Source organism: Pseudorca crassidens, chromosome 17 (assembly GCF_039906515.1).
Source record: "Pseudorca crassidens isolate mPseCra1 chromosome 17, mPseCra1.hap1, whole genome shotgun sequence".
In the NCBI taxonomy this organism is placed as follows: domain Eukaryota; kingdom Metazoa; phylum Chordata; class Mammalia; order Artiodactyla; family Delphinidae; genus Pseudorca; species Pseudorca crassidens.
The window spans coordinates 47,753,098-48,015,054 of NC_090312.1; the positions used below are offsets into that span (position 1 = coordinate 47,753,098).

Sequence of the window (261,957 nt, forward strand, 5' to 3'; positions counted from 1 at the left end):
AATAAGCAAATATAAAATCGTAAGTATAGAACTTCCCTGGTGGTGCAGTGGTTGAAAGTGCCCCTGCCAATGCAGGGGACACGGGTTCGTGCCCCAGTCCGGGAAGATGCCACATGCCGCAGAGCGGCTGGGCCCGTGAGCCATGGCCGCTGAGCCTGCGCGTCCGGAGCCTGTGCTCCGCATTGGGAGGGGCCACAACAGTGAGAGGCCCGCGTACCGCCAAAACAAAAAATGCTATGAAAACAAAACCTATGGATGGAGACCTCCATGAAAGATGGAAGAGTATAATAATGGCCAGAGTACATTACTGTGGCAGAAGCAGCAGCCCTTAAGGAGGACAACTTTATAAATTACAAATTGGATTTAAATAGACAGGGAATTGAAAGTGGAGACATTATTTTCTGCAGAAGATGATGGACAGGGGAGAATAAAGAAAATAATACTGAGATTGTTAGCAAAATACAATGCTAAGCATGTAAGTTAGGACTGAGTCCTTAACTTTCATTTTTATTAATGAGTGGGTGAGTATAGATTACTGACTACACAGAACCAAGCCTGGAAACACATTTTATATTTATGATCTTTGTGCCTAAAACTAGATTCTCCTGCAATTTAATATGACACTAGGACAATGACTGGCCAAGTTTTAGATTAATCACTCTTACACAAAGATTTTTCGTTCATATAATCTCAAACAAATACTGCGTCACCAATTAAGTTCCAGATCCTATGCACTCTGGCTGAAGATATAAATATCTTGCAAGCCCAGCGTCACTTTCCTCTTTCTCTGGTAACAAATCACACTTTCTATTATGACAATGGCCCCAGTTATCGGCCCAGGAATAAACACTTGACTCAGGAAGAGCCAATTAAAGCCCTCCTTTAGAGTTGATCGAGAGCTTTAAGGTTAGAGTATTTCAATCTTACGAAATTTTTGTAAAACAAAATTATTTCAAAATCGACTAATTATTCTTTAAGTTCTAGAAACTGCATTCTGCAACTAAGAGGACAATTTATTTGCCGTCATTTCTGCTCTGCCCACTTTATGTTTCTGTTATTGTGAGATAAAGGCAGTGGGGAATGGCAAACCAATTCTGATTCATTCAACACATGAGTGCTTCTTAGGTACAAAACACCATTCTGAACATTGTGCGAGGTAAAAAGATAAATAATACCTAGCCCCTTATAATACCTAGCCCCTTACCCTCAAGGATCTTCCAGCTTAGCAAGGGAAATAAAACATGCACACAGATTACTGCAACAAAAAGAAGATAATGATTGCTGCCAGATGTTTGGGGAGAATGAGTAGAGCAAAGAGAGAACACAGAATAAGGCAACATTCAACAGTCAGCCAAGAACTATTTGTTGAGCAATTGCAAGCTGCGACCTGGAAATGGAAGAGGAGAACATAGATCTTCACATGGGCAGGTGAAAAATCAAGTGTTATTACTTATAACACAGCTCTTCAAATATATTTTTTGGCACCAAGTGCCTACTAAATAGCCTTAAATTAAAAACTAAATAAGGATACAGTCTCTATCAAATATAGCCTCAGGTACTGATGCCTAAATACTAGGATCACAGTATTTGTGTTCCCAAGGATGCCTTTCTATTGCTTTGCTTCTTTCCCCCTTTCCAAATTAGCTAATGCTGCCTTAACAGGATATCTATTTCACTTGTTCCAGCCTTTTTGATCCAATGTATTGAATAGCAGAATAGGTAAGTTACAAGAGGATATTTTGACTTCAAACAACAGAAATAAAATACTATATAATTGAAAAAAAAGAGGCAATCTTTCAGGCACATGTGGATCCAGGAGTTCACATGTTCTAACCAGGCCCCTTTCTCTCTTCCCCACCCCTTCTTCTCTCTGCCTTTTCTCCTCTCTGGTATTTCTCATTATGGGATTCAAATATTTCCCTGTTTATGTGGGAGCTTCTGGCACAGCTGCGGGCTTATACGCTCGCAGCTCCAGGGCTGGCTGGAAGGGGCGGGCGCATCAGAGCATAAGGTTGCACAAGGTGTGCACTTATATAGCAGGGCATCACATTTATGAGTGATGGATGATCACATTGTATACAGGGGTAGCTTCGCATAGTTTTTACATCACTTTTCTTGAAGATGGCAGTAAAATGGTATGTTTTTACAAAATCAAATAGTGTAACATTGTCCAAAAGATATACATAAAGCATTTAGAGGAAGGAGGCTCCTTTTTCTTTTAACTCCGGCACGGATTGTCTATTGGACAGTGGTAACCCTATGTCATCAACCTCGTTACTCCAGCAGAAGTCCAGGGATTAGCCCTGCATAACTCTTGTTAGCCTCTATTCCCTTCCTTGAACACTGTAGCCAGAAGGTTTTTTTCCTCCTCAAACCTTAAGTATTGAAACCTGGAGGAGGGGCATGTCTGAAAAGAAAGTGATGGACTGGACTCTCCCTAGAAGGAAGATAAATGGGTGGTCAACAAGAAAAAAAAAATCCTCTGTACCAGGAAATGTTTGAAGTGTTGTTTGGGTATCAAAAAACGGGTGCCCTACACATAAAGCAACAAAGGATATTGGTCTAAAAAGAACACCATGGCCAAAGGTGCATGACCTATTTCAACAGAGGATTTGAAAGCTAAAAGTTAACGTGTAAAACATTCAATTCAGTTTCATCATTTTACAGATGGGCAAAGTAAAACTCAGGCACAGGAACAGAAGTGCCAAGGTCAGACAGGTGGTTGGTGGAAGAGACAACCAACTTCCCAACTTCTGACTTTTTAGGTGTGTGTGTGTGTGCTGTTTTTTTTATGTGCAAGGACATTTTTCTTTAGTACACTAACATTACAACAGAAAGTATAGTCTTGTTTTGGTTTTCTCTGCGCCCTCAATTCTGTATAAGACAGTTTCGCTGCACTCCAACAGAAAGGCTCAGCAAGAGTAGAGACCACCATAAGCAGTACACGTGGGCACCAAGGGCAGATACATTGCCCTTCCTTGTGTAGGAACTAGGGCCACTTGTTGCTTTAATGGGCCAAGTTTGGGCTGGACCTGCAGGAGGGGACACCTTTGAAAAACAGTTTCCTAACTGCACTACAACCTGCTCTGGCATCCTGATTCCACTCCCCAAACCCCCCAAATCTTCAGCCAGAAAAAAAAAAAGAATGGATCACTGGATCACTGGATCGATGGGGAGATTTCTGTCTGCTCCTCCTACTGCCACCTCTTTCTTGCTATTTCCTGCCCGAGGAAACCTGACATCAGCCCAAAAGCATCTCTGGAAATGGGTAGGAGGGAGCCTTACACCTGTCAGCGCCAGAGAAGAAAGTGCGCTCTGCAGAGTTCTCAGTTGTTCCATCTCTTGCGATGAAAGGAAGAAAAGGAGCGAATCCGCCACAGATTTACTGGAGACCAGGGTTACTTCATCCGGCTCCGGCCACAGTAACCCCTGAAGACCAAAGATGCATTTCCATTCCCAGCATTTCTTGTTGGCGTCTTTCCCTACAGGCTAGCCCAGTGCCTGGCCCCGGAGAAGTCTCTGCCTAAAGGTTCTTTAGGTCATCAATCAGCCTCCTGTGTGTATGTGTGTTTTTCTTAGGAAAAACTGGCACAGACGAATTAGCAGTACAGACTGGGGTCTCCCTACTACCCTTCATGCTTGGCGGCATCACCTTCGACTACCTCGCATTCTCCCGGCGCTGACAGTCCCGGCTCCGGACCTCAGGGTTGGAAGCAGTCAGCCCCAGCTAGAACCGCCCTGTCCGGGGCTGATGCCACCCTGTGCCTAGAATGTGCGTGTGGGTGCAGGTGGGCGAGCGAGCGGCTTCTACAGTGAGACCGAAGCAGGAGCTCAGCCTTCGCCTGCGACCTGCAATCCCCAGATTCCCTGGGGACCTCGAAACTCCGAATCGGAGGTACTCCCCCCCCACAGCCGCCCACCCATTCCCTCCCCCATTACCTCAGCACGCAGCCCCTCCCTGCGTGATGATGCAAAACCGTGGGGAGGGTGGGCGCTGGGAAGGGTGGGGAGAGCCTGAGAGCGAGCGAGGGTGGGAGGGAGTGGGCGGAGGAGGAGAGGGAGCCGAACGCGCATTTAAAGCGATAGCCATCCTCGCTCTCTCCCCAGTGCTGGGCTGTTGGAGAGCTCGAGCTGCAAGCCACCGAGCGCGAGCTCGAGCGCGGCGCGCTGGCCGGGGAACCCAAGAGCGCACGGCGCCCCAAGCTGGCAGGCGCCGCGGGACCCCCCACCCTCGCCGGCTGCCCTTCCCCGGGCGCCCCTACCCTCCTCGCCCGCAGGAGACCCTGGGCTTCCCCGGAGGAGCTCACACCAAGGGGCCAGGACTCCGGCGAGCCCGCCACCGTCCCCTCGAGTGCCGCCGCCACCACCGCAGCCGCGGGAGCAGTATGGTCCAGTTGGGGAAGCTGCTCCGCGCCCTGACTTTGATGAAGTTTCCCTGCTGCGTGCTGGAGGTGCTTCTGTGCGCGCTGGCGGCGGCGGCGCGCGGCCAGGAGATGTACGCCTCGCACTCCATTCGGATCGAGGGGGACGTCACCCTCGGGGGGCTGTTCCCGGTGCACGCGAAGGGTCCCAGCGGAGTGCCCTGCGGCGACATCAAGAGGGAGAACGGGATCCACAGGCTGGAAGCGATGCTCTACGCCCTGGACCAGATCAACAGCGATCCCAACCTGCTGCCCAAAGTAACGCTGGGAGCGCGGACCCTGGACACTTGTTCCAGGGACACTTAGGCGCTCGAACAGTCGCTCACTTTCGTCCAGGCGCTCATCCAGAAGGACACCTCCGAAGTGCGCTGCACCAACGGCGAGCCTCCGGTTTTCGTCAAGCCCGAGAAAGTAGTTGGAGTGATTGGGGCTTCGGGGAGTTCGGTCTCCATCATGGTAGCCAACATCCTGAGGCTTTTCCAGGTAGGGGGGCGCTCCCTCCGGGGCAGAGCGCGCCGTAGCTCCCCGCGCTCTTTATCCTGAAGGCTGGCTTGGACTCCAGGGGTGCGGGGTCTGGTCAGCCTTCGCTCATTTCCACCCTGGAGATCCTGCCGAATCCCTCCCACCTCACCCGAGGAGGTACTTGCCCTGCTTGATTCCTTTCCCTTCCATCTCTCCCCTGTCCGCGCTCCACTCCATCCGGCTTGACATTCTGGATTTATGGCCCCATTGACAAGAAACAGTCTCCGAAAAACAAGGCGATGATTTAAATGGGTTTGCATTCGAGTGAAATATGGTTCCAAACCAGGCTTGTAAAAGTGCCGGGCTCCTGTGAGAGCCACTTAGGCGCAAGGAATATGAAAGATGAGAAGACGCCTAGAAACTAGGCATTTCTCAACTCCCCAGCTTCCCTGCCCCAAGCCGCCCGACAAGCTGCAGCTGCCTTGGAAAATTTCGAGAAGAGCTTAGGGAGGCAGTTCTTAAACCGAAGGCTAGGTCTTCACCTACATTTGGACGTGAATTGCCCATTTCGCTCGGGTTGGATTTCCCGACCTGTCACCTATCTCTGCGAGGGCATGGGGCGGAAGGCGTGGGGACTGTCCTCAAGCGGGGAGAAGCCACCCACAGACGTGCCCCCAGGTGATTTGCTCTGGGCAGTTGTTTGCACCGTCTAAACTGCCTTTGCGATCCGGCCACTGGCAGGAGCCGGGCGATCAGCTTTCTACTCCTGCCAGCTCAGAGCCCGGAGGTGAGCTCATGCTAACTGCGAGACACAGTCGCTTTTTCTGCACCCACCCTGTGCCCATCCTTTCCCACGACCTCCCTAACGCAGCCCCCAACCCCAGTCCTGGGTTTTGAGGACGATTCTCAGAGCCAGACAAGAAGGCACCTGGAGGGAGGCAGTAGGGTGCGCTGCGCAAGGCCGGGCGGTCCTCTAGCTCCGGGTGCAGGCGGGCAACGGCGGAAGATGCGAGGACGGCGGATCGGGCCCGCTGAACGGTGGGCGGTGCTGCAGTGCTCTCTCACCGCCTGCTCCCGCAGGCTCGGCCCCACGGCTCCTGTGCCGCCCTGGGTATAGATGGATGGCTTCTGGATGAAGAAATTGAGTTTCAGGGTCTGCGTGACTATGGGTTCTCTTGTTTCGCTGTCTTTCTTCCTGTGTGTCTCTCTCCTTGTGTCTCTTTCTCCCTGCTTTTTTTTTTTTTTGTCTCTCTGTTTTTATGTTCTCCCTTTCAATTTCTGCCTCTCTTTTCCTTCTCTACCCCTATCTCCAGGTTTTTTGTTCATCTCTGTCTTGAAGTGATCCTTTCCTAATGCACAGCTCTCTCCCTGCCTGGTAGGACCCAAGCTCAGTTAGTCCCTTCTCCAGATGTTCTGGCTGACCCTTATGCTCCCCGTAGCTAAAAAGTCGGCTCCCTCTCAAGTGCCTTTCCTGAAGCATGTTGGGTTTCTGGAGGGGACTCCTTGTGAGATTCAAGCTGTCACTACATCAGCACCCAGGGGTATGAAGTTTGTGTTTGTGCTAGAAGGAGGGGTGCCTGTCTAAAGCTGCAGCCTGGTATGGCCCCTCTGAGCCTCTGAGCGTCCCTAGCACCTGTTGAGTATGCCACCTCTAGATGTTTGCAAGGCCAAAAGTGCTTCTGGGCAGCCTTCACTTTGAGGTAATGCTTTCAGGAAGAGCCTGGGTTGTCGGAAGCAAAACCCAGAAGCACTTCCTTTACCTCTGAGCTTAAACTAGAGAACCTGAGGAGGCAGCGCTGCAGGGAGGATGAGGCCAGAGGTCACCTGAGAACCACAGGGGCAACTCACAGTATTTTTACTGGAGCTCTGGGGGTTGAAGGCACATTTGCTGTTTGACATTTTAAAACTTATTTTGGCGCCTTCACTTGGAGCTTGGGAGCTTGCAGATGGGCCTGCCTGTCGAAAAAAGAGTGAAATCTTAAAGTCAAGAGAGAGCTTGCAGACTAGGTGAAGGATTGTGTTTGCTGAAAAAGATTCCAGGGGGAGCTGATTCCTTCTCCGGTGTGTGGATCTGAGGCACTTGCAAGAAAAGAGAACGCTTGCCTTATGCTTAGTTCCCCCGTTCCCTGGGCTGGGAAGGAAAGGAACTGAATGCCAGCATTAGCAGTGTGCGTTGGGACCAAAACCATTCAGAGAAAACACCGTCATTTTCCTCTAATTTGCAAATTGCAGCTATTCATGTTGGATTGAACAGCTGAGGGAAAAGAGCCCCCAGTTTTCACCTGCATTTATTGAGAAGAGGCTGGTAGTAGGAGGGATGCACCAACTTGTAGCTTGTGCTGCAAGCTGGATATAAGCTTGGTGTGAGCATCCTGGTTAACCACTGCCCATGTTCAAATATACAGAGATAGATTCCAACAATCTCTTCCAGTAGCCTTATTTTTGCGTGTGATCTTAGAAGCTCCTGGCATGTAAGTCCAGCCCCCAGTTTCCAAGCCTCTGTAAACCTGCAAAATGAATAGAGAGAATAGTGGAACACAGACCCCTTGTTCAAAGACACAGTCACTTTAGGGAAAGAGGAAAAGAACGGGTAGGTGAATCTTCTCTGGGATTGCAGGGTTCAGCTCAATGAAGACTGTCCTGTATAAAAGAAACTCCTCTAAATGGTTGAATTCTTAGCTCTCCAGAGATCTGAGTTTTCTTTTCCCCAGTCCCTGTGGGTTGCTGTGGGGAATGTGCCAAACCTATCATTTGAGATAAAAATTTATGGTGAGGTAAGCTTCTAGGCTGGGGGAAGGAAGACTTAGTGACTGAAATGGGGGATGCTAAGCACTGGGGGGCAGGAAGGAACAAGGAGCTAGTAATGGATGTAACAAATGCTGCAGCTGCCAGCAAAGCCTGGATTGAAGTTCCTTCCTGAAAATGAGGACCCGGGCAAGAATGACCACTCAGATGTAAACAGTGTCTCTGACTGGGAATTCTCATCTGCCTGCCGGTGGGCCAGAGCTGAGCAAGTCCTTTCTCTCCTCTGTATGCACACTGAATTGGTTAGTAAGTGACATGTCAGAGGACAGGAATCATATTCAGTGGATCTTTCAAATCCAGGAGTTTGAGGCTAACGAAATTAGTGTGTGGCCAGGGCTCTGCCAACTAGAATTAAGTCACTGCAGCCACCCTGCAATGCATTTTCAGCCTGAAGGGAGCATCAGGGAGGAATTTCGGGAGATTTGTTTCTGAGCCTGTACAAAATAATACTCTCCTAATGCTAAGAAAGATTAAATGTAAATTAATATTGACTACGAGTAACATATTTAAAAAATAATCGCCGAGTGGGGGATGGCTTAAAGTGGAGAGATTATATAATATGGTGTCCAAAGAATAAATCTCCCCTGACCACTGTTTCATGGGCTATAAGTAAGATCTATTACAATGGAAAGTAATGGGAACGTTTTTATTCAAGGCTTCTCTGCTATTGACTTGAGAGCAAACACTCTGAGAGTATAAATTACTCTTGCTATGTGCTGAGTCTGAATGAACAATATTTCATGTGCAGTGACATGGTCTAAGCTATAGACTTGGAATTGAATGGCATCTGTTTCAAGAGCAACTAGATAGAAAAAAGTGGTCAATTTGACCCTTATGGGAGCGTGTTGCAAATCTAAACCTGTGTCCCTCATACCATAAATGAAATACATTTGTAATTTTGTAAGTGTTTTCCTTCTGTTCATTGATGCTTGAGTATAATCTCAAACTTTGGCAGCAACATTTTATACATAAGTACTTGGTTTTCTTCCTTTCTTCTTTCTCTTTCTCCTCTCTCTCTCTCTCTCTCTGTTTCTCTCTCTCTCTCTTTCTCCATCTTATGTAATTGGATAGAACTGGGCACCTAGGATGATGTGGTGTTACTATAGTGGGATTTAAAAAAAAAAACAACTCTAAGTTACCCTTTTAAAAATTTCATAAATACAGGTGTCAGTGCCATTTGGAATAGTCTCTATAACAATTTCTGTCTCCACATTTACTGTGTTTCAGCAAATTTACCTAACAGATGGTGAGTGGGCAATTTTTAAAGGGGCATTTTTTAAAAGAGCGGAGAGGGAAGGAATAGAGACAGGCACATACTATATTTGAAGTTACCTCCACGTGTATTTTATGTATGTATACCCATACAATTAAGAAGTCTTTGGATGTTTTATCTTCAAGAATAATTCAGATAATGGATTACTTGAATATCATAAACATTTAGGGTTTAACAGATTTGTTACATATAGACGTTGTAGCATGGATTTAAAAGACCATAGCCAGCGGGCAGCGGAGGGCGGAGCGACCGAGGGGCGGTGCGGGCTGGGCGGCGGGTGCGGGGGTCCGTGCTTCCTCGCGCTAGAGGGCTGGGGTTCGCCGGGGACGCCGGGTTCCTCCGCGTTGCCAGGTTACCGAGCGCGTGCCCTGCGCCCGCTCTTCCGCCCGGGCCGCCCTCGGCGCCGCCTGAGCCGCGGTGCGGGCTGCGCGGGGCGCCGGGTCCGCGGAAGCCTGGGTCGGGCGCTGCGTGCGGGACTCTCGTCGCTCGTGGACGGGGCGCGAGCACGCGGGGGACGTAGGGCGCCGACCTGGGCCTCCCCGGCGCTCCGGCTCCGCTCAGGGCGCCCGCTCAGGGGCCTCCGGCGCGAGGCCCCCTTCGTGGTCAAGATGGCGGCGCCCAGGCGGGCCGCGCCGAGGTGAGCTGGAGCCGGGCCCGGAGAGGGGTCAGTCAGCCACGCCCAGGACTTGGACCCCGGGCTCGTCTCCCGTCTCCCGGGGAGCGGCGGGTGAGTGGGTGCGGCCGCGCGTAGGTTCCTCTCGTGGGGTGGTCAGCTCTCCGTGCGTCCGCAGACTTCTGTCGTCTGATAGTCAGATCTGGGGTGGCCCAGGTTGGAGGCGAGGGTGCTTGATTGGGGAAACCTGAGGGGTTTAAGGACTCTGTTGGGATCGTTTCAGACCCCAGCAAGAAGCTGAGCAAGTTTTCTCCTCTCTTTCCGGCTAAGTTTTCTCCCTTCTCTGAAGACGCCAGCTTTTCTGAATCACCTTGTTCCCCGGGGGGATACAGTTGGTGGTTCTGACCGTGGAACGTAGGACCCGGCGCGGGGAAGCCTGAGCTGGTTCTAGTTACTTTGTTTGCAAAGCACTTGTCTTGTCTTTGGAATCTTTGTGTATGTAACCAACGTTGGGAAGAGCCAGCGTTTTCTCCTCCAAAACACTGCGAGGGGTAACTTTATACGTAAGAAACAAGTGGGCGTTCACATCCATCTCTTTTCCAGCCACTGAGTTTTGGTTGTGTTTCCTTTCTTTAAGTTTGTCTCGTTGTGAAGTGATAACAAAAGCAAAACAAAACAAAAAAAAGACCATAGCCAATTACACAAAGTATACTCTAGTCTCAGTCCTGCCATTAATTAGCTTAAGTCATTTAATTTTTCTAGGCCTCATTTTTCTCATGTGATGTTTTTTCTTTGAAAAAGTATAGTTTCTAGAAGTCTCTAATCTCTGTGTCATAGTTCAGCTTGGAGAAAACCTGTTCTTATCCAAACTCCATGACATTGTATTTCCAGCTCCAACTTTGGACTTTGAGTGAGTTGGGGGCAACTTTTTAAGGATATTTTCACACAGCTTTTTTAGTTAATATCAGTCTAGCTGACTTGTCATACTCAGACTTTCTCCCATATTCTTTTTACCAGTGTGTTCCTTAGTCATATATGTAAAGACTGTTGTGGGAAAAATGACCTCCTGGGTCAGCTTACTGCCTGGTCATCGACACAGGACAGGGAGTATGATTCTGTGGATTTTACAGAAGCAGATACAGGTTTCATTAACCATGTCCTCTCCCCTTTCATCTTACAAAAACAGCAGGCTTTTCTTGGAGAACTGCCAGATAATGCCATCCTGCCTCCTCATGAGCCCCGGGGATGAGTCGCCCAGGGACTGAACTCCAGTAAAGCAGGTGATTGGCTCATGGGTAGGCATCTGACCTCGGCTAAGTCTATCAGACTGCTCCCCAGGACTTTTGTCTCAGAGCAAAATGGAAGAATTGTCTTTTCTCTCTGGAATTTCTAAGCTGGGGAGATATGACTCTGGGACTCCCAGTGACCATCCAGCACAAGGAGAGACTTTCTGTAAAATAAAGTCTTGCAGAGGTAAGCAGGGCTGAGCGATGGAGAGAGAGCTGGAACCCTGCTGATACTCTGGAACGTCCAGATCCAACTGTATCTGAATATGGCTGCATCCCTGAATTTCTAGTACTTGTTTGTTGAGGTTGTTGTTGTTGTTTGGTTTTTGTTTTTAAATTTCCGTTGACTATTTTGAATTTGTTTTCAGCCATGTGCATTTGAAAGCATCATAGCTAAAAGAGCTAATTTCCTACATTAATATCAGGTTTGCTGACTGGCATTCCTTAAGTGAAAAATAATATCCGCTATTTTCTTTAAATAAAATCCTTCTAGCTCAGGTTTGAGATATTCAAAACTCTGCCTCCTACCCCCCTCTTTTCCAACATTTACTATATCACCTTGAAGAACTTGTGACCACATCTTTCCCATCTAGATGCAGTTGAGAGAGAGAGCAAAGACTTCTGATATAAACTGCAACCTATACGCCTCCTACCTGGAAGCTTTAGAACATACTTGATTCTTGTCATTAAAGCAAATCTTTTGTTGTTGTCTCCAGGGCACAGAAGCATTTTCATGGCAAATGGAGTACAAAGTACATTAAGCCTAACTCTACTTCTCATCCTCTTTTACTTTGAATAGGCAGAAAAGAACAAACTCAAACACATTTTCCCAACAAATAAAATACATATACGATTATGTTTAGAAGACGTTTATGCAACATATAGTTAGACTGATGAATTAATGGACCTTTCGCCAGTTGGCACAGTAAATATATATGTTCAATGTGCTCAATTAAAAAGAAGACAATAACATATTTTTACAGGTTAATTATCTGAGAAGAGTATTGTGCCAGCACACTTGATACTACAGTATTTCATGTTTGACAGGTAATCTTCTTTCAATTATATTTACTGCTAAATGTTTCTTGGATCAAGCTATTAAATTATAAGGTCAAAAGTCAAATGATATGAAATTACAATGATAAAGGGACACATATCCCACTTTATGAGAATAGAAGTTCTAATTTCTTTTCAGTACTACTAGTAGTGACCACAGTACTAATTTGAGCCCTTACTATGAGCCACTGTGCCCATATACATTTAGTTCTTACAGTAGTTCTGCAAAGGGCATATAATAATCCACAGTGTAAAGCTGAAGAAAGTGATTCTCATAGCTGAAAGTCACATAGCTGGTGAGTGGCAAAGTCTAGATTCAAACTTAGAGTCGTCTGACAATGCCCAGGTTGTTGACCACTATGTACACTGCTCAATTGTTGCACCAATAAAGAAGTGCTTGAAATAATTATAGATTTGCCTACCCCGAAACTGCAGTGATTTAAAGACATCAAAGTTGCCAGTTGCTTAACCACATCTACTTACAGTAAGAAATTACATTTTATTTCATTTCTAAAACAAGATTAATTCTGCAGGCCCATCGAAACTTGAGCACACAAATCCTACCTCCAAATGAAAGATGCTTGTTTTCCATTATTCAACACATGGCCCTGTACAGAGGCAATAAATATATAGTAGAATTTTCATTCAAATAAATGAGAAGAGAGGTTTCTTCTTGTCCTGATTCAGTGCCCATCATTATGGATTATGATGGCTCTTCCCAAACTTTACTTCATTCACTCCACTCTTTCTACAAAACTCCAGTAATGGAATCCATCATTCAGATATATGTGCAAAGCGAAAGGACTGTATTAATACAGTTGCTGAAAGTCAAGTTGATAGAGCACAGGAAATACATCCTAATAAATGCAACATTAATGTTTGTGTGGGCCTTGGAGTGAGGGGTAGAAGAATTTTCAGTTTAATGGAATATTTTGCCTCTTGCTATGAAAGTGTGGCTTAATAGTCTTGTAATTGGTCATTTACAGAATCCTCCATCTCTGGGTTTCATGCTTTCTTTACTCTGCAGCTGTTGATTCCTTCTCTTGTTCTGGATGGCAGATAGCAACGAAGCCACTTCAAAGGGCTCAGCCTGCCTTTCTGTGTTATTGTTTAGATGAAGATATTTCCATTTATTAAAGCACACTATTTAAACATTTTTATCATGTTTCAAACTTGACTGTGTCCTGAAGGTATGAGCACAGGCAGACATAATGGGGGATGTTTTCCAGGAGAGAACATACCCTTATCAAAGGAATTATCAGAGTTTTCATGTATGGATTGAGAATCAAATTCTGGAGTTAGACCTGAATTTAAATTCATACTCACAACTTATTACCAGTCTCATCTTGATCAAACGGTTACCACACTTCTCACCAATTTCCTTATCTTTGAAAGCGGAATAAGAGAAGTATGCCTGGTGGAGTTACACATAAAGCTCATCTGATAGAATATTCATAAGGATTTTGCACAAAATATACATGGAAATATTTTAGCACCGAGTTTAGCATGCGATTCGTCTTCAATACATTTAAGAGCTATTATTTTATTATTATTATGCTATCATTAAATATCACTATTACTTAAATGTCATTATTGCTAACATTGCTGTAAAACTACCGCAATAACCCATGATGAATTCCCCTCTTCTGTTTCCTTTGTTTAAATGGAAAATATATATATAAATCTAGACAGAGAACACTTTAGTGATCCTATTCAGTGGAGTGAGAATTTCCATGGCACTGATTAAAACAAATCCTGAATTGCATGGACTTAAGATAGCAGAGAGGGGCTTCCCTGGTGGCGCAGTGGTTGAGAGTTCGTGACCCGATCCGGGAAGATCCCACATGCTGCGGAGCGGCTGGGCCTGTGAGCCATGGCCGCTGAGCCTGTGTGTCTGGAGCCTGTGCTCCGCAACGGGAGAGGCTGCAACAGTGAGAAGCCCGCATACCGCAAAGAAGGAGGAAAAAAAAAAAAAAGATAGCAGAGAGGCTAAGAGATTTGAAGTTAGACATCCCCAAGTGTGAATTCTACTGTGACTCTCTTCTAGCTCTAGAACCTTGAGGAAGTTACTTAAACTTTCTGAGCTTTACTACTAGTTTCCTCATCTGTATCTTTTTCAGGACTATTTATCAAGCATCTTCCTGTTCTCTATGCTTGGACGTATCAATGAATAAATTAGACAAGAGCCTTTGCCTGCGTGCTCCTTCTTGCATGCTTTCTCCCTCCTTACACTCTCGTGTGGAAACGGATGTTCTAAATAAATTCTATGCTTTGTCACAGGTTGATGGGCGCTACGGGATAAGGAAAAGGATGTGAAGCTCACTGAAGAGGCTTGGGTTGGGAGTGCTGGAGGAGTGTACAGGTAGGTTCTGATTTTAAATAGGGTAGTCAGGGTGGATTTTATAAGTTGACATTTGAGCAAAGACTTGAAGTGAGGGAGTTGTCAGAATGTATGATGGGGAGACCACTCCCTGGGAGCAAGAATAACCAGTCCCAAAACTCTAAGGCAGAAATATGCCGGGCAGCTTGGAGGAATATCAAGGAGGCCACCCTGGCTGACTTAGTCAGTGGGGAGGAAGAGACAGCAGGAGGGCTGGAGGTCGGATATGTGATGGGATGGATTGGGTAAGTCCTGGGAGGCCATCACATGCATTGTGTCTTTTACTCTAAATGTAGGCAGCCAGGGGCACGATTTTAGCCAAGGTGTGGCATGAACTGTCTCTTGTTTGAAAAGCATAACTCTATCTGTGGTCTTGAGAATGTGGGGAGAGAGTGGAGTCAGGGAGAATCTCGGGAGGCGACTACAGGATCCTCGAGGTCTATGTTGGTGGCCTGCACCAGGCTGCTAGCGGCTGGTAATTCTCAGAAGTGGCACATTGGGAAGGTTGTGACAGCATTTCGTGGTAGATTGAATGCAAGAATGGAAAGGAAGAGGGGGTCAAGGGTGAATTTGAGATGTAGGGCCTGGGGAACTGGAAAGGTGTGGTTACTGTCACCTAAGATGGAAAAAGTTTGGGGTAGAGCATGTTTGGGGGATTAAAGACCAGTTTTGGAGGTATAAGATTTGAGATGTTTTCGTGACGTCCAAGTAGAGATGCTGAGTACACAGTTGGATACACAAGTCTGCAGTTCTGAAGAAAGGTCTAAACTAGAGATACACTGTAATACAATGGAGATATTAAGAATAATTACATGGAAGCGCTATTTTAAAGATAAAATGAAGTAATGCAATTAGCACTGTGTCTTCTCAAAACATTTAATAACTGTTAGCTAAAATAATTACCTGAAATGAAAAAATACCTATAGTTTGTTTTGTTGTTTGCAGTAAAAGTGAATAAAATGTCACAATTATTTTAATAGTATTTGTGACACAGTAGTTTTAGTTAAGACACCATGACTACAAACATTTACACTAAACCTTTCAGTCTCCTGCTTTTCACTCTGATAGGGTACTTGGAACCATATTTTGTAAGGTTTAAGTTAGTTGTCATAGGGTACCTCTTTAATTAGAAGTAATTCTGAACTGCCTAGTTCCATGCAGTTTTATATACATATATGTATAATTATTATTTTATGATTTATCAAACTCAGTTGAAAATTTGCATCACTGATATACATTAGAATTTAAGCATTTACCCAGGTACTCAAGGAAAAAAATGTACTTGTCTTGTAATTTCCATAGGGGTACTTGCTTTCACATCTTCCCTTCACTTTGCAATTGCAAACATGGCAGGGGAAATATTATCTTACTGGTCTTTGAGTTCCCCTTAGCTATCTGCAAGTCCTTAAACAGCCTTTGGGGCTTAACCAAAATTCTCTTCCACCTTCATTCCGCTAACAGATACTGGTCTAAGCATGTACTTATACTAAAAAATGCATGACCACGTTGTCTCTACACATCTATAATTTTATGTTAACACTATCATTATGTAAGCTGTACTTGAATTGTAATTATAACAGATTTTATGTCAACACACATCCATTTCTAGTGTTCATCTGGTGTTCAAGGGGAGAGCAGCATGTCGTAAATTTTATCAAAATATAACATCTGAAGAATAGAACAGAGGGTAATTGTGTAATTCTGTATTCACTCTAATTAAGTTCAGTGGAGTTGGCATAATAGAATTAAGATGAAAAAAAAAAAGACATCGAGGTACCATGGCTCCCTCTCCTAACACACCCTTTTCGTATCCGAGAGCAGAGACTCAGCACCTTTCTGTACAGAAATGGAGACAGGAAGAGGCCAGAGGATGAATGACAGGCACGAATGAGGTGGAACTTTGAAGAGCAACATGGAAATGAAATACTTCTTTTGTATTTGGTAGGTGGGGAAAATGTACCAGCGTGTATGCCTACTGGGACCACGTTTTCCAGAACAGTTAAGCCCAGTGTCAACTGTGCTGTCCCACCTTCCTCGTAAGTGGGAACATACTGTTACTTGAATCTTTGCTTCCTGTTTCTTGATAGCTGGTTGAGAAGATTATCACAGGAACTGCATCTTGTTAGCAAATACACTGTTTTGAAATGATTGACACTCACCGAAGAGTGGCAACTCCAAGCTTGCTCTCTCTTGATCTTGGACTATTTAAGTCTGGAGTGCAGGAGTGGGTTACGGGGAAAGACCATTGGAATTCTTATGTCTTCAGCATAATGGTTATAGCATAATGGTTAGGAGTGTAGGTGCTGGTTCAAATCTCTGCTTTCCACTTGCTAACCATATGAGCTTGGGCAATTTACCTGATTACCTGAACCTCAATACTCCTGCCTATAAAATGATGTTAATAATATTTCATCCCCATAGACTTGTTTTCAATATTAAAATGAAGTCACTTACACCAAGCACTTAATACAATGCCTAGAGCATAGTAAAGTCTATTATTATTACTATTACTACTACTACTACTATTATTATTATTACTGTCACGATGCCAGGTGCTATTTTTCCTATGCCTTATTCCATTATCTTCTGCCCTGTCCCCCCATTTCTGTCTTGTTTCTGTACAAGGGTAGGTTTGTCACAGAGCATTTTCTTTCCCTAGTGTCTGACTCTTAGTCATCAAGGTGACTGGTCCACGACCCGGCATTCATTGCTGCTCGTTGAAGCAACGCATTTTGAGAAGGGGAGTTGGGTATTGATGCCAAGTTGGGTCAAGGAGAGAGAATTTTCTCTCTTCTGCACTCAGAGAGCTAAGTGAAATATTCAGGCCTCAGAAGGAGAATCAGGCAAAGGGCAACATGCTTAATTTCATACCTTAGTGATTAAGAACAAGGCAGACAGGCTGGATTTGAACTCATTTCCGTCATGTACTGACAACGGGATCTTAGGTGCTTTTGTAACCCATCTGAGGCTCAGTCAACATCTGAAAGAGACGAATAACATTATCAGGACCTAGCGTATAGCCTCGTTGTAATAAGTGAGTAAATCCTTTTAAAATGTTCAGCACGTTTTTTGGCATATAAACACGTAATAAAATTTAGCTTCTTTGACTACTCCCGCTGCTAATATTATTAAGTAGCTGAGCAGATCCGAGGCCCATTTTTTTCTTAGATTGCACATAATCATTTGGACAACCAGCTCACATTGATCAACCGTTGCTTATATATAAACCCCCATGAACCCAAAGGTGCTTTAACTCTCTCCCAGTCAGAGCCTGTTCTGGGGGCAGAAGCAACACCGGCACTACCCCCGTCATCTTTGCCTTTATTGTCACTACACTCGCCTGCTGTACTGAGCACTTTCTGTTTGCCAGGCACCAAATTTAGCCCTGCGTATGCACTGTATCATATAGTTCTCACACTCAGGTGGGAGACATTATCATCGTCCCCAATTTTCAGATAAAGATGCCGAGGTGTTGGAAAGGTAAGAAACTTGACCCACAGCAAGAGATGGAGCCGGAGTATTCAAACCCTTCTCTCTGACCTCAAGAACCCTTAAATATTAGCATACTACTACATCCTGGTAAGAAAATCTGCTTCCAGCCACTCTGGTGAGAGTAGAAATGATTCTCAGTCTCCACATTCCTCTATTGCCCATGCCACCCTAGCCTCAGGACTAGGGGGGAAAGGAAGTGATCTCTTCAAAGAGCAGCCAAAGGGAACCTACTCCCTTCTGCCTTTTCGTAATCAACTAACCAATATTTTATTTCCTTCTTAAGAGTCCCCACGTGTTCCTTTTGGTACTTAGCTTGGCCTTTTAGAATTCTGACATTCTGTACATGACTCATCCACTGTATTTCATGTTAATTTATTGAGGTCAAGTATAGGGTCTTACTCATCCTGAAGTCCAGTTATCCCCTGTCACATCTAACTGTTCTTTTCTTCTTGTAGGACATCTGCAGATATTTATTTGACTTTTGTTGAATTGTTCTCATCAATAGTACATTAAAAGTTATACAGAAAGTGCTTTCTTATAAGGAAAACCATCTAAATAGATTTCTAGCTCTTTACTTTTTATAGCACTATTGTAGAGATTATAGATCTCCAGGTAATATTTTTTAGATTGAGTTCTTCATATCATCTTATTTTTACATATAATGATAAATCTGAATTTTCTCTATCAAAGCTCTGAGACTTCACTGGCTTGTAACTTAGCTTGTTGATTAGGTGTTGTTGACTTTTCCATTTACAATGATATTTGATCCTGATAAGGATGGGGCTGGGTGGGAAGGTACATCTTAGGGCCATAAATTGGTTTTGTAGAGAACTAACATAAAGATCTAAAGTCTCATCATATTTCTGCAGAACTCATGAATCATTTTATTATAATTCCATTCATCCAGGGAGTATAAAACCATTTTCAAATTGTTATTCCTAATTTGTTCATCTTCTCTTCCTTAGTCTTAGTGAGAAGAGAGCAGGCTGAATGGAAGAAAGTCATTATGACCACTGGGGCCACTAGGGTAGGCATCAGTCCCAGAGTTTTGTTTTCATCTCTCCGCTATGAATATTGGCTAATGTCTTGAGTGCTTACTTGGTGCAAATTACTTAGCCGACCATGGCAAATGGATTGTGTCATTTCATCCCCTGATAGTCATACAATTAATGTATGTATTATTATGATATCCCATAATGCATACATGGAACAGAGCCTCAGAAGTAGTTATTTGCTCACCAAAATATGGTAGATGTGGAATTTGGACTCAGGTCTGATAGACTCGTAAATCACTCCTAGTGATTTTTACCACGAAATTAAAGTTGTATACCTCTGGAGAGTAGATAGTTTCTAAAATTTCCTCAGCTCTAACGTTTTATAATTAAATTTTTGTCTGATGGCAAGCTTAACAGTTAAGATGGGTAGGAAGGAATGCCAGCCTGTTGAATGGAATTTCCCTGAAATGAGCCAGTTCACTCATTCATTCACTCAGCATGTATTGAATGTTTGCTCTGTGCAAAGGCATTTTAGGCATCACAGTGGAGTGAGCGCCCCTTCCATAGACTCTCCTGCAGCACTCAGAGAAGTCTTGGACTGGTTTGCCTGTTATGGAATGGGGCTTGGTGATAGAAGCCTGGTTTGTCCTCCACTGATAAAACTAAGACATACTCATATGAGTTTAGAGGCATCTTGAAGCCGTGGGATAGTAACACACATGAATCTTACCATTTTTGCCTGGGATTAATGATATAAAGGCTTTGGATTTGGGTATGGAAAATGGGTGCAATTATGGGTGTGTTGGTTCTACATATATACGGACATCACGTGTCATCAGCCTGCAGCTACCTGCCATTCCTCACTACTCCTTCTTTTCACAAACCAAACAAGTACCTTCTTATCTCTCCTGTGGATAAGCTCTTGACAGTGGCACTAGGGCCTCCCTCAATAAGTACATCATTGGCTAAACCAGTGGTTTCTCAGATATGCTCATTGAACAACCCTTAAGGTGGATTGACATTCCACTGCCTAGAATAGAATATGGTGTTCTTTAGAAATCGGGGGGAAAAAATAGGCCACCAGATGTACTTTCTTTAATTTAAATTGTTTATATATATGAACAATTGTTATATATGTGTATGTATACTTGTTCATATATATGAATGATTTAAAATTGAAGAGATAGATATATACACACACATATATATATATGTATATTTAAATTTTGGCTTCTGTTAGCAAGTAGTAAATTAAATTATTAGCAGATCCATACTGCAGGGAAATAACCAATCAGATTTCATTCAATAGCTTGCTTTTTTGTAGATTTATGGTTGTGATTTTATATCTGCAGGTATGTTTGCTGAAGAAAATATTTCTGCCACTTTACACAAAATTAAATTCATTTAATACCAATGCAGCATGTCTCAAATGTCTTAATACAGTTTTAATCTTGAATCGCATCAGAAGTATGAAATTAGAAACATACCCCAAAATCATTTGAAGATATAATTACTTTCATTTCCCTTATACTTTTGAGACTTTTGAAAAACAAGTATTTAGTTGTACTTATCTGTTTTTGTCTCTCTAAGGATAGCAAACACTGAAACACAATTCTTTTTAAAAGTCAGTATTAAAAATATATTGTCCAAGATGATCAAAACTAAGGAAGTGGCAAAGAAATTCAAAAATTTAAACTTTCAAAGGGTGCTTTTTTTGTGAATGTGTAGTACTTGTTCTTCTGAAGGAATTAATCTTTTTAAAAATTTAATTAACTTATTTTTTATTGAAGTATACTTGGTTTACAGCGTTGTTTTAATTACTGCTGTACAGCAAAGTGACTCTGTTATACATATGTATATACATTCTTTTTCATATTCTTTTCCATTATGGTTTATCACAGGATATTGAATATAGTTCCCTGTGCTATATAGTAGGACCTTGTTGTTTAGCCAATCTATATATACCAGTTTGCATCTGCTAATCCCAAACTCCCAGTTCATCCCTCTCCCACCTGCTTCCCCCTTGGCAGCCATCAGTCTATTCTCTATGTCTCTGAGTCTGTTTCTGTTTCATAGATAGGTTCATTTGTGTCATATTTTAGATTCCACATATAAGTGGTATCATGGTATTTGTCTTTCTCTTTCTGACATACTTTGCTTAGTATGATAATCTCTAGTTGCATCCATGTTGCTGATGCAAATGGCATTATTTCATTCTTTTTTTTATGGCTGAGTAGTATTTCATTGTATATATGTACCACATCGTCTTTATCCATTCATCTGTTGATGGACATTTAGGTTGTTTCCATGTCTTGGCTATTGTGAATATTGCTGCTGTGAAGATCAGGGTGAATGTGTCTTTTTGAATTATAGTTTGGTCTGGATATACACCCAGGAGTGGGATTGCTGGATCATATGGTAGGTCTATTTTTAGTTTTCTGAGGAACCTCCATACTGTTTTCCACAGTGGCTGCACCAACTTACATTCCCACCAACAGTGTTGTAGGAGGGTTCCCTTTTCTCCACACCCTCTCCAGCATATGTTATTTGTAGACTTTTTAATGATGGCCATTCTGACTGGTGTGAGGTGGCACCTCATGGTAGTTTTGATTTGCATTTCTTTAATAATTGGCAGTGTTGAGCATCTTTTCATGTGCCTATTGGCCATCTGTATTTCTTCTTTGGAGAAATGTCTCTTTAAGTCTTCTGCCTATGTTTTTGATTGGGTTGTTTGCTTTTATTGTCATCAAGTTGTATGAGCTGTTTGTATATTTTGGAAATTAAGCCCTTGCTGGTCGCATCATTTGCAAATATTTTCTCCCATTCTGTAGGTTGTCTTTTCATTTTGTTTATGGTTTCCTTTGCTGTGCAAAAGCTTGTAAGTTTGATTCGGTCCCCTTTGTTTATTTTCGTTTTTATTTCTATTGTCTTGGGAGACTGACCTAAGAAAACATTGGTATGATTTATGTCAGAGAATATTTTGCCTGTGTTCTCTTCTAGAAGTTTTATGGTGTCATGTCTTATGTTTAAGTCTTTAAGACATTTTGAGTTTATTTTCGTGTATGGTGAAAGGATGTGTTCTAACTTCACTGGTTTATATAAGGCTGTCCAACTTTACCAACACCACTTGCGGAAGAGACTGTCTCTTTCCCATTATATATTCTTGCCTCCTTTGTCAAAGATTAATTGTCAAAGATTAACTGAGGTGTGTGGGTTTATTTCTGGGCTCTGTATTCTGTTCCATTGATCCATATGTCTGTTTTTGTGCCAATACCACACTGTTTTGATTACTGTGACTTTGGAGTACTGTCTGAGTCTGGGGTGGCTATGCCTCCAACGTTGTTCTTTTTCTTCAGGATTGCTTTGGCGATTCTGGGTCTTTTATGGTTCTGTATGAATTTTAGGATTATTTGTTCTAATTGCGTGAAAAATGTCATGGGTAATTTGATAGGGATCGCATTAAATCTGTAGATTGCTTTGGGTAGTATGAGCATTTTAACAATATTAATTACTCCAACCAAGAACATGAGATGTCTTTCCATTTCTTTGAATCATCTTCACTTTCCTTTATTAATGTCTTACAGTTCTCAGCATATAAGTCTTTTGCCTTATTGGTGAGGTTTATTCCTAAGTATTTTATTTTTGGGGTTGTGATTTTAAAAGGCATTGTTTTTTTACATTCCCTTTCCGATATTTCATTGTTGGTATAAAGAAATGCAACTAATTTCTGTATGTTTATCTTGTATTCTGCTACCTTGCTGAATTCGTTTATCAGTGGTAGTAGTTTTCACGTAGAGTCTTTAGGGTTTTCTCTATATAGTATCATATCATCTGCATCTAATGACAATTTTACCTCTTCCTGAAGGAATTAATCTTGAAGTTCTACTAAGACTTTTGGGATACCTGTTTTAATGAGCCACTACTTCCTGCCTGAGATTGCACTATGCACCAGAGATTCTAGAATTAGCATAATAAAACTAATAATGCAAACAACAGCAACAAATCTTCACAAACCTTCCTTGCAAGGAAGTAAAGTCCACTGGAAAAAACAGACAAGTGAAACACACATTCAAAATGGCAGTGATTCTCAAACATTTATGTGCTGAAAAATCATGACAAGCATGATACCCAGGGCAATTACTAGACCCCTTCTCCAGCTGGTCAGGTGTAAGGTCCTGTAACTCTATTTTTGGTGAATGCCTTCAGGAGAGTGTGAGACAGATGTTCTCAGTTGTCGTCAACCTTTAGTGTGCATCAGATTTGCCTGAGAATATTGTTAAAACACAGATTGCTGGGCTCCAGTGCCAGAGTTCTAACCAGTTCCCAGGTGTGGCTGATATTGCTGGCCCAGGGACCACATTTTGAGAACCACCTTTCAAAACTCTGCAGTATGCGACTGTGTGTGTTGTGAATGAGACGGGCCTAGAGAACCAAAGGAGGGCAAAGGGACTCTGCCCTAAATTAGCCAAAGGTAACAATAGCAGCTACAATTGATTGACCCAAGAAAAAATTATAAGAACTTTACCTGCATTTGCTCATTTAATCCTTTCAGTAAGGTACATAGGTGCTACTTAGTGTTCCTCTTTTACAGGGGTGTCCAGAGAAGGTAACTACTTTGCCCACGTCCTAAACTGGTAAGTAACAGATTAAGAATTCAAGTCTAGGAAGTCTGATTGCAGAGCCCACACCTCTACCCCTTCTGCATGTAGAGAGGAGTAAAGGGTTGTCAGTGAAGCCTTCCTGGGGGCCCTGGCCTCTGAGTGTAGATAGAAGGATGAGTGGACATAAAGATCATTATTTGTGTGTGGTGGGGGTAGGGGAGGAAGTATGAGGGCTTCCAGAAGAGCCCGCCCTCCCCATACATCTGCTATAAGCAAGTCTGATGATCAGGAGTCCGGAACGTGAGTATGACTATGGGATACTGAGAAGGGTTCTAGAAGCCTGAGGTTAGAGTTCTGGATCAGTTAGTAGGTAACAGAAAGTGAATGAGTGATTTACCTTATTTTCCACGGGTAGCAGGAAGTTTGGAGATAGTCCCTCTAGCGTTAGTCCAGCTGCTGAAGGGCATCACCAGGGGACTGGGTTGCTTCGCTCTTCCAGCTTCCACATCTCTAGCACGTCCACATAGCTTCAAAGTGACCCCAGAATCTCCAATACTGTTCCAACAATTTGGGCAGGAAGAAAGAAAAGGAAAAAAAAAAAAGAAATTAAGTAAGAAAAAAAAGGCAGTGTCTAACTCAGAGAGCAAATTTTTTACCACAGATGGTCAGCAGACTTGCACTTAGATCTCATCAGCTCGGATTTTAAACTGGCCACCTTAGCCTTAAGGATAATGGGGTCTCCTAAACCAGGGCTCTGATAGTAAGGAATAAGGAGAGAGTGGTACTGATTAGCAGTGCCTGCTGTCCCAAACAAATATTATCCCCAAACTATTTTTTTTATCCTATATTTTACTTTAAAGAATGGAGGGGAAACATTATGTATCTGTAAATAGCCTTTTAGAAAGGGTACAATTATATAGTTATACAACCCCCTGGAGGGCTCCTTTCTTCTAAAATCTCTTTAAAAACTGTTCAAGGTTAAGGACATTTTTAACTTAATTTAGTAACTTGCGGTCGATTATCTTGGAATGACATCCTCTCTCTGCAGATGTTCTGTCAGGCTTTAGAAAATTCTAGAAGTGGACAGAGAAGTGTTACGGTACATGTATTTGCAATATGCACGTCTTTGAAATGAAATCCATTTAGGGACCAAAAGGCATTTCATGTCTTTGCTATACATTTTCACATATTTGCCTTTCCAGAATTCCTTTGAGCAAATCTGTTAGATGTAACCCATCCGTTTCTCCCATCTGAATTCTTTATTACTAAACATTCTTCAGTATGCTCTCACTCCCCTCTGTCAAATGCGTTTCTCTGGGTCCTCACCCTTCTCATCTCATATGTGAATGCGTATCTTAAACTGCAGCAACAGTCTGCTATGACTTCTCTATAACTTGAAGAACCCGTCTTTGTGGGAAGAAAAGTAGACTTACTAACTTAAAAGGTAAAATGCGCGCAATGTTTCTGAGAATTAAAAACTAAGATAAAAACATAAGCAAGGGAAAAAACTTACAGTGGATCCTTTTCAAAGACTTTATTTTACAGAGAAGGCAACTGAGGTTTAAAGAAAAAATGCGTTAGTTAAACACTAAATAATATACCTTAAACCTCAGTGGAGCAACACATGGACAGTTCATTTCTCACTCACTCAGGAGTGTAGTATGGACTTTGGTGGTCTGAGGGTCAGTGTTCTGCTCAGTTATTCAGGGACCCACCACCTTCATCAAGTGGCTCTACGTTTGTCCTAAAAAGGAAAGGAGAGAGGAAGCTGCAAGCTACAATTATCAACTCGTTATCCTTCAGACATAAACTGTTCAGGTCACCTCTGGTCACATTCTTTGGGATAGAACCATACCCAGATGCAAGCGGAGATGGAGAATGTTGTTCCTATCTTGGTCCTAGTGATGCCTCTACAGGCTGGAGGAGCTAATTAAAGTGTAGTCAACAGCTCGTTGTTTCTGCCACAATGAGTGATTAGCCTAAGGCTGTGGATTAATTATGTGTGTGTCACATATACATATAATACACACCAACATATATATGTGTGTGTGTGTATATACATTTTTTAGCATGAGTTGACACATGGGGCTTCTGCCGTATCAAAAGAGTACAAACTGCCTCTTGTTGCTTTTTCTTAATTGAAGTTGACTACTACTATCTATTTCCCTTCATTTTGCTACCTCCCCCCCGCCTTTCAGTATTATATGAAAATTCTGAAAGAAATAATTTCAAAGTTTCCAGTGCTTTTAAAGGTAATAGAATACTCAGACCTTAACAATTTTCCCGTGTGAACCTTTTGCCAGACTAAAATAGTTAACTTATGAAAAGTAAATTTAGATTGATACAAAAGAGAAAATAAGCTGATTTTTTTTCTTTTTTACACAAATACCCTGAGCCAGGGTGGAAAATAAATGGAAAACTGGAGGAATTTAGATCCTTTTGTTGTAAATTTAAATATTTTTAATTGTAAAAATAATACAGGCTCATTGCACAAACTCCAAAATTGAAAGGATTTAAAGAAAAAAGGAAAAATAACTCAAAATCCCATTTCTGATACATCATCTCTGTAACATTTTTGAGGGTATCTTTTGAAACTTTTTTGTGACGGGGTGCATATAAATACAATGCAAGTATAAAATACCTTTAATTATTATATCAAACTACAAAACAGTTCTATAACATTTTTATATAGTAATATAAGTATGATTACTCATCACCTAATAAAAATCTGCAGCATCATTTTTAATGGTTGAACAGCATTCTATTATTTATTTAACCAGTCCCTACTGTTCAACATTTAGATTATTCCTGTCTTGCTTTGCTAAACAATGAGACAAGCATCCTTGTTCATATGTCTTTGAGCATTTGTTTATTTCCTTAGAATGGACTTCTAGAACTTGAATGGCTGGTTGTCAGTTCTGGTACATACTGACATATTGTCTTCCAGAAAGGTTACCGTGCTTTTTATTTCTATCAAGAATTTAACATCCAGTGTGGTTTCTTACACACACTCATCAGTACCAGTATTATCAATATCAATACCAGTATTATCAAGTTTTTTAAAACTTTGTCATTCTAGTCAGTAAAATATGACACCTGAATTATTTTATTTGTATTTCTTTGATTAATAATAGCAAGGTTGAACATATTTTCATATCTTTATTGGCTGTTAATACTTTTTAGTTTGTGACTTTATGGCATCCATTTTTTATCGATGTATAACAACCTTTTATATATCAGTGTGTTTATTTTGTTGTTTGTTGTAAATGCAATTTTTTTCTCTTCATTTATTAATTTTTATTTTGTGTGTGTTGAACTTCTTTAATACTGTCAAGTCTATTCAAAAACCCTTTAATGAACACAACAAATGTGGAAAATCAGTCATTCTCCTGCATTTTGTAATCAATGTATTTCCTTTTGGGCAGTATGGAAATGTAGGTTCTTATTTCATCTTATGGTTGGAAAGAATCTATTCCCTCGGAAAGGGATTATAGTCTCCATGATGCAGTAATGGGAGATTTTATAGGGTAGGCAGGGTCTACAGAAGAAAAAACCCTAAATCACACTCCATTGGTGGTTGCCTTATTTATAAAAATGGCATTTGAGGTTGTGTGACTGCCATCAGGTAAGCAAAATTAATTTTTAGCATGAAGTACTCCTATCAGCAAGAACAGCCTAGGATAGGCTAGCAGTAAGAAGTGAGGGGTTAGAAGTAAGAAGTGAGGGGTTATGGGATTGGGGCATAGCCTCTGTTTCCTCCAATGCAGCTGGAAATTTAAACTCTGGGGCTCCTGCTTGATCCAATCAGCCCAGCTAGTATGTGTTGCCAGGTAGGGCGAACAGACTCAGAAGTACAAGAGCTCATCCTTGGTCCCCTCTGGAAATGAGCAGAGAATACTGTGTCAAGCAGAGGTGATCAGTCCATGGTCTGGAGACTTGGATCTCCTCACATAGTCCTTAAAGTCAGGGTGAGACAAAATGCCAATACAAATTATATTGATGACAGTATCAATGAGGTGACATTGAGTCCTTTGACCCAACGTGTGTCTGCAGTGTGCCATCCATTAGTAAATGGGCAAAGCCATTTGACAGATCTATGTGATACAATGAATGAATCTGACACTCATAGTTTGAAAAACTGAAACTGTATCCATTTGTCAAGAACAGTGGCTACTTGTTCTGCTTTATTCCCCCTGGTAGAACTAGGTAACATTGCAGGCAGGCAGTAAGACGTTCCGGCATTTCACCCTGGAGTAGCCCCAAAACTGAAGAAGCTGTCTTATCAGTAGTTAGCTCCTTGTCACCAAGAATATTAAAGTAGATTTGTATGATTAGCAAATTAAAGAGACTGTAGTGCCTACCACTACTGTATTCACTAAGGCACCCAAGTTATTCTAAAGAAATCCTAATAATACATTAGGACCGTTTTGAATATTTTTATTTGATTAGCCATATCTTCTAGTTATACCATCCATCACCATTTTGACCACTGAAACTTGGCCTTCTTTTCTTACAGCCTAGCCCTGTGGTCTTGGGCTAATCACTAACCTGCTTAGATACAATTTTCTTCTCTATGAAATAGAAACAATATTATATGCTTTGAAGGACTGCAGGAAGATGAGCTGTAATGTTTATCAAGTGCCTAGTAAGTAGCCTGGCCCATAATAAATACTTGGCTAATTGTAGATGTTAGTTTCATTTTTAGTTTTATTTCCAAACATTGCTCTTTACTTTTGGAACTCTAAAATTTGTTTTGAGAGTGGAGGACTTGTTGTTTGGATTCCTCCAACACTCTCTGTATATTCTGTACTTCTATCCCTACATCATTTATATTAATGGAATAAATGATCTTTGGTGTGGTGATTCCAAGGTGACGAGGAGCTAAGTGGAGGTTCCGTATACACCTGGAAGTATGGATTTTCATGCCCAGTGCAAATGTGGGAAAGGCATTATTCCCACATTATAAATGGGGTAAAGACCTCCAACTTGAGGAGACTCTGGGTTGAGAGACGAGAGATCCTACAGGGTACCACAGGGGCTTTTATGTTCTGTAGCAAGACTTTGCACCTTATACCCTTGTAGTTAGAAGTAAAGCATACCACATAACTAATATCTAGTAAGCATTAGAGTTAGAATAGCTACCATTTAGTTAACGTTTCCTTTGTGTTAAGCATTTTACAGTTACAACATATGGATGGATACTATATTGTAATGGTTAAGAGTGTAGTTTTTTGAGCTAGATAATCCTGGATTGGAATCTCATCTTTATTACCTCTTTTTTTCCTGTTTTATTGAGGTATAATTGACAAAATTGTGAGATAGTCAAAGAGTATATTATGATGATTTGATATACATATGCATTGCAAAAGGATCCTTCCCATCACGTTAATTAATACATCTAACAGCTCATGACACCTTTTTCCTTTTTTTCTTTTTTTGGTGAGAACACTTAAGTTCTATTCTCTCAGAAAATGTTAGTTATACAATACAGTATTATTGACTGTAGTAACTGTGTTATACAGTAGATCCTCAGACCTTATTCATCCTGCAGCTGAAAGTTTGTACCCTTTTACCAATCTTCCCCTCTTTTCCCCACTCACACCCCAGCCCCTGGCAACCAGTTTTCTACTCTGTTTCTATGAGTGTGGCTTTTTTTCTTTTTAGATTCCATATATAAATGATATCATTCGTATTTATCCTGTCTGGCTTATTTCATCAGCATAATGCACTCCTGTTTCATCTATATTGTCACAAATGAAAGGATCTCCTTCATTTTTTTAAGGCTGAATAATATTGCATTACCTCTTAAATGAGTGACTTTTGGTACATTGTTTACACTTTCTAAGCCTCAGGGTTTCTTCTGTAAAAAATATATATATATATATACTAACAGGTTATTTTCTGATATGTGGAATGTTTGTTGAATCAACAAATATTTAGCTGAGATCATAAATGTGACACTTAGCACTATATTAACATTTATTAATACTCTCCCTGTTAATTTCTACAGTAAATTGTATAATAAGTAACAATAATAATAGTACTACTAGTAGTTTTAGAAAATGCATAGGATGTGCCAGGCATCATATACTGTACTACCCTCCTTCATGTGTACCACAAGTTACATGTGGATATCATCTTCCACGTTGTTTCCTTTAGAGAAAATTGAAGCTCAGCAAGATTGAGTAGCTTGCTCCAGATGTGAACTCAGGTCTGAATCACTCCACATAGAGGTTCTTAATGACTCCATGTCTTTAATTCCACATCTGCATTTGTTTTTTGTTGTTGTTGTTTTCAACTTTTCAAGCATCTGATCTGAAATTCCTTTCTCTTTGGGGAATTTTCCACTTTGTGGGTCTTGGTGAGAAACAGAGCCTTCCTCTCGTTATACAAGCTGAACATGTCAGGTACACTGTTTACTCACATGCTCAGTCTCCCTTACAGATGGAAAACAGTCGGGCGACCTCGGGTTGGCCAACTGCACCCCTCTCTTGGATTTTGAATGACAAATAAATGATGTAAAGAAGCAAGGCCAGCAGTGCTGGGTCAACCTCCTGTTTCCTGTTGCTGCTTGGTAGCAAGGCCAGCTAGGACTTATAACATCACTTTGGCCTGATCCTATAATTGCAATAGCATAGCCTTGGCTTTCGGTTGTTTCGTCTGCTTCTAGTTACTGAGGCCTAACCATAAACTTCCAAAAGTTTCCTTTTCTGCTCAAATTAGCCGTATCTGGTTCCTGATGATTACAAATAAGACCTTTCCTGATATACAATGGTGACCTACTTATCCAGGCAGACGTAACATCGTCCTGGCAGGGACAGAGGGCAGGCAAGTTCCTTGAACAGCTGAACAAGAAGAAAAAGACCTAAGAAGGAAGAATTGAAGCCAGTTCTGCTTGTGCTATAATTCTACCCGCAGCTGCCTCTGTTTCACAGACCACATGCTGAGGACCATGTCCCTTCCCCTGTAACAGAGGAGCAAAGTAGACCCAGGCCTTCCAACCCAGAGACCAGCTGAGCTGTACCGTGGGCAATCTAGGATGTGAAAGACTTCACTCAATGTCTTTGTCACTTGACACATTGCTCCTCTCTTTGAGAAGTAGCTTCTTTGTGTGACAAGAATGTGCTAAACCAACAGTTAAGTGGACAGAGGTGAAAGATGCCAAAATTAGCTACAGAAAAAAAGGCGTAAAGACTTGTATTTTCTGTTATTTGAAGGTGTTAAGACCCCACATAGAATATGAGTCCTTTAAAGGAGAGTTGTGAATGGCCCAGGGAATGTTGAATTTCCATGTGGCAATATGTTCGTGATCAGTCATGATGATGATGATGGTAGCATCAGTAGCATTTATCAGTGTTTCCTGGGTGAGAGGCACTTTATCCTAATGACCTTTTATCCCCATGACGACCCTGTGATGTAGGAAATACTGTTTCAGCATCTTCAGGGTTTTTTTTTTTTTTTTTTTTTATAATCAGGAATTTACCCTAGATCACAGTTGGGTGGTAGAACGACCAGAACTGGACACTAGCCTTTCCTGAATTCCCAGAGTGTGATCTTAGCAGTTGTATTGCCTGATGCAGAGCCATGTAAATGTTGCCAAAGCAATGAAACGTGTACCTATTTCTAAGAGATTCTAACTCAGAAGCTCTGGGGTTAAGTGCAGAGCAGTTGAGTGTGATTGTCTTTACAGACAGTAGATAACTTAAGAGAAGTTGTTTAAAAGTATATTTGCATATTGCACTACACTGTCATATCTGTGATTGGTTAGCTATTGAGTAGCTAACACAAATCCCAATCCCATCTCTAATCTCATTCATCTCTTGTATGATATTTGACCTAATTGAGGCAGATTTTTTTTTGTTCTTCCCCACAAACACACATCGAACATCCAAAACATGCTTACCATTTGTGAGCATATTCTCTTAGTTATTTAGGAGTTGAGTAAGAGTGAGAGAGAAGGGCTTCCCTGGTGGCGCAGTGGTTGAGTGTTCTGCCTGCCGATGCAGGGGACGCGGGTTCGTGCCCCGGTCCGGGAAGATCCCACATGCCGCGGAGCGGCAGGGCCCGTGAGCCATGGCCGCTGTGCCTGCGCGTCCGGAGCCTGTGCTCCGCAACGGAAGAGGCCACAACAGTGAGAGGCCCGCGTACCAAAAAAAAAGAGTGAGAGAGAAAAAGACACAAAAATATGAAATACGGTCATCATGTTTTTAATAACCTTTACGTTGTTAATCCCTCTTAGCATTTACTGCCATTCACTCATTTGTATTATTTGGGGTATAGCAGTTTATTCACACAGCATTTTTACATATGGCTTATCATTTGTATTCTATTTTAATAACACTAATAATTATAGACTATTGACAAACTCATCAGACCCTACATATTCATTTCAAAATCATGAAAATAAGGTGGAAAATGAGGTGTAAAGTGGAAAATCTATGTGTACGTTTTCATTGGTGGAATGAGGAGCTACCTGAATATATCACTCCTTTAGCTTTTCCTTCAAATGGTGCACTTTTTCCTCCATGCATAGGAGTCCCTTCCATTAGGTAAACAGTAGTCTTGAGGGCAAACCTCAGAAGTAGAAACGGGAGAACTTTTCAGTTATGGTAAAATCAAACATATTTTTCTTCAGTAGTAAAAAAAAAAATTCTTCATGAGAAGTTCAACCACCGTGAGTTCCATGGTGAAAAACTTTCCACTTATAGATGCAACTTCCCCCAGAATTCTGAGAAATGTCGGTAGTGGAGAGGGGTGTTGCGTACACCTGTTTCATTTCCCTCTGACTTTTCCTTCTCCTTTCTCTATTGACGTTAAAATCTATAGTGGAAGCACATAGTAAGCAGTCTAGGACAATTGATATGACATTTGATCTAAATCTCCAAAGTCTATTTTAGATGGGGATGCTATGAGAGTCACAGGAGGGGAAAAAATCTAGAATTATTCTTATGTGATCAAATGTACTAAAATAACAAAAGCAAATCTTATTTCTAGCTAATAACATAGCATTCCTTATGTGATGTCATATTATGGCAGAAAAGAAATATATGCGTCTATTTTCTTCTATATTAAAACTGCTAAGGAGTGGGGACCAATGAACTAAATCAATTGTTTTGGGTTCAAGTTGTAGCTTTTAGTAGCCATCCTTCTTAGCAAGTTTTCAGAAGCAAATGTAGTTCGTTTACTATCACCACTAAATGTGCAGTTGTGTAGATTTGTGGAAAAAAGTATTATCAAATATATATACTTTAAAATGATTTGTGTAAATTTATCTATTCATATTATTATTCTCCCCAAGTAAATCAAAATATACTATATACTATGTTTTTCTTCTATAGCTTAAAAGGGAAATGTATGTTGAAACTTATTCAAATATTTATTAGGTGTCTACTAAGTGCCAGGCACTCTACTAGGCAGTAGAGATGTTGTATTAGAGGTGGAAAATGTCCTTGACCTCCAGAACTGATACGCTTGTAAGAGAAATACTGGGTCAAACTAAGTCAAGTTTCTTTGCTACAGAGCTTTTTACGAGTCTTGAGAATTATGAGTCTCTGATAAGGAGATGTAGTGGACAACAGATCCCAAATTTATTTGAAATCTTTTCCTTCATGGACTGTCTCACAGGATTTATGATCCACTGAACACACCTTGAGAGACACTAGTATTCTGCAGTGGTTAGTTAATTGTTTTCTATTAAACAACTATATACTGAATCCATGATATTATTATCTGGATTTTTTGGAGGATACAATGATGTACATGGCCACTGTGATGATAAGGGGGTCCAGTTTAGTTAAGAAGAGAAACCACAGGAGCTGTAACTTAATGTAACAAAGAAATACACACACATATACATATATTTATATGTAAATTACTATTTATATAGTATACAATGTCTTCTGAAGAAGATAGAGTTGTTTGTAACTTGGGATCTCACAGGAGGTTTCACAGAGAAGGTAGACCCTGAGCTGGGCAGAATTTCAGTAAGTTAATTTGGTTCTGACCGTACGATAAAATCAGGTATTTGCACTGGTCAATCTGACCTTGATGGAACAGCATTCCATTTGCAGGGAATGGTGTGATCAAACATGCAGTGGTGGAGATTGCCAGCTTGTAATATTCCAGTACCTGGAAAGTGTTGGAACACGTGCTTTCTCCACGGTCTAGAAAAGTGAATCTCAAGTGAAATGCAAGTATAATGGAGGCCAGTGCTCTTTGCTTTGTACACTGCTTTGATTCTACAACATGCAACAATGTAGTGATCTGTTTCAGATTGTCATTATTCGAGAGGGTTCTTAGTAACAGGAGTGGAAAAGGAAGACCTCTCTTCCTGTGTTTCTGCCCTATGCTCTTAAGCCAGAAAAGGTACCAACATCACTGACCTGAGCTTGTCTCAGGTATCTATCAGGGTCTACTAGAATCATTCTAGTGAAAGGTAACTAGACGTCCAAAGGACTTAAAAGATACACTATAACTTTTGTATACTTAATATACCTGGTGAAACAAAAATGTCACCTGAGTGGTCCCCTTCCCTAGAAATACCAGTATGTTTTTCCAGTGCATGGCAGAACTTTGCAGGTAAAACTGGGATAAAGGTGAAGAACAGTCTTAAAATTCTAGTCCTTGAACAGCACCTAACACACAACAGGTTTTCAATAATCTTAGCAACAGTATTCACAAATAATGACCATTAGCGTAACTGCTCTTTTGTGCCAAAATACATTACCATATTACTTTTTTTCCTTCAGCTTTACAACTTGGGTTCTATTATTGTTTCCATTTTACAGATTAGGAAAGTGAGGCTCAGAGATGCTAAGTCACTTGGGCAAGGTCACAGAACTTGTAGGAGATAAACCTGCAGCCTTACTGTTGGATCCTACAAAGCAGACCATAATTTAAGTCCTTCAAAATATACCTCAGAACATTTGAGTAAATTAATGAATAAATCCTCCTAGTCAGACTGACCAGATCATTATATTAGGTTCAGCTGTAAGTGGAGGAAAGTCATAATCATAGTTGGACAGTTAATACAGTAATTTACTTGCTTTGAATTTTCTAAATGATGTTTAGCTGGTAGTTTCATGATGATAACCATCGAATAAAAACAGGCATATTTTGGTGTTTGGAATAAGATCTCATATTGAGTAAAATACATATTGATTCCTAGACCTATATGATGTGAGTAACAGATGACATTGAGATGCCATCTAGAAGTACTCTTGTGCAGTTCATCATGTCAACCCAGCTAATAATTTTAGAATGTTCAGAGTGAATAATATATGCAGCCATAAAGCATATTTATAATCAATGCAAATAATATTTTTCCTATGCTAAACCCAGAGTTAAGTTATAACACGCATCTAAGATTAATGGGCCATTTTTTCTTCATCACTTTGCTAAATTATTTCGTCTGGAAACCATTCAGAAGGTTGCGAATTGGAGCTGAGCAGTAGTAGTGAGACTGTGCCTCTGATGATGAAACTATTTCCACCCCGACCCCTACTGCTCCCTTCTTGGGAAAGAAGGCAACATTTCTCCTAGAAAAAGTCACAGGTTTATAAGCTACGTTTGGAGGAATATTGTGTCTTTTAAGCAGAGCCTATCTCAGCATATAAAATAATTTTTACCTACCATTTAATGAAATTAACACTCACTTTGAGGCTAGGTCTTTTGCCATTTGACTCCTGGATCACGTCTATGGATACATTTTTTTCTTGAGACGAAGTGTGAACCCAATATGGTATCCATCATTCAGTCTATCTAAGCTGATGTACATCATCTGAAGCACAAGCTCCGTGAGGCCAGGCACTTTATCTGCTCTATCAGTGTAGCCCTGATGCCTAGTGTCTAGCTTTTGGAGATTCTTAATAAACATTTGTACTGAATAAGGTATGTATATGGTGAGCAAAAGTTGGCTTCCCATTTTACAGTCAAGAGTATCCCACTCATGTTCTGTGAACACTGGATAGCAGAATCTTACTATGTTATTTTTCTGTTCCCTTTGCAAGTTTCCTGAAAGGGCATTCCTGTCCTTAGAATGTCCATCTCCTCCCATCTTCCTGGAGAATAACTCTTCTTTCTTAAATACTTAGTCCCATTACTGACTCTTTAAGATTGAATTTATTACCTCCTTACAAACAGAAAAATGCAGTGCTGTTTTTTTTTTTTTTTGGACATTTATCACCAGAAAATTATTCTAACACCTGAAATTCTGGACCTAAAATGCCTGGACTAGTGGTTCTCAAAGTCTGGTATCCAGACCAGCACATCAGCTGCACGTAGGAATTTTTAGAAATGAAAGTCTTGGGCCCTGCTCCAGACCTACAGACTCAGACAGTCTGGGGGTGGGGCCCACTACCTGTTTCAGCAAGCTCTCTTGGTGATGCTGATGCATACTCAAGTTTGAGAGCCACTGCTTAGACCTAGAACTTAAGGTTTAGGCTTTGGACAGATCTGAGTCCTAAACACTACTGAGACACTGGAGTGACCATGAGCAAGTTACTTCTGGGAACCTCTTAGCATCTGTGTGCCTTGCTTAGCTAATAGTGATTTTAATTACTTAGAATAATGCACACGGTGTACTCAAGAGAGTAACCAAAGCATGCTTTATGTTCCATAAATTCTAGCTGTTTACGATTATTATCAATCAGAGCTTACTGACACATCCTGAAGACGTTCTTCTAATAAGTGTAATAATATGGTTTGTAAAATTAACAGCTTAGAAGAGCATATTACAAAGTTCATCAGACAGGGTCTCAGCAGGAAATCAGGGGTACATCAATAAGGATAAATTGGGCCCAATGTAGAGAATCAAGAGATAGTGTAGTGCCCTGGGTTCAGTAAAAGTGTGGCTACTTTATAGGAGATGAAAGAGAAAGGAAGCCTTGCTGGAGAGAGAGTCCTCCCCAAAGATGCTGTGATGCCCCACAGAGAAGCACTATATGTTAGTTGGGGGAATGCAGCCAACTCCCAGCAATTTGGCAAGAATCAATACCCTAACTTCACTCCCCTCCTTCGTTCTCTACAATCTTCTATTGGTACTCTTCATTGGTGAGCCAAACGGAAGCCAGAGCAAGGACACTTACTAAGATAGGCCATGCAAGCCATCCATATAGAGTTGGGTGGAGAAAGGATGTGGAAGGGCAAATAGGACATATTTCCCACAGGTGGTGAGCGAGCTGTAAAATCACTCACCCTTCTAACATCATTGTCATTGCAGGAGCACGGAGGAGCAAGTGGTTAGTTCTGACTTGGCAGATCCAGGAGACTGCAGGACAGAACTGGTATATGAGTTGGGCTTTAAAGGTAGATTTGAATTTTAATGGAGAGTATGGAGAAAGAAATGGTGAAGAACCAAGGGAAAGGGAGATTCATTGCAAATGGAGAAAAGAAAAGTGGCATAAAGACAAGAAAAGTCAAGACTTATGGACGAGATAGCAAATACTCTGCGTGTGACTGGAGCAGAGAATGGGTAGACGAAGGCTGGAAGTTAAGATGAAGTCATCCTTGAATAACATTAAAGTTTCCTCCTTTAACCTCAATTTCCACCTTCTACTCCCCTCACTAACATTGGAAAATTAAAAGTGAATTTGACTGGGTTGGTGACAATGGCAGTATGAAGCAAAGAGAGGAGAATAAGAGTAAAAAAATTAGTAGTACCTTGGTGAAGCTGGGTAAATGATGGGTGGTGGTGTCACGTCAAAGCATGGGCAAGTGATTGTGACAAATACAGGCTTATTTCTTGACTATATGACTTCAGTTAAGGTACTTAAGCCCTCTAGGCTGCAGTCTCCCAACCTGTAAAATGGGGATAAAACCTCGCTTCCTCCAAGGTTTCTGTGAGGATCTAATGAGAAATGGAAGTAAGAGTTGAGTCCAGTAATCAGTTTTTAATACATATAAACTAATGTGAGGATAAGGGTAAGAATACTTGCTATCATTTATTGAATATTTATGTGTCCAATATTGTGCTAGCCTATTTACATATCTTTTCTCACTTAGCTTTCTTTTCTCTTATCTGCCTTTCTATAGGCAAGAGATAACTGATGGCTCAGTTATGAGGAAACGCAGTTGTGAGGAAAATGTACCAGAAAGTTAATTCCTAATGGATCTGTCAGCCTTAAACAGAGCATGTCTGTGCTAAAATGTGTAAAATATCTGTGCTAAAACTACTCAATTGGACAAGTTTTGATAAAGTATTAACTTAATGAATAGGCATAAACAGCTTGGAGCTTTTTGGAGGGTATGTGGTAATATTAGTATTGGTGTGATGACTTTTGAAAGTTCTATGGCGTATAGAAGTCAAAAAGAAGACCCGGAAAGGGGGAAAGCTCTCTCTGAAAGTTATTGGGGAAGTCTGGCTAGTAAGACTCCAAAAGGGAGAATCAGTAAGAGGCCAGGTTATTCATAGGCCTTCTAAGAATGTGTCCATGAGAAATATTTACAATGATTGGATGCCGGAATAAAGGAGAACACTGGCTCCACAAATGGTAACTTATTTTACACAAAACAGGCTAATGATAAAAATAATGAAAATCTGATGGATTTTTGAGAGTTTCATTGACCAAACTGAGACAAAAGTGCATAACAGCTAGATGCTCATAGTTTTAATCAGTTCCCTTTGGAGTCAAGCAAAGATAGCACCTGAAATGGTAAGGGACGTTTATGCAAGGTCACAAAGATTTTTGGTGGTGCATTTGGGATATAAACCCATTTCCGTAAGAATTCTTTCAGAAGTCAAATGTTTGCTTGTCAAAAATAGCATGAACTTACTTCCAGGAAAAGTTCCTAAGAAAAAATAATTTGAGTAATGAAGAACACTGATGTAAGAGTTAATTTAAGAACCCAGAAATAGAGGTAAAGAGTAAAGCAATTATGGGTTAAGAGTCTGCATAGGCAGAAGGAGCGGAGCGGCTGCTGCTCAATGGCGGAAAAGCCGCCGGTGTTCTGACCAATTCGTCCCCCTAGCAGTTGCGGGGGAGTTTCCTGCCGGCGCGGCTGGAGTCTCTGTTTCTCAGGGTTCGGTGGCTGGAAGGTGCTCCAGAGAGACGAGGCTGCGGCGGAGGAGGTGGCGGCGGCCGAATCGGCAACGGCGCTAGGGTGGAGAGAAGGCGGCGGCGGCGTGCGGGGCCCAACGGTGTGAACAGCCCCGGAGGCGGCGGAGGCGGTGGCCAAGACCCCGAGGGGGAAGCGGCGGCTGAGCCAGGGTCGCGCCTCCGTTGGAAGCCTGGGCTGAGTGCAGCAGAGGGGTTCTGCGGCGGGCGCGAGTGGACGCCCTAGACCTCGCCTCCCTCCCTCTTCCCAGGCAAGGCCGCTGGGCGCCCCGCCGCAGGGGGAACGGCTCGCGAAGCCCCGTACCGTTTTCGGGGTGCCACCGAGCTGCGGCCGGAACCTCTCCCCGCTTAATCCTCGCCTCTTTCCCTCGGCCGCGGAGCCCAGAGGAGCGGGACGCCGGGCCTGGCTCCTGGCTAGGCCCCTTCCCCAGCCGCCGCCTCCGCGCTCGGCCGAGGCTGGGAGAGGCTCGGGGCAGGAAATTTTAGTTTGCTCCAAAGCCTGGAAGTAAACTGCTTGTCCCTGTTCTCTGCGAGCATCTCTTTCACCTGAAAGCACTGGGGCTACTCCAGGCCGTAACTCGTCCCTTCCTGGTGCATGCCTGTTTGAAAACACTACCTTTCCCATTTGTTTCCTCATTAGCTTCTGCCTTCCTCTGCGCTCCATTTCACTTCCTCGTTAAATCTTCTTTCTCGCTCTTCTGTCTACGCCTCTCACCACCTCCTTCCTCCTTAGCGACTTTATTTAAATCGTTTCTCTTTTTCTTCTCAGGAGACTCCGGTCTTCTCTTCCCTGTCTTCCCCAGCAGTCCTTTTCGGATGTCATTCTTTTTACTAGTGAAGTTCTTAAATGAAACTGCTACCGTCAGTATCCCAAATCTACCAGAGGCCCATTAAGAATAGACTCACCAGCTTTAAGTGGCAGATCAGTTTCTGATTTCACCGAGCCTAGCATCCTTTTTAAAAAATTGTATTATTAAATGTAGAGTGTGGAAATAGCCCTGAAGTTATTTTTAAAATGAAGGGCTCAATGAGTGTTGGAAATAGTTATTTCATTTTTCAAGTTGCATGATCTCTAATGTCAGATTGAGCAGATCTAGAACATTTTTGCCCATCCTGTTTGGCAGAATGCTTCTTAAGCGTTTTGATAGCGGCTCACATTCATCACTATTCAAGTTGGCCTAAAAACAGTTTGAAAACTTTAGAAAAAAGACATTATGAGAACAACTAGGAAGCTGTTTTGATGAAGTCACTGTTAAATACCTTTTAAAATAGGCTCCACATGTTTAATGTATCAAAATAAAGTTGGCGGGAGTCTTGTAAAAAGGATTATTTAGGAATTTGAGTAGTCTTAAGAGTTATGTAGCTATTTTGGGAAAAACATTCTTTTTCTGTTAACAAACGTTTACAACTCCTGTGATGTGAGAATTACCGAGGTTTACTGTGGGATTAACACAGGAACTCATTTTATTTGAGCTACTACATGGATGTAGAAGTGGTAAATTGTTCAGGTTAGCATAAATCAGTATGTAGAAGGAAAAAAAAAAAAGTCTGCATAAATTCCCCTGGAAGGGGGATATGGTCAGAGATGGCAATTTGAAAACAGTGAGTCACCAAAAGTAAAAGTAAATTACAAGCTGTTTTGGGGGTCTTCAAGAGAGATTTTATAGATTGAACAACAACAGCAGCAAGCATAAAATACAACGCTGTCATGTAGACTGCAGCCTGAAAAGAAAGCATTGCAGAAAAGCCACATCATCCTGAATTTGTATTTCCGTGCATTTGAACAGATTGGAGAGCAGTAAAGTTGTTTTAAGAGCGAGTGATTTAAGTCAGCCAGCTTGTGAATAATACGAGATATTTTTGCATTTACATTAACTTATGTCCATAAATAACGAACTTGAACAATGAACAAAATCCATAATCCTGATAATGCTAAGAAAACTGGAAAGATACCTTTACCTTGAAAAGACAGGATAAAGAAGACAGCATAGAAATTTAGGGAGATTGCAGTTTTGGAAAAATCATATTAACATTTATTAGCTGCTACAGCTTTGAAATGTGATGATTTAAAGAAAGAAGTAGACTGTTGATTTCTAAAAGGTAATGTGTTGGCTGAAAGAGAAGAGAATCTTGTTGAGACCTAAAGTGTTCTTTTAAGGATATATTTCAATGTCATTTCAAAAAATAAACGCATTTCCCATAACAAAACAGTGAGGTTAATGGAATAATGCAGGTGAAAGCTTTTTGGCCCAAAGGAGTTCCATCCTTTGGAACAAAGTTTTATTGTTGAACACACCATGACCCAGGCCTGTGAGTGCCAGCACAGTGGCTGTTTTTACAAGATCTGGTACAATATTCACAGTAGTTCTGGCCTTAGCACTAGGCAAGGATCATTCTTTTTGTATCTTCCTGATTGCTTCCTCTACAGAAATGGGATAATCCCTCCTCTTCTAAACTGGAAAGTAGTTTCTTCCCTCAATAAAACTAGTTTCTTCTCCAGGTTGAGCTTTTCCAACTCTTAGAGGTCTAAAATGAAGGATATGAAACATACTATATTTGCATCTATTTTTATTTAAGAGTTATCTAAGGAGATTTATCTAATTAAATAGGAATTTCCTAACAGATGCCAAAATAATCAACAAGTTTTCTTTAGAGATCATATATATTATATAACAAGATCCACCTAAGAGTTAAAATATAAGTAGGTATACAATTTAACTATCTGAAGATAATTTTTCTTCTTACCACTGAAGCAATAGGCAGGTAGTAGTACAATTTGGGGAAAACAATATTTCTGGCTTTTGTTTGTTTTATTTTAATTTGTGATATTCATGAGATCTTTTGTGAAGCCTTTGGGTATATAGTAAAATTGATGGGTTTTTAACTTTGTATTGACTCGTATTTTTGTAGGTTTAAAATTTTTCTTCTGGCTTTAATTTATACTATCTCCTTTTACTTTTTCATTTAGAAATAATGTATTTTTCTCAGGATTGCAATCTCAGTGCAGTCCTCTACTTTTCTATTTGTTGGACGTTCTCTTAGACGTCTACATTTTTGTCTAGTTAGTACATTTCTAGTTTTTTATACAATTGATAAGAACTCTTTAATCTTATGAATTCTTTATATTTACTCTTTGGAGACAAGACTTATAGGGATTTCCTTGGGCTTAAACTAGAAAGAAAAACGAATTTGCATATGAAATGTTGAAGGCTTTGTTACAAAGTGGGTTAACATTATATGTATGTTTGAAATAAACTACTTCAACCAGAGCACCTAGCTGTTAACCTCCAGATTAATATCTATCATAAAATATGTGCATGCTTCCAACACATGGCATTGCCTCCTATTACTGCATGTCCAGGAGAAATGGTTTTTTGTCTTGTAGCAAAAGGCATTAGCTCTTTGCACATTTTTTTTTTTTTTTTAATGACAGCTATCCAAAAATCAAGCTGAACCCTTGTATATGAGGACAGAAAAGGACAATTTTTAGACAGGTCTAATATCCAGTTGTACCTTTCAGTCACTTAGAGAGAAGGCTTAGACCCCTGAAGCCCAAAGTCACAGGTTTTTTAGGATTATGGTGGTATATACCTCCAGTTTATAGAAAAAAAGTGCGTTGTAGAAAATCCAAGTTAAATTAGGACTAAAATCCAAGTTAAATCTAGAACTAAAGTTTTACTGCCCCCAATACTTGTAAACTCTAGGTTACTGCTCTGTTGTCCATTTCATCAGTTGCAGAATATTCAAGTTAGTCTTTCAATGCTAACAAGAACATAAAAATGCATTATGTCTAAAAGCAGAACATGATTGCCAAGCCAGATCTGCGCATTACCTGAGAGTTTGGGGGGCCACCCAAGCGGCATCTACTTGTTTGCTACTGACCTTCATTTAGACTTGCTCAAGAATTGTTACAATGTAATAACATACACCCTTATGTACTCTTGAGTTTATTGAAAACACACAGCAAATGTGCACACACACACACATACACACCAGCACACCAGCACGCACCTACTCTAGAGCCTAGAATTTTAAGAGTCAGAACTGTTTATTTGCTTCTGGATTAAGATGGACCCTGTATTTCCTCAGCATGCTAATTAGAAACTCTATAAACAATTCAAAACCAGCTTCTTAAAATTCTGTTTTACAAAAATTGATGTTAAATATTATCCTCAGAGAGTTCTACTCTGACTTTTCAAATTGTTTTTTTCTCCCTTCATGGGATAAACAGTTAGAGTTTCTTTTTGTTTGTTTTTTTATCTCTCATGTAAAAAATTCTATTTATTATTTCTTCCTTAGCATGGATGACATGGGAACAAATTTCATCAGTCTTGTTTTTATTTAAGTTGAAAGGTTATATATTTCTACTATCTACTGCAATAATGCTAAATATTTTTATAGTGCTTGTAATTCTTATGACATTATTTTTTTAGTTTGTATTTAAGGCATTTACTCAAAAGGGACCATATGCCTCAGTTCATGTCTCTCTATCATCAGTGTGTACGGTCACTCTATTTTCTAATACTTTTAAGATTGGTTTTGGCCCCGACGTTCCTCTGCCAGATTTATTTCCTTTATTTTCCCCTATATAGCACCATTTGGGCCATTTAATATGTAATCTCCCAACTCACCTTTCATAGTTATTTTAAACATGTGTATCTATTTGAAATACCGAATTGTTTTGTATTTTCTAATTTTTGCAAAAGTAGTATCGACTAAAAATCACATCCTATTCTTTTATTTTTCTACACAAAATTATTGTTTTAAAATTTGTCTGTGTTGCTCCGTAGAAATTATTGCTTCTGGCGACTGTCTAATATTCCACCATATGTTAATACCATATTTTGCTTATCCGTTACCCTGGTGATACATACTTACGCTATTTTCAACACTTTATGTCCACCATAGGCATTAATACACTCTTTCCACATGTCCCCTTGAGTAACAGTGCAGAGTAACAGTGCAGCTGTGGAATGGCTGAGGTAGAAGTCATATATATGCCTTATTTCACAGATTCCTCCCCAGAATAGCTGTACCATTTTCCCCTCACCAGCAATACTTGGAATTTCTCTCTTGCCATATCCTTTGTCACCACACGCTGTTAATCTGCATTTTTAAAAATTAATTTATTTTTGGCTGCATTGGGTCTTCGTTGCTACCCTCAGGCTCTCTCTAGTTGCAGCGAGCGGGGTCTACTCTTCGTTGCGGTGCGCAGGCTTCTCATTGCAGTGGCTTCTCTTGTTGCGGAGCACAGGCTCTAGGCGCGCGGGCTCAGTAGCTGTGGCTCCCAGGCTCTAGAGCGCAGGCTCAGTAGTTGTGGTGCGCAGGCGTAGTTGCTCCACAGCATAATTTGCATTTTAACTTCTGGAAATTTGGCATGTGTGGATTCATATGAAGTAAGGTGTTTTAATTCTGCATTGCTCTGATTCTAGAAAAGTTAGGTCTTCATATACTTTCTTGCTATTCATGTTTTCCATTCTATGAATTGCCTATCATGACCTTCGCTCATTTTTCTATTGAGTATTGTGTGTCTTTAGAGATGTAGAAGTTTTTGTATTCAGATGTTGAGTCCTTTGTTGGGTTTTAGATAATGTATATGTCTTCTACCCATCAACTGCTTTTCAGTCTGACTTTGGTATCCTTTATTGTACATAAAATTCTAATTTTTTATTAAAGTATAATTGATTTACAATATTATGTTAATTTCAGGTGTACAACATGGTGATTCAATATTTTTATAGATTATGCTCCATTGAAAGTTATTATAAAATATTGGCTATATTCCCCATGCCCTACAATATATCCTTGTATCTCATTTATTTTATACATAGTTGTCTGCACTTCCTAATTCCCAATCTGTATCTTGCCCCTCTCGCTTCCCTCTCCCCACTGGTAACCACTAAATTGTTTTCTATATCTGTGAATCTCTTTCTGTTTTGTTGTATTCATTCGTCTTATTTTTTAGATTCTACTTATAAGTGATATCATTACAGTATTTGTCTTTGTCTGACTTATTTCACTAAGCATAATACCCTCCAGGTCCATCTATGTTGTTGTAAATGGCACAATTTAATCATTTTTTATGGCTGAGCAGTGTTCCATTGTGTACATATGGCACGTATTCTTTGTTCATTCATCTGTTGATGGACACTTACGTTGCTTCCATATCTTGGCTATTGTAAACAATGCTGTTATAAACACTGGATGTGGGTGCATGCATCTTTTCAAATCAGTGTTTCTGTTTTCTTCAGATATATACCCAGGAGTGGAATTACTGGATTATATGGTAGTTCTGTTTTGTTTTTGTTTTTATTAACATCTTTATTGGAGTATAGTTGCTTTACAATGGTGTGTTAGTTTCTGCTTTATAACAAAGTGAGTCAGCTATACATAAACATATGTCCCCATATCTTCTTCCTCGTGTGTCTCCCTTGCACCCTCCCTATCCCACCCCTCTAGTGGCTACATCAGTTAACATTCCCACCAACAGTGTACCAGGGTTCCCTTTTCTCCACATCCTCACCAAGGCTTGTTAGTTTTGTTCTTTTTTATGATAGCCATTCTGACATGTGTGAGGTGATCTCTCATTTTTGTTTTGATTTGCATTTCCCTGATGGCTAGTGATGTTGAGCACCTTTTCATGTGCCTGTTGGCCATCTGTATGTTTTCTTTGGAAAAATGTCTATTCAGCTCTTCTGCCTATTTTTTTAAATCAGATTTTTTATATTAATTTATAATTTTAATATAGTTAAATTCATCACTTTTGCTTCATACAATGTATGCTTCTTTATTTTTCAAAGATCTATTTCATCTCTTACCCTGAAATCACAAATATATTACCTTGCAATTTCTTTTATTCTCTCTAGATTTTATTTTTCACATTTAAATATTAAAACTATTGTATTTTAGTTTTGTACATTAGGTGGAATTATATAACATAATGGTTAATAGAATGATTTCTGTGGGGTTTAAGTTCCAGCTCCACCATGTACTTCTTAGGCTAGTCATTTTATCTCTCATACTTCAGTTTTTCCATCTGTAAAATGAGGATAATAGTTTATGCCTTGTGGATTTTTTTGTGAAGATTAGGTGAGCTATATAGGACTGGGTACAACATAAGTGATATCACTAGGTTAAGATCCAGTCTCATCTCTCTTTTTAAAATGAGACTGTTTCCCCAAAAGCTGTAATTCAGCTTCCTCCATTGGACTATGATTCCATCTCTTTCATGTGCCAACTTTCTATCTGTATATAGCTCTATTTCTAGGCCACCTGTTTGATTTGTTTTCTTATTTGCTGTTTCTTCCAAGGGCATCACACAGTTCTTATCTATCATGACTTCCCAATATATCTTAATGTGTAGGGCACATTCTCCATTTTGAGCTTATTTTTCAAAACTACCTTAGCTGTATGGAGAACTTTATTCTTCCAGATACATTTTATTTTACTTTATTTTATTTTAATTTTTTTATAGGAGATAGAGCAATCTGCTCTTTTTTTTTTCTTTCTTTTTTTTTTTGGCTGCATTGGGTCTTCATTGCTGCGTGTGAGCTTTGTCTAGTTGCAGCGAGCGGCGCGGCAGGAGGCTACTCTTTGTTGTGCTGCACAGGCTTCTCATTGCAGTGGCTTCCCTTGTTGCAGAGCACAGGCTCCAGGCTCGTGGGCTTCAGCAGTTGTGGCTCGTGGGCTCTAGAGTGCAGGCTCAGCAGTTGTGGTGCACCAGCTTAGTTGCTCCGTGGCATGTGGGATCTTCCTGGACCAGGGATTGAACCCGTGTTCCCTCCATTGGCAGGCGAATTCTCAACCACTGCGCCACCAGGGAAGTCCCCCCGATACATTTTAGAATCACTTTTTTATGCTGTCCCTCAAAAAAAAAAAAAAAGAGCTTGGCCTTTTATTACAGTTGCATTTAATTTTATATATTAATATAAGGACATTTATATTATTATAGTAAGTCATCTCATCCATAGCTGTGATATATATTCCTATTACTCATGTGTCCTCTAATAAAGTTTTCATTATGAAGATTTTCTGCATAATTTATTAGGTGAAACCCCATACGCTCTATAGGTTTTGTTACTATGGTAAATTCATCTTGTATTGTATCTAGATATTGATGCTATGGAGGAACACAATTGATTTTGGTGTATTAATTTTTTTCCAGCCCCTATGTTGAGCTCTTTTCTTAGATTTAATAGCTTATTGATTTTCCTGTGTTTCCAATTAAATACATAATCAAAACAATCTCTAAATATGACATTTTTATCTATATTCTTCTAAACCTTCTCTCTTTCTATTTCTCTCAATACACAGCTCCAAAAAGGTCGGTTCCAATAGACCAGTAATGTTAGAAATCTTCATCTCAATTCTCTCCTTAAAGGAAATGCTAATTTTTTAAAAAAATTAGTAGTATAATAATTTTTGTTAGTGTATACATGTGCCATGTATTTTTGGTATATAGCCTTTATCAAGGAAAGATAGTTATTATTTGGATCTAGTTTTATAAAATTTACCCTACCCAATAGATTTTGAACCTCATGGGATGCTTTTTATCTCTTCTATCTAAAAAGAATGATGATATGATTTTCTCCTTTTATTTAACTATACAGTGAATCACATGAATTGATTGGCTGATACTGAACCAACCTTGCATTCTCAAGGATAAACCCACTTGACCAAATCGTATTATAGTATAGATTAGCTTTTGCTGTATTACAAACCACCTCAAAACTGAGTGGCTTAGGGAGATCAGCTTGGTGCTTTGTGACCACCTAGAGGGGTGGGATAGGGAGGGTGGGAGGGAGGGAGACACAAGAGGGAAGAGATGTGGGAACATATGTATATGTATAACTGATTCACTTTGTTATAAAGCAGAAACTAACAAACCATTGTAAAGAAATTATACTCCAATAAAGATATAAAAAACAAAAAAACAACAAAAAACTTAGTGGCTTAAAATAGCAATCACTTGGCCATTTGGGACTGGATTCATCTGGGTAGTGTTTTACTTTTGGTTTTATCTGGGCTCCTTCATGCAGTTTTAGTCAACTGATGGATCAGCTGAGTGAGAGCTGGTCTGAGACAGCCTCACTCACAGGTTCGGTGTTGGCTTGGACAGTGGGAGCACCTGGTCCACTTGTCTTCAGAACCTAGTGGGCTAGTCCTCGGCAACTGAGCCATCAAGCTCTTTTGCTATTGTCTCATCATGTGGGTTGAGTATGCCAAAGCCCAGTCCTGCTGAAGTGGTGACTCAGGAATGAGGGTGTCAGAAGGGGATTGTACCATAATTTTTGAAACATCCTATCACAATGTTTTTAATATACCTTAAAACTCTGTGGAATAATATTGTATTTAGGTTTTTGACTTATATTTTTAATAAGAAAAATTTGATTGTAATGTTTTTTTATATTGCCCCTGTTTGGTATAATATTCTTCTTGCACCTCTAGCCCCATTATTCTAGCTTGGGGTACTTAAAATGTATTGAAGGGGATAGAAATGAGTATTGCATCTTAAATAAAAGTCTTGGACAAGTGGTTCCCACTTATCACTGAGGTTGTTCAAAAGGCTGCACTCTCACGGTGGACTATTGAACCCTTATGTACACCAAGCATTACATCTCACTTATACAATATTTATATCACAGCGCCTATGTATAGCACAATACCCATTGCTAATTCAGATTGTGTTTTAAGATATGAGACAAAATGTAAGACTTTTATTATAGTCATAAACATCTAGCAAACCAACCAGAAAATAAATGCTAATTTTCAGTTGGTTGGCCGAGAACAAAAAAGCGAAGAATACCTAGTGCAAAACCATATCTCTGCTAACTACTGTTGGATTTAGAGCACACACATGCTAAAAAATATCTTCTTATCAAAGATTTGAGGTTGGACCTGAAAAAATTATATCAGAAGTGAAAATAATCATGTGGTCTGACCAGCGTGGATCACACAAAGTAAGTGTATACTATATATAAAGTAGATAGACTACGAGGTCCTACTGTATAGCACAGGCAACTATATTCAATACCTTGTAATAACCTATAATGGAAAAGGATCTGAAGAAGAAATACATATATCGGAATCACTTGGCTGTACACCTGAAACACAACATTGTCAATCAACTATACTTCAAGTAAAACAAAACAAAACAAAAAACTAAGTGTAAAGGGAAGTATACTTTTATAAATTCGCCTCTGATATCCAATGGACCAACTGAAAGACAACAGAAACTACAACTATCTAGGAGACAGGACATGGCCGGCAAACCAGGCCATTACCCTCGGTAACGGTCATACCTGCCAAAAAATATACAGACTAGCCTGCATTCATGAATACATAGGAATTCTTCATTTATCTGGCATTGTTAGGCAATGAGGTATTGTATGTTAGGAGAAGCTTTTTTAAAATGACAAATTGAAGAGGAGTTATTTTAACCTTCACTCGGTAATTTTTTTCTAAAATAAGAAATGTATCTACTGGTGTATCTAATGTTTCCTTGATAACTCGGGGTCATCAGTTCAATCAACATTTACATGAATAATGCAAATGGAAACAAGACAGGCATGCTTACTGAAACTGAAAATGACATAGCAATGGCTGGAATAACTGATGAGAGAGCAAGAAAAAAGCAAAACTGAAAACAAACCGTGATCAGGAAACAATCAGTCAAGTTCTGACTTTCTGTACTTAGTTTCAAAAAGAGATACCACAAATCCCAGCGAGAGACTCCAGCATCATTAGCTGTCTTTCTCCTTTGTTTCCACCTTCCTTTCCTTTTCCTTCTACCCTAGATTGTTCCAGGAAGTGTTTATAGCTCCTTGCAAGACAAATTCTAATACTTGCTTTCTCTCACACAAACTTCACAATATGTCCATGTGATAAATGGTGTGGAGGTAAAAGAGAATTCATCACAGGGACAGCTCCTGCGAAAATAAAATTAGAAACTAGCTTCTAAAAATGCAGAGAGAAGGGCGTGGTGTCAGGCACTAATGTCCTTGCGAATTCCTCTCCATTTCTAATAGACGTTTTTCTTTACCAAGATCCCTTTTTATTTGTGTCCCATTCCAGACTGCTCCACTCCGCCCATCATCATCTGGTAAAATACATTCACACTCTTTTGTGACCCTACTTATTTGCCCATTAAATAATCAATCATAGAACTGTCAGAATTAAATATAAAGTGAAATTAAAATACTGGAGTCACTTGGAGGGTTTAGCAGCTCCACCAGAAAATACTGGGCATGGATTTAAAAGAGGCTGCATGGGACTTGCTCTTGTCCAACTTCTTTCTCAAGAAGTATCTGAAATAAGCCTAAATTCAGAGTTAATCAGACTGGCCTGCTTTCTCAGGTGGACTGGAATTCATTGCTCTTTCCCCTCAACTCCGATGTCAGTGGCACTTTCCGGAGATGAGGTGGACTTCTCTGCCTACTGCAGAAGCTCAGTTCCCCCCAGGTCCACTCCCTGTCTGAATCCCACACTTGAGGCCAGATGCCAGCCTTCCCAGAACATTCGTGGCCTCCTTTCAGTTTTTGACCTGCTCAGATTGAGTCCCTCTAGACTCTTTCTGGAAACCTGATCTTCAACCCCTTTCCCTGACCTCGATGGTTACCTGCCTACTTTAGGCCTCAGGTGCTTTAGCTATAAAATGATATAGTTGCCCTTAATTCTAAACTCTTCTTTCTAAAGCGCTACAATGTGGTGGCTCCTTGAAAATGTTTCTCTTTGCTGGTTTTAATTTTGTAGAGAATTAAAACCCCAGCCACTCTAAAAGACAGTAAGTTACATTGGATAAGGAAAGTGTGCTTTTGTAGTTAGATTAACAGGGATGGAAGACGACTTAGTATGTTTTAAGATACTCATGATCCGTTCTCGTGAGAGTCGGGGAAGAAGGGGAAGAGAGTTAATAAAATACCAAACAATTGTGACAAATTAAGTTCACCAAGAGGTAGGTGATTAGTTACTACTTGAAAAAGCCACACAAATCCAATCCAAGTTTTCCTTTAGTTTTCTAAGAAGGATCCCAGTGAACTGAGTCCCATGTTCAGTAACTCCACGTTCAATGGCTTAGTCTTTAAAAACTGTTATGTTGCTGGAAGAATATTGCCCATCAGTCCTAATTGATGTTTAGCTATCACGCACATTTGAAATAAATTTATTACTTTGCCTGATCTCAGTGTAATACATTCCAAAGGGGCAAAGAGCACACGAAAAGTTATGGAGTCTCCATCTTCTACACTAAAGTGTGCAATAAATTACATATTATTTGGCCATGAAATTCACAAGCCATAGAAACCACGCCATTAGCAATGTATACAGTGGTAAACAGCAGGTAATGAGAATGATATAAAACCAAACAGACTGTGTAGGTGGCACTGCTGCCAATAAAGCAATTATTAAATGCATTCATATGCATCTACGCTAGGTAAGCTCTTTAGGGCAATTGCTATGAGTTCTACATACCTGTCAGGATATTATATATAGCCCAGTTTCTATGCCCTTTATTCAAAGATGCTGAGAAAGGGTTACTCTGGGTAAATTCAGACCTTTCCTCAATATAGAATTTGGTCAACATGCATTCTGAACAGCAAAATTTCACAGTATTTTCCTACACTAATTGCCACCTCAGCAAATGCAGGATTAAGTATAATGGATTATAAGGAGTTAGAAAGGAAAGATGGAAGAAAAGAAGGAAGGTAGAAAAAAGGTGGATATGGAGTACTTCAACATTTATGTAGAGTGGACCTAAAACTAACCTGAGGTTTCCCTGAATTATTAGCATATGCTATAGAAACTTAAATGAAAAAATTAAAAAACCCAGCAAGGGAAACTCAAAGATTCTTTGCTTTTTCACTTTACTGCATATACACGTCCATCTTAAACAATCTATATGCTTATATCCAACACGAGAGCATTGTTTTGCAAGGCTATTTGGGTTCTATCAGCATGTAAAGGTCGGACAACTCAACTTTAGCAGAGTCAGCTTTCAGGTGAATAATTGTTTCTTTCAGGTTGCGAGCATTTGAATTCTCCAGAAATGTTTCCCAAAACATGAAAATTAAAAGAGTCCTAGGACAGCGTCCTTTAGAAGTTTTATAGTATCAAGGTTTTTGGAGGAGGAGTATCCTTGTCCATTATCAACACAATGATTCCAAGCAGATCAATTTATGCTGAGAATTATTATATAACAGAACCCACTTCACATCCATTATACTGACAATGATCTTCCTTACTTCAACCTTGTGCTTCTTATAAAGTTGAAAATACTGAGCCAAGAACAGACAGTGACAATGCCAGAGACTCAGATGTACCTATAGGTGCCTTCAGACAACATCAGCCACCCAGGCTAAAGTCCTGGTTTAAAACATCCCAACATGAATGAATCTCAAAAACCATATGCTGAGCAAGTGAAGCCAGATCAAAAGGGCACCCACTGTATTATTCAACTTACATGAAATTGTAAACTGGGCAAAAGTCATCTCTAAAGATCAAAAACAGATCCGTGGTTGCCTTGGGGTGGGAGATGGGGATACTTTTGCAAAAGCCTGGGAGGAAACTTTCTAGGGTTTTAGAATTGTTATCTATCTTTATGGGGGTGGTAGTTATACAAATGTATACGTTAATTAAAAGTCACTGAGCCGTTGACTAAAAATGTCTGCATTTTATTGTATGTAAATGATACCTTAATAAGGTTGATTACAAAATGAACCAACACCAAAACAAAGCAGAAGAAAAACCTCTCAAGACCTCAAAGGAAATACACTGTTTTCTTCCAGGGTACCAGATTGGAAATGAGGCATTGGTCTGTTCTACCCTCAGATTATCCCTAGGATTATCTAGTCTATTTTAAAGCACTAGAGTCCCCTATCAGGAAAACTCACCCCATGTTTAATTACTTTGATTTCTTCTGTGCCTCTTCTCCCAACACAGTGAAGCCATTCACGGAAGAAAAACCAGCTTTTTCCAACTTTGCATCACCATATATTCTTTGCAAAGCTATTATTTATAGAATAAAATTTGGCTACACTTTGTAAAAATTTAGCTTCTTGAGCCTTACAAATCTTAACAGTTAACCTATTGCCTCCACTGGAATTTGGAAAAAAAATTATTTTGAAAATGAATAGCTGAGAATTGACATTTTTGCTTTTTGTGATTTTCTCTTCCCCTAAGAGAGAAGTGAGTAGGAATGAGAAACACATACATAAAGAAAAAAAATTATCTTGTTGCCTTTGCATGGTTATAATTTATAGGAGGCCCTTTTCAACAATAATCTATTATCAGAATCAATAAAATACAATCTCCATGAAGGCCAGGCCAGGATATTTGTCTCTTTTTCAGCAGATTGCAATACAAAACACATTCATGGATATGCTTCTTGATGATCTTTGTAATACTGTAACAGTTGACCATTTCCTCATGCCTCTTCACCTTAACTTAAACCTGGTTTTTCACTGATGACCTCACAGTTCCTTCTCTATCACTTGGTTGTGGGCCTCTTTTCCAACTCCAACTCCAACTCGCATTTCACTCTGGAACCAAAGGAAGACTCACACCTTCCTGCTTTTTAGTGATACCTCAAGGTCATTTCCATATTGTGATCACCCTGAAGAATAGCCAGACAATTGTTATTTCAGAGCCATCTGACAGTTTGTAGCTCTAAAAATTAACTAAGGACCAAATTTGTCAAAAATATCCTAGTTTAAGATTTTGGTAATACAGCAACAGTAATCCCGAAGTCACTTATGACAATCAGTGTGGGAAGCACCCTCCTTCAGGAAGATCCTTTGCCATACAATACTCTTTCCCTGCCAGGTAATAAGGAAGCACGGCTGAGGAAAGTAACCTTTTGTGAAAAGAAATACTTGGCTTTGAGAAGGCTTGCAGTTCATATCTTTTTCTTGAATTAGATTCCCCATTAATTACTTTATCCACAAAGAGGTAATTATCAGAGTTATGTAAGCAATTAAGGAGATGCTACTCCACATTCTTTCAGCTTGTTGACCTTTCTCACTTTATTTCATGTGGCCATCTGAAACATCAGTGATTTACATGCCTTTCTTTTTTTTTAAACAGATTTCTGTGTGTGTGTGTCCCCATGATGAAAACATCATTAAAGTAAAATATCATGAATAGACTCTTAAGAAGCAGAGTCTACTGAAAGTCCTGGAAAATATGAAAGCACTAATATTCATGGACAGCTCTACACTCTGAAAGTTACTCCAAATGTTGTTGATCTCTCTTTTGTCTAGGAGTTTTTCAAATTTTCTACCATGATCATTTGTTAGTTTTATAATTACATAATAAAGGCATTACATCATACAATCTTTTGTTATCCATTGCAGTTTTAAAACTATTCCTTTCCTTGTCCTCAGCAGATATGTCATAGATTATTAGTACACAAGCAAAGACTTTCAACGTAACAGTACTTTATAGTGAGAAGAACTATACTGAGCTATCTCTATCCTAAGACAATGCACTAGGAAAGCACTAGGAATTCTTAAGCACTAGGAATACCGAGACGATCAAGGGGCAAGTTCCTTGCCTTCGAATATACATGATCATTATAGCAAATGCTTAAATAGCACTTAGTATGTAACTCACCACAGCAGTCTTATTATCCTTCTTTTTAATAGGTGAGCAGAGGAAGCCACAGGGAAGTCATAGGGTAAAGCCAGAATTTGAACCTAGGTAGACTAGTACACTCTCCACGGCTTTAACTACTACATTAAAAAATATATATATATATATATATATATGTTACATATATATATATATATTTTAAAAAAAAACCTCCAAGTATTGCAAAGTTAAAAACACTTATCTACCAAAACTCAAAAAGCAGCACACAAACTTGCATAGAAAATAAACATGTAAAAGTTCATAAATAAACCACAATATAACCTGCTCCACATAATATACTGACTGCAGTGTCCTGGGCCTCTCCCATCCTTAGGTAGCTGGAAATTACAACAAAATAATACTTTTCACCTTTGGAAGCCACACCATCTCTCATACCAACCAACCAATTACTTCCTTAGAGAGAATAGGAAATTAACCTGAATATCATAAAAAAATATATATATATAGCATTACTGATGTAGAATCTTTGTTTAAAGACAATAATTTCAATAGCAGAGGGAACGTTACCATTGCAGGCTTCAGATAACCTCTATATTTCTCAGATTTCATGCTAAATCATAAAATGCCATATTGTGTCTGAAGCTATTTTTTCAATAGTCCATTTTCTTAAATGGACTAGCAATGCCGTAAATACTGAGGAACATTTTGGCTCCCAAATCCTAAAGCCATTCTGATTATGCCTGGGTGATCATGGGGACGTCATCGGAACTACCAGAGGACTGGCTGAAATACCAGTGTTCTGGCCAGCTTACAAATCAGAAATTATACAGAATCCAATTTTATTTTTTTGTTAAGTAATTCCTATGAGGCTTTTGGGATGTCAATGTAAAGTCCTTTCATGTGTAATCTTTATCCATTAGATAGGGAACAATGCCAATCCCCGTCGTAAATACTTTCACAACCTGACACTGAAAATCCACTGTAGGGCATAGGACCTGCAAATAGGATATGAATCACACACATGCACTCATTCAGACAATCCACTAATATTCATTTTTAAGTCTACTATATGCCAATAATGTACCGGCCTCTCAGATGCCAAACCATGCTAAATGCTGAAACAGACATACTCAGTTCGGGCCCTCCTGGAACTTACTACCTACAGAACTGCCTTCATTGTAAATGGTCAGGTCTCAGCCAATGCTATTATCATCAGCAGGTGACCAAAGGATAGAGCTTGCTTTCTAAACAAGCTCCACACTCTTTGCTTTCAACATTTTTGTTTTCCTTCAAGGCACATAATCCAGTGGTCAGTTTCTCCCAGTTAGTGAGGTTTGGGGAAAAGGTACCCAGTGAACAATTCCTTGTGGCCTCACTCTTTCCTCACACTCTCCTCTGTGCTTTTGAGCTAAAGAGACCTGGATTAAAGTCACTTGCTCTAACGTTATTATTTTAAAATACGGCTGCTCCTGCTTTGAGGATTTCCACTGGACCAACACAGCAGCAAAGCAGCACTGAATCAGAAGCAGGTAAATTTCAAAATGACAGCTCTAAACATATCCACTCTCCTTTTGTTCTCCTCCTATCCCTTTGCTCTGAACACCTCTGCCCTGAGGCTTTGCCTTTACCCTTCTCTGATTACTGCTCCAAAAGGGTTTCCAAGAGCGGGGAGTATTTTATGGTTTCATTTGCTCCCAAGTCCTTGGTGGAAAAGGATGCTTGCTTCCTGATTCTTACTAATTCCACACTCACATCATCAACACAAAAACCATCATAAAAAAAAATTTCCTCAGCTTCATATTTCTTCTGGGCCAACACTGAAAGAATATTTTCAAAGAAACACTATCCTCTCTCCTTTGCTCTTCTGAGTTTCACGTTCTTACCTCCAGTCTCATTTTCAACCCTTATTACGGGATGCATCACAAAAACAGAAGAAAGTTCTTTGTGCTTTCCTGTACCAGCTAATTATTCTAATTTGTTTTGTCTCTACCGAACAGAATGCGAAATCAACACAAAGGCTGATTATGCGACCTCTTCCAAGGGAATGGTCTGAGAGTTGTCTATTTACTAATGAAGCTCAGTGTGTATTAAGGTTTGACTGAAGCAATCATCAGGAATTTTCATCCCTTAAATTAGTCTTTTCTACCAGATGCACATCTTTCATTTCGGATAATATAACTTTTAAGTTCAGGATACAACTGGACAAAAGAAAAAAAGGTAACCAACACAACATTTGCAGTAATAACACAGTAAGAGCTCTCATCCTTCCCTGAGGAATTCAGCCTACTTTATGGACACAATTTAGTACAAACTCATAAGAAAGCTAACAAAGCCCCAAACCACTTCACAAGAGCGTAGAGAGGTAAAGGTCAGAAATTATTACTGCCAGACCCAGCAGACAATGACACCTACCGGAAAGAGCACAGGACAGGAAAACCTGGAAGCCTGTGTTCCAGTTTCGGTTATTCCTGTAAGCACTAGTACGATCTGAGTGAACTCAGCCTGCCTTGCTTTTTCCGTTTATAAAAACCTACATCATCCTCTCAGTAGAATGAAATGCCACATCTGAAAAGTTGCAGATCTCTTTAGGAAAGAAAAAAGCTCATGCTTTCCAACCAAAATGGAATAATTCAGTCAATGGAGACTTAATAAAAATCTGCCATAAAGCAATTGTTTACTTGAAATCTATCTTTTGTGGTATATTTATTGGGGTAAGGAGTGTAAGCAAATCATAATTAGAGTTACCGATTATTCCAGAAATCAAGGTCATTGAGTTCAGATTCCAACTTTGACCCTGACCCAGGCTTACAGAGATGTAAGATGTCCCAATACCTCATATCCACCATACATGGGAGAAACAAGGTATGCAGACAGATCCTCTTATAAATATCCCATATGTAGTGGTTTTAATACAGGGTCTCAGATTCATTGCCATTCTTCGCATCCAGATGTGGGCATTTTCCTTTGAATTTAGGCAGGCTTTCCATGGCTTCAAACAATAGAGCAGGGGTCAGTAAACTATGGCTGGTGGGCCAAGTCTAGGCCTCTACCAGCTTTTATAAATGAAGCTTTATTGGAACACAGCCATGTTCCTTAGTATATGTATTGTTTGTGTCTGTTTTCACATCACAGCAGCAGAGCTAAGTAGTTGCAAAAGAGACTGTATGGCTTGTAAAGCCTAAAATATTGACTGTCTGACACTTTATGGAAAAAGGTCTCCAACGCCTGCAATAGTATATAATGAAAGTGATGCTATGTAACATCTAAGACTAGGTCATAAAAGGTCATGCAGCTTTTGCATGATTCTCGTGGAATGCTTCAACCCTGGACACTCATTCTCTTGGAATACTCTATCTTGAATCCTAACTACCACGTTATGAGAAGTCCAAGCCACCTGGGCAGCCATCTATAGGCACTCCAGTCAACAGTCCTTGTTGGGCCCAGTCTTCAAGGGCCAGACATGTGAATTAAAATTATCTAGATGATTCCAGCCCCAGCCATCTGAATCCTCATGAGCTGAGGTTCCAGACATCAGTCATGGAGTAGAGACAAGCCATCTCCTCTGTGTACTGTTTGAATTGCTGACCCACAGAATCTGGGCACATATTAAAATTTTTGTTTATTTCACCACTAAGTTTGGACTTCTATATTATGTAGCAATAGATAACTATAGCACTGTGTCTGTACACAGGATATCTACATTTCACAGAGCGCAGATTTTTAGATGTGAATGTTGACTGCTCAATTTCTAAGAAGAACGTATACACACACATAGGTACAAAATGTTTATGTATATGTAAATATTAGACCTATATAATAAACTAATCTATATTATCCATAAAATGAGGGGGCCTTGATAATGGCTAACATTATTTTTCGGTATTTATTGTGTTCCAAGAACTGATAAATTCTTGCATTGTATGAATTTTCTCTTTCACCCTCATAGCAACTCCCTGAGAGAAGTAATGGTATCTCTATTTTATAGATGAGAAAACTGAGGCAAAAACAGATAACATGCTCAAGAGTACTCAACAAGTAAATTTTAGAGTCAAGATTTGAACCCAGGTTCTCAAGTTTTAGATCCCTTACTCATACTCACCAAGCTATATACTGAGGAAGGGGATGAAAGCGGACGCCATTACCTCATGCTCAAGAAGTTAGACAGAAACTTAGCAGGTATGGTTGAAAGAAGACAGGACTTGGGGTCGTAAGTCCAGAGCCTGAGTTATGAGATGAATTCTCCTTTCATCTAGATATAGGTTTGTTTTTAGAAAATGAAGAAGATCACTGCATATTTTGATTGTTAATTTCTGTACTTAATGATTACCAAAAAATGGAACTTTACCAGGGAGCTATTTTGCAATGACATAAATTATTGATTCAAACTCAAACCTTTATTATAAATTATTGATTCAAAATCAAATCTTTATTAAGTCTCCCTTGCATCAGAAGTTTTTCCCACTCTTCATTTCTTTGAAACCCTTTCCTGTCTACTCTTGGCCAAAGCTTGAAGCCTAATTTAACACTTGGAAATAAAATAATGAAATAGTCATAACACAGCAATTCCAATGCCTACTGAAATGGAAGCTCTAAATAATTTTTCAGATAATTTAGGAAATTAAAAATATTTACATCATAGATGCAAAGACAGAAGTTACTTGTGTAATAAATGGTGAGACAAAAAGTTTCTGGTCAAGTAGATTTGTTTATATATGATCACTAATCTGAGTTCTACCCCTGTGCTAAAACCCAGTGACAGGTTGCATACAGCTTCTAAAGGGATAGTTCAGTGCATTGGGTAAAATTCATGCCATAAAATGTGGTATTAGTAGTAGTACTAGAAGACAGAGTGACTGTCTTCTTTGGGACATAGATGAAGACCCCAAGATAGACAATATCAAGGACAAATTATGTAGAATAAGATATTATCTCAGTCCTTGGAACATGTCATCCAGAATAGAACAAGAAGTAGATTTATTATCAAGTACATGAAGCCAGAGACAGTAAGCAATGAGTGGTAGTTGGTTAAAATAGACAGGTTTTAGAAGCAGAGGCATGGATGTAGAAAACAAACTTAGGGTTACCAGGGGATTGTGGCAGGGAGGCTAAATTGGGAGATTGGGACTGAAATATACACACTACTATACATGAAATAGATAACTAGTAAGAACCTGCTCTTCTTATTAGGCCAGGGAACTCCATTCAGTACTCTGTAATGGGCTATTTGGAAAAGACTCCAAAAAAAAAAAATAAAAGTGCGGCTTCCCTGGTGGCACAGTGGTTGAGAGGCTGCCTGCTGATGCAGGGGACACGGGTTCGTGCCCCGGTCCGCGAAGATCCCACATGCCGCGGAGCGGCTGGGCCCGTGAGCCATGGCCGCTGAGCCTGCGCGTCTGGAGCCTGTGCTCCACAACGGGAAAGGCCACAACAGTGAGAGGCCCGCATACTGAAAAAAGAAAAAAAAAAAGTGGATATATGTACATGTATAACTGATTCACTTTGCTGTACACCTGAAACTAACACAACACTGTACATCAACTATACTCCAATAAAAATTGTTTAAAAAAAACAGGTTTTAAGAACCATAGTCAGGGAGCAGTGTGGATTGGAAAGACCTGGCAAGAAATATTTCTGCATCCTCAGACGGTGCTCCCCAAGCTGGCTATTGCAAGGGTGAGCATTTAAGAGATCTTTGACCTAAGGAGGACGTGAGATTAACAATCTATCCCAATGTGCATGAATTATTCTCCTCAGTGCTATCAGAAATCAGATGGCATCCTAGAGCAGGGGTCAGCAGATCTTTTTTGTAAAGGGTCAGATAGTAAATATTTTGGATTTTCTGTACCATACGTCTCCATTGCAACTGCCCATCTGCTGCTGTAGCACAGAAACAGCCATGCACAATACGTTAATGAATGAGTGCGGCTGGGTTCAAGCAAAACGTTATGTACAAAACCAGGAGTCAAGCGAGATCTGATCAGTGGGCCAGAGTGTGCGGACGCCAGTTCTGGGTCAGTGTTCACGGCTGAATGAGTCATGAGGCCTTAAGTTCCAGTTCTCATTGTACTACTTTCTACCTGGGTGAACTTGGGTTCGTCCTTTTATTTATATGGGCCACTGTATTAGTCAAGGTTCTCCAGAAAAACAGAACCAACAGCATGTGTATACAATGTGCCCATATATACTGACAGATATAGATCTAGATATCGATATTGATACCTAGATCTATATCCATATCTATATAAAGACAGAGAAAGAGAGAGAGATTTTAAACAACTGGTTCACACAATAATAGAGGCTTGGTAAATTCAAAATCTGCAGGTTAGGCTGTCTAGAGACTCTCGGAAGAGTTGCAGTTCAATTTCTGTAAGTCTTCTGGCAGAATTCCTTTTTGCGACAGGGAGGTCAGTCTTTATTAAGAGCTTCACCTGATTGGATGAGGCCCATGCATATTATGGAGGATAACCTGCTTTACTCAAAGTCCACCACAAATTTAATTATGAATTTCATCCAAAAACACCATCACAGGGACTACCCTGGTGGCACAGTGGTTAAGAATCCGCCTGCCAATGCAGGGGACACGGGTTTGAGCCCTGGTCTGGGAAGATCTCACATGCCGTGGAGCAACTAAGCCCATGCACCACAGCTACTGAGCCCGTGCACCTAGCGCCCATGCTCTGCAACAAGAGAAGCCACTGCAATGAGAAGCCCGCACACCCCAACAAAGAGTAGCCCTCGCTTGCTGCAAATAGAGAGAGCCCACGTGCAGCAACGAAGACCCAATGCAGCCAAAAATATAAATAAATAAAACATAAAAATTTAAAAAAACACAAAAACACCATCACAGAAATATCCAGAATATTTGACCAAATAACTGGGCATGGTGGCCCAGACAAATTGACATGGAAAATTCACCACCTAAGCCATAGTTTTGTCACCTGTTACTGAGAAATATGACTTATCTGAACTATTTTGATACCTAGAAGATACCTTCTAGAGGTAACACCCTCAGTATTTTACATGGTAGGCAATAGAGAGAATGAGCCCATTTGCCCAGTCATATGACACCTAAAGGATAAAATTCTGTCTTCTCTCTCCAACCCACAAGGATGAATGCCAAAAATACATCACTTATATCTGCTTTAGCTAACATAGGATAGGTCTGGAACAGACCTATGCTCCCAGTAAGTCTCATGAAATGCTGTTTCATTAAGGAGAGACTTTACTTGCTAAGATTAGAAGCAAAAGAGGGTGGTGGATGAAAAACTGCCCAAGGATATAAGCTCATGCAAGGAAGCAGGAGAGAGAATGGGTATCCGAAGATGTGCGCTCTGAGCCAACACTAATTCCACAGCATCAGGTTATAATTCAGGGAGCCCAACCGCTGGGTTTTTTTTCCCCTTCTTTTCCCCCAAAGAGGGACAAGCATACTGACAAAGGAAGAGCATCAGTCACCACAGATAAATTGCTTTTTAGAGGTGATCTCGCAAATGATTTGGCTCAGTGTAGACTATGATTTGGCCCCCAAACCATAAGCTAGAGCATTTCATTCCAGGTCCCTCCTCAAATATCCATGAAAGGTAAAACTTTGGCATCAAGTAGGTCTTGAAATCTCCCCAGGTGATTATAATATGCAACCAGGGCTGAGAATCTGGAGATGTAGAGCAAATTTAAATTGAACTTTAGTTAAACAGTAAAACAAGCTCTGACTCTACTGGCTGGAGCTAGACAAGGGATATGGATTTAGTGGGATGAGAAGATAAAGGACACCAGGGAGTAAATCAAATGCTTTACACCTGTGCTTAGCTAATTGCTACTCAGATAATTCAGACACTCTTACAGCACCTGAACCCTGAAATGCCTTAGTTCTGTTTAAAAAAAAGTAACTCTTCAAGTAACTGAACTCTGAGAATCATGCCAATCATAAAGAAAAAGAAGAAATCTTATTTTTTGAATTAGTTGATTTCATATATACTGTTTCACTTTCATGATATTAACTAGTTATCTTTCTTTCCATTTTATGTTTGAGGAAAGTAAGGCTTTAAAGTCTCAGTAATTTTCTCAAGGTCACTTGTTAAGGGTGTGGTAGGCAGCATAATGGCTCCTAAAAATGCCCTCACCCTAATCCCTAGAACCCAATAATATGTTACCTTACATGGTAAAGAGGACTTTGCAGATATGACTGAAGTTATAGGCCTTGAGATAGAAAGATTATCCTGGATTACCTCATGGAACAAATCTAATTGCATGAGTCCTTCAAAGCAGAAAATCATTCCCAACTGTAGAAAGAGAAAGAGAGAGATGTCCTAATAGAAGCAGAATCAGAGAGATGCAACATTTTGGGTTTTGTAGGTGGAGAAAGGGGACTCTGAGTCAAGGACTACAAGTGACCGCTGGAAGCGGATAAAGTCCAGGGAAGAGAAACACCCCTAAGAGCCTCCAGAAAAGAATGTACCTCTGCCAACACTTTTTTTTCTTTTTTAACCATCTTTATTGGAGTATAATTGCTTTACAATGGCGTGTTCGTTTCTGCTTCATAACAAAGTGAATCAGCTATACATATACATATATCCCCATATCTCCTCCCTCTTGCATCTCCCTCCCACCCTCCCTTCCCTATCCCACACATCTAGGTGGACACAAAGCATAGAGCTGATCTCCCTGTGCTTTGTGGCTGCTTCCCACTAGCTAGCTCTTTTACATTTGGTAGTGTATATATGTCCATGCCACTCTCTCACTTCATCCCAGATTACCCTTCCCCGTCCCTGTGTCCTCAAGTCCACTCTCTATGGCTGTGTCTTTATTCCTGCCCTGCCCCTAAGTTCTTCATGACCATTTTTTCTTGTTTTTTAGATTCCATATATATGTGTTAGCATATGGTATTTGTTTTTCTCTTTCTGACTTACTTCACTCTGTATGACAGTCTCTAGGTCGATCCACCTCACTACAAATAACTCAATTTCATTTCTTTTTATGGCTGAGTAATATTCCATTGTATATATGTGCCACATCTTTATCCATTCATCTGTCGATCCTGCCAACACTTTTACTTTACTCAATTGAGACCAATGTCAGACTTGTAAGGTAATAAATTTACGTTGCTTTGAGTCACTAAATTTGGGATAATTTAAATAAAAGCAATAAAAAAAATACAGAGGTCCTACAAGAGCCAGGCTATGTATTTATACTTAAGTATTTCTGAAATGAATTTAACCTTGTGATTGACAGCAGCAGCAGCAGCAGCTTCCAAGGGATCCCACCACACACCTGAGGCAAAAGGAGCCTAATACAAAGCAGTGACAGCAGCAGGTCACTGCCCCACACTTGGGGTAGAGGGGGACTTGATCTACTGTAGCAGCAGCATAGCCTGAATGGGAACCCATCCTCCTGTGGCACTAGTCCCATCAACATTAGTCTAATCTGCTAGCATCTGCTGTGCCAACAGGCCCAACATATACAAACCCTCCAACTCAGTAGCATTAAGTGAGCCAGGCTCAGTGTTTCCTGAAACTCATATCCAGTTGCACTGGAAATCCAAGATATCACCTACTGTTATGAAAACATAAACAATAACAGAAGACTGGGAACTTCAGAAAGAAAAGGGGAACAATGGAATGGGTGAAAACAAATGGGGTAAATATAAGAGACTATCATTAGCCTCATGAGTTTCTTAAATTCTATATGATGGTCAAAGCAAAAATGATGACAACCATCTGATGGGGCTCTCAATGTAGAGAAAGGAAATACTACAGAAAATCATACTTTAAAACTGGGGAATATTAAGAGACCTAAATGGAAGTAAAATTTTGAAACTTCACTTGAAGTAAAGAAACACTGATTCCAGTAGGCTATGGTAAGTTACACATGTATACTGTAATGCCAAAAGCAACCACTAAGAAAACTATACAAACAGTATACACAAATGATTATAAATGAATTAAATTAAAATGGACTTATTAAAAAATGTTTAAGTAACCCACAGGAGGAAAAATAAGGGAAACACAGGATTGAGAAACTAAGGTAAAAGACAAAACAAAAAATAACATGGTAGACCAAATCTTTGACATGGCAATAATTACATTACCGGAAAATGATCTAAATAACCAAGTCAAAGACAGAGATTGGAAGAGTAGATTAAAAAATCACAAGCATGATCCAACTATATACTGTCTATAAGAAGCTTACTTTCAACATCATGATATAGGTAGTTCAAAGTAAAAGGATGAAAATGATATATCATGTGAACATTAATCAGAAAAAGCAGGAATGGCTATATTAATATCAGATAAAGTAGACGTCAGAGCAAAGGAAATTATTAGGGGCAAAGAGGGTCATTACATAAAGATAACAGGAATAATCCACCTAGATGACCTAGTGATACTAAATGTGTGTGCACCAAACAACAGAACTTCAAAATGCATGAAGCAAACACTGAAAAAGGTAAAAGGAGAAAGTTTTAAATCCACAATTATTATTTGAGACTTCAACACAGCAATTTATACAACTACCAGAGAGAAAAATCAGCAAGGATATGGAAGAACTGAAAACATCATCAATCAACAGGATATAACTGACATTTAAAGAACACACTCAGTAAGAGCAGAATACATATTGAAGTGTCCATGGAACATTCACTCATATACCATATACTGGGCGATAAAAAAACATTAGCAGATTTAAAAGAATTAAAATCACAGAGAGTATGTTCTCTAGCCATAATGGAATCAGACTAGAAATCAATAAGAGAAAGACAACAGGAAAATCTTCAATCACATGAAAACTAAACATCACACTTCCAAATAACTCATGGGTAAAAAAGACAGCATCAAGGAAAAAATTTTTAAATGCATAGAATAAAAGAAAATGGAGATATAACAGATCAAAGTTTGCGGAATGAAGTGAAAGCAATGCTGAAAGGGAAGTTTATAGCACTAAATTGGGAAAGAAAATATTTCAAAGCAATAATCTAATTTTCTATATTAAAATAGTAAAAAAGGAAGAGGAAAAAACACTAAACAAGCAGAAAGAAGGAAATAATAAAGATGAAACAGAAATCCATGGAACTGAAAACAGGAAAATAGGGGGGAAAATCAATGAAACAAAAGGCTGGTTCTTTGAAATAAACAATCTAACCAATAAAGATCTAGAAAGACTGATAAAGATAAACAGAGAGATGGCACAAATCACAGATATCAGAAATGCAACCAGGGATACCATGACATACCCTGCAGGTTAATGAGGGACAAGTTACTATGAACAAATCTACACTATAAATTAAAAAATGTAGATGAAATGGGCCAATGTTTCTACACCCAAAACTACCAAAACTCAGCCAAGATGAAATAGATAATCTCAATTTTCCTGTAACCATTAGAAACACTGGTTTTTCATTTAAAAACTCCCAAAAGAAATATTCAGGCTTAGATGTTTCACTTTTACCCAAGACTTAAAGAATTAACACCAATTTTACATGATTTGATAAGAAATAGAAGTAGAGGGAACAGTTTCTAATTAATTTTATGAAGCCAGTATTACCTTGATACCAAAACCAGACAGGGATAGTATAGAAAGAAGAAACCTACAGACCAATATTTTTTATGAAATTGGCTGAAAAACCCTCAGCCAAATATTAGCAAATTAAATCCAGAAATATATGAAAAGAATAATATACCATGACCAAGTGGGATTTATTCCAGTTTTGCAAAGTTGGTTAAATATTTGAAAATTAAACAGTGTAATCCACCATATCCAATAGATTAAGGGGGAAAAGTCATGTGATCCTATCCATTAATGCAGAGAAAGCATTTGACAAAATCCAATCCCATTCATGATTTTAAAGAAAGAAGAAAAAAAACTCCAAGCAAACTAGGAATAGAAAAGGAACATACTGAAACTCATAAAGATGATCTACAAACAACCTATACCGACATGATATTTAACTGTGAAAGACTGGATGCTTTCTCTGTAAGATCAGAAACAAGGCACCGATATCTGCTCTCACCACTTTTATTAAATATATCACTGGAGGTTCTAGTAAGAAAATAAAGCAAAAATAAATAAATACATAAATTTAAAAGTTAAATTTTTAAAAAGTTTATTTAAAAGATAAAAGGACTATTCCTACTACGTTGCATTGGAAGGAACATGTCCTACTGAATGTTGAATAGTAATATATCCTATTATACTGAATAAGGAAAAGTAAAACTGTCTGTATCTGAAGATGAGATGATAATCTAAATGGAGAAAATACCAAGGAATCCACAAAAAGCTTGAGAAATAATATTAGTTTGTAAATGATTTAGAGTACAAGATCACCACAATTTTATCAAATTATATATTAATAACAAATGTGTAGAAGCTTAAATAAAACTATGTGATGCCATTTACAACTGACCTAAATAAATACTTAAATATAAGCCCAATAAGACATTTATAGGACCTCTAGACTGAAAATTACAAAATGCTGATGAAGAAAAATTTTTAAGTCGCAAACAAATAGGGAGACATACCTTGTTCATGGATTAGAAAACACAACATGATAAAGATGTCAATTCTCCCCAAGTTAAGAGGCTTAACACAATTACTCTTAAAATGCCCTCAAGGTTTTTGTGGATATAGACAAGCTTATTCTAAGATTTATATGGTAAGAAGAGGCTGAAGAATAGCTAAAACAACTTGTAAAGGAAGATGAAAATGGGAGGAATTAATCTACCCAATTTCAAGATTTTGCAGTAATGATGGAGGGTAGATACATAGATCAATGGAATGGAATAGAGAACCCAGAAATAGACTGACATCAATACATATAACTTGTTTTTGACAGCAGTGCAAAAGCTATCAAGGAAGAATAGACTTTTCAAAAAATGGTACTGAAACAGTTGGACATCCCTCGACAAAAACAAACAAACAAAAAATGAACCTTAACCTCCACACCTTACACAAAAATTAAATCAAAGTGGATCATAATCTTAAATGTAAAAGCAGGACATTTTTAGAAAAAAAATAGGAGAAAATGTTTGGCATCTAGAACTAGGGGAATAATTCTTAGACGTGACACCAAAAGTATGATCAATAAAGGCAAAAACTGATAAATTGGATCTCATCAAAATGAGTTAAAAATGCTTCATAGAAGATCCTTTTAAGTGGATGAAAACTCAAATTACACAGTAGGAAAACATATTTGAAAATCCCATATGAGACAAATGACTTGTATCTATAATATACAAAGAACTCTCCAAACAACTTAAAAAAATCCAACTAGAAAATAGGCAGAAGACAGGAACAGACATTTCATGGAAGAGAATATACACACGGCAAAGGAGCACATGAAAAGATGCTCAGCATCATTAGCCATTAGGGAAATGCCAATTAAGACCATAATGAGATGTCAGAGAGTAACTAAAATTAAAGTATAGTGACAACATCAAATGCTGGCGAGTACACAGAAAAATTATATCACATCACTGGTGGGAAAATAAAATGGTTTAGCCACTCTGATCAACAGCTTGACAGTCTCTTTTAATCCTAAAAGTAGATTCACCCTACAACGCAGTAATTGTACTCTTGAGCATTTATCCAAAAGAAACAAAAACTTAATTAAGTTCCCACAGAAACTTACACATAAATGTTCATAGCAGTTTTATTTATAATAGCCCAAAACTGGCAACTACCCAAATGTCTTTCAGTGGATGAATGTTGAAACAAATTGTGATAAAATCTTATGATAGAATACTACCGAGCAACAGAAAGGAACAAATTATTAATATACGCAAAAATTGAAATGAACTTCAAGGGAATGATGCCGAGGGAAAAATTTTGAAAAGCCGATCTCCGAAGATTAAGTAATTCATGATTATGTTTACATATTATTCTTAAAATAACAAAACCGTGGAGATGGAGAACAGAGTAGAAGTTGCCAAGGGTTAGAGATGGGGGTAGAAGGTACAGCGGGGGAACTCTGTGAGGTTTTTGTGGTTCCAGTACAAATAATACAGCAATCTTGGTTTTAATCCCTAAAGATTTCTAAAAGCAATTCCTAATAAGAGGTGTCCAGATATTTAGCAATGGCAGATTAGAGGTATAGCTCCCCAACATAACAACTTCAAAAGAGAACATACTAATTCAATGTATATGTTAATTTCAAAAAAAGGCCTGTCACAATACTTAAATGGTATATATCTTAACTATATTATTCTAAGTATCCAGCTATACCAGATGGACTAGCAAGATTTTCTGTACATTCAACCTTATTTAAGACAGTAAATCTTATAATAAGACAGTTAGAAAAAGAAAAAAAAACAAACCTCAACTACAGTTGGATATTCTCATAGGAAGATGAGGTGAAAATATGCAGCAGCGGTTCAAAAGCTTAAGCAGTGGCACCTAAATTTGGTTGTGCATTAGAATCATCTGAAGCACTTTTTAAAAACCCTCACACTGACGGTTGGTCATCGTAGACCAATAAAATCATTTTAAATCTCCTCAGACGATGCCAATGTCTAGCCAGAACTGAGAACCAGCGGACTAAGCAGAAGGGGATGTTTCTACGAAGATCTCTTAACAATAAGTCCTTTCACCCAATCAGATTTACCTCCCCGCAAAGGGCTAAAGAATGCTAGTGTTGTCCATACTTGCTTAGCTTTAATTAGCACTTGTGACTTGCCCAAAACCTAGATCATGTTTCCCCTAAATTTCATGTTATTCCCTACGTTTTTCAAACCCAGGGCTAAGGGGTTTGCCGGGATGAGATTTTAAGTGCTCACACAGGGCAAGTCCCTGGCAAACCAGGACAGCGGTCCCTCTACATTGAAATGTAAAGCATCCTAAATAACCCTGACACTGCTCCCAGATCCTAGTCTGTGCCAACCAGTGGAGAAAAGGCATTCTCCATTACCACCACGGCAAATGCTGCTGTACTTGCCTTGGCTGGTCCCTATCTTTTCCAGGCACCACTCCCCTTCACCTGCTGGTGGACGCTTTGGCCAGCTGACAATGCAGATATTTTCAAACTTTAAGGTGAATAAAAATCATCTGGAGGGCCTGTTATAACAGAGATCACTGAGCCCCACCAGAGTTGCTGATTCCATAGGGCTGGGACAGGGCCCTAAAACTTGAATATCTGACACGTTATCAGGGGACGCTGGTAAAACTGGTCAGGTTGTTACCGAATGCAGGTTCGTGTGTCTGAAGCACAGTGAGGCCAAACAAACCTAAAGGTTGGAGTCTGGAGCAGAGAAAGGTTTATTGCAGGATCGAGCAAGGAGAGGGGTGGCCCGAGTTCCAAAACACCCTGAAATCTCCAAAGGATTTCAGCAAAGCATGTTTAAAGGCCAGGTGAGGGAGGGACGTCCCAGGGAATGTGATCAGCTCGTGCACAATCCTCTGATTGGTTGATGTGGAGGCCACAGGGCAGGTAACATTATCCATCCTTAGGTGCCAGAAGGTCTGGGGGCTACGTGCTCATGATCATCAAGGAGTTAATTTCTTCCATTGGGTGGTGGTTTTTAGCATCTGAAAACTCAAGAAATATGCCTGAGATACTATTATCTGAGTACTTCAGAGAGGAACTACAGCAGAGGATATGGGGGATGGGTCTGTCCTAGGAAGGCCCCATAGGGTACTGCTTGGTTACAAGGTGACCATACTTTGAGAACCACTGCTCTAGTGGCTTGGAATGTTCAGAAAGTAATGGAAGAATCCCTTCCCAGGTCTAGATTCTAGTATCGCCAGCTATTTTGGTGGGGGGAAGGGTAAGTTTTGTCCTTGCTTGGACTTCTGGTTCATTTATAGCAAAGCCTATTTGAGGCAGTGCGCTCGGCAGTCCTGCAGTTCTGTCTTTTGCTTCAACAGTGTTTGGAATGAACAGACCCAGGGACGCTCCTTGCTCCAGCCCCCGACCACCCTCCAACCTTTCTTCCTGTCGCAACCTTTGGAATCAGCCACTCAGCTATCCTCAGCCTCCAGGACAGGCCAACACCGTTTTTTGAGCTTAGCTCCTTATCACTGATCAACCACGAGTTCCCAGGTGCGTCAGAATTATTCCATCGAGGTGGAGGCCGCCGTCCACCGCCTGTTCAACATGCATCTGGGGACACTTACCTCTCTCTGAGCTTCTATTTCGACAGCAACGATGGGACTCTGGACAGTGTGGGCCACATTTTTCGCCAACTGGCTGAGGAGAAGTGTGAGGGCGCGCAGCGTCTCTTGAAAATGCAAAACCAGTGCTGTGGCCGCGCCCTCTTCCAGGATGCGCGGAAGCCTTCTCAAGATGAGTGGGGTAAAACCCAGGACGCTGTGGAAGCCGCCATTCTTAGGGAGAAGAGCCTGCACCAGGCACTATCACATCTGCGCGCCCTGGCTTCCGCCCGCGCAGACTCCCACCTCTGTGACTTCCTGGAGAGCCGCTTCCTGGAGGAGCAGGTGAAACTCATCAAGAAGATGGGCGACCACCTGACCAACCTCCGCAGGCTGGCTGGTCTGCAGGCTGTGCTGGGCGAGTATCTCTTTGAAAGGCTCACCGTCGAGCACAAACAGCAGTCTCTGAAGTCCAGCGGCCTCTGAGGAGCCCCTCTGGCATCAGAGCTTCTGCCTGAAGCCCTGCTCTGCAGCTACTAGGCAGCTCTGTAACCGCCCTGGAGCCCTCTCCCAAGCCTTGGACCAAATGGAAACAATAACGCTTTTTGCAGAAGGAAAAAAAAAAAGCCTATTTGAAACACAAACAGAATAAAGAGGAAAAAAAGAAATATATATATATGTATATATATATATTCATGTTTTTTTTCCTTTTTTTAAAAATTTATTTTACTGAAGTATAGTTGATATACAATGTTGTGTTAGTTTATGCTGTACAACAAAGTGATTCAGTTATACGTATATATAATTTTTCATATTCTTTTCCATTATGGTTAATTACAGGACATTGACTATAGTTCCCTGTACTATACAGTAGGACCTTGTTGTTTATCCATCATATATATAATAGGTTACCTCTGCTAATCCCAAACTCCCAATCCATCACTCCCCCACCTCCCCCTTCCCCTCGGGAACCACAAGTTTGTGTGCTATGTCTGTGAGTCTGTTTCTGTTTCATGGATAAGTTCATTTGTATCATATTCTAGATTCCACATATAAGTGATATCATATGGTATTTGTCTTTCTCCTTCTCACTTACTTCATTTAGTATAATAGTCTCTAGGTCCAGCCATGTTGCTGCAAATGGCATTATTTCATTCTTTTTTATAGCTGAGTAGTATTCCATTTTATATATATCACATCTTCTTTATCCATTCATCTGTGAGTGGACATTTAGGTTGTTTTCATGTCTTGGCTATTATAAATAGTGCTGCTGTGAACATAGGGGTGCATGTATGTTTTCGAATTATAGTTTTGTCCAGATATATGCCCAGGAGTAAGATTGCTGGATCATATGGTAGCTCTACTTTTAGCTTTTTGAGGAACTGCCATAGTGTTTTCCATAGTGGTTGCACCAATTTACATCCCCACCAACAGTGTAGAAGTCAGTCAGAAAGAGAGAGACAAAACCGTATGCTAACACATATATATGGAATTTAAGAAAAAAAAAATGTCATGAAGAACCTAGGGGTAAAACAGGAATAAAGACACAGACTTACTAGAGAACGGACTTGAGGATATGGGGAAGGGGAAGGGTAAACTGTGACAAAGCGTGAGAGAGGCATGGACATATATTCATGTTCTTTTAACATATGAATTGCCCCACTTTATCTGTGTGAAATAAGTTTGTTCCCGTTATTGGGCTGCTTCTCAAGCTTTGCTGCTCATTTGAATTACCTAAAGAGCTTTTAAGAAAAACATTGGTGTCTGGGTCCCAGCCCCAGAGATTTTGATTCAGTAGGTCTAGGGAGGAGCCTGGGCACAGGGAGGGCTCAGAGTTCCCCAGGTGATTCTAATGTGCAGCAACTTTGGGAACCACCTCTTGGCTTCAATCCAGCTAGTGATCAGATATTAAATCTAAGACACATGGGCTAGTGCGTGAGCTCTAGGAAGATTCGTGCCAGGGAAAATGATCGATAGTTGTGTTACTTCTCTGAAATGGACTGAAATTTCCAATTAGCATGAACAGGGGAGGGTGAATGGGTGAATGCAATAAGGTGTATCATTTACGTATTGCCCTATGTGTATGGCTAGAAGCTTTTGCAACTGAGGTCTGCCCTACTTTTCATGCTAATGGTAATGCTTGTCCTCCTAATGCAGCTGTAAACTTTATAAGCCCATAGGTAGACAGCATCACAAAATATTTACCCCTCCCCACTGGCCCACTCTCAAGCTTCTCTCCCCTTCCCCAATATACAAATGTACATCAATGCTCTTGAGACCACTATCAACATATTGACCTTCAATTCTTCTACTTTGCAGCTTCCCTCTTATCAGGAGATGTCAGCATTTAGTGCAAGGACAAATGCTTGCCTCTTGGTGAGTAATGTAGGCAATGCCTCCAAGAGACAAATAGCCCTTAGGGAGGGGGAAAAAGTCTTTCAAAAAGGTTGATGCCCAGAGGAGGCATTTTCAGTCATCTCAGCTTAGAGGTCAAATATCCAAAATTAAAAAGGTTAAAAAAAAGAAAAAGAAGAAAGCAAGGAAGAAAAGAAGGAAACAATTTTCTTATCTCACAGTAATAAGGCAGTTTTCCTTAAAAAAAAAAAAAAGACTTAAGCCATAAATTCTCTTTCCTAATCAAAATGTGCTTTTCCGTCTTTAGACTATTCCTCTTATATCCTGTATTATTCATGACGTTTAATTCTTGAAATAGCACATGGCTGAAAACAGAAGCTAACCTCTTGTCCACTATGAATTAAATCTTCTTTTCCTAGGACCTGTCTACAGTGTACAATTTGGGGTTTGCCAACATAATTATTTTCTCTGAAATAAGTTACAGCATTTTGCCTTTTCAATATATAGTTATACAATATACTGTTAACACAACATAGTTAATATAGTCAATATAGTAAATACAACTATAACACACGTGATATGATGCCACTTTGGTGATTTTCTTCATCCATGTAATTCTGAAATTTGACAGTATAGTTTTCATATTCTAATGAGCTGAGTATTACCTTTGCAAGGAGAGAAAAATAAAATAAATTCATAATATTCTTGTGTGGTTTGCCCCTGGGGTGGATTACCATAATGGGGGGATATTTGAGCCTTTCCCCAAGTCATTAAAAAACCTCCAGCGAGCAGCCCCTTGTCCTCTCCAGGGAGTGGGGGGAAAGGATCTTTAATCATAATAATCCTGGGGGGAGAAATCTCAGAAATAAGACATCTGCTTCTGTGCCTTGTTGTTTTGCAGAATAGCAATGATTGCTTTAGCAGCTTCTATTGCCATGTGTGTACAATAAGTAAATGAACATAAAATTGAATGAACGCATAAAAGAAGGATAAACCCACCCAGCTTAACAAATCCACTCTCTCACCTGCTGTGCCCTGAAACATGAAAGAAAGAATCACGGGATCATAAGGATTAATAAAATAACAGTCTCTGTTAACAATATTGACAGGAGGTATAAGGATAATTTGTCTGATGTGGGACCAACAGCTTAACTGCTTAATCCTTTTTTTTTTTTTTAAGGGCAACTCATTCATTTATTGTTTAAAGATTGCAAGACAACTTCTGAATTTCTGTAGCACAGTTTAAATGTTTTACTTTTTTGATAAATCAGAGTATAATAGAAAAAACAATTAGTTTCCAGTAATATCTATATCTCTATTCAGAATTAAGTCTTCCACAGACATGTAACCTGGAAACAAAATCCTGTTACAATAAGCAAAGCTTCAACAGAGCTGCTACTTTTCGGGCCAGGGAAAGGTTCATCCCTATAGGAGGAGGATGTGCTATGTAAAATGGCTGCAAGGTCGCAGCCTTGAGGGCGCTGGAAGTCTATTATCCTATCCCACATTAAGTAGTTTGGTGAACTTCAAATGTCCGTTCATCTGCAACCAAGCTGGCAAACTTTAACTGATATCTCAAGCAGGTAAAAAATAAATTAAAAGAAATCCTTACACTGATGTTCCTTGATTCACACTGTTAAATGGTTCATTAACATGTAATTCTGGCTAAGAATTACATTTGAGACTCCTTGCTCAGATTTTGGTTAACAGTACAAATCTTTCAGAAATTCAAGTTCTTATTAATCAATAATTTGTCAGCTAGGCTACATTCAGGCATCAGCTGCAACTACAGAATAGGTGCACTGCCTCAGTGCTTTGGAAAGACATAATCTAGAACACTACTAGCAGACAAAATATGTTACTAGACAGCACAGGTGCAGTACAGCAAGACAAAAACATATATTCATGTGTGCCGCGGACCAGCCGGAGAAAGAGGATTTCACCGCCCAGGGTCAGAAGGGAAGGGGTAAGGAACTGAAGTGGCACCGACGAATGGGGTCAGAAGGACCAAGACAACTGATGGTTGCAAGGCAAATTTTATTGCTCTACAGTTGCAGATTATCTAGACTAGAAAAAGGAAGGTTGCCAGATGGTGGTTTACATTATCTACAGACTGTCTCGGCTCAAGGTTAACTTCCCTGGGAGGAAACCCATAAACCCAGAAGCATCAAAAATAACCTGCATGTGCAGGGGGAAGACAGCTTTGCTTGTCTCATTTTACATTCTTTCTGATCTCTGGGCCCTGGTGATTTATCTCCCATGGAATGGAACAAGGAGGGGAACAAGTAGGGACAGTCCCTTTGAGCAGTGGCGGCATGCCTAGCATGTCCTTACCTGCTCTCAAGGCTGACTGCTTCCCACAGGTCCCCCTTTTTTATTTTTTAACTTTTGCTGCAAAATAATTCCATGAAGTTTAGTGCCGAGAGTAGTGTACTGTTGCATGAGGATACGAAACAGACATGAGAAGATTATTATCAATAATAGGCAAATTATGGCCAGGGTAATAAATCCTGACAACCTTCCAGTAATCCAAGACTGAGGGTTTAACCACTTTAAATGATCCAGTAAAGTTTGAATTACATCTTCTGGCGAAACATCATCAAGATGTGTATTTTGTATACCCTGAATTTCAGCATTTAATTTCTTAAGATCAAGACTAATATTATTATCTGACCAAACACTCAGCAGATGCATTTTTACTTTTTCCCATTCCCAAATAGTCACTGTACTTTTAAGGAGTAACACACATCCATGTATACTTTGCATGACAAGCTAAACGCATCCTCAATTTTAATGCTTCTATCTGATCTCCAATCCCCAAAATTGCGTTTTTAAATTCATCTAACTTGTTATTATTCTGTAAATCTATGTGACTTTGTAAAGATAAAGCAAGACTGGTAGGTTGAGATAACTGATTAGCAAAGTGAGCATGATGAATACTCTGTGAAAGAGCAAGACCGGCAGTAGCCACAGTAGCAGACAGAGCACCCGAGGCAAGTAAACTTACTATTAGCCACCCAAGAAAGCGTCTCCTTCTCTGCAAGGCTTTAGAGAGTTCCACCCATGCCTGTACTCCAGTATCTTCATACCAAGGTTCTCTCAGATGTACAGGCACCATAACATACATGGGTTGCTTTAGTATAAGCACAGATTGCGTTCCTGCAGAAGGGAACATACAACTGCTAAAAATACAATTAACACAGCTAATATTATATCCTCCTTTGGAAGAATTACCAATGTTAATAGAACCAAACAAAAGTGTATATGGAGGAGCAACACAAGTTATAACAGGGGTATTGGAATAAGTTAGAGCTAGTTTCCATATATCCCAGTTCTTTTGAAATGTGATAAACCTATCTATGATGGGAAAAGAAGAGATAAGAATTGACAGCTTGGTATAATCTATAGTACACCATATTTGGTTATTATTCCAAGATGCATTGCAACGTTCAAAATTGGATCCAGGAAAGTTAACGGTCATAAGGGGAGGCAATTGATTTTTTGATTTTCTGTTAAGCATAGTAACCTTATGTCCAGCTATAAGTATCCCTTGTCCTCCAAGTAAACGCTTCATACAGAAATGATTTCCTGAATCTTCACCTGTAACCTTGGCTATAGTAATAGCGGAATCCCTAAGTGGTGAGGCATATGAGATTTGACCTCTAATATTAATAGCTTGCCCATTTTATACCAAATGATGGTATCCTTAAGATCCTCTCGTCGGCTGGTAGCCTGGCATGTAAGAGTAATGTTGGTTCCTGTAAAACGAAGGATGCCTGGAGAGCCTGACAAACGAATTGATTGATCCGTTCCCTCATAAACATCTGTATGCTCATAACTAATAGCCTTTACACATCCAGTTTCCAGATTCAATGGGCTAAGACAGACAGGATGGGTACTAAACCAGTTAGTATAATTTACAGACATATTGATTTGTTTTATATTCCCAATAAGAGGCCCATAAACACTTATCATTGTAAAATACAGGAAACTCTGCTTCAGACCAAGATATGGGTTGTAATAGTGGAGGATCAGGTACATAGGCCCAGTAAGTTGCTGCATTAACAGAGGGAACACATGAAATGGTTGCCAACATAGCCAAAAATAAAGTTACAGGTGTAACAGGATTATTCTGTTGTTTCACTGACTCTTGAGCTCGTGAAACCAGTTGTTTAATTTGTCCCCAAGTTGGAACATCACTCCTTTGAGTCGTCCTGGCAAGTGGTCTCCTCTTCTTCTTGTTTTTCTCAATCAACACTGTCAAATTTTCGGGAGAGGTGCAGAGCTTCTTCATCTTCTGAACTAGGTGAGCTGTGGCGAGCCATCTATTTGCTTGACTAAGCGCTCAGGAAGCCAGCAAGGTCCAGGCGCTGATCTGGGAAAGATACACACGTGACCACGTCCCCAAATCAACACAGGATCAGGACCACGCCAAGTGCTGGTTAACGGATCTTTCCAGAGGACCTCCGGAGATTGAGAGGCCAATCTTGGCTCAGCCACCAACCTTCCCCCTGCAGAGCAGCCAAATTTGTCAACAGTGAGAACATTTAAAATAAACAGAGCATGATTTATAAGGTTATGTGGCGTTGTTCTATACAGTTCCCCCCTTTTTATTTTTTCAATAGTTAGCTTTAAAGATCTATTTGCACGTTCTATAATACCTTGTCCTTGAGGGTTATATGGAATGCCTGTAATATGGGTAATTTTGTAATGAATTACAAAATGTTGCAAAAGCAGCGGGCCCATTATCTGTTTTAATAATTTTGGGAAGGTTCATGAAAGCAAAACAGTGTAATAAATGAGTGATAACATGTTTAGTAGCTTCTCCGGTCTGTGCTGTAGCACAGAGGAAACCAGAATACGTGTCGATAGTGACATGAACAAACTGTAATTTCCCAAAAGACGGGATATGAGTAACATCCATTTGCCATAAATGTCTAGGTAATAATCCACGAGGATTAACAACATAATGTGGAACAGGAAGGTGAGGTAAGCATTGTGCGCATTGCTTAACAATTTGTGGGGCGGCTTCACCAGTAAGGGAAAATTGTGTGTGTAATGTAGCCGCTGACTGACGGTGTAAAGCGTGCAACTGCTGTGCTGCTTGTGAAGCAGTTTGATCATAACTTACCATAATATGAGGGTGTCCAGGACATGGACCATGAGTATCAAGAGTATGAAGTAATGAATGCAGTATATTAGCCATTCTTGACAGCATGACGAACGGAAAGGAGGAGTACGGTAAATTGGGACATGTCCTGCTTTAGGGAAAAGAGATTGAGGAGGAGGAGTAACTTCAACTCTATTCTTGGGAGGAAAATGTACAGGATAAAGATCACGTTTAGATCGAGTTAAAACATCTGCAGTCGCATTAAGTTTAGTCAATGGACCAGGCAAGTTAGAATGAGCACGGATATACAGACCTGCAACAGGACCATCATGGGAACGAATAAGCTGTTGAAGCAAACGAAAAGAGGATGGTAATTCAGGGTCATTAGTATGTCCTATGCTCGCAGTCTCCAGAAGAAATCACAAGCTAATAAGATATTTACTATCAGAAAACAAATTAAAAGATATAGAAGGCAAATGTTTAAAAGACATAATGACAGCATACAGTTCAACACGTTGAGCTGAAGTCAAGGAAGTTTCTTTAATGAGGTTTGTTCCGTCGTCAATGATTACAGTAGCCACTCCTGAAGAAGAACCATCCGTAAAAACCAAAGGTACATGAGGAACAGGCTGTTGCCTAATTATAGAAGGAAAGATATGAGTTAAGTTTGCTGAATTGGATCAATTTATCAGCAGGGTAATGGCATTCCAAGGTACCTGAAAATCCTGCAAGAGCAAGACCCCATTCATTACTATGTTGAAAAAGCCAATTTTGTGGACTAACTGAATAAGGGATAATAATTTGAGAAGGTTCTATACTTATAGGTTGTAAGCATCTAGTTCTACCTTGCATTATTAAATTACTAATAAGTTCATAATAAGGGTTAATAACTTTAGAGGGTGTAGTTTTCATATGAATCTATTCAATAATTCCAACAGTTTGCCATAAGACGGCAGTAGGCACATGAGGAGTTGGACAAATTATTAAGAAAATTGGAAGGTGAGTATGAATTCTAGTTAATTGTGTAGAACTGATAGATCTATTGACTATTTGTAAAGCTTGAAATCCTTCTGGAGTCATAGAGCGTGAAGAAGAAGGATCTGAGTCACCTTTAAGAATATCAAACAAAGGCTGTAATTGAGCAGTAGTAAGTTTTAAGGAAGGCCTTAGCCAATTAATATCGCCAAGTAATTTTTGAAAAGCATTTAATGTTTTTAAATTATCAACTCGAATTTGCAGTTTTTGAGGCCTAATAGTAGTGTTATCAATATATTTTCCCAAATATAAAAATGGAGATTGTCTTTGAATTTTTTTTGAGGCAATGACCAAGCCAAATGATTGTAAGGACTGTTGTAAAAATTGAAAAGCAGTCTCTAATAAAGAAATATTATCAGTGGCTAAAAGTATATCATCCATATAATGTATGAGATATAACGATGGAAACCTTTTTCTCACAGGAGTCAAGGCCTGAGCCACATATTTTTGGCATAATGTAGGACTATTTGCCATGCCCTGAGGCAATACTTTCCATTGAAATCTCCTCATGGGTTCCTTAAAATTTAAGGCAGGCAAGCTAAAAGCAAAATGTTTTCTATCTTCAGGAAACAAAGGAATAGTGAAAAAACAATCTTTTAAATCTATAACTAAAAGATGATAATTGTGTGGTATAGCTGTTGGAGAGGGTAGGCCTGGTTGAAGAGCTCCCATTATTAGCATAGTTTTATTAACAGCTCTTAGATCCTGTAATAACCTATATTTTCCAGATTTTTTCTTGATAATAAAAATAGGAGTATTCCAAGGACTACTGGAAATTTCTAAATGCCCTAATTGTTCCAGTACTAATTGTTCTGCAGCTTCTCATTTCTCCTTTGTGAGGGGCCATTGGTCCACCCATACAGGGTCATCAGTCAGCCAAATAATTGGATCAGCAGTGAGTGGAGGAGAATCCAAGGCCCCTAAGAAAAACCCAAACCTTGTCTATCATATTTTATTTTCACATCAATAGGATAGACAGTTCCTTGTTGATTTGTTCCCAGCGCTTTTGTGGGAAGAAATCCTTGATCCAACATCATATTAGAGACTTGAGAGTTTGGACTATAAAGTAATACTCCCATTTCTTTTAATATATCTCGGCCCCAGAGGTTTAAAGGCAGCCCAGGCAAAACATAAGGCTGGAAATATCCTGAATGGCCCTCACTTTCTTGCCATAAAAAAAACTGACTACTTTGCATAGGAGAAGAACTTTGTCCTATTCCGTGAAGTTCTGTAATAGTAGGACTAATGGGCTAACGTTTAGGCCAGTGTATCTGCGTCATAACAGAGACATCAGCTCCAGTGTCTAACAAACCTGAAAAAACCTTTCCATTAATGGTTCATTTCATTTCTGGACGTTCTTTCCCTATCTTCTGAATCCAGTAGGCAGCATTAGACGATCCAAAAGCCTTTGTTTCTCTCTCTTGATGTTGTAAACTTTGTCCATGAGGTACAAAGGGCAAAAGTAGCAATTGTCCAATTTTATCACCAGGAGAAATAGTTATTATATTTTTAATAGTTTGTGCCATGACTTTTATTTCTCCTTCGTAGTCAGAAACCATGACTCCTGGCATAACAGTTAAACCTTTCATGGTGACACTACTTCTTCCCAATAATAGTCCCATCAAACCCTTGGGTAAAGGTCCACAGATGCCTGCAGAGAGGGCCTGAGGACCCATTTCAGGAGTTAATACATATCGGGCGGAGGTACTGAGCTCCAGTCCTGCGCTTCCTGGTGTTGCTCTGGAGAGCGAGCATGTTGTATGTTTTTGTTTTTGGTTAATGTCTGATTGATAATTTGAGGAGGATACACAGACATTACCCTTATTATTTGTTGGGGCCGGGGAAGGCCCCGGGAGGAGTTTCCCGACAGTGGTGGCCCATCCTTGTGGAACACTGAGCAACAATCTTGTGCCCAATGTTTTCCCCTATTGCATTTAGGGCATAAACCAGGGATTTTCTGACCATCTGGAGGTTTCTGAGTAGGGAAGGAAGGACTAGGGTTAGAATTAAAAGATCTACATTCTCTAGCAAAAGGACCTGCCTTTCCGCATTTAAAACAAGTCTTTGTTTTCTTTTGATTGTTTTTGAACCCCACTTTAGTTAATGCTGCAGCCACAGCAGCACCCTGTATATAAGTAGGCCCAATGTCTGCACAAAGGCGAATATAATCCTCCAATGTTCCCCGTTTTCTCCAAGGTCGAATCGCAGCCTGACACTCATTATTAGCATTTTCAAAAGCAAGTTGCTTAACTACAATCGTACCAGTGAGTCCGTCCACAATGAGTCTCCCCACCGCCTGTGACAACCTATCTACAAAATCAGCATATGGTTCATCAGGTCCCCGTCTAAGTTTTGAAAGATCTTCAGTTTTGTGTGTAGAAGGACATTTCCTCCAGGCTTGTAATGCCAAATGATTTATTTGAGGATAAGCAACAAAGGGATAAGTTAATTGATCTTGTAAAGAAAGATATTGTCCTTCCCCAATCAGCATATGATAATCAACTGGAATATTATGGGCAGCATTCTTGTCTGCTTGTTCAGCAGCCCGTTCATAAAAATCAAACTTCCATATTAAATAATCTCCACCATTTAAACAAGCTCGTGCAATAGACTTCCAATCAGCGGGGGGAAGAGCTTCTCCTGTCAACCATAGCAGTAGTAAAAGGAGCAGTGGGCCCATATTGAGCACAGGCAGATTTTCAATCTTTCAAAACTTTCAAAGGGAGAGCCTGATGCCCCCTAGTAGCTTGTTGAGGATTATTAGGATCAGGTCTTTCTATGACGGGACAACAGAAAATAGGATCTTCTCCTCGTTTTATTGCTCCTTGTACAGCGCGCTGCAAGGGACTCAGCATTTTTACAGATGTGGATTTTTGAGGAAGACAGTCCTTATTAACCTGCAGCTTTTTCACTGACTTATCTATCACAGCCATTAGAAAATCATCCTCAGGATATTTCTCTCTTTTATGTTTACAAGCCTCATCTGTTAAGTCAAAATGTTCCTCTTCATCTAAAATATTTAAATTAATTAGCTCTTTCGGTTTAGGAAGTGGCGACACAGTAGCTGATAATACAGTCTCTCCTTCTGTCAGAGGCTTATGTTTTTCTGACTTTACATTCAAATCAACACTATCATGAGAAGAATCTAAACATATTTTTTATCAGATTCCACAAACTATATGTAACAACAGGAGTATGAGTAGGCCCTCGAGACTTGTAATAATTTTTTAATCTTCTCCAACTTTCTGCCAGATTTCTATGTCAACAGAGCCGCCATCAGGAAACCAGGGAGATACACCATGGATATGCTGTAAAAATTCAGTCAACTGTGAGGTAGAAACTTTATTACCCCGAGCTTTAAGCATCGAAAGTAAAACCTGAGCAAATAATTCATACATCTTTGAGCCCTTTTGCCCCATCTTATTTTACTTCTGACTATTGTCTTATGCCTCTATTAGTTCCACTTTTACTGGTGGCCACACATATTTTGCATAAGGGTTCTCTTACCTGCACTTTCTTTTTCTTTTAATTGCCTTCACGCTTCAGGTCCCTGTTCGAGTGCCACTTGCCGCGGACCAGCCGGAGAAAGAGGATCTCACCGCCCAGGGTCAGAAGGGAAGGGGTAAGGAACTGAAGTAGCACCGACGGATGGGGTCAGAAGGACCAAGACAACTGATGGTTGCAAGGCAAATTTTATTATGCTACAGTTGCAGATTATCTAGCCTAGAAATCGGAAGGTTGCCAGACGGTGGTTTACATTATCTACAGACTGTCTCGGCTCAAGGTTAACTTCCCTGGGAGGAAACCCATAAACCCAGAAGCATCAAAAATAACCTGCATGTGCAGGGGGGAGACAGCTTTGCTTGTCTCATTTTACATTCTTTCTGACCTCTGGGCCCTGGTGATTTATCTCCCATGGAATGGAACAAGGAGGGGAACAAGTAGGGACAGTCCCTTCGAGCAGCGGCCGCATGCCTGGCATGTCCTTACCTGCCCTCAAGGCTGACTGCTTCCCACACGTATGTTGCCTTGTTTAAGCCTCAAGCCCTCGATCCTTTGTTGAAATACAATAATTTCATTCCTATGGTTTTCAATACCAAAAACTCAACCTCCAGGAGGGCTAAAGTCTAATTTGTACTCCAAACCAAGTAGCAGTGCAGTTCGCTACTACTGAGACTGAATCCATAAAGACTTCAAGACCACGTCCAGAAGACAAGTTATTATATATAATACCCTAGAAGGTCTGAAACATAATTATCATATACATAGCTGGTCCTTCAGAGCTTTTTACCTATAACATGTTTTTTGATGAAAGTTATTTAATGTACTGGAGATAACTGTGACTTACTGATCAAATATTTGAATACTTATACTTACCTGGGATTTCATTTCTGCTGAAAGAAAAAGGAAGAACAGGACTCACTAAAACAAACAAACAAACATTAGAAATGAAAGTAAAAATCTTAACACACACTATCACTTTTGGAAGCAGCATAGAGGGGCAGCCAACGGTAAAACACTGGTGAAATAGGTCAAAACTCTAGGCCAAAAATCCATTATTATTATCATCAGTGACAGTACCACAACTGTGCCCTTCAGAATTAATAATCGCTCCTAAGAATCTTCATTTGGCACCAGATGATGCGGTTAAGAGAAACACTCTGGGAGGTTTTGAATCAGACTTGGTTTTTTGTTAGCCAAGTTACAGGAGAATTTTTAAAGTGGGGGGAAGGGAAGAAGGAAATGGACCAGGAAAAGAATTTAAGCCATCATCTATAAACCAACAAAGCACTGATAGTTCCAAACATTATGTCAGACACTAAAATGACTGATATAGGCTTAAGTGGTTTATAAAACCTATAAAAAGACTACACCAGCAAAGTCCCCATTTATCTGTAGAGTTCAGAAACTAAAACAAGGAATATTTTAGCTTAAAAGCTTATCTCAAGAGAATCATACACACTTCACATGAATACAAATACCCGAAACCAAACATTTTTAAAAGCTCCAATACCCAAAATATAAAGAAAAATATTAATTCAGAAGACTCAATCAATCCATGATAATCACAAAACGGCTGGGCAATCTCTATCTCCCTTCCACACTAACCATCCATCCCATGGAAGACCAAGGGAGATCAGACCTTCCAGACTTACCTTCCAGACCTTCCAGACACCTGGCTGCTGCAAAATTCTATGGAGACCCCTTGTGGAACAGCAGTTTCCCATCTCTTGTGTCTCTCCCTATCGTGATCATGATCATGCAGGAAGCAAGTCTGGCTGTGCTATTTCTTATCATTGACTGTCACCCATCTGCAGCATGGTATTGTACAGATAAGGAAAAAGTAGTTCCCTTTCCCCCAGAAGGTTGAGGCTCAGGTACAGGGTAATTCTCCTGTGCACACAGTCATTATTTAGGCCGACTCAGTGACTTCAACAGGCTTAATCATGTGATCAGGTTTGTTGCCAGCTGCGTAATGCTCCCACATCTGTAGATAGAGCCGCTCTAGGTCCATTGTGTATTGTTTGGTGTTGAACAGAGGGCTAGATGTTCTCTGCTTCCAGACTTTGCCACGAATTTTCTTCAGGTATTCTAGATCAGTTCCCAGTTTCACAGCTATGTCTTCATATTCTTGTCTATTTTGAGCAATAAGCTCAAGACAGCCTAAACAAGTGAGCTGGGAAGCTGCAACTCGGGAAGCAAGAGTCTCTCCTGGCATAGTCACCACGGGTGTCCCTGACCAAAGGACATCCATCCCTGTGGTGTGTCCATTACAGAGTGGAGTGTCCAAGCAGACATCAGCCAGCTGGCCTCTCCGAACATGTTCCTCTTTAGGAGCAACAGGTGAAAAAATGATACGCTTCTGGGGAAGGCCCATATTTTGTGCATACTGTTGAATATTAGGTTCTCCTACTGCTGGAAAACGCAACAGCCACAGTACGCTATTGGGAACACGCTTCAGAATATTTGCCCACATCTGCAAAGTAGATGGGTCAATTTTATATAACTGATTGAAGTTACAGTACACAATGGCATCTTCCGGTAACCCGTACTGAGAACGTGTGGTTACAATAATGGTACGGGGAACCTCCTCTCCAGTGGCAGCCTTAATGTTGATCTGGGTAGTTGCCAGTCCATTGCTAAGACTGAATCCATTAATTGTTATCTGAATTTGTCCTCTGTTAATCATTTCAATAACTGCCTCTGCAATAGTATTCATAGGAATGACAGGCATATTAAGAGCCGTATTACTGCTGTCTGCGTTGTCTCCTCCATCAGGACATTTCATCTTGACAATCTGCACATCTGGGAGACTATCAAGAAATGCTTTGAGGTCGATGCCATTCAGCACAATCCGATTGTCATAAATGTGCCCATTGGACTTAAAATCGATGACTGCCTTCTTCTTCAGGTGAGGGAACATATTAGCATGATCACCAATAAAGAAAGTATGGGGCATATAAGCCAGTTTCTCAGAATACTGCTCAGCAACTTCAGCAGGTGAAGTTTCCTGATCAGTGATGATATAATCCATGAAAAGCACGCCACTGGTCCCAGGGTAGCCCAGCCACATTGCCTGAATAGGAGCTGGCCTGAGAGCAAAGAGTTCATTTCGAGCACCCCTGGTATAACCATTCATATTTACAAGGATGTGTATACCATCTTGATGGATGCGATCAGCTGCTTTCCCATTGCATGGAATCTGAGAAAGATCAATGAAATGATGGGCTTCTGCCATCACCTTCGCTCGGAAGTTTGTGCCATCATCTGGGCTCAGGGCATAACAGAATACCTCAAATTTATCAGGATTGTGCATGCCTGGAATAGACTGCATAAGATGAGAAGTAGGATGATTCCCAAAGTCAGAACTCACGTATCCTACACGCAGTCGACCATCACTGAGCTTCAAGTCTTTTGGATGTTCGTACGGTGGTTTATGAAGGACACTGATCTCATTCAAGCAGAGGTTCCCATGGCTCTCAGCAATAGCCTTCCTGCAGCCATGAGAAAGAGGATAGAGCATACTATGATGAGGCTGCACAGAAGGCAACCTATTCTTCTCCAGCTGGTCAGCCACAATGCTGACCAACGTCTTCATTCGCTCATCATAGTCTGTCCAATCACAGACAATCTGCAGGCAATGAGCCAAATCACAATAAGCGTCAGGAAAATCAGGTTCAAGCTTCAGAGCAGTGCGATAAGAAGCAATTGCTTCTGGAATATTCCCTGAATACTTGTGGATGGAAGCCAGATTGCTGTGGGCATCCGCAAGTGCAGGGTTAATCTGAATGGCACGAGTATAACACTGCAAGGCTCCCTGAACATCCTGCATCTCCTTTAGAGTGTTTCCCATGTTACAATAGGCATCAGCAAAGGTAGGACTGATTCGAACAGCCTCCTTATAATGCATCAGAGCTTCCTGCAGTTTTCCCTGCTGCTGCAATACACTTGCTAAATTTGAATGGGCAACAGCAAACTCTGGGAAGACTTCTAATGCTTTACAATACAAGCGAACTGCCTCTTCAATGTTTCCCTGGTCTCCTTTGATATTGGCTAGGTTATTCAGAGAGTCTGCATGGGTGGGACACAGCCGCAGAGCTGTATTATAACACTCTTCTGCTTCGGCAACACTGCCCTTCTCTTCCAGAGCATTGGCTAGGTTGCAGTAAGCATCAGGGAAATGTGGTTGCAATTCAATAGCTCGCCTGCAGGTGTCTATTGCCAGATCTATCAGGCCTTGCTCATAGTATACACAAGCCAGGTTGGCACGTACCACTGCATGATTTGGGCTCAAGCTTAGGGCACAAAGGTAAGCTGCCACAGCTCTGTCAAAAATCCGTGCCTCTTTCAAGACATTTCCTAAATTGATATAAGCATCCAGAAAATTGGGGTCAAGGGTGACAGCCTTTTCAAAGTGATGAATTGCAAGCCAAATCTCCCCTTGTGCATTGAAAACACAGCCAAGATTACTCCAAGCTACTGCAAAGTTCGGTTGCATCTCCACTGCTTTCAAATAACATGCCTTGGCTCCTTCCAAGCGACCCAGGGCTTTGAGCAGGTTCCCCAGGTCACTGCGAACACAGTACAAATCAGGATTGCACTGAAGAGCAGAGACGTAAGCTTGTACTGCCCCTTCCATGTCGCCTGCTGCTACCAAAGCGGCTGCCAGGTTAATATAACCATCGATGAAATCTGGTTTGAGATGCAATGCATGCCGGTAATGCTCAATTGCTTCCTGCAACTGCCCTCTTTCCTTGTACACATTCCCCAAATTCGAATAGGCTTCTGCCAGAAGAGGGTTCTGTTTAATTGCCAGAGTACTAAAGTGGGCAGATCTGTCCAGCCTTCGACACTGGAAGTGTAGAGATGAAAGTAATAAAAGTACTCCAGTATTGTCTGGCTCTTGTCTCCACAGCTGCATGCAGTGTCTCTCAGCTGCCTCAAAATCTCCTGCCTGATACTCTCGATGTGCCAACTCAGCTAACCCTTGGAAGGAAAGCATACGTTTCGTTGGTTCTGTGCTGTCGGCCACGTTGCCCACAGAAGACGCCATCTGGAGCTTCTGGAGAGAGTGAGAAAAGGGGGTAATTGAGTCCCGCTGCCGCCACTACTGGCAAGAATATTTCTAGAGGTAGCAAGTACGAGGGCAGCAGCCGTACCACTGCTTTGACAGGCTTAAGCGGTGGCGACAGTTACAGGCACCGAACCTTAGGAACTCTGGTTGGTCGTCTAACTCTCACGCTCTTGAAATCTTAATTCTTAACCCTGCCCTCTTCCACCATTTTTCTCCTAATCAGGGAATAAAAATTACCTATACACTTGCCTTAGAAGAAATCAAAAGTCAGTAGTCCAAACACTTTTCAAAATTTTGATTTCTGCCCAGTTGGAAAGGAAATACATGATTGACTTTACTTCATCATTCATATAGTCAATGTGGAAAACATTAGGGCCGTGAATTTCAATACAGTAAGATCAGAAAATTTTAAATTGGCCTTCCCAAACCACTAATAAGTAACCGATGTTGTATATAATGCTAAAATCTTAGAGACTGAGTTTGATATTTTAAAAGTTCTGAAAGGATTAGCTAATTTCTCATCATACTTCTCATGCCTCAAACCTGAGTATTACATTTTTAAAAATAAATTTATTTATCTTTATTTATTTATTTTTATTTTGGCTGCGTTGGGTCTTCAATGCTGCGTGCAGACTTCCTCTAGTTGCGGCGAGCGGGGGCTACTCTTTGTTGCGGTGCCTGGACTTCTCATCACAGCAGCTTCTATTGTTGTTCCACAACTCTATGGGTTCCTCTTTAGGTCCTATGAAGAACCCTAGAAATTAGTTCATGGAATTATAAGTTTTTGCAAAATTGTCAAAAGTGAGATATTTTAACTTCCATCAGGTAAGACCAGCGTCTCTTTCTTTGCCAATTTTCCTTCTATCATATTCCGTTATGTTGGATCATATTGGAATGGCCACAGGCTTTTTTGAAATCTGGCTAAGGAGATTTTCTTTTTTCTGTGGTACGCGGGCCTCTCACTGTTGTGGCCTCTCCCGTTGTGGAGCACAGGCTCTGGACGCACAGGCTCAGCGGCCATGGCTCACGGGCCTAGCCGCTCCGCGGCACGTGGGATCTTCCCGGACCGGGACACGAACCCGTGTGTCCTGCGTCGGCAGGTGGACTCTCAACCACTGCGCCACCAGGGAAGCCCTAAGGAGATGTTTTAAGTGAGGCTATTATGTGATTTTCAGACACCGCCATATGTAATTGACTATATACTATCCCATTACAGGAATAACTTCCAGTACTCATACTGACTACTCTACTGACTTAACCTAGCACAAGACACAGAAGCATAAGGACAAAAACCACCTTACAATATAGCCATGTCTTGCACTTCACAGCTCTCAAAGCATGTGCGTTTGAAGAAGAAAAAAAGAACTGAAAAGTACAAAACCAGAAGCTAATCTGTGGAAAATTATTTCAATCATCAGGCATGTGAAAGATAAGTCAAAGATTCAGTTCTCGTCAATGCTTAGTCAAAACGGAAATTTTCTTCTGTCAAGAATATACTCCAGGGGCTTCCCTGATGGCGCAGTGGTTAAGAAGCCACCTGCCAATGCAGGGGACAAGGGTTCGATCCCACGGAGCAACTAAGCCGGTGTGCCACAACTACGGAACCTGCGCTCTAGAGCCCGTGAGCCACGACTATTGAGCCTGCAAGCCACAACTACTGAAGCCTCCGTGCCTAGCGCCCGTGCTCTGCAACAAGAGAAGCCACCGCAATGAGAAGCCTGTGCACCGCAACAAAGAGTAGCCCCCAGTCCCTGCAAGTAGAGAAAGCCTGCACACAGCAACGAAGACCCAACACAGCCAAAAATGAATGAATGAATGAATGAATGAATGAATGAATATACTCCATCAACAATGTGTGTAATGGAATGGTGTGAATGAGTATTTTATCAGAATCCCTGTAATGCACAAACCTATAGCAGTACTGAAATCAGTAATGCATTTATAATAGTAAATACTTATGAGGAAGTAATCCATAGAGGTTTTCTCAAAGTTAACAATGAAAATTAATGTGACATTATCAATAATAAATTGTGAAGCTGAAATAAACTTTTCTAAACTATTAATAACTAGAAGCAAATTCTAATCAACCATGTTACAAGAAATCTATGTCTAAAAACTACAAAGTTTATTTCTTAAAATTTTATTTCGAAAATACATAAACTGTCATATGAGGAGGCAGTTAAAGAATATATAGCTAAAAGAGTGGGGGAAAAGCTTTATAGAGACACATCTGGCAGTAGTTCATTTTTAAATGTCATTTTTCTAGATTTTGTGACACCTATAGTATTGATATTTGAAAGCATTTAAAAAATTGTAATTTGAAGATTTGCTACTTCCAGGTAGAATAAAATATTTTGAAGCAAAACAACGTTTCCACTGAGAAAAACAAAAAAAGCCAAATAAAATAGCCAGCATTCAATCAAAAAGTTCTAGACAAACCAAGAGATAGAATCATATGGCTAAAATTCTAAGAAAAGAGCAGATAATACAAAAATATTTATATAAGATATTGTGTATCTTTATCAGGAAAAGTCTTTATCAAGAAAAGACTTTAAAATCATCAGAATTAATATTATATTTTATTTATTTGTATATTATATTTATATATAGATATTTATATATTTATATAAAGAACTTAAAGATAAAGTCCTAGTTAAGGCAGTGACAATAGCAGTAGCAGTGGGAGTGAAAAGAAATGGTTATATTCAAGCATACTTTGTCAGGAAAAGTCCAAGATCAAATGTCTGACTGCATACGTGGGATGGATAGACGGAGTGGGAAAAATCAAAGTTAACTATAGAGGTTCTAGTGAAGATGGGGTTGCCGTCACCCAACCCAAGGGGCTGCGATCATCCCCAAGGTCTAGGAGACTCAAAGGGAAGGTCATGGTCAGAGGCAAAGTTAATTGGTGGGAAAATAAGACTCCCAGTCTCTCCATCTCCTTATACCAGTTTTTTTTTTTTAACATCTTTATTGGATTATAATTGCTTTACAATGGTGTGTTAGTTTCTGCTTTATAACAAAGTAAATCAGTTATACATATGTCCCCATATCTCCTCCCTCTTGCATCTCCCTCCCTCCCACCCTCCCTATCCCACCCCTCTAGGTGGTCACAAAGCACCGAGCGCATCTCCCTGTGCTATGCGGCTGCTTCCCACTAGCTATCTATTCCTTATACCAGTTTTGTTTTTCTGCTCATATACGTAGCAGCATTTCATTCAAGGGGAAAGTCATTGATCTGACTGGTCAAATTAAACAACATAGTTCACGGCACATTTACAATGGTTAGTTCCTCCACAATTTAGAAAGTCACATTCACAATTTCCCTCTTCCTACGCCGTGGAACACATTGGCCATTCCTCCAAAGTTGCCACTCCAGAGTGGACCAGAGATGACGTGAGCCCAGAACTGAGAGCTTGGCATGAGACGGTGTCAGCCCCACGTAGAGCTCTGGCATAAGTTATAACCCATCGCAGCTCTACAGAGAGCTCTGCATGGAATCCTGGGAGTAAACTCAGCCATAATAATGTGATTCTGTTTTTCATTTGCTTTTCTTCCTTGCTTAACTTTCCCTGGCCACTCTGACAAACAAACTTTCAGGCATTCCTGGGCCACTCACTAACTTTATTCCATTTAATCTCATCCAGATTCCCAAGAAAATTACTAACTATAAGGAGGGATATTTGGAACATGGTGAGTTTTAGATGCCTGAAATATACAGGTCATTGAATCCAGTTAAGTAGCAAATTATCTGGATCTCAAATATGCCAGTAGAATAGCAGACTAAGCTCAATTTAATGTACTCTTACTGGAGACACATGTAAATTCTGGGTCAATTTTGAAAAAGTTAAAAGCACATAGCTGAGATTAAAAGAAAGAAAGGAACACCTGCATGTTTCAGAAAGTAACAGAGAAATTAAATCCAGAGAAAGAAGAGCGGACTGATGTCTGTGGGTTCCGTTCCTTAGTATAGGCCTTATGTAAATAGGGGCTGGAGCAAGAAATCTAACATTACCTTGTGGCCAGGAATTTATAGACTCAGGATGGAACAATATTGAGAAGTTGGTACAGATATCCTACAGAAATTTCATGAGGAACTGCTTAGTCCATTAAGAGGGCCAAGGGCGGTGGTGAGGAAGATTGATATCTCTTGAAAACCTTCAGGTACAGAAAACAGCAACACCTCTGAAAAGTAGGCCTCTCCTTCCCAGCGTTGTGATGGCCAGGTTGTCACTAACCTGTAAGGCCCTGTATGAATCAGAAACTGCAAGGAGAGTAATTCAAAGAAAAACAGATGCAGGATGGGTGTGGCAATAAATCCTAGGACCCTATCAGAAACAAAATTAAAACCACTCTAAAGGGAAATTTTAACAAACCAGAGCAGATAGTATCCTAACCAGAACAGAATAATAATTCTGAGGAAGTTACTTTAGTTATTTAAGTAATATTCAATGCATTTCCATGGCCAGGCCCTTTTGAAGAATTCTAAAACATATACAAACAATTCGTTTACATCTTCTATATCCCACCATCCAGAGCAAAATTCACTTAAGTACTGTACTGGTGGAAATTGGGCAGCACTATGGAGACAATAAAAAGGTGTTTACCATCAAAAAACGTCAAGGTAAGAAAGATAATGTCTAATTTTTAATTATCCTGTGGTTTATTGAAATCTTTTGGAAACCCAAAATAGAGAAAACCTAGGAGGCAATGAAGACTTAAATCTTTAAGAGATTTATCAACTCATCTATAAAAGCTTTATTAATCTCTTCTTTTAATACCATTCCTGAGAGGTATAAATGTGTCCAGTGATAGGGTTGAAGAAGCCTGAGAGAATTTCAATTGTTTACTATTCTTGGTCAGCTATTAAGACCTTTCAGGAGCATCTTGATTATCATGGCATCATCCAACAAAAAGCAGGATATTTTACAGAAAGTCCTGGTCCACTTTTTGGCTTGCTTTTGTGTTTATGTTTTTGGTTTTCTCACATTGGGCGGTACATTAGGCTACCTATTGCACACTCCCTCATTCATGCATGCATTCATTCAAACAATATTTACTGAGTTGAGATATTTAATTAACACCCAATAAATGATGTTTAGATGAATGAATGCGCTTTTTATCAAAGTAAGTGTAAGTACTGAGAAAAATTACAGAATGTATGATCCCAGCCCCACAAAAGCGTATAATTGTGTTGAGGATATAACATATGCTGGTGAAATAACTAATATATCATATTGGACAGTTTCTAAGTTCAAAAATGAGTTTTTGTAAATAATCAGAGCCTAAGGAGGACAAAGAAGGGACAGTTCATTATGGGTTGAATCTATCAATAAATGTACATTTCAGATGAGATTTGAGATTGACCTTAAAGAAAGAAGAGGACTTAGATATATGAACAGAGAACAAAAAAGGCATGGGGATAGCATGTGCATAGATAGTGTGGCCAATATTTATGTTCTTCATTAAAGACAGTCAGAGATAACCCAAATGTAACTGTTTCCATGGGTCCATTCTCAGTACCCAAACAAAACGGCAAATCCTATCTTAGTAAAACTAATGAAAAACACAGTCTTTAACGAAGACATTGTGAAGGAAAGGGGGAGAGAAAGGCTTGCGTCCCACACCACACAACAAAACTTATTTAATTATTTGTTTCATTTTCTCCCTCTGAAAATTTCCTCTCCCTCTCTCTGTACGTCTCTCTTCTCCCACATCTGGCCACACTCTACCAGCCACCTTTCCAGATCTTTCCAGAACTCTCCATCCTAGTTTCATTATGCCACAAGTTGAACATCTCACAGGTCTCCAGGATGCATCCTCATCACTTATTCCACAAAGACAAACAAAGGACACTTCTCAGGATCAAGTTTCTTGGAAGGAAGAGGTCACGAGGAGTGATTATAAATAACGTAAGGTGGAGAGCAGTGACTTAAAATACCATTTTTCCTCTTAGAATGTGAATACAGGGAACTTTGGGAAACTAGAAAATCTAGAAAGGATTCATTGATAATTGTTTATTTTCAATGAATAAAATAAAATGTAATAATACGGCTAAACTCTGACAGATTAACTTTTTCAAAAGTTGCTTTCACACACCTTCACTATTGGGATGTTTGATAAACACATCTTTCTTCTTTATTTGCAGATACTGGCACCAAACTTTCAAACAATAAGAACCTTCCCATAAGTCCCTTGCCAGGCAAGATTAAGGTATAACAATCCAAACAGATTTTTGAAGAAGATAACTGGTTGAAAGCACAGGAAAAGAGCTGGGTTGCTCTTTTTCAACCGTCATATGACGAGTAATGTGGGAATTGGTTTACAAAGTCTCTCTCCATGAGGGGCTAAGGTTAAGATTAGAACTTCTGAGGCCAGAAGAGCAAAATAACTACAACAACACACATATTTTCAAGAGTCGCCCTTTGGATGTGAGGGATTGATTTTTCCCACGCTTTTTTCAGCAACCCAACTGGTGTCTTTATTAAATCACATAAGGGAATACAGTGTGGCCAAGAAGGCTTAGATTTCCTTAGCCGCAAGTCAGATATTCTCAAGTGACTGTCCACTCAAATTAAAAAGAGAGATTTACAAGAGGAAACTGGATACAACTGAGTGTACTTTTATTTCAACCCTTTATCTGAATGCTTTGTTTTGATTTCAGTTCTCCACTGAAGTTGCCTACATTAATATATTTTTAAGAACATTTCCTTAAGTTGAAGTATTCATTCAGTATATTCATTTACTATAATTGAGAAAAGCCAAATGACTTAGGCAAATTCATTTCTATATTGCCACAGCAGTGTATTGTGAACTAAATGACACCTGGCAGTTCTTTACTCAGATACTAACTCAATTAGAAGGCAGAACAAGGATACCTACCCATTCAGGGAAGGAAAGGTCACTTAGCCTCTGTAGCTGTCTTAGGTCTCTTATCATCACAGTAACAAACTGAAGACTAAAAACCATACGATCATCTCAATAGATGCAGAAAAAGCTTTTGAAAAAATTCAATATCCATTCATGGTAAAAACTCTCCAGAAAGCGGGCATACAGGGAACATACCTCAACATAATAAAGGCCATATATGACAAGCCCATAGCTATCATACTCAATGGTGAAAAGCTGAAAGCATTTCCCCTAAGATCAGGAATAAGACAAGGATGCCCACTCTCACCACTTTTATTGAACAGAGTTTTGGAAGTCCTAGCCACAGCAATCAGGCAAGAAAAAATAAATAAATAAAAGGACTCCAAAATGGAAAGGCAAAAGTAAAACTGTCACTGTTTGCAGATGGCATGATACATAGAAAATCTGAAAGACACCATCAAAAAACTATTCGAGCTCAAACATGAACTTGCTAAATTTGCAGGATACAATAGATTTCTATATATAAATTTTGTATTTCTATACACTCACAGTGAACTATCAGAAAGAGAAATTAAGGAAACAATCCCATTTACAATCGCATAAAAAAGAATAAAATACATAAGAATAAACCTGCCTAAGGAGGTAAAAGACCTGTACCCAGGAAACTATATGACACTCATAAAAGAAATGAAAGATGACACAAACAGCTGGAAAGATATACCATGGTCACGGAGTGGAAGAATTAATATTGTTAAAATGACCATCATACCCAAGGACATCTACGCATTCAATGCAGTCTGTATCAACATATCAAGGGCATTTTCCACAGACCTAGAACAAATAATTTTAAAGTTTGTATGGAAACACAAAAGATCCTGAATAGCTAAAACAGTCTTGAGAAAGAAGAACACAACTGGAGGAATCATGCTCCCTGGCTTCAGACTGTGCTACAAACCTACAGTAATCAAAACAGTATGGTACCGGCACAAAAACATCCATCACTGGAACAGAATAGAGAGCCCAGAAAGAAACCCATGCACTTATGGTCAATGAATCTATGACAAAGGAGGCAAGAATATGCAATGGAGAAAAGTCTGGGCTTCCTTAGGGATGGTTTCATCAATTAATTTGTTTTCTTAAATGGACCATACTTTTCCATGTCTTTGTATACCTTGTGAGTTTTTTGGTTGAACAGTTGGCTTTCAAATATTATAATGTGGTGTCTATGGAAATCAGATTCTCCCACTTTCCCAGGGTTTTCTGGGCTTTGGATTGTTGAAGGCTGTAGTAGTCTGTTTGTTTAGGGACCTTTCCAAACTAGTTTTGCAATGAGTGTACTCCTTATCATATGTAGGCACTGAAGTCTCTGTTCCTTTAGTTCATGTTTAGCTAATGTTTTGACAGAGATGTCCTTGAATTCCCACACCTAAGACAAACAAAAACAAATATACACAAGCACATCCACATGCACACTCAAAACCACACACCTCTCCCCATTGTGCAGATTGCTGGATCACTCCTTCAACATTTAGCTGACCTGCACTGAGGTCAGGGCTCAGCCCATGGTAAAAGCTTAGAGACTCCTCTGGTGTTTTCAGAACATGCATCTTATCTTGAGTATGCATGTGGCTTTCTTAATTTCTCTGGACACATACTTTTTGTATGTTCTAAGTTCCCAAAGAATCTCCCCCAACTTTTGCTCCTGCATCTTATGTGGTCTATTGTATTTCAATGCACAGTCTTCTGCCCCAGCCATCTCTGCTTTGTTAGTTCACCTTGCACTTTTTTTGAGCAATGACCGCTGCTTTTCCAGACTGTGTTCCAGGTTAGCTAAGACAGAGATAAGCATCTTGTGTCAGTCCTTCAGGTAGCTCCCAGACAGGTTAGAACAGATACACATAATAATCCGAGAGTATGGTCTCTTCTGCTCTCTCCTGAAGCAGGATTGAGGGCCCCATACTAGGAATGGTCTGCTGCTACTTTAAGACTATCACTGCATTAAGACCCCACCACTTTAAGACCATCACTACACTAAGAGTAGATGGGGCAAGGGCAAGTAAAAATGCCACAAAGCTTTCCTGCCATTTTCAAATTGCCTCTTCCCTGGTTCAGTATGTGTTTGCTTGCTGTAAATCTTTGCCTGATTTCAGGACTAAGAGAAACTCAAGGAACGCCACAACAAGAAACAGTATAATCAAACTCTCAGATGCCAAAAGACAGAGAAAGAATCTTTACTCCCAAAGGAGAAAGAAAAAACAAATTTGTTACAAAGCAGGGATCCTCAAAAAGGTTCATAGCTAATTTCCTATCTGAAACCACGGAAGCAAGAGGCCAGACATATTTAAAGTGCTGAAAGAAAAAAACTTTCCACCAAGAATTCTATATTTGGCCAAACTGGTTTCAAAACTTAGGGAGAAATTAACACATTCCCCGATGAACAAAGGCTGAGGGCGTTTGTTTTACAACTTCCTAACACTGCCCTATGACAAATGCTAAATTGAACCTTCAGGTTGAAATGAAAGGACACTAGACAGCAACTCGAAGCTGTATAAAGAAATAGAAATCTCCAGTAAAGATAAATACATGGGCAGATACTAAAGCCAGTATTGTGCTACTGGCTTGTAACTCTACTTTTTATTTCTTACATGATTGAAAAAACAAATGCATAAAATAATCATAAATCCATGTTATTGGGCTCACAAAGTATAAAGGTGTAATTTGTGACAACAATAATGTAAGGAGGAGGAATGGAACTGTAGAGGAACAGAGTTTCTGTGTGCTATTGAAGTTGGTTTCAATTCAAATGATATTGGTTGAACTTTAGAAGGGTAAATGTAATCTTCTTGATAACCACAAAGAAAATATCAATAGACTATATGCAAAAAGAAATGAAAAAGGAATCAAGAGTTCACGACAACAAAATCGGCTAAGCACAGAAGAAGTCAGTAATGGAGTAAATGAGGGGCAAAAAATGCATAAGACGTACAGAAAACAACCAGGAAACAGAATTAAGTTCTTCCTCATCAGTAAGTTTTGAAAAAGTGGATTAAGCTCTCCAATAAAAAGATAAATATTGGCAGAGCGGACCTTAAAAACATCCATAATCCAAGTATATGCTGTCCGCAAAAAACTCACTTGATTTCAAGAGACACAAGTTGGTTGAAAGTTAAAGCACAGAATAAAATATCCCATGCAAATAGTAACAAAAAGAAAGAAAGAGAGAGAGAGAAAAAGGAAGGAAGGAAGGAAGGAAGGAAGATAGATCTGGGATGGCTACGTTAATATCACACAAAATAAACTTTAAATCAAAAACTATCACAAGAGGAAAAGGAGGCCACTATATGTTGATAACAAGTTCAATCTATCAAGGAGATATAACAACTATAAACATGTATGTACCAAACATCCCCCAAATATGTGAAGCAGACATTGACAGAATTGAAGGAAGAAATAGATAGTTCTAAAATAATAGCTGGAGATCAATACCTTGCTTTCAATAATGGATAACACATCTAGACAGATCAGTAGAGAGGTAGGGGGACTGAATAACACATTTAACCAACTAAACCTAACAGCCATATATAGATCACTCCACTCAACAACAGCAGAATACACATTTTTCTCAAGTACACATGGAACATTCTCCAGGAAAGACCATGTGTTACGCCACAATACAAGTACCAATACATTTTTAAGAAACTGAAATCACACAAAGTATCTTCTTTAGCCACAGTGAAAGGAAGGTAGAAATCAATAACAGAACCATTGGTAGCCATTTCCCATCATGCCTGCCACACATGATATAAAGCAATGAAGGGGAAAACATAATTGACCATTTAGAAAAGTGGGAAAGAGGACATACCATTGACACAGAGTGTGTGCTGTTTCCCGTTCTCAGGGATAGAAATAAATTAGCATCATTTATTCATTAGTGTGTTAATTTCTTGGTCAATCATTGCGCAGCCAGTGTTTCTGCCTGATGGGAAGATTTCCTATACTCAGTGTTGAGTGGAGACAACCTTGAAAGGGACATTTAAAAGGATTATACTGTGATGGGCTTAGCAGTACCCTTCCTCCTATGCCAGTATTTAGGCTGGGGTATTTCCATGCAGTGTGTACAATCGTAGGCCCCAGGTCACCAGAATTTAGTTGGATTCGTTTTGTTAATACATTCCCTCAGTACTTTGTCTTTTATTTCACTGTTGCATTTACTTCATTCTTTATTATCACTGCGAAACAACTTTGTTTCCTGTTCAGATGCCAAAAAGTGGATATCAATACCTCCTGAGTTTTACACATCACAGATCTGTTTTACATATCAGAGACAGAGACAGCAACTATTTCCAATGACTTTGAGACATGCTTTGAACATGTGATTAACATGTGGAGTGTTGAAATGTGTGTCGAGCTCATTACACTTGCTCTAAAAGGTTTCAAACTGCAAAGATTTAAAAATCTTTATCTTTGAATAGTTTTCCTGTGCTGTCCCTTTGTGTCAGACTGTTAATGTGCAGTCTGGCACCTTCAAATAATGTGGCTTTGTAACCAATTATTTACATGTTGTTTTATCCACAGAGAATCTTTTTTTTAAAAAAATAAATTTATTTATTTTTGGCTGTGTTGGGTCTTTGTTGCTGCACATGGGCTTTCTCTAGTTGGGGCGAGTGGGGGCTACTCTACATTGTGGTGTGCGGGCTCCTCATTGCTGTGGCTTCTCTCGTTGCGGAGCACGGGCTCTAGGCACTGGGGTTTCAGTAGTTGTGGCACGCGGGCTTCAGTAGTTGTGGCTCATTGGCCCTAGAGCACAGGCTCAGTAGTTGTGGCGCACGGGCTTAGTTGCTCCGCGGCATGTGGGATATTCCCAGACCGGGCCCGAACCCATGTCCCCTGCACTGGCAGGAGGATTCCCAACCACTGTGCCACCAGGGAAGTCCCCACACAGAGAATCTTAAGGTCAAAACATACAACTCGATTAACTACACGTCCTCCTGTTCACATTTCCCTCATCTTTTCTTCATCTTCTGTCTATGTTTCCTTGGCCCTGTTTATATTAAGTGCTTTTGCCATTATATTTGATTGTCTGTATTCAGGTGAGTTACCACAATGCTTTATGAGACATGGTAGGATATAAATGCATTTAAGTTATATATATATATGTATATATATATATATGTAGTTTGCTTGAGTGCAGTGTGTTTTGTTTTCTGTACTGAATTCATTAGCGTGGGTCGGTATAAAATTTAGCATAGGTCAATATGTAATTTGTAAACTAATAAGGTCTTAAAAGTGAGGAATTAAGTCTTTTAAATTTAATTATTTATTGTAAAGAGCAGAATAGCATACATAAACAGGTGCCTAAGGAAAATTTGTATTCTAATATGGAACTCTCATGAACACTTTTTTTTTCTTCTAATGGTATGATAGTAGGCCATTTGATTATTTCTATTTTTATGGCTTTAACTTTAGAACAATGAAATATTCGTAAATTCTAAAAAAGTATTTTTCTTTATTTGATGCGGGTGGGATACTGGAGAAATGAAAGGTCAAACACCTATTGAGGAATCCATACTTGTCTATATATTGTGTACTTTTATTTCAAGAACTGATTTAAAATTCCTAAAAGGATGCTATAATAAGTTATTATGCCATTTTACAGACTGAATTAAGTCAATTTCAGGGAGGTATGAAACTTGCCTAAGGCTATCCAGCTACCAAGCGGTAGAAGTGAGAATTAAATCCAGGTATACCTATCGCCAAAGTTTCTGTTCATCACTTTACATCATCCACTTTTAATAACCAATGCTTTCCTGCTTACAAATATGACTGAGGTTGCCAGACAGTCAATATTCCTTTTTAATCAGATAGAAAAATTACTGTTGGCTCTCTAAAGACATATTCCTTTCCCATTAAGTGACTTTAGTTGTTCAAATGATACTTCCAGACAGTAGTAATCATACAGTTGGGGACTAAGAACAGAACTCGGGGATGTGTCTAGCAGTCAGTAAAGACCAACTGGGCTCACTGATGATATTTACGGTCATTTCCTCTAGACTAACATAATCTTATTAATAAGACCCTAATAATTCACAGCAGTGCCCTTGCCTGATTGTTTGTTCTTCTCCCTCTATCACTCTCTCTTTCCCCATATTATTATTATTTTTGGCAATTTTTGGTGAATTAAATTCAGGGATTAGTACTCAGGAGTACTCGTCACAAAAGCAGAGAATCTTAGCTCACACCAAAGGAAGAAAATAGAGAAAAAGTATAAATTATATGAATACACACACATACACACATGTGCCAACTATATGCTGCACTTCTCCAAAATCTATTCAGTATCTGCACATTTACTGTATATTAGCAGTAAGACCAGAAATGAGCGTAACGCTCTGTTTACAAGGCACAGAAAAGAGACCCAAATATGGAAATTACTAGCAATGAGAATGGGGAAGAAAGACTACAACAAGGAATGTAGATGATATTTTTGTTTCCTAGCTATGATGCCAAATATTGAACTTTCAACTTGAGACAAGGAGGCCATAAAAAGTTGTATTAGTTTCCTAGAGCTGCCATGACAAAGTACCAGAGACTGAGGAGGTTAAACAACAGAAATTTACTCACTCACAGGTCTAGAGGCTAGAAATCTGAGATAAGGTGTCAGCAGGATTGATTTCTTCTCAAGTATCCCTTCTTGGTTTGTAGATGCCATGTTTTCCTTTTGTCTTCACATGGTCTTCTCTCTGTGCATGTCTGTGTCCTAATATTTTCTTTTTATAAGGACACCAGTCATAGTGGATTAGAGCCCACCCATTTGACCTCATTTGACCTCAGTTACCTACTTAAGGGCCTTATCTCCAAATACAGTCATATTACCAGGTATTGGGGGTTAAGACTTCCACATATTAACTTGAGCAGGACACAATTCAGCTGATAATAGAAGATAAGAGTAATTTAAGCAAGTAAGTAACTATTGTTTACAGTGAGTTGCTTAAGGATATGAATTTACTCAAGAAAACGAAGAAGAAATTACATAACACTGTACGTTATATAAAGATATTAAATTAATCATCATAACATCCTGTGAGATGGGCATTAAATTAGACTAAGCAAGATGAAGCAACTTATCCAGAATTGTATAGTTGGTACTTTCCAGAATTTAAACCAGGTATTTTCCCAGTTCCACTCTACGTTATATATTCATTTCATTAGTTGAAATGAATTTTGAGTCTTCATTTTGCTTAGTTTCTGAAGTTACATGGGGATAGAATGGAGTTGGATCTTTTCAGTGACATTCACACATGGGGAAGGAAATTGAGTCCAGAAGCTTCAGCAATGTTTCCATGGAGAACACTAACAACAGAACCAGAAACACCGTTATCCTTTTGGTTCAGTGATCTTTCCTGAAGCACTACAAGAATCAATCTTAAGAAGCCCAGTGCTTTCCAAACTTTCACCAATGGGCTCTGTAGGGTCCTCTAACAGTATCTAAGAGACTAACTAGTTTCACATCCCAAGCCACTTAAGACAAGGAGTTCTGATTGTTCTCTGTGAGGAAATCAAGTGACAATCATAGCTGGTGATTTAGGATAGTTTCTTCAGGGCCCAGGCAAAACCTAATACACAGTAATAATCATTGTTAACTGCATCTTTGACAAGGATTAATCAGGTATCAAAGAGGTCTATAAATTGGGAGAAATTATGATCAAAGAGAAACACAGACCACAGATATTTAATTAATGCTCAATTATTTATGAGTTTAACTTTGGTTAACCTAATTTTCCTTCTTCTAGACAATTTCCAATTCGTCTCCACAAAGAGACCAGAATAAGCACCTTCCAATACAAGATTTATTGTGTTGCTTTAATTTAAAGCATACAGTGACTTCTACATTCACTCCACCAAGTTTTGCCAGGAGAGAAAAGGAGATGTTATATAGTTTGTCTTGAATTAGATATGCCACCATACTTGACTTAGCTCATCCTACTGGAAGCACTTTGAGGGCAGATTCTACAGTCTTGTCTTACATCCTCTACGGAATCAAGCCAAGGGAATCACACACAGTTACAGCTGGAAAAACATTTGTTCTGGGTTAATACTTTTAGCCTTTACCACCAAGACTTTATCACCAAGACCTACCTTTACAGTCTCTAAACAGGAGACCTTCTTGCCTTCCCTTTTCATATTGACTAGGAAGGTAAAGGGAAGAACTGAGAAGTACCCAAAGTCAGCTAGCAGCCAGCACAGATAAATCGTCTGTGGAGATATTGTTTCTTTCAAAAGATATAAACATAAGAGGAAGTCCTAGTGTTTGAAGCAACTGTGCATAATAAAATTCCATGAAAACCTAGAAATCCAGATGCAGATCAGTAACATATTGGTTAAATAAGCTGTTATGTTCATGCAATGGACACGTGTACATACGTTAAGAAGAACGAGATACTCTTTTCTATGAGATTCTCTTTTCACTGAACTCATCAGTGCTGCAAACACAATGTTACATAATACTTTTTCTTTAACATTATATCAGGCATCCTCATCTTGTCCTGCATTTATTGCCAGTGTTACTAAAGTCTATCACTTACCTCTTTCTCTTTTAGACATATAATTTCTTCTTACTTTGGAAGCATTCATCAATCCCTATTTTACTCTTTCTTTTAAATTACAAATGAATATTGAATTTTATAAAATATCTTTTGGGGGATATTTCAAGTGATTGTGTACTTTTGCTCTCCTTTGACCTTGTTATATGGTAAATTATATTTTGTTATTTTATATTATGCTATTTATTATATATTGTATTATGTTTACTAATGACATTTATTATATTATAATTACATTATTTTTAAGGTAGCATTTTGTTTTAGATAGACAAAACAACCAGTGAGATAGGAAGCATCTTAAAATTAGATGCGAGAGCATAAGGGAATTGAGATTAAAATAAAATTCACGTTTTGGATCAGCAGCAAAAATTATTCAACAAAAGTGGGAAAATATGGCTATCATAGAATTACTAAATTCTAGATACAGCAACTAGTTAAAAGTGAAAAAATAATGAAAGTGTAAAAGTATCAGAAACCTGGGAGACTTGAAATAAATTATTCATGAGGAATACCTTTCTAAGATACAAAGAAAAAAGGATACATTTAATTATATAAGAATTAAAATTTTCCTCATGGCAAAATGCACTACAAAGGTCAGAAAACAAGCAAAAGAAATTGGGAAATATATTTAGAAATGGATATGCCTTCTTTACAACTTTTGAGAGAAGCACATGTTTCTTTTTCCTTTAACCTGTTATGTGGGTATTAATCTATAATGTAAGTGCATGGTTCCTTTCCTTTAACCTGTAATGTGAGATTTAATCTATATGGTAAGTGCATGGTTCCTTTCCTTTCACCTGTAATGTGAGCGTCAACATGGGGCACTGTTTCCAAGCACAGACTTTGGATGTTCCTGTACTGGTCCCGTCACTGACCATCCACAAAAACTTACAAATGTTGCTTTACTTTCCTGGGGATTAGAGTCTTAGCTAAGAAATGGAAGCAAAATAGAACTTTCCCCCAGGGATGACAGAAGGTTTAAAGGAGTAAATATGTAAGTGACTTGGCACAGTGCCTAGTACAAGAGAGATCAATATAAGTACTTAGCAATTTTTTAAAGAGACACATGAAAGAAATAAAATGTGGTGATTTCAAGCTATTGATATATATTCTTGACATTAAACTACATTGGATGACCTAACTTGCTCGTGCTTTTTCTTACTCTAGTGAACTTGGGTAGCTAATATCATAGTTTAAAATTTTTCCTTTTATATTTACAAGTAAATTTGACCTGTAAATTTCTTTTTCCTTACAGTCCTAATCTATTTTCAGTATTAGGATTATATAGACTTCATAAGATGAATAAAGGAGCATTCTTCCTTTGCTACTCCCTAGAAGTTTTTCTTTGTTAATATTGATGTTATCTGTTTAACAGAAGTTGGATAGAATTCACCTCCCAAATGATCTGGCCGGGTCTGGTATTTTCTTGGTGAAAGCTTGTAAACTTTTGACTTAATTCCTTTACTGGTGCAAGAACTCCAGCTACGAATTTCCTCTTGTGTCAGTTTTGGTAAACTTTAGGAGCTAGGAAATTGTCCACTTTACAGAAATGTTCAAATTTACTGGCATTTCATATATTCTCTGTTTGTACTCTCTGCTATAACATTGTCCTGATTCTTTCTGTATATTGTTTACTTACGTTTTTGTTTTGCTTAATCAAAGTTTGTTTTTTTAAATCTTTTCAAAGAATATTCTTTTGACTTACTAAATCACCTCAATTTTATACTTTTTTCTGTTTTATTAAGTTCTGCTCATATCTTTATTGTCTATTTTTCTATGTTCTCAGGGTTTATTGTTTTACTCTTCTGATGTCAATTAAAACACTTGGTTATTAATTTTAATAAATCTTTTTACTTATAAACAGTTGAACTTTTTGAAGGTTCCAGCTTAGTTGTACGTATCTAAGGGTCAGCTCCTCCTCACAGTTGCTGGCCTAAGGCTTAGCTCACCCTATAGCAATGTATATACTGACATTTTTTCCCCTCGACTTTCTGTGTTTTGCTACTTCTCACTTCTCTTTGCAGAGAAGCCCTTTGAAATACCCTTAACTTATTTTACAGCCAATAAGTCTTTAAAATACTGTGTATTTTTTAAGATAAATCAACTTATATAATTAGGCAGGAAATCTGATCTGCCATATTTTTAAAAACAGCATAATTTCACTCTTCTCCACGATTAATCTGCTGTATTACACGACCTTCGAGTTTTTAGCTTTATCAATGACATGTACTTTAAAAATGTTTGAAAGATCCTACCCAGTCTTTTAAAACATCCTCGCTCCTTGTTTCAGTTCTAGTTTTATGTATATTTTCTGCCTGGCACCTGATTATTCCAACATCTGATGGATGGCCTTGGGAATCTAATTCTGGTATTGATTGTTTTTGCTGATTCTCTCCACTTGTAGCTGATTTCTTCATTATTGTGTAAATTTAGATCATGAGCTCACGTTTAGCTAAACTTTATCTGTGGGAACGCTATAGGCCTGTGTTGAAGGTCTACCTCTCCAGAAAGGGTTTAGTTTTGTGTTTGGAATACCACCGATTTGGGAGCATTTTAAGTTAATTTCTTAGCTTCTGTTTGCAAGACCGCAAATAAATTTGCAACCCAAACACTGTGAACACAGATCTGCGGTTCAGAATTCTCAAGATTTCCTACCTGTTTCCTACCCAGAGCAGAGGCCAAGAGAATTTGCTCTTAGTCTCCCTTTGCCAGCAGATATTTTTTTCTCCTGGCACACCCTTTCATTACAGGTGAAGCCAGGGATAGGTAGGTTTAGTTCTAACTTCCCATCTAGTAGGGATGGAGTCTTACCTCCTGCCTCCCATGTGGTCATGGCCATTTAAAAACAAGTCTCTATACCAGGTGTGTCATTCAACTACGGCCTGTATTCCAAATCCAGACAGCTGCCTATTTTTTATGGCCTATGAGCTATGAATAATTTTCACGTTTTAACTGGTAACATTTTAAATGGTTACCTAAGTACCTAAATAATATCCTCAATTTTGCCTCTTTGGTCTACAAAGCCTAAAATATTTGCCATTTGGCTCCATAAAAACAGGATTTCCAGCTTCTGTTCTAAGCTATCAAGATCTTCAATGCACTCTTAATAGAGCTATAACTCTCACACATGTACCACCCTTCCTTCATGGGTCCTGGAAATTTCGACTGCACACTTCCAAAATCAACCACGCACTTAAAAATAAGTTGTGTACATTTAACCTAGCATACCTAACCCTTTTCTTTTAGGAGAGTTTTTCAAGTAATCTTGCCCACCGTATTCTTCAGAACTTCATTAATAATGGCAAAAAACTGGGCTTACCTGGTGGCGCAGTGGTTGAGAGTCCGCCTGCTGATGCAGGGGACACGGGTTCGTGCCCCGGTCTGGGAAGGTCCCACATGCCGTGGAGCGGCTGGGCCCGTGAGCCATGGTCGCTGAGCCTGTGCGTCCGGAGCCTGTGCTCCGCAACGGGAGAGGCTGCAACAGTGAGAGGCCTACGTACCAAAAAAAAAACAAACAAAAAACAAAAAAAGGCAAAAAGTTAAAACAACATTCAACAAAAATGCGAAATGTTCATAACAATTATAGAAGCACATACAGTAGAAAACTATAAACTGTTATTGAAACAGTGAGACATAACTTTTTATTCTTAAAGAACTATATTTAGGTCCCTTTTGTTTAAATAAGTATATTTCTGTGTATGTATGTATACAGTCATGTGTTTATATACACATACATTATTTGTATATTTATATAAACATATGAAATACATACCTATACACATACCTTTGATTTATATTTGTATACATAGACAGGAATATAATTATATATTATATATTTATATACATTGAACTGAAAACTGGTAGTATACATATATATCGTGTATAAACGTGTGTCTATGTGCATGTGTAGAAAAGCAGGTTGAGAGATATGGAAGCATGAGTTAGACAGGGTTCAAGATTTTAAAAGTAGTTATGTGTAGGTAGTGAGGTTAAGGCCCATTTGATTGAAAATATTGCATATTTTTACATCAATTGTTATGATGACCAGATTCCTTTGTAAATAAAATTATAAATAGCTATACATACTCGTATGTGTAATGTATAGCTAAAAGATATATAGTTTTATATATGTATTATATTTATATTATATAATACAATTATACTAATACATTATATATTGTGTTATACAGAATATATTAACTATAGTGTATTATATCAGATGATAATAATTATATATTATGATATAATTGTTTTATAATCAATATTATAGGATATATCATATTAATATTATGAACATATTAACCATAGAAATACATTTCATTACTCATATATTTTGTATATAACATATGCTAGGCAAAAATATATATTAATATAATACATAATTGTTATACATTAATATAAATATTAGTATATTACATTTATACATCAATATAATATTTAATATTGGTATATTTATATTATTTTTAATATATACATAGCTAATGCTCTTTAAAGCCATCTGCTACAAGTAGAATAAGACCAGGAGTATGGCCAAAGCAAATTGTAAAAATATTAGATTACTTATATTCATTTATATGTCATTTTCCTGGAATCTGCATCTGGCTATTAGAGAGGACACACAGCAAAAACAACAAAAAGTGCCCAGGACATAGGATCCTTTATTCATTGGAACCTCAAAGGAAACACAGTGCTATTCAGTCCCCCTTCAAAGAACCAAGAGCAAACCTTGAAGCACCCAGTAAAAGCCAATTCAAACAAGAAAGCTTTTCCACTTAAACTGGAAAATGTTAAGTTCCCAAGAGACCCCCTACATCAACCACTGAAGCTCATTTGGCAGTAAAAACAATAATGTTCACCGAACAACAAGAAACGCAAAACAATAGGTGTTTTACCAAAAACACAAAAAAGCAGCTAATTAGTGTCTTTCCTGTTTGAGAGAAGGGGGTGGGAAGTGGGCAGAAGACCTGATAGGAAAGATAAAAAGAAAAGGAAAAGGAAAATAACAGTTTCCAGTTTGACACTCAAGCTGTCTTCTGCATCCATTTCGTCAAGACCACCAAGTCAATGTGGAGGCTTTTTCCTCCTTCCCTTTTCTTTTCATGAGACCCACCACAACCAGCACTGCAGATTCCATCGAATTAAGGAATGCTGTTGCCTACATGTGTGAATGAGCTGTGAGTAAAGTACTGAAGTAGAGGACACCAAAAGTGAAACGATTTCATGAATGTCCACGTGGCTGAGCAGCAAGTTAACCTTTCATAGATGTGCTAAAGAAGAAGAGTTGGGTTTTATTTTATTTACTTTTCCCTGGACTGTGTTGAATGACTATCATCGACAAGTTCAGGCTACTTTTTGCTGAGGATCAATGCACTGGGAGAGCTGAGAGAACACTGAACAGTAGAGCTGTCTTTTTCTTGACCAGTTCACCTTAGTTTCCCAAACTCTAAGTCTTTCCCTAATTCTTTCTCCTTTTTATTGTAGTAAAATGAACATAACACAAAATTCACCATTTTGATCATTTTACAATTCACTGTACCATTCAGTGGAATTTACTACTGTCACAATGTTGTGCAACTATCACCACTGTCCAACTACAAAACATTTTCATCACCCCAAGAGGAAACGTACACCCATTTTGAGGAGTCATTCCCTATTTCCCTCTCTTCCAAACCCCTGGAAACCACTAATGTATAATATTTTCCGTGTGTATGGATTTGCCACTGCTGGACATTTCATATAAATGGAACCATACAATATAGAGCCTTTCGTGCCTGACTTCTTTCACTTAGTTGCATCCATGATGTAGCATGTATCAGTAATCCATTCACTTTTATGGCTAAATTCCCTGATCCTGTTTTCTTCATACTGTTTGAATACAAAATTTAAAATAAGTTGAGAGTGAAGCTCTGTTTTAAGGGCACATCTACGAGGCCAATTCTTTTAAAAAAGGTGAAAAGGGAGATATTGTTGTGAAATGATAATCGTTGAGAAGCCTCAGCCAATTTGATAATGAAAAGTTTGGGAAATGTTGCAAAAAATTATCTGCTTTATATTAAAAGCCTCTTAAGCAAGGATTCAGGAGACTGTCTTTTTCTTGCAGGTAACTGAAATGAGTCAGAAGGAAATAACTGCCCTTTAAAACAGATTTTGAAAGGATTCTATTTATTCTTAATAGACGAATGGGAGTACAAGTAGTTCACATCCAATATGGACTCCCTGTCCAAACACTGTTTATCGTTTTAGCCACCACTATCGAATTATATTTCTTGAGAGTAAGGCAGCTCCATTCCTGCATATTACTTTTTTTCCTGCATATTACTTTTTAAAATTCATCTATCAAATTCATCAATCCATTGATACAGTATAAACAAGAGATGTTCGTGTTTCAGTGCAGTTCAAATATCAGGTATAAAGAACCACCAGCAAGAAAAAGAATCCTATATCTCTTGCCAGAATGTGGTCAGCTCTGGGGTGCTTTGCTAGCTGAAACACACTTTCATTGTTAAGAGGACAGAGGCTGTTTAAGAGGGATGAGAGCCAAAAAATGTTAACTACGTGTATGTGTTAAGAACAGTGCTAGGTTATCTCATATTCTATATCAGCCAAGGCTCACCATTTTACATATGTGAAAAGCGAAGTTAAAAGTGTTTTAGTAGGGCTTCCCTGGTGGTGCAGTGGTTAAGAATCTGCCTGCCAGTGCAGGGGACGCGGGTTTGAGCCCTGGTCCGGGAAGCTCCCACATGCCACGGAGCAACTAAGAGCATGTGCCACAACTACTGAGCCTGCACTCTAGAGCCCGTGAACCACAACTACTGAAGCCCACACACCTAGACCCCATGCTCAGCGACAAAGAGAAGCCACCACAATGAGAAGCCCGCGCACCGTAACAAAGAGTAGCCCCCGCTCACTGCAACGAGAGAAAGCCCGCGCATGGCAAGGAAGAGCCAACGCAGCCAAAAGTAAATAAATAAATCTTTTTTTAAAAAAAAAGTGTTTTAGTAACTTACTAAAAGGCACGCAATCAGTAAATCTGAGCAAGAATTCAATCCCAAATCTGTCACACTGAAGTTTAAGCTAATACATGAGATTAATAAAAACAGCACTAAATTAAAAGTTCAGAGATATTTTTAATTTCATACTCTTTCACTAACGCTCTTTGGAGATAAATCATTTCTTTTATATGGGCCTTAGTTTTCACAACTATAATAGTTGGAAGCTTGACTAGATGATCTGTATGTAGTCTTCCAATTCTAAAATGTTCCACTCATTTGGATTCCTACAATAATTGCCCTTGCAATACATGCATGCTGCCACCAAGTAGCCGTAGAGACTATTAGTTCCTTTTATATCCCTAGTGGGGAGTGCATTTTGACATCAGACTTACCGGTCAATAGTACAACCTGTTACTATAACTATAAAATAACAAAATAATCTGGTATTATTTCCTGTAAAGCAGAAGCTTTACATTGTCTGTGAATCATATCAGAATCACCTGTAGGTTTGTTTGGTTGTGTTTTAACATCTTTAGTGGAGTATAATTGCTTTACAATGGTGTTTAGTTTCTGCTTTATAACACCTGTAGGTTTTTAAACATAGAGGAAATCCATAACCCACTGAATGAGAATCTTCAGAGACAGGACATGGGCATCTGGATTTTTGGGCTCCCATCATCCGTATATTTTATTTTATTTTATTTTTTGCCTATGTACAATATTTGTCACATCTTCTTGAATCTTTAAATATTTCTTTTTGTTTTAAAATTTTAGCATATTCTATAATCTTCACCTACTTTTCATAAGCTGTTATCTGTTATGTTTATTCGATCTTGTGCTTCTCCCGGTTGTCTTCTTTATTTTATTTTTTTTTGGCGGGGGGTGGGGGGGCCCTGCCTCATGGCTTGCAGGATCTTAGTTCCCTGACCGGGAATTAGACCCCAGGGCCCCAGCAGTGAAAGCGCCAAGTTCTAACCACTGGACCACCAGGGAAGTCCCAAGACTTCTGTTTTAAATGACTTTTTTCCCACTCTAATTCATTCCTGGGATCAGTTTCATGTTTGAACATCAAACCAACCTTGCATTACTAGAATAAAGCTACTTTGATTGTGATATATGATTGTTTTACATACCATGGATACAGTTTGTGCTTCTGTTTACACATTTTGCATGCATGTTCAAAAGAGAAACTGGCCTGTGATTCTATTCTTGTAATATTCTTTTTAGTTTTGATCTGAAGCTTATGTTGGCCTTATAAATATTTTGAGCAATATATACTTTTCTGTTTCCTGGAAGATTTTTATGTAAGATTACCAATATTTCTTCCCTAAATATTTGGAACAATTTACTTGGAAAGCCATTTATCCCTGGAAATCATTTTCTGTAAAGGTACTTAATTATACAAACAACTTTTGCAGTAGATATAGGTTTTTGAGATATGTTTTCTTTCTTGGGTTAGTCTTGTTAGCTTGCATTTTTAAAGAATTTGTCATTTTCGATGAATTTTCAAATTTATAAATATGAAATTATCATAATTTTAACAGCTTTATTGGGATGTAATTTACATACCATAATTTCAACACTTTAATGTATACAATTCAGTGGTTCTCAGTGTAACCACTAAAAGACTTGTGTAAGCATCACAACAATCCAATTTTAGATTTCTGTCCCCCCACAGAAAACCCATTACACATTAACAAGCTTTTTTCAATCTCCTCAACCCTCTCAGCCCTAGGCAACCACTCATCTACTTCCTGTCTCTACAGATTTGCTATTCTGGGCATTTCATATAAATGGGACCGTACAATATGTGATCTTTTGTGAGTGGCTGCTTTTACTTTACATAATGCTTTCATGGTTCATCCATGTTGTAACATGGATCAGTAGATCATTCCTTTCTATAGCTGAATGCTATTCTATTGTATGGATATTCCACATTTTGTTTATTCATTTATCCGGTTGTCATTTGAATTATTTCCACCTTTTGTTTTTAGAAATAGGCTTCTATGAACATTCACGTACAAGCTTTTGTGCAGACATAAGTTTTTATTTCTCTTAGGTATATATTTAGTAGTGGAACTGCTGGGTCATAGGGTAACTCTATGTTTAACACTTGCAGGAACTCTCAAGCTGTTTTGTAAAATGGCCGCACCATTTTACATTCCCACCAGCAATGTATGTGGGTTTCAATCTCTTCTCTTACAGCCTAGCATGTCATCTATGCTGGAAAACGTTTCACATGTAGTTGAGCAGGATGAGTATTTTACTGTTTGCTTGAGTGTTCTGTAAACATTTATTAGGTCTTGTTAATTCATAGTCTCGTCCAAGTCTTCTATATCGTTGTTGATCTTCTGCCTAACTGTTCTATCCATTATTGACTGTGGAGTACTGAAGCCTCTAACTAATGATGTGCAATTATCTATTTCTTCCTTCAATTCTTCATGGATTTTGGTATTTTCTTCTTCATGTATTTTGGTTTTACTTTATTCAGGGCAAATATGTTAAAGATTTTTGTATCTTCCCTTTCTTTATCATAAAATGTTCCTTTTCATATCTAGTAACCTTTTTGTTTGTTTTAAAGTCTATTTTTTCTGGTATTAGTATAGCCACTTCAGCAATGCTTACGGTTGCTATTTGCATGATGTATATTTTTTCATCCTTTTACTTTGTACACATTAGACTTTTGAATCCAAGCAGTGTCTCCTATAGAAAACCTTTTTTAATACCCAGTTCGACAATATCTGCCTTTTGATTGTACTGTTTAATTCATTTACATTTAGTTTTTATTATTGATATGGTAGGATTTATTTATGTCTATCATTTTACCTTTGGTTTTCTACATGTCTCATGTTTTTGTTTTTTTGTTATTGTTGTTGTTCCTCCATTTTCCTTTTATAGTAAGTAGATATTTTCTGCTGTAACATGTAATTCCTTTAATGATTTTTAACCACATTGTTTGAGTAATGGCTGCACTAGGGCTTATGGAATACATCTCAGAATCTCTTCAGATTTTTAGTAGGTTCATTCCAGATAGAAACAGAAACTGTACTTTTATAGAGCTGTATGCCTTCCCCTCTTTTTTGTTTTTATTACATTTATATATGTTACATACTTAACAACATATTATAAAAATTACTTCTCACAAGCTTATTTTTTCAAAGAGCTTAGAGAAGAAAGTTGAGCAAATAAATATTTTTGAGTTTGTCGGGTAATCTATTTACCATTTCTGGTTCTCTTCCTTTCTTCCTGCGGATTCAGCTTATGATCTACTGTCATTTTTATTCTAACACAGCTTTGTTCTCACTGCCTTCGTTGTGCCATATCATCAAATATATGATTTTTTTTATGTTATATAGAGAACAATCCAAATATAGTCATATTGGTTAGGCACTTACTTTTTAAATTTGTTAAGAGAAGAAATTTGAAATTACAGTATCTTTTATAATTCCCTACACAACTGCTCTAGTCAGCATTCTTTGTTTTGTTTTTATGGCTTGAGTTACTGTCTGCTATCATTTGAAGAACTTCCACTAGTATTGCTTGTGAAGCCCGTCTGCTAACAGTGAACTCACTCAGTTTCTGTTTCTGTTTCTGAGTTATGGTGAAGTATTGATGACAAGTTGTGGAGTGGTAGGAAAAACTAAAATGCGATGTGCTGTATGATGTATGTTTCACTGAAGTGTCTTGGTCAAATTCTAATGATTTATGATAGAAATCACATAAAGCAAGCATCACAATTCTCCAGGAATGTTCTGTAGAATGCTAATGTTAATGATGAATATGTGATCCCAAATCTTTCACTTGTATTGACCTTATCTCATTAATTCTTCTCCCAACAATGCCATAACTAGAGTTGAGTTCTAAAGTGTACCTTCCTCTTTTCCAATAGAAATGGTCCCACAATTTCAGAAAGTTCTCAAAGGTGAAAAAGTGCACACGGCGCTTATCACGTTTGCAAATGCCAATGAAAATGCTAAGGTAACACTGTCCAAAAGGCAATATTCTTCTGTGAGGGCACCCAACTTTAAACAAATACACATATTCTAAAGACAGCTTAGATCTGTGACATGTTTTGGCCAATGAAGTGTGAGCAGACATGATGGCCTTCAATGAGCAGCAGAGGCCTTAAATGGGCTTGTGCAGTTGGGCTCACCTCTTATGTTTCAGTGAACTTTGTGAGAAGACAGGGCCTGGGAGCTGCGGCCTCACAGTTGGGCTCCAGAGGAACATGTGTGTTACAGACCTCAAACTGACCCAAAACACGGAGCAAAACCAGCCATCTAGAGGTCTAAAAGAGAGCCACTGCAGCTAGCCAATAGGTCCAAGAAAAATAAATTCTTGTTTATGGAACTGAGTTTTGGGTCGATTTGTTCCAAAGCATTATCACAGCAAGAGCTGACTAACACAACATCCTCCAAATCACTGTTATGTAAATGGCTGCCACCATGCCTACAAGTAAGGCAATTGTGTACTCAAATTGTGAGAGTCCTTGAACTCTTGGTGCCTCTCCAACACAATGTACATGGCTAAATTTCCACAAATAAGTTCACTAATATACCACAAAGATCTCCCTAAGCTTTTATTAAATGTAATGCAAACTTCTTTCTTTTCATTTTCTGCTTCTACATAGTTAAAATGCTTTTTATCAATGTAAAATGGCTCTTACCTTTTGGCTTCTGTCGTGAGAGTCTTTTGACTCTAACTCTGAAACACTGTAGGATATCACCTATATATGGAATCTAAAACAGACAACAATTGAACGAATATAACAAAAAAGAAGGAGAGTCACCGATATAGAGAACAAACTAATGGTTGCCAGTGCGGAGGGGGAGGAGGGGGCAATACAGGGGTGGGGAAGTGAGAGATGTAAACTACTGGGTGTACGACAGGCTCAAGGATGTATTGTACAACACAGGGAATATAGCCAATATTTTGTAATAACTGTAAATGTAAAGTAACCTTTAAAAAGGATATAAAAATTTTTTTAAAAAGAACTCATACTCAAAATTCGAAACAATTTAAATGTCCATCAACAGGAAAATGCACATATAAATTATCGGATTTCCCTACATGGGAATCCTACGTAGCGAGGAAAGTACATGAGCTAGACAGATCTTTACGTGTCAGCATGGATGAACCTAGCAAAGATAACACTAAATAAAGCAAGTAACAAGAGAAAACAAAATAGAATACGATGTGCAGTTTAAGAATACTTAAAATTGTAGCCTACATAGAAAGACATCCATGCCACTGATGGAGACCAAGTTCAGAGGAGTGGTTACCCAGGGTCAGCTGGGGAATTGCTGTGCTTGGGAAAGTGGTCACCCCTGAGACTCTTCAACAGGAATGGTAATGTTTCACTTCACACGCTGGCTGGAGGACGGAGGAGTGTCTGCGGATGTTATAATGTGAGCACGCTGCATGTAAAACCCATTGCTGACCACACCTAGGGGAACTGATGCATGGGAGCTGGTAGTGGGTGGAGGCATCCAGAAGGTGGTGGTAGAAGAGGAACGTTGTACACGTAACGCCTAAGGCCTGACCAGAGGACGACCACTGCTCTAGAAACTGGACACAAATCCAACTTCTACGGCCAATCTTAGAAGACAAACTGAGGCATATTTAAAATTTTAACACTTTATGTGCGCAAAAATAGATTCAATTCAGGCACCACGAAGCGGAAGAGGTGAGGAGCACTCCAGCCACAGGAGCTGCAGAGATGTTTATTTTAAAAGGGCAGAAGCAAAGCAAGGAAAAGAGTGATTTGCTATGGCTTTAACGCCTAGTTGGTGGTTTGTGACTGGGTGTCCTCAGCGCTGTTCGTCACCCTGAGGCGCTGACAGGCTTAGATTTTGGTTGGTTTAAGTAGGCGGCCGCAACGCTAGAGCCACCGCAGGCTAACGGCCTCCTTGCAGGGTTAATTTACTAACACCAATTGTCTGAGTCCTTCCTCTTACTCAGTCACTTCACTTCCTACGCCTCACTTTCTCTTCTCTAAAGTGGATATTCAGTAGTAAATTCTCTGTGGAGGTGTCAGGACAAAACAAAGTGATTATTAGGAACCACGATCATGTCCTGAATGCACGGAACACGTCACCGTTTGCCAACCACCGTGTCAAGTCAGCAGAAACGACAGAAATTAAGAGCTCTCCGCAGAAATTCACACACCCGTGCACCAGGTAAGGGACCACAGGCAGACGTTCACTCAGCCTTTCCTGCGTCCCTCACGGAGTTCACGCTCTCTCCTGGGCGGAGCGAGCACAGACACTTTGCGGGAGTTTAACTACTTTTAAAATGCACTGATACAACCATGTCTCACTTTTGTTTGGATCAGTCAGCAAACGCTTTTTGGAAACCCCAAATTCTCCACACCTCCTACCTTTTGCGCTGCCGTAGTCTCGAAGCTGCCGACACCGCTCCTCAGGCCGCGTCGTCAGGGGAGGCGGGTCTGCGTGCTGCTCCTCAAGCCGCGTCGTCATGGGAGGCGGGTCTGCGTGCGGACGCACGGCGAGCGCGCAGAAGTCCTCGAGCCCCGCCCCCACGGGCCCGCCCGGAGGCTTAAGCCGCAACCCCGCGGCTCGGGAGGGCGTTGATGCCCGCGCCAACACCAGGCCGCGCGTGGGCTCCGGAGCGCGGCATGGAGGGCTCGGCCTAGCTGGGGCCCGTGGCCCTATGTCTTCTGGCTGCGACGCCGGTCCTGCGCACGATGCGGGGCCGCAGCTGCCGGGTCGCAGCCGCCGGGCGGCGGGCGCCCGAGGGGCTGGGAGGCGAGCCGGGACCCACAGGCGGGTGTGGGCATCCTGTCTGCAGCCAGCGTCCCCGAGGCCGCGCTCAGGCCATGATCACTCGGTGAAGCTGCGCCCGGACAGCACGGCCGACTCCTTCTCGCGCTCTGAGGACCTGTGCGCGCTGCAGGACTCGGTGCCTCTGCCCTCCGTGCGGGCTTCCCTGAGGGAGGGCCTGCTGGACTTAACGCCGACCGCCTCCGCGGGGTAGACTGGGCGTCACTCCTGAGCACCCTCTGCCCCTGATCTGTATCCAGAGCTTCTTCCAGCCACGGCTTGTCGAGACAGGTTTGTACTTCCCGCTTCCAGGGGCCCTCGTGTGGGCGCTGAGAAGCGGGGTTTTAAATGGTTGAAGGTGGAGGGTGGGCACTAGAACCGGTGCCCAGTGACCGGGTGTACGTGCACCAGACGGGGCGTGCGGCCTAGGACTCCTGCCAGCTCGGTGACCCCGGCCGAGTGCCTTAAGGCTTCAAGGTCTCAGTGTTCTCATCTGTAGCGTGGGCTTAACAGGACCCAGCCTCTGTGGCGGTTACAAGGATGCACTGTGTTAATGCTTCTAGACTCTACAAAGTAGAACACTTAGCACAGTTTGGAGTATCGTTAATTGTTGCACAGATGTTACCTGGTCTGTTGAATGACTTTGCCTGGTACACACCAAAGCGATTAGGAAATGGATATATCCCAGCTTCATTTCCTTTCCATTCAAACGGGGCTCAGGAAAAAAAAAATTTTTTTCAATAGGTGTATCATATATAGTGGGAAGAGCACCGGTGTCAAGGCAGCTTAGGGTTTGAATTCCAGAGCTTATGCTCTCTGTGGCCTGGACAGGTTTCTTTTGCACTACAATCCCCACACTTGTAAAATGACATTAAAAACCACTCTTTCTGTGGGTTCTTAGAATTAATTAAGCAGGTTATGTGTGTAAAGTATCCTGGCACTTGAATGAGTTGTCAGAACCAAGGGCTGCTGGAGACCATGCTTCTGCCCTAGGTAATCTTCCCTTCTACTGGGCAGCAAGTAAACACAAGCACAGGAGTCAGTGCTCTGGAAGAAGTGAGTTCTGCTGCTACAGAGCACAGAATCTCTTTTTTCTTTGATTTAATTTTTATTCTATATTGGAGGATAGTTGATATACAATATTGTGTTAGTTTCAGGTGTACAGTAAAGTGATTCAGTTATACATATATCCATTCCTTTTCAGATTCTTTTCCCGTACACTTTGTTACAGGATATGGAGTAGAGGTCCCTGTGCTATGCAGTAGGTCCTTGTTGATTATTTTATATATAGTCGTGTGTATATGTTAATGCCAAACTCCTAATGTATCCCTCCCCGCCATCTTTCCCCTTTGCAGAGCACAGAAACTTGGAAGGGCAAGTTCAGGGTAGGATTCTTGGAGGAAGTGCCGTCCTTTCTAAGGATATGTAGAAGCTCCTGAGGTGGCAGGAGAAGTTTGAGAAATGTAAGAAAATATGGCAAAACTAATGTACAGGACTGGAACTCAGGGTTTGGGAAAGAAATGAGAGTCGATACTGAAAACTTAGTGGGGCCCAACAGAAAGGCGCCTTGTTTGTCCTGTCAGAAGTTTGGATGTTTATCCTGAAGGCTGTGGGAAACACCAAAGAACAGTGAAATGGAATTCTGGTTTAGAGGCTCACTTGGACCTCCATGTGGAAGGCAGTTGATTGGGTGCAGGGTGAATTGTAATCTAAGGGTCCCACTTAAGTTATAAAAGGTGGGACCGGGTTTTGCAGATCTGAGAGAGAATGGGTGAGGCCTGGTGACCAGTTAGAAAAGGGAGGGCAGCAAGCGTGGGTGACAGTTTACAGCTGCATCTTTTTGAGAGATACAGAGCACAGTAGAAAGGGACTGGGGGTGGCAAGAGGATCTTACTTCATCTTCAGTGCTTTAGAGGGGCCTGGTAGACAGGTCTGGGCCCAAGGTACAGATGTGGGCTTTTGGGAGGACAGGTGTTTGAAGGCATGGTAGAGACTTAGGTTATCCACAAGAATATCCAAAGAATCATAGGTCTGAGAGTTTTTTTAAGTGGGTATATTTGAGGATGTTTATAAGCTGAGAGAAAGTAGCCAACAGAAGAAGGGTGTAAAGATCTAGGAGAGGAAGTGATTGTTCATTTGTTTTTGAAAAGCTGAACACTTATCGTGTGCCTGGCCCGTTTCTAGGATCTGGGGTTCACACCATCTGTTATCTCTTCCGCAAGGACAGTTCAATTCATCCCCTGGTGAACAGAAGTCAGATTATTCTTTGCATCCCATTCAGGTGTAAGAACTGTTTTGTACCTCTGAAGGGAAGCAAGCTCTATCCTTTGGTCACCTGCTGATGATAATAGCATTGGCTGAGACCTGACCATTTACAACGAAGGCACTTCTGTAGGTAATAAGTTCCAGGAGGGCCCGAACTGAGTATGTCTGTTTCAGCATTTAGCATGGTTTAGCATCTGAGAGGCCGGTACATTATTGGCATATAGTAGACTTAAAAATGAATATTTGTGGATTGTCTGAATGAGTGGATGTGTGTGATTCACATCCTATTTGCAGGTCCTATGCCCTGCAATGGATTTTCAGTGTCAGGTTGTGAAAGTATTTATGACGGGGATTGGCATTGTTCCCTATCTAATGGATAAAGATTACACATGAAAGGACTTTACACTGACATCCCAAAAGCCTCATAGGAATTACTTAACAAAAAAATAAAATTGGATTCTGTATAATTTCTAATTTGTAAGCTGGCCAGAACACTGGTATTTCAGCCAGTCCTCTGGTAGTTCCGATGACGTCCCCATGATCACCCAGGCATAATCAGAATGGCTTTAGGATTTGGGAGCCAAAATGTTCCTCAGTATTTACGGCTTTGCTCGTCCATTTAAGAAAATGGACTATTGAAAAAAGTAGCTTCAGACACAATATGGCATTTTATGATTTAGCATGAAATCTGAGAAATATAGAGGTTATCGGAAGCCTGCAATGGTAAAGTTCCCTCTGCTATTGAAGTTATTGTCTTTAAACAAAGATTCTACATCACTAATGCTATATATATATTTTTTATGATATTCAGGTTAATTTCCAATTCTAAGGAAGTAATTGGTTGCTTGGTATGAGAGATGGTGTGGCTTCCAAAGGTGAAAAGTATTATTTTGTTGTAATTTCCGGCTGCCTAAGGATGGGAGAGGCCCGGGACACTGCAGTCAGTATATTATGTGGAGCAGGTTATATTGTGGTTTATTTATGAACTTTTACATGTTTATTTTCTTCTTTGCGGTATGCGGGCCTCTCACTGTTGCGGCCTCTCCCGTTGAGGAGCACAGGCTCCGGATGCGCAGGCTCAGCGGCCATGGCTCACGGGCCCAGCCACTCCGCGGCATGTGGGATCTTCCCGGACTGGGGCACGAACCCGTGTCCCCTGCATAGGCAGGCAGACTCTCAACCACTGCGCCACAAGGGAAGCCCACGTGTTTATTTTCTATGCAAGTTTGTGTGCTCCTTTTTGAGTTTTGGTAGATAAGTGTTTTGTAACTTTGGAATACTTGGAGTTATATACATATATATATATATATATTTTTTTAATGTAGTAGTTAAAGCCGTGGAGAGTGTACTAGTCTACCTAGTACTTCCTGTCGGAATGCCACACTTGAGGCCAGATGCCAGCCTTCCCAGAACATTTGTGGTCTCCTTTCAGTTTTTGACCTGCTCAGATTGAGTCCCTGTAGACTCTTCATCAGCTTGAAACCTGATCTTCTACCCCTTCCCTGACCTTGATGGTTACCTTCCTACTTTAGGCCTCACGGTGCTTTAGCTATAAAATGATATAGTTGCCCTTAATTCTAAAGTTTTCTTTCTAAAGGGCTACAATGTGGTGGCTCCTTGAAAATGTTTCTCTTTGCTGGTTTTAATTTTGTAGAGAATTAAATCCCCAGCCACTCTAAAAGACAGTAAGTTACATTGGATAAGGAAAGTGTGCTTTTGTAGTTAGATTAACAGGGATGGAAGATGACTTAATATGTTTTAAGATACTCATGATCCGTTCTCGTGAGAGTCGGGGGAAGAAGGGGAAGAGAGTTAATAAAATACCAAACGACTGTGACAAATTAAGTTCACCAAGATGTAGCTGATTAGTTACTACTTGAATAAGCCACACAAATCCAATTCAAGTTGTCCTTTATTTTTCTAAGAAGGATCCCAGTGAACTGAGTCCCATGTTCAGTGACTCCACGTTCAATGGCTTAGTCTTTAAAAACTGTTATGTTGCTGGAAGAAGAAATATTGCCCATCAGTCCTAATTGATGTTTAGCTATCACGCACATTTGAAATAAATTTATTACTTTGCCTGATCTCAGTGTAATACATTCTAAAGGGGCAAAGAGCACACGAAAAGTTATGGAGTCTCCATCTTCTACACTAAAGTGTGCAATAAATTACATATTATTTGGCTGTGAAATTCACAAGCCATAGAAACCACACCATTAGCAATGTATACAGTGGTAAACAGCAGGTAATGAGAATGATATAAAATAAAACAGACTGTGTATGTTGGCACTGCTGCCAATAAAACAATCATTCAATGCATTCATATGCATCTACGCTAGGTAAGCTCTTTAGGGCAATTGCTATGAGTTCTACATACCTGTCAGGATATTATATATAGCCCACTTTCTACGGCATTTATTCAAACACTCTGAGAAAGGGTTACTCTGGGTAAATTCAGACCTTTTCTCAATATAGAATTTGGTCAACATGCATTCTGAACAGCAAAATTTCACAGTATTTTCTACACTAATTTCCACCTCAGCAAATGCAGGATTAAGTATAATGGATTATAAGGAGTTAGAAAGGAAAGATGGAAGAAAAGAAGGAAGGTAGAAAAAAGGTGGGTATGGAGTACTTCAACATTTACGTAAAGAGTGGACCTAAAACTAACCTGAGGTTTCTCTGAGCTATTAGCATACGCTATAGAAACTTAAATGAAAAAATAAAAAAAACAGCAAGGGAAACTCAAAGATTCTTTGTTTTTTCACTTTACTGCATACACACGTCCACCTTAAACAATCTATATGCTTATATCCAATAAGAGAGCATTGTTTTGCAAGGCTATTTGGGTTCTATCAGCATGTAAAGGTCGGACAACTCAACTTTAGCAGAGTTAGCCTTCAGGTGAATAATTGCTTCTTTCAGGTTGCGAGCATTTGAATTTTCCAGAAATGTTTCCCAAAATATGAAAACTAAAAGAAGGGTCCTAGGACAGCGTCCTTTAGAAGTTTTATAGTATCAAGCCTTTTGGAGGAAGAGAATCTTTGTCGATTATCAACACAATGATTCCAAGCAGGTCAATATTTGCTGACAATATTATATAACAGAACCCACTTCACCTCCATTATACTGACAATGATCTTCCTTACTTCAACCTTGTGCTTCTTAGTAAAGTTGAAAATACTGAGCCAAGAACAGACAGTGACAATGCCAGAGACTCAGATGTACCTATAGGTGCCTTCAGACAACATCAGCCACCCAGGCTAAAGTCCTGGTTTAAAACATCCCAACATGAATGAATCTCAAAAACCATATGCTGAGCAAGTGAAGCCAGATCAGAAGGGCACCCACTGTATTATTCAACTTACATGAAATTGTAAACTGGGCAAAAGTCATCTCTAAAGATAAAAAACAGATCCGTGGTTGCCTTGGGGTGGGAGATGGGGATACTTTTGCAAAAGCCTAGGAAGAAACTTTCTAGGGTTTTAGAATTGTTATCTATCTTTATGGGGATGGTAGTTAAACAAATGTATACATTAATTAAAAGTCACTGAACCGTTGACTAAAAATGTCTGCATTTTATTGTATGTAAATGATACCTTAATAAGGTTGATTACAAAATGAACCAAAACCAAAACAAAGCAGAAGAAAAACCTCTCAAGACCTCAAAGGAAATACACTGTTTTCTCCCAGGGTACCAGATTGGAAATGAGGCATTGGTCTGTTCTACCCTCAGATTATCCCTAGGATTATCTAGTCTATTTTAAAGCACTAGAGTCCCCTATCAGGAAAACTCACCCCATGTTTAATTACTTTGATTTCTTCTGTGCCTCTTCTCCCAACACAGTGAAGCCATTCACGGAAGGAAAACCAGCTTTTTCCAACTTTGCATCACCACATATTCTTTCCAAAGCTATTATTTATGGAATGGAATTTGGCTACACTTTGTAAAAATCTAGCTTTTTGGGCCTTACAAATCTTAACAGTTAACCTATTGCCTCCACTGGAATTTGGAAAAAACTTATTTTGAAAAGGAATAGCTGAGACTTGACATTTTTTGTTTGTGATTTTCTCTTCCCCTAAGATAGAAGTGAGTAGGAATGAGAAACACATACATAAAGAAAAATAAATTATCTTGCTGCCTTTGCATGGTTATAATTTATAGGAGGCCCTTTTCAACAATAATCTATTATCAGAATCAATAAAATATAATCTCCATGAAGGCCAGGCCAGGATATTTGTCCCTTTTTCAGCAGATTGCAATACAAACCACATTCATGGATATGCTTCTTGATGATCTTTGTAATACTGGAACAGTTGCCCATTTCCTCATGCCTCTTCACCTTAACTTCAACCTGGTTTTTCACCAATGACCTCACATTTCCTTCTCTATCACTTGGTTGTGGGCCTCTTTTCCAACTCCAACTCCAACTCGCATTTCACTCTGGCACCAAAGGAAGACTCACACCTTCCTGCTTTTTAGTCATACCTCAAGGTCATTACCATATTGTGATCACCCTGAAGAATAGCCAGACAATTGTTATTTCAGAGCCATCTGACAGTTTGTAGCTCTAAAAATTAACTAAGAACCACATTTGTCAAAAATATCCTAGTTTAAGATTTTGGTAATACAGCAACAGTAATTCCGAAGTCATTTATGACAATCAGTGTGGGAAGCACCCTCCTTCAGGAAGATCCTTTGCCATACAATACTCTTTCCCTGTCTGGTAATAAGGAAGAATGGCCGAGGAAAGTAACCTTTTGTGGAAAGAAATACTTGGCTTTGAGAAGGCTTGATGTTCATACATTTTTCTTGAATTAGATTCCCCATTAATTACTTTATCCACAAAGAGGTAATTATCAGAGTTATGTAAGCAATTAAGGAGCTGCTACTCCACATTCTTTCAGCTTGTTGACCTTTCTCACTTTATTTCATGTGGCTATCTGAAACATCAGTGATTTACATGCCTTTGTTTTTTTACAGATTTCTGTGTGTGTGTGTCCCCATGATGAAAACATCATTAAAGTAAAATATCATGAATAGACTCTTAAGAAGCAGAGTCTACTGAAAGTCCTGGAAAATATGAAAGCACTAATATTCATGAACAACTCTACACTCTGAAAGTTACTCCAAATGTTGTTGATCTCTCTTTTGTCTAGGAGTTTTTCATATTTTCTACCATGATCATTTGTTAGTTTTATAATTACATAATAAAGGCATTACATCATACAATCTTTTGTTATCCATTGCAGTTTTAAAACTATTCCTTTCCTTGTCCTCAGCAGATATGTCATAGATTACTAGTACACAAGCAAAGACTTTCAACGTAACAGTACTTTATAGTGAGAAGAACTATACTGAGCTATCTCTATCCTAAGACAATGCACTAGGAAAGCACTAGGAATTCTTAAGCACTAGGAATACAGAGACGATCAAGGGGCAAGTTCCTTGCCTTCGAGTATACATGATCATTATAGCAAATGCTTAAATAGCACTTAGTATGTAACTCACCACAGCAGTCTTATTATCCTCCTTTTTAATAGGTGAGCAGAGGAAGCCACAGGGAAGTCATAGGGTAAAGCCAGAATTTGAACCTAGGTAGACTAGTACACTCTCCACGGCTTTAACTACTACATTAAAAAAAATATATATATATATATATATGTATATAACTCCAAGTATTCCAAAGTTACAAAACACTTATCTACCAAAACTCAAAAAGGAGCACACAAACTTGCATAGAAAATAAACACGTGGGCTTCCCTTGTGGCGCAGTGGTTGAGAGTCTGCCTGCCTATGCAGGGGACACGGGTTCGTGCCCCAGTCCGGGAAGATCCCACATGCCGCGGAGTGGCTGGGCCCGTGAGCCATGGCCGCTGAGCCTGCGCATCCGGAGCCTGTGCTCCTCAACGGGAGAGGCCGCAACAGTGAGAGGCCCGCATACCGCAAAGAAGAAAATAAACATGTAAAAGTTCATAAATAAACCACAATATAACCTGCTCCACATAATATACTGACTGCAGTGTCCCGGGCCTCTCCCATCCTTAGGCAGCCGGAAATTACAACAAAATAATACTTTTCACCTTTGGAAGCCACACCATCTCTCATACCAAGCAACCAATTACTTCCTTAGAATTGGAAATTAACCTGAATATCATAAAAAATATATATATAGCATTAGTGATGTAGAATCTTTGTTTAAAGACAATAACTTCAATAGCAGAGGGAACTTTACCATTGCAGGCTTCCGATAACCTCTATATTTCTCAGATTTCATGCTAAATCATAAAATGCCATATTGTGTCTGAAGCTACTTTTTTCAATAGTCCATTTTCTTAAATGGACGAGCAAAGCCGTAAATACTGAGGAACATTTTGGCTCCCAAATCCTAAAGCCATTCTGATTATGCCTGGGTGATCATGGGGACGTCATCGGAACTACCAGAGGACTGGCTGAAATACCAGTGTTCTGGCCAGCTTACAAATTAGAAATTATACAGAATCCAATTTTATTTTTTTGTTAAGTAATTCCTATGAGGCTTTTGGGATGTCAGTGTAAAGTCCTTTCATGTGTAATCTTTATCCATTAGATAGGGAACAATGCCAATCCCCGTCATAAATACTTTCACAACCTGACACTGAAAATCCATTGCAGGGCATAGGACCTGCAAATAGGATGTGAATCACACACATCCACTCATTCAGACAATCCACAAATATTCATTTTTAAGTCTACTATATGCCAATAATGTACCGGCCTCTCAGATGCTAAACCATGCTAAATGCTGAAACAGACATACTCAGTTCGGGCCCTCCTGGAACTTATTACCTACAGAAGTGCCTTCGTTGTAAATGGTCAGGTCTCAGCCAATGCTATTATCATCAGCAGGTGACCAAAGGATAGAGCTTGCTTCCCTTCAGAGGTACAAAACAGTTCTTACACCTGAATGGGATGCAAAGAATAATCTGACTTCTGTTCACCAGGGGATGAATTGAACTGTCCTTGCGGAAGAGATAACAGATGGTGTGAACCCCAGATCCTAGAAACGGGCCAGGCACACGATAAGTGTTCAGCTTTTCAAAAACAAATGAACAATCACTTCCTCTCCTAGATCTTTACACCCTTCTTCTGTTGGCTACTTTCTCTCAGCTTATAAACATCCTCAAATATACCCACTTAAAAAAACTCTCAGACCTATGATTCTTTGGATATTCTTGTGGATAACCTAAGTCTCTACCATGCCTTCAAACACCTGTCCTCCCAAAAGCCCACATCTGTACCTTGGGCCCAGACCTGTCTACCAGGCCCCTCTAAAGCACTGAAGATGAAGTAAGATCCTCTTGCCACCCCCAGTCCCTTTCTACTGTGCTCTGTATCTCTCAAAAAGATGCAGCTGTAAACTGTCACCCACGCTTGCTGCCCTCCCTTTTCTAACTGGTCACCAGGCCTCACCCATTCTCTCTCAGATCTGCAAAACCCGGTCCCACCTTTTATAACTTAAGTGGGACCCTTAGATTACAATTCACCCTGCACCCAATCAACTGCCTTCCACATGGAGGTCCAAGTGAGCCTCTAAACCAGAATTCCATTTCACTGTTCTTTGGTGTTTCCCACAGCCTTCAGGATAAACATCCAAACTTCTGACAGGACAAACAAGGCGCCTTTCTGTTGGGCCCCACTAAGTTTTCAGTATCGACTCTCATTTCTTTCCCAAACCCTGAGTTCCAGTCCTGTACATTAGTTTTGCCATATTTTCTTACATTTCTCAAACTTCTCCTGCCACCTCAGGAGCTTCTACATATCCTTAGAAAGGACGGCACTTCCTCCAAGAATCCTACCCTGAACTTGCCCTTCCAAGTTTCTGTGCTCTGCAAAGGGCAAAGATGGCGGGGAGGGATACATTAGGAGTTTGGCATTAACATATACACACGACTATATATAAAATAATCAACAAGGACCTACTGCATAGCACAGGGACCTCTACTCCATATCCTGTAACAAAGTGTACGGGAAAAGAATCTGAAAAGGAATGGATATATGTATAACTGAATCACTTTACTGTACACCTGAAACTAACACAATATTGTATATCAACTATCCTCCAATATAGAATAAAAATTAAATCAAAGAAAAAAGAGATTCTGTGCTCTGTAGCAGCAGAACTCACTTCTTCCAGAGCACTGACTCCTGTGCTTGTGTTTACTTGCTGCCCAGTAGAAGGGAAGATTACCTAGGGCAGAAGCATGGTCTCCAGCAGCCCTTGGTTCTGACAACTCATTCAAGTGCCAGGATACTTTACACACATAACCTGCTTAATTAATTCTAAGAACCCACAGAAAGAGTGGTTTTTAATGTCATTTTACAAGTGTGGGGATTGTAGTGCAAAAGAAACCTGTCCAGGCCACAGAGAGCATAAGCTCTGGAATTCAAACCCTAAGCTGCCTTGACACCGGTGCTCTTCCCACTATATATGATACACCTATTGAAAAAAATTTTTTTTTTCCTGAGCCCCGTTTGAATGGAAAGGAAATGAAGCTGGGATATATCCATTTCCTAATCGCTTTGGTGTGTACCAGGCAAAGTCATTCAACAGACCAGGTAACATCTGTGCAACAATTAACGATACTCCAAACTGTGCTAAGTGTTCTACTTTGTAGAGTCTAGAAGCATTAACACAGTGCATCCTTGTAACCGCCACAGAGGCTGGGTCCTGTTAAGCCCACGCTACAGATGAGAACACTGAGACCTTGAAGCCTTAAGGCACTCGGCCGGGGTCACCGAGCTGGCAGGAGTCCTAGGCCGCACGCCCCGTCTGGTGCACGTACACCCGGTCACTGGGCACCGGTTCTAGTGCCCACCCTCCACCTTCAACCATTTAAAACCCCGCTTCTCAGCGCCCACACGAGGGCCCCTGGAAGCGGGAAGTACAAACCTGTCTCGACAAGCCGTGGCTGGAAGAAGCTCTGGATACAGATCAGGGGCAGAGGGTGCTCAGGAGTGACGCCCAGTCTACCCCGCGGAGGCGGTCGGCGTTAAGTCCAGCAGGCCCTCCCTCAGGGAAGCCCGCACGGAGGGCAGAGGCACCGAGTCCTGCAGCGCGCACAGGTCCTCAGAGCGCGAGAAGGAGTCGGCCGTGCTGTCCGGGCGCAGCTTCACCGAGTGATCATGGCCTGAGCGCGGCCTCGGGGACGCTGGCTGCAGACAGGATGCCCACACCCGCCTGTGGGTCCCGGCTCGCCTCCCAGCCCCTCGGGCGCCCGCCGCCCGGCGGCTGCGACCCGGCAGCTGCGGCCCCGCATCGTGCGCAGGACCGGCGTCGCAGCCAGAAGACATAGGGCCACGGGCCCCAGCTAGGCCGAGCCCTCCATGCCGCGCTCCGGAGCCCACGCGCGGCCTGGTGTTGGCGCGGGCATCAACGCCCTCCCGAGCCGCGGGGTTGCGGCTTAAGCCTCCGGGCGGGCCCGTGGGGGCGGGGCTCGAGGACTTCTGCGCGCTCGCCGTGCGTCCGCACGCAGACCCGCCTCCCATGACGACGCGGCTTGAGGAGCAGCACGCAGACCCGCCTCCCCTGACGACGCGGCCTGAGGAGCGGTGTCGGCAGCTTCGAGACTACGGCAGCGCAAAAGGTAGGAGGTGTGGAGAATTTGGGGTTTCCAAAAAGCGTTTGCTGACTGATCCAAACAAAAGTGAGACATGGTTGTATCAGTGCATTTTAAAAGTAGTTAAACTCCCGCAAAGTGTCTGTGCTCGCTCCGCCCAGGAGAGAGCGTGAACTCCGTGAGGGACGCAGGAAAGGCTGAGTGAACGTCTGCCTGTGGTCCCTTACCTGGTGCACGGGTGTGTGAATTTCTGCGGAGAGCTCTTAATTTCTGTCGTTTCTGCTGACTTGACACGGTGGTTGGCAAACGGTGACGTGTTCCGTGCATTCAGGACATGATCGTGGTTCCTAATAATCACTTTGTTTTGTCCTGACACCTCCACAGAGAATTTACTACTGAATATCCACTTTAGAGAAGAGAAAGTGAGGCGTAGGAAGTGAAGTGACTGAGTAAGAGGAAGGACTCAGACAATTGGTGTTAGTAAATTAACCCTGCAAGGAGGCCGTTAGCCTGCGGTGGCTCTAGCGTTGCGGCCGCCTACTTAAACCAACCAAAATCTAAGCCTGTCAGCGCCTCAGGGTGACGAACAGCGCTGAGGACACCCAGTCACAAACCACCAACTAGGCGTTAAAGCCATAGCAAATCACTCTTTTCCTTGCTTTGCTTCTGCCCTTTTAAAATAAACATCTCTGCAGCTCCTGTGGCTGGAGTGCTCCTCACCTCTTCCGCTTCGTGGTGCCTGAATTGAATCTATTTTTGCGCACATAAAGTGTTAAAATTTTAAATATGCCTCAGTTTGTCTTCTAAGATTGGCCGTAGAAGTTGGATTTGTGTCCAGTTTCTAGAGCAGTGGTCGTCCTCTGGTCAGGCCTTAGGCGTTACGTGTACAACGTTCCTCTTCTACCACCACCTTCTGGATGCCTCCACCCACTACCAGCTCCCATGCATCAGTTCCCCTAGGTGTGGTCAGCAATGGGTTTTACATGCAGCGTGCTCACATTATAACATCCGCAGACACTCCTCCGTCCTCCAGCCAGCGTGTGAAGTGAAACATTACCATTCCTGTTGAAGAGTCTCAGGGGTGACCACTTTCCCAAGCACAGCAATTCCCCAGCTGACCCTGGGTAACCACTCCTCTGAACTTGGTCTCCATCAGTGGCATGGATGTCTTTCTATGTAGGCTACAATTTTAAGTATTCTTAAACTGCACATCGTATTCTATTTTGTTTTCTCTTGTTACTTGCTTTATTTAGTGTTATCTTTGCTAGGTTCATCCATGCTGACACGTAAAGATCTGTCTAGCTCATGTACTTTCCTCGCTACGTAGGATTCCCATGTAGGGAAATCCGATAATTTATATGTGCATTTTCCTGTTGATGGACATTTAAATTGTTTCGAATTTTGAGTATGAGTTCTTTTTAAAAAAATTTTTATATCCTTTTTAAAGGTTACTTTACATTTACAGTTATTACAAAATATTGGCTATATTCCCTGTGTTGTACAATACATCCTTGAGCCTGTCGTACACCCAGTAGTTTACATCTCTCACTTCCCCACCCCTGTATTGCCCCCTCCTCCCCCTCCGCACTGGCAACCATTAGTTTGTTCTCTATATCGGTGACTCTCCTTCTTTTTTGTTATATTCGTTCAATTGTTGTCTGTTTTAGATTCCATATATAGGTGATATCCTACAGTGTTTCAGAGTTAGAGTCAAAAGACTCTCACGACAGAAGCCAAAAGGTAAGAGCCATTTTACATTGATAAAAAGCATTTTAACTATGTAGAAGCAGAAAATGAAAAGAAAGAAGTTTGCATTACATTTAATAAAAGCTTAGGGAGATCTTTGTGGTATATTAGTGAACTTATTTGTGGAAATTTAGCCATGTACATTGTGTTGGAGAGGCACCAAGAGTTCAAGGACTCTCACAATTTGAGTACACAATTGCCTTACTTGTAGGCATGGTGGCAGCCATTTACATAACAGTGATTTGGAGGATGTTGTGTTAGTCAGCTCTTGCTGTGATAATGCTTTGGAACAAATCGACCCAAAACTCAGTTCCATAAACAAGAATTTATTTTTCTTGGACCTATTGGCTAGCTGCAGTGGCTCTCTTTTAGACCTCTAGATGGCTGGTTTTGCTCCGTGTTTTGGGTCAGTTTGAGGTCTGTAACACACATGTTCCTCTGGAGCCCAACTGTGAGGCCGCAGCTCCCAGGCCCTGTCTTCTCACAAAGTTCACTGAAACATAAGAGGTGAGCCCAACTGCACAAGCCCATTTAAGGCCTCTGCTGCTCATTGAAGGCCATCATGTCTGCTCACACTTCATTGGCCAAAACATGTCACAGATCTAAGCTGTCTTTAGAATATGTGTATTTGTTTAAAGTTGGGTGCCCTCACAGAAGAATATTGCCTTTTGGACAGTGTTACCTTAGCATTTTCATTGGCATTTGCAAACGTGATAAGCGCCGTGTGCACTTTTTCACCTTTGAGAACTTTCTGAAATTGTGGGACCATTTCTATTGGAAAAGAGGAAGGTACACTTTAGAACTCAACTCTAGTTATGGCATTGTTGGGAGAAGAATTAATGAGATAAGGTCAATACAAGTGAAAGATTTGGGATCACATATTCATCATTAACATTAGCATTCTACAGAACATTCCTGGAGAATTGTGATGCTTGCTTTATGTGATTTCTATCATAAATCATTAGAATTTGACCAAGACACTTCAGTGAAACATACATCATACAGCACATCGCATTTTAGTTTTTCCTACCACTCCACAACTTGTCATCAATACTTCACCATAACTCAGAAACAGAAACAGAAACTGAGTGAGTTCACTGTTAGCAGACGGGCTTCACAAGCAATACTAGTGGAAGTTCTTCAAATGATAGCAGACAGTAACTCAAGCCATAAAAACAAAACAAAGAATGCTGACTAGAGCAGTTGTGTAGGGAATTATAAAAGATACTGTAATTTCAAATTTCTTCTCTTAACAAATTTAAAAAGTAAGTGCCTAACCAATATGACTATATTTGGATTGTTCTCTATATAACATAAAAAAAATCATATATTTGATGATATGGCACAACGAAGGCAGTGAGAACAAAGCTGTGTTAGAATAAAAATGACAGTAGATCATAAGCTGAATCCGCAGGAAGAAAGGAAGAGAACCAGAAATGGTAAATAGATTACCCGACAAACTCAAAAATATTTATTTGCTCAACTTTCTTCTCTAAGCTCTTTGAAAAAATAAGCTTGTGAGAAGTAATTTTTATAATATGTTGTTAAGTATGTAACATATATAAATGTAATAAAAACAAAAAAGAGGGGAAGGCATACAGCTCTATAAAAGTACAGTTTCTGTTTCTATCTGGAATGAACCTACTAAAAATCTGAAGAGATTCTGAGATGTATTCCATAAGCCCTAGTGCAGCCATTACTCAAACAATGTGGTTAAAAATCATTAAAGGAATTACATGTTACAGCAGAAAATATCTACTTACTATAAAAGGAAAATGGAGGAACAACAACAATAACAAAAAAACAAAAACATGAGACATGTAGAAAACCAAAGGTAAAATGATAGACATAAATAAATCCTACCATATCAATAATAAAAACTAAATGTAAATGAATTAAACAGTACAATCAAAAGGCAGATATTGTTGAACTGGGTATTAAAAAAGGTTTTCTATAGGAGACACTGCTTGGATTCAAAAGTCTAATGTGTACAAAGTAAAAGGATGAAAAAATATACATCATGCAAATAGCAACCGTAAGCATTGCTGAAGTGGCTATACTAATACCAGAAAAAATAGACTTTAAAACAAACAAAAAGGTTACTAGATATGAAAAGGAACATTTTATGATAAAGAAAGGGAAGATACAAAAATCTTTAACATATTTGCCCTGAATAAAGTAAAACCAAAATACATGAAGAAGAAAATACCAAAATCCATGAAGAATTGAAGGAAGAAATAGATAATTGCACATCATTAGTTAGAGGCTTCAGTACTCCACAGTCAATAATGGATAGAACAGTTAGGCAGAAGATCAACAACGATATAGAAGACTTGGACGAGACTATGAATTAACAAGACCTAATAAATGTTTACAGAACACTCAAGCAAACAGTAAAATACTCATCCTGCTCAACTACATGTGAAACGTTTTCCAGCATAGATGACATGCTAGGCTGTAAGAGAAGAGATTGAAACCCACATACATTGCTGGTGGGAATGTAAAATGGTGCGGCCATTTTACAAAACAGCTTGAGAGTTCCTGCAAGTGTTAAACATAGAGTTACCCTATGACCCAGCAGTTCCACTACTAAATATATACCTAAGAGAAATAAAAACTTATGTCTGCACAAAAGCTTGTACGTGAATGTTCATAGAAGCCTATTTCTAAAAACAAAAGGTGGAAATAATTCAAATGACAACCGGATAAATGAATAAACAAAATGTGGAATATCCATACAATAGAATAGCATTCAGCTATAGAAAGGAATGATCTACTGATCCATGTTACAACATGGATGAACCATGAAAGCATTATGTAAAGTAAAAGCAGCCACTCACAAAAGATCACATATTGTACGGTCCCATTTATATGAAATGCCCAGAATAGCAAATCTGTAGAGACAGGAAGTAGATGAGTGGTTGCCTAGGGCTGAGAGGGTTGAGGAGATTGAAAAAAGCTTGTTAATGTGTAATGGGTTTTCTGTGGGGGGACAGAAATCTAAAATTGGATTGTTGTGATGCTTACACAAGTCTTTTAGTGGTTACACTGAGAACCACTGAATTGTATACATTAAAGTGTTGAAATTATGGTATGTAAATTACATCCCAATAAAGCTGTTAAAATTATGATAATTTCATATTTATAAATTTGAAAATTCATCGAAAATGACAAATTCTTTAAAAATGCAAGCTAACAAGACTAACCCAAGAAAGAAAACATATCTCAAAAACCTATATCTACTGCAAAAGTTGTTTGTATAATTAAGTACCTTTACAGAAAATGATTTCCAGGGATAAATGGCTTTCCAAGTAAATTGTTCCAAATATTTAGGGAAGAAATATTGGTAATCTTACATAAAAATCTTCCAGGAAACAGAAAAGTATATATTGCTCAAAATATTTATAAGGCCAACATAAGCTTCAGATCAAAACTAAAAAGAATATTACAAGAATAGAATCACAGGCCAGTTTCTCTTTTGAACATGCATGCAAAATGTGTAAACAGAAGCACAAACTGTATCCATGGTATGTAAAACAATCATATATCACAATCAAAGTAGCTTTATTCTAGTAATGCAAGGTTGGTTTGATGTTCAAACATGAAACTGATCCCAGGAATGAATTAGAGTGGGAAAAAAGTCATTTAAAACAGAAGTCTTGGGACTTCCCTGGTGGTCCAGTGGTTAGAACTTGGCGCTTTCACTGCTGGGGCCCTGGGGTCTAATTCCCGGTCAGGGAACTAAGATCCTGCAAGCCATGAGGCAGGGCCCCCCCCCCCCCCGCCAAAAAAAAAGAAAATAAAGAAGACAACCGGGAGAAGCACAAGATCGAATAAACATAACAGATAACAGCTTATGAAAAGTAGGTGAAGATTATAGAATATGCTAAAATTTTAAAACAAAAAGAAATATTTAAAGATTCAAGAGGATGTGACAAATATTGTACATAGGCAAAAAATAAAATAAAATAAAATATACGGATGATGGGAGCCCAAAAATCCAGATGCCCATGTCCTGTCTCTGAAGATTCTCATTCAGTGGGTTATGGATTTCCTCTATGTTTAAAAACCTACAGGTGTTATAAAGCAGAAACTAAACACCATTGTAAAGCAATTATACTCCACTAAAGATGTTAAAACACAACCAAACAAACCTACAGGTGATTCTGATATGATTCACAGACAATGTAAAGCTTCTGCTTTACAGGAAATAATACCAGATTATTTTGTTATTTTATAGTTATAGTAACAGGTTGTACTATTGACCGGTAAGTCTGATGTCAAAATGCACTCCCCACTAGGGATATAAAAGGAACTAATAGTCTCTACGGCTACTTGGTGGCAGCATGCATGTATTGCAAGGGCAATTATTGTAGGAATCCAAATGAGTGGAACATTTTAGAATTGGAAGACTACATACAGATCATCTAGTCAAGCTTCCAACTATTATAGTTGTGAAAACTAAGGCCCATATAAAAGAAATGATTTATCTCCAAAGAGCGTTAGTGAAAGAGTATGAAATTAAAAATATCTCTGAACTTTTAATTTAGTGCTGTTTTTATTAATCTCATGTATTAGCTTAAACTTCAGTGTGACAGATTTGGGATTGAATTCTTGCTCAGATTTACTGATTGCGTGCCTTTTAGTAAGTTACTAAAACACTTTTTTTTTAAAAAAAGATTTATTTATTTACTTTTGGCTGCGTTGGCTCTTCCTTGCCATGCGCGGGCTTTCTCTCGTTGCAGTGAGCGGGGGCTACTCTTTGTTACGGTGCGCGGGCTTCTCATTGTGGTGGCTTCTCTTTGTCGCTGAGCATGGGGTCTAGGTGTGTGGGCTTCAGTAGTTGTGGTTCACGGGCTCTAGAGTGCAGGCTCAGTAGTTGTGGCACATGCTCTTAGTTGCTCCGTGGCATGTGGGAGCTTCCCGGACCAGGGCTCAAACCCGCGTCCCCTGCACTGGCAGGCAGATTCTTAACCACTGCACCACCAGGGAAGCCCTACTAAAACACTTTTAACTTCGCTTTTCACATATGTAAAATGGTGAGCCTTGGCTGATATAGAATATGAGATAACCTAGCACTGTTCTTAACACATACACGTAGTTAACATTTTTTGGCTCTCATCCCTCTTAAACAGCCTCTGTCCTCTTAACAATGAAAGTGTGTTTCAGCTAGCAAAGCACCCCAGAGCTGACCACATTCTGGCAAGAGATATAGGATTCTTTTTCTTGCTGGTGGTTCTTTATACCTGATATTTGAACTGCACTGAAACACGAACATCTCTTGTTTATACTGTATCAATGGATTGATGAATTTGATAGATGAATTTTAAAAAGTAATATGCAGGAAAAAAAGTAATATGCAGGAATGGAGCTGCCTTACTCTCAAGAAATATAATTCGATAGTGGTGGCTAAAACGATAAACAGTGTTTGGACAGGGAGTCCATATTGGATGTGAACTACTTGTACTCCCATTCGTCTATTAAGAATAAATAGAATCCTTTCAAAATCTGTTTTAAAGGGCAGTTATTTCCTTCTGACTCATTTCAGTTACCTGCAAGAAAAAGACAGTCTCCTGAATCCTTGCTTAAGAGGCTTTTAATATAAAGCAGATAATTTTTTGCAACATTTCCCAAACTTTTCATTATCAAATTGGCTGAGGCTTCTCAACGATTATCATTTCACAACAATATCTCCCTTTTCACCTTTTTTAAAAGAATTGGCCTCGTAGATGTGCCCTTAAAACAGAGCTTCACTCTCAACTTATTTTAAATTTTGTATTCAAACAGTATGAAGAAAACAGGATCAGGGAATTTAGCCATAAAAGTGAATGGATTACTGATACATGCTACATCATGGATGCAACTAAGTGAAAGAAGTCAGGCACGAAAGGCTCTATATTGTATGGTTCCATTTATATGAAATGTCCAGCAGTGGCAAATCCATACACACGGAAAATATTATACATTAGTGGTTTCCAGGGGTTTGGAAGAGAGGGAAATAGGGAATGACTCCTCAAAATGGGTGTACGTTTCCTCTTGGGGTGATGAAAATGTTTTGTAGTTGGACAGTGGTGATAGTTGCACAACATTGTGACAGTAGTAAATTCCACTGAATGGTACAGTGAATTGTAAAATGATCAAAATGGTGAATTTTGTGTTATGTTCATTTTACTACAATAAAAAGGAGAAAGAATTAGGGAAAGACTTAGAGTTTGGGAAACTAAGGTGAACTGGTCAAGAAAAAGACAGCTCTACTGTTCAGTGTTCTCTCAGCTCTCCCAGTGCATTGATCCTCAGCAAAAAGTAGCCTGAACTTGTCGATGATAGTCATTCAACACAGTCCAGGGAAAAGTAAATAAAATAAAACCCAACTCTTCTTCTTTAGCACATCTATGAAAGGTTAACTTGCTGCTCAGCCACGTGGACATTCATGAAATCGTTTCACTTTTGGTGTCCTCTACTTCAGTACTTTACTCACAGCTCATTCACACATGTAGGCAACAGCATTCCTTAATTCGATGGAATCTGCAGTGCTGGTTGTGGTGGGTCTCATGAAAAGAAAAGGGAAGGAGGAAAAAGCCTCCACATTGACTTGGTGGTCTTGACGAAATGGATGCAGAAGACAGCTTGAGTGTCAAACTGGAAACTGTTATTTTCCTTTTCCTTTTCTTTTTATCTTTCCTATCAGGTCTTCTGCCCACTTCCCACCCCCTTCTCTCAAACAGGAAAGACACTAATTAGCTGCTTTTTTGTGTTTTTGGTAAAACACCTATTGTTTTGCGTTTCTTGTTGTTCGGTGAACATTATTGTTTTTACTGCCAAATGAGCTTCAGTGGTTGATGTAGGGGGTCTCTTGGGAACTTAACATTTTCCAGTTTAAGTGGAAAAGCTTTCTTGTTTGAATTGGCTTTTACTGGGTGCTTCAAGGTTTGCTCTTGGTTCTTTGAAGGGGGACTGAATAGCACTGTGTTTCCTTTGAGGTTCCAATGAATAAAGGATCCTATGTCCTGGGCACTTTTTGTTGTTTTTGCTGTGTGTCCTCTCTAATAGCCAGATGCAGATTCCAGGAAAATGACATATAAATGAATATAAGTAATCTAATATTTTTACAATTTGCTTTGGCCATACTCCTGGTCTTATTCTACTTGTAGCAGATGGCTTTAAAGAGCATTAGCTATGTATATATTAAAAATAATATAAATATACCAATATTAAATATTATATTGATGTATAAATGTAATATACTAATATTTATATTAATGTATAACAATTATGTATTATATTAATATATATTTTTGCCTAGCATATGTTATATACAAAATATATGAGTAATGAAATGTATTTCTATGGTTAATATGTTCATAATATTAATATGATATATCCTATAATATTGATTATAAAACAATTATATCATAATATATAATTATTATCATCTGATATAATACACTATAGTTAATATATTCTGTATAACACAATATATAATGTATTAGTATAATTGTATTATATAATATAAATATAATACATATATAAAACTATATATCTTTTAGCTATACATTACACATACGAGTATGTATAGCTATTTATAATTTTATTTACAAAGGAATCTGGTCATCATAACAATTGATGTAAAAATATGCAATATTTTCAATCAAATGGGCCTTAACCTCACTACCTACACATAACTACTTTTAAAATCTTGAACCCTGTCTAACTCATGCTTCCATATCTCTCAACCTGCTTTTCTACACATGCACATAGACACACGTTTATACACGATATATATGTATACTACCAGTTTTCAGTTCAATGTATATAAATATATAATATATAATTATATTCCTGTCTATGTATACAAATATAAATCAAAGGTATGTGTATAGGTATGTATTTCATATGTTTATATAAATATACAAATAATGTATGTGTATATAAACACATGACTGTATACATACATACACAGAAATATACTTATTTAAACAAAAGGGACCTAAATATAGTTCTTTAAGAATAAAAAGTTATGTCTCACTGTTTCAATAACAGTTTATAGTTTTCTACTGTATGTGCTTCTATAATTGTTATGAACATTTCGCATTTTTGTTGAATGTTGTTTTAACTTTTTGCCTTTTTTTGTTTTTTGTTTGTTTTTTTTTTGGTACGTAGGCCTCTCACTGTTGCAGCCTCTCCCGTTGCGGAGCACAGGCTCCGGACGCACAGGCTCAGCGACCATGGCTCACGGGCCCAGCCGCTCCACGGCATGTGGGACCTTCCCAGACCGGGGCACGAACCCGTGTCCCCTGCATCAGCAGGCGGACTCTCAACCACTGCGCCACCAGGTAAGCCCAGTTTTTTGCCATTATTAATGAAGTTCTGAAGAATACGGTGGGCAAGATTACTTGAAAAACTCTCCTAAAAGAAAAGGGTTAGGTATGCTAGGTTAAATGTACACAACTTATTTTTAAGTGCGTGGTTGATTTTGGAAGTGTGCAGTCGAAATTTCCAGGACCCATGAAGGAAGGGTGGTACATGTGTGAGAGTTATAGCTCTATTAAGAGTGCATTGAAGATCTTGATAGCTTAGAACAGAAGCTGGAAATCCTGTTTTTATGGAGCCAAATGGCAAATATTTTAGGCTTTGTAGACCAAAGAGGCAAAATTGAGGATATTATTTAGGTACTTAGGTAACCATTTAAAATGTTACCAGTTAAAACGTGAAAATTATTCATAGCTCATAGGCCATAAAAAATAGGCAGCTGTCTGGATTTGGAATACAGGCCGTAGTTGAATGACACACCTGGTATAGAGACTTGTTTTTAAATGGCCATGACCACATGGGAGGCAGGAGGTAAGACTCCATCCCTACTAGATGGGAAGTTAGAACTAAACCTACCTATCCCTGGCTTCACCTGTAATGAAAGGGTGTGCCAGGAGAAAAAAATATCTGCTGGCAAAGGGAGACTAAGAGCAAATTCTCTTGGCCTCTGCTCTGGGTAGGAAACAGGTAGGAAATCTTGAGAATTCTGAACCGCAGATCTGTGTTCACAGTGTTTGGGTTGCAAATTTATCTGCGGTCTTGCAAACAGAAGCTAAGAAATTAACTTAAAATGCTCCCAAATCGGTGGTATTCCAAACACAAAACTAAACCCTTTCTGGAGAGGTAGACCTTCAACACAGGCCTATAGCGTTCCCACAGATAAAGTTTAGCTAAACGTGAGCTCATGATCTAAATTTACACAATAATGAAGAAATCAGCTACAAGTGGAGAGAATCAGCAAAAACAATCAATACCAGAATTAGATTCCCAAGGCCATCCATCAGATGTTGGAATAATCAGGTGCCAGGCAGAAAATATACATAAAACTAGAACTGAAACAAGGAGCGAGGATGTTTTAAAAGACTGGGTAGGATCTTTCAAACATTTTTAAAGTACATGTCATTGATAAAGCTAAAAACTCGAAGGTCGTGTAATACAGCAGATTAATCGTGGAGAAGAGTGAAATTATGCTGTTTTTAAAAATATGGCAGATCAGATTTCCTGCCTAATTATATAAGTTGATTTATCTTAAAAAATACACAGTATTTTAAAGACTTATTGGCTGTAAAATAAGTTAAGGGTATTTCAAAGGGCTTCTCTGCAAAGAGAAGTGAGAAGTAGCAAAACACAGAAAGTCGAGGGGAAAAAATGTCAGTATATACATTGCTATAGGGTGAGCTAAGCCTTAGGCCAGCAACTGTGAGGAGGAGCTGACCCTTAGATACGTACAACTAAGCTGGAACCTTCAAAAAGTTCAACTGTTTATAAGTAAAAAGATTTATTAAAATTAATAACCAAGTGTTTTAATTGACATCAGAAGAGTAAAACAATAAACCCTGAGAACATAGAAAAATAGACAATAAAGATATGAGCAGAACTTAATAAAACAGAAAAAAGTATAAAATTGAGGTGATTTAGTAAGTCAAAAGAATATTCTTTGAAAAGATTTAAAAAAACAAACTTTGATTAAGCAAAACAAAAACGTAAGTAAACAATATACAGAAAGAATCAGGACAATGTTATAGCAGAGAGTACAAACAGAGAATATATGAAATGCCAGTAAATTTGAACATTTCTGTAAAGTGGACAATTTCCTAGCTCCTAAAGTTTACCAAAACTGACACAAGAGGAAATTCGTAGCTGGAGTTCTTGCACCAGTAAAGGAATTAAGTCAAAAGTTTACAAGCTTTCACCAAGAAAATACCAGACCCGGCCAGATCATTTGGGAGGTGAATTCTATCCAACTTCTGTTAAACAGATAACATCAATATTAACAAAGAAAAACTTCTAGGGAGTAGCAAAGGAAGAATGCTCCTTTATTCATCTTATGAAGTCTATATAATCCTAATACTGAAAATAGATTAGGACTGTAAGGAAAAAGAAATTTACAGGTCAAATTTACTTGTAAATATAAAAGGAAAAATTTTAAACTATGATATTAGCTACCCAAGTTCACTAGAGTAAGAAAAAGCACGAGCAAGTTAGGTCATCCAATGTAGTTTAATGTCAAGAATATATATCAATAGCTTGAAATCACCACATTTTATTTCTTTCATGTGTCTCTTTAAAAAATTGCTAAGTACTTATATTGATCTCTCTTGTACTAGGCACTGTGCCAAGTCACTTACATATTTACTCCTTTAAACCTTCTGTCATCCCTGGGGGAAAGTTCTATTTTGCTTCCATTTCTTAGCTAAGACTCTAATCCCCAGGAAAGTAAAGCAACATTTGTAAGTTTTTGTGGATGGTCAGTGACGGGACCAGTACAGGAACATCCAAAGTCTGTGCTTGGAAACAGTGCCCCATGTTGACGCTCACATTACAGGTGAAAGGAAAGGAACCATGCACTTACCATATAGATTAAATCTCACATTACAGGTTAAAGGAAAGGAACCATGCACTTACATTATAGATTAATACCCACATAACAGGTTAAAGGAAAAAGAAACATGTGCTTCTCTCAAAAGTTGTAAAGAAGGCATATCCATTTCTAAATATATTTCCCAATTTCTTTTGCTTGTTTTCTGACCTTTGTAGTGCATTTTGCCATGAGGAAAATTTTAATTCTTATATAATTAAATGTATCCTTTTTTCTTTGTATCTTAGAAAGGTATTCCTCATGAATAATTTATTTCAAGTCTCCCAGGTTTCTGATACTTTTACACTTTCATTATTTTTTCACTTTTAACTAGTTGCTGTATCTAGAATTTAGTAATTCTATGATAGCCATATTTTCCCACTTTTGTTGAATAATTTTTGCTGCTGATCCAAAACGTGAATTTTATTTTAATCTCAATTCCCTTATGCTCTCGCATCTAATTTTAAGATGCTTCCTATCTCACTGGTTGTTTTGTCTATCTAAAACAAAATGCTACCTTAAAAATAATGTAATTATAATATAATAAATGTCATTAGTAAACATAATACAATATATAATAAATAGCATAATATAAAATAACAAAATATAATTTACCATATAACAAGGTCAAAGGAGAGCAAAAGTACACAATCACTTGAAATATCCCCCAAAAGATATTTTATAAAATTCAATATTCATTTGTAATTTAAAAGAAAGAGTAAAATAGGGATTGATGAATGCTTCCAAAGTAAGAAGAAATTATATGTCTAAAAGAGAAAGAGGTAAGTGATAGACTTTAGTAACACTGGCAATAAATGCAGGACAAGATGAGGATGCCTGATATAATGTTAAAGAAAAAGTATTATGTAACATTGTGTTTGCAGCACTGATGAGTTCAGTGAAAAGAGAATCTCATAGAAAAGAGTATCTCGTTCTTCTTAACGTATGTACACGTGTCCATTGCATGAACATAACAGCTTATTTAACCAATATGTTACTGATCTGCATCTGGATTTCTAGGTTTTCATGGAATTTTATTATGCACAGTTGCTTCAAACACTAGGACTTCCTCTTATGTTTATATCTTTTGAAAGAAACAATATCTCCACAGACGATTTATCTGTGCTGGCTGCTAGCTGACTTTGGGTACTTCTCAGTTCTTCCCTTTACCTTCCTAGTCAATATGAAAAGGGAAGGCAAGAAGGTCTCCTGTTTAGAGACTGTAAAGGTAGGTCTTGGTGATAAAGTCTTGGTGGTAAAGGCTAAAAGTATTAACCCAGAACAAATGTTTTTCCAGCTGTAACTGTGTGTGATTCCCTTGGCTTGATTCCGTAGAGGATGTAAGACAAGACTGTAGAATCTGCCCTCAAAGTGCTTCCAGTAGGATGAGCTAAGTCAAGTATGGTGGCATATCTAATTCAAGACAAACTATATAACATCTCCTTTTCTCTCCTGGCAAAACTTGGTGGAGTGAATGTAGAAGTCACTGTATGCTTTAAATTAAAGCAACACAATAAATCTTGTATTGGAAGGTGCTTATTCTGGTCTCTTTGTGGAGACGAATTGGAAATTGTCTAGAAGAAGGAAAATTAGGTTAACCAAAGTTAAACTCATAAATAATTGAGCATTAATTAAATATCTGTGGTCTGTGTTTCTCTTTGATCATAATTTCTCCCAATTTATAGACCTCTTTGATACCTGATTAATCCTTGTCAAAGATGCAGTTAACAATGATTATTACTGTGTATTAGGTTTTGCCTGGGCCCTGAAGAAACTATCCTAAATCACCAGCTATGATTGTCACTTGATTTCCTCACAGAGAACAATCAGAACTCCTTGTCTTAAGTGGCTTGGGATGTGAAACTAGTTAGTCTCTTAGATACTGTTAGAGGACCCTACAGAGCCCATTGGTGAAAGTTTGGAAAGCACTGGGCTTCTTAAGATTGATTCTTGTAGTGCTTCAGGAAAGATCACTGAACCAAAAGGATAACGGTGTTTCTGGTTCTGTTGTTAGTGTTCTCCATGGAAACATTGCTGAAGCTTCTGGACTCAATTTCCTTCCCCATGTGTGAATGTCACTGAAAAGATCCAACTCCATTCTATCCCCATGTAACTTCAGAAACTAAGCAAAATGAAGACTCAAAATTCATTTCAACTAATGAAATGAATATATAACGTAGAGTGGAACTGGGAAAATACCTGGTTTAAATTCTGGAAAGTACCAACTATACAATTCTGGATAAGTTGCTTCATCTTGCTTAGTCTAATTTAATGCCCATCTCACAGGATGTTATGATGATTAATTTAATATCTTTATATAACGTACAGTGTTATGTAATTTCTTCTTCGTTTTCTTGAGTAAATTCATATCCTTAAGCAACTCACTGTAAACAATAGTTACTTACTTGCTTAAATTACTCTTATCTTCTATTATCAGCTGAATTGTGTCCTGCTCAAGTTAATATGTGGAAGTCTTAACCCCCAATACCTGGTAATATGACTGTATTTGGAGATAAGGCCCTTAAGTAGGTAACTGAGGTCAAATGAGGTCAAATGGGTGGGCTCTAATCCACTATGACTGGTGTCCTTATAAAAAGAAAATATTAGGACACAGACATGCACAGAGAGAAGACCATGTGAAGACAAAAGGAAAACATGGCATCTACAAACCAAGAAGGGATACTTGAGAAGAAATCAATCCTGCTGACACCTTATCTCAGATTTCTAGCCTCTAGACCTGTGAGTGAGTAAATTTCTGTTGTTTAACCTCCTCAGTCTCTGGTACTTTGTCATGGCAGCTCTAGGAAACTAATACAACTTTTTATGGCCTCCTTGTCTCAAGTTGAAAGTTCAATATTTGGCATCATAGCTAGGAAACAAAAATATCATCTACATTCCTTGTTGTAGTCTTTCTTCCCCATTCTCATTGCTAGTAATTTCCATATTTGGGTCTCTTTTCTGTGCCTTGTAAACAGAGCGTTACGCTCATTTCTGGTCTTACTGCTAATATACAGTAAATGTGCAGATACTGAATAGATTTTGGAGAAGTGCAGCATATAGTTGGCACATGTGTGTATGTGTGTGTATTCATATAATTTATACTTTTTCTCTATTTTCTTCCTTTGGTGTGAGCTAAGATTCTCTGCTTTTGTGACGAGTACTCCTGAGTACTAATCCCTGAATTTAATTCACCAAAAATTGCCAAAAATAATAATAATAATATGGGGAAAGAGAGAGTGATAGAGGGAGAAGAACAAACAATCAGGCAAGGGCACTGCTGTGAATTATTAGGGTCTTATTAATAAGATTATGTTAGTCTAGAGGAAATGACCGTAAATATCATCAGTGAGCCCAGTTGGTCTTTACTGACTGCTAGACACATCCCCGAGTTCTGTTCTTAGTCCCCAACTGTATGATTACTACTGTCTGGAAGTATCATTTGAACAACTAAAGTCACTTAATGGGAAAGGAATATGTCTTTAGAGAGCCAACAGTAATTTTTCTATCTGATTAAAAAGGAATATTGACTGTCTGGCAACCTCAGTCATATTTGTAAGCAGGAAAGCATTGGTTATTAAAAGTGGATGATGTAAAGTGATGAACAGAAACTTTGGCGATAGGTATACCTGGATTTAATTCTCACTTCTACCGCTTGGTAGCTGGATAGCCTTAGGCAAGTTTCATACCTCCCTGAAATTGACTTAATTCAGTCTGTAAAATGGCATAATAACTTATTATAGCATCCTTTTAGGAATTTTAAATCAGTTCTTGAAATAAAAGTACACAATATATAGACAAGTATGGATTCCTCAATAGGTGTTTGACCTTTCATTTCTCCAGTATCCCACCCGCATCAAATAAAGAAAAATACTTTTTTAAAATTTACGAATATTTCATTGTTCTAAAGTTAAAGCCATAAAAATAGAAATAATCAAATGGCCTACTATCATACCATTAGAAGAAAAAAAAAAGTGTTCATGAGAGTTCCATATTAGAATACAAATTTTCCTTAGGCACCTGTTTATGTATGCTATTCTGCTCTTTACAATAAATAATTAAATTTAAAAGACTTAATTCCTCACTTTTAAGACCTTATTAGTTTACAAATTACATATTGACCTATGCTAAATTTTATACCGACCCACGCTAATGAATTCAGTACAGAAAACAAAACACACTGCACTCAAGCAAACTACATATATATATATACATATATATATATAACTTAAATGCATTTATATCCTACCATGTCTCATAAAGCATTGTGGTAACTCACCTGAATACAGACAATCAAATATAATGGCAAAAGCACTTAATATAAACAGGGCCAAGGAAACATAGACAGAAGATGAAGAAAAGATGAGGGAAATGTGAACAGGAGGACGTGTAGTTAATCGAGTTGTATGTTTTGACCTTAAGATTCTCTGTGTGGGGACTTCCCTGGTGGCACAGTGGTTGGGAATCCTCCTGCCAGTGCAGGGGACATGGGTTCGGGCCCGGTCTGGGAATATCCCACATGCCGCGGAGCAACTAAGCCCGTGCGCCACAACTACTGAGCCTGTGCTCTAGGGCCAATGAGCCACAACTACTGAAGCCCGCGTGCCACAACTACTGAAACCCCAGTGCCTAGAGCCCGTGCTCCGCAACGAGAGAAGCCACAGCAATGAGGAGCCCGCACACCACAATGTAGAGTAGCCCCCACTCGCCCCAACTAGAGAAAGCCCATGTGCAGCAACAAAGACCCAACACAGCCAAAAATAAATAAATTTATTTTTTTAAAAAAAAGATTCTCTGTGGATAAAACAACATGTAAATAATTGGTTACAAAGCCACATTATTTGAAGGTGCCAGACTGCACATTAACAGTCTGACACAAAGGGACAGCACAGGAAAACTATTCAAAGATAAAGATTTTTAAATCTTTGCAGTTTGAAACCTTTTAGAGCAAGTGTAATGAGCTCGACACACATTTCAACACTCCACATGTTAATCACATGTTCAAAGCATGTCTCAAAGTCATTGGAAATAGTTGCTGTCTCTGTCTCTGATATGTAAAACAGATCTGTGATGTGTAAAACTCAGGAGGTATTGATATCCACTTTTTGGCATCTGAACAGGAAACAAAGTTGTTTCGCAGTGATAATAAAGAATGAAGTAAATGCAACAGTGAAATAAAAGACAAAGTACTGAGGGAATGTATTAACAAAACGAATCCAACTAAATTCTGGTGACCTGGGGCCTACGATTGTACACACTGCATGGAAATACCCCAGCCTAAATACTGGCATAGGAGGAAGGGTACTGCTAAGCCCATCACAGTATAATCCTTTTAAATGTCCCTTTCAAGGTTGTCTCCACTCAACACTGAGTATAGGAAATCTTCCCATCAGGCAGAAACACTGGCTGCGCAATGATTGACCAAGAAATTAACACACTAATGAATAAATGATGCTAATTTATTTCTATCCCTGAGAACGGGAAACAGCACACACTCTGTGTCAATGGTATGTCCTCTTTCCCACTTTTCTAAATGGTCAATTATGTTTTCCCCTTCATTGCTTTATATCATGTGTGGCAGGCATGATGGGAAATGGCTACCAATGGTTCTGTTATTGATTTCTACCTTCCTTTCACTGTGGCTAAAGAAGATACTTTGTGTGATTTCAGTTTCTTAAAAATGTATTGGTACTTGTATTGTGGCGTAACACATGGTCTTTCCTGGAGAATGTTCCATGTGTACTTGAGAAAAATGTGTATTCTGCTGTTGTTGAGTGGAGTGATCTATATATGGCTGTTAGGTTTAGTTGGTTAAATGTGTTATTCAGTCCCCCTACCTCTCTACTGATCTGTCTAGATGTGTTATCCATTATTGAAAGCAAGGTATTGATCTCCAGCTATTATTTTAGAACTATCTATTTCTTCCTTCAATTCTGTCAATGTCTGCTTCACATATTTGGGGGATGTTTGGTACATACATGTTTATAGTTGTTATATCTCCTTGATAGATTGAACTTGTTATCAACATATAGTGGCCTCCTTTTCCTCTTGTGATAGTTTTTGATTTAAAGTTTATTTTGTGTGATATTAACGTAGCCATCCCAGATCTATCTTCCTTCCTTCCTTCCTTCCTTCCTTTTTCTCTCTCTCTCTTTCTTTCTTTTTGTTACTATTTGCATGGGATATTTTATTCTGTGCTTTAACTTTCAACCAACTTGTGTCTCTTGAAATCAAGTGAGTTTTTTGCGGACAGCATATACTTGGATTATGGATGTTTTTAAGGTCCGCTCTGCCAATATTTATCTTTTTATTGGAGAGCTTAATCCACTTTTTCAAAACTTACTGATGAGGAAGAACTTAATTCTGTTTCCTGGTTGTTTTCTGTACGTCTTATGCATTTTTTGCCCCTCATTTACTCCATTACTGACTTCTTCTGTGCTTAGCCGATTTTGTTGTCGTGAACTCTTGATTCCTTTTTCATTTCTTTTTGCATATAGTCTATTGATATTTTCTTTGTGGTTATCAAGAAGATTACATTTACCCTTCTAAAGTTCAACCAATATCATTTGAATTGAAACCAACTTCAATAGCACACAGAAACTCTGTTCCTCTACAGTTCCATTCCTCCTCCTTACATTATTGTTGTCACAAATTACACCTTTATACTTTGTGAGCCCAATAACATGGATTTATGATTATTTTATGCATTTGTTTTTTCAATCATGTAAGAAATAAAAAGTAGAGTTACAAGCCAGTAGCACAATACTGGCTTTAGTATCTGCCCATGTATTTATCTTTACTGGAGATTTCTATTTCTTTATACAGCTTCGAGTTGCTGTCTAGTGTCCTTTCATTTCAACCTGAAGGTTCAATTTAGCATTTGTCATAGGGCAGTGTTAGGAAGTTGTAAAACAAACGCCCTCAGCCTTTGTTCATCGGGGAATGTGTTAATTTCTCCCTAAGTTTTGAAACCAGTTTGGCCAAATATAGAATTCTTGGTGGACAGTTTTTTTCTTTCAGCACTTTAAATATGTCTGGCCTCTTGCTTCCGTGGTTTCAGATAGGAAATTAGCTATGAACCTTTTTGAGGATCCCTGCTTTGTAACAAATTTGTTTTTTCTTTCTCCTTTGGGAGTAAAGATTCTTTCTCTGTCTTTTGGCATCTGAGAGTTTGATTATACTGTTTCTTGTTGTGGCGTTCCTTGAGTTTCTCTTAGTCCTGAAATCAGGCAAAGATTTACAGCAAGCAAACACATACTGAACCAGGGAAGAGGCAATTTGAAAATGGCAGGAAAGCTTTGTGGCATTTTTACTTGCCCTTGCCCCATCTACTCTTAGTGTAGTGATGGTCTTAAAGTGGTGGGGTCTTAATGCAGTGATAGTCTTAAAGTAGCAGCAGACCATTCCTAGTATGGGGCCCTCAATCCTGCTTCAGGAGAGAGCAGAAGAGACCATACTCTCGGATTATTATGTGTATCTGTTCTAACCTGTCTGGGAGCTACCTGAAGGACTGACACAAGATGCTTATCTCTGTCTTAGCTAACCTGGAACACAGTCTGGAAAAGCAGCGGTCATTGCTCAAAAAAAGTGCAAGGTGAACTAACAAAGCAGAGATGGCTGGGGCAGAAGACTGTGCATTGAAATACAATAGACCACATAAGATGCAGGAGCAAAAGTTGGGGGAGATTCTTTGGGAACTTAGAACATACAAAAAGTATGTGTCCAGAGAAATTAAGAAAGCCACATGCATACTCAAGATAAGATGCATGTTCTGAAAACACCAGAGGAGTCTCTAAGCTTTTACCATGGGCTGAGCCCTGACCTCAGTGCAGGTCAGCTAAATGTTGAAGGAGTGATCCAGCAATCTGCACAATGGGGAGAGGTGTGTGGTTTTGAGTGTGCATGTGGATGTGCTTGTGTATATTTGTTTTTGTTTGTCTTAGGTGTGGGAATTCAAGGACATCTCTGTCAAAACATTAGCTAAACATGAACTAAAGGAACAGAGACTTCAGTGCCTACATATGATAAGGAGTACACTCATTGCAAAACTAGTTTGGAAAGGTCCCTAAACAAACAGACTACTACAGCCTTCAACAATCCAAAGCCCAGAAAACCCTGGGAAAGTGGGAGAATCTGATTTCCATAGACACCACATTATAATATTTGAAAGCCAACTGTTCAACCAAAAAACTCACAAGGTATACAAAGACATGGAAAAGTATGGTCCATTTAAGAAAACAAATTAATTGATGAAACCATCCCTAAGGAAGCCCAGACTTTTCTCCATTGCATATTCTTGCCTCCTTTGTCATAGATTCATTGACCATAAGTGCATGGGTTTCTTTCTGGGCTCTCTATTCTGTTCCAGTGATGGATGTTTTTGTGCCGGTACCATACTGTTTTGATTACTGTAGGTTTGTAGCACAGTCTGAAGCCAGGGAGCATGATTCCTCCAGTTGTGTTCTTCTTTCTCAAGACTGTTTTAGCTATTCAGGATCTTTTGTGTTTCCATACAAACTTTAAAATTATTTGTTCTAGGTCTGTGGAAAATGCCCTTGATATGTTGATACAGACTGCATTGAATGCGTAGATGTCCTTGGGTATGATGGTCATTTTAACAATATTAATTCTTCCACTCCGTGACCATGGTATATCTTTCCAGCTGTTTGTGTCATCTTTCATTTCTTTTATGAGTGTCATATAGTTTCCTGGGTACAGGTCTTTTACCTCCTTAGGCAGGTTTATTCTTATGTATTTTATTCTTTTTTATGCGATTGTAAATGGGATTGTTTCCTTAATTTCTCTTTCTGATAGTTCACTGTGAGTGTATAGAAATACAAAATTTATATATAGAAATCTATTGTATCCTGCAAATTTAGCAAGTTCATGTTTGAGCTCGAATAGTTTTTTGATGGTGTCTTTCAGATTTTCTATGTATCATGCCATCTGCAAACAGTGACAGTTTTACTTTTGCCTTTCCATTTTGGAGTCCTTTTATTTATTTATTTTTTCTTGCCTGATTGCTGTGGCTAGGACTTCCAAAACTCTGTTCAATAAAAGTGGTGAGAGTGGGCATCCTTGTCTTATTCCTGATCTTAGGGGAAATGCTTTCAGCTTTTCACCATTGAGTATGATAGCTATGGGCTTGTCATATATGGCCTTTATTATGTTGAGGTATGTTCCCTGTATGCCCGCTTTCTGGAGAGTTTTTACCATGAATGGATATTGAATTTTTTCAAAAGCTTTTTCTGCATCTATTGAGATGATCGTATGGTTTTTAGTCTTCAGTTTGTTACTGTGATGATAAGAGACCTAAGACAGCTACAGAGGCTAAGTGACCTTTCCTTCCCTGAATGGGTAGGTATCCTTGTTCTGCCTTCTAATTGAGTTAGTATCTGAGTAAAGAACTGCCAGGTGTCATTTAGTTCACAATACACTGCTGTGGCAATATAGAAATGAATTTGCCTAAGTCATTTGGCTTTTCTCAATTATAGTAAATGAATATACTGAATGAATACTTCAACTTAAGGAAATGTTCTTAAAAATATATTAATGTAGGCAACTTCAGTGGAGAACTGAAATCAAAACAAAGCATTCAGATAAAGGGTTGAAATAAAAGTACACTCAGTTGTATCCAGTTTCCTCTTGTAAATCTCTCTTTTTAATTTGAGTGGACAGTCACTTGAGAATATCTGACTTGCGGCTAAGGAAATCTAAGCCTTCTTGGCCACACTGTATTCCCTTATGTGATTTAATAAAGACACCAGTTGGGTTGCTGAAAAAAGCGTGGGAAAAATCAATCCCTCACATCCAAAGGGCGACTCTTGAAAATATGTGTGTTGTTGTAGTTATTTTGCTCTTCTGGCCTCAGAAGTTCTAATCTTAACCTTAGCCCCTCATGGAGAGAGACTTTGTAAACCAATTCCCACATTACTCGTCATATGACGGTTGAAAAAGAGCAACCCAGCTCTTTTCCTGTGCTTTCAACCAGTTATCTTCTTCAAAAATCTGTTTGGATTGTTATACCTTAATCTTGCCTGGCAAGGGACTTATGGGAAGGTTCTTATTGTTTGAAAGTTTGGTGCCAGTATCTGCAAATAAAGAAGAAAGATGTGTTTATCAAACATCCCAATAGTGAAGGTGTGTGAAAGCAACTTTTGAAAAAGTTAATCTGTCAGAGTTTAGCCGTATTATTACATTTTATTTTATTCATTGAAAATAAACAATTATCAATGAATCCTTTCTAGATTTTCTAGTTTCCCAAAGTTCCCTGTATTCACATTCTAAGAGGAAAAATGGTATTTTAAGTCACTGCTCTCCACCTTACGTTATTTATAATCACTCCTCGTGACCTCTTCCTTCCAAGAAACTTGATCCTGAGAAGTGTCCTTTGTTTGTCTTTGTGGAATAAGTGATGAGGATGCATCCTGGAGACCTGTGAGATGTTCAACTTGTGGCATAATGAAACTAGGATGGAGAGTTCTGGAAAGATCTGGAAAGGTGGCTGGTAGAGTGTGGCCAGATGTGGGAGAAGAGAGACGTACAGAGAGAGGGAGAGGAAATTTTCAGAGGGAGAAAATGAAACAAATAATTAAATAAGTTTTGTTGTGTGGTGTGGGACGCAAGCCTTTCTCTCCCCCTTTCCTTCACAATGTCTTCGTTAAAGACTGTGTTTTTCATTAGTTTTACTAAGATAGGATTTGCCGTTTTGTTTGGGTACTGAGAATGGACCCATGGAAACAGTTACATTTGGGTTATCTCTGACTGTCTTTAATGAAGAACATAAATATTGGCCACACTATCTATGCACATGCTATCCCCATGCCTTTTTTGTTCTCTGTTCATATATCTAAGTCCTCTTCTTTCTTTAAGGTCAATCTCAAATCTCATCTGAAATGTACATTTATTGATAGATTCAACCCATAATGAACTGTCCCTTCTTTGTCCTCCTTAGGCTCTGATTATTTACAAAAACTCATTTTTGAACTTAGAAACTGTCCAATATGATATATTAGTTATTTCATCAGCATATGTTATATCCTCAACACAATTATACGCTTTTGTGGGGCTGGGATCATACATTCTGTAATTTTTCTCAGTACTTACACTTACTTTGATAAAAAGCGCATTCATTCATCTAAACATCATTTATTGGGTGTTAATTAAATATCTCAACTCAGTAAATATTGTTTGAATGAATGCATGCATGAATGAGGGAGTGTGCAATAGGTAGCCTAATGTACCGCCCAATGTGAGAAAACCAAAAACATAAACACAAAAGCAAGCCAAAAAGTGGACCAGGACTTTCTGTAAAATATCCTGCTTTTTGTTGGATGATGCCATGATAATCAAGATGCTCCTGAAAGGTCTTAATAGCTGACCAAGAATAGTAAACAATTGAAATTCTCTCAGGCTTCTTCAACCCTATCACTGGACACATTTATACCTCTCAGGAATGGTATTAAAAGAAGAGATTAATAAAGCTTTTATAGATGAGTTGATAAATCTCTTAAAGATTTAAGTCTTCATTGCCTCCTAGGTTTTCTCTATTTTGGGTTTCCAAAAGATTTCAATAAACCACAGGATAATTAAAAATTAGACATTATCTTTCTTACCTTGACGTTTTTTGATGGTAAACACCTTTTTATTGTCTCCATAGTGCTGCCCAATTTCCACCAGTACAGTACTTAAGTGAATTTTGCTCTGGATGGTGGGATATAGAAGATGTAAACGAATTGTTTGTATATGTTTTAGAATTCTTCAAAAGGGCCTGGCCATGGAAATGCATTGAATATTACTTAAATAACTAAAGTAACTTCCTCAGAATTATTATTCTGTTCTGGTTAGGATACTATCTGCTCTGGTTTGTTAAAATTTCCCTTTAGAGTGGTTTTAATTTTGTTTCTGATAGGGTCCTAGGATTTATTGCCACACCCATCCTGCATCTGTTTTTCTTTGAATTACTCTCCTTGCAGTTTCTGATTCATACAGGGCCTTACAGGTTAGTGACAACCTGGCCATCACAACGCTGGGAAGGAGAGGCCTACTTTTCAGAGGTGTTGCTGTTTTCTGTACCTGAAGGTTTTCAAGAGATATCAATCTTCCTCACCACCGCCCTTGGCCCTCTTAATGGACTAAGCAGTTCCTCATGAAATTTCTGTAGGATATCTGTACCAACTTCTCAATATTGTTCCATCCTGAGTCTATAAATTCCTGGCCACAAGGTAATGTTAGATTTCTTGCTCCAGCCCCTATTTACATAAGGCCTATACTAAGGAACGGAACCCACAGACATCAGTCCGCTCTTCTTTCTCTGGATTTAATTTCTCTGTTACTTTCTGAAACATGCAGGTGTTCCTTTCTTTCTTTTAATCTCAGCTATGTGCTTTTAACTTTTTCAAAATTGACCCAGAATTTACATGTGTCTCCAGTAAGAGTACATTAAATTGAGCTTAGTCTGCTATTCTACTGGCATATTTGAGATCCAGATAATTTGCTACTTAACTGGATTCAATGACCTGTATATTTCAGGCATCTAAAACTCACCATGTTCCAAATATCCCTCCTTATAGTTAGTAATTTTCTTGGGAATCTGGATGAGATTAAATGGAATAAAGTTAGTGAGTGGCCCAGGAATGCCTGAAAGTTTGTTTGTCAGAGTGGCCAGGGAAAGTTAAGCAAGGAAGAAAAGCAAATGAAAAACAGAATCACATTATTATGGCTGAGTTTACTCCCAGGATTCCATGCAGAGCTCTCTGTAGAGCTGCGATGGGTTATAACTTATGCCAGAGCTCTACGTGGGGCTGACACCGTCTCATGCCAAGCTCTCAGTTCTGGGCTCACGTCATCTCTGGTCCACTCTGGAGTGGCAACTTTGGAGGAATGGCCAATGTGTTCCACGGCGTAGGAAGAGGGAAATTGTGAATGTGACTTTCTAAATTGTGGAGGAACTAACCATTGTAAATGTGCCGTGAACTATGTTGTTTAATTTGACCAGTCAGATCAATGACTTTCCCCTTGAATGAAATGCTGCTACGTATATGAGCAGAAAAACAAAACTGGTATAAGGAATAGATAGCTAGTGGGAAGCAGCCGCATAGCACAGGGAGATGCGCTCGGTGCTTTGTGACCACCTAGAGGGGTGGGATAGGGAGGGTGGGAGGGAGGGAGATGCAAGAGGGAGGAGATATGGGGACATATGTATAACTGATTTACTTTGTTATAAAGCAGAAACTAACACACCATTGTAAAGCAATTATAATCCAATAAAGATGTTAAAAAAAAAAAACTGGTATAAGGAGATGGAGAGACTGGGAGTCTTATTTTCCCACCAATTAACTTTGCCTCTGACCATGACCTTCCCTTTGAGTCTCCTAGACCTTGGGGATGATCGCAGCCCCTTGGGTTGGGTGACGGCAACCCCATCTTCACTAGAACCTCTATAGTTAACTTTGATTTTTCCCACTCCGTCTATCCATCCCACGTATGCAGTCAGACATTTGATCTTGGACTTTTCCTGACAAAGTATGCTTGAATATAACCATTTCTTTTCACTCCCACTGCTACTGCTATTGTCACTGCCTTAACTAGGACTTTATCTTTAAGTTCTTTATATAAATATATAAATATCTATATATAAATATAATATACAAATAAATAAAATATAATATTAATTCTGATGATTTTAAAGTCTTTTCTTGATAAAGACTTTTCCTGATAAAGATACACAATATCTTATATAAATATTTTTGTATTATCTGCTCTTTTCTTAGAATTTTAGCCATATGATTCTATCTCTTGGTTTGTCTAGAACTTTTTGATTGAATGCTGGCTATTTTATTTGGCTTTTTTTGTTTTTCTCAGTGGAAACGTTGTTTTGCTTCAAAATATTTTATTCTACCTGGAAGTAGCAAATCTTCAAATTACAATTTTTTAAATGCTTTCAAATATCAATACTATAGGTGTCACAAAATCTAGAAAAATGACATTTAAAAATGAACTACTGCCAGATGTGTCTCTATAAAGCTTTTCCCCCACTCTTTTAGCTATATATTCTTTAACTGCCTCCTCATATGACAGTTTATGTATTTTCGAAATAAAATTTTAAGAAATAAACTTTGTAGTTTTTAGACATAGATTTCTTGTAACATGGTTGATTAGAATTTGCTTCTAGTTATTAATAGTTTAGAAAAGTTTATTTCAGCTTCACAATTTATTATTGATAATGTCACATTAATTTTCATTGTTAACTTTGAGAAAACCTCTATGGATTACTTCCTCATAAGTATTTACTATTATAAATGCATTACTGATTTCAGTACTGCTATAGGTTTGTGCATTACAGGGATTTTGATAAAATACTCATTCACACCATTCCATTACACACATTGTTGATGGAGTATATTCATTCATTCATTCATTCATTCATTCATTCATTTTTGGCTGTGTTGGGTCTTCGTTGCTGTGTGCAGGCTTTCTCTACTTGCAGGGACTGGGGGCTACTCTTTGTTGCGGTGCACAGGCTTCTCATTGCGGTGGCTTCTCTTGTTGCAGAGCACGGGCGCTAGGCACGGAGGCTTCAGTAGTTGTGGCTTGCAGGCTCAATAGTCGTGGCTCACGGGCTCTAGAGCGCAGGTTCCGTAGTTGTGGCACACCGGCTTAGTTGCTCCGTGGGATCGAACCCTTGTCCCCTGCATTGGCAGGTGGCTTCTTAACCACTGCGCCATCAGGGAAGCCCCTGGAGTATATTCTTGACAGAAGAAAATTTCCGTTTTGACTAAGCATTGACGAGAACTGAATCTTTGACTTATCTTTCATATGCCTGATGATTGAAATAATTTTCCACAGATTAGCTTCTGGTTTTGTACTTTTCAGTTCTTTTTTTCTTCTTCAAACGCACATGCTTTGAGAGCTGTGAAGTGCAAGACATGGCTATATTGTAAGGTGGTTTTTGTCCTTATGCTTCTGTGTCTTGTGCTAGGTTAAGTCAGTAGAGTAGTCAGTATGAGTACTGGAAGTTATTCCTGTAATGGGATAGTATATAGTCAATTACATATGGCGGTGTCTGAAAATCACATAATAGCCTCACTTAAAACATCTCCTTAGGGCTTCCCTGGTGGCGCAGTGGTTGAGAGTCCACCTGCCGACGCAGGACACACGGGTTCGTGTCCCGGTCCGGGAAGATCCCACGTGCCGCGGAGCGGCTAGGCCCGTGAGCCATGGCCGCTGAGCCTGTGCGTCCAGAGCCTGTGCTCCACAACGGGAGAGGCCACAACAGTGAGAGGCCCGCGTACCACAGAAAAAAGAAAATCTCCTTAGCCAGATTTCAAAAAAGCCTGTGGCCATTCCAATATGATCCAACATAACGGAATATGATAGAAGGAAAATTGGCAAAGAAAGAGACGCTGGTCTTACCTGATGGAAGTTAAAATATCTCACTTTTGACAATTTTGCAAAAACTTATAATTCCATGAACTAATTTCTAGGGTTCTTCATAGGACCTAAAGAGGAACCCATAGAGTTGTGGAACAACAATAGAAGCTGCTGTGATGAGAAGTCCAGGCACCGCAACAAAGAGTAGCCCCCGCTCGCCGCAACTAGAGGAAGTCTGCACGCAGCATTGAAGACCCAACGCAGCCAAAATAAAAATAAATAAATAAAGATAAATAAATTTATTTTTAAAAATGTAATACTCAGGTTTGAGGCATGAGAAGTATGATGAGAAATTAGCTAATCCTTTCAGAACTTTTAAAATATCAAACTCAGTCTCTAAGATTTTAGCATTATATACAACATCGGTTACTTATTAGTGGTTTGGGAAGGCCAATTTAAAATTTTCTGATCTTACTGTATTGAAATTCACGGCCCTAATGTTTTCCACATTGACTATATGAATGATGAAGTAAAGTCAATCATGTATTTCCTTTCCAACTGGGCAGAAATCAAAATTTTGAAAAGTGTTTGGACTACTGACTTTTGATTTCTTCTAAGGCAAGTGTATAGGTAATTTTTATTCCCTGATTAGGAGAAAAATGGTGGAAGAGGGCAGGGTTAAGAATTAAGATTTCAAGAGCGTGAGAGTTAGACGACCAACCAGAGTTCCTAAGGTTCGGTGCCTGTAACTGTCGCCACCGCTTAAGCCTGTCAAAGCAGTGGTACGGCTGCTGCCCTCGTACTTGCTACCTCTAGAAATATTCTTGCCAGTAGTGGCGGCAGCGGGACTCAATTACCCCCTTTTCTCACTCTCTCCAGAAGCTCCAGATGGCGTCTTCTGTGGGCAACGTGGCCGACAGCACAGAACCAACGAAACGTATGCTTTCCTTCCAAGGGTTAGCTGAGTTGGCACATCGAGAGTATCAGGCAGGAGATTTTGAGGCAGCTGAGAGACACTGCATGCAGCTGTGGAGACAAGAGCCAGACAATACTGGAGTACTTTTATTACTTTCATCTCTACACTTCCAGTGTCGAAGGCTGGACAGATCTGCCCACTTTAGTACTCTGGCAATTAAACAGAACCCTCTTCTGGCAGAAGCCTATTCGAATTTGGGGAATGTGTACAAGGAAAGAGGGCAGTTGCAGGAAGCAATTGAGCATTACCGGCATGCATTGCATCTCAAACCAGATTTCATCGATGGTTATATTAACCTGGCAGCCGCTTTGGTAGCAGCAGGCGACATGGAAGGGGCAGTACAAGCTTACGTCTCTGCTCTTCAGTGAATCCTGATTTGTACTGTGTTCGCAGTGACCTGGGGAACCTGCTCAAAGCCCTGGGTCGCTTGGAAGGAGCCAAGGCATGTTATTTGAAAGCAGTGGAGATGCAACCGAACTTTGCAGTAGCTTGGAGTAATCTTGGCTGTGTTTTCAATGCACAAGGGGAGATTTGGCTTGCAATTCATCACTTTGAAAAGGCTGTCACCCTTGACCCCAATTTTCTGGATGCTTATATCAATTTAGGAAATGTCTTGAAAGAGGCACGGATTTTTGACAGAGCTGTGGCAGCTTACCTTTGTGCCCTAAGCTTGAGCCCAAATCATGCAGTGGTACGTGCCAACCTGGCTTGTGTATACTATGAGCAAGGCCTGATAGATCTGGCAATAGACACCTGCAGGCGAGCTATTGAATTGCAACCACATTTCCCTGATGCTTACTGCAACCTAGCCAATGCTCTGGAAGAGAAGGGCAGTGTTGCCGAAGCAGAAGAGTGTTATAATACAGCTCTGCGGCTGTGTCCCACCCATGCAGACTCTCTGAATAACCTAGCCAATATCAAAGGAGACCAGGGAAACATTGAAGAGGCAGTTCGCTTGTATTGTAAAGCATTAGAAGTCTTCCCAGAGTTTGCTGTTGCCCATTCAAATTTAGCAAGTGTATTGCAGCAGCAGGGAAAACTGCAGGAAGCTCTGATGCATTATAAGGAGGCTGTTCGAATCAGTCCTACCTTTGCTGATGCCTATTGTAACATGGGAAACACTCTAAAGGAGATGCAGGATGTTCAGGGAGCCTTGCAGTGTTATACTCGTGCCATTCAGATTAACCCTGCACTTGCGGATGCCCACAGCAATCTGGCTTCCATCCACAAGTATTCAGGGAATATTCCAGAAGCAATTGCTTCTTATCGCACTGCTCTGAAGCTTGAACCTGATTTTCCTGACGCTTATTGTGATTTGGCTCATTGCCTGCAGATTGTCTGTGATTGGACAGACTATGATGAGCGAATGAAGACGTTGGTCAGCATTGTGGCTGACCAGCTGGAGAAGAATAGGTTGCCTTCTGTGCAGCCTCATCATAGTATGCTCTATCCTCTTTCTCATGGCTTCAGGAAGGCTATTGCTGAGAGCCATGGGAACCTCTGCTTGAATGAGATCAGTGTCCTTCATAAACCACCGTACGAACATCCAAAAGACTTGAAGCTCAGTGATGGTCGACTGCGTGTAGGATACGTGAGTTCTGACTTTGGGAATCATCCTACTTCTCATCTTATGCAGTCTATTCCAGGCATGCACAATCCTGATAAATTTGAGGTATTCTGTTATGCCCTGAGCCCAGATGATGGCACAAACTTCCGAGCGAAGGTGATGGCAGAAGCCCATCATTTCATTGATCTTTCTCAGATTCCATGCAATGGGAAAGCAGCTGATCGCATCCATCAAGATGGTATACACATCCTTGTAAATATGAATGGTTATACCAGGGGTGCTCGAAATGAACTCTTTGCTCTCAGGCCAGCTCCTATTCAGGCAATGTGGCTGGGCTACCCTGGGACCAGTGGCGTGCTTTTCATGGATTATATCATCACTGATCAGGAAACTTCACCTGCTGAAGTTGCTGAGCAGTATTCTGAGAAACTGGCTTATATGCCCCATACTTTCTTTATTGGTGATCATGCTAATATGTTCCCTCACCTGAAGAAGAAGGCAGTCATCGATTTTAAGTCCAATGGGCACATTTATGACAATCGGATTGTGCTGAATGGCATCGACCTCAAAGCATTTCTTGATATTCTCCCAGATGTGCAGATTGTCAAGATGAAATGTGCTGATGGAGGAGACAACGCAGACAGCAGTAATACGGCTCTTAATATGCCTGTCATTCCTATGAATACTATTGCAGAGGCAGTTATTGAAATGATTAACAGAGGACAAATTCAGATAACAATTAATGGATTCAGTCTTAGCAATGGACTGGCAACTACCCAGATCAACATTAAGGCTGCCACTGGAGAGGAGGTTCCCCGTACCATTATTGTAACCACACGTTCTCAGTACGGGTTACCGGAAGATGCCATTGTGTACTGTAACTTCAATCAGTTATATAAAATTGACCCATCTACTTTGCAGATGTGGGCAAATATTCTGAAGCGTGTTCCCAATAGCGTACTGTGGCTGTTGCGTTTTCCAGCAGTAGGAGAACCTAATATTCAACAGTATGCACAAAATATGGGCCTTCCCCAGAAGCGTATCATTTTTTCACCTGTTGCTCCTAAAGAGGAACATGTTTGGAGAGGCCAGCTGGCTGATGTCTGCTTGGACACTCCACTCTGTAATGGACACACCACAGGGATGGATGTCCTTTGGTCAGGGACACCCGTGGTGACTATGCCAGGAGAGACTCTTGCTTCCCGAGTTGCAGCTTCCCAGCTCACTTGTTTAGGCTGTCTTGAGCTTATTGCTCAAAATAGACAAGAATATGAAGACATAGCTGTGAAACTGGGAACTGATCTAGAATACCTGAAGAAAATTCGTGGCAAAGTCTGGAAGCAGAGAACATCTAGCCCTCTGTTCAACACCAAACAATACACAATGGACCTAGAGCGGCTCTATCTACAGATGTGGGAGCATTACGCAGCTGGCAACAAACCTGATCACATGATTAAGCCTGTTGAAGTCACTGAGTCGGCCTAAATAATGACTGTGTGCACAGGAGAATTACCCTGTACCTGAGCCTCAACCTTCTGGGGGAAAGGGAACTACTTTTTCCTTATCTGTACAATACCATGCTGCAGATGGGTGACAGTCAATGATAAGAAATAGCACAGCCAGACTTGCTTCCTGCATGATCATGATCACGATAGGGAGAGACACAAGAGATGGGAAACTGCTGTTCCACAAGGGGTCTCCATAGAATTTTGCAGCAGCCAGGTGTCTGGAAGGTCTGGAAGGTAAGTCTGGAAGGTCTGATCTCCCTTGGTCTTCCATGGGATGGATGGTTAGTGTGGAAGGGAGATAGAGATTGCCCAGCCGTTTTGTGATTATCATGGATTGATTGAGTCTTCTGAATTAATATTTTTCTTTATATTTTGGGTATTGGAGCTTTTAAAAATGTTTGGTTTCGGGTATTTGTATTCATGTGAAGTGTGTATGATTCTCTTGAGATAAGCTTTTAAGCTAAAATATTCCTTGTTTTAGTTTCTGAACTCTACAGATAAATGGGGACTTTGCTGGTGTAGTCTTTTTATAGGTTTTATAAACCACTTGAGCCTATATCAGTCATTTTAGTGTCTGACATAATGTTTGGAACTATCAGTGCTTTGTTGGTTTATAGATGATGGCTTAAATTCTTTTCCTGGTCCGTTTCCTTCTTCCCTTCCCCCCACTTTAAAAATTCTCCTGTAACTTGGCTAACAAAAAACCAAGTCTGATTCAAAACCTCCCAGAGTGTTTCCCTTAACCGCATCATCTGGTGCCAAATGAAGATTCTTAGGAGCGATTATTAATTCTGAAGGGCACAGTTGTGGTACTGTCACTGATGATAATAATAATGGATTTTTGGCCTAGAGTTTTGACCTATTTCACCAGTGTTTTACCGTTGGCTGCCCCTCTATGCTGCTTCCAAAAGTGATAGTGTGTGTTAAGATTTTTACTTTCATTTCTAATGTTTGTTTGTTTGTTTTAGTGAGTCCTGTTCTTCCTTTTTCTTTCAGCAGAAATGAAATCCCAGGTAAGTATAAGTATTCAAATATTTGATCAGTAAGTCACAGTTATCTCCAGTACATTAAATAACTTTCATCAAAAAACATGTTATAGGTAAAAAGCTCTGAAGGACCAGCTATGTATATGATAATTATGTTTCAGACCTTCTAGGGTATTATATATAATAACTTGTCTTCTGGACGTGGTCTTGAAGTCTTTATGGATTCAGTCTCAGTAGTAGCGAACTGCACTGCTACTTGGTTTGGAGTACAAATTAGACTTTAGCCCTCCTGGAGGTTGAGTTTTTGGTATTGAAAACCATAGGAATGAAATTATTGTATTTCAACAAAGGATCGAGGGCTTGAGGCTTAAACAAGGCAACATACGTGTGGGAAGCAGTCAGCCTTGAGGGCAGGTAAGGACATGCCAGGCATGCGGCCGCTGCTCGAAGGGACTGTCCCTACTTGTTCCCCTCCTTGTTCCATTCCATGGGAGATAAATCACCAGGGCCCAGAGGTCAGAAAGAATGTAAAATGAGACAAGCAAAGCTGTCTCCCCCCTGCACATGCAGGTTATTTTTGATGCTTCTGGGTTTATGGGTTTCCTCCCAGGGAAGTTAACCTTGAGCCGAGACAGTCTGTAGATAATGTAAACCACCGTCTGGCAACCTTCCGATTTCTAGGCTAGATGATCTGCAACTGTAGCATAATAAAATTTGCCTTGCAACCATCAGTTGTCTTGGTCCTTCTGACCCCATCCGTCGGTGCTACTTCAGTTCCTTACCCCTTCCCTTCTGACCCTGGGCGGTGAGATCCTCTTTCTCCGGCTGGTCCGCGGCAAGTGGCACTCGAACAGGGACCTGAAGCGTGAAGGCAATTAAAAGAAAAAGAAAGTGCAGGTAAGAGAACCCTTATGCAAAATATGTGTGGCCACCAGTAAAAGTGGAACTAATAGAGGCATAAGACAATAGTCAGAAGTAAAATAAGATGGGGCAAAAGGGCTCAAAGATGTATGAATTATTTGCTCAGGTTTTACTTTCGATGCTTAAAGCTCGGGGTAATAAAGTTTCTACCTCACAGTTGACTGAATTTTTACAGCATATCCATGGTGTATCTCCCTGGTTTCCTGATGGCGGCTCTGTTGACATAGAAATCTGGCAGAAAGTTGGAGAAGATTAAAAAATTATTACAAGTCTCGAGGGCCTACTCATACTCCTGTTGTTACATATAGTTTGTGGAATCTGATAAAAAATATGTTTAGATTCTTCTCATGATAGTGTTGATTTGAATGTAAAGTCAGAAAAACATAAGCCTCTGACAGAAGGAGAGACTGTATTATCAGCTACTGTGTCGCCACTTCCTAAACCGAAAGAGCTAATTAATTTAAATATTTTAGATGAAGAGGAACATTTTGACTTAACAGATGAGGCTTGTAAACATAAAAGAGAGAAATATCCTGAGGATGATTTTCTAATGGCTGTGATAGATAAGTCAGTGAAAAAGCTGCAGGTTAATAAGGACTGTCTTCCTCAAAAATCCACATCTGTAAAAATGCTGAGTCCCTTGCAGCGCGCTGTACAAGGAGCAATAAAACGAGGAGAAGATCCTATTTTCTGTTGTCCCGTCATAGAAAGACCTGATCCTAATAATCCTCAACAAGCTACTAGGGGGCATCAGGCTCTCCCTTTGAAAGTTTTGAAAGATTGAAAATCTGCCTGTGCTCAATATGGGCCCACTGCTCCTTTTACTACTGCTATGGTTGACAGGAGAAGCTCTTCCCCCCGCTGATTGGAAGTCTATTGCACGAGCTTGTTTAAATGGTGGAGATTATTTAATATGGAAGTTTGATTTTTATGAACGGGCTGCTGAACAAGCAGACAAGAATGCTGCCCATAATATTCCAGTTGATTATCATATGCTGATTGGGGAAGGACAATATCTTTCTTTACAAGATCAATTAACTTATCCCTTTGTTGCTTATCCTCAAATAAATCATTTGGCATTACAAGCCTGGAGGAAATGTCCTTCTACACACAAAACTGAAGATCTTTCAAAACTTAGACGGGGACCTGATGAACCATATGCTGATTTTGTAGATAGGTTGTCACAGGCGGTGGGGAGACTCATTGTGGACGGACTCACTGGTACGATTGTAGTTAAGCAACTTGCTTTTGAAAATGCTAATAATGAGTGTCAGGCTGCGATTCGACCTTGGAGAAAACGGGGAACATTGGAGGATTATATTCGCCTTTGTGCAGACATTGGGCCTACTTATATACAGGGTGCTGCTGTGGCTGCAGCATTAACTAAAGTGGGGTTCAAAAACAATCAAAAGAAAACAAAGACTTGTTTTAAATGCGGAAAGGCAGGTCCTTTTGCTAGAGAATGTAGATCTTTTAATTCTAACCCTAGTCCTTCCTTCCCTACTCAGAAACCTCCAGATGGTCAGAAAATCCCTGGTTTATGCCCTAAATGCAATAGGGGAAAACATTGGGCACAAGATTGTTGCTCAGTGTTCCACAAGGATGGGCCACCACTGTCGGGAAACTCCTCCCGGGGCCTTCCCCGGCCCCAACAAATAATAAGGGTAATGTCTGTGTATCCTCCTCAAATTATCAATCAGACATTAACCAAAAACAAAAACATACAACATGCTCGCTCTCCAGAGCAACACCAGGAAGCGCAGGACTGGAGCTCAGTACCTCCGCCCGATATGTATTAACTCCTGAAATGGGTCCTCAGGCCCTCTCTGCAGGCATCTGTGGACCTTTACCCAAGGGTTTGATGGGACTATTATTGGGAAGAAGTAGTGTCACCATGAAAGGTTTAACTGTTATGCCAGGAGTCATGGTTTCTGACTACGAAGGAGAAATAAAAGTCATGGCACAAACTATTAAAAATATAATAACTATTTCTCCTGGTGATAAAATTGGACAATTGCTACTTTTGCCCTTTGTACCTCATGGACAAAGTTTACAACATCAAGAGAGAGAAACAAAGGCTTTTGGATCGTCTAATGCTGCCTACTGGATTCAGAAGATAGGGAAAGAACGTCCAGAAATGAAATGAACCATTAATGGAAAGGTTTTTTCAGGTTTGTTAGACACTGGAGCTGATGTCTCTGTTATGACGCAGATACACTGGCCTAAACGTTAGCCCATTAGTCCTACTATTACAGAACTTCACGGAATAGGACAAAGTTCTTCTCCTATGCAAAGTAGTCAGTTTTTTTTATGGCAAGAAAGTGAGGGCCATTCAGGATATTTCCAGCCTTATGTTTTGCCTGGGCTGCCTTTAAACCTCTGGGGCCGAGATATATTAAAAGAAATGGGAGTATTACTTTATAGTCCAAACTCTCAAGTCTCTAATATGATGTTGGATCAAGGATTTCTTCCCACAAAAGCGCTGGGAACAAATCAACAAGGAACTGTCTATCCTATTGATGTGAAAATAAAATATGATAGACAAGGTTTGGGTTTTTCTTAGGGGCCTTGGATTCTCCTCCACTCACTGCTGATCCAATTATTTGGCTGACTGATGACCCTGTATGGGTGGACCAATGGCCCCTCACAAAGGAGAAATGAGAAGCTGCAGAACAATTAGTACTGGAACAATTAGGGCATTTAGAAATTTCCAGTAGTCCTTGGAATACTCCTATTTTTATTATCAAGAAAAAATCTGGAAAATATAGGTTATTACAGGATCTAAGAGCTGTTAATAAAACTATGCTAATAATGGGAGCTCTTCAACCAGGCCTACCCTCTCCAACAGCTATACCACACAATTATCATCTTTTAGTTATAGATTTAAAAGATTGTTTTTTCACTATTCCTTTGTTTCCTGAAGATAGAAAACATTTTGCTTTTAGCTTGCCTGCCTTAAATTTTAAGGAACCCATGAGGAGATTTCAATGGAAAGTATTGCCTCAGGGCATGGCAAATAGTCCTACATTATGCCAAAAATATGTGGCTCAGGCCTTGACTCCTGTGAGAAAAAGGTTTCCATCGTTATATCTCATACATTATATGGATGATATACTTTTAGCCACTGATAATATTTCTTTATTAGAGACTGCTTTTCAATTTTTACAACAGTCCTTACAATCATTTGGCTTGGTCATTGCCTCAAAAAAAAATTCAAAGACAATCTCCATTTTTATATTTGGGAAAATATATTGATAACACTACTATTAGGCCTCAAAAACTGCAAATTCGAGTTGATAATTTAAAAACATTAAATGCTTTTCAAAAATTACTTGGCGATATTAATTGGCTAAGGCCTTCCTTAAAACTTACTACTGCTCAATTACAGCCTTTGTTTGATATTCTTAAAGGTGACTCAGATCCTTCTTCTTCACGCTCTATGACTCCAGAAGGATTTCAAGCTTTACAAATAGTCAATAGATCTATCAGTTCTACACAATTAACTAGAATTCATACTCACCTTCCAATTTTCTTAATAATTTGTCCAACTCCTCATGTGCCTACTGCCGTCTTATGGCAAACTGTTGGAATTATTGAATAGATTCATATGAAAACTACACCCTCTAAAGTTATTAACCCTTATTATGAACTTATTAGTAATTTAATAATGCAAGGTAGAACTAGATGCTTACAACCTATAAGTATAGAACCTTCTCAAATTATTATCCCTTATTCAGTTAGTCCACAAAATTGGCTTTTTCAACATAGTAATGAATGGGGTCTTGCTCTTGCAGGATTTTCAGGTACCTTGGAATGCCATTACCCTGCTGATAAATTGATCCAATTCAGCAAACTTAACTCATATCTTTCCTTCTATAATTAGGCAACAGCCTGTTCCTCATGTACCTTTGGTTTTTACGGATGGTTCTTCTTCAGGAGTGGCTACTGTAATCATTGACGACGGAACAAACCTCATTAAAGAAACTTCCTTGACTTCAGCTCAACGTGTTGAACTGTATGCTGTCATTATGTCTTTTAAACATTTGCCTTCTATATCTTTTAATTTGTTTTCTGATAGTAAATATCTTATTAGCTTGTGATTTCTTCTGGAGACTGCGAGCATAGGACATACTAATGACCCTGAATTACCATCCTCTTTTCGTTTGCTTCAACAGCTTATTCGTTCCCATGATGGTCCTGTTGCAGGTCTGTATATCCGTGCTCATTCTAACTTGCCTGGTCCATTGACTAAACTTAATGCGACTGCAGATGTTTTAACTCGATCTAAACGTGATCTTTATCCTGTACATTTTCCTCCCAAGAATAGAGTTGAAGTTACTCCTCCTCCTCAATCTCTTTTCCCTAAAGCAGGACATGTCCCAATTTACCGTACTCCTCCTTTCCGTTCGTCATGCTGTCAAGAATGGCTAATATACTGCATTCATTACTTCATACTCTTGATACTCATGGTCCATGTCCTGGACACCCTCATATTATGGTAAGTTATGATCAAACTGCTTCACAAGCAGCACAGCAGTTGCACGCTTTACACCGTCAGTCAGCGGCTACATTACACACACAATTTTCCCTTACTGGTGAAGCCGCCCCACAAATTGTTAAGCAATGCGCACAATGCTTACCTCACCTTCCTGTTCCACATTATGTTGTTAATCCTCGTGGATTATTACCTAGACATTTATGGCAAATGGATGTTACTCATATCCCGTCTTTTGGGAAATTACAGTTTGTTCATGTCACTATCGACACGTATTCTGGTTTCCTCTGTGCTACAGCACAGACCGGAGAAGCTACTAAACATGTTATCACTCATTTATTACACTGTTTTGCTTTCATGAACCTTCCCAAAATTATTAAAACAGATAATGGGCCCGCTGCTTTTGCAACATTTTGTAATTCATTACAAAATTACCCATATTACAGGCATTCCATATAACCCTCAAGGACAAGGTATTATAGAACGTGCAAATAGATCTTTAAAGCTAACTATTGAAAAAATAAAAAGGGGGGAACTGTATAGAACAACGCCACATAACCTTATAAATCATGCTCTGTTTATTTTAAATGTTCTCACTGTTGACAAATTTGGCTGCTCTGCAGGGGGAAGGTTGGTGGCTGAGCCAAGATTGGCCTCTCAATCTCCGGAGGTCCTCTGGAAAGATCCGTTAACCAGCACTTGGCGTGGTCCTGATCCTGTGTTGATTTGGGGACGTGGTCACGTGTGTATCTTTCCCAGATCAGCGCCTGGACCTTGCTGGCTTCCTGAGTGCTTAGTCAAGCAAATAGATGGCTCGCCACAGCTCACCTAGTTCAGAAGATGAAGAAGCTCTGCACCTCTCCCGAAAATTTGACAGTGTTGATTGAGAAAAACAAGAAGAAGAGGAGACCACTTGCCAGGACGACTCAAAGGAGTGATGTTCCAACTTGGGGACAAATTAAACAACTGGTTTCACGAGCTCAAGAGTCAGTGAAACAACAGAATAATCCTGTTACACCTGTAACTTTATTTTTGGCTATGTTGGCAACCATTTCATGTGTTCCCTCTGTTAATGCAGCAACTTACTGGGCCTATGTACCTGATCCTCCACTATTACAACCCATATCTTGGTCTGAAGCAGAGTTTCCTGTATTTTACAATGATAAGTGTTTATGGGCCTCTTATTGGGAATATAAAACAAATCAATATGTCTGTAAATTATACTAACTGGTTTAGTACCCATCCTGTCTGTCTTAGCCCATTGAATCTGGAAACTGGATGTGTAAAGGCTATTAGTTATGAGCATACAGATGTTTATGAGGGAACGGATCAATCAATTCGTTTGTCAGGCTCTCCAGGCATCCTTCGTTTTACAGGAACCAACATTACTCTTACATGCCAGGCTACCAGCCGACGAGAGGATCTTAAGGATACCATCATTTGGTATAAAATGGGCAAGCTATTAATATTAGAGGTCAAATCTCATATGCCTCACCACTTAGGGATTCCGCTATTACTATAGCCAAGGTTACAGGTGAAGATTCAGGAAATCATTTCTGTATGAAGCGTTTACTTGGAGGACAAGGGATACTTATAGCTGGACATAAGGTTACTATGCTTAACAGAAAATCAAAAAATCAATTGCCTCCCCTTATGACCGTTAACTTTCCTGGATCCAATTTTGAACGTTGCAATGCATCTTGGAATAATAACCAAATATGGTGTACTATAGATTATACCAAGCTGTCAATTCTTATCTCTTCTTTTCCCATCATAGATAGGTTTATCACATTTCAAAAGAACTGGGATATATGGAAACTAGCTCTAACTTATTCCAATACCCCTGTTATAACTTGTGTTGCTCCTCCATATACACTTTTGTTTGGTTCTATTAACATTGGTAATTCTTCCAAAGGAGGATATAATATTAGCTGTGTTAATTGTATTTTTAGCAGTTGTATGTTCCCTTCTGCAGGAACGCAATCTGTGCTTATACTAAAGCAACCCATGTATGTTATGGTGCCTGTACATCTGAGAGAACCTTGGTATGAAGATACTGGAGTACAGGCATGGGTGGAACTCTCTAAAGCCTTGCAGAGAAGGAGACGCTTTCTTGGGTGGCTAATAGTAAGTTTACTTGCCTCGGGTGCTCTGTCTGCTACTGTGGCTACTGCCGGTCTTGCTCTTTCACAGAGTATTCATCATGCTCACTTTGCTAATCAGTTATCTCAACCTACCAGTCTTGCTTTATCTTTACAAAGTCACATAGATTTACAGATTAATAACAAGTTAGATGAATTTAAAAACGCAATTTTGGGGATTGGAGATCAGATAGAAGCATTAAAATTGAGGATGCGTTTAGCTTGTCATGCAAAGTATACATGGATGTGTGTTACTCCTTAAAAGTACAGTGACTATTTGGGAATGGGAAAAAGTAAAAATGCATCTGCTGAGTGTTTGGTCAGATAATAATATTAGTCTTGATCTTAAGAAATTAAATGCTGAAATTCAGGGTATACAAAATACACATCTTGATGATGTTTCGCCAGAAGATGTAATTCAAACTTTACTGGATCATTTAAAGTGGTTAAACCCTCAGTCTTGGATTACTGGAAGGTTGTCAGGATTTATTACCCTGGCCATAATTTGCCTATTATTGATAATAATCTTCTCATGTCTGTTTCGTATCCTCATGCAACAGTACACTACTCTCGGCACTAAACTTCATGGAATTATTTTGCAGCAAAAGTTAAAAAATAAAAAAGGGGGACCTGTGGGAAGCAGTCAGCCTTGAGAGCAGGTAAGGACATGCTAGGCATGCCGCCACTGCTCAAAGGGACTGTCCCTACTTGTTCCCCTCCTTGTTCCATTCCATGGGAGATAAATCACCAGGGCCCAGAGATCAGAAAGAATGTAAAATGAGACAAGCAAAGCTGTCTTCCCCCTGCACATGCAGGTTATTTTTGATGCTTCTGGGTTTATGGGTTTCCTCCCAGGGAAGTTAACCTTGAGCCGAGACAGTCTGTAGATAATGTAAACCACCATCTGGCAACCTTCCTTTTTCTAGTCTAGATAATCTGCAACTGTAGAGCAATAAAATTTGCCTTGCAACCATCAGTTGTCTTGGTCCTTCTGACCCCATTCGTCGGTGCCACTTCAGTTCCTTACCCCTTCCCTTCTGACCCTGGGCGGTGAAATCCTCTTTCTCCGGCTGGTCCGCGGCACACATGAATATATGTTTTTGTCTTGCTGTACTGCACCTGTGCTGTCTAGTAACATATTTTGTCTGCTAGTAGTGTTCTAGATTATGTCTTTCCAAAGCACTGAGGCAGTGCACCTATTCTGTAGTTGCAGCTGATGCCTGAATGTAGCCTAGCTGACAAATTATTGATTAATAAGAACTTGAATTTCTGAAAGATTTGTACTGTTAACCAAAATCTGAGCAAGGAGTCTCAAATGTAATTCTTAGCCAGAATTACATGTTAATGAACCATTTAACAGTGTGAATCAAGGAACATCAGTGTAAGGATTTCTTTTAATTTATTTTTTACCTGCTTGAGATATCAGTTAAAGTTTGCCAGCTTGGTTGCAGATGAACGGACATTTGAAGTTCACCAAACTACTTAATGTGGGATAGGATAATAGACTTCCAGCGCCCTCAAGGCTGCGACCTTGCAGCCATTTTACATAGCACATCCTCCTCCTATAGGGATGAACCTTTCCCTGGCCCGAAAAGTAGCAGCTCTGTTGAAGCTTTGCTTATTGTAACAGGATTTTGTTTCCAGGTTACATGTCTGTGGAAGACTTAATTCTGAATAGAGATATAGATATTACTGGAAACTAATTGTTTTTTCTATTATACTCTGATTTATCAAAAAAGTAAAACATTTAAACTGTGCTACAGAAATTCAGAAGTTGTCTTGCAATCTTTAAACAATAAATGAATGAGTTGCCCTTAAAAAAAAAAAAAAGGATTAAGCAGTTAAGCTGTTGGTCCCACATCAGACAAATTATCCTTATACCTCCTGTCAATATTGTTAACAGAGACTGTTATTTTATTAATCCTTATGATCCCGTGATTCTTTCTTTCATGTTTCAGGGCACAGCAGGTGAGAGAGTGGATTTGTTAAGCTGGGTGGGTTTATCCTTCTTTTATGCGTTCATTCAATTTTATGTTCATTTACTTATTGTACACACATGGCAATAGAAGCTGCTAAAGCAATCATTGCTATTCTGCAAAACAACAAGGCACAGAAGCAGATGTCTTATTTCTGAGATTTCTCCCCCCAGGATTATTATGATTAAAGATCCTTTCCCCCCACTCCCTGGAGAGGACAAGGGGCTGCTCGCTGGAGGTTTTTTAATGACTTGGGGAAAGGCTCAAATATCCCCCCATTATGGTAATCCACCCCAGGGGCAAACCACACAAGAATATTATGAATTTATTTTATTTTTCTCTCCTTGCAAAGGTAATACTCAGCTCATTAGAATATGAAAACTATACTGTCAAATTTCAGAATTACATGGATGAAGAAAATCACCAAAGTGGCATCATATCACGTGTGTTATAGTTGTATTTACTATATTGACTATATTAACTATGTTGTGTTAACAGTATATTGTATAACTATATATTGAAAAGGCAAAATGCTGTAACTTATTTCAGAGAAAATAATTATGTTGGCAAACCCCAAATTGTACACTGTAGACAGGTCCTAGGAAAAGAAGATTTAATTCATAGTGGACAAGAGGTTAGCTTCTGTTTTCAGCCATGTGCTATTTCAAGAATTAAACGTCATGAATAATACAGGATATAAGAGGAATAGTCTAAAGACGGAAAAGCACATTTTGATTAGGAAAGAGAATTTATGGCTTAAGTCTTTTTTTTTTTTTAAGGAAAACTGCCTTATTACTGTGAGATAAGAAAATTGTTTCCTTCTTTTCTTCCTTGCTTTCTTCTTTTTCTTTTTTTTAACCTTTTTAATTTTGGATATTTGACCTCTAAGCTGAGATGACTGAAAATGCCTCCTCTGGGCATCAACCTTTTTGAAAGACTTTTTCCCCCTCCCTAAGGGCTATTTGTCTCTTGGAGGCATTGCCTACATTACTCACCAAGAGGCAAGCATTTGTCCTTGCACTAAATGCTGACATCTCCTGATAAGAGGGAAGCTGCAAAGTAGAAGAATTGAAGGTCAATATGTTGATAGTGGTCTCAAGAGCATTGATGTACATTTGTGTATTGGGGAAGGGGAGAGAAGCTTGAGAGTGGGCCAGTGGGGAGGGGTAAATATTTTGTGATGCTGTCTACCTATGGGCTTATAAAGTTTACAGCTGCATTAGGAGGACAAGCATTACCATTAGCATGAAAAGTAGGGCAGACCTCAGTTGCAAAAGCTTCTAGCCACACACATAGGGCAATACGTAAATGATACACCTTATTGCATTCACCCATTCACCCTCCCCTGTTCATGCTAATTGGAAATTTCAGTCCATTTCAGAGAAGTAACACAACTATCGATCATTTTCCCTGGCACGAATCTTCCTAGAGCTCACGCACTAGCCCATGTGTCTTAGATTTAATATCTGATCACTAGCTGGATTGAAGCCAAGAGGTGGTTCCCAAAGTTGCTGCACATTAGAATCACCTGGGGAACTCTGAGCCCTCCCTGTGCCCAGGCTCCTCCCTAGACCTACTGAATCAAAATCTCTGGGGCTGGGACCCAGACACCAATGTTTTTCTTAAAAGCTCTTTAGGTAATTCAAATGAGCAGCAAAGCTTGAGAAGCAGCCCAATAACGGGAACAAACTTATTTCACACAGATAAAGTGGGGCAATTCATATGTTAAAAGAACATGAATATATGTCCATGCCTCTCTCACGCTTTGTCACAGTTTACCCTTCCCCTTCCCCATATCCTCAAGTCCGTTCTCTAGTAAGTCTGTGTCTTTATTCCTGTTTTACCCCTAGGTTCTTCATGACATTTTTCTTTCTTAAATTCCATATATATGTGTTAGCATACGGTTTTGTCTCTCTCTTTCTGACTGACTTCTACACTGTTGGTGGGGATGTAAATTGGTGCAACCACTATGGAAAACACTATGGCAGTTCCTCAAAAAGCTAAAAGTAGAGCTACCATATGATCCAGCAATCTTACTCCTGGGCATATATCTGGACAAAACTATAATTCGAAAACATACATGCACCCCTATGTTCACAGCAGCACTATTTATAATAGCCAAGACATGCAAACAACCTAAATGTCCACTCACAGATGAATGGATAAAGAAGATGTGATATATATAAAATGGAATACTACTCAGCTATAAAAAAGAATGAAATAATGCCATTTGCAGCAACATGGCTGGACCTAGAGACTATTATACTAAATGAAGTAAGTGAGAAGGAGAAAGACAAATACCATATGATATCACTTATATGTGGAATCTAGAATATGATACAAATGAACTTATCCATGAAACAGAAACAGACTCACAGACATAGCACACAAACTTGTGGTTCCCGAGGGGAAGGGGGAGGTGGGGGAGTGATGGATTGGGAGTTTGGGATTAGCAGAGGTAACCTATTATATATATGATGGATAAACAACAAGGTCCTACTGTATAGTACAGGGAACTATAGTCAATGTCCTGTAATTAACCATAATGGAAAAGAATATGAAAAATTATATATACGTATAACTGAATCACTTTGTTGTACAGCATAAACTAACACAACATTGTATATCAACTATACTTCAGTAAAATAAATTTTTAAAAAAAGGAAAAAAAACATGAATATATATATATACATATATATATATTTCTTTTTTTCCTCTTTATTCTGTTTGTGTTTCAAATAGGCTTTTTTTTTTTCCTTCTGCAAAAAGCGTTATTGTTTCCATTTGGTCCAAGGCTTGGGAGAGGGCTCCAGGGCGGTTACAGAGCTGCCTAGTAGCTGCAGAGCAGGGCTTCAGGCAGAAGCTCTGATGCCAGAGGGGCTCCTCAGAGGCCGCTGGACTTCAGAGACTGCTGTTTGTGCTCGACGGTGAGCCTTTCAAAGAGATACTCGCCCAGCACAGCCTGCAGACCAGCCAGCCTGCGGAGGTTGGTCAGGTGGTCGCCCATCTTCTTGATGAGTTTCACCTGCTCCTCCAGGAAGCGGCTCTCCAGGAAGTCACAGAGGTGGGAGTCTGCGCGGGCGGAAGCCAGGGCGCGCAGATGTGATAGTGCCTGGTGCAGGCTCTTCTCCCTAAGAATGGCGGCTTCCACAGCGTCCTGGGTTTTACCCCACTCATCTTGAGAAGGCTTCCGCGCATCCTGGAAGAGGGCGCGGCCACAGCACTGGTTTTGCATTTTCAAGAGACGCTGCGCGCCCTCACACTTCTCCTCAGCCAGTTGGCGAAAAATGTGGCCCACACTGTCCAGAGTCCCATCGTTGCTGTCGAAATAGAAGCTCAGAGAGAGGTAAGTGTCCCCAGATGCATGTTGAACAGGCGGTGGACGGCGGCCTCCACCTCGATGGAATAATTCTGACGCACCTGGGAACTCGTGGTTGATCAGTGATAAGGAGCTAAGCTCAAAAAACGGTGTTGGCCTGTCCTGGAGGCTGAGGATAGCTGAGTGGCTGATTCCAAAGGTTGCGACAGGAAGAAAGGTTGGAGGGTGGTCGGGGGCTGGAGCAAGGAGCGTCCCTGGGTCTGTTCATTCCAAACACTGTTGAAGCAAAAGACAGAACTGCAGGACTGCCGAGCGCACTGCCTCAAATAGGCTTTGCTATAAATGAACCAGAAGTCCAAGCAAGGACAAAACTTACCCTTCCCCCCACCAAAATAGCTGGCGATACTAGAATCTAGACCTGGGAAGGGATTCTTCCATTACTTTCTGAACATTCCAAGCCACTAGAGCAGTGGTTCTCAAAGTATGGTCACCTTGTAACCAAGCAGTACCCTATGGGGCCTTCCTAGGACAGACCCATCCCCCATATCCTCTGCTGTAGTTCCTCTCTGAAGTACTCAGATAATAGTATCTCAGGCATATTTCTTGAGTTTTCAGATGCTAAAAACCACCACCCAATGGAAGAAATTAACTCCTTGATGATCATGAGCACGTAGCCCCCAGACCTTCTGGCACCTAAGGATGGATAATGTTACCTGCCCTGTGGCCTCCACATCAACCAATCAGAGGATTGTGCACGAGCTGATCACATTCCCTGGGACGTCCCTCCCTCACCTGGCCTTTAAACATGCTTTGCTGAAATCCTTTGGAGATTTCAGGGTGTTTTGGAACTCGGGCCACCCCTCTCCTTGCTCGATCCTGCAATAAACCTTTCTCTGCTCCAGACTCCAACCTTTAGGTTTGTTTGGCCTCACTGTGCTTCAGACACACGAACCTGCATTCGGTAACAACCTGACCAGTTTTACCAGCGTCCCCTGATAACGTGTCAGATATTCAAGTTTTAGGGCCCTGTCCCAGCCCTATGGAATCAGCAACTCTGGTGGGGCTCAGTGATCTCTGTTATAACAGGCCCTCCAGATGATTTTTATTCACCTTAAAGTTTGAAAATATCTGCATTGTCAGCTGGCCAAAGCGTCCACCAGCAGGTGAAGGGGAGTGGTGCCTGGAAAAGATAGGGACCAGCCAAGGCAAGTACAGCAGCATTTGCCGTGGTGGTAATGGAGAATGCCTTTTCTCCACTGGTTGGCACAGACTAGGATCTGGGAGCAGTGTCAGGGTTATTTAGGATGCTTTACATTTCAATGTAGAGGGACCGCTGTCCTGGTTTGCCAGGGACTTGCCCTGTGTGAGCACTTAAAATCTCATCCCGGCAAACCCCTTAGCCCTGGGTTTGAAAAACGTAGGGAATAACATGAAATTTAGGGGAAACATGATCTAGGTTTTGGGCAAGTCACAAGTGCTAATTAAAGCTAAGCAAGTATGGACAACACTAGCATTCTTTAGCCCTTTGCGGGGAGGTAAATCTGATTGGGTGAAAGGACTTATTGTTAAGAGATCTTTGTAGAAACATCCCCTTCTGCTTAGTCCGCTGGTTCTCAGTTCTGGCTAGACATTGGCATCGTCTGAGGAGATTTAAAATGATTTTATTGGTCTACGATGACCAACCGTCAGTGTGAGGGTTTTTAAAAAGTGCTTCAGATGATTCTAATGCACAACCAAATTTAGGTGCCACTGCTTAAGCTTTTGAACCGCTGCTGCATATTTTCACCTCATCTTCCTATGAGAATATCCAACTGTAGTTGAGGTTTGTTTTTTTTTCTTTTTCTAACTGTCTTATTATAAGATTTACTGTCTTAAATAAGGTTGAATGTACAGAAAATCTTGCTAGTCCATCTGGTATAGCTGGATACTTAGAATAATATAGTTAAGATATATACCATTTAAGTATTGTGACAGGCCTTTTTTTGAAATTAACATATACATTGAATTAGTATGTTCTCTTTTGAAGTTGTTATGTTGGGGAGCTATACCTCTAATCTGCCATTGCTAAATATCTGGACACCTCTTATTAGGAATTGCTTTTAGAAATCTTTAGGGATTAAAACCAAGATTGCTGTATTATTTGTACTGGAACCACAAAAACCTCACAGAGTTCCCCCGCTGTACCTTCTACCCCCATCTCTAACCCTTGGCAACTTCTACTCTGTTCTCCATCTCCACGGTTTTGTTATTTTAAGAATAATATGTAAACATAATCATGAATTACTTAATCTTCGGAGATCGGCTTTTCAAAATTTTTCCCTCGGCATCATTCCCTTGAAGTTCATTTCAATTTTTGCGTATATTAATAATTTGTTCCTTTCTGTTGCTCGGTAGTATTCTATCATAAGATTTTATCACAATTTGTTTCAACATTCATCCACTGAAAGACATTTGGGTAGTTGCCAGTTTTGGGCTATTATAAATAAAACTGCTATGAACATTTATGTGTAAGTTTCTGTGGGAACTTAATTAAGTTTTTGTTTCTTTTGGATAAATGCTCAAGAGTACAATTACTGCGTTGTAGGGTGAATCTACTTTTAGGATTAAAAGAGACTGTCAAGCTGTTGATCAGAGTGGCTAAACCATTTTATTTTCCCACCAGTGATGTGATATAATTTTTCTGTGTACTCGCCAGCATTTGATGTTGTCACTATACTTTTATTTTAGTTACTCTCTGACATCTCATTATGGTCTTAATTGGCATTTCCCTAATGGCTAATGATGCTGAGCATCTTTTCATGTGCTCCTTTGCCGTGTGTATATTCTCTTCCATGAAATGTCTGTTCCTGTCTTCTGCCTATTTTCTAGTTGGATTTTTTTAAGTTGTTTGGAGAGTTCTTTGTATATTATAGATACAAGTCATTTGTCTCATATGGGATTTTCAAATATGTTTTCCTACTGTGTAATTTGAGTTTTCATCCACTTAAAAGGATCTTCTATGAAGCATTTTTAACTCATTTTGATGAGATCCAATTTATCAGTTTTTGCCTTTATTGATCATACTTTTGGTGTCACGTCTAAGAATTATTCCCCTAGTTCTAGATGCCAAACATTTTCTCCTATTTTTTTTCTAAAAATGTCCTGCTTTTACATTTAAGATTATGATCCACTTTGATTTAATTTTTGTGTAAGGTGTGGAGGTTAAGGTTCATTTTTTGTTTGTTTGTTTTTGTCGAGGGATGTCCAACTGTTTCAGTACCATTTTTTGAAAAGTCTATTCTTCCTTGATAGCTTTTGCACTGCTGTCAAAAACAAGTTATATGTATTGATGTCAGTCTATTTCTGGGTTCTCTATTCCATTCCATTGATCTATGTATCTACCCTCCATCATTACTGCAAAATCTTGAAATTGGGTAGATTAATTCCTCCCATTTTCATCTTCCTTTACAAGTTGTTTTAGCTATTCTTCAGCCTCTTCTTACCATATAAATCTTAGAATAAGCTTGTCTATATCCACAAAAACCTTGAGGGCATTTTAAGAGTAATTGTGTTAAGCCTCTTAACTTGGGGAGAATTGACATCTTTATCATGTTGTGTTTTCTAATCCATGAACAAGGTATGTCTCCCTATTTGTTTGTGACTTAAAACTTTTTCTTCATCAGCATTTTGTAATTTTCAGTCTAGAGGTCCTATAAATGTCTTATTGGGCTTATATTTAAGTATTTATTTAGGTCAGTTGTAAATGGCATCACATATTTTTATTTAAGCTTCTACACATTTGTTATTAATATATAATTTGATAAAATTGTGGTGATCTTGTACTCTAAATCATTTACAAACTAATATTATTTCTCAAGCTTTTTGTGGATTCCTTGGTATTTTCTCCATTTAGATTATCATCTCATCTTCAGATACAGACAGTTTTACTTTTCCTTATTCAGTATAATAGGATATATTACTATTCAACATTCAGTAGGACATGTTCCTTCCAATGCAACGTAGTAGGAATAGTCCTTTTATCTTTTAAATAAACTTTTTAAAAATTTAACTTTTAAATTTATGTATTTATTTATTTTTGCTTTATTTTCTTACTAGAACCTCCAGTGATATATTTAATAAAAGTGGTGAGAGCAGATATCGGTGCCTTGTTTCTGATCTTACAGAGAAAGCATCCAGTCTTTCACAGTTAAATATCATGTCGGTATAGGTTGTTTGTAGATCATCTTTATGAGTTTCAGTATGTTCCTTTTCTATTCCTAGTTTGCTTGGAGTTTTTTTTCTTCTTTCTTTAAAATCATGAATGGGATTGGATTTTGTCAAATGCTTTCTCTGCATTAATGGATAGGATCACATGACTTTTCCCCCTTAATCTATTGGATATGGTGGATTACACTGTTTAATTTTCAAATATTTAACCAACTTTGCAAAACTGGAATAAATCCCACTTGGTCATGGTATATTATTCTTTTCATATATTTCTGGATTTAATTTGCTAATATTTGGCTGAGGGTTTTTCAGCCAATTTCATAAAAAATATTGGTCTGTAGGTTTCTTCTTTCTATACTATCCCTGTCTGGTTTTGGTATCAAGGTAATACTGGCTTCATAAAATTAATTAGAAACTGTTCCCTCTACTTCTATTTCTTATCAAATCATGTAAAATTGGTGTTAATTCTTTAAGTCTTGGGTAAAAGTGAAACATCTAAGCCTGAATATTTCTTTTGGGAGTTTTTAAATGAAAAACCAGTGTTTCTAATGGTTACAGGAAAATTGAGATTATCTATTTCATCTTGGCTGAGTTTTGGTAGTTTTGGGTGTAGAAACATTGGCCCATTTCATCTACATTTTTTAATTTATAGTGTAGATTTGTTCATAGTAACTTGTCCCTCATTAACCTGCAGGGTATGTCATGGTATCCCTGGTTGCATTTCTGATATCTGTGATTTGTGCCATCTCTCTGTTTATCTTTATCAGTCTTTCTAGATCTTTATTGGTTAGATTGTTTATTTCAAAGAACCAGCCTTTTGTTTCATTGATTTTCCCCCCTATTTTCCTGTTTTCAGTTCCATGGATTTCTGTTTCATCTTTATTATTTCCTTCTTTCTGCTTGTTTAGTGTTTTTTCCTCTTCCTTTTTTACTATTTTAATATAGAAAATTAGATTATTGCTTTGAAATATTTTCTTTCCCAATTTAGTGCTATAAACTTCCCTTTCAGCATTGCTTTCACTTCATTCCGCAAACTTTGATCTGTTATATCTCCATTTTCTTTTATTCTATGCATTTAAAAATTTTTTCCTTGATGCTGTCTTTTTTACCCATGAGTTATTTGGAAGTGTGATGTTTAGTTTTCATGTGATTGAAGATTTTCCTGTTGTCTTTCTCTTATTGATTTCTAGTCTGATTCCATTATGGCTAGAGAACATACTCTCTGTGATTTTAATTCTTTTAAATCTGCTAATGTTTTTTTATCGCCCAGTATATGGTATATGAGTGAATGTTCCATGGACACTTCAATATGTATTCTGCTCTTACTGAGTGTGTTCTTTAAATGTCAGTTATATCCTGTTGATTGATGATGTTTTCAGTTCTTCCATATCCTTGCTGATTTTTCTCTCTGGTAGTTGTATAAATTGCTGTGTTGAAGTCTCAAATAATAATTGTGGATTTAAAACTTTCTTCTTTTACCTTTTTCAGTGTTTGCTTCATGCATTTTGAAGTTCTGTTGTTTGGTGCACACACATTTAGTATCACTAGGTCATCTAGGTGGATTATTCCTGTTATCTTTATGTAATGACCCTCTTTGCCCCTAATAATTTCCTTTGCTCTGACGTCTACTTTATCTGATATTAATATAGCCATTCCTGCTTTTTCTGATTAATGTTCACATGATATATCATTTTCATCCTTTTACTTTGAACTACCTATATCATGATGTTGAAAGTAAGCTTCTTATAGACAGTATATAGTTGGATCATGCTTGTGATTTTTTAATCTACTCTTCCAATCTCTGTCTTTGACTTGGTTATTTAGATCATTTTCCGGTAATGTAATTATTGCCATGTCAAAGATTTGGTCTACCATGTTATTTTTTGTTTTGTCTTTTACCTTAGTTTCTCAATCCTGTGTTTCCCTTATTTTTCCTCCTGTGGGTTACTTAAACATTTTTTAATAAGTCCATTTTAATTTAATTCATTTATAATCATTTGTGTATACTGTTTGTATAGTTTTCTTAGTGGTTGCTTTTGGCATTACAGTATACATGTGTAACTTACCATAGCCTACTGGAATCAGTGTTTCTTTACTTCAAGTGAAGTTTCAAAATTTTACTTCCATTTAGGTCTCTTAATATTCCCCAGTTTTAAAGTATGATTTTCTGTAGTATTTCCTTTCTCTACATTGAGAGCCCCATCAGATGGTTGTCATCATTTTTGCTTTGACCATCATATAGAATTTAAGAAACTCATGAGGCTAATGATAGTCTCTTATATTTACCCCATTTGTTTTCACCCATTCCATTGTTCCCCTTTTCTTTCTGAAGTTCCCAGTCTTCTGTTATTGTTTATGTTTTCATAACAGTAGGTGATATCTTGGATTTCCAGTGCAACTGGATATGAGTTTCAGGAAACACTGAGCCTGGCTCACTTAATGCTACTGAGTTGGAGGGTTTGTATATGTTGGGCCTGTTGGCACAGCAGATGCTAGCAGATTAGACTAATGTTGATGGGACTAGTGCCACAGGAGGATGGGTTCCCATTCAGGCTATGCTGCTGCTACAGTAGATCAAGTCCCCCTCTACCCCAAGTGTGGGGCAGTGACCTGCTGCTGTCACTGCTTTGTATTAGGCTCCTTTTGCCTCAGGTGTGTGGTGGGATCCCTTGGAAGCTGCTGCTGCTGCTGCTGTCAATCACAAGGTTAAATTCATTTCAGAAATACTTAAGTATAAATACATAGCCTGGCTCTTGTAGGACCTCTGTATTTTTTTTATTGCTTTTATTTAAATTATCCCAAATTTAGTGACTCAAAGCAACGTAAATTTATTACCTTACAAGTCTGACATTGGTCTCAATTGAGTAAAGTAAAAGTGTTGGCAGGATCGACAGATGAATGGATAAAGATGTGGCACATATATACAATGGAATATTACTCAGCCATAAAAAGAAATGAAATTGAGTTATTTGTAGTGAGGTGGATCGACCTAGAGACTGTCATACAGAGTGAAGTAAGTCAGAAAGAGAAAAACAAATACCATATGCTAACACATATATATGGAATCTAAAAAACAAGAAAAAATGGTCATGAAGAACCTAGGGGCAGGGCAGGAATAAAGACACAGCCATAGAGAGTGGACTTGAGGACACAGGGACGGGGAAGTGTAATCTGGGATGAAGTGAGAGAGTGGCATGGACATATATACACTACCAAATGTAAAAGAGCTAGCTAGTGGGAAGCAGCCACAAAGCACAGGGAGATCAGCTCTATGCTTTGTGTCCACCTAGATGTGTGGGATAGGGAAGGGAGGGTGGGAGGGAGATGCAAGAGGGAGGAGATATGGGGATATATGTATATGTATAGCTGATTCACTTTGTTATGAAGCAGAAACGAACACGCCATTGTAAAGCAATTATACTCCAATAAAGATGGTTAAAAAAGAAAAAAAAGTGTTGGCAGAGGTACATTCTTTTCTGGAGGCTCTTAGGGGTGTTTCTCTTCCCTGGACTTTATCCGCTTCCAGCGGTCACTTGTAGTCCTTGACTCAGAGTCCCCTTTCTCCACCTACAAAACCCAAAATGTTGCATCTCTCTGATTCTGCTTCTATTAGGACATCTCTCTCTTTCTCTTTCTACAGTTGGGAATGGTTTTCTGCTTTTAAGGACTCATGCAATTAGATTTGTTCCATGAGGTAATCCAGGATAATCTTTCTATCTCAAGGCCTATAACTTCAGTCATATCTGCAACGTCCTCTTTACCATGTAAGGTAACATATTATTGGGTTCTAGGGATTAGGGTGAGGGCATTTTTAGGAGCCATTATGCTGCCTACCACACCCTTAAAAAGTGACCTTGAGAAAATTACTTGAGACTTTAAAGCCTTACTTTCCTCAAACATAAAATGGAAAGAAAGATAACTAGTTAATATCATGAAAGTGAAACAGTATATATGAAATCAACTAATTCAAAAAATAAGATTTCTTCTTTTTCTTTATGATTGGCATGATTCTCAGTTCAGTTACTTGAAGAGTTACTTTTTTTTAAACAGAACTAAGGCATTTCAGGGTTCAGGTGCTGTAAGAGTGTCTGAATTATCTGAGTAGCAATTAGCTAAGCACAGGTGTAAAGCATTTGATTTACTCCCTGGTGTCCTTTATCTTCTCATCCCACTAAATCCATATCCCTTGTCTAGCTCCAGCCAGTAGAGTCAGAGCTTGTTTTACTGTTTAACTAAAGTTCAATTTAAATTTGCTCTACATCTCCAGATTCTCAGCCCTGGTTGCATATTATAATCACCTGGGGAGATTTCAAGACCTACTTGATGCCAAAGTTTTACCTTTCATGGATATTTGAGGAGGGACCTGGAATGAAATGCTCTAGCTTATGGTTTGGGGAGCCAAATCATAGTCTACACTGAGCCAAATCATTTGCGAGATCACCTCTAAAAAGCAATTTATCTGTGGTGACTGATGCTCTTCCTTTGTCAGTATGCTTGTCCCTCTTTGGGGGAAAAGAAGAAGGGGAAAAAACCCCCAGCGGTTGGGCTCCCTGAATTATAACCTGATGCTGTGGAATTAGTGTTGGCTCAGAGCGCACATCTTCGGATACCCATTCTCTCTCCTGCTTCCTTGCATGAGCTTATATCCTTGGGCAGTTTTTCATCCACCACCCTCTTTTGCTTCTAATCTTAGCAAGTAAAGTCTCTCCTTAATGAAACAGCATTTCATGAGACTTACTGGGAGCATAGGTCTGTTCCAGACCTATCCTATGTTAGCTAAAGCAGATATAAGTGATGTATTTTTGGCATTCATCCTTGTGGGTTGGAGAGAGAAGACAGAATTTTATCCTTTAGGTGTCATATGACTGGGCAAATGGGCTCATTCTCTCTATTGCCTACCATGTAAAATACTGAGGGTGTTACCTCTAGAAGGTATCTTCTAGGTATCAAAATAGTTCAGATAAGTCATATTTCTCAGTAACAGGTGACAAAACTATGGCTTAGGTGGTGAATTTTCCATGTCAATTTGTCTGGGCCACCATGCCCAGTTATTTGGTCAAATATTCTGGATATTTCTGTGATGGTGTTTTTGTGTTTTTTTAAATTTTTATGTTTTATTTATTTATATTTTTGGCTGCATTGGGTCTTCGTTGCTGCACGTGGGCTCTCTCTATTTGCAGCAAGCGAGGGCTACTCTTTGTTGAGGTGTGCGGGCTTCTCATTGCAGTGGCTTCTCTTGTTGCAGAGCATGGGCGCTAGGTGCACGGGCTCAGTAGCTGTGGTGCATGGGCTTAGTTGCTCCACGGCATGTGAGATCTTCCCAGACCAGGGCTCAAACCCGTGTCCCCTGCATTGGCAGGCGGATTCTTAACCACTGTGCCACCAGGGTAGTCCCTGTGATGGTGTTTTTGGATGAAATTCATAATTAAATTTGTGGTGGACTTTGAGTAAAGCAGGTTATCCTCCATAATATGCATGGGCCTCATCCAATCAGGTGAAGCTCTTAATAAAGACTGACCTCCCTGTCGCAAAAAGGAATTCTGCCAGAAGACTTACAGAAATTGAACTGCAACTCTTCCGAGAGTCTCTAGACAGCCTAACCTGCAGATTTTGAATTTACCAAGCCTCTATTATTGTGTGAACCAGTTGTTTAAAATCTCTCTCTTTCTCTGTCTTTATATAGATATGGATATAGATCTAGGTATCAATATCGATATCTAGATCTATATCTGTCAGTATATATGGGCACATTGTATACACATGCTGTTGGTTCTGTTTTTCTGGAGAACCTTGACTAATACAGTGGCCCATATAAATAAAAGGACGAACCCAAGTTCACCCAGGTAGAAAGTAGTACAATGAGAACTGGAACTTAAGGCCTCATGACTCATTCAGCCGTGAACACTGACCCAGAACTGGCGTCCGCACACTCTGGCCCACTGTTCAGATCTCGCTTGACTCCTGGTTTTGTACATAACGTTTTGCTTGAACCCAGCCGCACTCATTCATTAACGTATTGTGCATGGCTGTTTCTGTGCTACAGCAGCAGATGGGCAGTTGCAATGGAGACGTATGGTACAGAAAATCCAAAATATTTACTATCTGACCCTTTACAAAAAAGATCTGCTGACCCCTGCTCTAGGATGCCATCTGATTTCTGATAGCACTGAGGAGAATAATTCATGCACATTGGGATAGATTGTTAATCTCACGTCCTCCTTAGGTCAAAGATCTCTTAAATGCTCACCCTTGCAATAGCCAGCTTGGGGAGCACCGTCTGAGGATGCAGAAATATTTCTTGCCAGGTCTTTCCAATCCACACTGCTCCCTGACTATGGTTCTTAAAACCTGTTTTTTTTAAACAATTTTTATTGGAGTATAGTTGATGTACAGTGTTGTGTTAGTTTCAGGTGTACAGCAAAGTGAATCAGTTATACATGTACATATATCCACTTTTTTTTTTTCTTTTTTCAGTACGCGGGCCTCTCACTGTTGTGGCCTTTCCCGTTGTGGAGCACAGGCTCCAGACGCGCAGGCTCAGCGGCCATGGCTCACGGGCCCAGCCGCTCCGCGGCATGTGGGATCTTCGCGGACCGGGGCACGAACCCGTGTCCCCTGCATCAGCAGGCAGCCTCTCAACCACTGTGCCACCAGGGAAGCCGCACTTTTATTTTTTTTTTTTGGAGTCTTTTCCAAATAGCCCATTACAGAGTACTGAATGGAGTTCCCTGGCCTAATAAGAAGAGCAGGTTCTTACTAGTTATCTATTTCATGTATAGTAGTGTGTATATTTCAGTCCCAATCTCCCAATTTAGCCTCCCTGCCACAATCCCCTGGTAACCCTAAGTTTGTTTTCTACATCCATGCCTCTGCTTCTAAAACCTGTCTATTTTAACCAACTACCACTCATTGCTTACTGTCTCTGGCTTCATGTACTTGATAATAAATCTACTTCTTGTTCTATTCTGGATGACATGTTCCAAGGACTGAGATAATATCTTATTCTACATAATTTGTCCTTGATATTGTCTATCTTGGGGTCTTCATCTATGTCCCAAAGAAGACAGTCACTCTGTCTTCTAGTACTACTACTAATACCACATTTTATGGCATGAATTTTACCCAATGCACTGAACTATCCCTTTAGAAGCTGTATGCAACCTGTCACTGGGTTTTAGCACAGGGGTAGAACTCAGATTAGTGATCATATATAAACAAATCTACTTGACCAGAAACTTTTTGTCTCACCATTTATTACACAAGTAACTTCTGTCTTTGCATCTATGATGTAAATATTTTTAATTTCCTAAATTATCTGAAAAATTATTTAGAGTTTCCATTTCAGTAGGCATTGGAATTGCTGTGTTATGACTATTTCATTATTTTATTTCCAAGTGTTAAATTAGGCTTCAAGCTTTGGCCAAGAGTAGACAGGAAAGGGTTTCAAAGAAATGAAGAGTGGGAAAAACTTCTGATGCAAGGGAGACTTAATAAAGATTTGATTTTGAATCAATAATTTATAATAAAGGTTTGAGTTTGAATCAATAATTTATGTCATTGCAAAATAGCTCCCTGGTAAAGTTCCATTTTTTGGTAATCATTAAGTACAGAAATTAACAATCAAAATATGCAGTGATCTTCTTCATTTTCTAAAAACAAACCTATATCTAGATGAAAGGAGAATTCATCTCATAACTCAGGCTCTGGACTTACGACCCCAAGTCCTGTCTTCTTTCAACCATACCTGCTAAGTTTCTGTCTAACTTCTTGAGCATGAGGTAATGGCGTCCGCTTTCATCCCCTTCCTCAGTATATAGCTTGGTGAGTATGAGTAAGGGATCTAAAACTTGAGAACCTGGGTTCAAATCTTGACTCTAAAATTTACTTGTTGAGTACTCTTGAGCATGTTATCTGTTTTTGCCTCAGTTTTCTCATCTATAAAATAGAGATACCATTACTTCTCTCAGGGAGTTGCTATGAGGGTGAAAGAGAAAATTCATACAATGCAAGAATTTATCAGTTCTTGGAACACAATAAATACCGAAAAATAATGTTAGCCATTATCAAGGCCCCCTCATTTTATGGATAATATAGATTAGTTTATTATATAGGTCTAATATTTACATATACATAAACATTTTGTACCTATGTGTGTGTATACGTTCTTCTTAGAAATTGAGCAGTCAACATTCACATCTAAAAATCTGTGCTCTGTGAAATGTAGATATCCTGTGTACAGACACAGTGCTATAGTTATCTATTGCTACATAATAAAGAAGTCCAAACTTAGTGGTGAAATAAACAAAAATTTTAATATGTGCCCAGATTCTGTGGGTCAGCAATTCAAACAGTACACAGAGGAGATGGCTTGTCTCTACTCCATGACTGATGTCTGGAACCTCAGCTCATGAGGATTCAGATGGCTGGGGCTGGAATCATCTAGATAATTTTAATTCACATGTCTGGCCCTTGAAGACTGGGCCCAACAAGGACTGTTGACTGGAGTGCCTATAGATGGCTGCCCAGGTGGCTTGGACTTCTCATAACGTGGTAGTTAGGATTCAAGATAGAGTATTCCAAGAGAATGAGTGTCCAGGGTTGAAGCATTCCACGAGAATCATGCAAAAGCTGCATGACCTTTTATGACCTAGTCTTAGATGTTACATAGCATCACTTTCATTATATACTATTGCAGGCGTTGGAGACCTTTTTCCATAAAGTGTCAGACAGTCAATATTTTAGGCTTTACAAGCCATACAGTCTCTTTTGCAACTACTTAGCTCTGCTGCTGTGATGTGAAAACAGACACAAACAATACATATACTAAGGAACATAGCTGTGTTCCAATAAAGCTTCATTTATAAAAGCTGGTAGAGGCCTAGACTTGGCCCACCAGCCATAGTTTACTGACCCCTGCTCTATATATTGTTTGAAGCCATGGAAAGCCTGCCTAAATTCAAAGGAAAATGCCCACATCTGGATGCGAAGAATGGCAATGAATCTGAGACCCTGTATTAAAACCACTACATATGGGATATTTATAAGAGGATCTGTCTGCATACCTTGTTTCTCCCATGTATGGTGGATATGAGGTATTGGGACATCTTACATCTCTGTAAGCCTGGGTCAGGGTCAAAGTTGGAATCTGAACTCAATGACCTTGATTTCTGGAATAATCGGTAACTCTAATTATGATTTGCTTACACTCCTTACCCCAATAAATATACCACAAAAGATAGATTTCAAGTAAACAATTGCTTTATGGCAGATTTTTATTAAGTCTCCATTGACTGAATTATTCCATTTTGGTTGGAAAGCATGAGCTTTTTTCTTTCCTAAAGAGATCTGCAACTTTTCAGATGTGGCATTTCATTCTACTGAGAGGATGATGTAGGTTTTTATAAACGGAAAAAGCAAGGCAGGCTGAGTTCACTCAGATCGTACTAGTGCTTAAAGGAATAACCGAAACTGGAACACAGGCTTCCAGGTTTTCCTGTCCTGTGCTCTTTCCGGTAGGTGCCATTGTCTGCTGGGTCTGGCAGTAATAATTTCTGACCTTTACCTCTCTACGCTCTTGTGAAGTGGTTTGGGGCTTTGTTAGCTTTCTTATGAGTTTGTACTAAATTGTGTCCATAAAGTAGGCTGAATTCCTCAGGGAAGGATGAGAGCTGTTACTGTGTTATTACTGCAAATGTTGTGTTGGTTACCTTTTTTTCTTTTGTCCAGTTGTATCCTGAACTTAAAAGTTATATTATCCGAAATGAAAGATGTGCATCTGGTAGAAAAGACTAATTTAAGGGATGAAAATTCCTGATGATTGCTTCAGTCAAACCTTAATACACACTGAGCTTCATTAGTAAATAGACAACTCTCAGACCATTCCCTTGGAAGAGGTCGCATAATCAGCCTTTGTGTTGATTTCGCATTCTGTTCGGTAGAGACAAAACAAATTAGAATAATTAGCTGGTACAGGAAAGCACAAAGAACTTTCTTCTGTTTTTGTGATGCATCCCGTAATAAGGGTTGAAAATGAGACTGGAGGTAAGAACGTGAAACTCAGAAGAGCAAAGGAGAGAGGATAGTGTTTCTTTGAAAATATTCTTTCAGTGTTGGCCCAGAAGAAATATGAAGCTGAGGAAATTTTTTTTTATGATGGTTTTTGTGTTGATGATGTGAGTGTGGAATTAGTAAGAATCAGGAAGCAAGCATCCTTTTCCACCAAGGACTTGGGAGCAAATGAAACCATAAAATACTCCCCGCTCTTGGAAACCCTTTTGGAGCAGTAATCAGAGAAGGGTAAAGGCAAAGCCTCAGGGCAGAGGTGTTCAGAGCAAAGGGATAGGAGGAGAACAAAAGGAGAGTGGATATGTTTAGAGCTGTCATTTTGAAATTTACCTGCTTCTGATTCAGTGCTGCTTTGCTGCTGTGTTGGTCCAGTGGAAATCCTCAAAGCAGGAGCAGCCCTATTTTAAAATAATAACGTTAGAGCAAGTGACTTTAATCCAGGTCTCTTTAGCTCAAAAGCACAGAGGAGAGTGTGAGGAAAGAGTGAGGCCACAAGGAATTGTTCACTGGGTACATTTTCCCCAAACCTCACTAACTGGGAGAAACTGACCACTGGATTATGTGCCTTGAAGGAAAACAAAAATGTTGAAAGCAAAGAGTGTGGAGCTTGTTTAGAAAGCAAGCTCTATCCTTTGGTCACCTGCTGATGATAATAGCATTGGCTGAGACCTGACCATTTACAATGAAGGCAGTTCTGTAGGTAGTAAGTTCCAGGAGGGCCCGAACTGAGTATGTCTGTTTCAGCATTTAGCATGGTTTGGCATCTGAGAGGCCGGTACATTATTGGCATATAGTAGACTTAAAAATGAATATTAGTGGATTGTCTGAATGAGTGCATGTGTGTGATTCATATCCTATTTGCAGGTCCTATGCCCTACAGTGGATTTTCAGTGTCAGGTTGTGAAAGTATTTACGACGGGGATTGGCATTGTTCCCTATCTAATGGATAAAGATTACACATGAAAGGACTTTACATTGACATCCCAAAAGCCTCATAGGAATTACTTAACAAAAAAATAAAATTGGATTCTGTATAATTTCTGATTTGTAAGCTGGCCAGAACACTGGTATTTCAGCCAGTCCTCTGGTAGTTCCGATGACATCCCCATGATCACCCAGGCATAATCAGAATGGCTTTAGGATTTGGGAGCCAAAATGTTCCTCAGTATTTACGGCATTGCTAGTCCATTTAAGAAAATGGACTATTGAAAAAATAGCTTCAGACACAATATGGCATTTTATGATTTAGCATGAAATCTGAGAAATATAGAGGTTATCTGAAGCCTGCAATGGTAACGTTCCCTCTGCTATTGAAATTATTGTCTTTAAACAAAGATTCTACATCAGTAATGCTATATATATATATTTTTTTATGATATTCAGGTTAATTTCCTATTCTCTCTAAGGAAGTAATTGGTTGGTTGGTATGAGAGATGGTGTGGCTTCCAAAGGTGAAAAGTATTATTTTGTTGTAATTTCCAGCTACCTAAGGATGGGAGAGGCCCAGGACACTGCAGTCAGTATATTATGTGGAGCAGGTTATATTGTGGTTTATTTATGAACTTTTACATGTTTATTTTTTATGCAAGTTTGTGTGCTGCTTTTTGAGTTTTGGTAGATAAGTGTTTTTAACTTTGCAATACTTGGAGGTTTTTTTTTAATATATATATATATATATGTAACATATATATATATATATATTTTTTTTTAATGTAGTAGTTAAAGCCGTGGAGAGTGTACTAGTCTACCTAGGTTCAAATTCTGGCTTTACCCTATGACTTCCCTGTGGCTTCCTCTGCTCACCTATTAAAAAGAAGGATAATAAGACTGCTGTGGTGAGTTACATACTAAGTGCTATTTAAGCATTTGCTATAATGATCATGTATATTCGAAGGCAAGGAACTTGCCCCTTGATCGTCTCGGTATTCCTAGTGCTTAAGAATTCCTAGTGCTTTCCTAGTGCATTGTCTTAGGATAGAGATAGCTCAGTATAGTTCTTCTCACTATAAAGTACTGTTACTTGAAAGTCTTTGCTTGTGTACTAATAATCTATGACATATCTGCTGAGGACAAGGAAAGGAATAGTTTTAAAACTGCAATGGATAACAAAAGATTGTATGATGTAATGCCTTTATTATGTAATTATAAAACTAACAAATGATCATGGTAGAAAATTTGAAAAACTCCTAGACAAAAGAGAGATCAACAACATTTGGAGTAACTTTCAGAGTGTAGAGCTGTCCATGAATATTAGTGCTTTCATATTTTCCAGGACTTTCAGTAGACTCTGCTTCTTAAGAGTCTATTCATGATATTTTACTTTAATGATGTTTTCATCATGGGGACACACACACACAGAAATCTGTTTAAAAAAAAAGAAAGGCATGTAAATCACTGATGTTTCAGATGGCCACATGAAATAAAGTGAGAAAGGTCAACAAGCTGAAAGAATGTGGAGTAGCATCTCCTTAATTGCTTACATAACTCTGATAATTACCTCTTTGTGGATAAAGTAATTAATGGGGAATCTAATTCAAGAAAAAGATATGAACTGCAAGCCTTCTCAAAGCCAAGTATTTCTTTTCACAAAAGGTTACTTTCCTCAGCCGTGCTTCCTTATTACCTGGCAGGGAAAGAGTATTGTATGGCAAAGGATCTTCCTGAAGGAGGGTGCTTCCCACACTGATTGTCATAAGTGACTTCGGGATTACTGTTGCTGTATTACCAAAATCTTAAACTAGGATATTTTTGACAAATTTGGTCCTTAGTTAATTTTTAGAGCTACAAACTGTCAGATGGCTCTGAAATAACAATTGTCTGGCTATTCTTCAGGGTGATCACAATATGGAAATGACCTTGAGGTATCACTAAAAAGCAGGAAGGTGTGAGTCTTCCTTTGGTTCCAGAGTGAAATGCGAGTTGGAGTTGGAGTTGGAAAAGAGGCCCACAACCAAGTGATAGAGAAGGAACTGTGAGGTCATCAGTGAAAAACCAGGTTTAAGTTAAGGTGAAGAGGCATGAGGAAATGGTCAACTGTTACAGTATTACAAAGATCATCAAGAAGCATATCCATGAATGTGTTTTGTATTGCAATCTGCTGAAAAAGAGACAAATATCCTGGCCTGGCCTTCATGGAGATTGTATTTTATTGATTCTGATAATAGATTATTGTTGAAAAGGGCCTCCTATAAATTATAACCATGCAAAGGCAACAAGATAATTTTTTTTCTTTATGTATGTGTTTCTCATTCCTACTCACTTCTCTCTTAGGGGAAGAGAAAATCACAAAAAGCAAAAATGTCAATTCTCAGCTATTCATTTTCAAAATAATTTTTTTTCCAAATTCCAGTGGAGGCAATAGGTTAACTGTTAAGATTTGTAAGGCTCAAGAAGCTAAATTTTTACAAAGTGTAGCCAAATTTTATTCTATAAATAATAGCTTTGCAAAGAATATATGGTGATGCAAAGTTGGAAAAAGCTGGTTTTTCTTCCGTGAATGGCTTCACTGTGTTGGGAGAAGAGGCACAGAAGAAATCAAAGTAATTAAACATGGGGTGAGTTTTCCTGATAGGGGACTCTAGTGCTTTAAAATAGACTAGATAATCCTAGGGATAATCTGAGGGTAGAACAGACCAATGCCTCATTTCCAATCTGGTACCCTGGAAGAAAACAGTGTATTTCCTTTGAGGTCTTGAGAGGTTTTTCTTCTGCTTTGTTTTGGTGTTGGTTCATTTTGTAATCAACCTTATTAAGGTATCATTTACATACAATAAAATGCAGACATTTTTAGTCAACGGCTCAGTGACTTTTAATTAACGTATACATTTGTATAACTACCACCCCCATAAAGATAGATAACAATTCTAAAACCCTAGAAAGTTTCCTCCCAGGCTTTTGCAAAAGTATCCCCATCTCCCACCCCAAGGCAACCACGGATCTGTTTTTGATCTTTAGAGATGACTTTTGCCCAGTTTACAATTTCATGTAAGTTGAATAATACAGTGGGTGCCCTTTTGATCTGGCTTCACTTGCTCAGCATATGGTTTTTGAGATTCATTCATGTTGGGATGTTTTAAACCAGGACTTTAGCCTGGGTGGCTGATGTTGTCTGAAGGCACCTATAGGTACATCTGAGTCTCTGGCATTGTCACTGTCTGTTCTTGGCTCAGTATTTTCAACTTTATAAGAAGCACAAGGTTGAAGTAAGGAAGATCATTGTCAGTATAATGGATGTGAAGTGGGTTCTGTTATATAATAATTCTCAGCATAAATTGATCTGCTTGGAATCATTGTGTTGATAATGGACAAGGATACTCCTCCTCCAAAAACCTTGATACTATAAAACTTCTAAAGGACGCTGTCCTAGGACTCTTTTAATTTTCATGTTTTGGGAAACATTTCTGGAGAATTCAAATGCTCGCAACCTGAAAGAAACAATTATTCACCTGAAAGCTGACTCTGCTAAAGTTGAGTTGTCCGACCTTTACATGCTGATAGAACCCAAATAGCCTTGCAAAACAATGCTCTCGTGTTGGATATAAGCATATAGATTGTTTAAGATGGACGTGTATATGCAGTAAAGTGAAAAAGCAAAGAATCTTTGAGTTTCCCTTGCTGGGTTTTTTAATTTTTTCATTTAAGTTTCTATAGCATATGCTAATAATTCAGGGAAACCTCAGGTTAGTTTTAGGTCCACTCTACATAAATGTTGAAGTACTCCATATCCACCTTTTTTCTACCTTCCTTCTTTTCTTCCATCTTTCCTTTCTAACTCCTTATAATCCATTATACTTAATCCTGCATTTGCTGAGGTGGCAATTAGTGTAGGAAAATACTGTGAAATTTTGCTGTTCAGAATGCATGTTGACCAAATTCTATATTGAGAAAAGGTCTGAATTTACCCAGAGTAACCCTTTCTCAGCATCTTTGAATAAAGGGCATAGAAACTGGGCTATATATAATATCCTGACAGGTATGTAGAACTCATAGCAATTGCCCTAAAGAGCTTACCTAGCGTAGATGCATATGAATGCATTTAATAATTGCTTTATTGGCAGCAGTGCCACCTACACAGTCTGTTTGGTTTTATATCATTCTCATTACCTGCTGTTTACCACTGTATACATTGCTAATGGCGTGGTTTCTATGGCTTGTGAATTTCATGGCCAAATAATATGTAATTTATTGCACACTTTAGTGTAGAAGATGGAGACTCCATAACTTTTCGTGTGCTCTTTGCCCCTTTGGAATGTATTACACTGAGATCAGGCAAAGTAATAAATTTATTTCAAATGTGCGTGATAGCTAAACATCAATTAGGACTGATGGGCAATATTCTTCCAGCAACATAACAGTTTTTAAAGACTAAGCCATTGAACGTGGAGTTACTGAACATGGGACTCAGTTCACTGGGATCCTTCTTAGAAAACTAAAGGAAAACTTGGATTGGATTTGTGTGGCTTTTTCAAGTAGTAACTAATCACCTACCTCTTGGTGAACTTAATTTGTCACAATTGTTTGGTATTTTATTAACTCTCTTCCCCTTCTTCCCCGACTCTCACGAGAACGGATCATGAGTATCTTAAAACATACTAAGTCGTCTTCCATCCCTGTTAATCTAACTACAAAAGCACACTTTCCTTATCCAATGTAACTTACTGTCTTTTAGAGTGGCTGGGGTTTTAATTCTCTACAAAATTAAAACCAGCAAAGAGAAACATTTTCAAGGAGCCACCACATTGTAGCGCTTTAGAAAGAAGAGTTTAGAATTAAGGGCAACTATATCATTTTATAGCTAAAGCACCTGAGGCCTAAAGTAGGCAGGTAACCATCGAGGTCAGGGAAAGGGGTTGAAGATCAGGTTTCCAGAAAGAGTCTAGAGGGACTCAATCTGAGCAGGTCAAAAACTGAAAGGAGGCCACGAATGTTCTGGGAAGGCTGGCATCTGGCCTCAAGTGTGGGATTCAGACAGGGAGTGGACCTGGGGGGAACTGAGCTTCTGCAGTAGGCAGAGAAGTCCACCTCATCTCCGGAAAGTGCCACTGACATCGGAGTTGAGGGGAAAGAGCAATGAATTCCAGTCCACCTGAGAAAGCAGGCCAGTCTGATTAACTCTGAATTTAGGCTTATTTCAGATACTTCTTGAGAAAGAAGTTGGACAAGAGCAAGTCCCATGCAGCCTCTTTTAAATCCATGCCCAGTATTTTCTGGTGGAGCTGCTAAACCCTCCAAGTGACTCCAGTATTTTAATTTCACTTTATATTTAATTCTGACAGTTCTATGATTGATTATTTAATGGGCAAATAAGTAGGGTCACAAAAGAGTGTGAATGTATTTTACCAGATGATGATGGGCGGAGTGGAGCAGTCTGGAATGGGACACAAATAAAAAGGGATCTTGGTAAAGAAAAACGTCTATTAGAAATGGAGAGGAATTCGCAAGGACATTAGTGCCTGACACCACGCCCTTCTCTCTGCATTTTTAGAAGCTAGTTTCTAATTTTATTTTCGCAGGAGCTGTCCCTGTGATGAATTCTCTTTTACCTCCACACCATTTATCACATGGACATATTGTGAAGTTTGTGTGAGAGAAAGCAAGTATTAGAATTTGTCTTGCAAGGAGCTATAAACACTTCCTGGAACAATCTAGGGTAGAAGGAAAAGGAAAGGAAGGTGGAAACAAAGGAGAAAGACAGCTAATGATGCTGGAGTCTCTCGCTGGGATTTGTGGTATCTCTTTTTGAAACTAAGTACAGAAAGTCAGAACTTGACTGATTGTTTCCTGATCACGGTTTGTTTTCAGTTTTGCTTTTTTCTTGCTCTCTCATCAGTTATTCCAGCCATTGCTATGTCATTTTCAGTTTCAGTAAGCATGCCTGTCTTGTTTCCATTTGCATTATTCATGTAAATGTTGATTGAACTGATGACCCCGAGTTATCAAGGAAACATTAGATACACCAGTAGATACATTTCTTATTTTAGAAAAAAATTACCGAGTGAAGGTTAAAATAACTCCTCTTCAATTTGTCATTTTAAAAAAGCTTCTCCTAACATACAATACCTCATTGCCTAACAATGCCAGATAAATGAAGAATTCCTATGTATTCATGAATGCAGGCTAGTCTGTATATTTTTTGGCAGGTATGACCGTTACCGAGGGTAATGGCCTGGTTTGCCGGCCATGTCCTGTCTCCTAGATAGTTGTAGTTTCTGTTGTCTTTCAGTTGGTCCATTGGATATCAGAGGCGAATTTATAAAAGTATACTTCCCTTTACACTTAGTTTTTTGTTTTGTTTTGTTTTACTTGAAGTATAGTTGATTGACAATGTTGTGTTTCAGGTGTACAGCCAAGTGATTCCGATATATGTATTTCTTCTTCAGATCCTTTTCCATTATAGGTTATTACAAGGTATTGAATATAGTTGCCTGTGCTATACAGTAGGACCTCGTAGTCTATCTACTTTATATATAGTATACACTTACTTTGTGTGATCCACGCTGGTCAGACCACATGATTATTTTCACTTCTGATATAATTTTTTCAGGTCCAACCTCAAATCTTTGATAAGAAGATATTTTTTAGCATGTGTGTGCTCTAAATCCAACAGTAGTTAGCAGAGATATGGTTTTGCACTAGGTATTCTTCGCTTTTTTGTTCTCGGCCAACCAACTGAAAATTAGCATTTATTTTCTGGTTGGTTTGCTAGATGTTTATGACTATAATAAAAGTCTTACATTTTGTCTCATATCTTAAAACACAATCTGAATTAGCAATGGGTATTGTGCTATACATAGGCGCTGTGATATAAATATTGTATAAGTGAGATGTAATGCTTGGTGTACATAAGGGTTCAATAGTCCACCGTGAGAGTGCAGCCTTTTGAACAACCTCAGTGATAAGTGGGAACCACTTGTCCAAGACTTTTATTTAAGATGCAATACTCATTTCTATCCCCTTCAATACATTTTAAGTACCCCAAGCTAGAATAATGGGGCTAGAGGTGCAAGAAGAATATTATACCAAACAGGGGCAATATAAAAAAACATTACAATCAAATTTTTCTTATTAAAAATATAAGTCAAAAACCTAAATACAATATTATTCCACAGAGTTTTAAGGTATATTAAAAACATTGTGATAGGATGTTTCAAAAATTATGGTACAATCCCCTTCTGACACCCTCATTCCTGAGTCACCACTTCAGCAGGACTGGGCTTTGGCATACTCAACCCACATGATGAGACAATAGCAAAAGAGCTTGATGGCTCAGTTGCCGAGGACTAGCCCACTAGGTTCTGAAGACAAGTGGACCAGGTGCTCCCACTGTCCAAGCCAACACCGAACCTGTGAGTGAGGCTGTCTCAGACCAGCTCTCACTCAGCTGATCCATCAGTTGACTAAAACTGCATGAAGGAGCCCAGATAAAACCAAAAGTAAAACACTACCCAGATGAATCCAGTCCCAAATGGCCAAGTGATTGCTATTTTAAGCCACTAAGTTTTTTGTTGTTTTTTTGTTTTTTATATCTTTATTGGAGTATAATTTCTTTACAATGGTTTGTTAGTTTCTGCTTTATAACAAAGTGAATCAGTTATACATATACATATGTTCCCACATCTCTTCCCTCTTGTGTCTCCCTCCCTCCCACCCTCCCTATCCCACCCCTCTAGGTGGTCACAAAGCACCAAGCTGATCTCCCTAAGCCACTCAGTTTTGAGGTGGTTTGTAATACAGCAAAAGCTAATCTATACTATAATACGATTTGGTCAAGTGGGTTTATCCTTGAGAATGCAAGGTTGGTTCAGTATCAGCCAATCAATTCATGTGATTCACTGTATAGTTAAATAAAAGGAGAAAATCATATCATCATTCTTTTTAGATAGAAGAGATAAAAAGCATCCCATGAGGTTCAAAATCTATTGGGTAGGGTAAATTTTATAAAACTAGATCCAAATAATAACTATCTTTCCTTGATAAAGGCTATATACCAAAAATACATGGCACATGTATACACTAACAAAAATTATTATACTACTAATTTTTTTAAAAAATTAGCATTTCCTTTAAGGAGAGAATTGAGATGAAGATTTCTAACATTACTGGTCTATTGGAACCGACCTTTTTGGAGCTGTGTATTGAGAGAAATAGAAAGAGAGAAGGTTTAGAAGAATATAGATAAAAATGTCATATTTAGAGATTGTTTTGATTATGTATTTAATTGGAAACACAGGAAAATCAATAAGCTATTAAATCTAAGAAAAGAGCTCAACATAGGGGCTGGAAAAAAATTAATACACCAAAATCAATTGTGTTCCTCCATAGCATCAATATCTAGATACAATACAAGATGAATTTACCATAGTAACAAAACCTATAGAGCGTATGGGGTTTCACCTAATAAATTATGCAGAAAATCTTCATAATGAAAACTTTATTAGAGGACACATGAGTAATAGGAATATATATCACAGCTATGGATGAGATGACTTACTATAATAATATAAATGTCCTTATATTAATATATAAAATTAAATGCAACTGTAATAAAAGGCCAAGCTCTTTTTTTTTTTTTTTGAGGGACAGCATAAAAAAGTGATTCTAAAATGTATCGGGGGGACTTCCCTGGTGGCGCAGTGGTTGAGAATTCGCCTGCCAATGGAGGGAACACGGGTTCAATCCCTGGTCCAGGAAGATCCCACATGCCACGGAGCAACTAAGCTGGTGCACCACAACTGCTGAGCCTGCACTCTAGAGCCCACGAGCCACAACTGCTGAAGCCCACGAGCCTGGAGCCTGTGCTCTGCAACAAGGGAAGCCACTGCAATGAGAAGCCTGTGCAGCACAACAAAGAGTAGCCTCCTGCCGCGCCGCTCGCTGCAACTAGACAAAGCTCACACGCAGCAATGAAGACCCAATGCAGCCAAAAAAAAAAAGAAAGAAAAAAAAAAGAGCAGATTGCTCTATCTCCTATAAAAAAATTAAAATAAAATAAAGTAAAATAAAATGTATCTGGAAGAATAAAGTTCTCCATACAGCTAAGGTAGTTTTGAAAAATAAGCTCAAAATGGAGAATGTGCCCTACACATTAAGATATATTGGGAAGTCATGATAGATAAGAACTGTGTGATGCCCTTGGAAGAAACAGCAAATAAGAAAACAAATCAAACAGGTGGCCTAGAAATAGAGCTATATACAGATAGAAAGTTGGCACATGAAAGAGATGGAATCATAGTCCAATGGAGGAAGCTGAATTACAGCTTTTGGGGAAACAGTCTCATTTTAAAAAGAGAGATGAGACTGGATCTTAACCTAGTGATATCACTTATGTTGTACCCAGTCCTATATAGCTCACCTAATCTTCACAAAAAAATCCACAAGGCATAAACTATTATCCTCATTTTACAGATGGAAAAACTGAAGTATGAGAGATAAAATGACTAGCCTAAGAAGTACATGGTGGAGCTGGAACTTAAACCCCACAGAAATCATTCTATTAACCATTATGTTATATAATTCCACCTAATGTACAAAACTAAAATACAATAGTTTTAATATTTAAATGTGAAAAATAAAATCTAGAGAGAATAAAAGAAATTGCAAGGTAATATATTTGTGATTTCAGGGTAAGAGATGAAATAGATCTTTGAAAAATAAAGAAGCATACATTGTATGAAGCAAAAGTGATGAATTTAACTATATTAAAATTATAAATTAATATAAAAAATCTGATTTAAAAAAATAGGCAGAAGAGCTGAATAGACATTTTTCCAAAGAAAACATACAGATGGCCAACAGGCACATGAAAAGGTGCTCAACATCACTAGCCATCAGGGAAATGCAAATCAAAACAAAAATGAGAGATCACCTCACACATGTCAGAATGGCTATCATAAAAAAGAACAAAACTAACAAGCCTTGGTGAGGATGTGGAGAAAAGGGAACCCTGGTACACTGTTGGTGGGAATGTTAACTGATGTAGCCACTAGAGGGGTGGGATAGGGAGGGTGCAAGGGAGACACACGAGGAAGAAGATATGGGGACATATGTTTATGTATAGCTGACTCACTTTGTTATAAAGCAGAAACTAACACACCATTGTAAAGCAACTATACTCCAATAAAGATGTTAATAAAAACAAAAACAAAACAGAACTACCATATAATCCAGTAATTCCACTCCTGGGTATATATCTGAAGAAAACAGAAACACTGATTTGAAAAGATGCATGCACCCACATCCAGTGTTTATAACAGCATTGTTTACAATAGCCAAGATATGGAAGCAACGTAAGTGTCCATCAACAGATGAATGAACAAAGAATACGTGCCATATGTACACAATGGAACACTGCTCAGCCATAAAAAATGATTAAATTGTGCCATTTACAACAACATAGATGGACCTGGAGGGTATTATGCTTAGTGAAATAAGTCAGACAAAGACAAATACTGTAATGATATCACTTATAAGTAGAATCTAAAAAATAAGACGAATGAATACAACAAAACAGAAAGAGATTCACAGATATAGAAAACAATTTAGTGGTTACCAGTGGGGAGAGGGAAGCGAGAGGGGCAAGATACAGATTGGGAATTAGGAAGTGCAGACAACTATGTATAAAATAAATGAGATACAAGGATATATTGTAGGGCATGGGGAATATAGCCAATATTTTATAATAACTTTCAATGGAGCATAATCTATAAAAATATTGAATCACCATGTTGTACACCTGAAATTAACATAATATTGTAAATCAATTATACTTTAATAAAAAATTAGAATTTTATGTACAATAAAGGATACCAAAGTCAGACTGAAAAGCAGTTGATGGGTAGAAGACATATACATTATCTAAAACCCAACAAAGGACTCAACATCTGAATACAAAAACTTCTACATCTCTAAAGACACACAATACTCAATAGAAAAATGAGCGAAGGTCATGATAGGCAATTCATAGAATGGAAAACATGAATAGCAAGAAAGTATATGAAGACCTAACTTTTCTAGAATCAGAGCAATGCAGAATTAAAACACCTTACTTCATATGAATCCACACATGCCAAATTTCCAGAAGTTAAAATGCAAATTATGCTGTGGAGCAACTACGCCTGCGCACCACAACTACTGAGCCTGCGCTCTAGAGCCTGGGAGCCACAGCTACTGAGCCCGCGCGCCTAGAGCCTGTGCTCCGCAACAAGAGAAGCCACTGCAATGAGAAGCCTGCGCACCGCAACGAAGAGTAGACCCCGCTCGCTGCAACTAGAGAGAGCCTGAGGGTAGCAACGAAGACCCAATGCAGCCAAAAATAAATTAATTTTTAAAAATGCAGATTAACAGCGTGTGGTGACAAAGGATATGGCAAGAGAGAAATTCCAAGTATTGCTGGTGAGGGGAAAATGGTACAGCTATTCTGGGGAGGAATCTGTGAAATAAGGCATATATATGACTTCTACCTCAGCCATTCCACAGCTGCACTGTTACTCTGCACTGTTACTCAAGGGGACATGTGGAAAGAGTGTATTAATGCCTATGGTGGACATAAAGTGTTGAAAATAGCGTAAGTATGTATCACCAGGGTAACGGATAAGCAAAATATGGTATTAACATATGGTGGAATATTAGACAGTCGCCAGAAGCAATAATTTCTACGGAGCAACACAGACAAATTTTAAAACAATAATTTTGTGTAGAAAAATAAAAGAATAGGATGTGATTTTTAGTCGATACTACTTTTGCAAAAATTAGAAAATACAAAACAATTCGGTATTTCAAATAGATACACATGTTTAAAATAACTATGAAAGGTGAGTTGGGAGATTACATATTAAATGGCCCAAATGGTGCTATATAGGGGAAAATAAAGGAAATAAATCTGGCAGAGGAACGTCGGGGCCAAAACCAATCTTAAAAGTATTAGAAAATAGAGTGACCGTACACACTGATGATAGAGAGACATGAACTGAGGCATATGGTCCCTTTTGAGTAAATGCCTTAAATACAAACTAAAAAAATAATGTCATAAGAATTACAAGCACTATAAAAATATTTAGCATTATTGCAGTAGATAGTAGAAATATATAACCTTTCAACTTAAATAAAAACAAGACTGATGAAATTTGTTCCCATGTCATCCATGCTAAGGAAGAAATAATAAATAGAATTTTTTACATGAGAGATAAAAAAACAAACAAAAAGAAACTCTAACTGTTTATCCCATGAAGGGAGAAAAAAACAATTTGAAAAGTCAGAGTAGAACTCTCTGAGGATAATATTTAACATCAATTTTTGTAAAACAGAATTTTAAGAAGCTGGTTTTGAATTGTTTATAGAGTTTCTAATTAGCATGCTGAGGAAATACAGGGTCCATCTTAATCCAGAAGCAAATAAACAGTTCTGACTCTTAAAATTCTAGGCTCTAGAGTAGGTGCGTGCTGGTGTGCTGGTGTGTATGTGTGTGTGTGTGCACATTTGCTGTGTGTTTTCAATAAACTCAAGAGTACATAAGGGTGTATGTTATTACATTGTAACAATTCTTGAGCAAGTCTAAATGAAGGTCAGTAGCAAACAAGTAGATGCCGCTTGGGTGGCCCCCCAAACTCTCAGGTAATGCGCAGATCTGGCTTGGCAATCATGTTCTGCTTTTAGACATAATGCATTTTTATGTTCTTGTTAGCATTGAAAGACTAACTTGAATATTCTGCAACTGATGAAATGGACAACAGAGCAGTAACCTAGAGTTTACAAGTATTGGGGGCAGTAAAACTTTAGTTCTAGATTTAACTTGGATTTTAGTCCTAATTTAACTTGGATTTTCTACAACGCACTTTTTTTCTATAAACTGGAGGTATATACCACCATAATCCTAAAAAACCTGTGACTTTGGGCTTCAGGGGTCTAAGCCTTCTCTCTAAGTGACTGAAAGGTACAACTGGATATTAGACCTGTCTAAAAATTGTCCTTTTCTGTCCTCATATACAAGGGTTCAGCTTGATTTTTGGATAGCTGTCATTAAAAAAAAAAAAAAAATGTGCAAAGAGCTAATGCCTTTTGCTACAAGACAAAAAACCATTTCTCCTGGACATGCAGTAATAGGAGGCAATGCCATGTGTTGGAAGCATGCACATATTTTATGATAGATATTAATCTGGAGGTTAACAGCTAGGTGCTCTGGTTGAAGTAGTTTATTTCAAACATACATATAATGTTAACCCACTTTGTAACAAAGCCTTCAACATTTCATATGCAAATTCGTTTTTCTTTCTAGTTTAAGCCCAAGGAAATCCCTATAAGTCTTGTCTCCAAAGAGTAAATATAAAGAATTCATAAGATTAAAGAGTTCTTATCAATTGTATAAAAAACTAGAAATGTACTAACTAGACAAAAATGTAGACGTCTAAGAGAACGTCCAACAAATAGAAAAGTAGAGGACTGCACTGAGATTGCAATCCTGAGAAAAATACATTATTTCTAAATGAAAAAGTAAAAGGAGATAGTATAAATTAAAGCCAGAAGAAAAATTTTAAACCTACAAAAATACGAGTCAATACAAAGTTAAAAACCCATCAATTTTACTATATACCCAAAGGCTTCACAAAAGATCTCATGAATATCACAAATTAAAATAAAACAAACAAAAGCCAGAAATATTGTTTTCCCCAAATTGTACTACTACCTGCCTATTGCTTCAGTGGTAAGAAGAAAAATTATCTTCAGATAGTTAAATTGTATACCTACTTATATTTTAACTCTTAGGTGGATCTTGTTATATAATATATATGATCTCTAAAGAAAACTTGTTGATTATTTTGGCATCTGTTAGGAAATTCCTATTTAATTAGATAAATCTCCTTAGATAACTCTTAAATAAAAATAGATGCAAATATAGTATGTTTCATATCCTTCATTTTAGACCTCTAAGAGTTGGAAAAGCTCAACCTGGAGAAGAAACTAGTTTTATTGAGGGAAGAAACTACTTTCCAGTTTAGAAGAGGAGGGATTATCCCATTTCTGTAGAGGAAGCAATCAGGAAGATACAAAAAGAATGATCCTTGCCTAGTGCTAAGGCCAGAACTACTGTGAATATTGTACCAGATCTTGTAAAAACAGCCACTGTGCTGGCACTCACAGGCCTGGGTCATGGTGTGTTCAACAATAAAACTTTGTTCCAAAGGATGGAACTCCTTTGGGCCAAAAAGCTTTCACCTGCATTATTCCATTAACCTCACTGTTTTGTTATGGGAAATGCGTTTATTTTTTGAAATGACATTGAAATATATCCTTAAAAGAACACTTTAGGTCTCAACAAGATTCTCTTCTCTTTCAGCCAACACATTACCTTTTAGAAATCAACAGTCTACTTCTTTCTTTAAATCATCACATTTCAAAGCTGTAGCAGCTAATAAATGTTAATATGATTTTTCCAAAACTGCAATCTCCCTAAATTTCTATGCTGTCTTCTTTATCCTGTCTTTTCAAGGTAAAGGTATCTTTCCAGTTTTCTTAGCATTATCAGGATTATGGATTTTGTTCATTGTTCAAGTTCGTTATTTATGGACATAAGTTAATGTAAATGCAAAAATATCTCGTATTATTCACAAGCTGGCTGACTTAAATCACTCGCTCTTAAAACAACTTTACTGCTCTCCAATCTGTTCAAATGCACGGAAATACAAATTCAGGATGATGTGGCTTTTCTGCAATGCTTTCTTTTCAGGCTGCAGTCTACATGACAGCGTTGTATTTTATGCTTGCTGCTGTTGTTGTTCAATCTATAAAATCTCTCTTGAAGACCCCCAAAACAGCTTGTAATTTACTTTTACTTTTGGTGACTCACTGTTTTCAAATTGCCATCTCTGACCATATCCCCCTTCCAGGGGAATTTATGCAGACTTTTTTTTTTTTCCTTCTACATACTGATTTATGCTAACCTGAACAATTTACCACTTCTACATCCATGTAGTAGCTCAAATAAAATGAGTTCCTGTGTTAATCCCACAGTAAACCTCGGTAATTCTCACATCACAGGAGTTGTAAACGTTTGTTAACAGAAAAAGAATGTTTTTCCCAAAATAGCTACATAACTCTTAAGACTACTCAAATTCCTAAATAATCCTTTTTACAAGACTCCCGCCAACTTTATTTTGATACATTAAACATGTGGAGCCTATTTTAAAAGGTATTTAACAGTGACTTCATCAAAACAGCTTCCTAGTTGTTCTCATAATGTCTTTTTTCTAAAGTTTTCAAACTGTTTTTAGGCCAACTTGAATAGTGATGAATGTGAGCCGCTATCAAAACGCTTAAGAAGCATTCTGCCAAACAGGATGGGCAAAAATGTTCTAGATCTGCTCAATCTGACATTAGAGGTCATGCAACTTGAAAAATGAAATAACTATTTCCAACACTCATTGAGCCCTTCATTTTAAAAATAACTTCAGGGCTATTTCCACACTCTACATTTAATAATACAATTTTTTAAAAAGGATGCTAGGCTCGGTGAAATCAGAAACTGATCTGCCACTTAAAGCTGGTGAGTCTATTCTTAATGGGCCTCTGGTAGATTTGGGATACTGACGGTAGCAGTTTCATTTAAGAACTTCACTAGTAAAAAGAATGACATCCGAAAAGGACTGCTGGGGAAGACAGGGAAGAGAAGACCGGAGTCTCCTGAGAAGAAAAAGAGAAACGATTTAAATAAAGTCGCTAAGGAGGAAGGAGGTGGTGAGAGGCGTAGACAGAAGAGCGAGAAAGAAGATTTAACGAGGAAGTGAAATGGAGCGCAGAGGAAGGCAGAAGCTAATGAGGAAACAAATGGGAAAGGTAGTGTTTTCAAACAGGCATGCACCAGGAAGGGACGAGTTACGGCCTGGAGTAGCCCCAGTGCTTTCAGGTGAAAGAGATGCTCGCAGAGAACAGGGACAAGCAGTTTACTTCCAGGCTTTGGAGCAAACTAAAATTTCCTGCCCCGAGCCTCTCCCAGCCTCGGCCGAGCGCGGAGGCGGCGGCTGGGGAAGGGGCCTAGCCAGGAGCCAGGCCCGGCGTCCCGCTCCTCTGGGCTCCGCGGCCGAGGGAAAGAGGCGAGGATTAAGCGGGGAGAGGTTCCGGCCGCAGCTCGGTGGCACCCCGAAAACGGTACGGGGCTTCGCGAGCCGTTCCCCCTGCGGCGGGGCGCCCAGCGGCCTTGCCTGGGAAGAGGGAGGGAGGCGAGGTCTAGGGCGTCCACTCGCGCCCGCCGCAGAACCCCTCTGCTGCACTCAGCCCAGGCTTCCAACGGAGGCGCGACCCTGGCTCAGCCGCCGCTTCCCCCTCGGGGTCTTGGCCACCGCCTCCGCCGCCTCCGGGGCTGTTCACACCGTTGGGCCCCGCACGCCGCCGCCGCCTTCTCTCCACCCTAGCGCCGTTGCCGATTCGGCCGCCGCCACCTCCTCCGCCGCAGCCTCGTCTCTCTGGAGCACCTTCCAGCCACCGAACCCTGAGAAACAGAGACTCCAGCCGCGCCGGCAGGAAACTCCCCCGCAACTGCTAGGGGGACGAATTGGTCAGAACACCGGCGGCTTTTCCGCCATTGAGCAGCAGCCGCTCCGCTCCTTCTGCCTATGCAGACTCTTAACCCATAATTGCTTTACTCTTTACCTCTATTTCTGGGTTCTTAAATTAACTCTTACATCAGTGTTCTTCATTACTCAAATTATTTTTTCTTAGGAACTTTTCCTGGAAGTAAGTTCATGCTATTTTTGACAAGCAAACATTTGACTTCTGAAAGAATTCTTACGGAAATGGGTTTATATCCCAAATGCACCACCAAAAATCTTTGTGACCTTGCATAAACGTCCCTTACCATTTCAGGTGCTATCTTTGCTTGACTCCAAAGGGAACTGATTAAAACTATGAGCATCTAGCTGTTATGCACTTTTGTCTCAGTTTGGTCAATGAAACTCTCAAAAATCCATCAGATTTTCATTATTTTTATCATTAGCCTGTTTTGTGTAAAATAAGTTACCATTTGTGGAGCCAGTGTTCTCCTTTATTCCGGCATCCAATCATTGTAAATATTTCTCATGGACACATTCTTAGAAGGCCTATGAATAACCTGGCCTCTTACTGATTCTCCCTTTTGGAGTCTTACTAGCCAGACTTCCCCAATAACTTTCAGAGAGAGCTTTCCCCCTTTCCGGGTCTTCTTTTTGACTTCTATACGCCATAGAACTTTCAAAAGTCATCACACCAATACTAATATTACCACATACCCTCCAAAAAGCTCCAAGCTGTTTATGCCTATTCATTAAGTTAATACTTTATCAAAACTTGTCCAATTGAGTAGTTTTAGCACAGATATTTTACACATTTTAGCACAGACATGCTCTGTTTAAGGCTGACAGATCCATTAGGAATTAACTTTCTGGTACATTTTCCTCACAACTGCGTTTCCTCATAACTGAGCCATCAGTTATCTCTTGCCTATAGAAAGGCAGATAAGAGAAAAGAAAGCTAAGTGAGAAAAGATATGTAAATAGGCTAGCACAATATTGGACACATAAATATTCAATAAATGATAGCAAGTATTCTTACCCTTATCCTCACATTAGTTTATATGTATTAAAAACTGATTACTGGACTCAACTCTTACTTCCATTTCTCATTAGATCCTCACAGAAACCTTGGAGGAAGCGAGGTTTTATCCCCATTTTACAGGTTGGGAGACTGCAGCCTAGAGGGCTTAAGTACCTTAACTGAAGTCATATAGTCAAGAAATAAGCCTGTATTTGTCACAATCACTTGCCCATGCTTTGACGTGACACCACCACCCATCATTTACCCAGCTTCACCAAGGTACTACTAATTTTTTTACTCTTATTCTCCTCTCTTTGCTTCATACTGCCATTGTCACCAACCCAGTCAAATTCACTTTTAATTTTCCAATGTTAGTGAGGGGAGTAGAAGGTGGAAATTGAGGTTAAAGGAGGAAACTTTAATGTTATTCAAGGATGACTTCATCTTAACTTCCAGCCTTCGTCTACCCATTCTCTGCTCCAGTCACACGCAGAGTATTTGCTATCTCGTCCATAAGTCTTGACTTTTCTTGTCTTTATGCCACTTTTCTTTTCTCCATTTGCAATGAATCTCCCTTTCCCTTGGTTCTTCACCATTTCTTTCTCCATACTCTCCATTAAAATTCAAATCTACCTTTAAAGCCCAACTCATATACCAGTTCTGTCCTGCAGTCTCCTGGATCTGCCAAGTCAGAACTAACCACTTGCTCCTCCGTGCTCCTGCAATGACAATGATGTTAGAAGGGTGAGTGATTTTACAGCTCGCTCACCACCTGTGGGAAATATGTCCTATTTGCCCTTCCACATCCTTTCTCCACCCAACTCTATATGGATGGCTTGCATGGCCTATCTTAGTAAGTGTCCTTGCTCTGGCTTCCGTTTGGCTCACCAATGAAGAGTACCAATAGAAGATTGTAGAGAACGAAGGAGGGGAGTGAAGTTAGGGTATTGATTCTTGCCAAATTGCTGGGAGTTGGCTGCATTCCCCCAACTAACATATAGTGCTTCTCTGTGGGGCATCACAGCATCTTTGGGGAGGACTCTCTCTCCAGCAAGGCTTCCTTTCTCTTTCATCTCCTATAAAGTAGCCACACTTTTACTGAACCCAGGGCACTACACTATCTCTTGATTCTCTACATTGGGCCCAATTTATCCTTATTGATGTACCCCTGATTTCCTGCTGAGACCCTGTCTGATGAACTTTGTAATATGCTCTTCTAAGCTGTTAATTTTACAAACCATATTATTACACTTATTAGAAGAACGTCTTCAGGATGTGTCAGTAAGCTCTGATTGATAATAATCGTAAACAGCTAGAATTTATGGAACATAAAGCATGCTTTGGTTACTCTCTTGAGTACACTGTGTGCATTATTCTAAGTAATTAAAATCACTATTAGCTAAGCAAGGCACACAGATGCTAAGAGGTTCCCAGAAGTAACTTGCTCATGGTCACTCCAGTGTCTCAGTAGTGTTTAGGACTCAGATCTGTCCAAAGCCTAAACCTTAAGTTCTAGGTCTAAGCAGTGGCTCTCAAACTTGAGTATGCATCAGCATCACCAAGAGAGCTTGCTGAAACAGGTAGTGGGCCCCACCCCCAGACTGTCTGAGTCTGTAGGTCTGGAGCAGGGCCCAAGACTTTCATTTCTAAAAATTCCTACGTGCAGCTGATGTGCTGGTCTGGATACCAGACTTTGAGAACCACTAGTCCAGGCATTTTAGGTCCAGAATTTCAGGTGTTAGAATAATTTTCTGGTGATAAATGTCCAAAAAAAAAAAAAAACAGCACTGCATTTTTCTGTTTGTAAGGAGGTAATAAATTCAATCTTAAAGAGTCAGTAATGGGACTAAGTATTTAAGAAAGAAGAGTTATTCTCCAGGAAGATGGGAGGAGATGGACATTCTAAGGACAGGAATGCCCTTTCAGGAAACTTGCAAAGGGAACAGAAAAATAACATAGTAAGATTCTGCTATCCAGTGTTCACAGAACATGAGTGGGATACTCTTGACTGTAAAATGGGAAGCCAACTTTTGCTCACCATATACATACCTTATTCAGTACAAATGTTTATTAAGAATCTCCAAAAGCTAGACACTAGGCATCAGGGCTACACTGATAGAGCAGATAAAGTGCCTGGCCTCACGGAGCTTGTGCTTCAGATGATGTACATCAGCTTAGATAGACTGAATGATGGATACCATATTGGGTTCACACTTCGTCTCAAGAAAAAAATGTATCCATAGACGTGATCCAGGAGTCAAATGGCAAAAGACCTAGCCTCAAAGTGAGTGTTAATTTCATTAAATGGTAGGTAAAAATTATTTTATATGCTGAGATAGGCTCTGCTTAAAAGACACAATATTCCTCCAAACGTAGCTTATAAACCTGTGACTTTTTCTAGGAGAAATGTTGCCTTCTTTCCCAAGAAGGGAGCAGTAGGGGTCGGGGTGGAAATAGTTTCATCATCAGAGGCACAGTCTCACTACTACTGCTCAGCTCCAATTCGCAACCTTCTGAATGGTTTCCAGACGAAATAATTTAGCAAAGTGATGAAGAAAAAATGGCCCATTAATCTTAGATGCGTGTTATAACTTAACTCTGGGTTTAGCATAGGAAAAATATTATTTGCATTGATTATAAATATGCTTTATGGCTGCATATATTATTCACTCTGAACATTCTAAAATTATTAGCTGGGTTGACATGATGAACTGCACAAGAGTACTTCTAGATGGCATCTCAATGTCATCTGTTACTCACATCATATAGGTCTAGGAATCAATATGTATTTTACTCAATATGAGATCTTATTCCAAACACCAAAATATGCCTGTTTTTATTCGATGGTTATCATCATGAAACTACCAGCTAAACATCATTTAGAAAATTCAAAGCAAGTAAATTACTGTATTAACTGTCCAACTATGATTATGACTTTCCTCCACTTACAGCTGAACCTAATATAATGATCTGGTCAGTCTGACTAGGAGGATTTATTCATTAATTTACTCAAATGTTCTGAGGTATATTTTGAAGGACTTAAATTATGGTCTGCTTTGTAGGATCCAACAGTAAGGCTGCAGGTTTATCTCCTACAAGTTCTGTGACCTTGCCCAAGTGACTTAGCATCTCTGAGCCTCACTTTCCTAATCTGTAAAATGGAAACAATAATAGAACCCAAGTTGTAAAGCTGAAGGAAAAAAAGTAATATGGTAATGTATTTTGGCACAAAAGAGCAGTTACGCTAATGGTCATTATTTGTGAATACTGTTGCTAAGATTATTGAAAACCTGTTGTGTGTTAGGTGCTGTTCAAGGACTAGAATTTTAAGACTGTTCTTCACCTTTATCCCAGTTTTACCTGCAAAGTTCTGCCATGCACTGGAAAAACATACTGGTATTTCTAGGGAAGGGGACCACTCAGGTGACATTTTTGTTTCACCAGGTATATTAAGTATACAAAAGTTATAGTGTATCTTTTAAGTCCTTTGGACGTCTAGTTACCTTTCACTAGAATGATTCTAGTAGACCCTGATAGATACCTGAGACAAGCTCAGGTCAGTGATGTTGGTACCTTTTCTGGCTTAAGAGCATAGGGCAGAAACACAGGAAGAGAGGTCTTCCTTTTCCACTCCTGTTACTAAGAACCCTCTCGAATAATGACAATCTGAAACAGATCACTACATTGTTGCATGTTGTAGAATCAAAGCAGTGTACAAAGCAAAGAGCACTGGCCTCCATTATACTTGCATTTCACTTGAGATTCACTTTTCTAGACCGTGGAGAAAGCACGTGTTCCAACACTTTCCAGGTACTGGAATATTACAAGCTGGCAATCTCCACCACTGCATGTTTGATCACACCATTCCCTGCAAATGGAATGCTGTTCCATCAAGGTCAGATTGACCAGTGCAAATACCTGATTTTATCGTACGGTCAGAACCAAATTAACTTACTGAAATTCTGCCCAGCTCAGGGTCTACCTTCTCTGTGAAACCTCCTGTGAGATCCCAAGTTACAAACAACTCTATCTTCTTCAGAAGACATTGTATACTATATAAATAGTAATTTACATATAAATATATGTATATGTGTGTGTATTTCTTTGTTACATTAAGTTACAGCTCCTGTGGTTTCTCTTCTTAACTAAACTGGACCCCCTTATCATCACAGTGGCCATGTACATCATTGTATCCTCCAAAAAATCCAGATAATAATATCATGGATTCAGTATATAGTTGTTTAATAGAAAACAATTAACTAACCACTGCAGAATACTAGTGTCTCTCAAGGTGTGTTCAGTGGATCATAAATCCTGTGAGACAGTCCATGAAGGAAAAGATTTCAAATAAATTTGGGATCTGTTGTCCACTACATCTCCTTATCAGAGACTCATAATTCTCAAGACTCGTAAAAAGCTCTGTAGCAAAGAAACTTGACTTAGTTTGACCCAGTATTTCTCTTACAAGCGTATCAGTTCTGGAGGTCAAGGACATTTTCCACCTCTAATACAACATCTCTACTGCCTAGTAGAGTGCCTGGCACTTAGTAGACACCTAATAAATATTTGAATAAGTTTCAACATACATTTCCCTTTTAAGCTATAGAAGAAAAACATAGTATATAGTATATTTTGATTTACTTGGGGAGAATAATAATATGAATAGATAAATTTACACAAATCATTTTAAAGTATATATATTTGATAATACTTTTTTCCACAAATCTACACAACTGCACATTTAGTGGTGATAGTAAACGAACTACATTTGCTTCTGAAAACTTGCTAAGAAGGATGGCTACTAAAAGCTACAACTTGAACCCAAAACAATTGATTTAGTTCATTGGTCCCCACTCCTTAGCAGTTTTAATATAGAAGAAAATAGACGCATATATTTCTTTTCTGCCATAATATGACATCACATAAGGAATGCTATGTTATTAGCTAGAAATAAGATTTGCTTTTGTTATTTTAGTACATTTGATCACATAAGAATAATTCTAGATTTTTTCCCCTCCTGTGACTCTCATAGCATCCCCATCTAAAATAGACTTTGGAGATTTAGATCAAATGTCATATCAATTGTCCTAGACTGCTTACTATGTGCTTCCACTATAGATTTTAACGTCAATAGAGAAAGGAGAAGGAAAAGTCAGAGGGAAATGAAACAGGTGTACGCAACACCCCTCTCCACTACCGACATTTCTCAGAATTCTGGGGGAAGTTGCATCTATAAGTGGAAAGTTTTTCACCATGGAACTCACGGTGGTTGAACTTCTCATGAAGAATTTTTTTTTTTACTACTGAAGAAAAATATGTTTGATTTTACCATAACTGAAAAGTTCTCCCGTTTCTACTTCTGAGGTTTGCCCTCAAGACTACTGTTTACCTAATGGAAGGGACTCCTATGCATGGAGGAAAAAGTGCACCATTTGAAGGAAAAGCTAAAGGAGTGATATATTCAGGTAGCTCCTCATTCCACCAATGAAAACGTACACATAGATTTTCCACTTTACACCTCATTTTCCACCTTATTTTCATGATTTTGAAATGAATATGTAGGGTCTGATGAGTTTGTCAATAGTCTATAATTATTAGTGTTATTAAAATAGAATACAAATGATAAGCCATATGTAAAAATGCTGTGTGAATAAACTGCTATACCCCAAATAATACAAATGAGTGAATGGCAGTAAATGCTAAGAGGGATTAACAACGTAAAGGTTATTAAAAACATGATGACCGTATTTCATATTTTTGTGTCTTTTTCTCTCTCACTCTTTTTTTTTGGTACGCGGGCCTCTCACTGTTGTGGCCTCTTCCGTTGCGGAGCACAGGCTCCGGACGCGCAGGCACAGCGGCCATGGCTCACGGGCCCTGCCGCTCCGCGGCATGTGGGATCTTCCCGGACCGGGGCACGAACCCGCGTCCCCTGCATCGGCAGGCAGAACACTCAACCACTGCGCCACCAGGGAAGCCCTTCTCTCTCACTCTTACTCAACTCCTAAATAACTAAGAGAATATGCTCACAAATGGTAAGCATGTTTTGGATGTTCGATGTGTGTTTGTGGGGAAGAACAAAAAAAAATCTGCCTCAATTAGGTCAAATATCATACAAGAGATGAATGAGATTAGAGATGGGATTGGGATTTGTGTTAGCTACTCAATAGCTAACCAATCACAGATATGACAGTGTAGTGCAATATGCAAATATACTTTTAAACAACTTCTCTTAAGTTATCTACTGTCTGTAAAGACAATCACACTCAACTGCTCTGCACTTAACCCCAGAGCTTCTGAGTTAGAATCTCTTAGAAATAGGTACACGTTTCATTGCTTTGGCAACATTTACATGGCTCTGCATCAGGCAATACAACTGCTAAGATCACACTCTGGGAATTCAGGAAAGGCTAGTGTCCAGTTCTGGTCGTTCTACCACCCAACTGTGATCTAGGGTAAATTCCTGATTATAAAAAAAAAAAAAAAAAAAAACCCTGAAGATGCTGAAACAGTATTTCCTACATCACAGGGTCGTCATGGGGATAAAAGGTCATTAGGATAAAGTGCCTCTCACCCAGGAAACACTGATAAATGCTACTGATGCTACCATCATCATCATCATGACTGATCACGAACATATTGCCACATGGAAATTCAACATTCCCTGGGCCATTCACAACTCTCCTTTAAAGGACTCATATTCTATGTGGGGTCTTAACACCTTCAAATAACAGAAAATACAAGTCTTTACGCCTTTTTTTCTGTAGCTAATTTTGGCATCTTTCACCTCTGTCCACTTAACTGTTGGTTTAGCACATTCTTGTCACACAAAGAAGCTACTTCTCAAAGAGAGGAGCAATGTGTCAAGTGACAAAGACATTGAGTGAAGTCTTTCACATCCTAGATTGCCCACGGTACAGCTCAGCTGGTCTCTGGGTTGGAAGGCCTGGGTCTACTTTGCTCCTCTGTTACAGGGGAAGGGACATGGTCCTCAGCATGTGGTCTGTGAAACAGAGGCAGCTGCGGGTAGAATTATAGCACAAGCAGAACTGGCTTCAATTCTTCCTTCTTAGGTCTTTTTCTTCTTGTTCAGCTGTTCAAGGAACTTGCCTGCCCTCTGTCCCTGCCAGGACGATGTTACGTCTGCCTGGATAAGTAGGTCACCATTGTATATCAGGAAAGGTCTTATTTGTAATCATCAGGAACCAGATACGGCTAATTTGAGCAGAAAAGGAAACTTTTGGAAGTTTATGGTTAGGCCTCAGTAACTAGAAGCAGACGAAACAACCGAAAGCCAAGGCTATGCTATTGCAATTATAGGATCAGGCCAAAGTGATGTTATAAGTCCTAGCTGGCCTTGCTACCAAGCAGCAACAGGAAACAGGAGGTTGACCCAGCACTGCTGGCCTTGCTTCTTTACATCATTTATTTGTCATTCAAAATCCAAGAGAGGGGTGCAGTTGGCCAACCCGAGGTCGCCCGACTGTTTTCCATCTGTAAGGGAGACTGAGCATGTGAGTAAACAGTGTACCTGACATGTTCAGCTTGTATAACGAGAGGAAGGCTCTGTTTCTCACCAAGACCCACAAAGTGGAAAATTCCCCAAAGAGAAAGGAATTTCAGATCAGATGCTTGAAAAGTTGAAAACAACAACAACAAAAAACAAATGCAGATGTGGAATTAAAGACATGGAGTCATTAAGAACCTCTATGTGGAGTGATTCAGACCTGAGTTCACATCTGGAGCAAGCTACTCAATCTTGCTGAGCTTCAATTTTCTCTAAAGGAAACAACGTGGAAGATGATATCCACATGTAACTTGTGGTACACATGAAGGAGGGTAGTACAGTATATGATGCCTGGCACATCCTATGCATTTTCTAAAACTACTAGTAGTACTATTATTATTGTTACTTATTATACAATTTACTGTAGAAATTAACAGGGAGAGTATTAATAAATGTTAATATAGTGCTAAGTGTCACATTTATGATCTCAGCTAAATATTTGTTGATTCAACAAACATTCCACATATCAGAAAATAACCTGTTAGTATATATATATATATATTTTTTACAGAAGAAACCCTGAGGCTTAGAAAGTGTAAACAATGTACCAAAAGTCACTCATTTAAGAGGTAATGCAATATTATTCAGCCTTAAAAAAATGAAGGAGATCCTTTCATTTGTGACAATATAGATGAAACAGGAGTGCATTATGCTGATGAAATAAGCCAGACAGGATAAATACGAATGATATCATTTATATATGGAATCTAAAAAGAAAAAAAGCCACACTCATAGAAACAGAGTAGAAAACTGGTTGCCAGGGGCTGGGGTGTGAGTGGGGAAAAGAGGGGAAGATTGGTAAAAGGGTACAAACTTTCAGCTGCAGGATGAATAAGGTCTGAGGATCTACTGTATAACACAGTTACTACAGTCAATAATACTGTATTGTATAACTAACATTTTCTGAGAGAATAGAACTTAAGTGTTCTCACCAAAAAAAGAAAAAAAGGAAAAAGGTGTCATGAGCTGTTAGATGTATTAATTAACGTGATGGGAAGGATCCTTTTGCAATGCATATGTATATCAAATCATCATAATATACTCTTTGACTATCTCACAATTTTGTCAATTATACCTCAATAAAACAGGAAAAAAAGAGGTAATAAAGATGAGATTCCAATCCAGGATTATCTAGCTCAAAAAACTACACTCTTAACCATTACAATATAGTATCCATCCATATGTTGTAACTGTAAAATGCTTAACACAAAGGAAACGTTAACTAAATGGTAGCTATTCTAACTCTAATGCTTACTAGATATTAGTTATGTGGTATGCTTTACTTCTAACTACAAGGGTATAAGGTGCAAAGTCTTGCTACAGAACATAAAAGCCCCTGTGGTACCCTGTAGGATCTCTCGTCTCTCAACCCAGAGTCTCCTCAAGTTGGAGGTCTTTACCCCATTTATAATGTGGGAATAATGCCTTTCCCACATTTGCACTGGGCATGAAAATCCATACTTCCAGGTGTATACGGAACCTCCACTTAGCTCCTCGTCACCTTGGAATCACCACACCAAAGATCATTTATTCCATTAATATAAATGATGTAGGGATAGAAGTACAGAATATACAGAGAGTGTTGGAGGAATCCAAACAACAAGTCCTCCACTCTCAAAACAAATTTTAGAGTTCCAAAAGTAAAGAGCAATGTTTGGAAATAAAACTAAAAATGAAACTAACATCTACAATTAGCCAAGTATTTATTATGGGCCAGGCTACTTACTAGGCACTTGATAAACATTACAGCTCATCTTCCTGCAGTCCTTCAAAGCATATAATATTGTTTCTATTTCATAGAGAAGAAAATTGTATCTAAGCAGGTTAGTGATTAGCCCAAGACCACAGGGCTAGGCTGTAAGAAAAGAAGGCCAAGTTTCAGTGGTCAAAATGGTGATGGATGGTATAACTAGAAGATATGGCTAATCAAATAAAAATATTCAAAACGGTCCTAATGTATTATTAGGATTTCTTTAGAATAACTTGGGTGCCTTAGTGAATACAGTAGTGGTAGGCACTACAGTCTCTTTAATTTGCTAATCATACAAATCTACTTTAATATTCTTGGTGACAAGGAGCTAACTACTGATAAGACAGCTTCTTCAGTTTTGGGGCTACTCCAGGGTGAAATGCCGGAACGTCTTACTGCCTGCCTGCAATGTTACCTAGTTCTACCAGGGGGAATAAAGCAGAACAAGTAGCCACTGTTCTTGACAAATGGATACAGTTTCAGTTTTTCAAACTATGAGTGTCAGATTCATTCATTGTATCACATAGATCTGTCAAATGGCTTTGCCCATTTACTAATGGATGGCACACTGCAGACACACGTTGGGTCAAAGGACTCAATGTCACCTCATTGATACTGTCATCAATATAATTTGTATTGGCATTTTGTCTCACCCTGACTTTAAGGACTATGTGAGGAGATCCAAGTCTCCAGACCATGGACTGATCACCTCTGCTTGACACAGTATTCTCTGCTCATTTCCAGAGGGGACCAAGGATGAGCTCTTGTACTTCTGAGTCTGTTCGCCCTACCTGGCAACACATACTAGCTGGGCTGATTGGATCAAGCAGGAGCCCCAGAGTTTAAATTTCCAGCTGCATTGGAGGAAACAGAGGCTATGCCCCAATCCCATAACCCCTCACTTCTTACTTCTAACCCCTCACTTCTTACTGCTAGCCTATCCTAGGCTGTTCTTGCTGATAGGAGTACTTCATGCTAAAAATTAATTTTGCTTACCTGATGGCAGTCACACAACCTCAAATGCCATTTTTATAAATAAGGCAACCACCAATGGAGTGTGATTTAGGGTTTTTTCTTCTGTAGACCCTGCCTACCCTATAAAATCTCCCATTACTGCATCATGGAGACTATAATCCCTTTCCGAGGGAATAGATTCTTTCCAACCATAAGATGAAATAAGAACCTACATTTCCATACTGCCCAAAAGGAAATACATTGATTACAAAATGCAGGAGAATGACTGATTTTCCACATTTGTTGTGTTCATTAAAGGGTTTTTGAATAGACTTGACAGTATTAAAGAAGTTCAACACACACAAAATAAAAATTAATAAATGAAGAGAAAAAAATTGCATTTACAACAAACAACAAAATAAACACACTGATATATAAAAGGTTGTTATACATCGATAAAAAATGGATGCCATAAAGTCACAAACTAAAAAGTATTAACAGCCAATAAAGATATGAAAATATGTTCAACCTTGCTATTATTAATCAAAGAAATACAAATAAAATAATTCAGGTGTCATATTTTACTGACTAGAATGACAAAGTTTTAAAAAACTTGATAATACTGGTATTGATATTGATAATACTGGTACTGATGAGTGTGTGTAAGAAACCACACTGGATGTTAAATTCTTGATAGAAATAAAAAGCACGGTAACCTTTCTGGAAGACAATATGTCAGTATGTACCAGAACTGACAACCAGCCATTCAAGTTCTAGAAGTCCATTCTAAGGAAATAAACAAATGCTCAAAGACATATGAACAAGGATGCTTGTCTCATTGTTTAGCAAAGCAAGACAGGAATAATCTAAATGTTGAACAGTAGGGACTGGTTAAATAAATAATAGAATGCTGTTCAACCATTAAAAATGATGCTGCAGATTTTTATTAGGTGATGAGTAATCATACTTATATTACTATATAAAAATGTTATAGAACTGTTTTGTAGTTTGATATAATAATTAAAGGTATTTTATACTTGCATTGTATTTATATGCACCCCGTCACAAAAAAGTTTCAAAAGATACCCTCAAAAATGTTACAGAGATGATGTATCAGAAATGGGATTTTGAGTTATTTTTCCTTTTTTCTTTAAATCCTTTCAATTTTGGAGTTTGTGCAATGAGCCTGTATTATTTTTACAATTAAAAATATTTAAATTTACAACAAAAGGATCTAAATTCCTCCAGTTTTCCATTTATTTTCCACCCTGGCTCAGGGTATTTGTGTAAAAAAGAAAAAAAATCAGCTTATTTTCTCTTTTGTATCAATCTAAATTTACTTTTCATAAGTTAACTATTTTAGTCTGGCAAAAGGTTCACACGGGAAAATTGTTAAGGTCTGAGTATTCTATTACCTTTAAAAGCACTGGAAACTTTGAAATTATTTCTTTCAGAATTTTCATATAATACTGAAAGGCGGGGGGGAGGTAGCAAAATGAAGGGAAATAGATAGTAGTAGTCAACTTCAATTAAGAAAAAGCAACAAGAGGCAGTTTGTACTCTTTTGATACGGCAGAAGCCCCATGTGTCAACTCATGCTAAAAAATGTATATACACACACACACATATATATGTTGGTGTGTATTATATGTATATGTGACACACACATAATTAATCCACAGCCTTAGGCTAATCACTCATTGTGGCAGAAACAACGAGCTGTTGACTACACTTTAATTAGCTCCTCCAGCCTGTAGAGGCATCACTAGGACCAAGATAGGAACAACATTCTCCATCTCCGCTTGCATCTGGGTATGGTTCTATCCCAAAGAATGTGACCAGAGGTGACCTGAACAGTTTATGTCTGAAGGATAACGAGTTGATAATTGTAGCTTGCAGCTTCCTCTCTCCTTTCCTTTTTAGGACAAACGTAGAGCCACTTGATGAAGGTGGTGGGTCCCTGAATAACTGAGCAGAACACTGACCCTCAGACCACCAAAGTCCATACTACACTCCTGAGTGAGTGAGAAATGAACTGTCCATGTGTTGCTCCACTGAGGTTTAAGGTATATTATTTAGTGTTTAACTAACGCATTTTTTCTTTAAACCTCAGTTGCCTTCTCTGTAAAATAAAGTCTTTGAAAAGGATCCACTGTAAGTTTTTTCCCTTGCTTATGTTTTTATCTTAGTTTTTAATTCTCAGAAACATTGCGCGCATTTTACCTTTTAAGTTAGTAAGTCTACTTTTCTTCCCACAAAGACGGGTTCTTCAAGTTATAGAGAAGTCATAGCAGACTGTTGCTGCAGTTTAAGATACGCATTCACATATGAGATGAGAAGGGTGAGGACCCAGAGAAACGCATTTGACAGAGGGGAGTGAGAGCATACTGAAGAATGTTTAGTAATAAAGAATTCAGATGGGAGAAACGGATGGGTTACATCTAACAGATTTGCTCAAAGGAATTCTGGAAAGGCAAATATGTGAAAATGTATAGCAAAGACATGAAATGCCTTTTGGTCCCTAAATGGATTTCATTTCAAAGACGTGCATATTGCAAATACATGTACCGTAACACTTCTCTGTCCACTTCTAGAATTTTCTAAAGCCTGACAGAACATCTGCAGAGAGAGGATGTCATTCCAAGATAATCGACCGCAAGTTACTAAATTAAGTTAAAAATGTCCTTAACCTTGAACAGTTTTTAAAGAGATTTTAGAAGAAAGGAGCCCTCCAGGGGGTTGTATAACTATATAATTGTACCCTTTCTAAAAGGCTATTTACAGATACATAATGTTTCCCCTCCATTCTTTAAAGTAAAATATAGGATAAAAAAAATAGTTTGGGGATAATATTTGTTTGGGACAGCAGGCACTGCTAATCAGTACCACTCTCTCCTTATTCCTTACTATCAGAGCCCTGGTTTAGGAGACCCCATTATCCTTAAGGCTAAGGTGGCCAGTTTAAAATCCGAGCTGATGAGATCTAAGTGCAAGTCTGCTGACCATCTGTGGTAAAAAATTTGCTCTCTGAGTTAGACACTGCCTTTTTTTTCTTACTTAATTTCTTTTTTTTTTTTCCTTTTCTTTCTTCCTGCCCAAATTGTTGGAACAGTATTGGAGATTCTGGGGTCACTTTGAAGCTATGTGGACGTGCTAGAGATGTGGAAGCTGGAAGAGCGAAGCAACCCAGTCCCCTGGTGATGCCCTTCAGCAGCTGGACTAACGCTAGAGGGACTATCTCCAAACTTCCTGCTACCCGTGGAAAATAAGGTAAATCACTCATTCACTTTCTGTTACCTACTAACTGATCCAGAACTCTAACCTCAGGCTTCTAGAACCCTTCTCAGTATCCCATAGTCATACTCACGTTCCGGACTCCTGATCATCAGACTTGCTTATAGCAGATGTATGGGGAGGGCGGGCTCTTCTGGAAGCCCTCATACTTCCTCCCCTACCCCCACCACACACAAATAATGATCTTTATGTCCACTCATCCTTCTATCTACACTCAGAGGCCAGGGCCCCCAGGAAGGCTTCACTGACAACCCTTTACTCCTCTCTACATGCAGAAGGGGTAGAGGTGTGGGCTCTGCAATCAGACTTCCTAGACTTGAATTCTTAATCTGTTACTTACCAGTTTAGGACGTGGGCAAAGTAGTTACCTTCTCTGGACACCCCTGTAAAAGAGGAACACTAAGTAGCACCTATGTACCTTACTGAAAGGATTAAATGAGCAAATGCAGGTAAAGTTCTTATAATTTTTTCTTGGGTCAATCAATTGTAGCTGCTATTGTTACCTTTGGCTAATTTAGGGCAGAGTCCCTTTGCCCTCCTTTGGTTCTCTAGGCCCGTCTCATTCACAACACACACAGTCGCATACTGCAGAGTTTTGAAAGGTGGTTCTCAAAATGTGGTCCCTGGGCCAGCAATATCAGCCACACCTGGGAACTGGTTAGAACTCTGGCACTGGAGCCCAGCAATCTGTGTTTTAACAATATTCTCAGGCAAATCTGATGCACACTAAAGGTTGACGACAACTGAGAACATCTGTCTCACACTCTCCTGAAGGCATTCACCAAAAATAGAGTTACAGGACCTTACACCTGACCAGCTGGAGAAGGGGTCTAGTAATTGCCCTGGGTATCATGCTTGTCATGATTTTTCAGCACATAAATGTTTGAGAATCACTGCCATTTTGAATGTGTGTTTCACTTGTCTGTTTTTTCCAGTGGACTTTACTTCCTTGCAAGGAAGGTTTGTGAAGATTTGTTGCTGTTGTTTGCATTATTAGTTTTATTATGCTAATTCTAGAATCTCTGGTGCATAGTGCAATCTCAGGCAGGAAGTAGTGGCTCATTAAAACAGGTATCCCAAAAGTCTTAGTAGAACTTCAAGATTAATTCCTTCAGGAAGAGGTAAAATTGTCATTAGATGCAGATGATATGATACTATATAGAGAAAACCCTAAAGACTCTACGTGAAAACTACTACCACTGATAAACGAATTCAGCAAGGTAGCAGAATACAAGATAAACATACAGAAATTAGTTGCATTTCTTTATACCAACAATGAAATATCGGAAAGGGAATGTAAAAAAACAATGCCTTTTAAAATCACAACCCCAAAAATAAAATACTTAGGAATAAACCTCACCAATAAGGCAAAAGACTTATATGCTGAGAACTGTAAGACATTAATAAAGGAAAGTGAAGATGATTCAAAGAAATGGAAAGACATCTCATGTTCTTGGTTGGAGTAATTAATATTGTTAAAATGCTCATACTACCCAAAGCAATCTACAGATTTAATGCGATCCCTATCAAATTACCCATGACATTTTTCACGCAATTAGAACAAATAATCCTAAAATTCATACAGAACCATAAAAGACCCAGAATCGCCAAAGCAATCCTGAAGAAAAAGAACAACGTTGGAGGCATAGCCACCCCAGACTCAGACAGTACTCCAAAGTCACAGTAATCAAAACAGTGTGGTATTGGCACAAAAACAGACATATGGATCAATGGAACAGAATACAGAGCCCAGAAATAAACCCACACACCTCAGTTAATCTTTGACAATTAATCTTTGACAAAGGAGGCAAGAATATATAATGGGAAAGAGACAGTCTCTTCCGCAAGTGGTGTTGGTAAAGTTGGACAGCCTTATATAAACCAGTGAAGTTAGAACACATCCTTTCACCATACACGAAAATAAACTCAAAATGTCTTAAAGACTTAAACATAAGACATGACACCATAAAACTTCTAGAAGAGAACACAGGCAAAATATTCTCTGACATAAATCATACCAATGTTTTCTTAGGTCAGTCTCCCAAGACAATAGAAATAAAAACGAAAATAAACAAAGGGGACCGAATCAAACTTACAAGCTTTTGCACAGCAAAGGAAACCATAAACAAAATGAAAAGACAACCTACAGAATGGGAGAAAATATTTGCAAATGATGCGACCAGCAAGGGCTTAATTTCCAAAATATACAAACAGCTCATACAACTTGATGACAATAAAAGCAAACAACCCAATCAAAAACATAGGCAGAAGACTTAAAGAGACATTTCTCCAAAGAAGAAATACAGATGGCCAATAGGCACATGAAAAGATGCTCAACACTGCCAATTATTAAAGAAATGCAAATCAAAACTACCATGAGGTGCCACCTCACACCAGTCAGAATGGCCATCATTAAAAAGTCTACAAATAACATATGCTGGAGAGGGTGTGGAGAAAAGGGAACCCTCCTACAACACTGTTGGTGGGAATGTAAGTTGGTGCAGCCACTGTGGAAAACAGTATGGAGGTTCCTCAGAAAACTAAAAATAGACCTACCATATGATCCAGCAATCCCACTCCTGGGTGTATATCCAGACCAAACTATAATTCAAAAAGACACATTCACCCTGATCTTCACAGCAGCAATATTCACAATAGCCAAGACATGGAAACAACCTAAATGTCCATCAACAGATGAATGGATAAAGACGATGTGGTACATATATACAATGAAATACTACTCAGCCATAAAAAAAAGAATGAAATAATGCCATTTGCATCAGCAACATGGATGCAACTAGAGATTATCATACTAAGCAAAGTATGTCAGAAAGAGAAAGACAAATACCATGATACCACTTATATGTGGAATCTAAAATATGACACAAATGAACCTATCTATGAAACAGAAACAGACTCAGAGACATAGAGAATAGACTGATGGCTGCCAAGGGGGAAGCAGGTGGGAGAGGGATGAACTGGGAGTTTGGGATTAGCAGATGCAAACTGGTATATATAGATTGGCTAAACAACAAGGTCCTACTATATAGCACAGGGAACTATATTCAATATCCTGTGATAAACCATAATGGAAAAGAATATGAAAAAGAATGTATATACATATGTATAACAGAGTCACTTTGCTGTACAGCAGTAATTAAAACAACGCTGTAAACCAAGTATACTTCAATAAAAAATAAGTTAATTAAATTTTTAAAAAGATTAATTCCTTCAGAAGAACAAGTACTACACATTCACAAAAAAAGCACCCTTTGAAAGTTTAAATTTTTGAATTTCTTTGCCACTTCCTTAGTTTTGATCATCTTGGACAATATATTTTTAATACTGACTTTTAAAAAGAATTGTGTTTCAGTGTTTGCTATCCTTAGAGAGACAAAAACAGATAAGTACAACTAAATACTTGTTTTTCAAAAGTCTCAAAAGTATAAGGGAAATGAAAGTAATTATATCTTCAAATGATTTTGGGGTATGTTTCTAATTTCATACTTCTGATGCGATTCAAGATTAAAACTGTATTAAGACATTTGAGACATGCTGCATTGGTATTAAATGAATTTAATTTTGTGTAAAGTGGCAGAAATATTTTCTTCAGCAAACATACCTGCAGATATAAAATCACAACCATAAATCTACAAAAAAGCAAGCTATTGAATGAAATCTGATTGGTTATTTCCCTGCAGTATGGATCTGCTAATAATTTAATTTACTACTTGCTAACAGAAGCCAAAATTTAAATATACATATATATATATGTGTGTGTATATATCTATCTCTTCAATTTTAAATCATTCATATATATGAACAAGTATACATACACATATATAACAATTGTTCATATATATAAACAATTTAAATTAAAGAAAGTACATCTGGTGGCCTATTTTTTCCCCCCGATTTCTAAAGAACACCATATTCTATTCTAGGCAGTGGAATGTCAATCCACCTTAAGGGTTGTTCAATGAGCATATCTGAGAAACCACTGGTTTAGCCAATGATGTACTTATTGAGGGAGGCCCTAGTGCCACTGTCAAGAGCTTATCCACAGGAGAGATAAGAAGGTACTTGTTTGGTTTGTGAAAAGAAGGAGTAGTGAGGAATGGCAGGTAGCTGCAGGCTGATGACACGTGATGTCCGTATATATGTAGAACCAACACACCCATAATTGCACCCATTTTCCATACCCAAATCCAAAGCCTTTATATCATTAATCCCAGGCAAAAATGGTAAGATTCATGTGTGTTACTATCCCACGGCTTCAAGATGCCTCTAAACTCATATGAGTATGTCTTAGTTTTATCAGTGGAGGACAAACCAGGCTTCTATCACCAAGCCCCATTCCATAACAGGCAAACCAGTCCAAGACTTCTCTGAGTGCTGCAGGAGAGTCTATGGAAGGGGCGCTCACTCCACTGTGATGCCTAAAATGCCTTTGCACAGAGCAAACATTCAATACATGCTGAGTGAATGAATGAGTGAACTGGCTCATTTCAGGGAAATTCCATTCAACAGGCTGGCATTCCTTCCTACCCATCTTAACTGTTAAGCTTGCCATCAGACAAAAATTTAATTATAAAACGTTAGAGCTGAGGAAATTTTAGAAACTATCTACTCTCCAGAGGTATACAACTTTAATTTCGTGGTAAAAATCACTAGGAGTGATTTACGAGTCTATCAGACCTGAGTCCAAATTCCACATCTACCATATTTTGGTGAGCAAATAACTACTTCTGAGGCTCTGTTCCATGTATGCATTATGGGATATCATAATAATACATACATTAATTGTATGACTATCAGGGGATGAAATGACACAATCCATTTGCCATGGTCGGCTAAGTAATTTACACCAAGTAAGCACTCAAGACATTAGCCAATATTCATAGCGGAGAGATGAAAACAAAACTCTGGGACTGATGCCTACCCTAGTGGCCCCAGTGGTCATAATGACTTTCTTCCATTCAGCCTGCTCTCTTCTCACTAAGACTAAGGAAGAGAAGATGAACAAATTAGGAATAACAATTTGAAAATGGTTTTATACTCCCTGGATGAATGGAATTATAATAAAATGATTCATGAGTTCTGCAGAAATATGATGAGACTTTAGATCTTTATGTTAGTTCTCTACAAAACCAATTTATGGCCCTAAGATGTACCTTCCCACCCAGCCCCATCCTTATCAGGATCAAATATCATTGTAAATGGAAAAGTCAACAACACCTAATCAACAAGCTAAGTTACAAGCCAGTGAAGTCTCAGAGCTTTGATAGAGAAAATTCAGATTTATCATTATATGTAAAAATAAGATGATATGAAGAACTCAATCTAAAAAATATTACCTGGAGATCTATAATCTCTACAATAGTGCTATAAAAAGTAAAGAGCTAGAAATCTATTTAGATGGTTTTCCTTATAAGAAAGCACTTTCTGTATAACTTTTAATGTACTATTGATGAGAACAATTCAACAAAAGTCAAATAAATATCTGCAGATGTCCTACAAGAAGAAAAGAACAGTTAGATGTGACAGGGGATAACTGGACTTCAGGATGAGTAAGACCCTATACTTGACCTCAATAAATTAACATGAAATACAGTGGATGAGTCATGTACAGAATGTCAGAATTCTAAAAGGCCAAGCTAAGTACCAAAAGGAACACGTGGGGACTCTTAAGAAGGAAATAAAATATTGGTTAGTTGATTACGAAAAGGCAGAAGGGAGTAGGTTCCCTTTGGCTGCTCTTTGAAGAGATCACTTCCTTTCCCCCCTAGTCCTGAGGCTAGGGTGGCATGGGCAATAGAGGAATGTGGGGACTGAGAATCATTTCTACTCTCACCAGAGTGGCTGGAAGCAGATTTTCTTACCAGGATGTAGTAGTATGCTAATATTTAAGGGTTCTTGAGGTCAGAGAGAAGGGTTTGAATACTCCGGCTCCATCTCTTGCTGTGGGTCAAGTTTCTTACCTTTCCAACACCTCGGCATCTTTATCTGAAAATTGGGGACGATGATAATGTCTCCCACCTGAGTGTGAGAACTATATGATACAGTGCATACGCAGGGCTAAATTTGGTGCCTGGCAAACAGAAAGTGCTCAGTACAGCAGGCGAGTGTAGTGACAATAAAGGCAAAGATGACGGGGGTAGTGCCGGTGTTGCTTCTGCCCCCAGAACAGGCTCTGACTGGGAGAGAGTTAAAGCACCTTTGGGTTCATGGGGGTTTATATATAAGCAACGGTTGATCAATGTGAGCTGGTTGTCCAAATGATTATGTGCAATCTAAGAAAAAAATGGGCCTCGGATCTGCTCAGCTACTTAATAATATTAGCAGCGGGAGTAGTCAAAGAAGCTAAATTTTATTACGTGTTTATATGCCAAAAAACGTGCTGAACATTTTAAAAGGATTCACTCACTTATTACAACGAGGCTATACGCTAGGTCCTGATAATGTTATTCGTCTCTTTCAGATGTTGACTGAGCCTCAGATGGGTTACAAAAGCACCTAAGATCCCGTTGTCAGTACATGACGGAAATGAGTTCAAATCCAGCCTGTCTGCCTTGTTCTTAATCACTAAGGTATGAAATTAAGCATGTTGCCCTTTGCCTGATTCTCCTTCTGAGGCCTGAATATTTCACTTAGCTCTCTGAGTGCAGAAGAGAGAAAATTCTCTCTCCTTGACCCAACTTGGCATCAATACCCAACTCCCCTTCTCAAAATGCGTTGCTTCAACGAGCAGCAATGAATGCCGGGTCGTGGACCAGTCACCTTGATGACTAAGAGTCAGACACTAGGGAAAGAAAATGCTCTGTGACAAACCTACCCTTGTACAGAAACAAGACAGAAATGGGGGGACAGGGCAGAAGATAATGGAATAAGGCATAGGAAAAATAGCACCTGGCATCGTGACAGTAATAATAATAATAGTAGTAGTAGTAGTAATAGTAATAATAATAGACTTTACTATGCTCTAGGCATTGTATTAAGTGCTTGGTGTAAGTGACTTCATTTTAATATTGAAAACAAGTCTATGGGGATGAAATATTATTAACATCATTTTATAGGCAGGAGTATTGAGGTTCAGGTAATCAGGTAAATTGCCCAAGCTCATATGGTTAGCAAGTGGAAAGCAGAGATTTGAACCAGCACCTACACTCCTAACCATTATGCTATAACCATTATGCTGAAGACATAAGAATTCCAATGGTCTTTCCCCGTAACCCACTCCTGCACTCCAGACTTAAATAGTCCAAGATCAAGAGAGAGCAAGCTTGGAGTTGCCACTCTTCGGTGAGTGTCAATCATTTCAAAACAGTGTATTTGCTAACAAGATGCAGTTCCTGTGATAATCTTCTCAACCAGCTATCAAGAAACAGGAAGCAAAGATTCAAGTAACAGTATGTTCCCACTTACGAGGAAGGTGGGACAGCACAGTTGACACTGGGCTTAACTGTTCTGGAAAACGTGGTCCCAGTAGGCATACACGCTGGTACATTTTCCCCACCTACCAAATACAAAAGAAGTATTTCATTTCCATGTTGCTCTTCAAAGTTCCACCTCATTCGTGCCTGTCATTCATCCTCTGGCCTCTTCCTGTCTCCATTTCTGTACAGAAAGGTGCTGAGTCTCTGCTCTCGGATACGAAAAGGGTGTGTTAGGAGAGGGAGCCATGGTACCTCGATGTCTTTTTTTTTTTCATCTTAATTCTATTATGCCAACTCCACTGAACTTAATTAGAGTGAATACAGAATTACACAATTACCCTCTGTTCTATTCTTCAGATGTTATATTTTGATAAAATTTACGACATGCTGCTCTCCCCTTGAACACCAGATGAACACTAGAAATGGATGTGTGTTGACATAAAATCTGTTATAATTACAATTCAAGTACAGCTTACATAATGATAGTGTTAACATAAAATTATAGATGTGTAGAGACAACGTGGTCATGCATTTTTTAGTATAAGTACATGCTTAGACCAATATCTGTTAGCGGAATGAAGGTGGAAGAGAATTTTGGTTAAGCCCCAAAGGCTGTTTAAGGACTTGCAGATAGCTAAGGGGAACTCAAAGACCAGTAAGATAATATTTCCCCTGCCATGTTTGCAATTGCAAAGTGAAGGGAAGATGTGAAAGCAAGTACCCCTATGGAAATTACAAGACAAGTACATTTTTTTCCTTGAGTACCTGGGTAAATGCTTAAATTCTAATGTATATCAGTGATGCAAATTTTCAACTGAGTTTGATAAATCATAAAATAATAATTATACATATATGTATATAAAACTGCATGGAACTAGGCAGTTCAGAATTACTTCTAATTAAAGAGGTACCCTATGACAACTAACTTAAACCTTACAAAATATGGTTCCAAGTACCCTATCAGAGTGAAAAGCAGGAGACTGAAAGGTTTAGTGTAAATGTTTGTAGTCATGGTGTCTTAACTAAAACTACTGTGTCACAAATACTATTAAAATAATTGTGACATTTTATTCACTTTTACTGCAAACAACAAAACAAACTATAGGTATTTTTTCATTTCAGGTAATTATTTTAGCTAACAGTTATTAAATGTTTTGAGAAGACACAGTGCTAATTGCATTACTTCATTTTATCTTTAAAATAGCGCTTCCATGTAATTATTCTTAATATCTCCATTGTATTACAGTGTATCTCTAGTTTAGACCTTTCTTCAGAACTGCAGACTTGTGTATCCAACTGTGTACTCAGCATCTCTACTTGGACGTCACGAAAACATCTCAAATCTTATACCTCCAAAACTGGTCTTTAATCCCCCAAACATGCTCTACCCCAAACTTTTTCCATCTTAGGTGACAGTAACCACACCTTTCCAGTTCCCCAGGCCCTACATCTCAAATTCACCCTTGACCCCCTCTTCCTTTCCATTCTTGCATTCAATCTACCACGAAATGCTGTCACAACCTTCCCAATGTGCCACTTCTGAGAATTACCAGCCGCTAGCAGCCTGGTGCAGGCCACCAACATAGACCTCGAGGATCCTGTAGTCGCCTCCCGAGATTCTCCCTGACTCCACTCTCTCCCCACATTCTCAAGACCACAGATAGAGTTATGCTTTTCAAACAAGAGACAGTTCATGCCACACCTTGGCTAAAATCGTGCCCCTGGCTGCCTACATTTAGAGTAAAAGACACAATGCATGTGATGGCCTCCCAGGACTTACCCAATCCATCCCATCACATATCCGACCTCCAGCCCTCCTGCTGTCTCTTCCTCCCCACTGACTAAGTCAGCCAGGGTGGCCTCCTTGATATTCCTCCAAGCTGCCCGGCATATTTCTGCCTTAGAGTTTTGGGACTGGTTATTCTTGCTCCCAGGGAGTGGTCTCCCCATCATACATTCTGACAACTCCCTCACTTCAAGTCTTTGCTCAAATGTCAACTTATAAAATCCACCCTGACTACCCTATTTAAAATCAGAACCTACCTGTACACTCCTCCAGCACTCCCAACCCAAGCCTCTTCAGTGAGCTTCACATCCTTTTCCTTATCCCGTAGCGCCCATCAACCTGTGACAAAGCATAGAATTTATTTAGAACATCCGTTTCCACACGAGAGTGTAAGGAGGGAGAAAGCATGCAAGAAGGAGCACGCAGGCAAAGGCTCTTGTCTAATTTATTCATTGATACGTCCAAGCATAGAGAACAGGAAGATGCTTGATAAATAGTCCTGAAAAAGATACAGATGAGGAAACTAGTAGTAAAGCTCAGAAAGTTTAAGTAACTTCCTCAAGGTTCTAGAGCTAGAAGAGAGTCACAGTAGAATTCACACTTGGGGATGTCTAACTTCAAATCTCTTAGCCTCTCTGCTATCTTTTTTTTTTTTTTCCTCCTTCTTTGCGGTATGCGGGCTTCTCACTGTTGCAGCCTCTCCCGTTGCGGAGCACAGGCTCCAGACACACAGGCTCAGCGGCCATGGCTCACAGGCCCAGCCGCTCCGCAGCATGTGGGATCTTCCCGGATCGGGTCACGAACTCTCAACCACTGCGCCACCAGGGAAGCCCCTCTCTGCTATCTTAAGTCCATGCAATTCAGGATTTGTTTTAATCAGTGCCATGGAAATTCTCACTCCACTGAATAGGATCACTAAAGTGTTCTCTGTCTAGATTTATATATATATTTTCCATTTAAACAAAGGAAACAGAAGAGGGGAATTCATCATGGGTTATTGCGGTAGTTTTACAGCAATGTTAGCAATAATGACATTTAAGTAATAGTGATATTTAATGATAGCATAATAATAATAAAATAATAGCTCTTAAATGTATTGAAGACGAATCGCATGCTAAACTCGGTGCTAAAATATTTCCATGTATATTTTGTGCAAAATCCTTATGAATATTCTATCAGATGAGCTTTATGTGTAACTCCACCAGGCATACTTCTCTTATTCCGCTTTCAAAGATAAGGAAATTGGTGAGAAGTGTGGTAACCGTTTGATCAAGATGAGACTGGTAATAAGTTGTGAGTATGAATTTAAATTCAGGTCTAACTCCAGAATTTGATTCTCAATCCATACATGAAAACTCTGATAATTCCTTTGATAAGGGTATGTTCTCTCCTGGAAAACATCCCCCATTATGTCTGCCTGTGCTCATACCTTCAGGACACAGTCAAGTTTGAAACATGATAAAAATGTTTAAATAGTGTGCTTTAATAAATGGAAATATCTTCATCTAAACAATAACACAGAAAGGCAGGCTGAGCCCTTTGAAGTGGCTTCGTTGCTATCTGCCATCCAGAACAAGAGAAGGAATCAACAGCTGCAGAGTAAAGAAAGCATGAAACCCAGAGATGGAGGATTCTGTAAATGACCAATTACAAGACTATTAAGCCACACTTTCATAGCAAGAGGCAAAATATTCCATTAAACTGAAAATTCTTCTACCCCTCACTCCAAGGCCCACACAAACATTAATGTTGCATTTATTAGGATGTATTTCCTGTGCTCTATCAACTTGACTTTCAGCAACTGTATTAATACAGTCCTTTCGCTTTGCACATATATCTGAATGATGGATTCCATTACTGGAGTTTTGTAGAAAGAGTGGAGTGAATGAAGTAAAGTTTGGGAAGAGCCATCATAATCCATAATGATGGGCACTGAATCAGGACAAGAAGAAACCTCTCTTCTCATTTATTTGAATGAAAATTCTACTATATATTTATTGCCTCTGTACAGGGCCATGTGTTGAATAATGGAAAACAAGCATCTTTCATTTGGAGGTAGGATTTGTGTGCTCAAGTTTCGATGGGCCTGCAGAATTAATCTTGTTTTAGAAATGAAATAAAATGTAATTTCTTACTGTAAGTAGATGTGGTTAAGCAACTGGCAACTTTGATGTCTTTAAATCACTGCAGTTTCGGGGTAGGCAAATCTATAATTATTTCAAGCACTTCTTTATTGGTGCAACAATTGAGCAGTGTACATAGTGGTCAACAACCTGGGCATTGTCAGACGACTCTAAGTTTGAATCTAGACTTTGCCACTCACCAGCTATGTGACTTTCAGCTATGAGAATCACTTTCTTCAGCTTTACACTGTGGATTATTATATGCCCTTTGCAGAACTACTGTAAGAACTAAATGTATATGGGCACAGTGGCTCATAGTAAGGGCTCAAATTAGTACTGTGGTCACTACTAGTAGTACTGAAAAGAAATTAGAACTTCTATTCTCATAAAGTGGGATATGTGTCCCTTTATCATTGTAATTTCATATCATTTGACTTTTGACCTTATAATTTAATAGCTTGATCCAAGAAACATTTAGCAGTAAATATAATTGAAAGAAGATTACCTGTCAAACATGAAATACTGTAGTATCAAGTGTGCTGGCACAATACTCTTCTCAGATAATTAACCTGTAAAAATATGTTATTGTCTTCTTTTTAATTGAGCACATTGAACATATATATTTACTGTGCCAACTGGCGAAAGGTCCATTAATTCATCAGTCTAACTATATGTTGCATAAACGTCTTCTAAACATAATCGTATATGTATTTTATTTGTTGGGAAAATGTGTTTGAGTTTGTTCTTTTCTGCCTATTCAAAGTAAAAGAGGATGAGAAGTAGAGTTAGGCTTAATGTACTTTGTACTCCATTTGCCATGAAAATGCTTCTGTGCCCTGGAGACAACAACAAAAGATTTGCTTTAATGACAAGAATCAAGTATGTTCTAAAGCTTCCAGGTAGGAGGCGTATAGGTTGCAGTTTATATCAGAAGTCTTTGCTCTCTCTCTCAACTGCATCTAGATGGGAAAGATGTGGTCACAAGTTCTTCAAGGTGATATAGTAAATGTTGGAAAAGAGGGGGGTAGGAGGCAGAGTTTTGAATATCTCAAACCTGAGCTAGAAGGATTTTATTTAAAGAAAATAGTGGATATTATTTTTCACTTAAGGAATGCCAGTCAGCAAACCTGATATTAATGTAGGAAATTAGCTCTTTTAGCTATGATGCTTTCAAATGCACATGGCTGAAAACAAATTCAAAATAGTCAACGGAAATTTAAAAACAAAAACCAAACAACAACAACAACCTCAACAAACAAGTACTAGAAATTCAGGGATGCAGCCATATTCAGATACAGTTGGATCTGGACGTTCCAGAGTATCAGCAGGGTTCCAGCTCTCTCTCCATCGCTCAGCCCTGCTTACCTCTGCAAGACTTTATTTTACAGAAAGTCTCTCCTTGTGCTGGATGGTCACTGGGAGTCCCAGAGTCATATCTCCCCAGCTTAGAAATTCCAGAGAGAAAAGACAATTCTTCCATTTTGCTCTGAGACAAAAGTCCTGGGGAGCAGTCTGATAGACTTAGCCGAGGTCAGATGCCTACCCATGAGCCAATCACCTGCTTTACTGGAGTTCAGTCCCTGGGCGACTCATCCCCGGGGCTCATGAGGAGGCAGGATGGCATTATCTGGCAGTTCTCCAAGAAAAGCCTGCTGTTTTTGTAAGATGAAAGGGGAGAGGACATGGTTAATGAAACCTGTATCTGCTTCTGTAAAATCCACAGAATCATACTCCCTGTCCTGTGTCGATGACCAGGCAGTAAGCTGACCCAGGAGGTCATTTTTCCCACAACAGTCTTTACATATATGACTAAGGAACACACTGGTAAAAAGAATATGGGAGAAAGTCTGAGTATGACAAGTCAGCTAGACTGATATTAACTAAAAAAGCTGTGTGAAAATATCCTTAAAAAGTTGCCCCCAACTCACTCAAAGTCCAAAGTTGGAGCTGGAAATACAATGTCATGGAGTTTGGATAAGAACAGGTTTTCTCCAAGCTGAACTATGACACAGAGATTAGAGACTTCTAGAAACTATACTTTTTCAAAGAAAAAACATCACATGAGAAAAATGAGGCCTAGAAAAATTAAATGACTTAAGCTAATTAATGGCAGGACTGAGACTAGAGTATACTTTGTGTAATTGGCTATGGTCTTTTTTTTGTTTTGTTTTGCTTTTGTTATCACTTCACAACGAGACAAACTTAAAGAAAGGAAACACAACCAAAACTCAGTGGCTGGAAAAGAGATGGATGTGAACGCCCACTTGTTTCTTACGTATAAAGTTACCCCTCGCAGTGTTTTGGAGGAGAAAACGCTGGCTCTTCCCAACGTTGGTTACATACACAAAGATTCCAAAGACAAGACAAGTGCTTTGCAAACAAAGTAACTAGAACCAGCTCAGGCTTCCCCGCGCCGGGTCCTACGTTCCACGGTCAGAACCACCAACTGTATCCCCCCGGGGAACAAGGTGATTCAGAAAAGCTGGCGTCTTCAGAGAAGGGAGAAAACTTAGCCGGAAAGAGAGGAGAAAACTTGCTCAGCTTCTTGCTGGGGTCTGAAACGATCCCAACAGAGTCCTTAAACCCCTCAGGTTTCCCCAATCAAGCACCCTCGCCTCCAACCTGGGCCACCCCAGATCTGACTATCAGACGACAGAAGTCTGCGGACGCACGGAGAGCTGACCACCCCACGAGAGGAACCTACGCGCGGCCGCACCCACTCACCCGCCGCTCCCCGGGAGACGGGAGACGAGCCCGGGGTCCAAGTCCTGGGCGTGGCTGACTGACCCCTCTCCGGGCCCGGCTCCAGCTCACCTCGGCGCGGCCCGCCTGGGCGCCGCCATCTTGACCACGAAGGGGGCCTCGCGCCGGAGGCCCCTGAGCGGGCGCCCTGAGCGGAGCCGGAGCGCCGGGGAGGCCCAGGTCGGCGCCCTACGTCCCCCGCGTGCTCGCGCCCCGTCCACGAGCGACGAGAGTCCCGCACGCAGCGCCCGACCCAGGCTTCCGCGGACCCGGCGCCCCGCGCAGCCCGCACCGCGGCTCAGGCGGCGCCGAGGGCGGCCCGGGCGGAAGAGCGGGCGCAGGGCACGCGCTCGGTAACCTGGCAACGCGGAGGAACCCGGCGTCCCCGGCGAACCCCAGCCCTCTAGCGCGAGGAAGCACGGACCCCCGCACCCGCCGCCCAGCCCGCACCGCCCCTCGGTCGCTCCGCCCTCCGCTGCCCGCTGGCTATGGTCTTTTAAATCCATGCTACAACGTCTATATGTAACAAATCTGTTAAACCCTAAATGTTTATGATATTCAAGTAATCCATTATCTGAATTATTCTTGAAGATAAAACATCCAAAGACTTCTTAATTGTATGGGTATACATACATAAAATACACGTGGAGGTAACTTCAAATATAGTATGTGCCTGTCTCTATTCCTTCCCTCTCCGCTCTTTTAAAAAATGCCCCTTTAAAAATTGCCCACTCACCATCTGTTAGGTAAATTTGCTGAAACACAGTAAATGTGGAGACAGAAATTGTTATAGAGACTATTCCAAATGGCACTGACACCTGTATTTATGAAATTTTTAAAAGGGTAACTTAGAGTTGTTTTTTTTTTTAAATCCCACTATAGTAACACCACATCATCCTAGGTGCCCAGTTCTATCCAATTACATAAGATGGAGAAAGAGAGAGAGAGAGAAACAGAGAGAGAGAGAGAGAGAGGAGAAAGAGAAAGAAGAAAGGAAGAAAACCAAGTACTTATGTATAAAATGTTGCTGCCAAAGTTTGAGATTATACTCAAGCATCAATGAACAGAAGGAAAACACTTACAAAATTACAAATGTATTTCATTTATGGTATGAGGGACACAGGTTTAGATTTGCAACACGCTCCCATAAGGGTCAAATTGACCACTTTTTTCTATCTAGTTGCTCTTGAAACAGATGCCATTCAATTCCAAGTCTATAGCTTAGACCATGTCACTGCACATGAAATATTGTTCATTCAGACTCAGCACATAGCAAGAGTAATTTATACTCTCAGAGTGTTTGCTCTCAAGTCAATAGCAGAGAAGCCTTGAATAAAAACGTTCCCATTACTTTCCATTGTAATAGATCTTACTTATAGCCCATGAAACAGTGGTCAGGGGAGATTTATTCTTTGGACACCATATTATATAATCTCTCCACTTTAAGCCATCCCCCACTCGGCGATTATTTTTTAAATATGTTACTCGTAGTCAATATTAATTTACATTTAATCTTTCTTAGCATTAGGAGAGTATTATTTTGTACAGGCTCAGAAACAAATCTCCCGAAATTCCTCCCTGATGCTCCCTTCAGGCTGAAAATGCATTGCAGGGTGGCTGCAGTGACTTAATTCTAGTTGGCAGAGCCCTGGCCACACACTAATTTCGTTAGCCTCAAACTCCTGGATTTGAAAGATCCACTGAATATGATTCCTGTCCTCTGACATGTCACTTACTAACCAATTCAGTGTGCATACAGAGGAGAGAAAGGACTTGCTCAGCTCTGGCCCACCGGCAGGCAGATGAGAATTCCCAGTCAGAGACACTGTTTACATCTGAGTGGTCATTCTTGCCCGGGTCCTCATTTTCAGGAAGGAACTTCAATCCAGGCTTTGCTGGCAGCTGCAGCATTTGTTACATCCATTACTAGCTCCTTGTTCCTTCCTGCCCCCCAGTGCTTAGCATCCCCCATTTCAGTCACTAAGTCTTCCTTCCCCCAGCCTAGAAGCTTACCTCACCATAAATTTTTATCTCAAATGATAGGTTTGGCACATTCCCCACAGCAACCCACAGGGACTGGGGAAAAGAAAACTCAGATCTCTGGAGAGCTAAGAATTCAACCATTTAGAGGAGTTTCTTTTATACAGGACAGTCTTCATTGAGCTGAACCCTGCAATCCCAGAGAAGGTTCACCTACCCGTTCTTTTCCTCTTTCCCTAAAGTGACTGTGTCTTTGAACAAGGGGTCTGTGTTCCACTATTCTCTCTATTCATTTTGCAGGTTTACAGAGGCTTGGAAACTGGGGGCTGGACTTACATGCCAGGAGCTTCTAAGATCACACGCAAAAATAAGGCTACTGGAAGAGATTGTTGGAATCTATCTCTGTATATTTGAACATGGGCAGTGGTTAACCAGGATGCTCACACCAAGCTTATATCCAGCTTGCAGCACAAGCTACAAGTTGGTGCATCCCTCCTACTACCAGCCTCTTCTCAATAAATGCAGGTGAAAACTGGGGGCTCTTTTCCCTCAGCTGTTCAATCCAACATGAATAGCTGCAATTTGCAAATTAGAGGAAAATGACGGTGTTTTCTCTGAATGGTTTTGGTCCCAACGCACACTGCTAATGCTGGCATTCAGTTCCTTTCCTTCCCAGCCCAGGGAACGGGGGAACTAAGCATAAGGCAAGCGTTCTCTTTTCTTGCAAGTGCCTCAGATCCACACACCGGAGAAGGAATCAGCTCCCCCTGGAATCTTTTTCAGCAAACACAATCCTTCACCTAGTCTGCAAGCTCTCTCTTGACTTTAAGATTTCACTCTTTTTTCGACAGGCAGGCCCATCTGCAAGCTCCCAAGCTCCAAGTGAAGGCGCCAAAATAAGTTTTAAAATGTCAAACAGCAAATGTGCCTTCAACCCCCAGAGCTCCAGTAAAAATACTGTGAGTTGCCCCTGTGGTTCTCAGGTGACCTCTGGCCTCATCCTCCCTGCAGCGCTGCCTCCTCAGGTTCTCTAGTTTAAGCTCAGAGGTAAAGGAAGTGCTTCTGGGTTTTGCTTCCGACAACCCAGGCTCTTCCTGAAAGCATTACCTCAAAGTGAAGGCTGCCCAGAAGCACTTTTGGCCTTGCAAACATCTAGAGGTGGCATACTCAACAGGTGCTAGGGACGCTCAGAGGCTCAGAGGGGCCATACCAGGCTGCAGCTTTAGACAGGCACCCCTCCTTCTAGCACAAACACAAACTTCATACCCCTGGGTGCTGATGTAGTGACAGCTTGAATCTCACAAGGAGTCCCCTCCAGAAACCCAACATGCTTCAGGAAAGGCACTTGAGAGGGAGCCGACTTTTTAGCTACGGGGAGCATAAGGGTCAGCCAGAACATCTGGAGAAGGGACTAACTGAGCTTGGGTCCTACCAGGCAGGGAGAGAGCTGTGCATTAGGAAAGGATCACTTCAAGACAGAGATGAACAAAAAACCTGGAGATAGGGGTAGAGAAGGAAAAGAGAGGCAGAAATTGAAAGGGAGAACATAAAAACAGAGAGACAAAAAAAAAAAAAAGCAGGGAGAAAGAGACACAAGGAGAGAGACACACAGGAAGAAAGACAGCGAAACAAGAGAACCCATAGTCACGCAGACCCTGAAACTCAATTTCTTCATCCAGAAGCCATCCATCTATACCCAGGGCGGCACAGGAGCCGTGGGGCCGAGCCTGCGGGAGCAGGCGGTGAGAGAGCACTGCAGCACCGCCCACCGTTCAGCGGGCCCGATCCGCCGTCCTCGCATCTTCCGCCGTTGCCCGCCTGCACCCGGAGCTAGAGGACCGCCCGGCCTTGCGCAGCGCACCCTACTGCCTCCCTCCAGGTGCCTTCTTGTCTGGCTCTGAGAATCGTCCTCAAAACCCAGGACTGGGGTTGGGGGCTGCGTTAGGGAGGTCGTGGGAAAGGATGGGCACAGGGTGGGTGCAGAAAAAGCGACTGTGTCTCGCAGTTAGCATGAGCTCACCTCCGGGCTCTGAGCTGGCAGGAGTAGAAAGCTGATCGCCCGGCTCCTGCCAGTGGCCGGATCGCAAAGGCAGTTTAGACGGTGCAAACAACTGCCCAGAGCAAATCACCTGGGGGCACGTCTGTGGGTGGCTTCTCCCCGCTTGAGGACAGTCCCCACGCCTTCCGCCCCATGCCCTCGCAGAGATAGGTGACAGGTCGGGAAATCCAACCCGAGCGAAATGGGCAATTCACGTCCAAATGTAGGTGAAGACCTAGCCTTCGGTTTAAGAACTGCCTCCCTAAGCTCTTCTCGAAATTTTCCAAGGCAGCTGCAGCTTGTCGGGCGGCTTGGGGCAGGGAAGCTGGGGAGTTGAGAAATGCCTAGTTTCTAGGCGTCTTCTCATCTTTCATATTCCTTGCGCCTAAGTGGCTCTCACAGGAGCCCGGCACTTTTACAAGCCTGGTTTGGAACCATATTTCACTCGAATGCAAACCCATTTAAATCATCGCCTTGTTTTTCGGAGACTGTTTCTTGTCAATGGGGCCATAAATCCAGAATGTCAAGCCGGATGGAGTGGAGCGCGGACAGGGGAGAGATGGAAGGGAAAGGAATCAAGCAGGGCAAGTACCTCCTCGGGTGAGGTGGGAGGGATTCGGCAGGATCTCCAGGGTGGAAATGAGCGAAGGCTGACCAGACCCCGCACCCCTGGAGTCCAAGCCAGCCTTCAGGATAAAGAGCGCGGGGAGCTACGGCGCGCTCTGCCCCGGAGGGAGCGCCCCCCTACCTGGAAAAGCCTCAGGATGTTGGCTACCATGATGGAGACCGAACTCCCCGAAGCCCCAATCACTCCAACTACTTTCTCGGGCTTGACGAAAACCGGAGGCTCGCCGTTGGTGCAGCGCACTTCGGAGGTGTCCTTCTGGATGAGCGCCTGGACGAAAGTGAGCGACTGTTCGAGCGCCTAAGTGTCCCTGGAACAAGTGTCCAGGGTCCGCGCTCCCAGCGTTACTTTGGGCAGCAGGTTGGGATCGCTGTTGATCTGGTCCAGGGCGTAGAGCATCGCTTCCAGCCTGTGGATCCCGTTCTCCCTCTTGATGTCGCCGCAGGGCACTCCGCTGGGACCCTTCGCGTGCACCGGGAACAGCCCCCCGAGGGTGACGTCCCCCTCGATCCGAATGGAGTGCGAGGCGTACATCTCCTGGCCGCGCGCCGCCGCCGCCAGCGCGCACAGAAGCACCTCCAGCACGCAGCAGGGAAACTTCATCAAAGTCAGGGCGCGGAGCAGCTTCCCCAACTGGACCATACTGCTCCCGCGGCTGCGGTGGTGGCGGCGGCACTCGAGGGGACGGTGGCGGGCTCGCCGGAGTCCTGGCCCCTTGGTGTGAGCTCCTCCGGGGAAGCCCAGGGTCTCCTGCGGGCGAGGAGGGTAGGGGCGCCCGGGGAAGGGCAGCCGGCGAGGGTGGGGGGTCCCGCGGCGCCTGCCAGCTTGGGGCGCCGTGCGCTCTTGGGTTCCCCGGCCAGCGCGCCGCGCTCGAGCTCGCGCTCGGTGGCTTGCAGCTCGAGCTCTCCAACAGCCCAGCACTGGGGAGAGAGCGAGGATGGCTATCGCTTTAAATGCGCGTTCGGCTCCCTCTCCTCCTCCGCCCACTCCCTCCCACCCTCGCTCGCTCTCAGGCTCTCCCCACCCTTCCCAGCGCCCACCCTCCCCACGGTTTTGCATCATCACGCAGGGAGGGGCTGCGTGCTGAGGTAATGGGGGAGGGAATGGGTGGGCGGCTGTGGGGGGGGAGTACCTCCGATTCGGAGTTTCGAGGTCCCCAGGGAATCTGGGGATTGCAGGTCGCAGGCGAAGGCTGAGCTCCTGCTTCGGTCTCACTGTAGAAGCCGCTCGCTCGCCCGCCTGCACCCACACGCACATTCTAGGCACAGGGTGGCATCAGCCCCGGACAGGGCGGTTCTAGCTGGGGCTGACTGCTTCCAACCCTGAGGTCCGGAGCCGGGACTGTCAGCGCCGGGAGAATGCGAGGTAGTCGAAGGTGATGCCGCCAAGCATGAAGGGTAGTAGGGAGACCCCAGTCTGTACTGCTAATTCGTCTGTGCCAGTTTTTCCTAAGAAAAACACACATACACACAGGAGGCTGATTGATGACCTAAAGAACCTTTAGGCAGAGACTTCTCCGGGGCCAGGCACTGGGCTAGCCTGTAGGGAAAGACGCCAACAAGAAATGCTGGGAATGGAAATGCATCTTTGGTCTTCAGGGGTTACTGTGGCCGGAGCCGGATGAAGTAACCCTGGTCTCCAGTAAATCTGTGGCGGATTCGCTCCTTTTCTTCCTTTCATCGCAAGAGATGGAACAACTGAGAACTCTGCAGAGCGCACTTTCTTCTCTGGCGCTGACAGGTGTAAGGCTCCCTCCTACCCATTTCCAGAGATGCTTTTGGGCTGATGTCAGGTTTCCTCGGGCAGGAAATAGCAAGAAAGAGGTGGCAGTAGGAGGAGCAGACAGAAATCTCCCCATCGATCCAGTGATCCAGTGATCCATTCTTTTTTTTTTTCTGGCTGAAGATTTGGGGGGTTTGGGGAGTGGAATCAGGATGCCAGAGCAGGTTGTAGTGCAGTTAGGAAACTGTTTTTCAAAGGTGTCCCCTCCTGCAGGTCCAGCCCAAACTTGGCCCATTAAAGCAACAAGTGGCCCTAGTTCCTACACAAGGAAGGGCAATGTATCTGCCCTTGGTGCCCACGTGTACTGCTTATGGTGGTCTCTACTCTTGCTGAGCCTTTCTGTTGGAGTGCAGCGAAACTGTCTTATACAGAATTGAGGGCGCAGAGAAAACCAAAACAAGACTATACTTTCTGTTGTAATGTTAGTGTACTAAAGAAAAATGTCCTTGCACATAAAAAAAACAGCACACACACACACACCTAAAAAGTCAGAAGTTGGGAAGTTGGTTGTCTCTTCCACCAACCACCTGTCTGACCTTGGCACTTCTGTTCCTGTGCCTGAGTTTTACTTTGCCCATCTGTAAAATGATGAAACTGAATTGAATGTTTTACACGTTAACTTTTAGCTTTCAAATCCTCTGTTGAAATAGGTCATGCACCTTTGGCCATGGTGTTCTTTTTAGACCAATATCCTTTGTTGCTTTATGTGTAGGGCACCCGTTTTTTGATACCCAAACAACACTTCAAACATTTCCTGGTACAGAGGATTTTTTTTTTCTTGTTGACCACCCATTTATCTTCCTTCTAGGGAGAGTCCAGTCCATCACTTTCTTTTCAGACATGCCCCTCCTCCAGGTTTCAATACTTAAGGTTTGAGGAGGAAAAAAACCTTCTGGCTACAGTGTTCAAGGAAGGGAATAGAGGCTAACAAGAGTTATGCAGGGCTAATCCCTGGACTTCTGCTGGAGTAACGAGGTTGATGACATAGGGTTACCACTGTCCAATAGACAATCCGTGCCGGAGTTAAAAGAAAAAGGAGCCTCCTTCCTCTAAATGCTTTATGTATATCTTTTGGACAATGTTACACTATTTGATTTTGTAAAAACATACCATTTTACTGCCATCTTCAAGAAAAGTGATGTAAAAACTATGCGAAGCTACCCCTGTATACAATGTGATCATCCATCACTCATAAATGTGATGCCCTGCTATATAAGTGCACACCTTGTGCAACCTTATGCTCTGATGCGCCCGCCCCTTCCAGCCAGCCCTGGAGCTGCGAGCGTATAAGCCCGCAGCTGTGCCAGAAGCTCCCACATAAACAGGGAAATATTTGAATCCCATAATGAGAAATACCAGAGAGGAGAAAAGGCAGAGAGAAGAAGGGGTGGGGAAGAGAGAAAGGGGCCTGGTTAGAACATGTGAACTCCTGGATCCACATGTGCCTGAAAGATTGCCTCTTTTTTTTCAATTATATAGTATTTTATTTCTGTTGTTTGAAGTCAAAATATCCTCTTGTAACTTACCTATTCTGCTATTCAATACATTGGATCAAAAAGGCTGGAACAAGTGAAATAGATATCCTGTTAAGGCAGCATTAGCTAATTTGGAAAGGGGGAAAGAAGCAAAGCAATAGAAAGGCATCCTTGGGAACACAAATACTGTGATCCTAGTATTTAGGCATCAGTACCTGAGGCTATATTTGATAGAGACTGTATCCTTATTTAGTTTTTAATTTAAGGCTATTTAGTAGGCACTTGGTGCCAAAAAATATATTTGAAGAGCTGTGTTACAAGTAATAACACTTGATTTTTCACCTGCCCATGTGAAGATCTATGTTCTCCTCTTCCATTTCCAGGTCACAGCTTGCAATTGCTCAACAAATAGTTCTTGGCTGACTGTTGAATGTTGCCTTATTCTGTGTTCTCTCTTTGCTCTACTCATTCTCCCCAAACATCTGGCAGCAATCATTATCTTCTTTTTGTTGCAGTAATCTGTGTGCATGTTTTATTTCCCTTGCTAAGCTGGAAGATCCTTGAGGGTAAGGGGCTAGGTATTATAAGGGGCTAGGTATTATTTATCTTTTTACCTCGCACAATGTTCAGAATGGTGTTTTGTACCTAAGAAGCACTCATGTGTTGAATGAATCAGAATTGGTTTGCCATTCCCCACTGCCTTTATCTCACAATAACAGAAACATAAAGTGGGCAGAGCAGAAATGACGGCAAATAAATTGTCCTCTTAGTTGCAGAATGCAGTTTCTAGAACTTAAAGAATAATTAGTCGATTTTGAAATAATTTTGTTTTACAAAAATTTCGTAAGATTGAAATACTCTAACCTTAAAGCTCTCGATCAACTCTAAAGGAGGGCTTTAATTGGCTCTTCCTGAGTCAAGTGTTTATTCCTGGGCCGATAACTGGGGCCATTGTCATAATAGAAAGTGTGATTTGTTACCAGAGAAAGAGGAAAGTGACGCTGGGCTTGCAAGATATTTATATCTTCAGCCAGAGTGCATAGGATCTGGAACTTAATTGGTGACGCAGTATTTGTTTGAGATTATATGAATGAAAAATCTTTGTGTAAGAGTGATTAATCTAAAACTTGGCCAGTCATTGTCCTAGTGTCATATTAAATTGCAGGAGAATCTAGTTTTAGGCACAAAGATCATAAATATAAAATGTGTTTCCAGGCTTGGTTCTGTGTAGTCAGTAATCTATACTCACCCACTCATTAATAAAAATGAACGTTAAGGACTCAGTCCTAACATATGTTTAGCATTGTATTTTGCTAACAATCTCAGTATTATTTTCTTTATTCTCCCCTGTCCATCATCTTCTGCAGAAAATAATGTCTCCACTTTCAATTCCCTGTCTATTTAAATCCAATTTGTAATTTATAAAGTTGTCCTCCTTAAGGGCTGCTGCTTCTGCCACAGTAATGTACTCTGGCCATTATTATACTCTTCCATCTTTCATGGAGGTCTCCATCCATAGGTTTTGTTTTCATAGCATTTTTTGTTTTGGCGGTACGCGGGCCTCTCACTGTTGTGGCCCCTCCCAATGCGGAGCACAGGCTCCGGACGCGCAGGCTCAGCGGCCATGGCTCACGGGCCCAGCCGCTCTGCGGCATGTGGCATCTTCCCGGACTGGGGCACGAACCCGTGTCCCCTGCATTGGCAGGGGCACTTTCAACCACTGCACCACCAGGGAAGTTCTATACTTACGATTTTATATTTGCTTATTTACTTTTGTCTCCCCCCTCAGCTCAAGAGAGACTATATTCATCTGTGTTAATCACTGCTGTGTTTCCTGAACATGCCTATAAATCATACTGAAGAATGGTGCCTGAACTTTGGTAAGGGATCAATCAATTTTCTTGGCTGGATGAAGAAATGTGTTCATAAATTAATGAACAGATCTTCGGGGCTTCTGACTTGAGGACTAATGGGAAGAGGATGGCAAACGGTTGGGACAGGGTACTGCAAGAAATAGTATTTGGAGTACTCTGATAGCTATCCTAACAGATAAGATTGTGTTCATTTAAGTAGTTCTAATTAGAGAGCTGGGAACTAGGGACACACAGCATTAACGTTTTTATAATGCATTCTGTAGAGTTCTTTTTAAGTCTGTACAAATATCATTGAAAATATATGCATACATATACACCTCTATTACTTTACTCAGCGCTTTACGAGAGTCCCTCAAGGAAGGGGTAGTAGCAACTCTCAGTATCCTTCCTTTATGATGAGCTTAATTTATTCAAAGTTACATCATAATTTATTTGTAACTGTGAAACTAGACTTAGTTATTGAATAGACCCTCCCTAGAAACGTATGACATTAATAAAACCAACAAAACTTTGTTCAGTTTCCAATGATAGACACACTACAGACTCAATTATGGGCCATCCAGTTTAATGAAGGGAAGAAGTGATTGAACAAATATAGAGCAAACAGAATATGAAGTTTTATCCTCCATTAACATTAGTAACGGATAGTGTGGGCTCCAATGCCTTCAAGATAGCTTGAGACCATCATCTCTGTGTCATGGGCAGGGGGATGTTCAGCCAGGATGTCTTTCACTGTCACTGAGAAAAATTTCCATAAGATATAATGATACCTACTGAAACTGATATGGGGCATTCGGGTAATAAGGAATCCATTAGCATATTTTTCCAGAAGCCTTGACTACAAAATGAAGACAGTAGATTTGGACACTTTCAGCCATGAAGAAGTTGTTTGGATATTCATCTTTATGCCTAATGAAATAAGCTTATTTCATCTCTGCAGCTTCCCATATACCATTTTCCCATTTCTGTTTTATGTTTGGAAAGACTTTTAGAAATTGAAAGTCAAGTTAAAAAGTGAGTGACAACTTAAATGATATATGGAATATTTTGCTGACTTACAAGAGCATGCAGAATTAAATATGACCCAGTTCAAATGTTTATTTTAACGTGTATGTTGAGGTGGCGTTTTCAAGGTGCCAGAAAATGAGAATTCACCTTCCAGTGTGTGTTACCAGTTCTGTTCATTGCACACAATCATCTTCATAAAACATAGTGTTTTCTATGTACCTGGTATATATCTCAATTAGTTTGAAGAATTTCTCAGATACCTCTTAATATGTAGTGCTCCAATTCCAATCTTGCCGTGTCCTGTACCAGTGACACAGCACACAGGAGTTTTATTTCTCTGGGTTGTTCAGAACCCAATGAAAGAACAATGGAATGGGATCAAAGAGATCAGGGTTCTTCTCCCAGATTTACCATAAAATAATTGTGTCCTCTTGGGAAAATTATAGTCATTCTAGGTCCCTTTTCTTTTCTTTGACAGAGCTGCACTAGATGACCCGAAATAATACAGCCCTCTTTCAGTAGTCGCTTAGATGTTATTGGTATTCTGAAACAAATGAAGACAATGACACATGGAGCTGTGCAACATCTCTGTAACTCTGTTGTCTTAGAGTTGCCTCCATTTTACAGATGATAAGATGACTGTGCATAGAAGTAGATGTTTGGAACCAGCGGTTCCAAAGTAAGTGGAGGTAAACCGCAAATTTCCTTCCTTCCTGAAGCTCACTTAGCCAAAACATAGGCTTCTGAATATTAAGCTGTAAAGCATATTATCAGTACATTTTAAAAGAAGCTATTCTTCTAGGATTTCCAATTAATAGCAGGAGGTTTTGAAATTCTTAAAAGATCATCTAATTTTGTGAGATTTACAGTTCTATTTTCCTGTCAAGCAAGTTGTATTAGTGCCAGACAGTCATCTGAGCTTCTGGATGCTTCTCTGAACCTCTTCAAGTTTTCTTCTTGCTATCTGAAATTCATGCCAGATAAGCCTTTTTCTAGAGCGTATGTACAGACTTGTGTATTTTTATATAGGAAAGCGATGCAGTGAGTCAAGTCGGGGGTTAAGCCCTCATTCTCAGAGTGGTATTGAGCTCCTGGTGAAATATAATCATCATTTCCTCAGAATCGAAAAGCAGTTATCTCAGGTGTATAATCCCATTAACTATTTATACATTTACGTATGATACATGGATTTATTGTACCTACGAGGTGTGTTCTCTTTGGGAAGTACAAAGCTCTTAGAGACATAGGTTGTTCATTTTTTGCTTTCCCACAAATACTGTGACCCTTTGAGCAGGAAGGTCTATATTTTACTAACATCTAGAACCAGCAGTTAACACGGTGTCTAAGATGTAGTCAATAAATATGAACTAGATAAATGAACACATTTTTATGTAAGGGCCAGGACATGGACAAATAGAAATTTTTCATTTTCAGTCACAAAGAAACAACAGACATAAAAATGATACAGACAACAAGTGCTACGGTCATTCAAAGAAGGCATAGAATAGATAGAAGGATCTCCTCTATGGCACAGGGAACTATACTCAATATTTTGTAATAACATCTGTATGGGGCACCTGCTCCACACCAGGCCCTATGACAGGTGCTTTCATACTTTCCCTCTCCCCCATCCTATGGGGAAAGTACCTCTGCTATAGATTTAACATTTGCCTCCCCCAAAATTCATATGTTGAAATCCTAACCCCCAAAGTGATGGTATCAGGAGGTGTGGCATTTGGGAGGTGATAAGGTCATGAGGGTAGAGCCCTCATGAACAAAATTAGTGCCCTCATAAAAGAGACCCCGCAGAGGTCCCTCGACCTTTCTGCCATGGGAGGTTACAGAGAAAACACGCGAACTGTGACCCAGGAAGAGGATACTCACCGGACTGTGAATCTGCTCGCACCCTGATCTTAGACTTCCAACCTCCAGAACTATGAGAAATAAATTTCTGTTGTTCATAAGCTACCCAGGCTCTGGTATTTTGTTATAGCAGTCCAAATGGATTACGATCACCTCTGTCCTTAGGTTTCAGACCCAGAAACTCAACTTTGTAGAGGTTACGAGGACCCTAAAGCCACTCAACCAGGCAGAGGCAGATTTGAAATTTAAGTCTCCAATTCCACATGTAAGTCTATCAGACCCTGTCTCCAGACATGATGTCATGAACAAGAGCTAATGCAACAAAGAGTTTACATGCAGCAAAACAATTAGCAAACAAAGTAAGAATATAGTAGACCGACTGTTTTGGTCACCCAATAGCCATTCACCACTCTTCCAGTTGAACAGAAGCCATGCCCCGTGGGCACATTCAGCCCTGCTGTTTTCACTTCCCAGATTTGAGGGGTAGGAAATTATTATCCCTCCTGGCCATCAGCACCCTGACCTCTACCACCCACCGGGCCAGCTTCAAGAACAGCTGGATCCACCTGTTCAAATGAAGCAGGTCTGCCCTCTGTGGTGTTGGCTTCTAGTTCAAGCAGCTCTCCCCACATGATAGCAAAGCTGGCTCCCAGCAGTTGCAAGCATGAATCCTACCAGCCTAGCAGTCCCAACAGATACCTTTTAAGTATTTGTTCCCCAAAGCTCCAGTTAAAAGTCCTAGGCTGATTCCAATTTGACCTGCTCTGGACAAACATTTTCTTTACAACCAAGAAGGCTGCCAGACACAATACAGGATGCCCGCCTCGTTAAAGCTGAACTTCAGATAAACAGTAATTTTTTTAGTAGAAGTATGTTGCATGCAATGTTGAAGACACCCTAAAAAGTCGTGGTTTTCATCTGCGGTTCAGCTTTAACTGGGCGCCCCGTGTGGGCTTTGCCGGCTGTGGTGGGCGCCGCGCTGGGTCGGCGGGGACGGTGGGGGACTGTGGCCCGAGCCGGGTTGCACACCCAGCCCACAGCGTGCAGGGAGAGAGGGGCAGCCTCGTCTCCGCTGCAGGAGCTGAGACGGGGAGAAGGGGAGCGCCCCAAAAGGAAACCAGCTGCCCCTCCCAGGAGAAAGGAGATGGCTGTTCAGCAGCCAGAAACAGCAGAGGAGCCAGAGCACAGAAGCGGCGGCCTCTGAGGACGCGGCGCACATATTTCTGGTGGGCGAGGGGCACGCGGGCCGGTCCGTGGGAAAGAGGGAGCCCGCGCCGGCCCCTCCGCCTCCCGAGCCTGTGCGTTTCCCTAAAAGAGCAGCAGCTGTACAAACTGACGGTTCACAGTTGTGATAAATCGCCTTAGGAAAGCACTTCGATTAAAGTCACATCTAACTAGAGCGCAAGAAGTCATCCCTGAACAAATCAACTGCGAGAGGGGCAGCTCTGGGCGCGCACCCACCCCGCTGCTGTTTTGCTTTCCCCGCAGGACGAGGGCCGCTCACTGGGTCTCGGGGACAGCGCGCTGTCTCAGCTGGGGAAGAGGCGCTTGCTCAGGACACATGCAAAACCCAAAGTGTGAAAGGAGGCCTTTATTCCATTCCTTTGGGGGATTTCTTAATGACGTAAAGCCCAACTTCGTTTCAGATCTGCCTGTCGTTTCCGTGACAGAACCTTCCTGGGGGGGGGGGGGGGGGGGTCCACCAGCAGCGGGGTGGCCAGGCGCCACAGGGCTGTGCTCTCCTTCCCAAGCCAGTTCATCTCCATCTGTAGCATTTTCAGAGAAACTCTCGGATAGGTTTTCTCCAACAGGTTCTTTTTCCTTCACTTTATAAAGTCATTCTCCTGCACAAAATGAACGGCCTGAAGACATCACTGAGCCTCTTTTTCTCCCAGGGTCACGGCCAGCACGGCCCCCAGACCACAGGGGCGCAGGACCTCACAATGGGCTTCAGGCCTTCCCCTCCCCTCCCGCCCCTCCCACCTCGCCCTACCCCTCCCCTCCTCCCCTGCAGAAATCACATCCCTTTCTCCAGACTCCCCACTTCAGCTTGACTTCCAGCAGATCTTTACCCTGCCAGTTAGTAATTCAGGACTAATTAGGTGATTGCTTTCATTTATGGTAGCAGTTGTGGGGGGGTGGATGAAATGGCTTTGCCCCTATTCTTGTTGGAAAAATAAATTACACCCACTGTCACTTGAGATCTTATTTTCCCCCCAATCAAGCAAATTAGCAGCGTGGTTCATTTTCCCAGCATTCACTCCTGAACAGACGGCAGTGCCCTGGAACGTGGCTTAGAGCTGTGTGGTCAGTGCAATTGTTTGGGGCTGTTTGTGCCGACAATGAGAAGAGACGCCTGTCTCCGGAAAGAAAAGTGGCTCTTGTCTTGCTTAGGCCAGCGAGCTGCCCAGAGCGCTGCCCGCCTGGCTGCTGAGGAGGATGTACACCGCCATCTAGTGGATATGGGGGCTCACTGCAGTGTGCTCGTTCTCCCGCCTTTCCTTCTGGCAGGTAACAACAAGAAATAATGCTTCTTGTAAGTTCCTAAAAATAGGGGAGGTCTTATATCACCAGGAGTGAAATGTTTGCCTCAATGTCTGTAATGAAAGTGCAACCCCATGCTTGCACAACGTCTGTCTCGTCAGTAGCCCTCTTTCATCCCGATGTTTAGGTCCAAGACAGGATCGTCATTGTCTGAGCAATGGGTATCTCTCCGAAGCTGGGTAGTTCTCCCCTGTCCCAAGTAGTGTGGGAGAAGACAGTCAGCACCTTCAGAGGCGCCTTCATCTCTGCAGCCTCGCCATCACTCCTCATCTCGCCCACAGCAAGCCCGATTCCAAAGTGCACAGGGTAGAGGCGTTCGAAAGTTGGCTTGTTCAACCAGGGGCATTGCCACTTCCCAGAGGGAACCAGAAACACACCCACATCCTAAGACTCTTTTCAGTCTTGGCGTTGAGGGGGTTCCCACTCTGTCCCCTGACTACACACAAGTCAGTGTCTTTTTCCTTTCCGCTCATTCTACCTACATGAAGAGCACGTTGTTTAACACAGGAACCATGATTTTCTTGGGTTTTGTGTATGGGGGGGGGGGAGAGAATGGGAGAGAGAGCAAGTACATCCCAATATGGAAGGGCTTGGGGCCGTGGTTCTCCACCAGGGGCAATTTTGCACCCAGGAGACATTTGAAAGTGTCTTGGGACACTTTGGATGGTCACAGCTTACGCGAGGCTAAAAGTCCTTCCATCACAGGACAGGCCCACAGCAAAGAAGCATCCAACCCCACCCAGCAGTCGTGCTGAGGCTGAGAAAGCCTGGTTTAGGCTCGCAGATATCGCCCTCCAGCAAGCCGGTTGGAACACTGATTGTCCTCAAATGGGCCACACTGCAGAGGCTGTGGATAGATAATTCATCCTCTCCCAAGTCAGTACTGACCGCCGTTTTTCTTCTTTTAGACTCTTCCATTTTAAACATAATTTAGCTGTCTCTTTTTTGTCCCTCTGCTCTGCTGGGAAGAGAAAGGATTGGAAAGGGGGAGGGGAAGGTGACAGAAAAGGAGGATTAGAGGACTGACCTGTTTCTCCTGCAGAAGCTGGGCACATTCCTCTCTCACACGTGCTTTGTGACCCAGCAGGGTACAATTAAAAGCACAATAATTTGCTTGTTATTCAAGTCAGGCATTAGTCCAGGTAATGGCGTGCTTGGTGTAGACATGGATTTCCTTGTTCGGAGCTAAGCACAGGACTAGCTGAATTCTCCATGGGGAAATCTTGATTTGTTCAGGTCTTTCATGTTTTCTACAGAGAAGGGATTATGTCTTCCTAAAGAGGGGCGTTGCTTAAAAAGCTACAAAGTGTAAGAAAAGGATTTAGGGCAGAGGGGCCTGTGGTTACGTAGCTGAGGGGTACAGGGAATTTCAGAGCCAAGGATTATTTAAAGCCATAGAGTTAAAAAAAATAATTGCTTTAGGGACTTCCCTGGTGGTGCAGTGGTTAAGAATCTTCCTGCCAGTGCAGGGAACACGGGATCGAGCCCTGGTCCGGGAAGATCCCACATGCCGTGGAGCAACTAAGCCCGTGAGGATAGGTGCCAACTGGCACTCACCAGCCCGAGAGGTTTGCCTGCTCAGCCGCGGGGGCGGGCGGGGCTGCAAGCTGAGGATCGGGCTTTAGTCGGAGCGCAGGGAGAGGACTAGGGTTGGTGGAGTGAACATAGCCTGAAGGGGTTAGTGCACCACAGCTAGCTGGGAGGGGGGGGGGGGAGTCCGGGAAAAGATCTGGAGCTGCCGAAGACACAAGAGACTTTTACTTCCCTCTTTGTTTCCTGCTGCGCGAGGAGAGGGGATTAAGAGCGCTGCTTAAAGGAGCTCCAGAGACGGGCGCGAACCGCGGATGAAAGCGCGGACCCCAGAGACGGGCATGAGACGCTAAGGCTGCTGCTGCCGCCACCAAGAAGCCTGTGTGCGAGCACAGGTCACTATCCACACCCCGCCTCCGGGGAGCCTGTGCAGCCCGCCACTGCCAGGTTCCCGGGATCCAGGGACAACTTCCCCGGGAGAACGCACGGTGAGCCTAGGCTGGTGCAAAGTCACGCCAGCCTCTGGCGCCGCAGGCTCGCCCCGCACTCCGTGCCCCTCCCACCCCCGGCCTGAGAGAGCCAGAGCCCCCGAATCAGCGGCTTCTTTAACCCCGTCTTGTCTGAGTGAAAAACAGACGCCCTCCAGCGACCTACATGTAGAGGCGGGGCCAAATCCAAACCTGAGCCCCTGGGAGCTGTGAGAACAAAGAAGAGAAAGGGATATCTCTCCCAGCAGCCTCAGAAGCAGCGGATTAAAGCTCCACAATCAACTTGATGTACCCTGCATCTGTGGAATACATGAATAGACAACGAATCATCCCAAATTGAGGAGGTGGACTTTGAGAGCAAGATTTATCATTTTTTCCCCTTTACCTCTTTTTCTGAGTGTGTATGTGTATGCTTCTCTGTGAGATTTTGCCTGTATAGCTTTGCTTCCACCATTTGCCCTAGGGTTCTATCCGTCTGTTTTTTTTTTAAATTTTTTTCTTAATAATTATTTTTATTTTAATAACTTTATTTTATATTACTTTATCTTCTTTCTTTCTTTCTTTCTTTCGTTCGTTCTTTTTCTTTCCTTCCTTCCTTCCTTCCTTCTTTCCTTCCCTCATTTAGACAAAGAATCATCCCAAATTGAGGAAGTGGACTTTGAGAGCAAGACTTATGATTTTTTCCCCTATTCCTCTTTTTGTGAGTTTGTAAGTGTATGCTTCTGTATGAGATTTTGTCTGTATAGCTTTGCTTCCACGATTTATCCAAAGGTTCTATCCGTTCGTTTTTTTTTTTTCTTAATTTTTTTCTTAATAAGTATTTTTTAATTTAATAACTTTATTTTACTTTATCTTCTTTCTTTCTTTCCTTTTTCCTTCCTTCCCTCCTCCCTTCCTTCCTTCCTTCCTCCCACCGTCCCTCTCTCCCTCCGTCCTTTCTTTCTTTCCTTCTTTCCTTCTTTCTTCCTTCCTTAAATTAAATTCAATATAGATATTTAAATTTAAGGTAAAATTAAATTATAATTTGAAATTATATGTGGAGTTTTATTTCCTAAAGAATATTTTGGAAATTTCAACTTCTATTTTAACTTATATTTTCAGAGAAGGTATTTGGTCCAAATGAAGAATATCTTCAATTATAGTTCTTCTATTGCAAGCAAAAAAGGATTTATACTTCTTTTCATGAAATACGGTTGTTTGACAACAGAAGGATAAATATTTTATATTTTTAGAAACAACAGTCAGGCTACTGATATTCTTAATGAGTTTTAATAAATCTGAATGCTTCTTATCATCTACTCTTTAGCTGGTACCTGAGGAGTTGTATACCTCCGGGAAGATATGTGCTCCAGACCCGTAAATATGCAGTTCACAGAGCGCACCACCAGAGGACAATAATGAAGTAAAATCTTGAAACCATGTAGTGAAAATAGTGGGAGTTTAAATAAAAGCAACATTTCACAGTATGCTTTTCTGACCAATCTTATATCTAATAACCTAATGGATTATATGTACACGGATTCTGAAAAGTCAGCAGCACACTTCACTGGTCAATTTCTATGATAAGGGGAACGGAATTTGAGTGTAGAAAAACAGTATACTTACATCTTAAAATTCCACCCCTACAGAATCTACTCACTATTGAAAACTGGTAAGAATAATAGCTTTCTGTGTCTCAGTGACCAGTTAACATTTTCAAGAGTAGAATTTATCTTCCTATGATGCTCAAAAACACAGGAAAAATGCATATCTAGGACAATGGATAAACTCTATATGACATGAGAAAATATTCAAATGGAAAAAGTATAAGATCTACAAGGCACAGTTTTATATGCATTAGTGTGGATATATACATAAAGAAGCTCTAAGAAACATAGAAATCACTTCCAGGAAGCAATTTTAGGTAGAAGAGAATTAACATGGATGAGGAAGAAAAGAGAGTTGGTTTTAAAATAGTTTCATTTCCTTTTTGTTTGTTTATTTATTTGTTTTATTTATTTGGTCTTTGGAATATAAGAAAACAGTGGCTTTCAGATCAGTATCCCAGTGGAACAAAGGGACCGAGGTCTATCCTGGAGCCCAGCCATTGTTTGACTATCTTGTAATAATACTGGTGAAATACAACCAAATCATTTGAACTATAAGCATCCTCTCTGACAATAAATTTAAGACACCAACATATATTAAAGAAAGTAAAGAGAGAATACTGTTTTCTTTAGAGAGAAAATACAGATCCTGGACCAAATCAATAATGTCAGCAAACCTCATGGGTATAAAATATTCTGCTGCCTATCATTTAGAACATGCCTCTAGAAGAGGGAAACTGGGCGATAATTTCCCCAGATTTTATATTTAATTCAAATATTTTAGATAAGAGGCATCTCTAGTAAAACATTGTATTATTGATTCTTTCCAATATGATAGCTCAGAGGAGTTCCTCTTTCCTTCTCAAATACATATGGGGAAATGGAGGTGGGTGTGGGTTATAGGAAGTATCTAAATAGAGCAAAATAATCAACAGTTTGTTTTTTAAAAATAGAAATTTCTATTCAAATTGTTTCCAGAGACAGAAACACACAGAGACAATTCCATGTGACAACAGTGAAAGAGACCAGATGCAGCTGCAAATCAAAAAACTGCCAACACCAGTGATTGATGGCCACCACCAGAATCTGGTTAAGACAAAGAAGGATCCTCCCCTTGAGGCGTCAGAAAGAACATGGCCCTCTCAACACTTTGAGTTTGAACTTCTGGCCTCTAGAGCTGTGATAAAATAAATTTCTGTTCTTTTAAGCTAACAAGTTTGTGGTATCTTGTTATGGTAGCCCTAGAGATGACAGTATTTGATTCCTGAGCTGGCAACTGTATTTTGACTATGTAATGACTATTCCAAGATAATCAACAGACACAAAGATAAAGGCAAAACTGAGACTAAGCCCAGTTCTTTTTATTCCCAGAATAATAAATGATTTTTTAATTAATTTAGATCTCTTTGTCTAACCCCTCTGCTTTTCAGAAGAGTATGTGGGACCAATCAAGTATTAATATGTTATACTTTCATTTTAATTCATCTCAAGTTATTTCTAATTCCCCTTATGAGTTCTTACTTGACCCATGAATTATTTAGGAATATATTCTTTAATTTCCATTTGTGATTTTCAACAAATTTCTTTCTGTTAACGATTTCTTATTGCATTCTGTTGTCATCTGAGAGCACTCTCTGTATTGTTTATGCCCTTTAAAATGTACTGAAATTTGTTTTATGGCCTAGCATATAGTATATCCATGTGCATTTGTAAAGAATGTATATTCTGATGCTGTTGGGTGGAATGTTTTATAGATGGCTGTTACGTCTACTTGATTGATAATGCTGTTCAAGGTTTTTATTTTCTTGTTGATTTTCTGTCTGTTCTGCTATTGAAAGAAGGGTATTAAAGTATCCAACTATTATTGTAGAACTGTCTGTTTCTCTTTTCTGTTGTGTCGATTTTGCTTCATTGTATGTTGAAGTCCTGTTGTTAGGTGCATATAAGTTTATAATTATTATGCATTCTAGATGGAATAATCATTGTATCATTTTAAAATGTCTTTGTCGCTAGTAAAAATTTTCGTCTTAAAATGTAATTTTTTTCTGATATTTTCTTAGCCACTCCAGTTTTGTTGTTGTTGTTTTGTTTTGTTTTTACTGTTATGGTATATCTATTCCAACCCTTTTACACTTCACCTATATATTTTCTTTTTTTTTTTTTTTGGTAACATCTTTATTGGGGTATAATTGCTTTACAAAGGTGTGTTAGTTTCCGCTTTATAACAAAGTGAATCAGTTACACACACACATATGTTCCCATATCTCTTCCCGCTTGCGTCTCCCTCTCTCCCACCCTCCCTATCCCACCCCTCTAGGCGGTCACAAAGCACCGAGCTGATATCCCTGTGCTATGCGGCTGCTTCCCACTAGCTATCTACCTTACATTTGTTAGTGTATATATGTCTATGCCTCTCTCCCGCTTTGTCACAGATCACCCTTCCCCCTCCCCATATCCTCAAGTCCGTTCACCAGTAGGTCTGTGTCTTTATTCCTGTCTTACCCCTAGGTTCTTCATGACATTTCTTTTTCTTAAATTCCATATATATGTGTTAGCATACGGTATTTGTCTTTCTCTTTCTGACTTACTTCACTCTGTATGACAGGCTCTAGGTCTATCCACCTCATTACAAATAGCTCAATTTCGTTTCTTTTTATGGCTGAGTAATATTCCATTGTATATATGTGCCACATCTTCTTTATCCATTTTTCCGATGATGGGCACTTAGGTTGTTTCCATCTTTGGCCTATTGAAAATAGGCCTGCAATGAACATTTTGGTACATGATTCTTTTTGAATTTTGGTTTTCTCAGGGCATATGCCCAGTAGTGGGATTGCTGGGTCATATGGTAGTTCTATTTGTAGTTTTTTAAGGAACCTCCATAGTGTTCTCCATAGTGGCTGAACCAATTCACATTCCCACCAGCAGTGCAAGAGTGTTCCCTTTTCTCCACACCCTCTCCAGCATTTATTGTTTCTAGATTTTTGATGATGGCCATTCTGACTGGTGTGAGATGATATCTCATTGTAGTTTTGATTTGCATTTCTCTGATGATTAATGATGTTGAGCATTCTTTCATGTGTTTGTTGGCAGTCTGTATATTTTCTTTGGAGAAATGTCTATTTAGATCTTCTGCCCATTTTTGGATTGGCTTGTTTTCTTTTTTTGTTATTGAGCTGCATGAGCTGCTTGTAAATTTTAGAAATTAATCCTTTGTCAGTTGCTTCATTTGCAAATATTTTCTCGCATTCTGAGGGTTGTCTTTTGGTCTTGTTTATGGTTTCCTTTGCTGTGCAAAAGCTTTGAAGTTTCATTAGGTCCCATTTGATTATTTTTATTTCCATTTCTCTAGGAGGTGGGTCAAAAAGGATCTTGCTGTGATTTATGTCATAGAGTGTTCTGCCTATGTTTTCCTCTAAGAGTTTCATAGTTTCTGGGCTTACACGTAGGTCTTTAATCCATTTTGAGCTTATTTTTGTGTATGGTGTTAGGGAGTGATCTAATCTCATACTTTTACATGTACCTGTCCAGTTTTCCCAGCACCACTTACTGAAGAGGCTGTCCTTTCTCCACTGTACATTCCTGCCTCCTTTATCAAAGATAAGGTGACCATATGTGCGTGGGTTTATCTCTGGGCTTTCTATCCTGTTCCATTGATCTATCTTTCTGTTTTTGTGCCAGTACCATACTGTCTTGATTACTGTAGCTGTGTAGTATAGTCTGAAGTCAGGGAGCCTGATTCCTCCAGCTCCGTGTTTCATTCTCAAGATTGCTTTGGGTATTCGGGGTCTTTTGTGTTTCCATACAAATTGTGAAATGTTTTGTTCTAGTTCTGTGAAAAATGCCAGTGGTAGTTTGATAGGGATTGCATTGAATCAGTAGATTGCTTTGGGTAGTAGAATCATTTTCACAATGTTGATTTTTCCAATCCAAGAACATGGTATATCTCTCCATCTATTTGTATCATCTCTAATTTCTTTCATCAGTGTCTTATAATTTTCTGCATACAGGTCTTTTGTCTCTTTAGGTAGGTTTATTCCTAGATATTTTATTCTTTTTGTTGCAATGGTAAATGGGAGTGTTTTCTTGATTTCACTTTCAGATTTTTCATCATTAGTGTATAGGAATGCCAGAGATTTCTGTGCATTAATTTTGTATCCTGCAACTTTACCAAATTCATTGATTAGTTCTAGTAGTTTTCTGGTAGCATCTTTAGGATTCTCTATGTATAGTATCATGTCCTCTGCTAACAGTGACAGCTTTACTTCTTCTTTTCCGATTTGGATTCCTTTTATTTCCTTTTCTTCTCTGATTGCTGTGGCTAAAACTTCCAAAACTATATTGAGTAAGAGTGGTGACAGTGCGCAACCTTGTCTTGTTCCTTATCTTAGTGGAAACGGTTTCAATTTTTCACCATTGAGGATGATGTTGGCTGTGGGTTTGTCATATATGGCCTTTATTATGTTGAGGCAAGTTCCCTCTATGCCTACTTTCTGCAGGGTTTTTATCATAAATGGGTGTTGAATTTTGTCAAAAGCTTTCTCTGCATGTATTGAAATGATCATATGGTTTATCTCCTTCAGTTTGTTATTATGGTTTATCACATTGATAGATTTGTGTATATTGAAGAATCCTTGCATTCCTGGAATAAACCCCACTTGATCATGGTGTATGATCCTTTGAATGTGCTGTCGGATTGTGTTTGCTAGTATTTTGTTGAGGATTTGTGCATCTATGATCATCAGTGATATTGGCCTGTAGTTTTCTTTCTTTGTGACATCCTTGTCTGGTATTGGAATCAAGGTGATGGTGGCCTCGTAGAATGAATTTGGGAGTGTTCCTTCCTCTGCTATATTTTGGAAGAGTTTGAGAAGGATAGGTGTTAGCTCTTCTCTAAATGTTTGATAGAATTTGCCTGTGAAGCCATCTGGTCCTGGGCTTTGGTTTGTTGGAAGATTGTTAATCACAGTTTCAATTTCAGTGCTTGTGATTGGTCTGTTCATATTTTCTATTTCTTCCTGATTCACTCTTGGCAGGTTGTGCATTTCTAAGAATTTGTCCATGTCTTCCAGGTTGTCCATTTTATTGGCATAGAGTTGCTTGTAGGAATCTCTCATGATCTTTTGTATTGCTGCAGTGTCAGTTGTTACTTCTCCTTTTTCATTTCTAATTCTATTGATTTGAGTCTTCTCCCTTTTTTTCTTGATGAGTCTAGCTAATGGTTTATCAATTTTGTTTATCGTCTCAAAGGACCAGCTTTTAGTTTTATTGATCTTTGCTATCATTTCCTTCATTTCTTTATCATTTATTTCTGATCTGATCTTTATGATTTCTGTCCTTCTGCTAACTTTGGGGTATTTTTTGTCCTTCTTTCTCTAATTGCATTAGGTGCAAGGTTAGGTTGTTTATTCGAGATGTTTCCTGTTTCTTAAGGTAGGATTGTATTGCTATAAACTTCCCTCTCCCTCTTAAAACTGCTTTTGCTGCATCCCATAGGTTTTAGATCACAGTGTCTCCATTGTCATTTGTTTCCGGTATTTTTTGATTTCCTCTTTGATTTCTTCAGTGATCACTTCGTTATTAATTAGTGTATTGTTTAGCCTCCATGTTTTTGTATTTTTTACAGATCTTTTCCTGTAATTGATATCTATTCTCGTAGCGTTGTGGTTGGAAAAGATACTTGACACAATTTCAATTTCCTTAAATTTACCTAGGCTTGATTTGTGACCCAAGATATGATCTATCCTGGAGAATGTTCCATGAGCACTTGAGAAAAATGTGTATTCTGTTGTTTTGGATGGAATGTCCTATAAATATCAATTCAGTCCATCTTGTTCAATGTATCATTTAAAGCTTGTGTTTCCTTATTTATTTTCATTTTGGATGATCTGTCCATTAGTGAAACTGGGGTGTTGAAGTCCCCTACTATCAATGTGTTACTGTCGATTTCCCCTTTTATGGCTGTTAGTATTTGCCTTATGTATTGAGGTGCTCCTATGTTGGGTGCATAAATATTTACAATTGTTATATCTTCTTCTTGGATCGATCCCTTGATCATTATGTAGTGTCCTTCTTTGTCTCTTCTAATAGTCTTTATTTTAAAGTCTATTTTGTGTGATATGACAATTGCTACTCCAGCTTTTTTTGGATTTCCATTTGCATGGAATATCTTTTTTCATCCGTTCACTTTCAGTCTGTGTGAGTCTCTAGGTCTGAAGCAGGTCTCTTGTAGACAGCATATATATGGGTCTTATTTTTGTATCCATTCATCCAGTCTGTGTCTTTTGGTTGGAGGATTTAATCCGTTTACATTTAAGGTAGTTATCGATATGTATGTTCCTATTCCCATTTACTTGTTTTGCGTTGGGTATTATAGGTGTTTTTCTTCTCTTGTGTTTCTTGTCTAGAGAAGTTCCTGTAGCATTTGCTGTAAAGCTGGTTTGGTAGTGCTGAACTCTCTCAGCTTTTGCTTGTCTGTAAATGTTTTCATTTCTCCATCAAACCTGAATGAGATCCTTGCAGGGTAGAGTAATCTTGGTTGCAGGTTTTTTTCCTTCATCACTTTAAATATGTCCTGCCAGTCCCTTCTGGCTTGCAAAGTTTCTGCTGAAAGATCAGCTGTTAACCTTATTGGGATCCCCTTGTATGTTATTTTTGCTTTTCCCTTGCTGCTTTCAATAATTTTTCTTTATATTTAATTTTTGGCAGTTTGATTAATACGTGTCTTGGCGTATTTCTCCTTGGATTTATCCTGTATGAGACTCTCTGTGCTTCCTAGAGTTGATTAACTATTTCCTTTCCCACATTAGGGAAGTTTTCAACTATAATCTCTTCAAATACTTTCTCAGTCCCTTTCTTTTTCTCTTCTACTTCTGGAACCCCTATAATTCGAATGTTAGTGAATTTAATGTTGTCCCAGAGGTCTCTGAGACTGTCCTAAGTTATTTTCATTGTTTTTTCTTTATTCTGCTCTGTAGTAGTTATTTCCACTACTTTATCTTCCAGGTCACTTATCCATTCTTCTGCCTCAGTTATTCTGCTATTCATCCATTCTAGTGTTTTTTGTTTTGTTTTGTTTTTGCAGTACGTGGGCCTCTCACTGTTGTGACCTCTCCCATTGTGGAGCACAGGCACCGAATGCGCAGGCTCAGTGGCCATGCCTCACAGGACCAGCCACTCCACGGCATGTGGGATCTACCCAGACCGGGGCACGAACCCGTGTCCCCTGCATCGGCAGGAGGACTCTCAACCACTGCGCCAACAGGGAAGTCCCATTTTTTCCTTTTGTGTTCAACCGCAGTTGTCTTTTTCACTTTTAAAAGTTGCCAAAGGGCTTCCGGGAATATGGTGGAATGGTAAGATGGGGAGATCACCTTCCTCCCCACAGATACACCAGAAATACATCTACACGTGGAACAACTCCTACAGAACACCTACTGAACGCTGGCAGAAGACCTCAGACCTCCCAAAAGGCAAGAAACCCCCCACGTACCTGGGTAGGGCACAAGAAAAAAGAATAAACAGAGACAAAAGGATAGGAACGGGACCTGCACCAGTGAGAGGGAGCTGTGAAGGAGGAGAGGTTTCCACACACTAGGAAGCCCCTTCGAGGGCAGAGACTGTGGGTGGTGGAGGGGGAAACCTTCGGAGCCACGGAGGAGAGCACAGCAACAGGGGTGCGCGGGGCAAAGTGGAGAGATTCCCGCACAGATCGGTGCCGACTGGCACTAACCAGCCCGAGAGGTTTGTCTTCTCCCCCACCGGGCTGGGTGGGGCTGGGAGCTGAGGCTCGGGCTTTGGTCGGAGCGCAGGGAGAGGACTGGGTTTGGCTGCGTGAACACAGCCTGCAAGGATTTAGTGCGCCACGGCTGGCCTGGAGGGAGTCTGGGGAAAAGTCTGGAGCTGCCGAAGAGGCAAGAGATTTTTTTCTTCCCTCTTTGTTTCCTGCTGCGGGGATTAAGAGCGCTGCTTAAAGGAGCTCCAGAGACGGGCGCGAACCGCGGATGAAAGCGCAGAACCCAGAGACGGGCAAGAGACGCTAAGGCTGTTGCTGCCGCCACCAAGAAGCCTGTGTGTGAGCACAGGTCACTATCCACACCCCTCTTCCGGGGAGCCTGTGCAGCCCGCCACTGCCAGTTTCCCGGGATCCAGGGACAACTTCCCGGGAGAACGCACGGCGCGCCTCAGGCTGGTGCAACGTCACGTCGGCCTGTGGCGCCACAGGCTCGCCCTGCCCTCAGTGCCCCTCCCTCCCCCCGGCCTGAGAGAGCCAGAGCCCCCGAATCAGCTCCTCCTTTAACCCCGTCCTGTCTGAGCGAAGAACAGATGCCCTCCGGCGACCTACATGTAGAGGCGGGGCCAAATCCAAACCTGAGCCCCTGGGAGCTGTGAGAACAAAGAAGAGAAAGGGATATCTCTCCCAGCAGCCTCAGAAGCAGCGGATTAAAGCTCCACAATCAACTTGATGTACCCTGCATCTGTGGAATACATGAATAGACAACGAATCATCCCAAA

At 39.8% G+C, this 261,957-nt stretch overlaps 3 protein-coding genes, 4 long non-coding RNA genes and 1 pseudogene across 18 annotated transcripts; 4 read left to right on the forward strand and 4 right to left on the reverse strand.

Moving 5' to 3' along the window:
• The first annotated feature begins 9,903 nt into the window (after window positions 1–9,903).
• LOC137210198 (UDP-N-acetylglucosamine--peptide N-acetylglucosaminyltransferase 110 kDa subunit-like) lies at window positions 9,904–160,969 on the forward strand (annotated as a pseudogene).
• On the forward strand, window positions 54,251–56,706 carry LOC137210733 (uncharacterized). The gene is made up of 2 exons (XR_010936682.1): window positions 54,251–55,551; window positions 56,020–56,706. It is a non-coding gene; the product is annotated as an uncharacterized lncRNA (long non-coding RNA).
• Window positions 69,885–72,722, forward strand: LOC137210199 (ferritin light chain-like). The gene has a single exon (XM_067711836.1). It carries the CDS (start codon window positions 70,232–70,234, stop codon window positions 70,580–70,582), a length of 351 nt encoding a protein of 116 aa, XP_067567937.1. The 5' UTR covers window positions 69,885–70,231; the 3' UTR covers window positions 70,583–72,722.
• LOC137210196 (UDP-N-acetylglucosamine--peptide N-acetylglucosaminyltransferase 110 kDa subunit-like) lies at window positions 73,600–234,955 on the reverse strand. 12 transcript variants are annotated; one of them, XM_067711829.1, is made up of 4 exons: window positions 234,723–234,955; window positions 227,989–228,079; window positions 226,029–226,077; window positions 73,600–87,159 (listed from the first exon to the last, which is right to left on the reverse strand). In XM_067711829.1, exons 2-4 carry the CDS (start codon window positions 228,054–228,056, stop codon window positions 84,010–84,012), a joined length of 3,267 nt encoding a protein of 1,088 aa, XP_067567930.1. In that variant the 5' UTR covers window positions 228,057–228,079; window positions 234,723–234,955; the 3' UTR covers window positions 73,600–84,009. The 12 variants fall into 12 exon arrangements, with proteins under 12 accessions (XP_067567930.1, XP_067567929.1, XP_067567926.1 ...); XM_067711828.1 differs by having other exon boundaries at window positions 234,633–234,955; XM_067711825.1 differs by lacking the exon at window positions 226,029–226,077 and adding an exon at window positions 225,506–225,567 and having other exon boundaries at window positions 234,723–234,952.
• Window positions 154,783–159,451, reverse strand: LOC137210201 (uncharacterized). The gene is made up of 2 exons (XR_010936331.1): window positions 159,313–159,451; window positions 154,783–157,309 (listed from the first exon to the last, which is right to left on the reverse strand). It is a non-coding gene; the product is annotated as an uncharacterized lncRNA (long non-coding RNA).
• On the reverse strand, window positions 171,601–174,435 carry LOC137210200 (ferritin light chain-like). The gene has a single exon (XM_067711837.1). It carries the CDS (start codon window positions 174,086–174,088, stop codon window positions 173,738–173,740), a length of 351 nt encoding a protein of 116 aa, XP_067567938.1. The 5' UTR covers window positions 174,089–174,435; the 3' UTR covers window positions 171,601–173,737.
• On the reverse strand, window positions 187,619–190,007 carry LOC137210202 (uncharacterized). Its single transcript, XR_010936332.1, has 2 exons — window positions 188,774–190,007; window positions 187,619–188,305 (listed from the first exon to the last, which is right to left on the reverse strand). It is a non-coding gene; the product is annotated as an uncharacterized lncRNA (long non-coding RNA).
• A 16,996-nt stretch (window positions 234,956–251,951) lies between the features above and the next one.
• LOC137210206 (uncharacterized) lies at window positions 251,952–254,792 on the forward strand. Its single transcript, XR_010936340.1, has 3 exons — window positions 251,952–252,201; window positions 253,164–253,259; window positions 254,422–254,792. It is a non-coding gene; the product is annotated as an uncharacterized lncRNA (long non-coding RNA).
• The last annotated feature ends 7,165 nt before the right edge of the window (window positions 254,793–261,957 follow it).

Coding starts and splice junctions, on each gene's coding strand:
- LOC137210200 (XM_067711837.1), bottom strand. CDS start 174,088: ATGCAAAACCAGTGCTGTGGCCGCGCCCTCTTCCAGGATGCGCGGAAG.
- LOC137210196 (XM_067711825.1), bottom strand. CDS start 228,070: ATGTACCAGCGTGTATGCCTACTGGGACCACGTTTTCCAGAACAGTTA. Junction 225,568..227,988: donor TGTGCTGTCCCACCTTCCTC/GTAAGTGGGAAC, acceptor TCTCTTCCTTAG/TCTTAGTGAGAAGAGAGCAG. Junction 87,160..225,505: donor TGACCACTGGGGCCACTAGG/GTAGGCATCAGT, acceptor CACTCTCTCCAG/AAGCTCCAGATGGCGTCTTC.
- LOC137210199 (XM_067711836.1), top strand. CDS start 70,232: ATGCAAAACCAGTGCTGTGGCCGCGCCCTCTTCCAGGATGCGCGGAAG.